The following is a 226327-nucleotide window of genomic DNA, read 5'->3' as shown; positions in this document are numbered from 1 at the left end:
CCTGTGAAATAAGTCTTGAGTGCACTCATTCAATTGAAGAGCCAATGCTCGTGCAATCAGTGAATGGCCTAGTTTTCATTAACATCATATGAGGTGGTAAATCTGTTTCTGGACAGTATAACTGCTGAAACCCTTTCCTATGGAAAACCACCAAAATTGGCAGCAAAACCGCATTCCTGCACATAGATAATATGCATGTCTGGGAAAAGGACAACCTAGACCTATTCTCTCTGACTTCTAGTTTCTCTGTGCCGTGTGTGGTTTGTTTTTTTCTGAGCATGGAAGAGTATTCAGTCATGTGAGTCCCCACCTGCAGTCTCAAGTGGTACCATGCAAATGCAAATTTACCATCTCATCTGTGAGATATAGGCCTATGAAATGCAGGCAGGTGCAGATTTCATAGACCCACGGAACTGGAGAGTTGGAAGGGATATGGATGGTCAACCCCCTGCGATGCAGTAATCCAAACCAAAGCATCCATGACAAATGTAGGGTTGCCATATTCCCAGAAGTGAAAATCCGGACATAGTTGTTGAGCTTTTTTATCAGCGAAAATCCACCCAGCCGCCATTTTCAAGCCCAATTTCCAGATGTATGGCAGCCCTAACAAATGGCCATCCAATATCTGTTTAAAAACTTCTGAGGAAGGAGAGTCCACAACCTCCTGAGGGAGTCCATTCCACTGTCAAACAGCTCCTAGTGTAGTAGTAGTAGTAGTAGTAGTAGTAGTAATAATAATAATAATAATAATAATAATAATAATAATAATAATAATAATTTATTTGTTTATTTATTATTTATACCCTGCCCATCTGGCTAGGTTTCCCCAGCCACTCTGGGCGGCTTCCAACAGAATATTAAAATACAATAACCTATTAAACATTAAAAGTTTCCCTAAACAGGGCTGCCTTCAGATGTCTTCTAAAAGTCTGGTAGTTGTTTTTCTCTTTGACATCTGGTGGGAGGGTGTTCCACAGGGCGAGTGCCAATACTGAGAAGGCCCTCTGCCTGGTTCCCCGTAACTTGGCTTCTCGCAGTGAGGGAACCGCCAGAAGGTACTCAGCACTGGACCTCAGTGTCCGGGCAGAACGATGGGGGTGGAGACGCTCCTTCATAAAATTCTTCCTGATGTATAGTCAGAATCTCCTTTCTTATAACTTGAATCCATTGGTTTGAGTCCTAGCACCATCCAGCCCACATTTTACCAGCATTTCCACAAGAATATCATGGGGAGGGGGGGAAAGCGTTGCCAAAAGCCTTACTGAAATCAAGATACACTACAGCCACATAATTCCCCTGATCCACCAAGCTTGTAACTCAATCAAAAAAAGAAATAATAATAATAATTTTTTTATATATATCCTGCCCTTCCCGGTTTAAAAACCGGGCTCAGGGTGGCTAACAGCAAATATAAAACATTGATTAAAATGCAACTTAAAAACAGCATAAAACAGCATAAAATACAACATAAAATGCAGCATCAATATCAATAAAATTCTAAAATTCAGGGGTCAGTCAGTAGACATTGAATGATCACCAGGGCTAACTAGCCAAGTTGGTCCTACTAGGGCCAGCAAGGAGACCAGGGAAGGATTTAAATGTGCGGTCCCAGAAAGGGTTTCTTCATAGAAGAGGAAAGGGAAAGGGGAATAGAGAATCAGGCTAATTCAAATTGAAGGCCAGGCGGAATAGTTCTGTCTTACAGGCCCTTCGGAAGGAAATCAAGTCCTTCATCTGGCATTACTTGTTTTTGAGAAACCCATGCTGGGTCTTAGTAATCACTGCATCTATTTCCTGGTATCATCATCAAGCTGACTGGTTGGTAGTTACCTAGGTCTTCTTTTTCCCCATTTGCCCACCTCCAGTCTGCAGGTACCTCACCTGTTCTCCAAGGATTCTCAAAGATTATAGAAGGAGGCTCTGAGACTACATCCATAAACTCCTTTAGAATCCTTGGGTACAGCTCATCAAACCCTGGAGATTTGAATTTGAATTTTGGTGAATAGATGTGCAATGCATCATTGGCAATAAAAAAACTTAAGTAATGCACATTACTAATGTTATTATGCATGATAGCATCCCAACTGAAGCTAGCGAGGTTCTAAAGAATTAATTTAAAAGCAGAACAGGGTGGAAGATTCACAGACCACATAGGACCAATGAATGTATTATGGCTGACACGTAGCTCATCATCCAGATTAGCAAACATAACAAAAAGTGCTGTGGCATCTACAAAACTTTACACATCTTATTACAAAATAAGTTTTCATGGACCAAAGCCTACTGAATAACATGTTGCATCTGATGGAATGGGTGCTAGCCCATGAAAGTTTGTTGTTATGTACTGAGTTGAATAGGATCCAAACTGCAGCAGTCTGATTGGCCCTAGAACAATAGGATCCAAAAGGCAGCAGTCTGATTGGTCCTAGAACAATAGGATTCAGAATGCAGCAGTCTGATTTGTCCTAGAACAATGCAGCAGTATGATTGGTTGGCAGGAACTACCCAATCATGCTCCAGATAGAAGTGAATCCACAACCTGATTGGCTTACAGTAGAATTCCGGAATTAGCCAATCATGTGCAGCCCATTCTGTAAATAATGTATATAAAGCAGATACTTTGAGGGGACATTCATTCATTCCTCCTCACCACTATGAGCTGAATAAAGAGCATGAAATCACTTTGCGACGAAGGTGGGATCCCGCTGAGCTGACTGCCACACACAGCACCGCAGCACCGCCACCTGCCGCACCGCTGCCTCGCACCGTGTATCCAGGCTTCAGCTCCGGGACACAAGGAACTCAGAATGGCAACCGACAACAGCTTCTCGCCGTTCAACCCAGCATCTGGAGACTGGGAAGCGTACGCCTCCCGTTTCACCTTCCTCCTAGAAGCCAAAGGGGTCACCGACGAAGAAGACGCCAAGAAGAGGGCGATATTCTTCAGCGTCTGCGGAGAGGAGACGTTTGAAATCGCCCGGGCTCTCCTTGCGCCTGAAGACGTCGCTACTGTTCCATACAAAACAATAATGGAACAACTGAAGGGGCACTTTTCGCCACAGCCCTCAGTGGTGGCTCGTCGAAATGCCTTCTACGCAAAGCGGCAAGCCCCTGGGGAAACCATAACTGGGTTTGTGACCTCTCTCCGCCAAGCTGCCCGGTTCTGCAACTTCTCAGAGCTGGAGAACATGCTTCGTGACCGCCTCGTCGGTGGCCTGAAGGATGAGAAGCTTCAACGACGCCTCTTCGCTAAGAAGGACCTAACATTCCAGGTCGCTCTGGAGGAGGCCCTGGCAACGGAAGCTGCCGAGAGGTCGACGCAAGAGGCACGGCCGAGCCAGCCGTCCCAACCGAGGGTCCACCACGAAGACCTCACCGACGACTCAGGATCCAACAGGGAGGAGGTGCACCGAGTACAGCAGCGCACTCAAGCAGCCCACACACCACAGCTGCCTCGACGAGAAGGAGGGAACTGCGCAAGCTGTGGAGAAAGTCACGAAAGGAGGACCTGCCATTTCCGCAACGCAGAGTGCAGGCAGTGCAGAAAATCGGGGCACATCGCCCGGGTGTGTCGGGCTCGGCCCACCCGACGCCAGGCATCAGATGACCAATCCAAGAGCCCCAGGTCCCGGGCCCCAACGCACCAAGGCAACTCGACAGAGCTCACGGACTTCCAGGTATACCAGTTGCCCCACCCCAACGTAGAGAAAATTTATGTAGAGGTACAGATAGAGGGGGCCCCATGCCGCATGGAGCTTGACACGGGTTCAACTCTATCCATAATCTCGGCAAGGACCTTAAGGAAACTGTGTCCTACTGGGGGTCCCAAACTCAGGCCGGCCCCATTCACCCTCCGGGACTTCCAGAAACGTAAGGTCCCCACAATGGGGGTGGGGACCTTCAGGGTGCAATACCGAGGGCGGACGCGGCAACTGGACTTGCTGGTGGTCAAGGGCCCCTACATTAGCTTACTGGGATTGGCATGGTTTGGACCACTGGGGCTAGCCGTCACCGGGGTGAACCACACTAGCTTACAAGTGGATGTGGACGCGACCTCCCGGGCAGGACTGGTACTTAGAGGGGAGGGGTGTTATGTACTGAGTTGAATAGGATCCAAACTGCAGCAGTCTGATTGGCCCTAGAACAATAGGATCCAAAAGGCAGCAGTCTGATTGGTCCTAGAACAATAGGATTCAGAATGCAGCAGTCTGATTGGTCCTAGAACAATGCAGCAGTATGATTGGTTGGCAGGAACTACCCAATCATGCTCCAGATAGAAGTGAATCCACAACCTGATTGGCTTACAGTAGAATTCCGGAATTAGCCAATCATGTGCAGCCCATTGTGTAAATAATGTATATAAAGCAGATACTTTGAGGGGACATTCATTCATTCCTCCTCACCACTATGAGCTGAATAAAGAGCATGAAATCACTTTGCGACTCTGAGTATATTTCATTTGTGCAAGACCTTTGTATCATAATTTTGGTATTTTGTGAGTTTGGGGATGGGTCAATGTGAGCTTTGGCTATTAAAAGTTACATGGGTGTTCAGGGCATTCCTTTTATTTTTTATTATTATTTTGATACTGCTATCCAACCCAATCTGGCCATATCAAATTGCAGATCAATATAGCTAAAGAGTGATAAGTTATGACCTCTCTATTATTTAAAAACAACAATAACAGAAACAAATGAATATATATATTGTCTCGCCACAAAAGTGGAAGGCCCCTTTTTGTGAAACGTGGTAACTAAGGTTATTAGTTTACTCTTGTGCCTTTCCTGGTGTGTGTGTGTTTTTGTTCTTTAATAAGAATTATGCACACGCAGATACAGAAATACCTGCTTGCTTGCTCAGAACAGAAAAGGGAAGTGGAGGGTGAGGAAGACGAGATTGAGGGGGAGAAGTAAAAAACACAACCCAGATACATTTAATCAAGCTTTGCCCAAAGGTGTGAGTTGCAAGCAGCAGAATAGCAATGAATATATATGACTGAAAAAAACAAGAGATGTACGAAAGCTACTGTGGCAATTGTGGAGACAAAATATCAGAGCCGAATCGGCCTTTCTGAAATAAAGTCCCTGTGAGGAAGTCTTTAAAGTGCTAAAAGACTTTTTGTTGCTTTTGCTGTGACAGACTAACACAGCTACCCCTCAGGAAATTGCTATATGCAAATCAGATGATTTTCTCCATGCCACTGCAAACAGACCCAGAAAGATCACCTCTAGTGGTGTAGAGAAGCTTGTTCCACCCACATGATGAGTCATCGCACATGAATAGCTCATCATATGAAGATTGAGGCCTGTAAACCGAAAATGCAGCTCAACTCTCACCCCACAAACCAAATGTTAACTTCAGCCTTCCCCAGCTTTAGATTGCAGACCCTCCAAGTGTCCCTATTTTCCAGGGGCAGTCCTGGATTTACAGAAACTGTCCCGGTTTCTGGTTTGACCCCGGAATGTCCCGCTTTTCCTTAGGATGTCCCAATTTTCATCGGAGAAATGTTGGAAGGTATGCTAGGACATCCTTATTTTAATAAGAGAAATGTTGAAGGGGTGGAGTTATGCAACCCCCAAGCCAAAGAGATAAGTAAGTATACAACCTTTAGAAGACATTAAAGGCAGCCTTGTATAGGGAAGTTTAATGTTTGATGTTTTGTTGTGTTTTTATATATGTTGGAAGCCACCCAGAGTGGTTGGGGCAACCCAGTCAGATGGGCGGGTTATAAATAGTAAAATGTTGTTGTTGAATAAAGATAAAGGGACCCCTGACCATTAGGTCCAGTTGTGGCTGACTCTGGGGTTGCAGCGCTCATCTCGCTTTATTGGCCGAGGGAGCCGGCGTACAGCTTCCGGGTTATGTGGCCAGCATGACTAAGCCACTTCTGGCAAACCAGAACAGCGCACGGAAATGGCGTTTACCTTCCCGCCAGAGTGGTACCTACAGTATTTAACTACTTGTACTTTGATGTGCTTTCGAACTGCTAGGTTGGCAGGAGCAGGGACCAAGCAACGGGAGCTCACCCTGTCGTGGGGATTCGAACCGCCAACCTTCTGATCAGCAAGTCCTAGGCTCTGTGGTTTAACCCACAGCGCCACCCGCATCCCTGTTGTTGAATAGGACATCCCTATTTTCATCAGAAATGTTGGAAGGTATGAGATTGCCTGGGTCATACACACGCCACTACAAAAACTACCTAATAGCATCCGTGTAGAATGACCTCAAATGGCCATGTGGCAGCCATAATGTTTTCACCAACAGTTAATAATCTAAGCTCATCGCCTTCAGCACCAGTGCTAGTTTAAAGGATTGGTGAGTGGCCACCTGCAGGATGTATTAACTCACAATTTTGTGTATTGGGGCACTTTGAAGAATGTTCTGGAAGAGACGGCGCCATCTTGTATCTAGAAGAATAACCAGATTCTATCTGGCCATTTCCTCTCATGGCTTCTGTGCACCCTAAAGCCAATTGTTAATCACCTATATATATATAATATTGATAGCTAATTGTTTTTTAATGATTGCTTTATTTACTGCTTTCCCCAGCTATGTTTCTATTTGTTTCCATTTTAGCTGTAAGCCACCTTGAGTCCCTATCAGGGAAAAAGGCAGGGTATAAATATAATAATAATAATAATAATAATAATAATAATAATAATAATAATAATAATTGATGTTGTTGTTGTTGTAGGATAGAACAAATTTTGGGGTAACTCAAGAAAACATGGTATATACTTCTTATTTAAAAGTGATGAGACCTTGCAAGTGAGCACACATAACTGTAGTGGCCATTGAAAGGTGCATGTAAATAGTAGATGATTTTTGGCTCCAGTGAGAGGATTTTCATCTTGGTTTGGAAGATGCTGCATTCTCCTGGAAGGATCATTTCTATACCTTGAAGATTCGCCTGAATTCTACTTTATCAGGATATAGTAGTCTTGGTGGGCTGGCGCACCAGCTGCAGCTTCTCCTGGGCAGAGACATCCACAAGGGCATGGAAAACTGGTCACAGTTATCCATGCCCTTGCCATCTCCCAAAGCAGAGCTGCCTTTTGACATTCGAGTTGGCACAGAATTCAGCTGCCATGATTTTGAGTGGCAAAGCCTATTCAAACAAGTGTTAAAAGAACTCAGCTGACTTCCTGTCCAATTCCAAGCCTCAGCATACTAGCAACTGACTACAGTGGTACCTCGGGTTAAGTACTTAATTCGTTCTGGAGGTCCGTACTTAACCTGAAACTGTTCTTAACCTGAAGCACCACTTTAGCTAATGGGGCCTCCTACTGCTGCCGCACCGCCGGAGCCCGATTTCTGTTCTTATCCTGAAGCAAAGTTCTTAACCTGAAGCACCATTTCTGGGTTAGCGGAGTCTGTAACCTGAAGCGTATGTAACCTGAAGCGTCTGTAACCAGAGGTACCACTGTATTCCTAAATGCTTTGAGACCATGGTCCCAAAGCAGTGCCTTAGCCCATACCATCCTTCCCCTTTCTCTGATCATCTGATCATTTTTAATGTGTAATATTTTATTATGTTTTTGTATGTGCTGGAAGTCGCCCAAAGTGGCTGGGGCAAACCAATCAGATGGGCACAGTAAAATAATAATAATAATAATAATAATAATAATAATAGGCTGAAGCCTCTCTGTCTTCTCCTTATTGGGGTGAAGCAGGTGCTTGACACCTACAGAGAGCTTTTTCAGCCCTAGGGAAGTTAACCTCACTGCTTTTATTTAGATGCCAGAGAAAGAAACTTTACATTCTCTCAGGTTTATACATTTCAGTTATTTAAAATCTTGCTGATGGACTTTGTTCTAGCTGCTAATTTATCTGATTATGTGGGTTTATTGCTTTTAGATGTTCATTGTGCAAACTGCTCTGGAGCCAAGTTTGATGAAGGGCAGTATTAATTTTTAAAAAATAAATAAAGCAGCAATGGCAGTAGTCAGAGTTATCATTTGGGATCAGTTCAGGGCTATTATGTACCTTGCCGTCCTAATGACGCTGCTACCAACTTTGTCAATAATGCATGTACGTGTTTACTCTGAAGTAAACCTCAATACTAGCAACTCAATACTAGCACAGGGACGCGAGTGGCTCTGTGGGTAAAACCTCAGCGCCTAGGACTTGCCGACCGCATGGTCGGTGGTTCGAATCCCCGCGGCAGGGTGCGCTCCCGTTGCTTGGTCCCAGCGCCTGCCAACCTAGCAGTTCGAAAGCACCCCCGGGTGCAAGTAGATAAATAGGGACCGCTTACTAGCGGAAAGGTAAACGGCATTTCCGTGCGCTGTGCTGGCTCACCAGAGCAGCTTCGTCACGCTGGCCACGTGACCCGGAAGTGTCTCCGGACAGCGCTGGCCCCCGGCCTCTTGAGTGAGATGGGCGCACAACCCTAGAGTCAGACACGACTGGCCCGTATGGGCAGGGGTACCTTTACCTTTACCTTTAAACCTCAATGAGTTCAATGGGACTTACTCCCAGTAATGGATTTTATTCATCATTAAAATTTATTTCCAAACGACGTAACATTTTAAAACATTTTAAGAGATATACAAAACCATACAATTCATAAAATTACGCAACAGAGCTAAAAACGGAAATGCAGTGATACAGGTTGAAGTCTTGTGGATCAGGGAAAATCTGTGCAAAAAGATGCATCCTTAAAAGCCACCTGAATAAAAGATTTGGTGGTGCTGCATATAGGGGCAATTGAAGAAAATGTGTTTTGGATTGCAACCTAACAAGTCATATATTGTGCCTTGGGGGGTCAGTTCAACTGTACCACAAACTTCATGATATTGGAGAATTTTTCAAGTTACATGTGTAACATCATTTAAGATGATGAGATAATAAGGGAGATTGTGTATTAAATTATGTATGGTCTAGGGAAAGTGGGTAGGGAGCCCGTCTCTCATGATAAGAGAAGAACTCAATGACATCCAATGAAACCAAATGTTGGAACATTCCGAGCAAAAAAAACAAAGTACTTCTTCACACAGTTTCACAGAATTATAGAGTTGGGAGGAACTCTAAGGATCATCTAGTCCAGCCCCCTGCAATATAGGAATATGCAGCTGTCCCATGCAGGGATCAAACCTGTAATCTTGGTGTTATCACTTCCACACTCTAACCAACTGAGCTATCCAGGCAGTGCAGTGTTAAACTGTGAAATTTGCTAACATAAGATGCACACCCTCCAACATTGATGAAAATAGGGACGTCCCATCCCAGAATGATCATTTTACTATTTATACCCCACACATCTTACTGGGTTGTCCCAGCCACTCTAGGAAGCTTCCAACACATATAAAAACATATAAAAACATTAAACTTTTTTTTTTTTAACTTCCCCATACAGATGAGCCTTCAGATGGCTCAGGGGTTGGATAATTCCATACCCTCCAACATTTCTCCAATGAAAATAGGGACATCCTAAGGAAAAGTGGGACATTCCTGAATCAAATCTTGGGTGTCCCTGGAAAATAGGGACACTTGGAGGACCTGCAAGATGCAGTGTTGGCCACTAACCTGAATGGCTTTAAAGGAGACTTACAGGAATTCAAGGACACGGGTGGCGCTGTGGGTAGAACCTCAGCGACTAGGACTTGCCGATCGCATGGTCGGCGGTTCGAATCCCCGCTGCGGGGTGCACTCCCGTTGCTCGGTCCCAGCGCCTGCCAACCTAGCAGTTCGAAAGCACCCCCGGGTGCAAGTAGATAAATAGGGACCGCTTACTAGCGGGAAGGTAAACGGCGTTTCCGTGTGCTGCGCTGGCTCGCCAGAGCAGCTTCGTCACGCTGGCCACGTGACCCGGAAGTGTCTATGGACAACGCTGGCTCCCGGCCTCTACAGTGAGATGAGCGCACAACCCTAGAGTCTGTCAAGACTGGCCGTAGCGGCAGGGGTACCTTTACCTTTACCTTTACAGGAATTCATACAGGATTTATCCATATCACTAGTTACTAGCCACAAAGGTGGTGTTCTGCCTCCACCGACACAGGCAGTATGCTGATTACAAATTGCTGGAAAGCACAGCTTGCACTTAGGCCTCGCTTACAGGCTTCTCACAGGGATCTGGTTGGCCACTATCAGAAGAGGATACCAGACTAGATAGGAATTGGGCCTGTATCCAGCAGGGCTCTTATTTATGTTATTAATTGGAATACATACTGTACCACCACCATCCCATATAGACCATGCTGCATGTCATTGGTCTGCAAGCTCCAAGTTCCAAAGCAAAGGAGGAAGTACTCCTGTATATGTTCTATTGCATCTATGACCTGGGCTAAACAGACAATAGTGGCAACTTTACACTGAATGATAGGATATGGAAGTATCCCAGGGTGCATTTGCATCTCAAGTTACAAAGGTCCAGGTAGTCTTAAGAATTTAGAAGGTTTCCCACTGGATAAGGTCTGCATGTACACAGAACTTGTGCAAGCGTTCAGTGCCAGGTTGCAAACTGTGGCTGCCAGATTATGGGTTGTAACAGGTGCAGTAGAGAATATCTGGAAGCTTCCCAGAGCCATATCACTTGTTATATACAGTGGTACCTCGGGTTAAGTACTTAATTCGTTTTGGAGGTCCGTTCTTAACCTGAAACTGTTCTTAACCTGAAGCACCACTTTAGCTAATGGGGCCTCCCGCTGCTGCCGGAGCACGATTTATGTTCTCATCCTGAAGCAAAGTTCTTAACCCGAGGTACTATTTCTGGGTTAGCAGAGTCTGTAACCTGAAGCGTATGTAACCCGAGGTACCACTGTACTTTGCAAGACAAAATAACACTATGAAAGAAAGTCCCCCGGAATATTGCACTATCACAGCGACTAGGGATAATTCAGCTGAAGCTGTGCAAGACACAGCACAATACAAAGATGTAGCATTGACATGACTAAACTTACTCTGATACAGAGTGTTATGAGGTGGGGTTTTGTTTTTTTTTGGGGGGGAGGGGGTAGGTTGCATGCCTGAGGCCCCCTTCCAATTCCTGGATTCAGCACAGATTCAATTGCTGGAATAGCCAAGCCAGCCTAGTAATGGCCCACTAAGTTTGGGTCAATAAAGAAACAAAGGGTTCTGTGCCAGAGGGCAAATGGATCGGCTTCCTGCCTCAACTGTCTGTTAGTTAGAAAGACAAAAGGCAGGAGTGGAGAGCTGAGTTACATGACCCTGAAGCAAAGCTGCTGCTAGAAAGAGCACCACCCCTGGAATCCAAGGCTGGGAGAAGTAAGCCCCTATTGGGGTGTTAATGCTGTGAACCCCTCCATTGTAGGCTCGGGTTGCATATATGTGTAAATCAACCCTTTATCAACTACAGTCTCTGTTGTGCCTCATTCCAAAGGAACCCTGGGTAAATGCTTGGAACCCCTGGATTCTCTCACTGCTCAGAGATTGGGGTGGCATGCAACAATACCAACAGGGCTAAGAGATCTTGCCTATACCAATGCACCATTCCAAAAATAAAACAAGAGTGCTATACTGGGTGTCTGTATGGCTCACAGAATGTTGATTTTCTCCAAGGGCAAAACTTCTGCTTGTCCAAGGGGAAAACTGGGTGGTAAGGCACAAACCAGAGAAGTAATGTCTGGATGATTGTACCATAGTAGGACATCTGGAATAGGGGATAAATGAGGAATAGCAGAAACTGTATTATCCAACAGATGTGCTGTGGGTCAGTGACTTGACCTAGGGAGACCTAGGCTCAAATTGCCACTCGGCCACAAAGTTTAGCCTTGGGCCAGTCACTGTCATTTGCCATACCTCCCTCACTGGGACTGCTGAGGTGACAAAAGGGTCCAGTGAGGACTGTTTGAAGACAGGTGGGTGTAAAGTAAATGTAAGATTCAAGCAGGCCTCCTAGCTCAGAAGCCCTTTTCCTTCTGATAATCCCAGATAGCTGGTTAGAGCATGGTGCTGAGAATGCCATGGTTGAAGGTTCGATCCCCGTACGGGACAGCTGCATATTCCTGCATTGCAGGGGGTTGGACTAGATGACCCTCAGGGTCCCTTCCAACTCTACAGTTCTATGATTCTATGAAGGGCCTGATGATGATGATGATGATGAAAGTCCTGCTTGTGGGCTTCCCATAGACATATGCCTTGCCACAAGGAGCTACAGGATGCTGGTCTAGATGGGCCTCTGATCTAATCCAGCACGACTCTTTGCTACATCTTTATGTTCCCTTACATAGGAGCCACCTCTGATGGGCTGAGGTTCCTTCATAAAATATTTGAGGGGGCCACCCCTACAAAGTCAATGCCATAGAAGAATCAGATCCTCCAAAGTCGAGATGGGAGAAGACTGCCATTCAAATGGTGTGCATACATGTGATCTGATTATGCGGGGGACAGGGCTTACCTGTCCCCCAAAAATATTTTATTCAAGTTGGCACCGCTGTTCCCTCATGCTCATACATGTACACACATACACATTGCAAGTTGCATATATTCCATTATTTATATTTTTTAAAATGCCGGTTGCCGGACCCAGGCCTAGGAGAAGAGGCACCAGCAATAAGCTGTAAACGAGGCTTGGCTCCAACTCGATCGAGGTTCAGCTTTTTCAGAGGTCAGGTTCGAGGTTTCTCCCACCCCCTCGCAACACCCCCCCCCCAATCCCCGGCGCCGCCGTATCTGTGGGGCGTTCAGAAGTTGCCGTAGTAGATCCTCCGAAGTTGAGAGGGGAGAAGACACACCCCCAACTGTTGTGCAGCGCCCCCCCCCCCCCGCTGCTCCGGTTCCCCAGGCAGAGCCGAGGAGCCGTGTGTGGGTTGCCCGCCTCCGCCGAGCGTGGCCTGGGTCTCTGGCTCCCGCTGCGGAGTCAGGCGGCGACGGCAGGGGTTGCCCAGCTGTTCCAGTGCGGCAATGGTCCCTCCTCCCAGCTGCGCCTGCCTCATCTCCCCCCACCCAGCAGCCCGTCCCTCCCCTCCGCCGCTCCCGACGCTGCAGCCGCTGCCGCCACCTCCTCCTCGTCCCAACCCCCAGCCTCCCTCTCTCCCTCCCTCTCTCTCTCTCTCCCCATCTCCTCTCCTCTCTGTCCGGTTTCTCCCTTTCCCGCCGGCGGCGGCCCTGGCAGAGTAGGCACCGCAGGGCGGAGAGGGGCGAAAACCTCCATGTAACACCATGACAGGCATCGCCGCCGCCTCCTTCTTCTCCAATACCTGCCGCTTCGGGGGCTGCGGGCTGCCCTTTCCAACCCTGGCCGAGCTCATCGAGCACATCGAGGACAACCATATCGGTGGGTGAGCGAGAGGGTCGCCCCCCCCCAACTACCCACCCCCGGCAGGCGCGTGGGCGTGGGGCGGGGGAGGGGGGCGGCGACGGCGGCCAGAGAGACCCCCAACCACGCTAGAACGGCGGGTGGGCGGGAGCGGCTCGGAGTGCCGAGGGGAGAAGGAGGGAGGGGCGTCGGGTGTGGGGGGTGAAGCGTCTGGGGGACTGGCGGGCGAGGCTGCCGCCGGGGATGAATGGGAGGGCAGGGGCGGCGGGTGAGGGGCGGCAGGCACGAGGGTGGGTGTGTTGGGCGGGGAGGGGCGGCGGCTGCTTGGCGAGTTGGGTGCCTGAGGTACTCGGCCGCCGGGTGGCTGGCGTGGCGCGTGCAGCCCCGGGGCTGTTGCAAAGGCGCCGGAGTTTGCCTTGGCAGCCGCGGCGCGCCGAGAGACCCGGAGGGAGGAGGAGGAGGAGGACGAGTCCAGCACGCCGCCTGCTGCTTCCGCCCCGGCTCTGGCTGTCAGGGCTGTGTGGGGAGGGAGGGAGGGAGAAGCCGCCGCTGCCGCCGCCGCCGCCGGCGAGGCGGCCATTCCGCTTCCTCCTCCTCCCGCTGCAGCGGCGGCGGCGGCTGCGTCCTGTCAGCGCTGTTGCTAGGTGTGGAGGCGAGGAGGAGGATGGCGCGCGCGCGCGGGCTGCTCGCTCGCTGGCTTTCTCGCCCTGCCTCTCTGGCGGGCCAACCCCGGGCCGGCCTCGCTCACTGCACCCGAGGCGCCTCGCGGTGGCGGAGGCGGCGCGTCACGCAGGCAGGCAGGCAGGCCGGAGGGACGGACAGGGCGTGCAGGGGCCCGGCAGCGGGAAGGGTTGCTGGTGAAGGAGGTCAAGTGGCTGCCGCAGGGGAAGGGACGATCTCTCCGCCGGGGGACTTGCCGGCTGGCGCGGTTGCGTCAAGGGGGCGCCGGGCGGGGAGGAGCCCCCGTCGCCCGGGCGGAGCCTCGCCTCTTTTCCCCGGCTGCTTCCACGGGGAGCCGAGCTGGGCCTCTCCGCCAAGGAGATCGCGCGTGGCGGCGCGGCCAGGTCAGCCTTGGGATCCGGGGCCGCCGTCACCTGTAGGATTTCGCTTCCCCTCCCTGCCTGGAGTGTCGAACAAGTGCTTTCAACAAGTCCCGCGGCAGCCGGGTCTCCCTGTGCCAAGGCTGGCTTCAGAAGGAATCAGGGAAGGACGGGACGCTGAGGAGGAGGATGATAGGAGAACAAAATGCTCTTACCTTGCAAAGGGCGTTTGGGGTCTGGGCTTGCTTTCTTTCCGTTTGGTTTTGGTTTCCCAGGCCACGTTTCACACACGGCTTAAACATGATCAGTAGGAAATCTCACAGAGTGTCAGAGAGCAATCAGATGAGAGCCAAGGAGTAAATGGCAGCAGCAGGTGAATGAAACAAGAAGGTGGAAGTATGATTTTCTTGCAAGAAGGCATAAGAGCCCAAACTCCTAGGGGCAGAAGTCCCTTTGGCCCCACCAATAAAATATTTGAGGGAGTTGCCTCCCCCCAGTTGATGGGCATTGCCATTCAAATGGTGTCCATGTGCCGCATCATGTGGTTGATGATGCGGGGTGGAGCTCACCTGGTCCCCAATATTTCTTTCAAGTTGGCACCCCTGCAAGAAGGTTGCATTTTTTATAACCCTTGCAGAAATGTAAGCGAAAGACTCGGGTGCTCAGGCTATCGTGACTATTGCCTATAGCTAATTTGCCTGCACTGGGTGATAGTAGTTGGCAGTTCATTTGAGGTGGGGTAAAAACAGACTGATCGGGATACTGCCTTTGTCCTGAAGATGCGTTAATCCAGACTGAGTATGCAAACCAATTTAATTTTTAAAAAATAAAAAGTGACACAAGTGCGATGATAAAGTGTTGGTAGTAAGAGAGCTGGAACTGTGAGCCTAAAAGCCCTTGCCTTTCTCTGTGTGCATATTTTGATTGTCTGGACTGTGGTGGTTGAGTAAAAATGTAACTAAGTGGCACATCATGCTGTTCTGTAATGGGAGAGGTGAACATGCTGTTCTGTTTTATGACTCCTGGAAAGTCCTAACTTGGAGTGGGGCAGGGGGAGGATGAAGTGAAAAGTCTTTAGGAAGCCATTCGTTCTTGATTTTTAAAAGTACATGCCCGCTTTTTTTAAAAAAAAAACCCTTTCTAAATGTGTCACTGGCATAAACCCGCTGGAAAGAGAAGAATGCAAGCCAGGAGAGGCATTTATCTAAGCCAGAATGCAATCATGGAGAAGCACTATTGATTTCAGAAGATTTTCCTCTATAAGCAGTTGGGAATAGCGTAAGTTTAAGGCCTACAGCAATGTGTAACATTCCCAACACAGCTATTAGTAGTTATTACATGTTACATTTTGTTTCAGAGTTGGTGGTATTCACATGATATCAGGAACCAGCACCATTTGACACTTGTTAAGGCCTATGACCTGGCAGGGGGGCTGCTAGACACTGGTACCAGCCTACATCTCCCCCTGAAATTTCTACTGCTGCTTTTTGCCACCTCCACTGGTTTTCTTTCACTCCCTCACCCTTTTACAGTCCAGTGCATAAATGTTACACCTTTAATGCAGTGATTTGGTGCGCATTCCCGGGGCAGCATAGGAGTTGCCAATAATCTAATGTGTTATATTGATGTATTGGTATTGTGAATCTGTCTGGCTGTCTATGATCCATTGTAAGGCTATATGTTTTACTATACAATAAAATTTGACTCAAAAATGGCCAGCAAGTTGAATCAGTGCCATTCATGTGATACCCAGTGAATACTCATGCTTCCTGTATTATCAACAGAATACATTTGGGTAGGCTTATAATTATTTTCAGGCCATAGGCCCTTAAGAGAACATCTGATTGCTTTGCTGTAGCAAAGTGAGAACTTCTTCAAAGAAAGGATGTGTCCCTCCCACAAGTCAATGACCCTGAGTTGGAGAATTCATAATTCATCTAGCAATGAATTGTTGACTTAGGAATGCAAGCATCCATCAGTTAGGGTTGACCTTGCCAGAATATATGTTTGCTTCCCCTACCAGATTAGCAGCAAGGAGAAGCTAACTTTATGCTGACTTCAACCTCTTGCATCTCCTGCATTGCTACCATGTTTTACTTTTGAGAAGTCATCTTCTTACACATTACAACAGGCATAGGCACACTCGGCCCTCCAGATGTTTTGGAACTACAACTCCCATCATCTCTAGCTAACAGGACCAGTGGTCAGGGATGATGGGAGTTGTAGTCCCAAAACATCTAGAGGGCCGAGTTTGCGTATGCCTGCATTACAGGGTGCTGAAAGCTTCAATTCAGTTTGATGGTTCTGTTTTAAATTCCTTCTCATTAAACACGACCACTCTATCATGGCATCCTCTCATCATGGTAGAATTCATCCACTGCTCATAATTACAACCTTAGGCTGCAGTAAAAGTAGATTTAAGCTTCTCTCAAGATTAAGTCAAAGGTTATCTTTCATGATCAATCTTCATGCTTGTGAAAACTATGGCTTTGCTCAGTGCAACTTGGCATCATACTGTTTGGGGAGCAAACATCTGATTGCAGCATCAGGTTCTCCTCAACATATTCTAAGCTTAGATCTGGTGCATCCTTGCCTATCAGACATGAGACTGAGAGGGAGATCATATTAAGGCCTAACTAATGTGATGCTAGGGGGACGCGGGTGGCGCTGTGGGTAAAACCACAGAGCCTAGGACTTGCCGATCAAAAGGTCGGTGGTTCGAATCCCCGAAACGGGGTGAGCTTCCGTTGCTCGGTCCCTGCTCCTGCCAACCTAGCAGTTCAAAAGCACATCGAAGTGCAAGTAGATAAATAGGTACCGCTCCGGCGGGAAGGTAAACGGCCTTTCTGTGCGCTGCTCTGGTTCGCCAGAAGCGGCTTAGTCATGCTGGCCACGTGACCCAGAAGCTGTACGCCGGTTCCCTTGGCCAGTAAAGCGAGATGAGTGCCGCAACCCCAGAGTAGATCACGACTGGACCTAATGGTCAGGGGTCCCTTTACCTTTACCCTTTCAATGTGATGCTGTCACATCTTTTTTTATGAATCACTTCCCATGAGGCACCTGAAAGTGATTTACATGCAGGGTATCACAACTATGACGCAGATAATTGAGCAGAACAGAAGTTGGGTGTGTATGCCAAATTTTGGTCTTACACAGGTTGCCCACTGATAATTTGAAAGACCAAAGTCTGCCCCTGCTGCCTGTCAATGGGCAGGGAGTTCCAGGGTACAGGAGTTGCCACACTAAAATATTGGCTCATTACAAATGTGGAACAAACATTATGTGGCACTTGTAAAAGTGCAGAATTCAGCGGCCAGGTTGCTCACCGGAGCAAGATGGTTTGAGTATATTACACCGACTGCACTGGCTACCAATTAGTTTCTAGGCCCAATTCAAAGTGCTGGTTTTGACCCATAAAGCCTTAAATTGCTCAGGATGGCAATATGTCAAAGACTGCCTCTTTCCATATGAACCTACCCGGACTCTGAGATCATCTTCAGAGGCTCTTCTTCATGTGCTGCCTCCTCAAGAGGTCTGGAGGGTGGCAACACGAGAAAGGGCCTTCTCTGCAGTGGCTCCCCATCTGTGGAATGCTCTTCCCAGAGATGTTTGCCTGGTGCCTTCACTGTGCACCTTTAGGCACCAAGAAAAAAAACATTCCTTTTTAACCAGGCCTTTGGTTGATTTGATTGACATCCTATTTCCTTTTAAAATGTGGTTCTTTTGGGGGGCAGGTGTTACTGGGTTGTTGCTTTTATTTTGATTATATATATTGTGGTTTTATACATTGATTTTGTTTTGGGAACCACCCTGGGACCTCCAGGTATAGGGCAGTATATTTAATTATTTATTTAATTATTAAATAAATAAATAAATGCCAATTCCATGGATCACTGTTGTTGAGTGAGCATATATGGGGCTAGTATGCTGTTACGGACTTTCTATAACAATGTTAACACCTTGAATTTGGCCTGGCTATCACATTCTTGATGGGTAAATGTCCAAGGAGATGTTTTCAACCATGGGAAGCCACTGGATTTTAACAACAACAACAAAAACAACAAATTATTACTTATACCCCACCGATCTGGCTAGGCGCTGGACCTTCCCAGCCACTCTGGGTGGCTCCCAGCAGAATATGAAAAACATGATAAAAATCAAACATTAAAAACTTCCCTAAACAGAGCTGCCTTCAGATGTTTTCTAAAAGTCAGGTAGTTGTTTATTTCCTTGACATCTGATGGGAGGGCGTTCCACAGGGTGGGCGCCACTACCAAGAAGGCGCTCTCCCTGGTTCCCTGTAACCTCACTTCTCGCAGGGAGCGAACCGCCAGAAGGCCCTCAGTGCTGGACCTCAAGTGTCCAGGCTGAATGATGGGGGTGGAGATGCTCCTTCAGGTATGCTGGGCTGAGACTGTTTAGGGCTTTAAAGGTCAGCACCAACACTTTGAATTGTGCTTGGAAATGTACTGGGAGCCAATGTAGGTCTTTCAGGACCGGTGTTATATGGTCTCGGCGGCCACTCCCAGTCACCAGTCTTGCTGCCGCATTCTGGATTAGTTGTAGTTTCCAGGTCACCTTCAACAGCAGCCCCACGTAAAGCGCGTTGCAGTAGTCCAAGCATAACTGAACAGAGGAGTGATACTTTAGCAGGTGTGCAGGTGCAGAATTCACCCAGAGGTAGAGGAGGCAGGCTAGAACTGGGCACATATTAAGTTTATTATGCATATAATTATAAAAGATCCTTGTCCTGTTTGTACAGGAGACAAAATGGCAAAAGTTATTGTATTTCTAAAGTGCTTTCTAGAACCATAAAAAGTGGGGATGTTTTCCCTGGGTGAAATGGAATGCATAAAGGAAAGTGAGAGAGAGAGAACCAGTTTCTCTGTTTTTCATCAAAATCACATGGAAAAGTTAATGTCTTCAAAAACCGATGTAATGTACTGTATTCTGTGCTCTATAAGACACACCAGACCACAAGACGCACCTAGTTTTTGGAGGAGGAAAACAAGAAAAAAAATATTCTGAATCTCAGAAGCCAGAACAGCAAGAGGGATCGCTGCGCAGTGAAAGCAGCAATCCCTCTTGTTGTTCTGGCTTCTGGGATAGCTGCGCAGCCTGCATTCGCTCCATAAGACGCACACACATTTCCCCTTACTTTTTAGGAGGAAAAAAGTGAGTCTTATAGAGCAAAAAAATACGGTATTACAGTAGAGGAAGGATCGCCACAGAAGGGAGAACTACAATACACATGGGAAGCCACATCAGGGCTTGTGTCAATTTGTCCCATATTGGCAGCGTGATGCCTAAAAGCATCTTAAGTGATTTCAACCATTTGCTTCTTCAATTATTCATTCGCCAACTAATCAGAAAAAAAATGTGTGCCTTTCTCTGGAGAGATTTGATGCCTACTAAGGAAATCTACAACAGAGCATCGACTACTGAAAGCAAATAAGGTCTCCCAATACAGCCCAAGTCCATAAAGCCCTGGTACCGTGTTGACCTGTATTCATTGTAAGATGCAGGTAGGGGGAAGGAACAGGGCTGAAAATAAATGGCGTACTTTAAATCGAGGATTTTATTAGATTAGGTATAAGCCAGTTATGACCCTATGTTCAGGGCGAGTTGGCTGAATTGCATTATGCCATTATAATGATAAATTGTGGGAGGAGGAGGGTTCTGCTTTGTATAGATAGAAAATGGTTCAACAAACTGAAGCTTGTTATCATAAGAGGGCTAGTCTTGAGGATGGTCCATGCCAAATTTGGGGTGGAAAGGAGAAGAAACGGCTTGTTTTGAATGCTTGGTGAGAAATGCTGGTATGACGGCAGGTGCTGTAAATTTTTATTCCATAGGTTTTGCTGGGGTGGTGGATTTTCGTGGGATGATTTCTCCATTTGTCCAACATTTTGGGGGAAACGGTTTGTTGTGTTAGGTCAAGGGAATCATTCTAGCACATGGGTAGGCAAAGTAAGGCCCGGGGGCCGGATCCGGCCCGATCACCTTCTAAATCCGCCCCTCGGACAGTCTGGGAATCAGCGTGTTTTTACATAAGTAGAATGTGCCCTTTTATTTAAAATGCATCTCTGGGTTATTTGTGTGGCATAGGAATTCGTTCATTTTTTTTCCTTCCAAAATATAGTCTGGCTCCCCACAAGGTCTGAGGGACAGTGGACCGGCCCCCTGCTGAAAAAGTTTGCTGACCCCTGATCTAGCAAGTGCTTTTGTTGATTTTATTTAAAATGTACTTTTGTGGCCTGTGTTAGTCATAAGGGTGCTTCTGCACATGCTCAACGCACATGAGAGGTTAAGTTGTGGGCAGGTTTGGACAGAATGTTGGGTGAAGCAAGAGCGATAAAAGAGAGGGATGAATGTGTACATACGTATTTATTTATTATAGGGTCACAGCTGCAGTCTTGTTAGAAGTGAGTGAGCTGAATCACATTCCACAAGTCTAATAAGAAATCGGATGGGCAGTAAGTTCTACACCTTATAGCAGGGGTCCTCAACCTTTCTGAGCCAGTGGGCACTTTTGGGATTTTGAGGAACTGCTGACATGGGCTGTGTGTGTGTGTGTGTGTGTGTGTGTGTGTGTGTGTGAAGCATAATAGAAAATGGTCACCACTTCTAAAAAGACGCAGGACCGCCACATTGTACAGATGTGTCAAACTCCCCAATCAGCCCCTTCATCAATGCATAGGAAAGGCACCTACTCCTGCCACTGCCATGTTTGTTAACAGAGATGAGCTCGTTGCACCTCTGTATTCAGAATGGAAGGTGGGTATCTGCTCCTTGCATCTAATGAAATGTGGCCATGCTTAAGGGGACATGCTCAGTGTTGGACAGGCTGAGACAGTGGAAACTGAGCAAGAAGAGGAAACAGTCCCTTGAGCATTTTGGATTTATGAGGGGCTATTTACTTTCACTTTTCATGAGCTAAATAGGAGATACTGGCAAGTGAACTAGTGCTTGTGGGCACCATGTTGGCAAACCCTGGCTTGAAGTTTGGAGATGACTCATTGTGTTATTTTGAGGCAATGTTCACCCTTATATATTATTTTCACTGATTTAATTTCACATTCCACTTAAGACACTTTTTAACCCATACAGTGGTACCTCTGGTTGCAAACCGGATCTGTTCTGGAGGCCTGTTCGCAACATGAAAAGAGCACAACCCACAGCGGCGTGTCTGCGCATGCGCGGGTTGCGATTTGCCGCTTCTGCGCATGCGTGTGACATCATTTTGCGCTTCTGCACATGTGGCGAAACCCGGAAGTAACCCTTTCCGGTACTTCCAGGTTGCCGCGGGACGTAACCTGAAAGAACGTAACATGAAGCGGACATAACATGAAGTATGACTGTAGTGAAGATACACACACACACACACACACACACACAATCAATCAGTAATACTACTCTTTTAATCATGTTGTATAACTTAACCTGAAAATATTTGTGAGAGTGATTTTGTTGTTTCTTTTTTGAAACTGCGTGAATAATACAAATATTGTTTGACAATCTAAGCAATTAATCAGTCTTAGCAAGAGGCTAGTTCAGGTGTGGAAAATCATATAGATGAATGATTCTTTTGGTATATAAAACCCTTAGCAGGTTGGGACCAGTTTTCTAGAAATATTGCCTTACATATATTTGCCCACTGAGATCAGCAGAACCGGAACTTCTACATGTGGCACGTGATGGTTGTTCTGCACTTGTATGAAATCAGTCTTTTTTGCATGGTAACACCTACACTGTGGAACTCCCTGCTCATTGACATTGAGCTGTATTGCTTTTTGGTTGTTTTATGTAAAACACTTGGATTTTTTATTATTATTTTTTTTACAATTAAGTGGTATGCAAATTCTGTTAAACAAATCATCACTTGTCCTATTGGCATACTTATGTTGGCTCAATTCCTATCGATACCAATAGCAGATACGTTGCAGTCATTGTGCACAGAGATAAATCCTTCTAGATGGTTTTCTTTGGAAGAGTTCCAAGCAGAATGAACGTCTTTTTTTCATAATGACAGGGGTCCCATTTGCAGTCAGGAGATAACTATGTACAGTACAAACAGAACTTAAGGAAAATAGTTTGAGATATAGTCTTTCTCTCTTAATGATTTCTGCAGGGTAAGTACACCTTTCTCTTCCCACTCCCGAGTTTTTTTGTCTTTTCATTCTTGATCCACTTTTAAAAGAAATGAATTTGATTGCCTTTGTCCTTTTATATTGCTTGCAATAGTGGTCCCTTTGCTATTTTAGCTAAAGCAGAATGTCGCTTTGCAAAATTTTAGTTCGAATAAATACAGTTGTTGGCTGTTTCTAATAAATAGAATCGTTGCTATTTTGATTACACACAGTAGAGGGCAGTGGTGTGCATGATCCACATACTCCATGTATATACTCTGATCCACATACTCTGATGCATTGATACTGTGTGCTAAATTTGCAGGAGCAGGTTTCCAGTCTTTGCTAACTTAATCCTTCTGAATCTTGATCAGACCAAAACAACCACCACCAATTCCTGGAACTTGTCTCTCATCTCCATTAACATCTCTGACCTTTTGCCAACAGCTCTTTTCTGTTCTCTATTGTCAGAATGTATTGTGCTTTCCGATGAAACACGGCAATCCTTTTTTCTTCTCACAATTGCCATACTAGAAATATTATTTCAGCTTTAGATAGACCTTGAGCCGTAAGCATTCTGTTTTGCAAAGGAGGTTACTTCAGCTTCAGCCCGATAAATATTTGCATGGGAGAAAGCCGTCTTGAAAACGATGGCACATGCTTCTTAATAGAAATGTGTAGGATTACACTGTTAAAAGTCCATACAGCTGTCATTACAACTATGTTATAATTAGTTTTAGTTTACCTTTTCAAGAGCCTGCGGGCAGAAAATGTGTTTGTTTAACTTAAGTTGTTTTGTAGCTCCACTTCTTCTGTGCCTGCCAGACTTTCAGGGCAGTTAATTCTGCAAGTAGCACAATAATATAAAGGTGTCTTTTAAAAGCATAATGTCTTCGTTCTCTTTTTCCCTTTCCCACATTCCTGCTTGGGCTCCCACACAAATAACAAGAATACTTGTTATTTCCCTCTGCACAGAACACTTCGGAAAGCTACTGCAATTTTGCACAAGACTTTTTGCACAATTTTGCACAAGGCTCACAGGTAGATGTTCCTGCTATCTTGCTTTCCGTTCCACATATTTATTTGGTCTCGTTTCTCTACACCTGGCTTTCCGAGTAGGTATGAGGCCACTGCTTGCAATTCATACTAGAGCATTGTAGGGTGGTGCTGTGGTCTAAACCACTGAGCCGCTTGGGCTTGCTGATCAGAAGGTTGGTGGTACAAATCCCCGCAACGGGGTGAGCTCCCGTTGCTCTGTCCCAGCTCGTGCCAACCTAGCAGTTTCAGTGTCCCGTTGCACCAGAAGTGGTTTAGTCTTGCTGGCCACATGACCCAGAAAGCTGTCTGTGGACAAACACCAGCTCCCTTGACCTGAAAGCAGAAGTGAGCACTGCACCCCATAGTCGAATTTGACTGGACGTAACCATCCAGGGGTCCTTTAGCTTTTACCTTTACTAGAGCATGCATGTAGCTGGGGGTGCAGGGGAGACAGATCCCCCCATTAAGTAAAGAAATAAAAATACTTAACTAACTGACCAATTGCATCACAGATAACTTGACTCTCCCCCCCCCCCATAAAACCTGCCCCCCACCCCTAAAATGAATCCTGGCTATGCCTTGATGTATCTCCATTGATTCTAGCTTCTTCTTCTTCTTTAGTCCTTGCAATGTTGGGATGAGGTTATTAGGATTTCTCAAAAGTTTATGGAATTGCACATGTGCACATGCCTGAATGTTTTAGACTTTGTGTGCTAGCCTCTCCCAACCTAGAATTCTTATTGCAGAGTTGGAGAGGGCCTGGTAGCCCATCTGGTCCTACAACGTCCCCAACAGATGGTCATCATATCTTTGCTTAAAGGCATCCAGCAGGGGAGAACTCACCTTCCCTTGCATAAATGGCTCCATTCAGTGCTTTTTTCTAGAAAAATAGGTGCTGGTCTCACCATGAAGTTGTTACAGTAAGTGCCACGCTTTTTAACAACAACAAAAAGAGGTGTCTGTTAAGTTGTGGGTGAACATATCAGTTGACACAACGATTCTTCAAACAGCTCTTGTTTATTCAGAGGCCAGAACAGAACTGAGCTGAAGGGCTCAGTCAGCCTGCTTATATAGAGCTCCAGTACAACGTAACTGTAACAATTTTCTAAAACTATCCAATCACTGAACGTCACTTTCGATCCCTTACAGTATTTGCATAACTATCTACAGTATCCCCCTGCTGGCCCAGGGTGAGAACTTCAGTACATAACAGTGCCGGTACTATGTACCCCCTGAAAAAAAAAGCACTGGTTCCATCGTTGAATCACTTTTACTGCTAATAAGCTTCTCCTTGTGCTCAACGAAAGGCAAAACTCATGTAAATTAAGCCCATTAGATCTAGTCCTGCCCTTTTGTGCATCAAAAAGCAAGTCTTTCCCTTCTGTGTGATAGCTCTTCCACTGCTTGAAGAGTAGCATTATGCCCTCCCAGCTCCTCATTCTTCTCTTCTCCAGGCTAAGCAAACCCAGGTCCTTCAAACTTTTCTGATAGGACTTGTTTTCCTTACCCCTGACCACCTTCCATTTTGCTTCCCTGAACCTATTGCCATTTGATTTGTTTTTCGTAGAATCATAGAATTGTAGAGTTGCATCACTAGATTTTTACAGTACTTACGTGTGGTACCTGGAACTGCTCCAGAAGTGGCCTGACTAGTGTTAGAGATTTGCTGATTTAATCTCATGGCTTTGTGGCTGCTCTATCCGTCTGTGCAACACTTCATCCATCCTCCGTCTGCTGCACATAATAATACTGTTTCCTCACGACTTCCGCATTTCTACCCTGATGTTATTGGGCCTGCACAAATCAGGGGTCATAACCTCACTCTTCCCTTTAAGTGAATCCAGTGTTAGCCCACACATTTTGGAAGACCCTAAGTCCCAATACCAAGATGTGTTTCATAAATATTAGTTTATCCTTCTCCTTCCACACTGCTTGGTTTGCTCCCTGCATTTGGCTCTTATCAGCCTCTATGAGACTCCCAGATACACTTGTTTTTCACACCAGGTCTAACCAAAATTCTTTTTGATTGCTATTAAGAAGCAAAATAAAAATAATAAAATGTCCAGTAGCTCCTTAGAGACCAGCTAAGTTTGTTCTGGTTATAAGCTTTCGTGCGCATGCACACTTCTTCAGATACACTGAAACAGAAGTCACCAGACCCTTATATATAGTGGGAGGCAAGGTGCTTTTTCCTGTAGGACTAATTGAAGTCGTCAACAGGTTTACCATACCCATTGAGTCAATCACCCATCTCCTACTACCTTTCTGAGAAAAACTCCACCCCATCCTCCCACTGTATATAAGGGTCTGGTGCTTCTGTTTCAGTGTACTGTATCTGAAGAAGGGTGCGTGCACACGAAAGCTTATTCCTAGAACAAATTTAGCTGGTCTCTAAGGTGCTACTGGACAATTTATTTATTTATTTATTTCGACTGCGTCAGACCAACACGGCTGCCTACCTTTATTAGGAAGCAGTTCTTCAGACTAGTCCCCCCGACCCTGCCTGCTTTGCATCTGTGTCTTGTAATGTTGTATAATGGGACGCGGGTGGCGCTGTGGTCTAAACCACTGAGCCGCTTGGGCTTGCCGATCAGAAGGTTGGCGGTTCAAATCCTTGTGGCGAAGTGAGCTCCCATTGCTCTGTCCCAGCTTCTGTCAACCTAGCAGTTCGAAAGCATGCCAGTGCAAGTAGATAAATAGGTATAGGAAGGTAAGCGGTGTTTCTGTGTGCTCTGGTTTCCGTCATGGTGTCCTGTTGTGCCAGAAGTGGTTTAATCATGCTGGCCACATGACCTGGAAAGTTGTCTGTGGACATACGTTGGCTCCCTCAGCCTGAAAGCGAGATGAGTGCCACAACCGCATAGTCGCCTTTAACCATCCAGGGGTCCTTTACCTTTTTACCATTATAATGTCTGTCCTCTTCCTATAACCCTTTGCTGTTACAAAACGTGACTTCAGAGATTCAGATATATTCTTAACTCAGAGGCCTTTTGCCACAATGATGCAGGCGTGCCAATTTTTGCACATTCTTGACTATCTAAATGACATTTCCTCTGAATATCAGCTCAGAAGTCATAATATTTCCTTTTGCTGTAGAAATGTGGGCTTCCCACACTCTCTGTTTAGCCATTGTAGATGTGGTAAGAGAGGCATAGGAGCAGGAAACCACATCTGAATTGCTACATTTGGCAGGTCTCTGTGGGGCACTCTGTTGCCAGAAACATCATTGCTTCTTCCTGCTATCACTGTAATAGGTTAGAGCGATTTAAAAACAGGATTAAACTTTCTCTAGCAAGAGTTTGAATAAGTATGTTAAGATCAATGTTGAGGGTTTCCCCCCTCTCCTCTAATCTTGGGGAACTTCCATAGATTTCCTTACTAAACTGAGAAACAACCTTGTTTCATTGTTGTTGAATAATCTCTCACTTTTAGGATTTATTGCTAATTGTTCAGATTTTAGTGGAATCACTTCTCTACTTTTTAACTGGACCAGCCTGCCAGATACTTCCTTTAATGGTTAGTTAGCTTCGCCGTCTTAGTTCCTGTTTATATTTGAATTACCGTATGTTCTAAACGTGAGTGCCATATTCTGTGAGAATGACCATTATTCTCTCCATCCATATTTTGATCTAGAGATTAATCTGAGGGCACTCAGTTCAGTGTGGTGTAGTGGTTAAGAGCAGTAGACTCGTAATCTGGTGAACCGGGTTCGCGTCTCCGCTCCTCCACATGCAGCTGCTGGGTGACCTTGGGCTAGTCACACTTCTCTGAAGTCTCTCAGCCCCACTCACCTCACAGAGTGTTTGTCGTTGGGGAGGAAGGGAAAGGAGAACGTTAGCCGCTTTGAGACTCCTTCGGGTAGTGATAAAGCGGGATATCAAATCCAAACTCCTCCTCTTCTTCTCCTTCTCCTTTCTCAGTGAGGCTAAGCAGGGCTCAGCTGGATGACAGACCTTCTAGGAGTCCCATTTAAGCCTTTCTTGTCTTTCTGAAAAAAGAGGCTAATACAACTGAAATATATATGTGAGTGCTTGAAATAATAGCTGTTTTGGAGCTCTTCTTACAGAATGCTGAAACAGCAGCTTAAAACAGACAGCCACTTGATGAGCCATAATAATTTCAGCCTTGGCTAACTGAACCTTCATTGACTGATGCACAGTTTATTTCATTGCTGAATTGTGTGCTTTAAGTATATGGTGAAAACTCTCAGTGTAAGATTGCAAACTCAGCATGTTAAGGAGCAATTCTGATTTTGTAAACATGTAATAAAAGATATAGTAAATATAATAACATGCAAATCTGTTTGAACAGCGTCATTCACTTACTGACATTGTAGTTCACCACAGGTGAAACCTAAGGGTTCCTTGAGCTTGTTGACTTCTTTCAATCTGTTTCACTTCTCCTTTGAAAACTGCCTAGTATCATATGCCTACCGCTTAAGCAGTAAGCAGAATGTTTTAAAAATAGAAACAGGACAGGTTTAAAATAGACTCATCTTTACAACCAGTAATATATATTTTTTGGGCGGTGGGAGTCTGATGCTTGAAACTGAACATTAAGCATGTTTAACGTATATATTTTTGTTACAGTATAAATATCTCAGAAAGCTTTTCCAATAACCCAAAGCAGCTTAATATAAGAAGTTACTTTATACAGTCAGACCATTGGCTCTAGCTCACTAAAGTCTACACTAACAGCAGAGCCTGTGCAGAGTTTCAGAGAGAAATCTTTCCCAGCCATACCTGAGATGTTGTGGGTTGAACCTGTGAACTTTTCCACTGACCTATGGCTTCCATTTATTTTGATTAAATGGGGAAACCATATTTAAGAATTTATATTAGCACTGAGCTGAATGTTCTCATATTGGAACGTATGACTCACATTTTCGGTGGGTGGGTGGGTGAAATGGAGGACAACCCCCAGGGAATTTTGGAAGGAGTAAGTCAACGTAAGGGGGGGTGGGAACATTTATGGTCCACCTCTGAAACTCCTCCTTGTAGCTGCACTTGGTAGTCCATTTTTTTTTTCTCCCCAGAGCCCTTGGGTACAACTGTATGTGTTAATGGAACCTTCCTCTAGTTGGGACTTCAGAGGAAAAAATGTCAGCCCCCCTGTGGAGAAATGCTATTGTGTTTAGCAGTAGTTGTTTGACCACAGGTTCTTTCTGAAAAGTGGAGAAGATGAACGATGGCTTTTCATATTTGTAGGTGGGGCCTGGCTCAGGTAAACAGATTTGGATCGGTTTGGGAAGCAACAGACTCCGAATGGCTGTTGACTGTCAGTTGGGAAAGTCAGTTGATGCAGTGAGGTGTGGGGCAAAGAGTTGAAGAAACTGAGGTAAAAGTGGGCAGCTGAGGCCTGAATATGAAGTTATCCATTTCCAGTGTGTTAAGAAGGCTTCACACGTGAAAAATTAGAAGAAGGGAGCTGGTGGATGTGTTAGACTTAGAGATTTGCCTTGGGTAAAGGTCTTAACAAAAGAACCATACCAGGGATTATTTTTCATCCGGAACTTGCCGGAACTCAGTTCCGGCACCTCTCAGGTAGGCACCATTGCCATCCCAAGAGAACGAGGGAGATGTTCATGGTGAGTTCTGGCACCTCTTTTTGTAGAAAAATAGCACTGAACCTTACACTAGCAACTTTTAAAAAAGCGGCTAAACTGCCCAATGAGCCAAAAAGTACAACCAAAGGAGCTCAGAGGCAGATTGTCCCCAGTAGCTGGACTGGGTTGTGAGTGAATTTGGCTGGTGGTGAAACTTTAGGGAATTTGGCCTCCTGTAAAAGCTGTTTAGAGGCTGGTGTTGGCAACTGTGCCTCAAATCAGCAAATAAATTATTTGCTGAAAGAATGAGTTTTTTTGGCCATAGAGGTGAAACCTATTTAATATTGCACGTAACTTGCTGAAGCACTGTTACCTGCCTTTGGAATGATGCTTCCCTTAGGTAGCTTCTTGGAAAATATTCCGTGACACAATTTCTCATCCTATAGAAATTTCATTTTCTTTCCGTATTGAACCTCAGCCGTGAAGTCTGGCAGCTGCTGCTTTTCAGCGATTGGGAAGCGAAATACTGCCAAAATATGTGGGGAGGTGAGGTGAGCCATAATATTTAGCTTTCTGGCTCGTTTGTTTGTTTGTTTATAAAACTACTTTATAAGCTAAGGAACACAATTTAATGAAGGTTAGCTACTTTTAAAAAAATGTTTAGGGGTACTCTCATTTTGACTCAAGAAAACCACTATTTTATAGTTCAAATCGGGAAAATAAATACAGGAAATACCAGGAAACTGATCAATAACTATGCTAGATTCCGACTCCTACTTCACACATTAAATGCTCGCTTCCGTCTGAGACTCAGGAAACACCGTGACAGGAAATGAGGCTGCCATTAGGGGTAGCAATGGAACTGACGATTCACCGTGCTAGAGAAGAAGCTAAAAAAATTAATCGTTTTTTAGTTTCTTCTCCCATTAGATTCACAAAATGTTTACCCCAGACAAAAAGCGCTGATTGTAGGCCATTATCACAAAATGCAATCCACCTTGAGTGTTGGGGCAGAATGTTGGGGCAGTTATTTCATCAGCCTATTTTTGTTGTTGTTGTTAAACAATTGGAAATCAGAAGCTATTTCTGATCTACTAAAAAATCGCCCAGAGATAAAACAGTAGATCCTGATCTACCGTTCTCTGGCTTCCAAACCATCAGATTTTCTACTATCGGTAGGGTGGGGGTGGGGATAATGTTTTCTGCAATCTGAAAAAAAGCAAAGCAAAGCAAAAGCAGTCCGGACAAAACACAGGAGAGAAATTATAATGCTGAGTGCTGTGTAGACCCCCGATAAAGAGTGAACAAAGTGTGACAATTCCAGAATGAACACCTAGTTTGGAAACATTTTAAACTTTGTATGCTTAACTTTGTGTGGATGGTACAATAACTAAATATACAGATATGAAGATTTTTATTTTTTTTGTATAAACAGAATATAGTACAAAATTATATTCTCTTTGATTAACTAGCCAGGCTATGGGCTGAGTCACACCTCCACAGTCGCACTGAATCACTGTCTCAAGGTTATTATACTGTTACTTTCATCACAAGCAATATACAGTGGTACCTTGGTTCTGAAACAGCTTGGTACGCAAACAACTTGGAACTCAAACACTGCAAACCCGAAAGTAAGTGTTCCAGTTTGCAAACTTTTTTTGGAAGCTGAACATGCTCCGTTTTGAGTGTCACACTTCTGTTTTGAGTGTTATGCTGAGGTCTGTCTGTTTTTGCTATTTATTTGCGTTTTTGTTTTTGCAGCTCTTTTTTGTTTTGTTTTTGTGACTCTGTGGAACCCAGTTCAACTACTGATTGATTGATTGATTGATTGATTATGTGACTGCAGTACATTATTGCTTTCATTTTATGGATCAATGGTCTCGTTAGATAGTAAAATTCATGTTAAATTGCTGTTTTAGGGGTTGTTTTTGAAAATCTGGAACGGATTAATCCATTTTGCATTACTGTCTATGGGAAAGCATGCCTTGGTTTTGGAACGTTTTGGTTTTGGAATGGACTTCCGGAACGGATTAAGTTTGAGAACCAAGGTACCACTGTAGTTGGAAATGGTCCTTGAAACCTTCATGGCAGCACTTCAGGCCTCAACATGTAAACTTATTTCGATTCAATGAGGAGTTGCTTGTCTTTTGTTTGTTACTTTCTTTAAAAGGTGATTTGGGTGGAGCAGCATTTTCCTTGGTTGAACGCTGAAAAGTTTTAGAAGGCTCATATGGCTTGATGCCTTGAATTTCATTCAGTTGCTCCTGGAGCTTTGCCCAGAGTGGGGCTGCGCACACCAGAGTTGGAATGAATTAGGGCTACACAGTCCCATTGACGTTGTACTTGCATCAGATAGCTTGGCAACACAAAGGAAGGGATTGGAGTTAAATTACGTAGACGGAACCCGTTTTGCATGCCGGTTAACCAAACAGGCATGAATATGACATGTGGAAGAGGCCTTTGAAGAGTTTTTGGAAGTTTCCTGTAGGCTAGTATAGCAGGCTGCAAAGCTTCAGGGACCTTCCTAGGACAAACTTTGGTTGCAGCTTCTGCTTAATTGCGACAGAGCTAAACCAAGAGCATGGGTTCAGATTACACACTAAGCTGCGGGGGACAGGGACTGAATCCTTCTCCCCTGCATCCCCGCAGACCAGGTTTGACAGCGTCTCCACCTCCATCGTTCTGCCCGGACACTGAGGTCCAGCACAGAGGGCCTTCTGGCAGTTCCCTCGCTACGAGAAGCCAAGTTATAGGGAACCAGGCAGAGGGCCTTCTTGGTAGTGGCGCCCGCCCTGGGGAACGCCCTCCCACCAGATGTCAAAGAGAAAAATAGCTACCAAACTTTTAGAAGACATCTGAAGGCAGCCCTGTTTAGGGAAGCTTTTAATGTTTAATAGGTTATTGTATTTTAGTGTTCTGTTGGAAGCCGCCGAGAGTGGCTGGGGAAACCCAGCCAGATGGGCGGGGTCTAAATAATATATTATTATTATTATTATTATTATTATTATTATTATTATTATTGCTTGGGGAAAGCCCTGGAGAGGAGGAAACAAACTGTGGGAAGGCAGGAGCTTTCAGTCTTGGCAACTACAGTGGTACCTCGAGTTACAAACACCTCAGGTTAAAAATGCTTCAGGTTACAAACTCCGCTAACCTGGAGGAGTTACCTCGAGTTGAGAACCTTGCCACAGGATGAGAACAGAAATTGTGTGCTGACGGTGCAGCGGCAGCAAGAGGCCCCCATTTGCAAAAGCACGCCTCTAGTTAAGAACAGTTTCAGGTTAAGAACGGACCTCCGGAACGAATTAAGTTCGTAGCTAGAGATACCACTGTAATTCATAGGGCAAGGCTTACTGGGGATAGCAGCTGTGCTTATTAGGCCTGACACTAAGCCAAGTCTGTGGGTATCATGTTTTGCTAATAAAGAGTTAACTCCAACTTGGAACAGTGTGAATTACTGTACTGCCATCTGGCTCTTTGGGGGAGCAAAGTGGCTGCAAGTACCTTTCTGGAAGTTGGCATATTGGCAAAAGGTATTGCTAAGCTATAGTTTGGCTTACCATGTTGTGCGAACCAGCTTGTTATTAAAAGTAGAGTAAATTCAGCACCTTATTGACAAAGTAAAACCATTTAGATTTCTGAAGGAATCAGTTTCTTCTCTTTTTTTGCAAATATTGGTACATTGTTTTTGTTGCAATGTTCAAGAAAGTACATATGAGAATGACTTTACAGTTTGCATTTGCTCTTGTCTGGTAGCAGTCTTTAATACTGTAGCTCAAGACATGCAAATTATGCTAATCAGCAGATTTTCATATCAACATTGTCAACATTTACATTTAATTTACCCATAAAATTTGCATCTCAAGGGGGCTACTATAATCAGTATTTGAGGGATGGCACAGTGAAATTTACATCTGATTGACTAGAATCTTAAGTTCAGCTGTTGCTAGGAAACCAGCTGATGTTCCATATTTTGGTTTTACAATTATCTACCATCTTTTTATTTAATAGGTCGCTTGCCGGTTCCCCCTGTAAACCATGATAAATAAATATATCTTTCTAGATTTATTTAGAAATGTATCTTTCGAAATAAATACATCTTTCTAGATTTGTGCTTTCTCCGCTGTCAAGGCAGATTTGAAGCAAAGAAAAAATGAAGAAAATTATGTTTGTATATTAATTCTCTGGGGCTGCATTATTAAGACATACACTGATAATGAATTTGAACATAATCGTTAGAGCAACTTACTTGCATCTGCTGTTTTATCTTTAGAATTATGATTTGTTAAAAATCTAACTTTTGGCAACATAATTGCACATTCGCTGTTTAGTGACTAATGTTTGGATTATCAGTCTCCATTCAGAGGGTATATCAGCAGCTGCTTTAGCGTTCAGCTGAATACTACTTTTTGCTGACTATTCAGGCCACTGGTTCTATCTTATTTTCCCCTCGTCTTACATTATAATTAGATTCATAATTGCATTTGATTCATACAAATGTGAAAAGGGAATATTCTGATATTTTTAATATCTTACGATGGTCATGTGTTGATTTGAACTTTTTACAGAATTACACAGCTTGCCAGTTTTCAGAGATCATCTGGCAAAAATGCTAATTAAAGAGAGTAATGGCTCCAGTTTACAAGATATGCAGTGCGTTTTGAAGTCCATTATTCCTGTGGCTGCATATAAATGTAGCAATTTCCTCAAACTAGTTAAATTATCCTTAAAGTGCATGGTAACATTGTAAGTGAAACGTCTTCTATTCATTTCACACGTGTCACTTAAAGTGCTTTCAAGCACCACTTCTGCAGAAACAAAATTTTAGATGTTTTATTTTGAGTGTGTTTTTTTTGATTGGCCATGCGCGAAGCAGAATTTGCAACCACATTTCAATATTCCTGTGTTCTTGCATCACCTGTTGTCATGATCCCTGCATTTGGGTGCAGATCAACAGCGCCCTCTAGAGCATCTCTGATCAGACCTCTCTGGAAATCTGCAGCAGGGAGATATCCTGTCTTTTATTCCCCAGCAAATACCTTCAAATTAATTCCTGTTTTTCAGTACCACATCTAGCACGTCCTGCCCAGCGCTTTTAACATGTAAGTGCAGAGTCATTAAGGAGGTGGTTCTAGCCTCTAAATAAACTTCTAACTGGCTTTCTAGATGAACGACAGATATTGTGGGCATCTCAGTATTGGACAACTGGGATAGCTCAGTCAGTAGAGCATGAGACTCTCTATCTCAGGGTTGTGGGTTCGAGTCCCACATTGAAATATTCCTGCATTGCAGGGGGTTGGACTAGATGATCCTCGTGGTCCCTTCCAACTCTACAATTCTATTATTCTGTGGAAACAACAATCTATCGTAAAGAGGCTAGCTTAAATTGGTTTCACAGATTCCTTTAAACGTGTGAGACTTTATTTCCTGTTGTTGTTGTTTAGTTGTTTAGTCGTGTCCGACTCTTCGTGACCCCATGGACCAGAGCACGCCAGGCACTCCTGTCTTCCACTGCCTCCCGCAGTTTGGTCAGACTCATGCTGGTAGCTTCGAGAACACTGTCCAACCATCTCGTCCTCTGTCGTCCCCTTCTCCTTGTGCCCTCCATCTTTCCCAACATCAGGGTCTTTTCCAGGGAGTCTTCTCTTCTCATGAGGTGGCCAAAGTATTGGAGCCTCAGCTTCAGGATCTGTCCTTCCAGTCAGCACTCAGGGCTGATTCCCTTAAGAATGGATAGGTTTGATCTTCTTGCAGTCCATGGGACTCTCAAGAGTCTCCTCCAACACCATAATTCAAAAACATCAATTCTTCGGCGATCAGCCTTCTTTATGGTCCAGCTCTCACTTCCATACATCACTACTGGGCAAACCATAGCTTTAACTATACGGACCTTTGTTGGCAAGGTGATGTCTCTGCTTTTTAAGATGCTGTCTAGGTTTGTCATTGCTTTTCTCCCAAGAAGCAGGCGTCTTTTAATTTCGTGACTGCCCGTCACCATCTACAGTGAACATGGAACCCAAGAAAGTAAAATCTCTCACTGCCTTTATTTCCTAGTAACATCTAATAACCTAAATGATATCGAGCATCAGAAGAACTTGGCCACAGTAATGAAATTTTGCCCATGGCATGACTATTTTCCACCTTCCCATTTTGACTCTCTGGCACCCTATCTGCATAACCTAGCAATTCTAAAATATAGACATGCTTTTACTCTTGCAAGATTGAATGTATTGCCCTCGGCTGTACTTGAGGGACGATTCCAACAGATTCCACAGATTCCACATGAAAAACGCTTATGTTCCTGTGGAGATGGCAGTACTGAATCAGTGGTGCATGCCCTTCTGGCTTTCACTCTTTATAAAGACTTGCGGAATAAGGTTATCACCCCTCTTTTATTGTCCATTCCGGGTCGCCCAACCACTGCCACAGTGTCCTTTCTCTTGGCAGATCAAGATGAGCAGGTGACAGCAAAGGTTGCAGGGTTTTTAGCTGGGGCAATCAGAATAAGATCCGCTATTTGACTATTGATTTAAAACCCTAAAATGTATTTTATATAATTGACTTTTAAATTTTATTCTTTGTATATCATATTGTTTTTTCATTGCTATGGCTGATGGCTGACGCAAATAAAGATTCATTCGTTCATTCATTCATACCATCTAATAAGGAACTTGAAGATGGTCTGTCTCAAAACCCCTCTCTTGCAAGGAACTTTGCACATACAGGTAACGTGTAGCTAATTTGGGTAGACTTTGATGGTTATGTGTAAGGCTGTTGCCCTCTCTTTCCCCCCTTTTCTTCTTTTACTTGGAAATTTGATTTCATTGGTTCCAAAATGAAGTTTTCACTAAAACTCTCCCCGTGTTCAAAGCCTTAGTAGCTGTCAGAAGCCGTGTGTTCTTGGCACCCTCCACAGGATTTTGTTCAGTCCTGAGAGTTTTGGAAAAGTAAATCCAAAGCTCCTCGCTTTTTAATATTTTTAAAGGTGGCTGAAGGGTCATCGTCCGCTGGGCTGAGAAGCTTTCCATGCAGCTGGACAGCCTAGAGAAGGGGGTGCACCACAACCTGTGGCCCTCCAGATGTTTCTGGACTACAACTCCCATCATCCCTGATCACTAGCTATGACAGCTGGGGCAGATGGGAGTTGTAGTCCAGAAACATCTGGATGTCTGCAGGTTATGCACCCCCCCTGGCCTAGAGTGTCAGTAGATCTGTTTTATTTAGTGGCAGTCTAGCATAAGAATTGGTGGCGCTGTGGGTTAAACCACAGAGCCTAGGACTTGCCGATCAGAAGGTTGGCAGTTCGAATCCCCGTGACGGGGTGAGCTCCCGTTGCTCGGTCCCTGCTCCTGTCAACCTAGCAGTTCGAAAGCACATCAAAGTGCAAGTAGATAAATAGGTACCGCTCCTGCGGGAAGGTAAACGGCATTTCCGTGCACTGCTCTGGTTCGCCAGAAGCAGCTTATTCATGCTGGCCACATGACCCGGAAGCTGTACGCCGGCTCCCTCGGCCAATAAAGCAAGATGAGCGCCACAACCCCAGAGTCAGTCACGACTGGACCTCATGGTCAGGGGTCCCTTTACCTTTACCTAGCATAAGAATTATGAGAATTTTGGAACCCCCTTACAAAAGGGGGTCTGCTAGTAAGGAAAGCCTCCTGCCTCCCAGTTCCCTCACACCTGTAAGCAGGTGCTTGCCACCTGAAGCGCATCCTCCACCCACTCTGTACTTAGTTTGATTTGGGAAGTTAGATTTAGCACCATGCATATGTGTTAAAGACACGCATCAAACCTTGTCAAACTAGGGGAGAGATGCTTCACTTGTGGAGGGAGCAACAGCTGAAGTTTTTTCCCTTAATTTTCTTCTTCATATCATAAGATAAATGGTAAAAACCAAGCAAAATTTCTGCTTGGAAAGCTACACATTTCCCCTGCCCCACCCCCCTGTTGATAACAGAAATAGGTAGGGAAAATTGGTGGGCTACCTAATTCCCACAGTACTCTGGAGATATCTTTTCAGACAGTTAATGAGCAGTCTAAACAGTTAGTTCATCCATTGTGTTAGCTATTCCTTCCGCAGCTAGCTTAATGCAAGTCAGGACTTGGAGAGAATCCGTATGAGGCTGTTAGGAGATGCCGGTGGTGTTTGTTTAGTCTGGGAGCAAGGAGAACTCCAGTTTCTGGCTGTGTTCAGCAGCTTCAATAAAACAAATCCTCTGTTTTAATTGCAAGAGCCTTGCCCTCTTGCTGCTCTACCATTGAGTCAATACTTAATTGTTGTCCACAATTAAGTGATTCAGAGCCTCGTTTTCTTTCTTTCTATCTTTACTTGATAACAGAGCATCTTATAGCGGTGCTGTACCAAACCAACTATAACGTTAAACAATTTCTAAATTAGATTTCATGAGTTTATTTTTTGCCAGATTATAAACCACATGCAGATTTAAAAAAAAAAAAACCTATGGGTTTGCTTCACAATGAAAGCTTGCCTTTGTCTTAAACTCCTATGTCCCACCCCCCAATTTTCTGAATGGGAAGCTTCTATTATTTTTAATCTGATGTTTTAGAAGCTATATCCAGCTATGCAGCTCAATGTTATATAGATTATGAGGTAGAGTATTTGGACACTGGCCAGAAATCTAAGCTCCCAGCACGAGTGGGTTGCCAGTTAGGAATCAGAACGCAGAACAAGGAACTGAAGAACAACGCTGTCTCCTCACTGGCCTAGAATGGCAAGATTTAAAACTTAACTGGAATTAAAAAATGAGCCTGCATTGCCACACTCTGGGTTTGTAGCCTGTGATGGGACTGTAAAGGGCCCCACTAAGTGCAAAGATATCCCAATGCCTTTTTATGGAACGAAGCCAATCGGTGTGGTGGTTGCCTATGCTCAAATAAGGGAGTGAAGCATTTTACTTGTTTTTACAATTGAACACAATACCTATTCTGGGAAATCTCAGCTGTCACATCTTGAAGCAAACACAATCCCATTTATAAAATCCTGGATCTACCTCATGCCTTGCACAGCGAGCCTGGATTATGGGAGAAAATGATTGTTTTGCCATCAAATGATTTAAATATAGGTTGGGGGGGGGGATATGCCTGCATAGGGAAGTTATTTAATAATAGCAAAGGCGCCTGAGGAGTTGCCGAAAAAGAAAGATATGTGATAGTGGGAATTTGGCTCATGTATTTTTTTTGGCAGAGTTTGAGGCAAGGAACAAGTTGGTGCCCACATATACAGAAGCCAACTGGACTGGTTTGTTGTTGTTTAGTCGTTTAGTCGTGTCCGACTCTTCGTGACCCCATGGACCAGAGCACGCCAGGCACCTCTGTCCTCCACTACCTCCCGCAGTTTGGTCAAACTCATGCTGGTAACCTCGAAAACACTATCCAACCATCTCGTCCTCTGTCGCCCCCTTCTCCTTGTGCCCTCCATCTTTCCCAGCATCAGTGTCTTCTCCAGGGAGTCTTCTCTTCTCATGAGGTGGCCAAAGTACTGGAGCCTCAGCTTCACGATCTGTCCTTCCAGTGAGCACTCAGGGCTGATTTCCTTAAGAATGGATGCGTTTGATCTTCTTGCAGTCCATGGGACTCTCAAGAGTCTTCTCCAGCACCATAATTCAAAAGCATCAATTCTTCGGCGATCAGCCTTCTTTATGGTCCAGCTCTCACTTCCATACATCTAATTTCAACACTAGTTAACAGAACAGCATCCTTAACTGCAACTAAGGGCAGCAGACTAGCTTAGGAGGAGAAGGGTCGGCTGAAGGAACAGCTCTGTCCTCCAACATCTCGTCACCACTCTGACTCTCCACCACCCTTTCCCACCAGGAAATGCCTTCCGAGGTGACTGCCAGACTCACAACAGCTCCCTGTGCATTCCTAAAAGTCTCATTTGATCAGGTGCCCTCCTGGCCGATATAGGTGAGGCATTGGAACTCCTACAGCAGAGGTGAAATCACCCAACATCAACCTTGGATCCTAAGATAAGTTACATGTAAAGTATTTCATGGAAGGAAAGTTTTTCAATGCCAGCTTCCACCATCAGAACCTCTTCTCTCCCCCCCCCCCCATTTACAGACCACCCCACATTCTAAAGAAGGGCATCCCTGAGCTCCTAGCAAGTCTTTTTTTTTTATTTGCAGGTTGCTTCAGAGAGGAGAAGGTTGGGGAATGTAACCTTCCATGAACTTCCTTAAATTACCTTATCTGAGAATTCAAGTCCATGTCTTTATTTATTTTTCGGATTGAATTTCTAACTAATAAAGGAGAGGCTATAAGCAGGCACCCCCCAAACTCAGCCCTCCAGGTGTTTTGGGACTACAACTCCCATCATCACTAGCTAACAGGACCGGTGGTCAGGGATGATGGGAATTGTAGTCCCAAAACATCTGGAGGGCCGAGTTTGGGGGTGCCTACTATAAGCATCAGTCGTCATCAGCATCCACACTGTGCTCATGTACAGATATAAGTGGCGTCTGCCTCTTTTATCTGAACCTTAGATATTCAGTGGCTTATAATACGACCATCTGAGGACCTTGGATAAGAAGTGCTGCAAATGCTTTGGCACATGCAGCCAAAGTCACATAAAACATAGCCAGGCTAACTTATGTATTCTTTTACAGTGGTACCTCAGGTTAAGTATTTAATTTGTTCCAGAGGTCCATTCTTAACCTGAAACTGTTCTTAACCTGAAGCACCACTTTAGCTAATGGGGCCTCCTGCTGCCGCTGCGCCGCCGGACACGATTTCTGTTCTCATCCTGAAGCAAAGTTCTTAACCCGAGGTAATATTTCTGGGTTAGCGGAGTCTGTAACCTGAAGCGTATGTAACCTGAAGCGTATGTAACCCGAGGTACCACTGTATCTCTTTTAGTTCTGTGTCTGCATTTCTATTTATTTATTGAAATATATTTTTTTGAAAAAGTATTCCTGGTAACCTTTCATGAGAGGTCTAGCGACATTCTCTGCATTCTAACAGACATAGCTCAGTGGTATCAATGAAACCTTCCCTCCCCCTAATGCTAATTGCTAGGTGCATGGGAATGCAGTGGGGGGCAGGATTTTCACTGGGATCATGGTTGGGAACGGAAGAGTTAAGACTTGCTGCATCTCTAATGAAAATCTGGTCCCCCTACACTTGGTGTGTGTGTGTACACAAACTACCACCACCAGACATGAATCATGGGAAGAGAGTCCTCAAGATTCGACTGATCTGGGACAGTATTACTTTTCCACGAGGATTGCTACTGCTTGCTGTTGCCTTATGGTTTAGGGGGATAACTTTCAAAGTAGCATGAGCTAGTTCATGCAGACTGTATTTATTGACCAAGTGCTGTGCTTTGAAACCCTGTAAGATACTGCCAGTTATCACATTGAAGTAGCTTAATGTAAGAATTTGTGGCTGTAAAAAAGAAAAAAAACAAACACGCCTGTGCATACAAGGACTCTTTTTAACTCTGGGAAGAAAAGTCTTTTTTATATGCTCTAAGTTCGTAGGTTTAATTTCACATGATACAAAGAACAACATTATTCCTTGTCGTTCACTTGGTGGCTTTGTTTATTTTTAAAGAAAAATTTAAACATTGCCTGCAAATCTCAGTTTGATTTGGGAAAGATTAGCGGTTAAATAACTTGGGTCCATTCTCGTGTTTTATAAACTTTGTTGCGTTACTGATCCTGGAGCAGAAGGAGGATTGTCCTGTTTATGGTTATAAGCAAGTACAGTTAAACCACCGGCTAATTTGTACTCCCCTAATGCAGAGATGGGACGTCGGTGGCGCTGTGGGTTAAACCACAGAGCTTAGGGCTTGCCGATCAGAAGGTTGGTGGTTCGAATACCTGCGACGGGGTGAATCCCTGCTCCTGCCAACCTAGCAGTTCGAAAGCACGTCAAAGTGCAAGTAGATAAATAGATACCGCTCTGGCGGGAAGGTAAATGGCATTTCCGTGTGCTGCTCTGGTTTGCCAGAAGCAGCTTAGTCATGCTGGCCACATGACCCAGAAGCTGTACGCCGGCTCCCTCGGCCAATAAAGCGAGATGGGCGCCGCAACCCCAGAGTCGGCCACGACTGGACCTAATGGTCAGGGGTCCCTTTACCTTTACCTTTAATGCAGAGATGTCCATGTGGGTGCAGAATTGGTCTTGTCCTGCCGAGCTGTCTAGAAGCTCAACACTCCTTGACATTTGACATTATTGATAGCTTGGTTTGGGAGAGTCCATCCCTCCAAGATGAGGAACTGGTTAAACACGAGGCTGTGCCAGAGTCTTCCAAGATGCTGCCTTTGCTTATTTGTTTTTAAGATCTGTAATCCAACCTTTGTGCGTAAGTTTCAAGGCAGTCAAGAAAGTCATGGCGAAGGGTCATAGCACTTGCTTTGCATGCAGCAGGTCCCCGGTTCAAATTCTGCTGTCCTCTCACCACTATCTTGTGTGGCGCCCAAAAACATGCCCCAAAAAGTGCGGGGGGGGGGGTAGAGATTGTGGTGTGGGTCATGTAACTTGCCCGGGATCACGTCTTGGAAGATGCATGTCCCAGCTTTTTTGTCTGCAGGTTCATGTGGAGAAACTCAATCCTTAAGATGCACCACTCTCAGACTGGGGCTATTAAGAATCACCTTGACTTGAGCCCAGAAAAAAACTGGTAGCTCTTTCTATACTGGCACTGTGGTTGTTCCCTAGCTTTGAAGTGTTGATCGGAGCAGCATAATGAAATGGATAGGTTTTGCCCTCTTTGATTTCCACCCTTTTTCTTTCTGGAAAGAAAATGGAATGCTGAGATTTTTATAGTTAATATGTCTGCACTTCTGTTAAAAATCCTGTGTTTGAGGGATTTGTAATTTGACAGAAGCATATATGAACAGAAACTAGTTATGTTGTTTTAGGCCATTTGCGTGGGTGGAGGGAAATAAAATATTTTAAGCCTTTTTCAACATACTACTTCGTTCAGCTGGAAGAAGAAAGAGTTTTAAAAAACGGTATTTGGGTCTTCATTTGGGATAGGTTAGCCCTGTGGGTAGGAAGAAAATTGGTTGCAGTTTGAATCCTGTGTTGCTAAAATATTGCCAGCATTTCTCAGATGACTTTTTCTTGATGTCAAGATTTACAAACTCTTGGTTTGATGTCCGTACATTAAACCATATTGGCCAGAGTGCTTAAGCAATGCTTTCCTGGTTTTAGATGAAAACATATAGAAGAAATAGATGTTTCTCTGTTTGAATGGACACAGGAACAAAGCCAGTTTATGCAGACTTAGTATTAGCAATAGGAGCAAGTCTTGTTCTACTCATTTGTTCATCTGTGAGTTTGAAGATTCTATTGCCATGAAATCTGGAAAGCAGGAGGGACTTCTGCCTCCTCCCACCCTTAATCCTGATACACATCAGGATTGTTCAAGATGCAGATCTTCACTCGCACCTTCCCTGGCTGGGGGGACGGCGCCATTTTGTGGTTTGCCTCATGTGTCAAAATGTCTTTGGCTGGCCCTGGATCTGTGGGCACATTTTGAATTTTGATAAAGTGCTGTGGGTGCAAGTCACAAAATGGCCGCCAATATCGTAATGTAAAACGAGAGCAGATTAAAAACGAGCCAAGATACAGTGGCCATTTAAAGCCAACACAAAGAAGAGATGCACACAGCCACAATATATAAGAAAAAGTCCCATATCAGCTAGACAGACCAAACAAAAAGTTATTTATCTACCCCTGCCCGGGTGGAAGGTCACTTAACAGGCTTCTCTTGGAAAGAAGTTATAGGAGAAGGACATATTATGAATCTCCACCAAGTGCACCTCACATATTAGTAGGACTCTGCAGGAGATCTCAGAAGTCTGAAAAGGTTCATAGGCAATATTACTGATAGCCTGGTCCCAAGTGGTTTAGGAATTTGTCAGCCATCACCAAAACTTTGAATTGTACCTGAAAATGGATGGCCAGTGAGGCTGTCATACCATAGGGGCTCCCATAACAGGCCTTAGTCAGCTGTATGGATATAGCATTCTGAAGCAGCTGCAGTTTCTGAACATTCTTCAGAGCCAACCTCATGAAGATTGTGTCACGATATTCTACACAAGTTAACTTTAAGATGTGAGTCACCATGGCCAATTCTGACCCTTCTAGGAATCGTCGTGGTTTCTGCACAAGCTTCAGCTATGCAAAACTGATTAAAACCTAGTGTCAATTAATGCAGGCAGCTCTGAACTAGAACTCGTATGTTCTGCCATTTCCTTATTAGGCAGAGTAGGGTAGGAATCAAAGATTTTTCTGTCTGAAAAAGTCAAACTCAAAATTGCATGTTGAGACAATGTGGTACCTGATGCAGCCCCATAATTATTCAGGATATCAGTCAAATTGGAAGATGTTGGCTGCAGGTGCCGTCATGGGACTATTGAGAAATGCTTATGTTTAAATTGGTTGGCTTCAGCTTGGGTTCATTTTTACATTCCTGTGCAGTACCAATGCAGCTGTGCTCAACCAAGTTCCCAGATAAGTGGCTTCATTTGTACATAATAAAGAAATTCTAGGATGTGGTGATTTAGGCATGGTCTGGTGGTGACTGATCTTGGGCGACATTGTACTAACTTACGTTGACCATTATATACCTCTTAAACACAACAGTGTCTAAGCAGGGTATACGTAACACACAGGGCCGGATTTAGGTTTGATGAGGCCCTAAGCTACTGAAGGTAATGGGGCCCTTTATATATCCAGCTGTCCTTTGTCAACAACAAATTGTCGCTGTTTTTTGTGTTGACCATATGCTATATGGTAATTTGTGGACCTAATAGATGTCTAAAGCCATTTGCACATGCAGAATGTAGGCACCCGAAATATAGAAATGAGCAAACCAGTGATATTTTAGGGAGCAGGTTAGGAGGCGGGGCCCATTACTTGCATCATAGGATAAGGTTACCAGACGTCCCTGTTTCCTGGGGACAGTCCCCAGATTTACAAATCAGTCCCCTGACAAAATCCATCCCCTTCAACTGAAGTTGAAAAGTGTCCCCAGATTGGGCCCACAGTACTGAAAGGATGGCTCCTGACCTATATAAGGTCACGGAGGCTACTAACAGTGAATCCCCAAAAGACCTCCAAGATCTGGTAGGAATATAAGGGACCCGTGTTGCACTGTTTCTTTTTCTTTTTTTATTAATTTTTATTTGTGGTGCACTGTTTCAAATCATGCCTTTCCCCTCTTTATTTTTATATTTTATATTTTTTATATTTTATATCCAAGCAGTCTTATTGCTTGGTTGACTGTAATAAACACTGCACCTGACACATGGAAGAGTGGTAAGTGGAATTTCACACAGAATACCAATCTTGAGAATCTTTGATTACATCAAGGAAAAGGGGGTTTTGGTGAAAGCCTCTCTGAATTTTCCCATCTATTATCATCGTGTTGCTCTATCTTTAATTGCACTAAAGTGCTTTAGGCCACTTTGTTTTATTGCACAAATAGCCTCTCTTATAAGAGCCTGCAATTGCATAACATGTTAGCTTTGCCTCTGTTCGTTTGTATGTCCTAGTTTAGGGCCCAAACTTCAGGCAAACGGCAGCAAATGCTTCTTGGGACAAACACAGAGACCTCTGGGTATGAAGTCACATCCCCATCAGGCAGAGACAGGGTTACAGTGCCTTGCTGAGGGTTTCTCTATTTGTTTAGAAGTGTACTGCTTTGGAATTTGAGCACTTGAGAACCTATCATTCCCATTGTCCCCTGACCATTGGCCATGCTGGGTTGGGCTGATGGGAATTGGAGTCCAACAGCAACTGGAGATCCACAGGTTCCCTACCCCTGTTTCTTAGTAGATTTAGGATTGATACTTATTATAGTGTGGGTGGTTGCTTGCCGATCGGAAGGTCGGCGGTTCGAATCCCCACAATGGGATGAGCTCCCGTTGCTCGGTCCCAGCTCCTGCCAACCTAGCAGTTCAAAAGCACATCAAAGTGCAAGTAGATAAATAGGTACCACTCCGGCGGGAAGGTAAACAGCGTTTCTGTGCGCTGCTCTGGTTCGCCAGAGTCATGCTGGCCTCATGACCCAGAAAAACTGTCTGCGGACAAACGTCAGCTCCCTCGGCCAGTAAAGCAAGATGAGCGCTGCAACCCCAGAGTCAGCTGTGACTGGACTTAACTTTCAGGGGTCCTTTACCTTTACAGCATAAAAAAAGTATGTATATATTTCACAGTATAGTTATCCTTTCCATAAGGTTTCTGTGTGGCACCCCCCCCCCCCCCGCTTTTGTTTGTTTTCTCCCTGGAAGGCTACTTAGAAATACAATTTAAAGGGGACTAGTTGGAAGTGTAGTTTAAAGGAAGTGTAAAAGCGAGTATAACTTAAGAGGAAAGTTGGCATCAGTACATCTATTAGTTAGCAGCAGATGTGCTGCTACAGCAATGCACCCCTTATGGGTTTTTCATTAAGTACGTGTGCATGATATGATGCAGCTGGCAATACAGTCTCTTGGCTCTATTTTATACAACTAAATTTTCCTCATTAGATTGAAATTTTCTTGGCCAAAATTGCCATTGGGCATCTTGCTTCATATGGCTTTTGTTTTCAGAAGTTCAAAAGTGTACGGAAATTCTAGAGTTTTGCCAGCAGAGGGCAGTGCAGGTCAGTAGACTGTCCTTATTAGTCTGGTGACATTCTTCTGCTCCAGCCTGGTTAGAATGCTGCATGTTACAAGTGGAGGGTTAAAAAAATAATTTAAAAAATTAGTCGAGTTTTTTTTTTATGTCCTTGGTAATGGTGGCATCTCTTGGAATGTTCACTGTTTTATTTTAAATCATCAAGCAGCGTTGGCTTTAATTATTTAATTATGCTAAGAGTTTTTCACTTCATTATTGTTCTGAATTTCCCTGTAGGCAGTACATGTCTACGTTTTTTTCTGCCTTCTATATAAAAATATCTTACTAACTGCTGAAAAAAATGGGGTAAGCAAATCTCATTGCTATTAGAAATGTGCCCCACCCGACTGAACCTTGTTATTATAGAGCATTTGCAACTGGCATGTTTTAATGCACAGTATAATGAAGAATGAGGGACAGTATAATGAAGAATGAGTATAATGAGGGATGCGGGTGGCGCTGTGGGTAAAACCTCAGCGCCTAGGACTTGCCGATCGCATGGTCGGCGGTTCGAATCCCCGCGGCGGGGTGCGCTCCCGTCGTTCGGTCCCAGCGCCTGCCAACCTAGCAGTTCGAAAGCACCTCCGGGTGCAAGTAGATAAATAGGGACTGCTTACCAGCGGGAAGGTAAACGGCGTTCCGTGTGTGCTGCGCTGGCTCGCCAGATGCAGCTTGTCACGCTGGCTACGTGACCCGGAAGTGTCTGCGGACAGCGCTGGCTCCCGGCCTATAGAGTGAGATGAGCGCACAACCCTAGAGTCTGGCAAGACTGGCCCGAACGGGCAGGGGTACCTTTACCTTTATAATGAAGAAATCCTATAAAAAGCCAAAGTAGCCATGTTCCGTAAGGAATAACCACAAAAATCCACAACTGGGCAAGATGTGTGTTAGGATCAACCAAAATGTCTCCAAATCGTGGCAAGCATTTGAATTCTCTAGAATTCTTCATCAGGTAAGATGCTACGCAAGTGGGGGAATAAGGAAAAATAATCTTTTTAAAAGTACAGAAATTGGGCTGCATATTGAAGCAAAGATATCAGCTTGTAGATTCAGTTCAAAGGTGGAAATTTGAGACTGATTAGCTCCCACGTACCAGGGTAAACCCAAGATAAAGAAGCAATGGCTGCTCCTCATTTTTGAGAAATTAATGAATGGCTTGTAACCAGTGGCGTAGCGTGGGGGGTGCAGGGGGGGCCGGCCGCACCGGGCGCAACATCTGGGGTTAGGGCAAATCCACAGGTTAGGGGGCGCAAATCCACGGGTTAGGGGGCGCAAATTACTTGCCTTGCCCCGGGTGCTGACAACCCACGCTACGCCACTGCTTGTAACCAAGATCTGTCCCCAACCTTAAACAAAACACACAAGTTCTTGTGTATTCAATGTAAGTTTCAGTTTCACTGTAGATATCCTGGGACTCAGCTATACAGCTGCAAATAAAACGTTTTAAGTGTGTTTTAGGTGCAATATACGATGTGACACTAGATGGCAATGGTCAGCCTTATGGAAAATTCAATGTATTAAAAAAAATACACTTTAAAAAAGCATTTTCAGAATGGTTTTTAATATGTGTGTAGATTCCACCTTAGAAAGATGTATTGCTTCTAATTAAATTCAATGGAATTTGAGATCTGGAGCTTGTATAGTCCTAGTAAACACTCAGTGATATATTAATTTAAAAACATTCCATCATAGGTAGGGAATCTTGAGCCCTCCAGATGTTGCCGGCCTATAGCTTCTATCATCCCACCCCACCACTGCCACCACTGCCAGAATGCCCCCCTCTTGTCGGTGAGAATATCCGAAGTTGATCTTTGATCATGGCTTATTTTGAATGCCCCACCCTCATCCCACTTGCACAGGTGGGAGAAGCAAACAACAGTTTGTTTCTGCCCCTGTTTGTTGCTCCTTAACAACCCAGACCCTGTAAGCCAGGCATCCCCAAACTTGGCCTTCCAGATGTTTTGGGACTACAATTCCCATCATCCCTGACCACTGGTCCTGTTAGCTAGGGATGATGGGAGTTGTAGTCCCAAAATATCTGGAGGGCCGAGTTTGGGGGTGCCTGCTGTAAGCTAACAGCAACAATGGTTTAAGGCTGGCCAGCAACCCTAGCTTGTCAGGGGCCAACACGTCACAGTCCCAGGTTCAGATGTCATGGGAAGCCAATCTCAATTGCATCGTCCTGGCCTTTTCCTCCTGATGCATCAGAGGAGGTGCAAAACAGGAGTGATAATAAACCATGATAAGCCAGCAACCCTGACTTATTGCGATGTGCAAACACAGCGAATGAAAACTGATGGATTGGCTCCAAAGTTTTTTAAAAAGGTGGTGGGGGAGACCACACAATGTTTCCTGTGGCTATAAAATGCGAAATAGGAAAAAAGAAGCTTGAAAATATTTATGGGTTTGGTATGTATGCTTGGTGAGATGTGGGATGAGTGTGGAACAGGTTGAGGTTAGATGGCCTATTGCAGATTATAAACTCCACACAGTAAAATATATTGAGCTTTGAAATAAATTGGTGGAATTAGGATGAGAAATATGGCTTTGCCACATGCGTCTTATTTTCTCACTTTCTCAGTGTGCAGCTGGAGCCAGTTCCTGTGCTATCATTAGCAGGTATAATGGATTTTGTTCTCAATTACAGAATGCAGCACAGGCAGCGGAGGAGAATGATTAGACTCCCAACCATACCAGAATTTTATTTTCTGTGAGAGCACTTCTAAATTCAAGAAAGTTTATTGTAAAAGGCTCTTTTTCACTCCTGCGTGTGTGCTGTTTTTAGTGTTAATTTGCATTGGGTGGCTATTTTTAATAACATATGCCAAATATTAGTATTGCTGTTGTCATTTCTAATAAGCTGCCCTTCCTTTTTCGTGAGAGCCCAGGGCAGCTAACAATATAACATTAAATGCAAAAGTAGAACCATAACGTTCTATGCAACATACCATAAAAATCAACATTGCATAGCAAAAATGGTGCTACTCATGTTATGTTCCAAACTGCTGCTGAAACAAATAGGTCTTATTGAGGAGGGAATTCCATAGGCAGGAGAGCCTGCTTTTTGCAGTGACTGCCCTTGGCCATATTTCCCGAGGGCACCACCACAAGCAGGAGCCCCTCCTGCGGATTACAAAACTCAGGCTGGCAGGGGCTTGGCAAAGCTCTTCTTAATGTACTTGACTCTGAAGCCGTTTAGAGCTTTGTACACCAGTGCTAACTTGGGTCTCATAACTCACTAGCAGCTAGGATCATATCCTGAAAGCACTGTACTGTCTCACTGCACCACAGAACCTCCAAGTGTCCCTATTTTCCAGGGACAGTCCTGGATTTACAGAAGCCGTCCCGGTTTCTGATTTGATCCCAGAATGCCCAGAATCCATCTGAGGATGTTCTTATTTTCATCAGAGAAATGTTGGAGGGTGTGGAGTTACCTGACCCCTGAGCTGTCTGAAGGCCTGTACAGTGGTACCTTGGGTTACATACACTTCAGGTTACATACGCTTCAGGTTACACACTCCGCTAACCCAGAAATAGTGCTTCAGGTTAAGAACTTTGCTTCAGGGTGAGAACAGAAATTGTGTTCTGGCGGTGTGGCGGCAGCAGGAGGCCCCATTAGCTAAAGTGGTGCTTCAGGTTAAGAACAGTTTCAGGTTAAGAACGGACCTCCAGAACAAATTAAATACTTAATCCGAGGTACCACTGTATAGGGAAGATTTTTTAATGTTTTACTATGTTACAACAATAACAATAATGTTATTATTAGTATTAGTATTATTCTGTCTCTCTTTTCATCAGAGAAATGTTGGAGGGTGTGCAGCCAGCAGCAATATGGAGTTATTTTCATTTATTCTAACACTCAATGTACACCCTGGAAATCAACAAAGAGGAGTCCAGTTAGTTTCTTGTAAGGACGAAGTAATTTATAGGCCTATGAGTTTTCATAGACAAGAGGTTGAAAGGGTTTCTTACGCATTTTATGTTTGTGCTAGGGATGGCGACTTACCCGTTTTACAAGATGAAATCAAGAGAGGGAACACATTTCAATGGGCACATGCTACGAGACCTAAAGATGAGCTGTCAGGCTGCATTTGAGTTTTCAAAGTTGCATTTATCTTCTGACGCCCAGCTTCGCATGCATTTGGTTCGCCTCTGTGCACTGTTTACTTGCCTCTGTGCAAGTCTTAACCGGAATAAATGCTTGCTACTCAGTGAAGCTTCTAAATCTTCAGATCAGATTATCCAACTGCTGAAAACGTGGAAACAATTTCCTCTTTTAATTTGTGCAGATTGGAATGCACCCCCAAAATCCAAACGGAAATAGTAAAATTTAAAAAACTTTTATTGGGATCCAGTCCCAGCTGCACCTGGCTTGGGCTAATTGCCTTCAACATGGCCATTACTCAAAGGCATAAAGTTTAGCCACCAACAGCACTTATTAATGTATAATAGGAATTTGCTTGTAAAACAGAATTATTGGAATGGTGCGATATCATAAAGATGGAGGTGCTGACATTTTAGATTGTTTTATATAGGTACGTTGAGTTATAATTTAGGAGTTGTATAGGGTTCAGGTGATTAATCTCTATTTGTTGCATTCTAAATGTCAGCTGGATGCAAATGAAATTAATGTTTGTAATAACCATTATTAAGGCATAATACTGCAAATAAAAGTTATATTTAGCTGCTTTCTTACACAAAATAAGCAAAACAAAAACAAAAAAACCTCACAACCCAGACCAGAAATGTGCAAGCAGCAGATTAATACATTGTTTCATTAAAGCAGTTCTTGTTGATTTCTTTAACGTACTCAAAGCTCAAGGCCATAAACATGCTTGGAAATTCTCTCTCTTAGTATCAATGGTGCGAGAAAGTGAACACATCAATTTTGTTGGATCTCAAACTTGGAATCCGTCAATATTACTCCAGTGATTAATGGTAACAGACTTTACCTACCTCATAAATATAATGTGCGTTGATTACAAAGGCACTATTTGCACCGCTTATGTTAAGTTATGTCAGCACTTCCATTGTAAACTCCATTTTTAGGAGTTTCTAACTCGGTCATAAAAAATCACTTTGTGATGAAACTTAGACGATAGCTCTTCAAATTGGAAGCTGTTTTTAAAAAACCAAAACCAAAAACCCCCCAGATGTACTAAACAGTAAATCGAATCTCTTGAAGTTTCAGAAAATTGACATTAAAAAAAATGAAAGACACACTTGTAATTCTTTCAGAAACTACTCTCTTGCCTCCAAACAACATGTTTGTGTTCCAGAATGCATTGAAGAACCATTTGGTTTCTGCGACATAATCAGCTCAGTTGAGCCAAGTGCACTTTGTAAGCAAGCAAGCAAACAAACATATACAGACAGATAATTTTTTTAACTGTGAATTGCACTTGTGTCTCTGACATGGGCCAAGAACGCTCTCACATGCAGTTTGGTGGTGAGTATGCAACTGCTGAAATATGATTGCTTAAATTTAAGCAGCATACTTTTAATTGTATTGGTTCGGTGTTCTACCTGGAAGCAAGTGCCATTGAACTCAGTGCGGTTTCCCTCTGTATAGACACATTTAGGATCACACTGCAGCTCTGCTGAATGCTTATTTCTTAGTAAATACGCGTAGGATTGTGCTCTTAATTTGTTGGAAGTTGTAAAGTAAATGTATGCAAATTGGTGATTGATCAGCTTTCCGGCTCAGGTCCAGCATATAAGACTTACGTATTCCATACACCTCCTGCCAACCTAGCAGTTTGAAAGCACGTCAAAGTGCAAGCAGATAAATAGATACCACTCTGGTGGGAAGGTAAACGGCGTTTCCGTGCGCTGCTCTGGTTCGCCAGAAGTGGCTTAGTCATGCTGGCCACATGACCCGGAAGCTGTACGCCGGCTTCCTTGGCCAATAAAGCGAGATGAGCGCTGCAACCCCAGAGTCGGTCACGACTGGACCTAATGGTCGGGGGTCCCTTCACATTTATTCCATACACATTCATATTGCAGCTATTATTATTATTAAAATAAAAACTACTCCCTCTTCTTTGCCAGAGGGTCTGGGCAACATGGTGACTTGAAAGCTCACATCATCCCTGACCCTGACCACTGGCCATGTTGGCTGGGGCTGATGGGAGATGGAATCCAACAACACTTGGAGGGCACCATATTGACTTCCTCTGGCATGAGCAATCACAGAATGAATGGGTCCTTTCCCCATACATACACAGTTAACTGATGATGCTGAAAAATTGCGTTGATTTGGGGGACTTGCAACTCTTGAAGGTTGCATAGATTCACTACCCACCTTCAACCCTGTCAAAAATTAAGGAAAGCATCTATCATGAATAACTAGTTCTGTAAATTGACGTAATGGATTCTTAACATGCAATTCCAGAAAATCTGAATTGTATGGTTATCCTAATGAGATCTACATTTAAAATAATAGATTAAATTAAACCCACTGATTTCAAAAGGTGAAGAGAGTATATTTGAGATTTCGGCTGTAATTTTACTGTGTTGGTGACTCTCCCAAGTCACCAGCTAGACAGAGTAGCTATGGAAGTGCTTGTTCTGTTGCTAAGTAGTATCTGTAGCCTTTGAAGTAGGATTTTTTTTTTAAGTGAGGAAATCCAAAAAGTGTGTGTCGACAATGTCGTTAAAGATCAAAGTTGGAGCTCTTTTCCCGTCTCTGCCACTGTTCAAGAACTATTGAGTACTTTCCCCTCCCCCTTCCACCACAGCTCACCTGAATTCTGTAGCTCTCACTTTTCAGTCTTGCTCATTGCTTCATAGCACTGAGGTCTTAATGGATTCTTTCATTGATCAAGATAACTGATCATGAACATGTTACATGGAACCAAATCCCTTACATTTCACTCATCCATCAATCAGCTTGCTTATGCGTGCTTATGATCTCGGCCTAAATATCTATTAATTATCATTCAGGTGCCCTTAACAGCAGGGAAAGCTAGCTGTATTATAAGTTAACATGGTACTTAGATGTTTTATATCTCGTTTTGTCTTCAAGAGTGCTAAAAACAAACCGAAGTGACTGAATATGTAGCAGAATTCCAATACATTTTCTAATTTTAACCATTCAGCTCTTTTAACTTCGCATTTCCAAATTTGCAGGGCATTTATCTATTTATGTTTGCAAGTGTTTGGGATGTTTAGAAGATCCTACAATGAACTCTGGCTTTCTTCTATTACACAGCTTCTGATAAGGGAGTTAAGAGATGTTCATGGCTACCCTGCAGTGCATCAAGGGGTGTCCGGCTAGGGTTTATTTTATTTTTGTTTAACGTTCAGGAGATACTGATTTGATAAAGGGAGCATAAATTCTCTTCCCTCTCCTCTCTGAAAAAAAGTTTATGGGGGAATTTTCATGCTCCATAACATGGTACCCTTGCTAGTGCCATTGCAAACGCAAACTTCCCACATTTCATGATAATTTCTGAAGGTCTGTGCTTTAGAATTCTAAAGATTATATGCTTGTGAGTGTCCTTTGAAAAGAAACAAAACTTGATAACCTTTTGAATAGCCAATATTTCTTGAAGCTTCAGCCAGCTAAAAAACAATAAAGTAACTGTATTGTAAAAGCAGACACTAAAGCTCTTGAAGTGGGGCATCCGGAGCTCACAGTTTACTTGGCTAGTTGGGTAGCTTGAAAGCTTTAATTTAAAAGTCATCTAAAAGTCCCTTTTAATTGGTTCCAAAGTCAGTAGTTGAACATTTGGTCTGATAAGAAGGCTTTTGGCTCTCCATGTGCCATAAAATCAGCAGAAAAAGACATCTGTTTAATACAACAATGATGTTGGGATTTCTGTAACTGGGGTTGTGTGCTAAACAGAATTCATTCACCCCTTAAGGCAGCAGTAACACACCATAAAGAGGCCATTCTTGTCTACTACAGCAGCGGAACTTAGATTTCTACTTTTCAGATATTTTAATAGGCAGTTGGCTAACAAAACTGGCATAGCATGATTTGTACAAGTACCGTACATGGTGTTTTAAGGTACAAATATCTGTCTATATATTTAGGTATAGATACACACACACAAACATATACACACAGAGAGATAAACACACACTCAGATACACACTATTGGGAAAGACTGCCCAACATCCTTGAAGGCTCAGCCCTTGAAACTGGAGTTTTCCTGTAGAAAATGCCAGAGGTTGACAAAAAATAATACTCTACGTAACAATACTTTACTGTATTTGACGTTGAAAACTTAGAATCTTCAGCCTTACACCTTCCTTCCTGGTTCAAGAAATATGTGGCAGCTGAATTATGGCTTGAGTTGCACTTACTGAACAATACATGCCTTATAGTCAACTATGCAAAGTGGAGAAAAATAGATACATGGGTTGTAGAACATTAGAACTTCCACAGTAGTAGGATGGAGAAACTGTATAGTGGAAACTATGAGTTGGGTGTGCAGCCATGGCAGGACAAAGCATAATCCTGTACACATCAATTTGGCAGGTTTCTGTTAGACAGCATTGTAGTATTGCAACCACAGAAGTTTAATACCAGCTCAAATGCATGAAAACTGGGTGCTGAAGGCCTAGAATAGGAGTGGTCAAAGTCGTGCCTCCAATGCTATTTGGTTCCTCCTGTTGAAATGGTTGCACACAAGTGACAGTGTTAAGCCACATATTGATCATAAATGGGCACCACCATTGACTGACTCTGTACATAGGGCCAAAGACCTTTTTAAAAAGCATTAAGAAAAAGATACTGAGAAGCACACTAAATAAATACTGGGTAATTATAGACCACAGGATACATGCCCAACACAGAATGCAAGTTATCTTTCATTGTGTTAAGGCAGCATTGCACTAGAACTTATGTAGATACTGATAGATTTGATAAACAAGATAATTATTTACATACACTGAATAGGAGCTCTGCAGTCATAGCTGTTCATTTCTTAAAGCTACATACAGAGCTTCCAGGCTTATTAATCTGCCATGAACATGTATTTGCATGTATGAATCCTATCTTGGTCATGCATATTTGTGATAGTGGTAGGTGGTTTTTTTTTAACTCCTAGAATTCCTTTCCAATCTTATTGTTTTATTCCAGAACATATTTGATATTGGATGTTCTTCAGGATAGAAGCATGATAACAAATTCAGTAGAATTTCATTTCAGATGAAAAGGATCAAAGTATGTTTATACAATTCCTTGCAGCACTGTACAGTCATTGCAAGCACAGAGGCATCATCAGTGGCATGATAACTTACAGTACAGTGGTACCTCGGGTTACATACACTTCAGGTTACATACGCTTCAGGTTACAGACTCCGCTAACCCAGAATATTACCTCGGGTTAAGAACTTTACTTCAGGATGAGAACAGAAATCGTGCTCCGGCGGCACGGCAAGCAGCAGGAGGCCCCATTAGCTAAAGTGGTGCTTCAGGTTAATAACAGTTTCAGGTTAAGAACAGACCTCCAGAACGAATTAAGTACTTAACCCGAGGTACCACTGTATTTAGAAATTTGCTATGGAATAGCTTTGGCATCTTCGGATAAATTTACAATTTAAATTTACAATTTACAATTTTCAGTGTGTTTAAAAACCCAGCTAATCCTATTTTCACACTCATCCTAAATGTGTTTTTTGTGGGTGTAAGTCATAATGACATTTTCATTTGAATGTACTCCCAAATGAGGTTCAGTTTATGCGGTAATCATGTGATGAGGTCACCATAGTTTGAGTGGTGCTGAAATTTGGCATAGTGATGAGGTCTTGAAATATCTGACTGTGTTTGGGCTGTGACTCACTACAACCTGGTCAACCCAATCTTTGATGGATTCCCAGGGAACAGTGAATTATGATCTCAGCTCAGGTCAGAACTGTCACAGAACTAAGGAGACAGATACTGCAACCTGATACACACTCCATTTAACTCAGTGAGACCCAGTAAACATGTACATGACAGGGCTACATGTCAAAACTTGCCACATGATTTGATTGAGAATTAAGGTATTAGAATTTAAGTAAATAAAAGTGTAAGTAGATTGGAACCTTGGTACTTTCAGTTGGAAGCTTAAATGCAGGCAGTTTATTTTCCTGCCACCACCCTCAGAAAGCATTTCTGAACTTATTTTCCCATTTGATATTGAGATGTTACTATGGTTTTGGTTTTGCTAGGACAACTGGCATCCAGAGTATGGTTAACAGGTGTGTGTGTGTGTGTGTGTGTGTGTGTGTGTGTGTGTGTTTGATTTGTTGTTACTGTTGAGCAGCTCAGGTGCAGCTGCTTCAAAACTGCATTAATGATGTGAATAAAAAGAATCCCCTCCTGATCTAAAGCTACACACAGAGAGGGGGAAATAAACTCATCTCTACCACCTCCCCTGGTTGCAGGCCTCCCCCAAAGACTTAATAAACAGCTGAAATCCAATTCCTGACAGAGCTGCTCTCAGCATTAATTTTGGAGGGCATATACTTAAATGCCTTAAATTGCACCATGTTTCATGTTTTTGTTTGTGTATGAAAAAGCTGCAGAAAGAGAACTTGGGCTACATCTGGTGCTTCTACTGATGCAGCAAGGCTATTCTCCGGGATGCCAGCAGAAGCTGTGCCATGAGATTGATTACTCTGATTACTTTGGCCTTCAAGTTCTAATTCTCGCCCCCACCCCTCCATAGGCCAATGTTATCCCTGCTAGATTAACCTGCTATACTTAACCTCCCAGAAGAAATGAAATACAGTTTTGCTGTCCGTGTTTTGAAAGACTTTTCATTCCAGCTTGATTTTCTGTCAGGATTTCACCTGTGATCACTCCCCTCAAAACTGCTGATAAGAACATCTTGTACCGCATTGGCTTTAGTGAAAACAGGATAAAGTATTGCCCTAAACTCACTGTTCCACACTGCAGGATAACTTAATGTAAGACAGCTTCCTATGTTCATCCAAGTTTCACCGAGCTAAGCAGTTACAACATATTGATAGCTTAACTATATTTATTCATTTATTACAAAATATGTCAGCAGTAAGAAATTGGGTTTCTATTCATTTCAGGGGTACTGGTTCTTGCGAAAAGTGTTCCTTAAATACACTGTTGCTCTTTGTGCAAGACACTAGTCATTTCCCCCAAGGTAATAATTTCTGAAATGCCAAAGGACTAGCGAACTTGCCCAGCGTTTCCATTTGGCACTATTTTATTCTTTGCAAAGGTATTTTTTGTAGTCTGCAGCCTTAGCTCAATTAGCACTACTTGACAGATGCTAGTTCAGCATTTTTAATCCTGCCAGCAGGACTTTCTTCAGAATTATGTTACTAATTCAATGTGCTGTATGTATGGGCAAAAACACACCTTTTGAGAGTTACCCTCCCTGCTAGGGATTTGCAGCAAAGAAGAGGTGCAGAGTAGAGGACTTTGGAGATGGCTCCTGATGGGCTTATCCGCCGTGAAAACTTTTTATAGCCATCTTGACACAGTGCTACGTCTTTAAATAAAATATAAAGAAATCTCTGAAGGTATCTGAAATGCTTCCTGTCTATACTTTTATCTTTTTTAAGGGGAGCTGTAAAATATATTTAACCCCTAATGGGGTTATTATGTCTGCCTGCCAAATGTTCCTGGTTAAATGAAGAGTAACATAATCCAACCATGTGAAACTGCATGGGAAAATGTTTTTGAATATTATGCATTGTGGCGATCTTTACAGTCAGGCTGTGACTGCGAATAACATTAGGAAACTCTTTTCCCGACCGGCAGAGGATTTGATGCTGCTGACCAAGCACAACAGCCGTTGCGATGATAATGATTGATACCAGGAGGTTCCACTTGAGAGAGCCTCTGCTGCCGTGCTCTGTATCTTATTTACCTCCCAGCCATGCATAACTGCAGAGGGGGATCCCATGAGATGCCCTGGACGCAATTTAAGATAATAAAAAATGGGAACGTTAAATATCATGTACGATAGGATTTATGCTTGTTTTAACAGCTTAAACCTATCGGCTTCGTGCATTTGAAGAGTTTTGGGGCTTATTAAGCTACAGCTTCATCCACTTGGAAGGACCAGGGAGCTAAAAAGAAGAGCCGTCTTTCCCATTGGTCTTAGTGGTGCGTTGCACCAGGATGCCAGCCTCTCGGGCGCCCAATGAGTGGGGGAGCTGCGCAGCTTTGCCAGCAGCCTCCCCTTTCCCTGCATGCCCACCAGCTGCGCCCCGCCAACTATATGGCTGGCAGGCATGCAGCTTCCTTCCCAAGCTTCCGCAGGAGGAGAGCGATCCCTGCAGAGGCTTAGGATGGAAACTGTGTGCAGCTTTCCTCCCAAGCTTCTGCATCTGCTAAAGATGGCCCTGCTCCCAGTCGTTGTCCTCCTGCTGCTTCCTGGCAAAAGGCGGCACACAGCCTTCCTGGGCTGCCTTCTCGGGTGCCCCAACACCAGAGAGCATGTCTGCCAGCACATTTTTCTGCTTGATCGCTGCCACCTTGCCAGGGATTGGGGCGGTGGGGGATGCAGAGGACATTTTCCACTGCACCCTCCCTTGTTTTGGAGTTGCCGGGGGGGGGGGCGCCGGAGGGATCTTTGCACCACGGCGCCGGATATGGTTAAGACGGCCCTGCTAAAAAGCCATATATAGAATGGCACATTGTAGAAGGCAAGGGTACATTGGCTATATGTTTTTATATGATGGTAGAAGTTGCACACTGCCATCCACACGTGGAATGACTTTTGCTCAAACCGAGGTTTCTGCTAATGCAAGAGGAGGGGATGCAGTTTCCTCCAATCACCCCTTCCCACAGTGGACACCCTGTTCTCCTTGAAAATCTGTTGAGTTGGGGGAATCTCCAGAACCATGAAGAAGGTAGCACAGGAGGGTTGATTCAGTGACTTTAGTGAACACGTCCACTGGATCAAAAACTGTTAGAACTGGGGCAGCAACAGTGGATTTTGCTCTGTATTAATTAGTATTATCTGAAAGTATGTATTTGCTAATAGTTGTTAAAATTATAAATTGCCGTTATTTGAAGGGAAATGGCTTTATGTTGAACGACATGGAATTAAAAAAAAAACATTCTACAAGAGAAATAGGGTCCTCTTAGCTTCCTTAGGATTTTCCATAAAACTACTAATCCCTTGCTACTGATGGTAGGCAAAGATAAAGGTGAGTAGTTTTTATGACAGACTCCTTCCTTGCATTTTATATGTCAGTATTCCCCTACATGCACTTTAATATTTTTTAAAATTCAGCTGGGATTAGGTAGCAATGGAGGCAAAAGTAGAGAGCAGACCATCTTTAGATTTGTTAATGTTGACTGGCTCGGAAAGTTTTATAATGACTTTGTAATAGGAGCAGAAATTATCAGTGTTCTGCTGGTTTGAAGAATGCAGTTAAAGTGTGATTCTATTAACAGGGATCTCATACAAACATAGTCTGTGTATTCTTACGAACTTAATAGACACATAATGTTCTTATTGTGCGTTATGTTTCAAATATTGAATGCATATGTCAAAAAACAGTTTAAAATTATGCATGACAATGTTTTCTACAACTACATTGTGTGATAATTGTAAGGAAGGAAAGAACAATATTCAAGGCCTCATTTTCACAGAAGATTTCAGAAAGCCATTAGCAGGGATCACAACCAGTTGCAATGGCGGCTAATTCTTGTGTGCACACATCCATTCCATCCCTGGATGCTTAGGCCCAGTCAAAGGCGACTATGGGGTGTGGCGCTCATCTTGCTTTCAGGCTGAGGGAGCTGGCGTTTGTTCACAGACAGCTTTCCGGGCCATGTGGCCAACATGACTAAAACACTTCTGGCACAACAGAACACCTTGACGGAAGCCAGAGCGCATGGAAACACTGTTTACCTTCCTGCCACAGCGGTAACTATTTATCTACTTTCACTGGTGTGCTTTCGAACTGTTAGGTTGGCAGAAGCTGGGACAGAGGAATGGGAGCTCACCACATCACGTGGATTCGAACCCCAGCCTTCTGATCAGCAAACCCAAAATGCCCAGTGGTTTAGACCACAGCGCCCCATAGCCTCTTTGCACTCTATGAATGGATGAGTGTACACAAAAATTCATACATTCCAGTAACCCAACCCCTACTGGGCACCTTTGACCACCACTATGACTGGTAGTGATCCCCGATAATGTCTGCAATCCAGGGACCACCAGGTCTGAAACAGATGTTTGGGTAATAGGGAATCTTGTTCTGTGCTTACCACTTCCTATGGTGAGGTGCATGCATAAGGAATAGCAGACCTGGAGCTGCAATGTGAGAGTGACTGTGGCCCTAGTATGGGAACTTTGGTTGAGAGATGAGAGAAGCACACAGTTCACACTCTTCCAGCCAGTCCAGGCATCCCCAAACTCAGCCCTCCAGATGTTTTGGGATTACAACTCCCATCATCCCTAGCTAACAGGACCAGGGGTCAGGGATGATGGGAATTGTAGTGCCAAAACATTTGGAGGGCCGAGTTTGGGGACGCCTGAGCCAGTCTAACCTACCCAGCGCCATAAATTTCCTAATGGTTCCAGGCATTTCTAAGTAATGGGCCTTCGAGTGTGAAGGACTGGTTTACTATCCTAATCTTTTTAGGTGGTGCTCAGTGTGATTTCTTCCATACCTGATCTGGGGGCTTAGAAATAGGATAAGAGCAGTAATAATATCTCCGAAGCATTCAGGAGGCACTCAAAATGTCAGGAGAAAAAGATTCTCACCCTTATCACAGTTACACTAACATGCAGCTGTGTAACTCAAAACAACGCTGACTTTTGAGGCTCAAATAATTAGAGTTATAATGCATAGCCTGGATACCAAGGTCTGCTAAGCTTTACGCAGTGAGTTTTTGCTAGGATGGCCCAATGGTATTTTTCTTTGAACAACTGAAATGTGCCTCTATGCCAGATCGCAGAGTGCTTCTGGAACAAAAGCAGTTTGCCATGTGGCACGGGAGGGCTGCTGCTTGAAACAAAACTGGTGTAGTAGACACCACTTGGGCTTGTGGAACGAATGCCACGATTATTTGGATCCTGGCCTATAGGTTTATGTAGCTGAGCTTTTTCCTCTTAAGTTGACTGCTCAACATTCCCTGTGTCCATTAATTTGTGTTGCAACTGTTTCTATTGAATGCAACACAGCAGAATGAAGCACTTCTGTGTTTGAGATAAGGATCCCAGCAAAATCCCCACATCTGTTTTCAAGGAGGGGTGGGGAAAATGCAAAATATTGTAATAGGACTTCTAAAGCAAGGCTTCTCGAATAGTGCAATTTGCCACCTATTTTAATGTAGGTTAGAGTTACATGAATGTTGCATGTATATGACGATACTGTTAAGAAAATAGTTAAGAAAATAAGTAAGAATTACTAAAAGACAAGTGCTGTAATACAGTACTGAAATTCCAGTATTTGTTCAGTGTGCTTTTCTGTATCATCAGTAGCTACTTTTCTATAGATAGATATGGAATAGCACTGATTTCCTCAGAATTATTGGTGGCTTGTTGTGTTAAGGAAAAGATGGAAATATTTCTTTGCATTTGCTTGCATTGAACCTTTAGCCTTGTCTCTGGAGTTCCTGGGTGGTATATGTTTTAAAATTGATATATTAATGTTGATTTTTTATTGTCACAGTTTCTATCCACACGCCTTTCAAACCTTTCGTTTGTTTGTTTCTAAACCTTCGATATCTCGTAAAACTGTCACCATTGTGGCTGAACATTAAGCACCTTCCCATTTTGCTCTGGGCTGCTGAAATAAATTTAGACCAGGTGCTCCTCTTATAATAGAGCCCCTTGATGTGCTGTGATAGCGAACTGGAGAGCAGAAGCTGTCAGCCTTCAGCTGGCTTGAAGAATGCAATTAGAACAGTTTTTAATACTGTTAGGGGACCCTATTGAATCAAAGCTGTTTGACTTGCGCCATGTTGAGAATCCTAAATATGTACATAGAGCATGTCATCTGTACCTTATAAGTCCCCAAATAGGTATGTTTAAGAGTGCCAGTTCTGTCTTGTCAAGTAAAAATGTTTGATGGTAAGCGGAAGTGTCTCAAAATTTAAGGTTCGCTGCACATAGCCCCACCCTATTTGATAATTATTAAACTTGAGTTTTAAATCTTTTTAAAAAGCCTAGTTTTTATATAGAATATATAGTAAACATCTTGAATAAGTACATAGATATTTCTTTGTTCTGCAAAGAAATATCTATGTACTTATTCAAGATGTTTACTATATACCGTATTCTGTACTGAAAAGTGTAATTACAGTTCTGAAATGTAGGCGTGTACACCAGCATTACGCATCCTCATGTGCACTGGATACACTGAAAAATAACGTCGTTTAGCCAGCTGCAGATGACACTCTGTCACTGGGTGAATCTTTGCCCTCTTGTTGGTTTCTGGGAAGCGCAGTGGGGCTTAAAAGGGACGCAGGTGGCGCTGTGGTCTAAACCATTGAGCCTCCTGGGTTTGCCGATCAGAAGGTTGGCAGTTTGAATCCCCGCAAGGGAGTGACCTCCCGTTGCTCTGTTCCAGCTCCTGCCAACCTGGCAGTTCAAAAGCATGCTAGTGCAAGTAGATAAATAGGTACTGCTGTGGTGGGAAGGTAAACAGCGTTTCCGTGCGCTCTGGTTTCCGTCACAGTGTTCTGTTGTGCCAGAAGCGGTTTAGTCATGCTGGCCACATGACCCGGAAAGCTGTCTGTGTACAAACACCGGCTCCCATGGCCTGAAAGTGAGATGAGCGCTGCAACCCCATAGTTGCCTTTGACTGGACATAACCATCCAGGGGTCTTTTACCTTTACTTCCATATAACTAGTTCTAAAGCGTTTTATCCTCTAGACTTATATTTACATTTAACTAGGCACATTTTCTTAGGGACAAGCTACATATGGCAGGCAATTATTCAACTAACTTCTGTCATTTTTTTAAAAAAAGAAAAGGAAGCCATGGAGAGAGAGGTAGATTTTGAGCAGACCAACTTCAGTAATGGAGACTTATTCCCTTTCCTCAGATGTTCTGCTCCCACTTTTACTCTCTTGGTGCTTAAACTCTGAGAAATGGGGTGTAGGACACACATGTGCATTTTGGCCTTTGTCGAACATGGTTCCTTCTGGCATATTACCATAGCATCTGAGGCAGCCACATCTATTTCTTTCAGGAAAGTATGCTTCAGGAGGCAAGGACCACCTGTGTATTTTCCTCAATGTATCCTTGAAGCAAAAATACACCTGAATCTTTTTTCATGTGTCAGGGTTTACCACAAACACATCTCAGACTCAGCTAGACTGGTAAAAAAAAGAAAGGTGTTTTATATGTGTTGTATATGTGACACCAGATGGCACTGTGGAGTCCCGTCTTTCCCTACTGGATTTCCCTGTATGAGTTTACAATGCATTTAACTGAATCATTTCTTTAATGTGTCTAGATGCAGCCTTAGTCTATTTCTTAATAGCAGAAGCTGGTCCATATTGGTAGCAGGGAGATTTAGTCTGCTTCATGTTCAGGATTCCCTCCCTTGTGAGGCTCACCTGGTGTCGGCTGTGTTATCCTGTTTATATTGTTATGGCTTACCTATAATGTTTTTAAACGGCAGCCATGGTTAATGCTTTGTAATGTTTTGTTGTTCAAAATGGAATTGCTGGATTGTGGAGATCATCAGGGGAGAACATTTCACACAGAACTAAGAAGGCGAAAGTTGACCAGGCCCTTGCAAAAGTAAAGGAAAATTATATGAAGGATTAATATTAGAATGGCTTATTGATTAACTAAGAAATGCAATGTTATATTAAATGATCAGCACTTCATGAAATTCAGAGCATGGAAAGTCACCCAAAGAGATAAAATTCGGCATTTACAGTATATTTGGCTTTTTTTTATTGTATTGTAATTTGGAATGTTTTAATGTGATTTTTATTGGATTATTAAATTGGAAAGCTTAATAAATACAGTCATACCTTGGGTTACAGATGCTTTGGGTTGCGCAATTTTGGGTTGCACACCGTGCCGAACCCAAAGGTACCGGAACTCGTTACTTCCGGGTTTTGGTGCTTGCGCATGCGCAGAATTGCGGCACACGTGGCACTGCAGGTTGCAAACGCTGCTGGTAGCGAACGTGCTTCCCACACGGATCACGTTTGCAATCCGAGCGTCCACTGATTTATAAAAAGTAATGTTTTGTTGTTGATGGTTACTGTTTCAAACTGTAGGTTTTTAATCGTTAGTCACTCTGAAGCTCTTGGGCAGCATAATCCTATGAAGGTATCCTGAAATGTAAGTCTGGTAGAATTCAGGGGGACTTACACCCAGGAAAGTGTGCCTAGGACTGTAGGTTTACAGTTGAGAGTGGGATAAGAAAATGTTTGTATCAGCCTTTAGCTCCTATTTTGCATTTGGGCATTTCAGTTTCCCGTTTTGTCTCCTGTAACATTACACATTTGTCTCCCCCTCCTACCCCTTTGCTGAGCTTCAGTGTTCACAACCTATCCTAGCTTTCCATCATCCAGAAATTGCATGTGTTTGCCTTAAGGATTAGCTGACGTTGCTGAAGTCTGTTTTAAGAACTCTAAAATGGCTGCTGGTGCGTACTGGAACACAATTGTGTGTGTGTTTTTGTGCCTGGTATAAAAATTGTATATGAAGAAATCTGAGAAACTGTTCTGTCCCAGGGAGTTTACAGTCTGGAGACAATGACATACAGTGTTGTGAGTGCCCTGAGTGTCTTCCACACTTATGCGCACAGATGTAGTGGCAGAGTTAGGTGTTAAGCACTTCAAGGCGGTGCTTTATGGCCCTGGTTCAGAGAGGTTGCTCTTTGGGGGTAGTTATGAGGCTGACAAATGGGTAGATGAGGCTGGCATCTTCTGAGTGGAAGGATGACAGGCTGTAAATTTCCTTGCTGTGATTTAAAGTGCTATGAAAAAAGGACTGCAGGTGCAAGATTAAATTGTGCTGCTCATATCTGACATTTCACTTAAGCCCTTATTGTGGTGCTCTTTCACGGTAATTGCAGGAGGGGGTGGCAAAGTAACATTACTGCCTGCAAGGTCTCTTCCCAGTCAGAAGTACTGCTCTGTGATTCCGCTTCACATGGGTGCAGCAATAGAATTTTTATCCACTCAGAAGGTGACTCTGAATTATAGAAGCCCTAGGAATGTTGGGAGCTGCCTTGTATCCAGGTAGACCATTGCTCCTTCTAGCTCAGCATTGACTGCAATGACCAAAGGTGACTCTCCAGCTTACAGCACATATAAAAACATGGTAAAACATCAAAACTTCCCAAAACAGGGCTGCCTGGAATACATGTGATTTAGCATTAAGCTTTGGATATAATAATGATGATGATGATGTATTTATACCCCGCCCGTCTAGCTGGGTTTCCCCAGCCACTCCAACAAAATATTAAAAACATGATAAAACATCAAACATTAAAAACTTCCCTAAATAGGGCTGCCTTCAGATGTTTTCTAAAAGCCAGGTAGTTGTTTATTTTCTTGACATCTAGTGGGAGGGCGTTCCACAGGTCGGGCGCCACTACCGAGAAGGCCCTCTGCCTGGTTCCCTGTAACTTCGCTTCTCGCATTGAGGGAACCGCCACAAGGCCCTTGGAGCTGGATCTCAGTGTCTGGGCTGAACGATGGGGGTGGAGATGCTCCTTCAGGTATACTGGGCCAAGGACGTTTAGGGCTTTAAAAGTCAGCGCCACAACTTTGAATTGTGCTCCGAAACGTACTGGGAGCCAATGTAGGTCTTTCAGGACCGGCGTTATATGGTCTCGGCGGCCACTCCCAGTCACCAATCTGGCTTGATACTGTAATCCTTTTTATTTCAGCTAATTTCCAGTTAACTCTCTAGATTAGCATATTAGCTCTATCTAATCCACTATCCTGCTTCTCAATTGCCTATAAGCAAAGAAAAATGGCAATTACCATGCCACATTGTTTGCTGCCACTGACTAGTATTTAAGGCATATTACACTTTCCACAGATCTAATTGTCATTGATAAATTTAACTTCTATGCATTTGTCCAATTCCCTTTTAAGGGCACCTAAACCAGAACTCTCTATGGCTATATATCAGCCCAGGTTTATGAGAGTTCATTGAAAAACCAGCAAATGTCATAATGATGAACACTCTTGTCAATAGGATTCTGATTACGACTGTCATTCCTTGGAGATGCTTGCAGTCTCGTCTGACAGCTTTGATCATTTCTTAACTCCTAGGAAGACATTATTGAATATAGATTTTTATAAACTATAATTACTTAGGATAATTTGCACTAGGTTACTTTCATTATATTTGTATATGTGTACCTCGTCCTATCTCCTTTCCTATACCTGTGCCAATCTATACACTTGGCAAATCAGATACCTGTTACGTCCTCCCCTCGCACAGCCCAGTTGTTGTTTTTTAATGAAAAGCAACTTTAGGAGGCTATGAATGGAAGCAAAACAACTATGGGAGAAAGGTGCTTAGCCATTGCTCTGCTGACTGATTCAAAATTGCTGTTTGAAATTGTTTCTTCCATCCAATTCTTCCCTCTCAGAAGCAGAGCTGCCAACAGAAAGTCCAAGGAGTACTTCTGTACTGTGTCCAGATAAGCAGGGGACCCAGATTCCCAAGTTTTTATATATTTTATTTTAAAAGTGAGCTTCTAGTCCTTGTAGAATGAGAGTTGTGAAGCAAAATAAAGGTAAAGAGACCCCTGACCATTAGGTCCACTCGTGGCCGACTCTGGGGTTGCGGCGCTCATCTCACTTTATTGGCCAAGGGAGCCGGCGTACAGCTTCCGGGTCATGTGGCCAGCATGACTAAGCCACTTCTGGCGAACCAGAGCAGCGCACGGAAACGCCGTTTACCTTCCCGCCAGAGCGGTACCTATTCATCTACTCGCACTTTGACGTGCTTTCGAACTGCTAGGTTGGCAGGAGCAGGGACCAAGCAACGGGAGCTCACCCCATCGGGGGGGATTCGAACCGCCGACCTTCTGATCAGCAAGTCCTAGGCTCTGTGGTTTAACTCACAGCGCCACCCGCGTCCCCTAGTGCAGTGTTTCCCAACCTTGTGCCTCCAGCTGTTTTTGGACTACAATTCCCATCATCCCTTGCCACTGGTCTTGCTAGTCAGGGATGATGGGAGTTGTAGTTCAAAAACAGCTGGAGGCACAAGGTTGGGAAACACTGCCCTAGTGAAGCAAAATATGCATGTGTAATTCTGAAGAATTGCTTTCTGAGATAAAAGGCTTTCGGTGTTTTTATCCAATGAGTCATAGTTGTGATTGATAACTGCCACAAAGAAATTTAGAATCATGTGAGTGCAAGGAAGACCCCAAAATGGCTTTTAAAAGATCCAGGCAGTGCCTTTTCCAGACAATCGGTCCCCTTTGATGCATTTGTCACTCTCAGTCTCTTTCTGCCTTCAGCCAGTGGAGAGGGGCAGCCTTCAGTGGACAGCCTACAACATCCTTGCTTTCGTGATGTTATATTTTTATTAATACAGTTTCTATTCTGCCCTTCATCAGCAAGCCATCTTAGGGCAGGCTACATGATAAAAACAAATATATAGAACACCCAGTAAACTTAAAGTAACCTTAAAAGCAACATAAAACAGCATATAAATGTTTCCTCCCCACCAAAAGCTTCAAGGATTTAATGGGGCTTTAGTTGGCACGGAAAGATAAGACTGTCACATCAGCCATACCTCAGGTGAGGAACAACAGGGTGCCACTACTGAGAAGGCCATATCTTGAGGCAAGGAGCTGTGGGCTTCACCCAGAGATGGAATCAGAGAAAAGGTCTTCCTCACAGATCCCAAAAAGCCCAGGTAGAACAGTACCAGGTGTATCACTCCTGCAGATAACTGTGTCCTAAGTTGTTCAGGGTTTTATGTGTTTGCACTAAAAATTTTAATTATCTTCCTGCAGAGGCTTGCCTGGAGCCAAGTCTTGTGTCTTCCGGTACCTGGTAAATACTTTTATTTACTCAGGCTTTTAAATATCAGTGTAGTTTGTTTGTTTAGGATTTGACAATACTGGTGACCTTTTTTTAGGCAGCTCTGCTGTTTTAGTTATTAGTTTGCAATCATTGTTTTAACCATAGTGTCAACTGACACACTTTCACCCACACCATGTCAATTTAATTAAAATGGTACATCTTTTTAAAAAATTAGCTTGTTGACTTTGTAGGCTCCCAGGGAACAAGGGGAAATCATTTACACATTCAAATCAGGATTGTCACTCTGAATGATAAATGGCTAAAACTGCCAATCAATTCAAAGCAAAACAAAGTTTGCACTAACCATAACTGTGAATCCAGATCATGTTTGAGCACCCAAGCGCACAGCCAAATCATGATTTAGAGCTGCTGGTCTTCTTTCATTTTTCCATATGCTCAGCAAACCATGATTTAGAGATACATGCCTGCTTTTGTTTTCTGTCTGCTCAGCACTCCTGTTTCTACTATGCAGCTGCCTCCAGGGGCAGAGCTTCTAATGAACACATGGGTTGTCAGTTCAAGCATAACTCCATACACAGTTGGTGTAGATTCATTTCAAACCATGGTTTCTGATTCTGTTTTGTTGATTTATTGAAAACCATGGAGTGGCTGATCAGACAACAGGTCAAATCATAGTAACATCCCCTCCAGCATTTCTCCGATGAAAACAGAGACATCCCATTCCATAATGATAATTTTACAATTTATACCCCACACATCTTACTGGGTTGCCCCAGCCAAGCTGGGCAGCTTCCAACATATATAAAAACATAATAAAACATTAAACATTAAAAAACTTCTCTATACAGGATTGCCTTCAGACGGCTCAGAGGTCAGATAACTCCATCATTTTCCCAATGAAAACAGGGACATCCTAAGGAAAAGTAAGGGACATTTCAGGATCAAATCAGAAACTGGGATTGCTTCTCTAAATCAGGGACATCTCTGGAAAATAAGGATACTTGGAGGGTCTGTAGTCACCATTGGTTTGGTATAATATCTAAATGGAACCTGTATGACAAAAGAAAGTCTCTTTGTGTGTTTATCAGGTGAAGTGATTGAACTCTGATAATAGGTTTTATTAATATATTCCACTGAAAGAGAAACTGAAATGTGTTGGCCCATTTAACAATTAATAACAATATTGTTGCTGGTGAATGACACGCTGTACTTTTTCACGAACAACATCTGCTGATAGAGCACAACAAACATGGAACGCACTGATTCATTTCAGATGGTTTATATGCTCATGATGTCTTCAGGGTCATAGCCCCTTTCTTCTTAAAGTGAGAAAAGAATGTGGTTTAGAAATGTGCCCAATATAGTTTTTGTTTTACCTAAAAAATAAAACAAAAGGGATGATGATCAAGTATTGTTGAGACAGCTAGTTAGTGAATGCAACACTGCAAAAGTGAGTGTAATGTATAAATTCCTTCATTTTGCCCATCCCAAAAGATGTGAAATTGAAGGCAATAACACCCACTACTTAGGGCTCATCCATACTTTTGCTTGCCCTGCCATTTTCCCCCTGGAAAACCAGCTGTTTTTCTGCAATTGGTTTTTCTGCAGATTGACAGTTTGTTCTGATTCAGTGGAAGCAACAAGCTTTCCTGGGCAAAGCTGTGGGACCAGTGAAAAACTGCTCTGACCTGTACCTCAAAAGCACAGGACAAGTGGAAAACTCCCATGTTTTCTAGGCGTGCGACAAGCATAAGTGTGGGCGAGCCCTTACATATCTCTAACAACTTGCATCACTGCCTTTTCTCATGACGGCATCCTATAGTTCTTCTGTTTTTGCAAAGCACTGTAATTAAAAATTGCCTTGACGAAGGTTTTTGAATTGTTATCTTGGCAGTTGTCCTGGCTGCAATGCGGTGGTTTTAGTTGTATAAAGCTTTTGAAACTGTTTGTCTCTGGTTGTTGGGTTTGTTTGTGTTTCTTTTAGGCCTATAAAATTGTACACATTGTTCTAGTCAAGCTTTGACCCAGGAATATAACAGTGTGTACTAGTGCAGTGGTTATTTTATAGTATTGTAAAAAAAGCACACTTTTCTAGTTCATTTTAGGGTGCTGCTACAGTGCAGACCAACAAATGCTACTGCCCAGGGGCGCAGGAAGGGGGTGGGGGGGCGTTCTGCCCCGGGTGTCACCCTGAGGGGGGTGACAAAATGGAGGCTGGCCAAGGGCTACACTCACTGTAGGGCGGCCAAGGGCGCGTGCCGTTGTTATGGGCGCCACTCAAGTGCCATCTGTATGGGCACCGCTCGAGCACCATCCGTTTGGCACTTGAATGGTACCGTCGGGCAGTTTGCCCTGACCCTGTGGACGGTTCGCCCTGCCCCTCAACACCCCAGACCGGGTGCCAGAGAGCCTTCCTTCACCACTGCTACTGCCTTACAATTTGAGGCAAAGCAGTTGCATTTCACCTAAAAGCTTCCTGAGCATATGATTTCTGTGAGAATTTCTGATACAGTCTTGCCCCAAAGCTATACGCTTAGGAATCTTCGGGGGAAATGCAAATTTCTTTGCTTCAAAAGCAGTTGCTTTAGGTGAAAGTGGAAATTCAGGAAGGAAATAAGCATGCTGCGCTTCTCCTTAACTTGATTTGCACGAATGATTCATATGTTCAAGGAGGGATGTGGGGGGGGGCAGTCTTTATCATGATATACCAAACAAGACAATAAATGGAAACAGAACTGACATTGTAGAACCTTTAAGCAAGTGGTTCTCTCATCCGTGTCCTGCAGAGGACTGCAGCACTGCCCACGGTGTGTGTGTGTGTGTGTGTGTGTGTGTGTGTGTGTGGAGAGAGAGAGCAAATCCCCATTTCTTTTCACAAAAGGCTGTCTTCTTTAAGTTTTAAGCTTTAATTAATTAATTAATTTTATAATGAATGATTTTAGAGTGTTGTTTATGCTGTACTTTTGTACTGTTTTATTGTTGTTAGCCGCCCTGAGCCCGGCTTCAGCTGGGGAGGGCGGGATATAAATAAAAATTATTATTATTATTATTATTATTATTATTATTATTATTAATGCCTAAAGCTTTATCCCTGTGTCTGTTTTTGCTCTATAATGCAAATATATTTCCGAAGTGAGCATGTCAACTATCTGTTCACAACCAAAAGTCAGGAAATCTGCATCATAATAATACTTTTTGCAGCCTAAAAGATGGCACAGGTCTTTTTAAGTTCTCCTTGCTTTATAAATCACTAATGTAAATCAGTCTTTCATAATATAGTAACAGCAAAATTTGGCATGTGTGTGGGCATCTTCCACAGAGATTCTCTTTTTTATGTTATAAAAAAGCAGACCACAAGATGTCAGTATGGTATCAGCACTAACTAGCTGAATTCAAGGATGCTTGTGGAAAAACAATGAGCTTAAGAACTGTTCTTTATTTGTATTAAACTGGCTTTGGGCAGTGCTACAGCCCTTACTCTCTTTTTGCCACCTTCTTTTGTCTCTCTATCTGCCAGAACCCTCCTCTGCCAGCTTCTTTCTTTCTTTCTTTCTTTCTTTCTTTCTTTCTTTCTTTCTTTCTTTCTTTCTTTCTCTCTCTCTCTCTCTCTCTCTCTCTCTTTCTCTCACCCCCCCAGGAGAGAGACAGAATAGGTCCTGAACCCAGAAAGATTAGGCCCTAGGGCTACAGGTTACCCATCCATTTTGTATGGTACAACTGATCCATATGCCAGAGGAATGTCTTAGCAAATAATTTTGAACAGCCTGCCATACCACTTGCTCATTCCCTCTTTCTCCCCTTCTGTTCTGTTTCAGTCCCCCAGTCACTGTCAACCTGGAGGAGTAAACTTAAAAAGTTCTGTTTAGCTCTTTCTAGCATTGGGGGGAAAGGCTACAATAGCATAATGGCTGCAGGTGCTGCTTGCCTCCCCTAGTTTTAAAGGTATTGGGGTGTTGTCTGCATGCACCTCCTTTCAAAAGATGCATGCATGCACTTACCTTACCAGTTTTCAAGCCACACCCATGACCTGGTCTATATACATAGTAAATTAAGCGGGCTGATTCCATGGTGGTATAATGGTGCTCATCATTTCAGACTGCAGGTAGAGAGGGTGGGGATCACATTTTTTTAATTCACCTAGAAAAATTAGCACAGCAGGGAACAGGCTAGGATAGAACCTCTCTGTCTCTCTGAAACAATATAATTTACTTGCAATGTTACACGTATGCGGGAGAATTCCAAAATAGATTGAGATGGTACAGTCTTCTCTTATCATCTCAGACTTCTACCTCCTGCTGAATGTGTATACCAGCCCCTTTTCTTTTCCAGTCAAGATTGAAAGCACACAGGAGCCAGTTTAGCTGTAAGCCATACTGGGAAAACTCTGGGTCTCCCTATTGGGCACCAGTGGAGGTGGCTGTATGCCTGTATCCTGAGGTTTTATTGTGAATAGCTTTCTCTGTAATACAGGTAGTACAACTGTTGGGCTGCAGCATGTGCTCTAAAAGCGTATGGCATTAATTTTGGGGTAGGTGAGTAGGCAGAATTATGCAGATGGGCCGAAAAGAAATCCTGGGCCTTACTTTGCCTACCCATGGCCTAGAGTCATAAAGGGGGCAGGCTTTCCTTTTTAGAAAAAGCTCTTTTTAGCAACTGTTTCCTGTCTTCTTACATTTAAGGCCCATAGCACTAAAACAGGAGTTTCCCAGATTCTGTCATTATTGACCTCTATATATGACAAGCGCCTCCCAATTGACAAAACCAACACCGTCCCTGGAGGATCATCCAAATTAAAATTGAGTTGAAACTTCTCCTGGGAGACCTTGTGGTTCCAAATTTGAGGGAGAGCGTTAGTGTGGGGGGCCCACTAAAGTTGCCATTAAACTGCTTATCTGTTCATTTTTGTTTTATTTTTTACTGCTGCCAACAGTTTTGCTATGGTAATGCCGCACCTCAGGCAGGGTTAGTGGCCACATATTTTTATTTCCTGCAGCTTCCCCGGAAATGCAGTCACGATGCTCGGTTCTCATGCAACACAGCACATCTCCTCTGAACAATGCCTGCCTTCATGCTTAGTAAGGGTCTGTGGGACAACAGCTCTGACTATGTATCTGAGGCTGCACTGTTTGGCTTTACGCTGGATATCAACACTCCAGGATGGACAACTGCTGGGGAAAACCTCTGTGAGCTGGAATACTGCATTATGAGGGTTCTAGCTCATGTAGAAAGGTTTTGCACTTGTGTATGTTTCCATTCCTAACATGTGGACATGGAGGCAGGCTAAGAGTCTGCACAGCCTGCAGGGCAGCACCTTTTACATGTAATGTTCACATGGCTCACACATGTGAACTGAATTACCTGAATTAATTATGTCATGTGCTTATTTGGACAACACAATCCCATGCAGTTCAAGTTCCAGTGCAATCCCATGCAATTTTCAAGGAGTGAGAGAGAGAGAGATAGGCAGGCAGACAGACAGACAGACAGACAGACAGACAGACAGACAGACAGACAGACATGGATAGATTCAAATCCCCATGATGGGGTGAGCTCCCGTTGCTTGGTCTCTGCTCCTGCCAACCTAGCAGTTCAAAAGCACGCAGTTCAAGTAGATAAATAGGTACCACTCCAGCTGGAAGGTAAATGGTGTTTCCGTGCGCTGCTCTGGTTCGCTTAGTCATGTTGGCCACATGACCCTCGGCCAGTAAAGCGAGATGAGCACTGCAACCCCAGAGTCGTCCACGACTGGACTTAACGGTCAGAGGTCCCTTTACCTTTTATGTATAATAATTCTTTACCTCATTCTCATGCATGGCCCCCTGTGCCTGTTTTGAAGGAAGCCTAACTTTTACTTCATTTCTTTAAAGACCTGGTGTGTTATAGTTTTTAAGCTTCGAGCTAGGAGACAACAGATGAAATCTCTGCTCAGTCATGGTATTAGCCTTCTTTATAGAGCTGTTGGTATGGATGGCCAAAAGCATGCATAAAATCATGCATAAAGTTCCCTGTGTTTTTCATTTTAATTAATGGAATGTAAATAGTGTGGACTCGCCTTCCTTGGAGGTTTTTAAGCAGAGGTTGGATAGACATCTGTCAAGGATGCTTTAGGTCAGATTCCTGCATTGAAGGGGGTTGGACTAGATGACTCTCAGGGTCCCTTCCAACTCCATAATTCTATGATTCTTTGGTTTAATTGGTGCTCAAGATGCTTCAGGTGTATCACAGTAAACAGGAAAGGAAAGGAATTGTTCTTTTATAAATGCATATGGGGGGATTTTGGCACTCCATTTGATATGGAATGAATTGTTTCAGAAACATGAAGAGGGTACCTGATCTTGCCAGGAACAACTGATAGGGGTGGCATGTGAGAGCAAACCTTTAGAGATTCTTAAATGAGTCATTTTAACCTGTATTTATTTTTTCTTAAATTCTCCCTGTAGATTCAGGGTTTGTGGGGGTTTTCCATCTCAAATGTGTGTGTTTTTCATAATTGTTGAGGTCTCTAGTCTGCTGACTTGATTAATTGATGTTCTACCTGCAGAAGGTAGCCATTAATTATTGCCTAGGGTTGCATCAATAATTATGTTTTCCATATAAAAATTAACACAATAAGCAGAAAATTATCATTGCACGTGATATTGGACCTGTACTTCTAGACTGAGGATCATCAATAATAAAATAAGTGGCAGTTCTATGTCTCCAGAAGATTGCACACAATTAAACAGAAGATGTGATTCTGTGTTTTCTTTGGTATACAAAGTTATTTGCAAGGCGTTGGCTGTGTATGTCTAAATCACATTTGAAGTCCACTTTCTCCCACAAAGAATTCTGGATACATTAAATTGAGAATGTACATTCAAATACGATATGGCAAAAAAGAGAGAGAAAGTTGCCCCCAAGTTTGAAAGACCAATTTAGTCTATCATATGCTGCCACATGTAAAGTGAAAGCAAACAAACAAGTATCTAACTGTGCTGATAAATGTTTGGGTCAGATCTTCTTCCTGCTCTGCCCTTGTTTGAACGCAGTGTTATTTATACATAAGAGATAGTGCTGAAAAGTTATGCATATTCTATCTCATTTTTCACTTTAATTGCCTACATGAAGTTTCTGAGAGAGCTTCAAAGGTCATTTTTTTGTTGCATTGCTCGTATCTGAGGAGCAAGATGGTCATGCAATTAGTTTTCTTATTTGAAATAAAAAAAAATCTGATATTGAAAGCCCTTAAACAGTCATAAAATCCATAATATGACTCAATAAGCTTCCTCCAGTTCAGAGCAGTATAAAAATCATTGTTAAACAGGGAATATTGCTTTTCATCTTTTGTTTTGCTTGTTTGTTTTCATTATCTAATTTGATGTGTGGTTTTACAAGGGAAATATCCAGGGTTCTTATTAGTAGCATTTTCCTGTTGGTTGGTTTCCTTGCATGTTAGTTCTCTGATTAGGAAATACGGGGTTAGTCACATAGTTAAAACATGTAAATAAACAAAGCAGTTTGTGTGGGCATAAATGTCTTCATTGTTTTGATGGTAGAAGAAATTAATATTGAACCTAGTTGGTTGATGAAATAAGCAATTAAAACAACTGTAATCAATATGTTGTTGAGTCACCACTACTACACACACATACGCATATCTACTCCACTCACAGAATGGGATATTCTCGGTTCCTGCAAACGGAAGGCCAGGCAGTTCTGGATTTATGACATACTTTTGTTGATGAGCATTTCCTCTGTACTGGATCTTGTGTGCTCTGGTGTTGCTGAATCCCCTCCTAGCAAAGTCATTGAGTGCATGCTTGCCCACATTTTTGTGGTGAAAGTAGCAGGTGAATCAGAGGTGTGCAGCAAAGCCTGAAAATCTGCTGATGTGTTTGTTTGTTTCTGCCATTTATATACCACCTGATTGTACAAATAACCTCAAAGCGATTTACAAAAAGAATGAAATAACAAGATTATTTGTAAAAGTGAGGAACACTGAATATGTAGCGGGTTATCCTCCCTGCCCCCAAGCAGATACATACATACAGTATTTTACTGCTGAATCAGGTTGTGGAATCACTTCAATATACACCTCAGTTTAAGGTGATTAGTGAATAATTTGATTTTAAATTATACTTTCTTACTTTTTTGGCCTCATAGGATAATAGGAATTATGTGTTCATGTGCACTTCCAGTTTGGGTATTTATTTTCTACACAGACAAGCCATTTAAACCCAAAGATGCGCTCATCTGGCAGCACTGTTTTCAATATTGTTGCTTTCTGCCAAATTTATCCATAAAAGACTGCAATAATCTTTGCCACCAGGTTAAACTACAGATAATCCTACTTGCGGCTCACATGTTGGAAGGCAGCAATCCAGCCACAGGTGTATGCCAACATGTGATGCTTGAGCAACTTTTTCCTTTGTGTGAATTCCAATATGAACTGACCTCATTCACACCACCGGGACTAACAAGAATGTAGCTCCTTTGGATTTCCCACTGCTCCAAATTTTGCAATACAGTTCTCAGCCCAAAAAAGTTGGGTAATGCGTTTTAAAATGCGTATATTTAGACACAAAAAAATGCTGAGAAGCACACATTTGAAATGTGGATTTTTTGCGGGTTTCAAAATCAAATGTGCATCTTAATGCAGAATGATACAGACTTGTGAGGGGACACATGCAAAAAGTGACATGGACCAGTATTAGACTTGTCCGCCCAACCCTAGTGTCAGCCACCCCCGCCGTGGTTTCTTATCCCCATCGTGGGACTACAGATGCCTGGAAACAGTCGTGTGCATCCACATTCCTAATTGCACACACCTTGGATGTTAGTATTCTGCATGCAGGGAATGTTTAATAAGGGGAAGTGTTTGGAGATGTAGCCCTCCCCTCATATTCTGAGGTACAGTAGTTCAGTGCCATGTGCTGCTTTTGAATGTGTAGATCAACTTCCCCAGAACATTCTTTTCTCGGGGCAATATTTAATTGCTCCTGTTTTTAGTAGCTGTTCCCCACCTTGTTATTATGATTATGATTAGCATTATTATTAGAGGACTTATGCATTGTTTACGTGTTTGCTGCTCTGGGCTCCTTTGTGATGGAGAATCAGATAAAAACATTATAACAACAACAACAATATGCCTCTCAGGGCATGGTCTCTGGAATTTCATTTCATTTGGCTGCACAGCAAAGCCCGAAAATCTGCTGATGTTTTTGTTTGTTTGTTTATGCCAATTATATACCACCTGATTGTACAAATAACCTCAAAGCAATTTACAAAAAGAATGAAATAACAAGATTATTTGCAAAATCATTTTTTAAAAAGTATATTAATGTGTGTTTGTCACTCATATATGATCGCATCTAAATGTTCAGTGAAGTGGAAGCTTAAAAGTCCAAATAAACAAACAGTTTCAGTTCCTCTTGTTTTTAAAAAGGGAAAGGAAACTTTTTAAAAAACCAACAACCTGGTGCTATGGGACACTGGCAGACGGATCTCTTGGTTGGTTTACTGCATAATCTTTATAGCTGCCTAGTACAAAGCGGTAGGTTCCTGTTCTGTTTGCCGTTGAGCATTGAAGCCTTGTTTGAGGGGTGGTGCGAAGGGGAGCACACGGAATGTAAAGTTCTTAATTGTGCAACAGGAGCCATAAAATAATGAGGCATTAGTACCACACACTAACTCAGGAAGCAAGTGGGTTAAGGTGATGCTTGGTACATGACCAACGACTGATCTGTTCAGAATAAATGACAGCTGTAGCTGTTTTACGTGCACTAGTCTGTGGTAGCTGCATTAAGGCTGTTCCTCCCCCTCTCTCGCCCACCCCACAAAGGACCAACAGAGTTGAAAAGCAGCTTCACAGCAAAGGATTTTCAAGAAACATTTGTCATCTGCAGATACATTTAAGTCCCTGTGGGTATCCCATGTGAAACTGTTTAGACTACTTTCAGTTAATTTTACTACCCAGCTAATGCTTAAAGAAAAGTTGAAAGCCTCGACTTGGCATTTTTATATGCCTGTTTTGGTCTATCTTGCTAAGCTAGCCCGTATCTGTTTGGAGAGCACTTCCAATCACTGGCCTGCTCCCTCCGTGGAGATAACTTATTGCATTGCACAGAAATCGAGACTGGGAACAGAGCTGGCTGAAGGAGGATGAAAAATTAGTGAAAGGAATTTCATGGATAAGGGAGGCTGGGGAGAAAGGGTGATAGGTGTGAATGAACAACCACAGGGGAAAGAACACAGGTGGGCCCGAAAAAGGGAAGCAGGCAGTAATGGGAAGAGGAGGCATGTACCTGGCATTCTGGCCAGCCATCTGCTGGGGAGGCGGTCGAGGTGGGCAGGATGTAAGCAAGGATATTGAAAAAAGAGAAGCCAAGAAAAGCTCTTAATGTGGCAACTGCTGGTAATTTTTCATGGAGGTCACTTGCCTTTAAATCCCCAAAGCCTTGTTATCTCTGATGAACAGGGCTAAGCAAGGTACCAATAATGTTGAGCTGTGTCTAGGCACACTGGTACACTGATTATGTAAGAAGCTGAGTTTGTGCATGTTAGAGGAGCTGTGTTTTCTTTTGGTCAAAATCTGGGTGCATCTGGAAATGCATCAAGCCATTTCAAGGGTTTGATAACGTTTACTAACAAAGTGGTCGTTTTACTCAAGGTTGGTTATCGGCTCCATTGCTTGAACCTTGGTTGGAAATCTCTCCTCCCACAAAGGCACCACATTAAGATAGTTGCAGATTCTATACGATCTATAAACTGGGGGGGGGGGGGGGGATTCCCAAAGTAATTCCGAATAATTTTCAGTTTGAAATTTCCACTGTTATATTTATAACCTGTCTTTGAGGCAGGTATTAACCTTCATAAAAACAAACTTCCTGTTGTTGGTGGTGGTGTTTTTTAAAAAGAACAAACGATATGCCCGTATGATATTTGAAACATTTTATTGAAATTTACCTGGCACAACAGGTTATAGAGTATATTTGTGGACAATTATGCGCAAACATGTACAAAAGACCAGTCCAGACATAGACTGATCCATCCATTGGCTGCATGCATACTTCCAAATAGTTCCATTGATGAAATGGCGCTGGCTTACTATTTAGGTCACCACATTCTAATGACAAACTGGTAGCAAACCAGAGCCTCTGTGACCCATTGTCTGTCAAAAGAAAGCAATATAGGACTAATGGTCAGACTTGGTATAGTATAGCATCATACACTCAAATATTCAATTCTGCTTTGCCTTAATGTAGCAAAAGGAGGAGATTAGCACACTGGTTTGGTTTTTATTGCAATATTTCCCTGTTCAGACTGGAAAATCAATTTTGGAGGGAATAAATTTTCCTCCTCGTTTCTCCTTTTCAAATAGAAATATGCCAGTAGCATGTATTTTAGTGTCTGTGCACGCACACACAATTTTTGCTTTGAATTTCTGAATGATAGCTTCAGAAAATAATCTGTACAGACAGGACGGAGCTTGAGAAAAATCAGGACTGGAGCATTGGCAAGAAATAGGTAATTGATCTCAATAGAGCAGTCTAAATTGGTGCTTGGGGTGTGTGCTTTGGTTTTGTTTTGTTTTAAAATGGACATATAAAATGCCTCAACAAACTGAAAAAGCATTGCTAATTAAAGGGGCTTCCCCTCCTAATGTTTTCAGGTAGGCCAGAATTATCTTTGCAGCAACCTAGCTGTTGTGTTTGAAACAGAATGTGCTCCTGCAGCTAAAGCAGAATGCTACTCTTTGCTAGCGAGGCAGATGTGCAGCCCTGCCCCTTTTGTCAAGGAAAACCCTGAACACTCCTTAACTGCGGTTAGATTACACAAGCTTTTATTTGTGTTTTGGTAGTGTTTCACTGTTCTTCAGGACTTTGTCATCCTCCACCTTTAACGTATGTTCACAACATTCCACATACATTTCCCTTACATGATTTCAAGCAAGGTAGCAGCAGTGAAAGTGTGAGTGGAGAAATCTGCCACTGACCTAATACTAGGATACTTCTGTACAGTTCAAGAAGATGTGCTACTTGTGCAGTGATTTGTAGAAGTGGGCCATAAGAAAAGTAATCCTGGCAAATCCTGGCTAGACGATGTTACTACAGTGGTACCTCGGGTTAAGAACTTAATTTGTTCTGGAGGTCTGTTCTTAACCTGAAACTGTTCTTAACCTGAGGTACCACTTTAGCTAATGGGGCCTCCCGCCACCGCCGTGTGATTTCTGTTCTCATCCTGAGGTAAAGTTATTAACCTGAGGTACTACTTCCGGGTTAGCGGAGTCTGTAACCTGAAGCGTCTGTAACCTGAATCGTCTGTAACCCGAGGTACCACTGTATTTGGTGAATTTGTAGCTGGTTCACTGACCAAAGCCAAAGAGTACTCGCCCTTGTCACCCTGGAGTATGCTGGAGTATGTTGTCAGCAATAGGTACCGGTAGATGACAGGCAGCTCTACTTCTCTTCTACATCTGCAAGTGAGGCAGTGGATGTGCTGAATTGTTGTCTTGCCTCTACAATGGACTGGATGAGAGCCAACAAACTGAAGCTCAATCTAGATAAGAATCAGGCACTGTTAGTGAGTGGTTCCCTAGACTGGATGGTTCAGAAACTTCAGGTGGTGCAGAATTTGGTGGCAAGGTTGCTCACTGGGGCAAGGTGCTCTGAGCATGTAATGTCAATCCTGGCCCAACTGTACTGGCTGCCAATTAGTTTCCAGGCTCAATTCAGGTTTTGACCTATAAAGCCTTAAACAGCTTAGGATTGCAGTACCTCAAGGAACGCTTCTCCCCATAAAAACAGACCCAGACCCTGCAATTATCTGAGTTCCTACTTCATGTGCTCCCCTTTATAAAAGGTTCAGAGGGTGGCAACAAGAAAATTGGCCTTTTCTGCAGTGGATCCCCATTTGTTGAATGCTCTCCTCAAGGAGGCTCTCTTGGTGCCTTCATTAGATATCATTTACTTGCCTGGCAAAGACTTTCTCTTTAGCCAGGCTTTTGGCTGATTAAACAATTGATTGCCTTATTAATGTGTTTGCAGAAAGGGAGTTATTGGTTTTGGGGGCGGGTGTTATGCATTTACTATACTCGTTCTGTATTTTTATGTTGTAAACCTCCCTGTGATCTTCAGATAGGGTTGCCATATGTCCGGAATTTTCCGGACACAGCCGGAATATGACAGTCGGAAACAGTGTCTGGACACAAATCGCTGCAATGTCTGGGAAAATCCGGATGTATGGCAACCTAGCTCAACAAATTTACCAAAAAACCTTTTGTGTCTGGATTTACTTTTTGAAATATGGCAACCCTACTTCAGATGAAGGGCAGTATACAAATTTAATTAATAACAATAACAATAATCCCGGACAAGTGGGGTGTGACAGTGGTCTGTCCTGGGCCTGGTATTATTCAGCATCTTTTGGCTTGTATTAAATAATAGAAGGGGTTTTCATCAAATTTGCAGATATTAACTGGGAGGGGTACCTAATACTTCAGAAGATAAAATCAGGTTTCAAGATGACTTTAACAGATTGGAGAACTAGGCCAAAATGGTTATTCCGCTTGTATCCCCACAAAACTTTTTTTAAAAAAATAAATATGTGGTTAAAGTGTAACAGTTGTTCATAATATTGTTAAACAATTTTCCCCACTTTTAAAATTTAGGTAAAAGATTCTGCCTAGTTAAAAATGTTGGGTATGAATTTATGACACACCAGGGGGATTTTGCATTCTTAGAACAGAATTTTATTATAACGTGTTTTAAGAGCCAGCTGTACACTAGGTTGCAATAAAGAGTATTTCAGGAGCAATTCCACCATTGGTGGCCTATCCATTTGTTTCACATGCCTTACACAATTAATTCACAACACTTTATGGTGCCCATAATCTTGCACAACATTTAGCTGGCCAAAAAAACATTATATACTAAATGGCATTCTTTCATGTCATCCATGGAAGGCAATTCTCAACAGATGCGATTGCACCTCAATAAAGAACCAGTTTGTTTCCTTAACTCTTGTTTTAAGTTTATTTACTTGGGTATGTGTACATTATCAGATGGCTATTTTCTCTGTTTCTATATCATGTCCTATTTGTTTTCCATTTTTGCGATTTAATCCAATTATGATGTGAACTAATAAAATCAAACCCTCTTAATCATATATATTTTGTTACAGATACAGACCCGCGTGTATTGGAGAAGCAAGAACTACAACAGCCAACTTATGTTGCTCTCAGTTACATTAATAGGTAAGCTGCTTTTATATATAAATATGAGCCTATGTGGCTTTGAATAAAGAGTGGTTTTCTACAGCATCTAATCAATTAAAGGCTATGGATCTGTTGCAGTGAATTTCTAATGCAATCACAAGGTAATGCAGACAATATTGCACACTTCTGGAAACATTCACTATTATAGAGTTAAACTAGTAGATATTAACAGTGATCTTTAGGCATTCCCTGCTCATTTCTGGAATGGCTATTTGATGGACGTAGTTCCCACTTAGAGAACTGTTGATGTTACTTCTACTTAAATAAGCGCAGTTTAGAAATATTTTCAGAAGCATTTGTACCCATTGCAGAAATTTTGGTGAGCTTGAGATGAACTGTAAAAATACTACTAATGGTTTTACGGCTGCTCAACTTCTCAAAGTGTTATACTTGAAGCTCGTCCAAACTTTGAACTAAATAGGGTGGTGGTGTTTGTTTTTATATCATTTTTAAGCAAAAGATACATTAAAAGAACCAATATGTTCCCAACCACCACCATCCAAGAGATTCCCGAAACAGTTGCATCATAGGAACAAAGAGTCCCGCTAAATCAGACCGAGCGTCAATGTAGTCGAGAATCTTGCTTTGCAACTGTGGATAGTCAGATGCCACCAGGAAACCTACAAACAAAGCATGAAGCAGGAGTGGTTAAGCAACGGCTCTGCTGATGTTGCTGAATTTCAGCTCCCATCAGCACCAGCCAGTATAGTTTGTGTCCAGTGACTAATTCCTGCCCAGCACAAGATGCTTTCTGAGCAGTGCCAACCATCTTTGGGAAAATGTAGTGTATAGATTCCGGCAATCACAGACTTGGCAACAGTTTCTTCTGCTGCGATGTCACTTTTCCAGTGACTATGCTTGCAAGAAATGTCGCCTGTTCTATACATTATTGCCCACTGCATGCAATTCCATGAACATGCATTGCTACTTGATTTCCATGAACATCAAGGAGTGTGGTGGAGTCTCCTTCTTTGGAGGTCTTTAAGCAGAGGCTTGACAACCATATGTCAGGAGTGCTCTGATGGTGTTTCCTGCTTGGCAGGGGGTTGGACTCAATGGCCCTTGTGGTCTATTCCAACTCTATGATTCTATGATTCTATGAACATGCATTGCTACTTGATTTCTTTTGAAGGGCCCTAAGGATGCAATCATATATACACTTTATCTTGGAGCAAGTCACATTCAGCTTCAGTGAGACTTCCTTCTGGCTAAACATGCATACAATTGCATTCTAAATTAGGTTTCCTGTCATATGTCTATATTGACAAGAGTACTTTGTAATTGGGAATTCCAGTTTTTAAATGTTTGGTTCATTGCATATTGTTAGTAGTTTTCATCTTGCCATCTTTCCTGCTATAAAATCCAATATGTTCCCACTTTTCTCAAAGAAAGAATGGTATCTTGTGATCTCTTTACTTAATGCACTGTTATTGCTTACAGTTCAGGGAAGGGCTTCCAGTAGCTGCTGGATTGAATATTTGTGACAAAGCACAGAAACAGCTGGTTCAAAGTAACACGTCACTTGGCAGATAATATTATTTTTTTTGTCTGATCTTATTTTTTTATATGTTGGCAGTGACCAACTGGAATCATGTGTTTTTATTCTTGTAGTCATATATTTACACCCTTCCCTCAGACTTGGTTTAGAGAAAGAACAAGACAAACTTCAGATGGTAATTCAAACAATGTGCACAGAAATGAATTTATTTATGAACAAGGGAATGAATGGCTTGTGGTTGTTTTTGTAAAAGGAATAATACTGTTGGGATATTTTTTTGAAGGGGAGGCAAGTTGCAAGAACCAGATAATTCATTCAAAATGTTAATACGTTCGACTTCATAAGATGCAAAGATTAATTTTTATCTCTATAAAATGAAAAGCTATGAATATACTTTTAAGATGGAAAGCATACCAAATGTGTTCTAAACCTAAGATTTAGTTCTTTTTCTGAGATGGCAAACTGCGTCTGAGCATTATGACCTGAGATTGCAGGTGATGGTTTGCATTATAGCATACTCACCCATTTGAAAATATTTAAAAATCCATGAACATAGAAAGCTAGCATGTCAAGGAGAAGACTAGGCTAGAACTGACAACTAAGTTTCTATGGGGATTTTTGGGTGGTGGTGGTAGGGAGTCCCTGCATGAACTCAGAAGTGGGAGAGTCAAAACACAGGCTTACCATCTCAATGAGAACTAGTCTTAACAAGTATGACCTACAACAAAATGTAGCGTGGGGTTCTCCTGTTCATGGAGCCAACCAGCCATGCCCCTTTTTAGCTCCGCCCACAACAGTCAGTCAGCATTGTGTGGCAACTGAACATGCTCAGTCCTCATTGGTCTATTTTGGGGGGTTTGTCCCCTTAGTTCCCACCCAAATGGTGGTGTTTCTTTTCTTTGGTACTTCTTGCAAACTTCAGGGTTCCCTAAGCCTACTGATACCTCCTTTTCGTGCAGGTATAGTGCTGTTTTGGCTGCATAAGGATCCATACTTGAGAAATGAGTTTGTCCTAGCAGCTCGAAAGCAAGTCAAAGTGCAAGTAGATAAATAGGTACCGCTCCGGCGGGAAGGTAAACAGCGTTTCCATGCGCTGCTCTGGTTCGCCAGAAGCGGTTTAGTCATGCCGGCCACATGACCCGAAAGCTGTACGCCGGCTCCCTCAGCCAATAAAGTGAGATGAGCTCGGCAACCCCAGAGTTGTCCATGACTGGACCTAATGGTCAGGGGTCCCTTTACCTTTACCTTTATGCCTGTATGGGATTGATCCATAATTTCTCCTTGAGAAAGTACAGTGTCATTCTGAGGACTGATCATTTTGCATGTGACATTAAAAACACACACACTTTTTAGTCTTTTGTGTGATACTCATTCAATACGTAAATGTTGTCTAATGTGTAAACATGTGTTTAATATGTGGCCCTGAGGTATAAAGCCACATAATGCAGCAACCTTGCTTAAAACTAAGCAGGTCTGGATTTAGTCAGTATCTTGAAGGGAGACAGTCTGGGAGTCTTCTGTACACAGCCTTGAGTTCCATGATGGAAGAAAGGTGAGAGACACATGTAATTGGCTGACTGTAATGATTCCAAGCCATCTGCGTTGTATTTTCACATTACAGTATAAGCCTACTGAAGCTTTATTTGGACTGCAATCCTAAATAGACGGAGGGATTGAAGGCAGTTCCGCTCCCATACACAGCACCCTCACAGGCTTGAGCCAGCAAGGTGGAAAGGAGGGCAGACGAACACTTTTGCATTCCTGCACCCATTTCCTAGTTTAACCTCCCCCCCCCCCCCCATTTTTGCATGTTTTCCCATGCAATGTGATATAATGGGAGAGATTTAGACACACTCCTGAGAGTGATTAAACTTCTCCCTGCTTTAGGGGCACTTTGAAGCATTGGAATGGTGTTTAATTCTTGGAAGCAAACTGCTCCCTGGACTTTCCCCATTCTGTCCCCTCCCCTAAATCTTTCTTTTTGGCCCACCAATATTGACGCTAACATTGATATCTAACATTGGCTGATCCAGCCCATCAGTGGCTTTAGCAGCAGCGGAAAATGGGGGTACAATATAGGGTCTCCCTCTCAGAGACTGGATATCGGATAGAGATATCCCATCTATCCCATGTCCCCTGGGGCTGCCCTCCTAGTGGCCATAGGACTGCACTCTTACATGAGTAAATGACATTAAAGCATGCTCGCTTTAACTAACATCTGTATATACCCATAGCCCTGGATTTCAGTAGATACAAAAGTGCAAAATGCCTTTTCAAGTGCTGCTTTTTTGATTTCCCCATCAATAACAGAAAACTTTGCAGTGGAAATGATTTCCAGTTTCATGTCTGGCCTTTTGCAAACTCAGCTGTTTTAGATAACCAGGGTAAGGTTTAAATAACCAAAAGCCTGTTGCCTATACCGAACATGTACATTGTTAGACGTCCGCCCAATTCTGTTTAAAATGTAAACTTATGATTAAAAGCTCTGCAGTATGAATGGAACTGATTGTCTTTGGCACACAGGTAATAAAATGTTTGGATTTGTTGGTTCCATGAACTTGCTGTGTATCAGGGGAAAGGGTATTTATAGTCCTGAGCATATGGTACATATAAATGGGACTAAAATTAGGCCGTATAAACTTCAAAAATAATAATCTGAGTAAATATCAGAGTGCATTTGTGGCCTTTCTCCATTTTTCATGTATTGCACTCCTTCATTTTTACCAGTATGGAAGGGGTGTTAGTGGACCCCTTAAATTGTTATCCATTCTCCGTGTGTGTGTGTTTACAATTTTTGTGGGATTTGTGGGTTTAAAGTCTCATTGACTGTGATACTTTAGTCCAGATGGTTTTGGCTTTATATAATTTACTTCTTGAATGTGTGGTCTTCTAGTTGGGAAAGCCCTGGTGTGGTACGTGGGGTGAAAGTTGCATTGCCAACAAATCTTTGTTACACTTTGGGTGGCAAATGTGAGTATTCATGATGCTTTGCTAATGTTTCACATGACTGGCAAAGCAGAGAGGATCTACACGCTTGGTGTAGGTTCTGAGCAGCAGTAATGATTACCAAATGATGTTAAATGTTAAGGAAATGTGATATTTACTCTTCCTTTAAATAGTCTTCTCCATATTGCAAAACCCATCACTCCAGAAACATAATGCATATTGATAAAGGTAAAGGTACCCCTGCCCATACGGGCCAGTCTTGACAGACTCTGGGGTTGTGCGCTCATCTCACTCTATAGGCCGGGGGCCAGCACTGTCCGCAGACACTTCCGGGTCACGTGGCCAGCGTGACAAGCTGCATCTGGCGAGCCAGCACAGCACACGGAACGCCGTTTACCTTCCCGCTGGTAAGCGGTCCCTATTTATCTACTTGCACCCGGTGGTGCTTTCGAACTGCTAGGTTGGCAGGCGCTGGGACCGAACGACAGGAGCGCACCCCGCCACGGGGATTCAAACCGCCAACCATGCGATCGGCAAGTCCTAGGCACTGAGGCTTTTACCCACAGCGCCACCCGCGTCCCATTCAATGCATATTGATACTTGATACCAATAGCTCCAGCCAAAATGAAGGAAATCCTCAGTTACTGGTGGTTCATTCTGTCTTGGAAGGTATTGTAGACCCATCCGCTGTTTGTGTTAGTGGCAAATGGACAGCAGGCTTCTGGAAGATTAAAGTTATGACAGGAGATGAGAGGCCATCTTGTGCTGACATCTGACATAGTTTGGAAGAGATCATGGTTGCTTACACTTATAGATTATGCTACCAGTACAAGCTGCACAGTCTCAGAATATTATTCACCAAACTGATGGGTTGATGCTCAGTTTCTATCAAACATGGGTTTGCAGGAAGGGTTACGGTGGTCTCTCTCCCCCCGCCCCCCAATGTTTGGATACTAATGGAAATGTAAAACTCATTTGGGTTCCTCCTGCTGACCCCCACTCTTTGCACATTCAAAGGTTCCATTTGAAAAGACCCTATGCACACACAGATGTGTGTTCTGATGCCCTTGACCCTATACTTGTACATCTGTTCACTTTTAGGCTCCTTGCAAATGAATTCAGGGAGAAAATCAGCAGCTTAATGGTAGAACAAAGGCTTTACATGCAAAAGATTTATTGTTCAGCCTCCCTATCTCAAGGTATAGCTGGGAAAGACCCCTGTCTGAAACTCTGGACAGCTTGGGTAGTCTTTGGGTCTGACTCAGTACAGTGGTACCTCGGGTTACAGACGCTTCAGGTTACAGACTCCGCTAACCCAGAAATAGTACCTTGGGTTAAGAACTTTGCTTCAAGATGAGAACAGAAATCGTGCGGCGGCGGCACAGCAGCGGGAGGCCCCATTAGCTAAAGTGGTACCTCAGGTTAAGAACAGTTTCAGGTTAAGAACAGACCTCCGGAATGAATTAAGTTCTTAACCAGAGGTACCACTGTATTGTGATAGAAATTCAGAGATGTTCTCTGGCTTCCCATAAGAATAGACACAGCTTTTTTTATAAAGAAAATTACTATATTTTTTTTAGGTGTGTTTTTTTAAACTACAGTTGAGGCCCACAGCTGTTAGGCTGCTGAACGGAAAATAATATAGTGCAACTGACTTTCGGGGTTGGTGTGTTGTGCGACAAGCACACAGAGTGCAATGAGATTGAGTGTTTGGGGGGGGGAGGCTCGGTTAATTTCATTGTACACAGGTTGTACATTGACAATAAAGGTATTATTATTATCTAACTACAGTCTCCAGGGACGCGGACTTATAAAAAATATTGGGGGGGCCCGGGAAAGCTCATGAATAATAAATAAGCTCATGAATATGCAAATAAAGTGGCGCCGCCTCCTCGTGAGCGAATAGGGGAGAGCGTGCTGCGCCTATTAATCAGATCCAAAGGAAATTGGGTGGAGCTTTTGCTCGGGAGGGAGGGCAGGAGGCATGCAGCCCGCCCCTCCCTGTGCATTTTGGGCTGGGGGAGGGGCGGCGATGGCGCTCTGCTGGAGGGGCGCCGGAGATTATTGGGGGGGCGGAGCCCCCCCAAACGAATTTTTGAGGGGGCTCGGGCCCCCTCAAACCCCATGGAGTCGGCGCCTATGACAGTCTCCCATAAATTGTCAAGCAAGCTTTATGCTTCTAGTGGAGAAAATACAGACCTCTAGACTGGGGTCACTGTACAACGGCTGCAGTCTGTTGCACATTTGCCTATGCTTAACCCTCAGTGGGGCTTGTGACAACAACTGTGCGCTGTATTTGCAATTAGTATATATGAGGGGAAATCCGATTGTTTGAACAATACAGTCAGAAATTATTAGTGTCACAATGAAGAAGAGAAGAAGAAGAGTTTGGATTTGATATCCCGCTTTATCACTATCCGAAGGAGTCTCAAAGCGGCTAACATTCTCCTTTCCCTTCCTCCCCCACAACAAACACTCTGTGAGGTGGGTGGGGCTGAGAGACTTCAGAGAAGTGTGACTAGCCCAAGGTCTGCACCCAGCAGCTGCATGTGGAGGAGCGGGGAAGCGAACCCGGTTCCCCAGATTACGAGTCTCCCGCTCTTAACCATTACACCACACTGGCTCTCAATGTTCCTGAAAGTCTCATTAATGACAATTTGGACAGTTACATAAGCATTGACAGTATTTGGCGATTACTCTCCAAATCTATTTGACTTTGAATATATGGCTATGGGTATTACTTGTAATTAATTGCTTAGGATAAAGGCAACTTTGCACACCATGACTAAAGAAGAGCCATGCTATGTAATTCTCAGTTCCAAAATCTTTTCCGTTTGTGTCTCAAGCGGTTGGAATTCATCGCTCTTACTGTGTTACAAGTCTGTTGGGACTTTTAAAACTGCTTATTCAGATTTTACTGTTTTGGACCTACAAGAGCTTGTTGCATTAACTTGTAGCTTGGAAAGAAATGAAAGAATTTTACAGTATTTTTAAAATAACTGCCTAGTAAATTATTGCAATAAAGGATCAAATTTTCTCAGTATCATCTTTTCAAAGCAAAGGGTGGCATCCAGCTAAGTTTTACTCAGAGAAGACCCATTTAAATGATTGGAGATGACTGAGTTAGGTGCATTAATTTCAGTGTGTCTACTTTAAGTAAAACTTGATTGAATACCACCCAAAATCATCAGGTTGATATGCAGGAGGACATGAAAATCAGGTTTCAGTTGAGCTTAAATGGAAGAATGGCTATATGTGCTTGTTTCTGTTTTTTTAAAAATCTTAGATCTGTTCCCAACAAATCTGAGGGTCAGCAAATAACCCCAAATTCCCTAAAACACTGTCGCTATTCTTTTGCTTAACTGGCTAGCAGTGGAGATGCGAGTTACAGCAAAAATATTTTTGCCCTACAACTCCCATGATCCCTAGCTAGCAGGACCAGTGGTCAGGAATGATGGGAATTGTAGTCTCAAAACATCTGGAGGGCCGAGGTTGAGGAAGCCTGAAAAATAGTATCTGGGGAAATTCAGCCAGATGGGTGGGGTAAAAATAATATATGATGATGATGATGATGATGATGATGATGATGGGGATGGATGTGTCCCCCTCCCTCTTATTTCCACTGCCCTGGTGTGCTATTATGTAGCGTGCCAGGAGGAAAGGTTTGATGTGGTTTTCTGAAGTACTACTATAGTGGCAGAATAACCCCTGGGGAGATTACACATCCACCACACTGGGGCAGCCTTCTTCCTTTGTGTTCCCACCCCTGCTAGCCAGTAAATGAATGCTATTTTAACATTGGGGACTGTTGAAGAGGGTTTGTTGGGATGCAACAACAGGTGTATGTATGTGAAGGAGTTCTTCTCCGGCTCAGATTAAGAATCTGAGAATTTGTAAAGCTTGCCTCTCTTTTGAGGGGTTTTTTCAAGCCCAGTTTGGGAGAAGTTTGCTGGCATCCGTAATGAATATATGGAGCTGCCAACTCTTCCGCCCATGCAGAACCCCTGTGCATAAACAGACAGGAAAGCAAGCAGCTTTTCCAATAGCTGCATTTTGGGTTTGTCTTTGCCGGTTTCATTGCTGTTTTTATTCCCTGAGGGAACATAAGAAGAGTCCAACTGGATCACGCCAAAGGCCTGTTCTCAGTGGTCAACCAGATGCTGTTTTTATTCCCTGAGGGAACATAAGAAGAGTCCAACTGGATCACGCCAAAGGCCTGATCTCAGTGATCAACCAGATGCCTATGAGAAGCTTGCAAGCTTCTAAGTGCAACAGTACTCTCCCCACTTGTGAAGGTCTGCTTGGTTGATTGTGGAGAGCCAAGAAAAACATGGAAATAAACATGAACCATGGTCAACATGTCTTGGGTGCTGTGAGTCCACTTCACTGATGTCAGGGAACTGACATCAGAGCGAGAAGCGGAGGCAGGGCTCCCGAGCGATGCCGGAGAGGGGACCAGCATGGGGGAAGGAATTCAGGGTAACACCAATAGAGAAGAGAGGGAGATGGAGGAATTGGAGACAGGGCTCCAAGACCCTTCACCCGAAACTAGTGGAGAGAGCGCTGGCACGCCCCAGCCTTCCCCTTACTTGCGCAGACGCGTTCCACGCAGGGAACATAGGAGGAGACTCGGGGTCAAACAGCTTTTATGCTGGAAGAGGTTCAAGAAACGCCCACTGACGGATTCTGCAAGTGACTAACAGGTCACGGAGGGCGAGCTCTGACCCTAAGCATGGTTGGGCAAGCAAGCTAACTACATCTAAGGCCATTTACGCACAAGTAACCCCTCACAACCATTACAACTAACTCCACCACTTCATGGAGACTCTAGATTTTACCATTCCACTGCTCTGCCCCATATTGTGGTGGCTCTTGCTTTTTCTTTTTTATATCATCTCTAGATGCACAACCCCACCTTTTAAAAATTATATGTATATGCCACATGCATCTTTGTTATTTCAGAATTCCTCCTTTTCTTATCCCTTTTATATATCACTGCTGCAGTGCTGGCATTTAGTTACAAATAATTTTCTCCCCATTCCACTTTTACCAATACATACAGTGACTGGGTTTAGTCATGGAACAAACAGATCAGGAGACTTATATTTAAAAGTAAAAGGAATGCATGTTAATTTATTAAAGCTTAATAATATAACAGGAGTTTTTGCAGTGAAATGCAAAATAACGCCATGTGTGGTATTTGTTTTAAGATTGGTAAAATGCAAAATAATGCCATGTGCGATATTTGTTTTAAGATGATACTGTTACTTTACAATAAAGTAATACACTTGCCTTATCTAAACCAATAGCCAGTTGTTCTTAAGCCCTCCTCCCACAGTTAACTTACTGTATGCAGAACTTGAATAATCCTGAAGTGTTCACCCCGGTTAATTTACAGGCTTCACTGAGGTCTGTACCCAAAACATTGTTGTTTTTCTAAGAAAATAATCACGAACTGACAATCTGATCTTGGCTCCCCTTGAGGACTGCTGCTGGAGTCTTTTTTTTTTTTTTCTCCCTGCAAACCTTCTCAGCTTTACCCTCTAGTCATTTCAGCTCTTAATGTCCTGGCTTCTTCTTGAACAGCTGCCTGCTGTCATAAGGATCGCTCACCCCTTCTCTGGCTTGTGACTGCTTCTTCAGCTCTTATCTACACCCTTTTCTGCATCTCGTTCTCAGTCCCTCTACGACCATCTCCCCCCAAATGCTGTCCCTGCCCTTTTATTCTCTTCAGCCAGAACTCTCTAACCAATCACAAGGTGTTTCCCTCCCCTGAAAATTAGACATCCCATTGGACCCTAACTAAGGACCAATGAGCTTAAAAAGGAATGTCCGCTAAAGGACCTATCACTGCTTGACCTTTGGGATTCTACTGATTCATATAAAAGCTGAGTTCTACAGACAACTGTTGTAATGGGAAACCTGACAAGATAATAGCCCTCTCTTTAGTAACTGTACCAGCGCAGTTATTTCTTGGAAAACTGCCAACTAAAATAATCCCTCTGCCCTGTACCTTCCTGGATTCAGCTGGGGGTAAACTGCCAATCTTTTTCTTCTTATTTGTTTAACCATTTACAAACCAAGACATATTTCATACTTGAACAGCATCTTTACATTTAAACTTCTCTCGTAATGTTACAGTTACTTCACAGACACCCATTAGGTGTTGGTGAAACTGCTACTAGTCAGATGCTCTTCCCATCTTCTCCCTCTTTCTCCTGGTTCCTCTGTGGTGATGTCCCTGTTGTCCGCATTTTGTGTAAGGTTAATAAGACAATATTCATATTTCCCATATAAGGAGTTGAATGTTTAGTGTGTGGTTATTTTTACCTTCAATATTGAGGGTTGTTTTGCTGTTTTTTACTTTGTTTACTTTGTGGTTTAGGTGGTATCTTATGAACTGCATTTTGTAAACTGCTCTAGGACCCTGGTTGGATGAAGGATGGTTTAAAAGCTGGATGTCAGGGAATGGACTGAGGGGGATTGGACTGAGGAGGAATGCTGGAGACCCCCCCCCCTCCCCCTGAACCTTCAAGAGAAGAGGAAGGTGTTACGTACTGAAGTTCTCACCCTGGGCCAGCAGGGGGATACTGTAGATAGTTCAGGTCCACATATGCAAATAAGGGATTGAAAGTGACGTTCAGTGATTGGATAGTTACAGAAAATGGTTACTGTTGCGTTCTAGTGGAGCTCTATATAAGCAGGCTGGCTGAACCCTTCAGTTCAGTTCAGTTCTGGCCTGTGGATAAACAAGAGCTGTTTGAAGAATCGCTGTGTCGTCTCATATGTTCACCCACAACTTAACAGTGGCGACAAAGGTGGGATGGATGGAGCACACGCAGATGCGGCCACCCTCTGAGCGGAGCTGAAACACCGAGCGAAATCACTGAACAGAACCAATTCAGAGTTGACCGTTCTGGCTAGAGCATCCACAACTTAAACTGTTCCATCCACAACTTAACTGAAGGCAGTATTGATTTACAGCAGTGGTTTGAGGGTCACAGCTCAGAGACAGGTGAGCAGAAGAGTTGGGAGGTGTTGGGAGAAGAGAGGCGGGAGACAGAGACAGAGCAGCCAGCTGACACGTTATCACTGGAAAGCATTCCCGACCCCCCCCCTTCTCCTAGAACCTGGTGTGCTTTGAAAGTAGAAGAGCAAAGGACTTAGAGACAATTAGCCCCTGGCAGCCACCGTAAGGGGAAGTGTTGTTGCTAGGAAGCGAGGGGGGAGGAGCTCAGTTGGAACAACGCCATTATCCGATCGGCTGCCCCTATGTCTCTCTCTGTGAATCTCTGTGAATATATACATTGGTAAGAATATCTTATTTTTCCCATTTCTGGCTTCCAGCTGTGAGGGAGGGGGATTGGATTCCTTGAAGTCTGACACTGAATGAATGAATGAATGAATGAATGAATGAATGAATGAATGAATGAATATCTGTCTCATAACACTGTACCCTGACTTTGATCGTGCAAGGCCAGGGGCCAGGGGCTGAGTCATGAATGTCTGACCAGCAGTACCAATAACTGGAGTAGAGTGCCTGGTGCTTACCCACAAAAGTGGCTTGTACTTTTCTTATCTCCAATAGTCTCCCATACCTCCTGGTATCTACACTGGTCATTACATCACTTTGAGATGTGTGTAGAGCTTGTGCCGATTAGGAATGCAGGCTAGCTAGAAGGTAAACTATGCAGTGGAAAGATGGATAACGAAAAATAAGTTGAGCTTGAATCATGGCAAGATGGAGTAATTCACATGTATGAGAACTTGGTCAATTACCTACCCTGGATGGGACTGCATACTGTCCAGCATTTTCTCACCCAAATCCAGGGACACACACACACACTAAGCACACTTTTTGAGTTTGGTCAGTCAACCAGCTCCAAATATATGATATGAAGCCCTTAACAACTTGGGACCAGGTTACCTGCCAGGTTGCCTCACCTCATATATGCCCACTTGACCGCTAGAAGTCTGTGGAACAGGCAAATAATTTACTTGAAAGAGAGAGAATGGATGTTCAAGGGGAAATGATAAGGTTTAAGTGCAACCTGAATGCAAAATTAGGCCATGTTAAACTTGTGAAACATTTGAATTCAGTATTTGCCACACTAATGTGACATACTACTGGCACAAAGATCAGGCCATTACATTAGGCTCATTTATTTTAAAAGAAGAAACAACGCCATCCTGAAATGTCAGCTTTCCAGACTTACCTAGAGTTTGAAACACTTCTCACCTTTATTTTATGGAGCTGTCGTATTTGAGCCAAATATCTCTGTCTGTTACCGGTAGTCTCATGGTGAAAAGTGTGCTATATATCTGAAAGAGAGACGGCAGTTCTAAATCAGTTCTATTGTTTTGAGATAAATCCCTCTTCTCTTGCTCTCCTCCATTTATTCAATCAGTAGGTGTAGGATCTTAGTCAATGATTACAGCCCCATCCCTTGGCTTTCACTCCATAGGTCAGAGGTGAGAACAGCCATATTAACTCCTTTATATGAGCAGGAAACCAACCTAACTAGGGCGGAGAGGGTGAAGTGGCTGCTGAGTGGTACCCACAATTTTACAACTTAATAGAGTTGTTCTCTATGATAGTTCTTCTCTGACAGCTAGGAAGATTAGGGCAAAGAAATCGGATTAATTAGCAGTTAATTGTAAAGCGGACTTGGATATCTAATTTACACAATCCATATGTGACTCCCTTCTATTTTATCTGTCCTTGTGGTTTTACTGTATATTTAGTGTCTGTCGATGTCATGGCTTCTGAATAGCACTGGCGTCCCATGCCCCCCTGACCCTGCCTTCCTTTGCTACTGCCAACACATCACCCCCTTCTCGATCTACTCCCCCCTGGCTTCAAATCCAGGACTGTAATAAGGTTCTCCAGTGAGGGCTGTGTGATGACGTTCTTATGTGGCCTTTGCTTCCTTCCAACTTGCTGGTTCAAAAAAAAGTGTCATTGATGCACACTCTCACATGCATGAGCATGGCGTCTACAAACACCCACCTCTATTTAATTGTTACCTACTCTTTGTTTGGTAGGACAAAGCTTAATAGTTGCTGGTTTTATGTACATGAAAACTACTATCATTAAGCTGAATGATGCGTTGGCAGGGGTAGTAATACTTACGCTTAAATTCTATTCAGATAGCTGCAGCAAGCCTGTAAACATTGCCACTGCAATCGTAAATGTATATATATATTTCTACCAAGAAAACAGTGCTATTCTATCTCTGTGTCCTATATTCAGAGGTTGTTTTACAGCTTATTAAATACAGGTGGGATATGGACTTTGTTACTCAAACCAAGAGGTCCAGTAGAGACTAGAGATTAAAGGAACTACCACTGACTCTGGGTTGTTGAGCTCCCAGTGATTGCAACTGCAGTCCATTATTGTCTTGTGGCTGAAGTTCTGTTGCTGGCTTGCTTCATCATTTTGTCAGTTCACTAATAAGGAGGTCACCACAGGTACAGAATCCTGGATTTATGTGTGGCAGATGATAAAGCATTATGGGAAATCTGCCTCTAAGAAGGGGCTGTTGATGCGTGTTGCAACTGGCACCCATTCTATGGCTCCATAATTGACAAGAAATGCTATTATTAAGCAGGTCTGTTCAGATAATTAGCATTCAGGGTTGCATTTTTAATCAGACTTGAGTCAGATAATTTATCACAGAAGTAGCAAGCTGTCAGGGTCATACAATAAATACTCATTAAAGATGAATAAAGATTAAGTGCAGCCTGAAACAAAATTAAGCAAAGTAGTACTTAGGAATCGTTTCACTTCAATATTTGCTGTTAATAATTTGATGTGATATTGGCAAAAAGATCAGGTCTCTGTGTTGAGCTCATTTGTGGACGAGGTGATAATATTGTGCTGAGGTGTCTGTTCAGCATCTATCTGAGGCTGAAACATTCATAATTGATTGCAAAAAAAAAAGAATATTAATTTTGAAAGGCTGATTTAGTATGACTGCTCCAGCAGTAACTGGAGTCCTTCTGTAATAAGTTGACACATTAAAGAGAGAAGTGTTCCATCTTGAAAGCAGAACTAATTTGTTAGCATTAGCAAGCTTCTGCACTTTGAATTCAGTGCAACTCTCTTATCTTCAATAGGTTCACACATGAACAGTTTGTGGCACTTTCAAATGGCTTCCAGTTAATTAAAAAGACACAGCATTCAAATAGGTCCTGACAATAACACAATACTAAGGGTTTTTGGTTTTGTTTTTTTAGAGGCATCTAGAGGCTAAGAATATTGTAGGTGTAACAACATGACCTCAAATACAAATATAGGCTGTAATCTGTTGGTAAGGTCTCCTGTGTGAACCCCCTTTACTTCAGTGGGACTTGTGAAGAAAACTTTCCATTTGGATTATGCCCACAGTCGTACCAATGGAAAGGAGTAATGTGAAAGCCCCTTAAAATATTCCATGAAGAAGGAGAGTATTCTTATTATGAGAATTAAGTTTTAAAAGGTGCTCTATGAAATGTTGGAATAACTCATAATTATTTAGGGGGGTTGATCCTAAATGCTTTTGTCATTTGTAGAGCAGGCTCCCTGATTTGGTACTGTGATAGGAATTTTATGGTCTTAGATATATGGTAATGTTCATAACTGCACATACATAGATCAACACAGGAAGACCAACCTGGAACCATTTTGATTCCTAAGCTGACCAAATCCTTTCTCTGCAAGGTTAAACTGGAAAAGCCTCCCCATTGTCTCTTTCCTCACAAATCCTGTCTCAAGGATATGTCTGTTTGAATAAGGTGTGAGCCTGTGACCTGGCCCAGGAAATAAGTATTTTACCACTACAAAAGAATGGCCAGCTCCCCGGGAAATCCAATCAAGTAACTTGCCAGACAGGAGATAAACTGTGACAGGAGAAAAACAACATTTAAATTTCTGTGAACAACATTTAAATTTCTGTGATGTAGGTGGGATGTATCTGAGGGGTGGTCTTAGGTTACACCCCTTCTGTGATGTATGCATAATGTTTCTGGGGGTGGTCTTGATCTACAGGGGGAATTTCAAAAGTCTTTATAAGGTCTTGCACACCATCTTTCTGGGCCTCCTCCTCTCCTGCGTGTGAGGGAGTACCCTGTTGCAACAGATCAATAAAGATCAAGCTTACTAGCTGCTTTGCTTCTCAATATTCTCTGGTTGGCCTCTGTTATTTTCTCCTACCAATAGGGAACCTATGTAAGGACTCTATATGGGCTCTTGGATACCCCATAAGGGAAAAGGGCATATATTTTTATTTACAACAGTACTTCCACCCAGTATGTAGATGGCAGAGCCAGTAGGGGCCATGTTGATGTGCCCGGGGCCAGAGAGTCCATCTTTGTGCAGTTGGGAATTGTATGAGCACCCAAACAAGACTATAGTGTATTCCCATGCCGAGGATATTTTATACCAAACTAAAGTAAAATTGGGACGCGGGTGGCGCTGTGGGTTAAACCACAGAGCCTAGGACTTGCCGATCAGAAGGTCGCGGTTCGAATGCCCGTGACGGGGTGAGCTCCCATTTCTCAGTCCCTGCTCCCACAAACCTAGCAGTTTGAAAGCACGTCCAAGTGCAAGTAGATAAATAGGTACCGCTCTGGCGGGAAGGTAAACGGCATTTCCGTGCGCTGCTCTGGGTCGCCAGAAGCGGTTTAGTCATGCTGGCCACATGACCCGGAAGCTGTATGCCGGCTCCCTCGGCCAATAAAGCGAGATGAGCGCCGCAACTGGACCTAACGGTCAGGGGTCCCTTTACCTAAAGTAAAATTAAAAGGGCACAATCCTGTTCTCATTACTTAGAGATAAGCCTGATTGAACTTTGGTTCCCCCCCCCAAACCTGATGTAATGTAGAGCCTGAACCAGGGGTAGGCAACCTAAGGCCCAATCGCCTTCTCTATCCGGCCCACGGGTGGTCCGGGAATCAGCGTGTTTTTACATGAGTAGAATGCGTCCTTTTATTTAAAATGCATCTCTGGGTTATTTGTGGGTCCTGCCTGGTGTTTTTACATGAGTAGAATGTGTGCTTTTATTTAAAATGCATCTCTGGGTTATTTGTGGGGCACAGGAATGCATTCATTTCCACCGCAAAATACAGTCTGGCCCACCACACGGTGGACCGGCCCGGCTGAAAAAGGTTGCTGACCCCTGGCCTAAGTAGCGAATCGGGAAGATCCCAGTTCTCTCTCCTGCCATGATCATACTATTAGCTTTAGGCAACCAACTCGCTGAACTTCTGTTTCCCCATTTGCAATAGGGGTGGCAACACTATTGACTTCCTTCCAGGGGCAGGGGAAGGGGTGTGTGGTGGGGGTGGTCCGCCCCGGATGTCACCACTAAGGGGGTTGACAAAATGCCGGGTGGCACTCATTGAGGGGCCTGCAGTGCGCCTAAGCCATGCATCCCGTGCTGCCCCAAACAGTCCGCTCACCGCCTCCCCCTCAGCTGTAGGGCGGCTGAGTGGGAGGAGGCAGGCAGACTCCTCAGAGGCCCCCGCAGAGCGTCCTGCCCCAGCTCGCCCCAGGCGCCCGATCGGTTTGCTCCACCGCTGCTTCCTTCATAGGATTGTTGTTAGGATTACAACCAAAAAAAGTATGTGATGCACTTTGAGTACTTGCTAGCACTATGCAAATGTTCAGTATCATCACCATCATCATCTTTATCACCATTCTTATTAACCCAACATGCATATGATTGAAGTTCATGTCGAATTTTGCAGTTCGCATATCTGTCAGATTCTGAGATTTTTTTAAATTCTCATTTGAAAGGATGGTTGCCTTTCAATTAACTGCCTTTTTTTGTGCTTCATTCAAATAGTGGGCCATCCAAGTTTACATGTTGTATAAGATAGAAGGCTTTATCACACTGAAGAATGATCTACAGGAGCTAATGCTTACTTCTTAAACATGGATAGTTAAGCTGTAATAACAGTTTACATTGGTATAAACTGGGTAAACTGTATTAATGTGCATCTTGAAATAATTAGAGTTGCCATGTGTCCAGAATTTCGTGGACACGTCTAGAATACTGCATTCAGCAGCAGTGTCCAGGCAGAAATTGGCTAAATATCCAGAGAAATCCATACATATGGCAGCCTATGTCAACAAATTTCCCATAAAAATAGCTCAAAAACAACTTTGAGCAAACCTTTTTTTTAAAAGCCCAACAAATTAGCAATCCCCCCCCCCCAAAAAAGCAACTCAACAACTGTGCCAAAAGAAAGCTCAGTGATTTTTCTGTCCAGATTTTCACTGTTTGAAATATGGCAACCCTAGAAAAATTGAAATTGTAAAGCAAAGGCCAACTGACAGGTGCTTCTACATCTCTAAAGATGAGTTTAAAATGACCAGAGAGATGGATATTCATAATAAAACGAGTATCTGTTTTGCAAAATTTTGGGTGGAATAATGAATGAATTCACTTTATTTATTCTCAGAAAAACTCATACATTCACCAAGGACTATCTCAAACTGTTTCCCTGCACTGACAGAAATATCTTTGATCCAGAGTGAGTTGAAATGAGGAGGAGGCGGTTTTTGCAAATTCCCCTTTCTCCTGAAGCCTCCTACTTTGTTCCAGAGCAGGTGTGTCCCTCAATCCTCTGGGTCAAATAACTTTCTATCAGATGAAGGAACACAACTGGATACACCCTTTATTGTATTGTTTTGTAAATCTCATTCTACTGAGAGGAAAATATTTATTCTTAGTCTATCTCTAGTATTAGTTCTCATTAAGTGCTAGTGACACATTTTCCCCCTAAACCAATTTTTGACAATATTTTCCTTGTATGATCTTTTACATTTCCTTCCCACGATGCCTGCTAATGCCAGAATTACTGCTGGCACACTTATGTTTGGGAATTATCCTGTAATTCTGGGAAGGATACTTGTTTTAAAAAGGAGTGCAACAACACTCAAACTTTGGTTGTGCCAGCTGGGTGAGAAACAGCAACAGGCAGCAAAAGCCTATTTTCCATTCCCAACAAGCCTTGTCACATAACTACTTCTTTTTTAGTGAGCTGTCTGAAATGCTTCCAGCAATACAGTGGTTTTAGTAACTACTCATTAAAAATAATATATCATCCATTTCTTTGCACTGGGACATACAGACCATCCACAGTTTCTTATCACGGTTGTTTAGTTCTTTAATAAAGTTCAGGTCTGGAAAGTAAAGAAAAGGTTAAACTGTTGTTAAGAAATTTGCCTAATACACACCCATTAGTAAGGTAAAGGTACCCCTGCCCATACGGGCCAGTCTTGACAGACTCTAGGGTTGTGCGCCCATCTCACTCAAGAGGCCGGGGGGGGCAGCGCTGTCCGCAGACACTTCCAGGTCACGTGGCCAGCGTGACAAGCTGCATCTGGCGAGCCAGCGCAGCACACGGAAACGCTATTTACCTTCCCACTGGTAAGCGGTCCCTATTTATCTACTTGCACCCGGGGGTGCTTTCGAACTGCTAGGTTGGCAGGCGCTGGAACCGAACGACGGGAGCGCACCCCGCCGCAGGGATTCGAACCGCCAACCTTTCGATCGGCAAGCCCTAGGCGCTGAGGCTTTTACCCACAGCGCCACCCGCGTCCCTTACACACCCATTAGACACTAATAATGGGATGTTAGAAAGAAATAGGAAGTACCCTCTGCACCTTCAGCACCAGTTCCAAACACAGATACAAAGGGATACATTTGCATCAAGCAGTCTGCTTTCTAATCTCAAACAGAAGTGTAAATCAGATGTTAAACCATCAACCACCTAAAAGAACAAGTATATTTAAGCTTCTGTGTGGTGATTTGAAATACCAGATTTCAAAAATATTGTGCTGGCAAATCGCAACGTGTCTCCTTTTTTTTGGGGGGGGGGAACCAATGTACTGGTTTTAACATCTAATTTCCTGTCCTTATCTTCTTTTTGCCAGCTCACAGTAAGAAGCATTGGAGGAAAGTCTCCTTTTCTTTCCTGACTTAAATATTCCCAGGGAGGTTCCCCCCCCCTACAACTGCCTAGCCCATTATGTCCTTAAGTCTGCCAAGCTTGCCAAAACTCAGCAGGTAGCCCACATGGTATGCATTTCTGTGTGAGAAAGCTTGTCCTGATGTGGACAAGATGTTTTTTTAATAAAAAGAAAAAAGAAAACCAACTGCAGCTTGCCCAAAAGTGCTTTAAAAATCATCTCCTCTAAAATCTGGACAGAGACAAAGAATGGTGCCGATCAAACATTTTTGTAGGCTGATTGTATCAAGTATCATGATGCATATAGCCCAGAGAAGAGAAATGTGGTTTCCTAAATTGATTTCTACATTACACATTCCTATTTAGTGGACTTTAAAAAAAAAAAAAATCCTGTAGTATGAATAGAACTGTTTTTCTCCTGCAAGTCTGCATATGTTGGAATTTCATGCCGAACCTGCTGAGTGGCACACAATTATGAGGATTCAATTATATTTTAAAGGAAATTTCTAGCCTTCAGAGTCAGACTCATGGAAAATTGGCTTGGAAACCTTCAGACAGTACCTGCACATCAGGCCCTCGAGTCAGGTTTATTTATTACGATTGTTTATTTGAAGAATTTTTTTTACCTCACTTCTCAGCCGAAAAGGCTCCCAGAGTGGCTTACCTAAGGCAACAAAAACAAGACAGACTGCCTGCAGGCTTACAGTTTAAGACACGACATAAAAGCAAAAATGGAGACGGAGGAGGAGGAAGTCAAGAAAACCGAGGTGCAGTTCTTAAAGTTGCATGGTAGTTCCTATAATGACTAGCTGGAATTCAAAATGTTTGGGGATTGGTGTAGCCCTGATGCCCGACTCTGATGGAATGGCTGCTGCCAGGTGACGTTGAGGAGGAGAGGAGCCTGATGTAGCTAGCTTGTCTGCAGAAGCGCCAGCTTCTCCAGAGGAATGAGGGGCCCTGACATTGCAAGGAGACAGGGGGCAGAGCTGAACGCCCTCTCAAAATTGAGGGGGCCCAGCTTCCTCAAAAAATATGTTCAGGGTGCCAAGACTGCCTCGGACCCTAGCAGTCGGCACCTTTGCTTCTCTGCATATTTATTTGCTGGTTGTAAGGCAGTTAGAAGGGACGTGGGTGGCGCTGTGGGTTAAACCACAGAGCCTAGGACTTGCTGATCAGAAGGTCAGCGGTTCGAATCCCCATGACGGGGTGAGCTCCCGTTCCTTGGTCCCTGCTCCTGCCAACCTAGCAGTTCGAAAGCACGTCAAAGTGCAAGTAGATAAATAGGTACTGCTCTGGCGGGAAGATAAACGGTGTTTCCGTGCGCTGCTCTGGTTCGCCAGAAGTGGCTTAGTTATGCTGGCCACATGGCCACAGCTGTACGCCAGCTCCCTCGGCCAATAAAGCAAGATGAGCGCCGCAACCCCAGAGTTGGCCATGACTATACCTAATGGTCAGGGGTCCCTTTACCTTTAAGGCAGCTAAAGCCTGAGGGACTAGGCAAGCTTGAAGGCCGGTAGTCTGACAACAGCAAGGAGGGAAGACCTAATGACCTAGTGTTTACCAGTATTGCTCAACCTTGGGCCGCAGGTGTTACTTCCACCACTTAGCCAATGCTCAGGGATGAAGGGGGTTGCAGTCCGGCAACATCTGAAGACCCAAGGTTGAAGAACAGTGGTCTAGACTGAGGGAAGGCAGCAGGTCTGGGGGATTTATGTCAGTTGGTGGTGCTATAATGGTCACCTGACTCCCCAGAACAAGAGGCTTATGTGCATATGCCAACTGGAACTGTTGGCCATTCCCTTATGTAGCCAGCAGCCTTGGGTGATTCAGGGTATAGAGAGCCTTGTATATATAATTCCTGATTCAAGCCCAGTGCTACCTACACTAGAGCTATAAAGTTCTTAGGCAGGAATCTCTAGGTCCTGCCTGCCAATCATGCTCTCCCAGTTGTGCCACTTCAGTGTTACCACTTAATTTAGCATTGTCTCTCATCAGCATCTCACCATTTTACCAAACCCCCATTATTCTGAAAAACACAAATTATTAGGGTGGTATTCAATGTTATGGGACGCAGGTGGCGCTGTGGGTAAAAGCCTCAGCGCCTAAGGCTTGCCTATAGAAAGGTCGGCGGTTCGAATCCCTGCGGCGGGGTGCGCTCCCGTCGTTCGGTCCCAGCACCTGCCAACCTAGCAGTTCGAAAGCACCCCCGGGTGCAAGTAGATAACTTCCTGCTTACTGGCGGGAAGGTAAATGGCGTTTCTGTGTGCGGCTCTGGCTCGCCAGAGCAGCGATGTCACGCTGGCCACGTGACCCGGAAGTGCCTCTTGAGTGAGATGGGCGCACAACCCTAGAGTCTGGCAAGACTGGCCCGTACGGGCAGAGGTACCTTTACCTTTACCTATTCAATGTTAGTCTTATGCAGAGTAGACCCATTGAAGTTAATAGTCAAGACTAACCTAGTAAAGGTAAAGGGACCCCTGACCATTAGGTCCAGTCGTGGCCGACTCTGGGGTTGCAGCGCTCATCTCGCTTTATTGGCCGAAGCTGGTACAGCTTCCAGGTCATGTGGCCAGCATGACTAAGCCGCTTTGGGCGAACCAGAGCAGCACACGGAAATGCCGTTTACCTTCCCGCCAGAGCGGTACCTATTTATCTACTTGCACTTTGACGTGCTTTCGAACTGCTAGGTTGGCAGGAGCAGGGACCGAGCAACGGGAGCTCACCCCATTGCGGGGATTCGAACCGCCGACCTTCTGATCGGCAAGCCCTAGGCTCTGTGGTTTAACCCACAGCGCCACCCTCGTCCCTCTCAAGACTAACCTAGGTTAAATTAATTTCAGTGTGTCTACTCTAGGTAGGACTTAGTTGAATACAACCCTTTGTCATTTTCCTGTTTGGTTCTGTAAGAACAAGCCAGAATGAGGCAAGAGTGAAGTGTTGGGTTCATACACTTCCTTGTTCTCCTCCTTCCATGCAGCTATGAGGAGGGCTTCACCAGAGCTTATTTTTGCGTTTACTGAATCCTGCTTAGCATTATGCCCACACCAGGAATCCTGGTTTAAAACAAACTGATAAGTTTTGACAGGTCAGCTTCAAGCCATTGATTATGAGACTGGCTTATTAAATTAATGGTTTAGCATTATGTGTGAACACAGCCATTGTTTGTTTTAACTATTGATATCTCACCTTTTATGGCATAGGATTAGATGCAGACTAAGCTAGGGCTTATCTACACTTACCTTTTGCCTCACTCTTTCCAGGCAAAGGTCCACACTTAAAAGCTCTGTGTTGGAACAGTTTTTTGTTTTTCTTTTGCTGTGAGTTTTCCCAGTGAAAACCCTGCTTTTTAATGCTCAATCAGAGCAAATGTCAGTTCAGGTTTTCCACAGATTGACGTTTGCTCTGATTGACCTTCAGAGAGGAGGTTTTCATGGGGAAGGCTCCAGAGCAAAAAAGGGGTGCTTGAATACAAAGCTTTAAAGCGTGCACCATGCCTGGAAAGAGCAGGGGGAAAGTAGGTGTGGATAAGCCCTTAGCTGAACTGAGGTACCACTGAAATCATTGGTGAAAAGTTAATCATCACTTAGGTCCTATTGAAATTAATAGGTCTTAAGTACAGGAAACCTAGGCTGCAATTCTCTGCTCATTTACGTGGGAGTAAGTCCTATTGAACTCACTGCAATTCACTTTGAGTAGTGATTTTCTTAAAAATTAATTCCTGTGCAAATTGCTCTGCATATAGTAGTTTGCATCAGAAAATGTTCAGATTTTTTGCCCAGAATATCTTCTCTGGGCATAACACAAATTCAATATTATATTTCGTATGTTGTCAAACTTACTTACATGATATTATTATAATTATCAGATCAAAGGTCTAACTCTGTACTGGATTCTGTGACCTAGATGGTCTCATATTTTTGGTTTATGCTTTTTCTGCCTATAAAGTTTGAGAACTTGGTTGCCTGTACCATTTGGCAAATTGTTCACACTTTAGCTGGTATCATGGTGCTAAGGACTTTCCCATTTTTCTTCATAAGTGTCAATTTTGAAGTTTCATTTTATCCTATTATAGGTGAACAAGGCTCATAATTTATGTGTCATACTGACAGGCTACAAATAATAAAGCCTCTTGGACGAAAAAGTAAGAAAATTATTGAGCGTGTTAATAGCAATCTTCAAGAGATTACTTCTCATAAATTTTGTATCAGAGCACCCTCATTTTTAAGAAAGCATAGAAGTCTCTGATTATACATCTGACCTTGATATTGTTTGTGGCATTGACTTCCAGGCTTAGTCTGGTAAAAACAGAAAGCTTGTATTGTAGGCAATACAAGTTTAAATGACAATATACGGTATGTGTGTGTTTGTGTGTAATTATTATTACTAAACAGGAGAGGCAAGGTGAGTCTGACCCTAACGAAAACATGGGAGAAAGGACTCTTGTAAATGAAACAGGAAGACTTTCAGAAACAAACCAAATTGTATATTTTGGGACTTGTGATTTATATAAGGACAGACCATATATTTTAAATGCATTCAACACACACTTTTAAAGCACATGTCTTCCCTCAAAGTATCCTGGGAATTGTGGTTTGTTAAGGATACAGTGGTACCTCGGGTTAAGTACTTAATTCGTTCCGGAGGTCCGTTCTTAACCTGAAACTGTTCTTAACCTGAAGCACCACTTTAGCTAATGGGGCCTCCTGCTGCCGCCACACTGCCAGAACACAATTTCTGTTCTCATCCTGAAGCAAAGTTCTTAACCCGAGGTAATATTTCTGGGTTAGCAGAGTGTGTAACCTGAAGCGTATGTAACGTGAAGCGTATGTAACCCAAGGTACCACTGTACTGAGAATTGTAACTCTGTGAAGGTGAAAGGATCTTTCTCGGGATTCTCTGGGCAGAGTCACGTGCTTTAATTGTATGGGGTGTATTGCCCAAGTATTGTTTAAATGGAAGTTTTCTGGGTGCAGTCCATAGCCCAGCATTAAAGCACATACTTTAATTGGAAACAGGAGAGCACTAAGGAATATTTGGACCAAAGTCATTATTCCATACCAGCCCTTGCGGATCCAGTCCAGAAATAATCTAGGTTTATTAGATTATTTTATCACTTGATTATTTTACTGGATGATATCCAACTTACCCCACCTCCCTAGGTCCAGGATTCTCATGCTAGCATTGTTCATGGGTATCACTGATCTCTGCCAAAGCACAAGGCTTTAGCCTGGGCACAGCTATATCATTGGCGCCTGGAGAATTCCACTTCTGTGTTGGGAGAGGCCCTACACTGGACCTTGCTAGACGTGGGCCAAGGCTTGGCACACCAGCATGGGTTTCTTCATGTCTTTATCCCAACTCCATGAAAATGTGAGAGAGCAAACATATTCAAGGAAATTATTAAAAAGTTGCACAGAAATCATATTGCATTGGTTCTACCAAACTGAGGTTGAGCGACACATTACGATTTCCCTATTTCTGTCTGTAGGGGACACACACCAATGCTAGCATTAAACAATTCTCAAAATTCAGAATAGATATTTAAAAAGTTCTCATGCTTGGCTGGTTGGGGGAAAGCTGGCTTATAGTATGGCTTTTTAGAAACCTTGGTATGTCCTAAATGTTAGTAAACAGAGAGCCAGTGTGGTGTAGTGGTTAAGAGCGGTAGTCTCATAATCTGGGGAACAGGGTTCGCGTCTCCGCTGCTCCACATGCAGCTGCTGGGTGACCTTGGGCTAGTCACACTTCTCTGAAGTCTCTCAGCCTCACTCACCTCACAGAGTGTTTGTTGTGGGGGAGGAAGGGAAGGGAGAGTGTTAGCCGCTTTGAGACTCCTTCGGGTAGTGATAAAGCGGGATATCAAATCCAAACTCTTCTTCTTCTTCTTCTAAACTGGAAAATAGACATTTTTGTAATATATGCAAATGACCCACAACTCCCTGCTTCCCCTTTTGAGAAAGCTAGATTTTGGGTTAAACAACAGCATGCATAGAAAAGAAGGTTAGAGCAGCCATTTCTTAGTTAACACCATGAATACAATATTCAACTGCCCCACCCAACTCCTGCGCCTGGTCTTCCTGAGCCCGGCTGTGAACTCTTTTCATTTCAAAGGGTTTTATTCGTTGTATTTTGTTCATTCATTCATGCGCCATCTGTGGTTTTCTCACTTGACTTTCATGTATATTTGGAAGGATTTGGTAGAATGATTGTGATCAGTTAACATTTGATAGCCTGTTGTCATCCAGTTGATTTAGCTTTTAGGTCTGTTTCTTCCATTAGCTTTTGTCTTCCCATCGTTGCCAAGAGCTTTGCAGAATAGTTTTCATCCTTCGTTTATCTGCCATATTAGCTACTCAACAGGACGGGTTTTAAATTTTATGCTTTTTTCGTTTTGTGGCCATGTTGTCGCTATTAAATCATGTTACACTGGTGTTAATTTTCCATTCCATAGCTGGATATATGCAAATGTAATTTTGTTCTTAATCCTTGTCACCTGTTTTCTCTCAACACTCTTGAGTAGAACAGCGAGCAGTATGCATTGTTTGAATTTTCCTGCTGCCCTGTAGTCTGAATTTCTGTATCAGATGAAGCATATGAGAAACGGTAGGCCCAGGGAGTTAAGCGTAAACTTTGCCAGGACATTCAGATTCTGTATTTACTTTTGTATTGTGACGAATACTGGGCTCTGTCCAGTGACAGGCGACTTCGGTGGATCTGAATATTTAGATTATCTTATTGCTTGGATGTGCTTGTTCTCTGTTTCTCTCTCTCTGTCATCACAGTTTTATAGCTATGCTCCAAAGGGTACCATCCATTGTTTCTAATTTCTGATAATCTTTGTAAAGATTTGATATACACCAACTATATCAAAATATTTTATATGGTTTCACTTCATTTTAATTCTGCTCATCCTGCTTGAAGCCAAGTTCTTTATTAAGCAGAATTCTTTTCATATGTAGGAATCTTTGAGCTTTGATGTAACAGTTTTTTAGAAGGGATCTGGAAAGAGTTGAGCAGTTTTAGATAATGCTTTCAGGGAAAAGGTGACGCTCTAGACCTGGTGCACAATAGATGTATCACAAAGTAGGTCTGTGTAAAATACATTGGCCTACATATATGGAGACATTTACTGGAAACTTGTAAATTGAAAGTGCTTTTGCTCTATAAGAATTTAGAGGATTTGCACATTTTCATTGCTAGATCACTACCTTCAATGAATGGTAGAGGGAAATCTTTATAGTAAAATATGTCACAATATATTTTGAAATGTGAATTTACAAATGCGTTTGATATCATATATCTGACAGAAGGATAAATATCGCAATCTAAATTGTTTATTCTTCCATTACAAGTTAAGGCCCTGTGGCATATTAGCGACACTGTGGGCAGAAAATCAAAGGGCTTGTGTGTGTTATATCAAAGCACAAGGTCGCTTTTTAAATAAATGACACTCACAGACTTATTCATGCAGTTGTAAGAAAATGTTTTATTTCTTGAATGTTTTGTAAATTCTGCAATATTTATTTTAATAGAACAAAGCATTTCCTTATTCTGATCCAACGTTCTCTGGCTTGGCTATCTGTGACCTACCTTACACTTGCTGACAACATCACAAGATCAGTTTGTACTTTTTTTCCAGAATGGTATATTTTCTCTGCATCAAAAATATAGATGCACCCAAAACATACCGTATTTGTTGCACCATAACACTCACTTTTTTCCTCCTAAAAAGTAAGGGGAAATGTCTGTGCGTGTTATGGAGGGAATGCCTACGGGTGGCATGCCTACGGATTTTCCTCCTCTAAAAACTATGTGCGTGTTATGGTCGGGTGCGTGTTATAGAGCGAAAAATACGGTAGTTGTTTTTATTGATAAAAAGAATCCTACAAGGGCTGGCGTGGTTGGAGGGGTTGTGCTATTTCACAAGGGTGTGTGCTATTTTATCCTTTGTTGCCATAATAGACTTTGAAAAGACTAATCTACATTGTTTGGAGGGCAAAATAGTTTTGAATGAGCAAAGCAATAATACTGACCTCCAGAGGGCTCTGTTATACCATCTTATGCACGGAAGGGGGAAGGGAGTTCTTGGACAAAGCTCCCAACAGTCTGGGCTTAGTCTGGTAAACAGACTAGGAATTGTGGGCAAAGTCCTTTTCCTCAGGCTTTGCACCAAGCATGAGATCAGATGACTCAGTCCGGACTCATTATTTTAATAGCCTACAGCTAGTTCACATAGCAGCGGGGGTCCGCAAAAAAAGGCCAGTTAATTGTTGAAACTCAAACTGGTACATTGTAACTGAGATTAGAGCATTCAGATATATGTATTAATAAAGTTTGTTTGCACAAGCAAGCAGAAAGTATAAAAATGCTGATATTGTAATAGCGAGTAAATAAAACATAGCTTCGCACACATTAAGACCCAATTAAAAAGCATGATTTCATTTGAGAAACGCAAACTGTAAAGGTGACTTATATTTGCCAACTTTACTGCAGCTGTGCTTTACATTAGGAAATTAATTAAAATGGCAATTTATGCATTTTTTCCCCACTTACAAGAAGGCCTTCCTAAATTGCGCTGCATATTTTCCCCTTGTATCACTATGTATTATGGTACGGTTGTACAGCACAGTGTATTTTTTACACTCCTACTTCCTGACCTTTTTTTCACTTGAAATAAATTTAAAAAACAACAGCCCCCGATTTACACGATAGTGATGATGAAGCAGATCAAGCAACGCTCAGGGAACTTCCTGCGGTCTGACTCAGACAGAGGGTATTCTTCTTCAAATGGCAGTCCTTTCCTATCACAGCAGATTGTTACAGATCTTCCAGTAATTCCAGAGGAAGTGGGAAGCAATAGGATTAATTGATTTCTTCAAAGATACATGCCCCAACTATGTTTTCACCTTTTGCTGTGGCTCCTATTTATCATTCTATCTGTATTATGTTTACATTTAAAAGAACTTTGTTGCACTAGCTTGTAAATTATCCAACTTTTACCGTTGAGCAGTTGTGCTTGGGAAAGTTGCGCTTGGGAAAGAATTGTCCAAAGTAAGACAGCGAGTCCATAGAAGGGGTTGGACATGAAACCATAGGAACTAAAGTGTGCTCTGACAAACATACCTCAATTTATTTGATCCATGGTCATGACGCTAGCAGGACATATTGCTCTTGTAATACTCATTTTTAAAAAGCCTTATACAGTGGTACCTCAGGTTACATACGCTTCAGGTTACAGACTCCGCTAACCCAGAAATAGTGCTTCAGGTTAAGAACTTTGCTTCAGGATAAGAACAGAAATCGTGCTCCGGTGGCGCGGCGGCAGCGGGAGGCCCCATTAGCTAAAGTGGTGCTTCAGGTTAAGAACAGTTTCAGGTTAAGAACGGACCTCCGGAACAAATTAAGTACTTAACCTGAGGTACCACTGTAATAACAGTTGCCACCTTCATAGCATACATCTAAAGCACCAGGTTACCACTTTCCCCTCCCAAAAAAAAAAAATATCCGGGAGCTGCAGTTTGTTAAAAGTTGTTAGGAGACTCCTATTCCCCTCACAGAGCTACAATTCCCAGACTTCTTTGATAGATACTCATCAATTTAAAAAACAAAGCAAAAACAATTTTCAGTAGAAAACTATCATGTCAGAGGGAAGGCTAGACTAAAGGTGACATCTAGGATTTTATGTGGATTTTTTGGGGTGGCGGGAAGGAGTCCTCACATGCACTCTGAAGAGGGGCAAGCTTACCATCTCAATGGGAACTTAACAAGTGAGACTGTCAACAAAACATACAGTGATACCTTGGCTCCCAAACACCTTGGGAGTCAAACGTTCCAGCTCCCGAATGATTGAAAACCAGAAGTGAGTGGTTTTCGAACATTCTTTTGGAAGCCGAACATCCATTGGGGCTTCCGCAGCTTCTGATTGGCTGCAGCTTCCTGCAGCGAATCAGAAGCCGTGCTTTGGAAGTCAAATGTTTCGGAAGTCGAACAGACTTCTAGAACGGATTCTATTCGACTTCTGAGATACAACTGTATTGTGAAAAGTGGGGGGAAATGCATTTTCCAGCCCCACAGCCAACAGTCAACGTTATGTGGCAACTGAGCATGCTACCTGTTCTTTGCCCCATTTGGTGGGTTTCCTTCTTTAGTTCCCCCACACACACACCATGGTGAGGTGTGGGGTTTTTTGTACTACTTGCAAACTTTTTGGTTCCCTAAGGCTGCTGATACCTCTGTTCAATGCATGTATAATCTATACCCTCCAATGTTCCTCATGAAAATAGGAACATTTCTCACTCCAACTCACCCTTCTCAACCCCCCCATTTTGGCCACACACACCCCAAGCGTCTCCTATCAGATGAAGGGCAAGTGCCACCAATGCTACACTCATGCAACACAGCACATACACCCGCCACTTTCCTGAGAAAACCCCTTAATCCTGATTTTATTTTATTTTATTTTATTCATTGGTAGATTTGCACACAAAAAACCACACACCAATAAATAGTTAGAATAGGGGCAAGATTAGATGCGACTGCACAAATGGTTTTTTTAAACAAATCAAGACTCAATGCATTCTGCTCCGCTCCCCCTTTCTTCCCGTCCAGGGCAGCCCTGCTCTTTGTCTGACCGTCAGAGCCAGTACAATACAAGGGGCTGGGCCTCAGCAGTGGCAGCCTCACCTGCTGTCCTGCAGCCACTATGAGCTACCCAAGGAAGGAGTTGGGTAGCAATGGCCATGGAGCAGCCATGGAGAGGCAATGGGATGCTCCCTTGCCGCCGCTTGGGACAAGTGCCGGCTGCTGCTGCTACTCAAGATTGGCAGCGGCAGCACTGGCAAGGAAAACAGGGACATTCCGGGATCAAATCAGAAGCTGGGATGGCTTTCATAACTCTGGGACTGTCCCTAGAAAACCGGGACACTTGAAGGGTTTGTATAGCATTACTTTGGCTACATAAGGACCCATGATTTGAGAAATGAGTTTCCCATTGGTGTGTGAGATTCATCAGTGTTTTTCTCCTTTGGAAGTACCATGTTATTAAGAAGACTGATCATTTTGCCTGTAACACTAAGCACAGAACTGAAGCTTTTGTGTGTGGTATTCATTTCATACGTAACTGTTGTTTAATGTGTAAACGGGGGTCTCAGAACTGTTCTCAGAACGCTTAACAAACTATAGTTACCAGAATTCTTTGGGGGAAGCCATGACTGTTTAGAGTGGTATCATGATGTGTTAAATGTATGGTATAAATGTGGCCTTAAAGTCAAATCATTGTTCTAAATCTAGAAGAAATCAAGGCCAAGCAATTCTGTATTCGAAAATGCTCTGCTGCTGCTTTTTTTAAAGAAGAATGAGAGGCATCTAAGAAGCTTATGGTTAAAAATAATTTGCTGAGTGGCAGATGAATTATGAAGCTGACATGCAGAGTGTGAAGACTGACAACGTGAAAGAAATTAGGCAATGTCTTGAAAAATAGTATGCATTTTGGTTAATTGGATTTCCTGTATATCCTCTTGATATATTTATATCTCCTGGTTCAATCTACATATATTTATGACTCCTTCTGTGCCAGGTAAATTTAATGTCTCATAAAATGCCTGCGTTTTTTTAAAAAAGTTGTACGTTAATAGTTATCTGTTTTATAGTGCTGCAAACTTACCGCCTTAGCACAGTGTATGATTTGCTTTGAAAATGAACACCAAAATGAAGTAGCTTTGATAATCTGCTTGTACCAGTCATGACTTTGGGGTACAGCTACAACATAAGGATATACAGATATGAAGGACTTGTGCATGCCATCTCAGTATGAATAACAGAGGCCATTTTGAAAAAATGCAGTTTAGACTTCATCTCATAACATGCCAAAACATGAATTCTGTGGGTTCATCTCCTGCTAAGCTGGGCCTGTTGGTCATGCTCATCTATTTCAATGGGTTTACTTCATGTGAGACTAACACTGGAATACGACCCTATGTTTGGATTAGCAACAAACTTCCTGTTATGTTCCTATAGTGGGAACAAAGGCTCATGGTGCAGTCCTAAGGACACTTACTTGAAAGTAGAGCCCACCGAATAAAGTAAAATTTACTTTTGAGTAAATAAGCATAGTGTCAGGCTGCTAGTGTGATTTTTTATTGATATGTGTTGTGGAAATCACAAGCAGCAGCAGTATATTGTAGCAGCCTTCCGTTTTCAAGGTGGCTTACTAGGTTATTTTCTGCTTTGAGGAAGTACTCTTCATGTCACCAAAGATAGAATTTCCTGGGTATTTCGTTAAGCCCTGGGATTGTGTAGTCTTTGTCCTACCTAAGCAGACTTCAGACGTCTATTCTTCTTCAGTTTCCTGCTCTGTGCTGAGTCAGGCTCTCAAGTTGACCCACCAGCCTGCTCCTTTCAGCCTCTATCTCACACATCTTGAGGGGTCAGCATAACTTTTCTTGTTCTTGCAAGGATTACGCCCAGACATTCCACTTGCTAAGACAAGGTTCTGCCCTTCCAACAGTTTCCACTCTTCGATTTTGAAATTTCCTCTCAATTAAATTTTTATGTATTTATTTTATTTTATTTTTTAAAGTTTGGCAGAGAAATCCAACTCTGCTGAGCTGGGGGTTGCTCTGCTGGGCTGGATGGAAGTGTCTGTCTTGTGAGCTCTGTCAACCTCTGCTGCCTGCAGAGTGATGCCTGCGTCACTCTCCTAGAACAAACATGTGGCGCTTTCTGGGTGTGGGTGAGGCTTTTATGATGGCATGAGGCCTAATGTGGTCCTGATCACAGCACCAGCTGCCATCGCCCTAGTTCTCTATAAAGCTTTGTAGGCCTAGTGGAGGAAAGACTGGATTGCCCCTGAAATCTTTTCCCTCATGAGCTTTGCACTCTTAAGCTTCTTTCATGTCACTGAATAGGAGCGGTGCAGTCTGGAATAAATTAAGCAATTAATGGCGTGCTTCAAAATATGTTTTAAATACAGCATAAATGCATTTAATTAAAGAGATATTGCTCTGTCCAGCCCAATAATGTGCAATACATCTTTTAAAGATTTTTACTATTATTATTACTGTACAATACACTAAGGCATCTGAACCATGTTACAAAGAGGATGTGGAATGAAATATAAGCGTCCATAAAGCTATTTCCTATTATTAAGCAGTAACACATCAAGTATGTATTGTTAGCAGCAAGTGACAACTGGTTTGTTAATTAATGATCCAAAGCAAAAGCAAGGCTGATGAATGCCCTAACAAGCTAGCTGTTAACTGCTGTGAAGGTGAATTCTGGGATGATAATTGCTACATTAAACTGTACTCAGTGGTTTATTGCACCATTTTTATTCAGCCTTTTGAAAAATTAGTCTGGGCAAGCTAATAACTGCACCACCACCCCTCCCTGCAGCAGCCAGAATAGAAGACATTTCTTCTAGTTGATGCAGCGGTCCATATGAAATGGGTTGTTGTCAGTAATTAATGACAAGTTTGGTAATTAACTGCTGAAAGGTAGACAGAAGGTAGTTAGCATTGTAAGAGGACATGCTTGAAAGGGTTATCCCCACTTGGAAAAAGCTTCATCTGGAAAGGTAACTGCAGGAGGAAAACAGAGCACAAAGGAATGGCTGGCTCCTTAATATCTGGAGTAATTTGTTTTCCTGGCAATTGATTAACTTTTGGCTTTAATGGATGGCTTGATGGTTACATTATCTAGTTTGTGTAATCTATCAGCATTATTTTTTGAAAAAATTGTGTTTTGCGTCTAGAACATTTAGTTTCGCCTAGTTACTTAATGGCTGCCCATACTTTGGGATGCTGCACTGTTACACATTAAATTGTCCTGTAACGTATCCTGTGGAGAAAAGGTCATTCAGAAAGGAATTCTTGAGGTTGTTGAAAAACTTGACAGCAAATGAGTGTAGTGATCACAATCTGCTGGTGTATTATTATAGCACGATGGAAAACGAGAAGATTCATGTTTTCCCATAGAAGTCAAATGGAAACCATGGTGTCTTGTGGGAGAAAGTGAAGCTATGAGATGCTACTTGAGATGGAGAAAAGCCGGGCCTCTGTCCTTGCCACAAAATATAGCAAGGGTGGGGAACCGAACTCAGCCCAAGACCCACATTCCCACCTGGGCAAGCTTCTGAGGGCCACATACTTGTGGTGGTAGGTGGGGCAAGAGGCAAAAGTGGGGAAAGCAATGATGCCTCTGTACAAGAGGTTAGTGTCTACACACACTCCTTTCTATCTTCTATCCAGGCAGCCAAGAGGCCTTATCAGTTCAATAACATATCCCAACAAGGCAGAAACCCTGGAGGAGGGTATGCAGTAGGGCTGGTGAGAGGTGTGGCCTGTGGAGGGAGCGTATGGTCAAGAGACTTCCAAGAGGCCCTGACTACTACTACTACTAATAATAATAATGCCCTGCCCATCTGCCTGGATTTCCCCAGCCGCTCTGGGTGGCTTACAGGACATATAAAAATATAGTAAAATGTCAAACTTTAAGAACTTCCCTATACAGGGCTTCTAAAAGGCTTCCTTATACTGTCTTCTAAAAGTCAGATAGTTGTTTATCTCTTTGATATCTGAAGGGAGGGCGTTCCACAGGGAGGGTGCCACTACCGAGAAGGCCCTCTGCCTGGTTCCCTATAACCTCACTTCTCACAGTGAGGGAACCTCCAGAAGACCCTTGGAAGAGGACTTCAGTGTTTGGGCTGAGTGATGGGACTCCTCAGACCCCTGCACTTGAGGCTCCAGAGCCCTGATATATAGGGATCCATTCCTCATCCTTCAAAGTCCCACCTTCTCCACTGTCATTCTTGGCTTCTTGCGTGATAGCCTCCCTCACAGAACATCAGAACCAAGAATTTTATATATATATATGTGTGTGTGTGTGTGTGTGTGTGTGTGTGTGTGTGTGTATACACACACACACACACACACACACAGTGGTACCTCAGGATGCGAACGTGAGCCATTCCAGAGCCCCGTTCGCATCCCAAACAGAACGCAAGACGCAACGGTGTGTCTGCGCATGCGTGGGTCGCGTTTCGCCCCTACCGCGTATGCGCATGACGTCATTTTGAGCGTCTGCGCATGCGCGAGCGGCGAAACCCGGAAGTAACGCGCTCCGTTACTTCCAGGTTGCCGCAGAGCGCAACTCGAACATGCTCAACCCGAAGCGCATTCAACTCGAGGTATGACTGTGTGTGTGTGTGTGTGTGTGTGTGTGTGTGTATTGTGATGAGGAGCTACCTCAGTACCATCAGAAACTTAAGTGGAGAAGTAATGTATTGGTAATGCCCGTTTTTTACTTTCCTCTTTAGTAAGTGCAGCTTTACTGTAAGACAAATCCCCTTAATATAACCAGGGCAATCCACAAGCAACTTAAAACAGCATGCTTGTATTTAAAATAGTATGGCTTGAATGGTTTGCATTTCACAGACAGTTATGTGGCCCCCCAGGGTATATCCAGTTCCCTTCTCTTCTCTGAGTCCTGCTGGTAGTTTTCTTTATCCATCTCCCTTCACTTCCCCGCAACTGGAACATGTTTAACTCTCACCAGGGATACAGCTGAGACAGCAATGGGAGTAGAACTGTAGAACTAACAGAACACAGGAGTTGACATCATCATTATGTCACAATGGCTCAGGGAGCAGGTGTCTAATAGTGGGTCACAAACCAGGAGAATAGCAGTGGTGAAATGTGAAGGGAATCTTTGTATGCCAATTCTCATTTTTTTAGAAATGGGTGTCCAGTTGACAGTTTATAAGCCCTTTTGTAAAATGCATTTATCTTCTAGTTCAGCACCCTGTCTGATGCAGCGCTGCTTTTTTTAGGGGGGCCGAATCACCCCCTTTAATTAACTTTGAAAATGTTGCATGTATAACATGCTAAAAACTGGCACCCGCCTGTATCTGTGTGAGACCCCATAGCCTGTGCTGCACTTATGTCACAGAATCTCAGTGGTTGTTTTAAATGATTGGAGTACATATGCCATGAATCAAAAACTGCAAGTGATACAGAATCATAGAGTTGGAAGGGACCCCAAGGGCCATCAACTCCCTGCAATGCAGGAACCTCGGCTAAGGCATCCATGACAGATGACCATCCAACCTAAGCTTTACAGCCTCCAAGGAAGGAGAGTCTACAACCTCCAAGGGGAGACCATTCCATGGTCCAACAGCAATTAATAATAATAATAATAATAATAATAATAAATTTTATTTATATCCCGCCCTCCCCAGCCGAAGCTGGGCTCAGGGCAGCTAACAACAATCAAAATAATCCGACATTCTAAAATTAATTAAATCAAATTAAAATCAAATTAATAGCAACCATCAAGCCAAATTCTGTGCAGATTGCCGATTGCCAGAGGAGGGGGTCAGGCTGCGCCCTGACCAAAGGCCTGGTGGAACAGCTCTGTCTTGCAGGCCCTGCGGAAAGATGTCAGGTCCTGCAGGGCCCTAGTCTCTTGTGACAGAGTGTTCCACCAGATTGGAGCCGCGACCGAGAAGGCCCTGGCTCTAGTTGAGGCCAGCCTAACCTCTTTGTGGCCTGGGATCTTTAGGATGTTTTTATTTGCAGACCATAGATTTCTCTGTGGGACATACCAGGAGAGGTGGTCCCGTAGGTACGAGGGTCCTTACTGTCAGAAAGCTCTTCCTGATGTTTAATCTCCTTTCTCAGTTCAACTCCTGGCAACTTGTGGAAGCCACAGCTTCAGAAACATAACCTGAGAAGTAGCACCAAGTGTTTGTACTGACTGTTCAGTGCTCCTGTTTCACAACGATTTTCCTCTTACCCATTGGCACCGCCATTGTTGCAGGTTTATGACTGATGCAGCGCGGCGAGAGCAGGAATCCCTGAAGAAGAAAATCCAGCCTAAACTCTCCCTGACTCTGTCAAGTTCGGTGTCCCGGGGAAACGTATCTACTCCTCCACGCCACAGCAGTGGGAGCCTTACTCCGCCAGTCACGCCACCCATTACCCCTTCCTCGTCATTTCGTAGCAGCACACCCACAGGTAAGAGGAGCTGGTTTCATAGCATTGAGCGGTTGCAGTGTACCATTGAAAGATTCAGTAGTTTGGCATGCAGCCATAAAGAAGGGCATGTTGTGATTTCTGTGCATTCTATTTTCTACCAGGAAATAAATCTCATGTGTGTTAGGGTCAGATTCTGTTTTGCGAACCAAAATGGGGTTCCCGACAGGTGTGACTGGGCTTCTGTTTGGTTTTTGTACCTAATTTATCTACAGTGGTACCTCAGGTTACAGACGCTTCAGGTTACAGACTCCGCTAACCCAGAAATAGTACCTCAGGTTAAGAACTTTGCTTCAGGATGAGAACAGAAATTGTGCTCCGGCAGCGCGGCAGCAGTGGGAGGCCCCATTAGCTAAAGTGGTACCTCAGTTTAAGAACAATTTCAGGTTAAGAACGAACCTCCAGAACAAAATAAGTTCTTAACCTGAGGTACCACTGTATTGTCATTTTGCTAATTGCGGTGCAACGTGAAGTAAGGGAAACGGAGCAAAATGGGTTGTGTAGAATCTGGAAGAAAAGGGGAATCTCATACTAAACTCAGGAAGAGATGAAAAAGTGATGTTCCTGTTGCCGTTATAGACAATTTGTGTCCCTGTAAAATCAGTGCAACTTATATATATATATAAATTATATGCCTTGCTGAAATACAAAAAAGTGTGTATTGTGAGGGCACCTGGCTAATGTTCCAAAGTATAGGTGCTGCCACACAAAAAGATACCGTAGATTCTCTGGAATTGCAACATGAGCTTTATATGGTGCTTGTAAAAGTGCAAGTTCGTTGGGTCCTACATTTTAAATCTTTGGATGTTAAATATTTGTGTGTGTTTAAAACAATAGCGTTTCCAAATTGATTTCCATAATATTAATATGGTTTTATATTAAACATATTTCTGGCGTTCTTAAGAATCTTTGCATATTAACTCATTTTTAAATGAAAGAAGCTACTGAGTATGGCTGAGAAATAATGACCCCATATTTTTTGTTTAATTAAACCACTTTCTGAGTTGTATGGATTTATTTGAAACCCATAATCCCTGGACCTTTCATACTTGCAATAGATTTTTTTTTTTTTAATGAATTATATTCAGTAAAACTAGGTAACTAATATCGGCCTGGTATGAGTTTGTGGTCCACTCGTAAATCGTGAACCAATAGTTTAATGCTACCTTCTATGTTCTCAGTGACTCTCCTTTTTCCACAAAATGCTTTTCAATGTTTTGTTTAAAAACCTCTCCCTCTGCTTTTTTGTTTTTTTAAAAAAATGGCTCTTGGCCGCCTTTCCCCCATTTATTCTGTTTCGCAGCGTGTGCAGATCATCTGTGCTTTCCAACTCTGCATTTTAAAAACCTCTCATTGTACTTTCTGTTCTTTAAAAAAATGCCTTTTGGCCACCCTTATTCAGTTTTACAAGGTGCATATATCTTTGCTTTCCAAGTTACCTTGCCTACTTGTGTGGCAGGTGTAAATGACGGGGGCCCACCCTGATAGCAGAAACAGAATAGCATGTTTGGCTAGACATATCTCAAACAACTCATCAATCATTAAACTTGAAAAGGAGATGGGGAGTCAAATTTCGGCAATTGCTCCCTTTTTTTTTTTTTTACTTTAAACTGTGCAGACCCCTGCAGCGCTGGTTCTGACTTACAAAGTGTTAAATGGCTTGGCTGCTGTGAGTATACCATGTCCCTTTGAGAACACCTATATGATGCCATAATATGGACACATACATTGGTACTCTCACTGGCTAGATCACATTTATTTTTAAAATTAGCACCCCATCGTTTAATTTAAACATTTCCAGGGCAGCTTACAATATTGAAAACAGCGTAAGGAATAATAACACTACAGCCTTAAAACAGCAACAAAACAACACAGGAGGTAAATAGGTTTTTTAAAAAAGCTTTAAAACAGTATTTAAAAGTTAAAAGCTTGGGGGGGGGGGAAGGTCTTTGTCCAGCCTAATGGCTATATTTTGCAGTTTGTGATCAGTCTTTAAAGGCAGCCACATGTACAGCGCATTACATCTGTCTCACTGGAATGGTGCTCCATGCAGCTGATGCCACTTGAGATTCCAGCAATAGTGTGAACCAGATCCTTCATTGGGAGTGCAGCCGAATCCTGAACAACTTAAACACTCACCTCCCTGAGCAGATGAACCACCCTTCAATGATACCTCAGTTCTATCAGGATTGGGCTTCAGTTTATTGATCCTCATCCAGTCCAGTACTGATCTCAGACCTTCCTTTAGGACTCTCCTGCTAAATTCCCAGATACTTTCACTCAGTGATTCCATAAGCATATTAAGAACTATGGAGAACATGATGGATCCCTGTGGAACACCAGCATAAATGCCATGGGGGCAAACAGTAGACCCCCACATCTCCTCTTCAATCACCACCCCATAGAAGCCAACTCCTAGGGACTGAGGTCCCTCTGCTGCCCCCCAATAAAATATTTGAGGGGGCTGCTCCCCCAGTTGATGGGCATTGCCATTCAAATGGTGTCAGTCTTCAAGGACTAGTTTCCTCCCCCCTTTTGGCAGTAGATAAGCAAAACAAAATGAAAACAGTCTCTTACCATTTAGAGATTTTAATGAGCACAGCGAGAGAACAAAGCAGCCATTCCTTGGGCAAAGGTGCTCCCAGTTAAGGATCCCACCCACTGCCTCCCTAGTCATCCACGTCACTTCCCCGTCTTGCAACCTGATCTCGCAACCACTTTGCTTTCTGTGCTTGTCTGTTTATCTGCTTGTGGTGACCTTAGGCTGGGCAGATGTATGCTTTCCAGCGAGAGAGAGTCTGTTAGCTCTCTCTGTTCCAGTCCTTCTCCTAGCTGTTCGCTACCCAGTTCTTCCCAGCTTCTGCCTTCTGGACTATGTCCCTCTGCAAACCACTGTTCCAAATCTATACTGTCCCACTGCTCCTGTGAAGATTCAGGATCCTCCACAGCACGGTCCCTGACAGAGTGTGTGCACCGCATCTTGTGATCAGTTATGTGGAGTGGGACTCACCTGTCCCCTGCCCAATATTTTATTCCAAGTTGGCACCCCTGAGCCTTCCTGATAAGAGAGAAAAAGCTAGGCCTCCTATTTCCAACCCAGCAGCCTACCATGTTTATGATGGTATCAGAAGCTGACCCAGGAGTATTAGTAGGGTCACACACCCACTGTCTTTCTCTTAATAGAGGGCATCTGTCAAGGCCAAAACTGGGTCTGAAAACAGATTGAAATGGATCCAGAAAATTAGCTGCGCCTAAAAGTGGCTGGAGTTGTATTCCTACTTGAGTAGCTCGCCCAGGAAAGGGACATTTGCATTTATGGAACAAACTCTTTGACACTTGTCACCGTCAAAGCATCTACCGTATATCTTTCCTAAATGTCCTTTAGAAGCGCTTTTGGTCCACCTCCTTTCGGTCTGGTTTTCCGTGCCACAATATTTAGGGGGGGGGGGGGCTTTGGTCTCTGGCTTACAATGTGGGCAGAACAGGCAATACATACACCTGGATCTTGTGATGGGTGTGTTGTGAAGACATTTACCTTTGGCTAAGTTGCTATATTTCAGCCTCAGTTTCTCATCTTGGAAGCATGGTGGCTTACCTACCACAGAAAAACCCTATCTGTGACTTGACCTTCAAGAACCGGGTGGGCTAGAAGAGTAAAATAAATAAGGCCAGCATTTCCATTCTCTTGCTGCAAAATTATTATTTATTTTACCCTGCAAACTATTCCCAATCATTTGTGTCATAAATAAAGTTCTTAAAATAAGCATAAACATATGTCCTTCCACTCAGCCGGAGCCATAATGCTCAGGGCTTTGTTAGTGCAGTGCCTTATTGGACACGTACTGTTTTTTATATATCTAAAAAATGAGCTCCCTATGTTAATTTTCTTGAAAAAGCGGAGTTTATTTTTAATTTGGGCTAGCTCACTAAATTAGGTGCTCTCCTACAGAACAATTTGTACCAGTAATAAGAGAGTAGTAATATGAAACTTCATTAAATAGTTCTTTTATTTAATCTTCGCATACGGCTGGGCTGGCTGCCACTTTTTTACAGGTGAGTTATGGAGTGTGCCAAATAGCAAAGTGTGAATTAACAAAGTGGTGTTTAGATTTGGGGGAGAAAATGTTTTGCATGTCCATACTCTTAATTGCACTGGTAGAAGCAGCCGCTTGCCTATTATTTGGCTACCCTAAGCAAATTAAAACTGATTGCCTATATGAGTCAAAAGGAATTCTTTTGAAAATAAGCATGTGGTTAGTCAGTGTATGTGTAACTTGCAGGCACCATAACCTCTCGTTTCAAATGTAAACCACAGAACATTCCTGATAGACTAGGGACTTTGTTGTGCTCTTCCCTGGCTCATGTAGAAAATACAGACACATCACCTAAAATGTTATAATTTCAAAAATATATATATGTACATGCAGCGGTACTTGAATCCAGCCTAATTTAGTTGAACTTGGGCCCTATTGAAATCACTATACAGTGGTACTTTAGTTCTCAAACTTAATATGTTCCAGAAGTCCATTCCAAAACCAAAACGTTCCAAAACCAAGGCACACTTTCCCATAGAAAGTAATGCAAAATGGATTAATCGGTTCCAGACTTTTAAAAACAACCCCGAAAACAGCAATTTAACATGAATTTCACTATCTAACGAGACCATTGATCCATAAAATGAAAACAATAAACACTGTACTGCAGTCACACAATCAATCAGTCAATCAATCAATCAATCAATCAGTAGCTGAACTGGGGTCTGTACAGTCACAAAAACAAAACAAAAGGAGCCACAAAAACAAAAATGCAAAATAAATAGCAAAAACAGACAGACCTCAGCGTAACACTCAAAACAGAAGTGTGGCACTCAAAATGGAGCACATTTGGCTTCCGAAAAAGTTCGCAAACCGGAACACTTGCTTCCTGGGTTCCAAGTTGTTGGAGTTCCAAGGCATTTGAGAACAAATGTACCACTGTAAAATGTAAGATTTAACTTATGTCATCTCCATTTCAGTGGGACTTAAGTACAGCTAACTTAATCTGGGTCTATTCCAGAAAGCAAGTCCACTAAAACTAAGGCAGGTACAGTGGTACCTCAGGTTACATATGCTTCAGGTTACATACGCTTCGGGTTACGGACTCCGCTAACCCAGAAATTGTGCTTCAGGTTAAGAACTTAGCTTTTGGATGAGAACAGAAATCATGCTCCAGCAGCGCGGCGGCAGCAGGAGGCCCCATTAGCTAAAGTGGTGCTTCAGGTTAAGAACAGTTTCAGGTTAAGTACAGACCTCCAGAACGAATTAAGTACTTAACCCATTGTTTTTCTGGGGGACGCAGGGGAACGCATACCCCTAAACATTTTGTGAATCTTTGTACTTTTGTCCATTTACTGTATTTGTTTTTCCAGATTTGAACTATAAAATGGTGATTTTCTTGAGTCAAAATGAAAGTACCCCTAAACATTTTTTTAAGGGGGAAAAAGTACTGCCAATATCACAAGATATCAACATATCACCCAGCCTTAACCACCACCACTAAATAGATCCATAAGCTTTTCTGATGGGGAGATTAAAAAGGGATCAACTCCTCTGGCCAGACTGCATTTGCACATACACAAATGACTGGTGAAAGCTTCTTGAAAAGTAATATGGGAAGGGGCTTCAAAACCCCTTCCTCTCCCCATACAGTGGTACCTTGGTTTAAGAACAGCTTAGTTTATGAACAACTTGGATTAAGAACGCTGCAAACCCGGAAGTAGGTGTTTTGGTTTGTGAACTTTGCCTTGGAATAAGAACATGTTTCACTTCTTGTTGATAGTGTTCCATTTGTAAATTGAGTCCCCCGCTGCTATGGAAAAGCACGCCTTGTTTAAGAACGCTTTGGTTTAAGACTTCCGGAATGGATTAAATTTGTAAACCAAGGTACCACTGTAATAGGATTTGAGCTGGACAGAAGGTGTGAAACTTGCATGATAAATGTTCTTCACATTTCCTTCCATGCTTCAAAGTGAATGAATTCTAAGCCTCTCTCTTTGTGTGGACTTCAAATAAATTAAATACTTTTAATGGTTAGAAAGCAGCGGGGGCGGGGGGCAGAATGGTGCAGAGTTAAAATAGACGTGGTTGGTCATCCTTTTGTTGTTTTCCTGATATAATCCATTTGTTAGATTTTGTTGTTATTGTAATGCCATTGATGGATCTCACCTAATTCTGTTAATATATTAAAGCACTGATGGACAACATGTGTGCTGAGCCTGGCTCTGTGTAAGCCTCCTGTGATTCTGGGATTTTAGGTTTCCTGCCACCTGGTAGGTGGGCTCCCTGCCGGCTGTGTGAAATCTAACTTTGTAGGAAGGTAGTTGGAGGAAGCACTGCATCAAACAATTACAAGAACATAACCTTCCCTTCTTATCTACTCCGCCTGAGGCCATTTTCTTATTTAATCCTGCCTTTTTATTGTTCTTTACTGTTGTTTCCCTTTCCCTCGTTCATAGTATCCTTGCTGTGCCACTGAAGTAAAATCTGGACATGATGACAAGAGTTGCTGCATTGCAGGCTTCCTTTCTCAAAGCCAAATCCTTTTTTCAGTAGCAAACCCCAGTGGCTTGGTAATTAGTTGTATGGGAATTTTCACAGTAACCTCCCCAAGGAGCAATTTCACCAAAGAGTAACCCTCTTGTCTAGACCAAGCTCATAAAGTCATCACTCGTTGTGATTTCCATTCTACAAAGCTGCAGCAGAAATATGGCCTTTCGTCTTAAGGTGCCTTTCAAGCATGTATATACCTCCATGCAGCAGAACTGCTGATGTAGCCCTTATGGAAGACGTATACATGTTGCCGGGGTGCCTAGAAAGGTGTGGTCCACTGTTGTTGTGTTTTACTCTTTCTTTCCATAAAATAGCACTGTTGCTATGTGCCATTTCCATTACAGTGGTACCTTGGGTTACATACGCTTCAGGTTACATACGCTTCAGGTTACATATGCTTCAGGTTACAGACTCTGCTAACCCAGAAATAGTACCTCGGGTTAAGAACTTTGCTTCAGGATAAGAACAGAAATTGGGCTCCGGCAGCGCAGCAGCAGGAGGAGGCCCCATTAGCTAAAGTGGTGCTTCATGTTAAGAACAGTTTCAGGTTAAGAACAGACCTCCGGAACGAGTTAAGTACTTAACCCGAGGTACCACTGTATACTGTTTGTCTAGTGCGCATTATTTACACTTGCTGCAACAGGGAAGATTAAGAACATCAGCTGTGAATAATAACATATTAGCACAGTAGCCAAAGTTTTATCTCTGTGTACTTTAAAGTCCACTTCAGTATAACTCTAGTATCAAGATAAGCCTTTTAGCTCTATATAAGCAGCACATACCTGCTCAAAAGTTTTTATCAGTATCTTTTGTCTATTTCAATCCAATGCAGATTTCACCATTCTGGTTGATCTCAGTTAGTGAATTGGGATATAAGGGCTCAGGTGGTCTTTAAAGTATCCTTTAAGGTACACAAGACCTAGAATCTGGCCCAGCAGTGTATGAACAGCCAGTGTTTTGTCCATTTTAATCCAATACAGATTTCAACATTCAGCCATCATAAATGATGTTACAATGTGTTTTAGGATCAAAAAGAAAGCCAATTAATGTATTGGTGCAATGAAGTACCTCGGTGGTTGAAAAACGCGGATCAAAGAACACTACTTCATATTCATAAAGTATTTAAAAGGTCTCATTTTGTGATCAGTGAAAACCTGGTGGTAAGATCATTTAGTTTAGTGCATTGACTTCTTCTATAACTGTGTAGATGCTATGTTTCAGATGTTTGAAAAATGAAAGGCTGGCATTCCATTTCTAACCAATTTTTGACTTCTACTACCACTACTACTACTACTGCCTGCCAACCTAGCAATTCGAAAGCACCTTTGGGTGCAAGTAGATAAATAGGGACCGCTTACCAGCTGGAAGGTAAACGGCGTTCCATTTGCTGCGCTGGCTCGCCAGATGCAGCTTGCCACGCTGGCCACGTGACCCGGAAGTGTCTGCGGACAGCGCTGGCTCCCGGCCTATAGAGTGAGATGAGCGCACAACCCTAGAGTCTGGCAAGACTGGCCCGTACGGGCAGGGGTACCTTTACCTTTACCTTTTACTACTACTACTACTACTACTGGTTGGTTGGTTGGTTGGTTGGTTGGTTGGTAGGCATCCTTTTCTTAAAAAGCTATGTGTAGCGTCTTATGCCTGCCAAGCTGCAAGAAACTCAGATGCTCCCAGTAGAAGCAATTCCCATTGATTTCATGTGCCTAGTAGTGCACATATTCTAAAAAGGATAGTTCATTGGCCCAGTTGATATCGAAGGAACCCATGCCAGTTCATCTCTCTGTATCACTAGCCTCTTGCCAAGAAAATAAGAAAGAGTCCAGGGACACCTAAAGATTGACTTAATCCCGCAAAGTCATTGCACAGGTGGAACAGCTTCCACTTGCACAGTCGATTTCCTTACACTCCATGTTTCTTTGTAAGTTTATTTATACTTTGCCCTAAAAACACAGCTGACATGGTGTACCAGCTCGTTCCTTTCTGATAACCGTAATCTGGATAATGCCTTATCAGCATATTGGTAGTTGTCCAACTTTAGCTTATTTGCTCTGCTATAGAAATCATAGGATTCACTTCTATGCCTGCTCATACAGGGAAGGGACTTTGGTGAGCAAGGTCTAAAAGTCTTAACACAAAAAGCAGCTCTTTAAAGTAACTGGGTTGTGATCCCACATGGAAATTATTATTTTTTAAAATGTAATTGTTATGCATATTAAAAACACTTCAGAGGTGTGTGGACCAGGCTCCTAGTTCAGAAGATTGCCCTTTGTCAGTGAAGCACACAAACCATTTTAGGGGAACAGTGATACAGAGAGATGAACTGGCATGGGTTTCTTCTATATCAACTGGGCCAATGAACTACTGATTGGTGCCATGTTAGGATGTCAAACACAATTAAATGAAAAACCAAACCAGACCACATTCTTAGCAACTCTCATCTGCCCAATGAACCAGGAAAGAAGCCCTTGAGATGCCTTGTTGCCAAACTGGTGCCATCTCAGGCTCCTAAATCCCTTTCATTTCTTTACATAAACATCCTATGCTGCAAGTTACACCTAGCTGGTATTTCCAAACCAATCCCCATTTTTTCTGCCTCTGATAATCACCATCAGCCGATTTCCAAACGGCGGTTTAGCCATAAGTCTAGCAACCTGCAAGGCCAGGCTTGCAATCTGAAGCAAGATGACTTCGGTTCTTAAAATCGGGCCCCAACAAAAGGGTTTGTAAAGCTCAGGTTGATCAACAAGGCCATATTTAACTCTTGCTCCATACTTAACTCTTGCTCCTACCTCCAAAATAAATGCAAACCAAATCCCAGGTCCCACAGATGAGTGCAATGTGGACGAGACATTTTATTGCCTCTACTGTAAATGGCTGGATGGCTCTTGTACAGCCATAAAGCACGGTTAAATCTATTGTTATAAAACAGGTCTCGAATGTATCTTTGTAACATATAAACTGTCGTTCATTTACGTAGGTGCTTTTTTATTGTCCTCCTTTATCTTAAGCATGAATCTGTTTCCTGATAACGTTCCTTTTAAAAAGAAAAAGGGTGAAAAAAAGACAATAAACTGCTAGTCCAGCATGTGCATCAGAAGAGTCCTTAAGACTGCAATGCTGTCCTGGATTTGTATTCTAAACTTAAGAATGCAGACCCAAAATAGCATCTCTTATGAATGCTTTATTTGCATTTAAATGCACTGTCTTTCTGCCCTGTAGTTCCAATTGTCCATTCTTCCTTGAGGGCTTGCAGAAAGATCTTTGAAATAATTTGCTAGTGTTCAATTAGCACTGCAGTGACTGAGAATGGAAAATGCTCGACTTCATTTTTCCCCCTTCAGTGGTGTAGCTGCTCTTGTTGCCTGTGCCCCAGCCAGAAAATTTTATTATGTCTGAGTTAATTTGCAGGATAAACCTTTGGCGGGAGGGACCTGCTTGGGTTTATTTATTCCTTTATTTGCTCTTTTATTTTAATTATCTTTTAAAAAAAGAAGTTGCACTGTAAAACATTGCTATTTAATTGCAGGAAGTCTATGCTGGAAGTGGCTAATAGATGGCATTTGTTTAAATGAAGCTGTAGGGACGTGGCTTGAGAATGTTTTAAAGCATTGCAAGGCTGGGCTGATAATGTTTTCCTGCATTGCGTATAAAAACCGAAGGCCCTTTACCCTTTCTGAAAGGTCTTTTTTGTAGAAAACAAGATAGGGGGAGGGAAATGTTTATATGAGAATGCAAAATAACTTCCTGAGACTATGAGCACACCATGCCCTTAAAATGTCAAGAGCGCATTATGTGTTGAAATGGTAGCAGTGTGCTTTTAGCACCTCTGCAGCGCCCAGGCTGCATGTGTCGAGATCAAACCCAGTAGACAGAACATATGTCTTCTGTATGTATTGTGACTGTTTTCTTTTCTCTAGAATCAGTACTTTATATGCATGTTTTAGTGTTGCCTGTTTTTTGTTTGCTTTTTTACGATCAGTGGAAATTGTAGCAGTATATGTAGCGCGACATGTTGAATGTTGCCTTGGCAGTAGCAAAATTACCGTCTCAGATACAATAAATGTTGCAGGTTGGATGCAATTGATGTTGGTTGGCTGATGGCAGAATAGTGGGAAGGGAAATTGGGGTGAGGACTCCACTCTGCAACCGCGGCACTTCCCCTCCAAATCTGCTCCAGAGGGTTCAGATATTTTGCATCGGCTTGTATTCCGGCATTTTTTTAAAAAAATGGAATGAATTTATTGGGCAACCTAATCAGTCCCAAACATAGTGGAAGAGTGTGTGTACGGAATGAGACAAGGAAAGCAGGAATGCTGCTATGATAGAGTGGTGGAGGAAGGGGAGACCCAACCCATAACCAAGTTTTGCAGGATTGGGTATGGGGCACTGGGATCATCTACACTGTTTCAAGATTTGTGTGTCTTTGTTTGGACTAGTGATAGTCAAGCTGGCTTACCTTACAACTGACTCCGTTTTTCTGAGCTTTCTTGAAAACAGGTCTGAGATAATCTTGAGAAACTTCTCATGTGCCTTGACAGGAAAAATACAATGCTGAGAATGCTCAGGGAACACTTAGGGCTTAAGAATGAGACCTTCAAGGCATCTCCCAACTCCTGTCTCCAGAAAGCCTTCTTCATCACAGGTTCCCCCACTACTTGAAAGGGTAAATTTGCTGTGGAAGGTTGGGGGAAATGGTGTGAATGGTTGACTGGTGGTGGCAGCAGCAGAAAACCCCTTAGGGAAGGTCTGAATTCAAAGAGGTTTAGAGTACAGCTTATGACGTGGCCATAGATTTCCAAACTGTGGAAAGTTTGTACTTCAAACACACCTTTCCTGAAAATTGCTTCTACTTTGGCTTAGAGTGTTTAGATTTAGAATCCAATCTCAGTTTTGTTGCAGCAAATAGATTTCTCCATCAAAGTGAATAAGGATAGTATTAGACTTCTGTGGGCAGGCATTATGCAATTACCAAACATTTGTGTGCTGCTGCTTCTAATAAGCTGGCTGCCTACTGATGATAGGGAAAACCCTTAATAGCCTACCGGGTTTAAAACCAAGGTACAGTGGTACCTCAGGTTACATACGCTTCAGGTTACAGACACTTCAGGTTACAGACTCCGCTAATCCAGAAATAGTACCTCGGGTTAAGAACTTTGCTTCAGGATGAGAACAGAAATTGTGCTCCAGCGGTGCGGCGGCAGCGGGAGGCCCCATTAGCTAAAGTGGTGCTTCAGGTTAAGAACAGTTTCGGGTTAAGAACGGACCTCTGGAACGAATTAAGTACCGGTACTTAACCAGAACTACCACTGTATTCTCCACAAAGCACTTCTGCTCAACAAGTGCTTTGAAAAGAATGTGTTTTCTCGACGATCATACCAGATCTGTTTTTCTTTTTTACTACTTAGTCACCATTTCGAGTCATAAAACTCACCTGTTTTAATGAATAAATATTGCATTATTCTGGTGACCTCTGGGTCAATCTTCTGCAGCTGAGGGGCAAACTTTTTGCCCAAGTATTCATGCATTTCAATGTTCATGTGACAACAGAAGCAGCTATTACCAGCTTTGATTGGTTCTTCAGTTGAAGTCTCTGCAGGACAGGGCCAAAGTCTGGAAGATTCAGGTGGCACAGAATAAAACTTCCAGAATTATAATTGACACAGCATAATTGGATCAAATCTCACCAGTATTAAAAGAGCTCCACTGACAGTCTTTCTGCTTCCAAGCCCAATCTGAAGTGCTAGTATTGACATTTAAAGCCCTAAATGGTTTGGGACCCAAGTATCTGAAGGAGTGTCTTCTCCCATATCATTCAAGGCTGCTCTGGGTTCCCTTCCTTGTTAGCAGTGAAGCAGATGACTGATACCCTTCCAGGAACAATTGTCTGCCACAAATTTTCCTTTTCTTTTAGATGTCAGCTGAGCCCTTGTTTATTCTCTCAAACTTTTAAAACATTCCTTGCTGTCGGCTGTTTTGCTCCGCTCATTTATTTTTTTAATGATGTGGTTCTATTGTTTTTTGATACTTTGATTTTATAAACCACCCTGGAACCAAATATCCTCTGTAGAATTAGTGAGCGGTACCCATGTATTGCTTGTATAGAGAGAATGATGGTAAAGAAGAGTGAAATCTGTGCATCTTCTATGTATATAATCTGCTTTGCCAAGCAGGTGAGCAGAAGCCACACTTTTTTGCTTTAGAGAAATGTTTGTCCTCTCGGCCTCCTGCAATGATCTTCTGAACAGTGTTTCATTCTGTAAAACTGAATATGCTTTACCACCTGATGTTTGCTTAGGTGAATATATTATCTATAATAAATAAATATGGTGAGTGTATATGGGGGAGATCAGTAAATTAGTATTACATAGAAATTGCCATCGTAAAACAAATTTACCCCATTTTATTTCAAGTAGCAGTTACAATAGCCATATATTAGTTGTCTTAAAATAAATACTCCCATAAAACTTTTTTTATGAAGCTACAAGTGCCACACAAAGTATGAACCGAGTTGTGCTTTTTATGAGAGATCATTTGAGTTTGCAGGAAATTAGTTTCATGAGAAGACTGCAGTCGTAGGCATGCTTATTTGGAAGTTAAGTTCCAAAAATTCCAAAGCGATACAGAGAAGCAAAGCCCAAAATGGAGTTAACACTCATCAAAGAAATAGCAAGAAGCTTGAATTCTCCAGTGGCAAAAGCCATCTTTGCAGAATGAAAGGAAGTAGTGTGGTCAGAACAACTGAGAAAGGAGGGTTTGCATAACTGAGTTACACAGCTAGAGCGGATTTTAAATGGGGGGGGGGGCAGGATGTGAAGAACATTGAAGCAAGTTTTGATAGCAGGTGAAGGTGAGAGCTTATGACTTGTTTTCCCCCGGCAGCAGCTAACTTCCTGCTGCATGGCAAACTGCTTTTGAAGTCAGTTTCAAAAACCAGGTTGTGATATGGCACAGGGCTATTCAAAGTGGAGGTGGGAGTTTGGGGAGTACACACTTCCGCTGCAGTACTGTAGGAGCCTAAGTAGCTCTTTGGATTGTGGCCAGTGAGCATATATTTATCTAACACCTTTCCAGAACATGTGTATTTATATCAACATATGCCCACTTCCCACAAAATGTGAGACATCTAATTTTGAAAATTAGAGGCGCGGTTTTTCTTGCGTTGAAACGCCTTTGAAGTCTACTTGGATTTGGTCCCCGGTGAGCATTACCAGAAATGATTGGAGGCCATTAATACGTATGTTCCAACAGCAGCGACTCCTCATAAGGGAGGTTCTAGCCAGCAGAACATCCAGATGTTGGCAGGGAAGGCAGACCATAATGTTGATGGGCAAGTCTCTCCTTTTTTCAACCGGCCTTTTACAAGTCTGAGTCAGAGAGTGCTGGGTTTGACTTGGCAAGTAGGTGTTGACTTTTTGTTGTTGTTCATTTCCCGTTTTATTATTGCAAAAAAATAAAATAAAGAGCAGAGACCAAAAAATGAGTCTCTCGGCCAAAGTGAACTTCCCCTTCAGCATGTCACAAGCAAGCTTCCCATCAGCAGTAAGTACCAGCTGGTAGATTTAGATTTGTTTGTACACCTGATGCTGCAACTGACTTCCTGTCTCTGGTGGAAAAGACTCTTCCCCCCCCCCCCAACCCAAAAAAGATGGAATTATTTCCTCCAAGGCAGGGAGGACAATGGGTTCCAACAGACAGTAGGGTGTGCAAACTGGAAATTAACATGAGGACATGGCCAATGTGAATATACTAGCTATATGTAATTAACAGTACTTTTATAAAATATTGTGAACGTCACACTGTATTTGGTGAAAAGGTTGCATGTACTTGAGGAATGCTGGTTCCCTCATTTTTCAGGTGGGCCATATAAACAATGAACTTTCTCTCTGCTGGTTGAACACACAAATCAGTGAATGGGCACCATGAGTAATGAGTAGTGGCCTGTGTCCAAAACATCCCTTGTTTCCAGGCCTGTGTAAACAACAGGGAGAATTATATATCCTTGAATGTTGTTGTGTACACAAATCCTAAAGAGAGATGAATCATTTAATGGCTTCATCTTCTCAAATGTTAATAGCCATTAATATTCTTAAAGTTTTGTTTGCATGTTGCTGCATATTTGACAGGATTCAAAGTCGCATTGCAAAATACTCGAGGCAGAAAGAAGAATCTCTTAAAAGACAAAATCGTGTTACCAGTAGTATGACCTTTGAATTTCCTCTCGTTCCTCAATCTTAAATTCATTTCTGGGAAACTACCTCCTGATAAGCTTCCCCACGTAGAGATGACTTAGAACTATGGAAACTGGAACATACAACATTGGTCCAGGGTTGGCCAACATGGCTGGTGTCTCCAGATGTTGTTGACCACTAGCCATTCTCTTGGGGCTGATGGAAATTGTTGTCCAACCAGTTGCCCCTGCAGGAGTCTCGCTGTCTCCAAGAACTTCCTTCTTAATTGCAATCCAATCCACACAAGCGAAGTCATGCATGTGAATCAGATCGTTCTATTAAAATAAAAAGGAAAGCCCATGCATACAGGAGCTACGTGGTGCATCAATGCTAATCGTCTCCCCTGTAAACCAAAATTTCAACCCAGAGTTTGAAGTGGATTTGCAGAGGGGACCAGACTGGCATTAACCAAGTTTACCATCACAGGGTTTCCCAAATTTTGGTCTCCAGCTGTTTTGGTACCACAACTCCCATCATCCTTAGCTAGCAGGATCAGTAGTCAGGGATGATGGAAATTGCAGTCCCAAAAAGGCTGGAGACCCAAGTTTGGGAAATGTTAGTGTGCATGTTTGACTCTAAATGCTGACAAGGAAAGAGAAGCGAGAATCAATCCCATAATGGAAGGGAATATGGGCTCTGAACTTGGCTTCTGGTTTGCAGACCATGGTTTGCTAGGACCTACTGTATTATGCCTGTGTTGGACCAGATCTAGTTATCCATCTGCCATGTGTCTACTGAGAAAATATAGGTCGCAGGAGAGCTATTGACTGTTGGTTCTGCTGTGAAATGACTGAAAGGCTTGAAGCTTGAGCAAAACGCATGACTCAGCCTAGGGCAGAAACATCCTGCAATGTCAACATTAGCCCTTGCCAAGCCTGCAACAAGCCTTTTGAGAGAGGGTTTTTCTTTCCCGCCCCCCCCCCCCCCGCCCCGTGTTTTATGACTGCTCCTTGTTTCATGTACTTACTGTGGCTACTGAAACTCTGCCTTCTCTGTTACTCTCCTTCTCCCTTTAATGTGTGCCACACAGAGAGTCTTATTAATATTTATTGCAACTTTAAAAAATAAAATTAAAAAGCTTGCCACGTGGTCCTCCAAAGGCTGCTGCAGTTTATCTGGAACATAATGCTGTATTAGGGCAGCACACAATGCAATTTATCCTCACACCTGGGGGAGTGAGTTTCACAGCTGTAATTGCTACAGTATAATTCTTATTAATGTCGTGCTATAATTTCTATTAATTCCAGAGGGCTAGTAAATGTATTAAGACTTGTCAACATATTATTTTACACTGTTTATGATCTAGAGAATTATGCCATTCAAGTGTTTTACTGTGTAAAGGAAAAGCCTTAAAAATCTGCTTTGGTTTTTGAGGCCAGGGATTGGGGGGGGGGGGCAGAGCATGCAATTCCATCTTGCTCCCCTCCAGTTCCCTGGTTGTCTGACAATAAAATAGCTCTGCTGATTAATATTTAGAATGAAGCTAGCTAAAGCTGTTTATGTAATATGTTAGTAGCAATGATTAAACAAATGAAGCATTCTGTGTCTTACCAAGTTCTAGCTATGATGGGAAACATTTTTTGTAATTAAAAGTACCAGTCTCCTAGTAATATAACTTAGGATGGCAATAGATGAGGCAGAGAACGGTTGGAGGATACTAATAAATATGAAACTTGAGGCTATAGTTTATTTGAACCCATTTTTTATTTTGTTTTGCTGCTCTGTCTTCTTAGGAAGCGAGTATGATGAGGAGGAAGTAGACTATGAAGATTCAGACAGCGATGAGTCCTGGACTACAGAAAGTGCCATCAGCTCTGAAGCTATCCTAAGTTCCATGTGTATGAATGGAGGAGACGAAAAACCCTTTGCATGTCCTGTCCCTGGCTGTAAAAAGCGATATAAGGTAAGTGTGCTTTTTTTGCATGGTTGAGACCCTTCCCTTTGAAAGCAGGTGTCTTATTTTTCACTGGATTTCATTCTAATCTATATACCGCTAAAGCCTTAGATCAGGGTTTCCCAAACTTGGGTCTTCTGCTGCTTTTGGACCACAACTCCCATCATACCTAGCTAGCAGGGTCAGTGGTCAGGAATGATGGGAACTGTAGTCCAAAAACAGCTGGAGACCCATGTTTGGGAAACTGCCCCAGATGCTAAAGAACAAAGCATTCACTCCAAAAATGTGAGACACCTGAAAATACAGAAAACATTGAGGAAATCAAAGGTGCCCCTTCCCCCACTTAGAGCAGTGCTTCCCAAATATTTAAGTACTGCGGCTCCCGTTTTTCAAAAGCCAAGCCATGGAACCTCTGGTTTTGGAAAATTTTGATCTCTCTATGGTAGCTTTTGTTATGTGAATGGTGCCACAGATCCCCTGGGTGGGTTGTACAGACCACCAGTTGGGAACCACTGCCTTAAGAGGGGGGAAATGTCTAAGAAGTCTTTAAATCAAGGTAACTTTATCATCTGCACTCTGTTGTTCATCAAAAATCCATGAGTACTGTCTGAGCCAAGGTAGTCAAATGTGGTCGTCTCCAGCTCCCATCAGCTTAAGCCAATGGGATCGCAAGATCAAGGGTGGTCTTAGAGTGCACAATGTTGGCTACCTATAGCCTAAGCTAGGTTGTGCACCATGAATGTAAGGACAAGCAGCCAGCAAGTTGTTGACTCACAAAGTGCTCTACCATAAGAGAAAACACATACTAATTCGTGGCTAATACTGCTTCCTGTTTTGCCAACATACATAAAAGACCTCGTGTATGTTTCCATACTTTTTTCACGCAGCTTTTCTTTGCCCCCTGTCCCCCCCCCAAAAAAATCTTCTGCATTTATTCTACTTGTTTCTTCCATAAAGAAATTAATACTTTGTGCTTGGAAATTTAAACCAGAATGCAGAAAGATAAACCACATATTTAATCTAACATGAAAACGTGGTATAAAACGGTTAACAGAGGAATGCAGAAATCACTGAGCTTATGTAGGAGTTCATTTTTCCGCACCCCCAGTTGAAAAAGCTGTTTCCATTTAATAAGGCTGCAATCCTATAGCCACTTACCTTTAACTCATTGAGGCTTATTTCTAAGTAGACATGTATAGGATTGAACTGTACTTTTATTTTGGTAGTAGAGCTTTATGGCAGCGGCCGGATGGTTAAGTGCTCTTGAAAAGTAATATAAAAATGATCTAGCAGTGCTTCAACTATTGCTTGAATGTGATTTCCGCCTCTTGATGTTGCCAGTAGTGTAGCTGAGCATTTCCTAGGTATATACCCCGACTGCATTTGCCACTCTGGCCTCATGAGAGAACAAATGGGCATAAACCTTGACACAATGAAGAAATGAACTTGTAGCAAATGTGAACATTTCATGATCCCATCTGAGACGGTGGACGAAGCTGCCCTAGTCATGCTTCCATATATTTAGATTGGTAGCTGAATTCTATTCCTTAAATGGTATATAATTATAATCTAAACTATACACTTGCACTCCGAAAACCAGAGTTATTGCTTAGACCACTTAATATAGAACAGCTTAAAAGTCTATATCCTCCTTCCTCCTCCTACAGAATGTGAACGGTATAAAATATCATGCCAAGAATGGCCACAGAACACAGATACGTGTGCGGAAGCCATTCAAATGTCGTTGTGGGAAGAGTTACAAGACAGCTCAGGGTCTGCGGCACCATACAATCAATTTCCACCCACCAGTGTCTGCTGAGATTATCAGAAAGATGCAGCAATAACATGCTGGTCACATATGTGCCAAGGAATCCTCACCAGCAGTTGCTGATTCTGAAGACAGCCACCTTCTCTGGGGAAGCACTGAGCAACCCCGTAAAGAATTTAAATTGCATGCTTTACAATTTTTTCTGTAATTTTGGAATGATGTATCTTTGTAGAGTTAATGATTTTGTACATTTGCACATGTAATCATCATGCCCATATACGTTAGTTTGATATAAAGGTGCTAAAAGCTACAGGTTTTCTGAAGTATTTCCCTCCCCCCAAAAGGAGAATTAGGGTATGCTGTATATTTAGTTGCTCTGCAGTGTTAAAATAAGAATGGGGAAGGGGAGGAGGAAAGCTTGGCACTGAGAACTTCAAGATTGTAATGTGATTGAAGAAATTCGACACACCAGTTCCCATGTGCTTGCAAAACCAAAACAATTCCCCATTATCCACCTGGTTAATATGCCTTATGTAATAGAGATATCTGTGGGATAGGAAGGTTTTAGGTATTGGAATTATAAATAAGAGAATGTTTAACATATGCTAAAAATATTTTCATACTCAGATAACATACATAAAAGGTGTGCTTGCTGTATTTTATATTACCTTGCAAATTCTTTAGCTCTCTGAAATGCTGAAAATCTTTGCATTTGAACTAGTAAACCATTCATTCTAGCATTAGAATTTCTACTCCTGTCTGTAAAGGATGCTATATAATGTTTAAAAGACCCACCATAATTCCAGAAGACCAAGTTTTCCTGGTCTCGTTCTTCTTTAATATCTACTACTAGAAGACATTTGGAAATAAAGTGCAAATTTGTGAGGGAGAAATTATCTTCATCTTAGATGAAGTTCTTAAAGCACTTTGTAGTTCTCGATTGCCAACAAATTTAAATGTTTTATGTATTGCCAACTCTTGCAACCCCGTACTAGTATGGGCCAGTGGTTGCAAATAAAAAATTCTAGGATGTTTTAATGAGGTACATTATTTGTGTTAAGGGAGTTTCAAGTTCCATTTACATTGTACCTTCAGATTTTTGTATATATAATATATATTTTCTAACTAACTTACTGTGGGTTGTTGCATTCCACAAGTTTAGCATTAAAAGTTTATTTCTGAACTATGAGACATCATGAGCCTTACTGAAATGAAGTGCTTCTTGAATCAGGTACTCGATGATAGATCTGATAGATGATAGATCTATCAGAGAGATACTTGTGTCTGGACCATACCTGAATGCTTTGTTTATTTGATGCTCTCCTGCCTTCATTATTGTCCTCTTGTGTAAGTGAAAGTTAACAGTTTAGGTAGTATGCAAAGCTACAGGTTGTATCCACTTATGTCAAACTTGGAGTAGACCCAATGACCCCAATTCACTTTAGTCATAAGCAACTTACATCCCTCATTCCATTGCGTCTACTCCAACTATGCCAGTTGGATACAACCCTACATTATTAAAACTGAGAGGTTGTCGCCCTCATGAGAAAAAGTTAAGTTTTAAAGGTAATCCTCTTCTGTGTACTTAAGTATTTATATATGTATATTACATGGGAAATGCAAGTCTTAATTCTTTTAGAACAAATAAGCCCTTGCCCCTCCATCTTTAATTTAATTTTTTTTTTTCAGAACTTCTGAATCTCTCATAATGAGGGTCAAAAAGAATTTCAAACAAGGCCTCTTTAAAAGCAAACCACCCTCAACCATATTCAGAAAAGTACATTCTATAGCCCATGTAAAGCAGCCTTCTGCAACCAGGTGCTCTGTAGATGTTTTGAACTGCGCCTGCCCTCAGCCAGAGACCAATGGGTGTTGGAATCAAAATCACCCAGAGTGCACCAGGTTGGGAAAGGCTGGGGTAATGGTTGACCCAGACATAAGAATCTATTGCTTGCACTCAAAGCTCTACTACACAGCATCTAATGTTTTACTTCAGTGTCATTTCGCTCTGCTCTCAGTAAATGAAGGCAGGCTAACCCTATTGAACAGATAAGCAAAATGTTGCATGTCATTCCCTTTTCCACTATTACAATCAACTTGCTATTTACCTAGTCAGTGTGACAGTATTAAAACAGGTAAAAATGGGACTATTTTGTTATACTGTGTATAGTGAATGTATTGTACTGTGTCTGTGATAATGTGCTTTAAATTATATTTTCCTATATTTTGTTGGGGACAAAGTTCATTAAGTTTGGAAGTCACAAGAGGTTTGTTTTAGAACTAAGCACCACAAAGTGTATACCATTTTCTTTCCATTAAAGCTGCTTATAATGTACATTGAACCACATTTAATAAATTGCCTCCGACCCAGAAAAAAAATTAGATGCTGCTTCATTATCTTTCATTGCTTTGATCTGTAAAGAGCATGCTGTACATTACCCAAATCATACAAGAGATTTGCAGTTTAACAAGACTGAGATAGTGGTAAAACAGTAACGGTATCGGATGATATGGTTGCTGTTAAAGCTGGTGGCACTAACTGAATCAGTTAGGTGGGCAGGCTTGCAAAAATCTCAATCAGGGCTGGTTTTTATTATAGTCATAAGGCTGTAAGTTTGTAGATTTCCTCTTCTCTTTCTAGACTTGGCCAGTGTTTTCTAATCCAAATTCCCATCATAACTAGGAAACAATTGGCAAACTATTATTATGTGTAGCTTGGTGCGAAACAACATTCTTGAGCTAGGAAAGGAAGGGGTAATGGGATCCGTGCTAGTCCATGGCCTGCTCTTGCTTAGCTACGCTTGAGACAGATTGGATCACTAACCAAGATAACTTACTCAGAAAGTGAAATTCTAGAAGAGACAAACACATCACAAAAATACTACACATTTTTCTCAGTAGCAATGAAGTCTTAAGTAAACAATGGCTTAATCCCAAGAAATTTTCATTCCCACAGGGGACATTGGCAATTTCTCCATCTGCAACCCCCTCTGCCCCTAAAAAAAAAAAAGCTACAATGGAGGCCATGTCAGTCACAACTGAAGGAGCTTCAGAAACACACAAGGGTGCCAAATAAAGACTCATGATCGATATTTAGTTTTTGTCTTTAATTTGACTATTGTACAACAGATGGAAAAGTGAACTTTATCCAAAAGGATCAAATTACTTACTAAAGTTTAAGCTTCAAAAATATAGTGTTTTAAATATACACACCACAAATTTAATGGGGAAAATGTGCAAAGCAGAATGCAGAAGATTCTAGAAATCTTAGTCCCTATGAACACAACTTGCTAAAAACAATCCAGGAAAAAGGAATGGGGGTGCTACATAACACATGTTAAAAATCTGCTGAATACAAATGAAGCCTAATGGTAGAGATTTTTATACAATTATTTTCTAGCAGACCTGAATGCAGAACTTTTAACAGATTACTAGTGTACTTGACATTTGCAAGAGATAATAGTTATGCAAAAGTGAATGTTGCTGCAAGGATGTTGTGCAAGCATGTGTCTCAAAGCAACTACATTTCTGACAGATGTAAAAAACTATATTTTTGTTGGATAAATTATGTTAAACTTTCAGAATCAACAATCATATGAAGGATACACACAAGATTACCGAGAAACCTCATTTTATTATCATGGAATGAGAATTTTAATATCTAATCATAAGCAAATACAAGAGCAAAATCAAGTCATTCTGTACACTTGCCACTACTACAAACTCGACTTAGGAGGTTTCTGAACAAGTCTGTGCATTTCCTGTGTTCTTATGCATTTTGTCAGCCAGGGAATAAATACTGATAGATATTATAACAGTTCTGGATGTATGCTAGATCAAAGAAGGCTAGCCCAATACTTGCTAATAGGCCAAAGCACTGTACTGAAAGTAGCCTTTAAACAACACGTTATGACGGCTGTGTACTCTTCTCTTACAGAATTCGCTCATTCAAGTTTTGCCTAAACTAATCTGCATTCAGATGCCTCAAACTAGTCAAAATTCAAAACATTCTGATCAAAGTGTGTTTGTACATGTCTTTCAAAGCTCTGCTGGTCATAGTCAGGAGGGAACTGTTCGCTGCACATGGGGCACACCTTCCAGTGACTCTCAACATGTTCTTCAAACTTGCTCTGATCATAGTTAGGAGGAAACATCACTTCACAAAGGGGACACTTCTTGATGTGCACAAAACTTGGGATAAAAGAGGAAAGAACAACCATTTGAGTTCTTCCATTACCAGCATTCCCTGTGGCACCCCTAAATCGTGGAATTCTTTCCCACAGGTGTGTGAGACACCTATTATGTAGTTTACATACTGTTTTTAAATTGCTGTAACCTGCCCTGAGATCTCATGGTAAATGGCAGGTAAGAAATCTATAATCATAATTATCACTATTAGCATAGAAAGCCTTCCCGCCCCCAATCTTGCAACTGAATTTTGATACTTGCATGCCCATCCAGCTTAACAAAGTTGTTTTCCACAGGAATAAAGCACATACCCCCAACAATTTTTAGTTTTTGTGCACTGTCTCCTTTTAAATGCCTCAGGTATATGATCTCTTTACTGCATATAAAATGGAGGAAAGCAGGGATTGATGTGTCTTTAAAATGATTATTAAAAAAACAACCAAGCTGTTAACAGTCTGCTGTAAACAGAGCCTCCAAATCTAACTAGACAATTTAGCTTTTGTCGCAAATTAAAACCAGCCTGAATAATTAGTGGGAGTGAATCATTCAAGCCTGACTCATATTTGAGAAAATACCTCCAACAAACTCTTTCCTCTTTCCACTTCTACAGCTAGAACAATGTGTACCAAACTGAAACTGCAGTCTTTTGTTTTGTTTTAAAAATGTATCACAAAATAGTGGTGGTACAGTAGTACCTTGGCTCTCTAACGGCTTAGCTGTAGAACAAATCAGCTCCCAAATGTCACAAACCCGGAAGTGTTCAGGTTTGCAAACGTTTTTTGGAAGCCAAATGTCCAATGCGGCCTCCGCAGCTTCTGATTGAGTGCAGGAAGCTCCTGCAGCCAATCGGAAGCCATACCTTGGTTTTTGAATGTTTTCGGAAGTCAAACGGACTCCCGGAACAGATTAAGTTCGAGAACCAAGGAACCACTGTATTTGTAAAGGGGGAAGGAGTTGTGTAACTGATCATGTAGCAAACAGTGCTCAAAGGGAGTCTTTGACACTCATGTAACGTGAGTGCAGGATGGTGTGCAACAATGCAGGATGGGGTCAATGCACACTTCACATTTTCAAGTTAAAAAGTTGTGATCCAGAGAACTGCTTAGGCAATAGCATGAGATATTGCCCATCCCAATGGAACCTTTCATTTCTGTCAACATGCCATGATAGTGGAATGTTGCAGGAAAGTGTAAAATTTAAATGATGGTTCCAGCATTACTATATGCCTGACACCACTTTCACCCACAAGAAACTACCTTACCTGGAATCAAAACAAAAGCCTGTTCCACGTTCTTGTAAGCCGAGGTTTGGTGGCTCCGGAGCAGAAGGTGCGCTTGCCTCATCATCCTGAAAGTAAAACGGTTGGCTTTTTATCATATTTTGGTCAAAAGATTTGTAACATTCACAAGCCTCTAAAAAATCTAAATACCACCCACCAAATATATATATATAGAGAGAGAGAGAGAGAGAGAGAGAGAGTGCGCTAATGTATTTCTCTCAATCAACTGACAAATCAAAAATTCTTCATTCTTATTCTTCACCCCAATAAGAATAGCTGAAGCCTAGGTACAAAGCAAACCCTCTTTGAAATAAAGGCGCAGGGCACTATATTACGCCAAAATTTCATTTCATATACTGCTAAATTTAAAAAAAGTTCAAATGATGAAACATTTATCTGCAAGAAATACAAGAGGTGGGAAGAAGTCATTGATTTGGTGCCACAAGAGGACTTCTTCCCAATGACTAAGTTTTTTGAGTGGGCCAGGTGTCCCACTGCAGCCTATCAAACAAGTCACATATGTCACCTTGCAGTCAGGCCCAACTACTACTGAATTATCCTATCTGGCTGGCTCCTCTCATCATCACTGTCAGCTGTGCTCGTTTCATGAGCACCAACAGCACATAAACAGCTGCGGCTGGCACTAGTAAGATCACTACACCAAGGCATGCCCTAGAGCTTCTAGCAGAGAAAGCTTTTAAGAACTCTATAAAATGTATTCCTGTGCTCAAGTAATTTCAAATTTCAGCAAATCAACATGAATATATAAATGCTCTAGCAATACCACATTTGAAAGAGGATTTGAGGTGTTTTCTTTATTTTTGCCTGTTTTGCAAAACCAATTACATGGAAACATTTGCGATGTAACTAGCAATAATTATTTTTTCAGATCAACTAATAGGATATAAAGGCTTGTCAATATTTTTCCTGTTTGCTCCAACCCAGGCTTCCTCAACATTGGCCCTCCAGATGTTTTTGGCCTACAACTTCCATGAACCCTAGCTAGCAAGACCAGTGGTCAGGGATGATGGGAATTGTAGTCTCAAAACATCTGGAGGGCCAAGATTGAAGAAGCCTGCTCCAACCTGTTACAGGTGTTTATTACCCATATAAAAATGTTATGGCAGCAGCTAACAAATTAGCAAAGTATACTATCCCAGATATACTTTTAGAGATAATCCACAGAATGCTATTCCAGATATACTTTTATCATTCACATAAACTCAATACTGGCAATTTGGTGCATGCACTTAAGCCACTATTCAGAAGACACTGACGGGGGATTTGAGCATACATTCACAGGCCGTACATCTGATTAACAGGTTCTTTACACTAATAAAAAAAAAGTGAAGGGATTGCAGGTATTTTATGTATGTGCATATCCCCAACGATGTTAGGTCTTACATGTGATAGAGGACTCCATGCATACCTGCTATCCTATTGCAGCAAATGCAGCAGGACTGGGATTAACTGCCTAGGTTCAAGCACACAGCACATACGTAAGCACATTCTGACTTAGGAATAGATGTCAACACCAGCATACAGAAGGGAATACAAGATTGCACATTTTTTGTGTGCAGGATACTTGCATGCATTCCACTGATGCTTCCACTTAAATAAAAAGGAAGCAACCAGGCAGTTTATCTGATCTCTTGATAGCTCATTATTCTAGATGCTCTACATCTAATAAGATAAATTTCCTGCCACAAACTGCTTAGTATGCTTACTTCTGAAGGGGTATTTTGATATTAATCTGCTCCTCTCTATAGGTGCCTGCCAAGCATTTGTAGGTAGTTAGCAAGTGCAAGGTAGTTAGCATCCTATTTCTTCTGTTTGAACATCCTTGCTGGGAACAATTAAGTGATCTTCACTTGACAAGCAGGAAAAGTAGGATGATAAGATGTTAAAACTTCTATTTGATGTAAGACAAGAAAAATCTTCTGTGAACAGGCACACACCTGCCCAAAGTTGGTTCCCATTTGAGCATATTAGGATCCTTCTACCTCATTACCAAATCTAAGCTGTGTCAGCAAATGAGCACAAGACTTTAGCTCTGTTCCTCTTGGGTTTGCGAGAGGGCAAAGCACATAGATTAGAAAGAACACTCTGCTAATTAAACTGCAGTGGATGACTAAAGAGGAGAAGGGCTTGTCATCTGTAATGTCTGTGCCAAGAACGATCATATTAAATATGCAAAATGTGAAGTAAAGGTAAGGAAGAGCACTAAGCTCACATCCAAGACCTTAAATAGGCCGCAAAAGTTCTGACAGTTTTCTTAATTATTCACAGTAATGGACTCAGGGGGCAAAAGGCAGGAGGAAGAGATACATTTTTCTCCATTATAGGTACTGAGCACCAGGGCTAAAATCATGCCTGTCTGAACACGGATCAGTTTCTGCAAAGGTTAATAGCAATTAAATGTGGCAAACTAGACTAAATGAGAAGTAGGTCGTGATACCACTATGCTTGCAAAGAGCATAGGACTTTGTAAAGAAATGTTTCTTATTCAAGTGTTTCTTAAAGTTAAAGGGAGCAAAAAACTGTGCCGTGCACTTAACAGCATTGTTTACCATAGTTTATTGTATCTCATGTCCTAAATATTTTACATTTATTACGTATTACATGGGCAAGGGACTATAACCACAGTTTGAAGCAGGAATTCCATAATGAAAGTAACTTTTACATTATTGACGAGACTTCCAGTATTGGGAAATACCAATTGTCTTTTGCTAATGTACCAGGAAATGCAGAAAGGAAGCACTCTGCCAGATGACCTACAGCCACAGGCGGGCTGCACTTCCTGTACTTTCCAGGAAGTACCTAATGGCAAGAGGGAGACCAATGTGGCTCCATACATCAGCCAGTGGAAGTGCAGCTACTCAAATACTTGTTTGCCTCTTCCTTCCCCATTCCCTTTTCTACTGTGTCCATCAGATTGTCAGGCTGCAGGTACAAAATGCTGTATTTTAACTATGTACAGCACTTAGAAAAATGTAGGTGATTTATAAGCATGTAGTAGTCGTAATATAACATCTATTTAAATGTTTGGTAATATTAGCTTCCAAGTATTATTGTTTCAAAAACATCCCTATTGGCATTCACCTTTATGTCTACTACTTTTCTTCCCATTTCCAACCTGAATTTCCAATGAAACCCCTTCCAATTAGGATAATTTAACACGGTTAACCCAGTGCACGTTACAGCTACAGCTAAATGGATAAGTAACTATGTGTCAATGTGTGTTTTGTCAAGTGAGCATAGCCCATAGATAATAATTAGTAACAGCAACCGTGGTGCAGAGAGGAGCAGCCGAGGTCTATGAACAGAAGTGTATGAACAGGCAGGGGTGTGTGTGCATACATTTAGATGGGGTCAGTGACTAGAAGGAACTAGCTGTGACCAAAATTTGTCATTTGGTTAATCAGAAAGAAGCATCTCCTCCAGAGAAGAAATTTTCTTAGTAAGTTTGTGAAGGGAAAGCTTGTACCTCAAAACTCAAGAAGGGCAAGAAGTTACTTTATTTCTCACTTACGTTACTATCCTCAGGATCTTCTAAACCATCAGGCCGGCTGAGGTTGCGGGCTGGTTGGCTGCACACTACATTGTCTTCAAGTTCCCAAGCGGGCGCTCTTACAGGTGGCCTTTGGATCTCATCAGGGTAAAAAGCACCATCTGCTCCATCTGCAATCACAATCAGGCAATGAACTCCAAGTGGCATATAGCACAGAATTCTTAAAACATACTCAAAAATAATTTCTCAAGCGTTTAATAAGTAAAACAGACAACTTGGACAGAGTGTAGGTGAATGAATTCTCTTTTTAAAAAAATAAACCTCTTCCTCATAACACAATATATGTTGATTGTAACCTTTAAAGACTATTGACCAAAGTTAGCTTACTGACTTCATTTGCTCGGAAGTGTACATTTCCATTTGGAATTCTTCAGTGAAAACAAAAGCCGGTGAGAATAGTTTCCAAACCTCTTGTTTCCTGGGCTGTATAAGGGTTTCCATACTGCAGTACTGGTAACCGAGTTGGCACAGCAGGAACCTGTCCATCGTCCCCTGAAGTAAGAGCAGTATTGAGAAAATATACTGCATGCTGAGAAATCTGTCCTTCGGTGATTCTGTCAGTTTGATTTTCTGGTCTCCTTCCAGGGCTCTAAAGAGAAGTGGGAAAAATTTATGTACAGGCAAAAATAACCCATCTAAAGTCTGCAATTAAAGATAGCCTAAAAAAAATCTTCAGGCTTACCTGAAGCTGCCTTTGACCACTGGGTCCAGCTAGCTAGTTATCTATACTGACTGACTGTAGCTCTGCAGTTTCATACAGGTTATTTTCCCCATCCCTACCTGTAGATTGAACCAGCACTAGGCACCTTTCCCATGACCTTTTTCATATTTCTTACACAAACTGCCATTAGTTTCATGTTATGAAGATGACTTTAAACAGATTCCATAAACGTTTGCCACTTGAGTGGCATTCATTAACATGGACAAATTAATGCACTGTTTCAATTACAAAAAAACCCTGAGCTAAATAAACACCAGTTGTGATTATTCTTGGAAATCTGTTTGTGCAAAGCACATACGTGAACTGCTAAGAATACCATTGCAAGAACACTCTCCACTGTGCTGTGCAAAACAATCAGGCTTGATACATGACCTCCAATTGACTTGAATGGCTTAGCAGCAGCTGTCACAAATGTGTACTTGGAGTGAACAAAATACACTGCAGGATTTGTGGACATTTGAATCTAAATGCCTACTCGCTCAACTCTAGGTGACGGAACAATTTCAGGACTAGACCACTGAAGGCAGTAGAGGACTGACACTAGTCATTAGCATGAACTTAGGAGGAGGGAAATGTACCACAGTATTGACACATGTAGATGCCAAATAGCCAAAAAAATTTAACTCTGCCCTAAAATAAGAGAACACGCAGGCAGCTGTGTTTCCGCATGCAAATGTCACAAAAAGTATGCTGGCAGTTCTATATAGCAATGTGTGCAGCAAACTCGGCCCTCCAGATGTTTTGGGACTACAATTCCCATCATCCCTGACCACTGATCCTGTTAGCTAGGGATCATGGGAGCTGTAGTCCCAAAACATCTGGAGGGCCGAGTTTGCCTATGCTTGGTGTGCAGCTTGAATATATATGGCCTTCATCCCTTCCATGCAACATTCCTGGGCACATCAGAAGAGAGAGGACTGTCAATGACAGATATTATGGGTTTGGTTACTGGTTCTATAGCTGTATTTATATTAGCTACTGAACTAGGCAGCTAAGGCCAGAGCTTACACTTCCTACACATATTGGGATGAGACCATAGAGAAGCTCTCCTGATCTTTTTTCAACTAAAGGAAAGCATTCCTGTGGGTGAAAAGCAAGCTGCAATGTCTGCTTTCTTTATCAACATCTACTCAAAAGTGAAACAACTATTTTATGAATGGAAACGGCAAACAGGATCCTGCACAGACAAGGTTTTCTGTCCTTTTCATTTGTTTAGAAAGCCGTCCTTATCTAAAAGATTTACTGGTTCTAAGTAGGCACCGAATAATCATAAAATGAAAGACCCAATGCCACATGAATGTTTATCTGGTTTTGTGATATCCTGGTGACGGAACATCTTCAATTCCACTAGAAGGCCTGTAAGCTCAATTTGCTTTGTTTTGCTCTGGAAAGTTGCCAACACTTAAAGCATTACAGAACTCTATTTCCTTGTTATATGTTCTAGTGACTAAAACAACTCGACCACAAATCAGATAGCTACTATTTGGGAGCCTCCCCAGAGCCAAATTATTTTGTTTTAAGTTAATACCTTGAAACCTAGCTGGATGTAACAAACAAGAAAAATAAGGAGTAACATACATAAAGCACAGCTGCTTTATTTCCCAAGTCAAAACTTAAGAAGTTCCATATAAGATTAAAGTGACTGGAAAATTTTAAGAAATCAAACAAGGACTGCCCGAACATTTCTTAGATCCACAGATTTTAAAGTTGATAGTTCCTAGCTGTGTGTTATTGTTTATCATAACAAAAGGGTATTTGAACATTACAAAGATATCATCTTTATGGAAGTATGCAGTACAACAATTCTTTTAAGTTTTAACGAACCTAAATAAAAATGGTGTTTTGATAAAGCTAAGCAGAAGAGAATCATCTTAAACACACAGTTCCAACAATGGTGATTGTACTTAAAGGCTTTTGTTCAAGTATCTATGCATTTCCAGAAAAGGCTAGATTGTTAAAAGGTTAAACAGAGTGCATTCTATTGCCTCCCAATTTATATTCCATTATACATTTGTTTACAAACTTTACCCAAGAGGAAATGCTAAACACATTTATTTCTGCTATCCTCAAACCTATAAAATTACTTAGTCCCCATTTATACATAATACTTAGCCTTTGATTTTTCTGTAATCCCTAAATCTAGTTAACATATGGGTATGATTACTCCTTAGTTCCTTTTAGAATTAATTTGAGATACATTTTATTTTTAATCGTTATTGTTTAAATTAATATGGAACTGTCACCACTCATTAAACACTAAACACAGTGCATAAAGAACTGCTCAAACTTGGGCAACAGATAAATCCATCTAGGATCAGAAGAACACCATCCAAAAAACCAAACATTTCTACCTATGTATGTATTGGGGCTGTTTCTGCTCCTTATACTGTACAGTGGTACCCCGGGTTACATACGCTTCAGGTTACAGACTCCGCTAACCCAGAAATAGTGCTTCAGGTTAAGAACTTTGCTTCCTAATAAGAACAGAAATCATGCTCCGGCGGCACGGCAGCAGCAGGAGGCCCCATTAGCTAAAGTGGTGCTTCAGGTTAAGAACAGTTTCAGGTTAAGAATGGACCTCCGGAACGAATTAAGTACTTAACCCGAGGTACCACTGTACGAGATAGTATAAGGAGGCAGGAATTGTTAGTGGATTGTGATCAGCCTCTGAAACCCTTATAAAAATGTAGAATATCTTTAGACAGCACATTTGGTTTCTCACATTACAGTATAGAAAAGAGTCCAGAGAACTATTCTCATCTCAGCTATTTCAATGCTTTATGCATTCTTAACTTTATTTCAACTGTATTTGAATTCATTTCTTCCTTGTTTCACATAATGCAGTTTGCAACCAATTACAAATTCTGATAACTATGGCCTTTTCTAAAAACTATTGGCTGGGAAAAACCTGCACTGAAGCTACTCTCTCCATCTTACACCCACACACCAAAGATTAGCTGCAATTTTCAAGGAGTACATTTGAGATGGGGAAAAGGAGCACTTAAGAGCTGGCCATGGTAATGGCAAGTCTTTCCCCTCTCCGTCTTCTTTTTTTGTGGCAGGGCAGACCTTTTCCTTAAAGAGAAACACCTTTGCAAAATGTCATTATCAGAAAAACATTATCAGCCCTCTGTGGAACGCTGCCACCGGCACACCATCATTCTGCAGAGAGCCATAGAATTCTAGGATAAGAGAGGCATTTTGCAAAGTTCCTGTTTTTTGTTTTCAAAAAGAACGGACATGGTGGTGCTACAAGCAGCATTTTTACAAAGCTTTTTAAAAAGCTCTAGTAACACCACAGTAAGTTTTATCCACCTGTGAAAATTGCTAACCTCTTCTCCCCCACCACCTCAATTTGCCATCTACGAAAGGTCTGGTGAACAGGGGTGGGACATTTCAGTCCAGCCCTATACTGGGTATGGCACGCTAACGACTGCCCTGCCTTCTCACAGTTTGCACAGCAAAGTGTCTTCAGATGGTCAACATTTAAAAGTGAAATCACCGTATTTTCACCTCAAACTTTTGCTGATGTACAAAGACCTGAACAACATGGGTCCTTAAGGAGTGCCTGAGCCCTATTGTTCAGGTTCGATCACTGTGATCATCTAAAGCAGCTCTGTTAATGTTACAGAGGCCCAACTGGCTTAAACCAGAGGTCAGGCATTTAGTGCTGCTGGCCTTATGCTGTGAAACACGCTTCCAGCAGAGATTCAGAAGGCATACTTGTTTTTGACCTGCAGACATCTCTTGAAAAATTCATGCCGACTGCCCTATGCAGTTGTTTTTCCTGAGTAACCAATCATTTTAATATTTCTTTTATACATTTTTTGTTTTCATGTTGCTATACCTTCCCTAATATTTTGTGAAAGAATGGTACATAAACACTTCTATAAACTCTAACTGAACACTTCCCATAGCATGTTTTTGCTAACAATTCCTGGTTTCTATAGGCAGCCTTCCCACTCTTGAAGCAGCTTCATTTGCACAGCAACAGCTCCAAACAATCTCCAATGGAAGCAGCTCACCAAAACATTTAATCAGTACCTTTTCTCTGCTGAGGATTCCCAAATGGGATGTCAGCTCATTTATCTGTCTGTCCTTTTCGGCCAACTGCACCTATTTAATACAGAAGTTCAAACAAACCATGTTAGGCAATGCACAGCAGTTCCTCACCTATACTTATAATGAAATTTTCTTCTGATTAAAGATTGCAGTCTGATGTTCCGTAACAGCATAAATTACACACAAATAATCATTTACATCACTGTTACAGTTGTCAATAAAGTTTTGCTCAGCAGCAGTGCAGACTCAAGTCCTTCATTTGGCCAACAGATTGTGGTATCAATTCCTCCATCTACTAAATCAGTCTGTTCAACTGGGTTTTCATGCACTTCCCTACTTTTTTGGATAATTCTGCTGTCACCTATCGGTTTCTAAAATCTTGTCAGGCCCTTAAGGTGAAAGCGTAGCAACCTTTCATGGGACTGGAGAGTGGGAAGGAGCTTTCTCTTCCAATTACTGTAAATGAGCTGGATTCTCACAATCCCTCTCCTGCTGTTTTCAACCAATCTACGTCACACACAAAATTACACAGCAGCCCTTTGGACAATATGAAGCTTGCAGTTCTTGCATGGGAGGCAGGACCTGACAAACCTCTCTCCTCATCCCTTTATTTCATTTGTGTGTAACTTATGCTGTTACGGAACATTGGACTGCAAACTTTAATCAGAAAAAAATTGTAGAGCAGAAGACAGGGAGTAACAGTGAGTAGGAGATATTGCCATGGGAATGTGATATGCACATGCTGCAGAAAGGAATCTGTCTCTGGAGAGGAGGAATATAGGTTAAGAGAGCAGAGCAGTAATGCTGTTAATACGTTTCTGTGGATGAGGAATAGGTGAGTAGATTGAACCTCCTTTCACTTGCTGGCTCAGTTCTGGCGAAGAGGGGTGTAACCCCCGTCTTAGAGTACTTTAGTTAGTGTTCAACTCTATCAGACAGATTTGGGACAGTGCCTCAATTTAGGAAGTGATTCTTCATTTCCTCCCCCTTCTTCAAAATGGAGATGCCATCTGACTCTTTAACCTTAGGTGTGGGGGCAAGATTCCGTTCTTGGCAATAAAGTCCCCTTGCATATGCTTAAGTACTATTAATCACCAAAAGCAGAAACTAACCCAACTGGTGCACCATGTAAGAACTATACATTTTCATTCTCCGGGTCAATTTTTCTACCGCTAGAAAGAACCATGTTGATTTGCGAGTAGAATTTTCAGGCTTCATGGTATAATGCTGAAAAGGGTAGCTACTAACAGTACAATCACATATGCTACTATATACAATCAACCTCTATTCCAGAGTACAATACTGCACAGTTAAGAAAAAGCTAGCATATTCAGCCAATAATATTTCCAGGAGAAATAATGCGCAACAAAAATCCGAGTCAACAAAGCTCTCCATAAAGTGAATTAATTATTTTTAATTAACAGCTTTGTACAATGCATTTATTTTAAGACCCTTATGATCAGCAGCTAATCTCTGTTTATTATTGTATGTCTTTAAATGTTTAGGTACTACTGTTAAAAGAAGAGTCAGACTTACTAGATACTGGTCTTCTACTGCTGCCAGCTGTTGCTTCACACTCTCACTAATTTTCACTTGCTCCTTCCATTTCAGCTCCAACTTAGCCAGTTCATCAGCATAGACACTGCATTTCAATTTCTCGTCCTGCAGATAAAATTATTAGTCAAGATTTCACAACCCCGCAGATTTCACTGGCCCTTTCACATGCACTGCAGCTTCTTTAAATAAAAGCTGCCAGCTGGTTTCCTCATTTGTTATCCAATCATATTGGCTCCTATTTTGCTGGCCTAGATAAAGAATCAAAGCAATGAAAATGCTTCTGTGTGATTTAGTATTTTTCTCCACAGTTCTTTTGAGACATAGCTGTTTATGTCTCTATAAAAGTTGTTTCATTTTGGGAGGGGGGGCATTACAAATACACTCCACAAAGCTTTGCTACTATCAAGAATACCTTACATTCAGAAGGCCAAAGAGAATGCACATTACACTCCAATACACAGCAGAGCCGTTTATGAACCAACTTCTAAGGAACTAGTAAAGCAAGCCGGGGTGGGGGAGAAATGTGAACATGTTACCTTTGCGGGTAGAAGAACTGATATATACAATTCATCAATTGGTACCAGCTATTTAGACGTAAAGGGACGCGGGTGGCGCTGTGGGTAAAAGCCTCAGCGCCTAGGGCTTGCCGATCGAAAGGTCGGCGGTTCGAATCCCCGCGGCGGGGTGCGCTCCTGTTGTTCGGTCCCAGCGCCTGCCAACCTAGCAGTTCGAAAGCACCCCCGGGTGCAAGTAGATAAATAGGGACCGCTTACTAGCGGGAAGGTAAACGGCGTTTCCGTGTGCGGCTCTGGTTCGCCAGAGCAGCGATGTCACGCTGGCCACGTGACCCGGAAGTGTCTCCGGACAGCGCTGGCCCCCGGCCTCTTGAGTGAGATGGGCGCACAACCCTAGAGTCTGTCAAGACTGGCCCGTACGGGCAGGGGTACCTTTACCTTTAATTTAGACGTAATCTATTTCAAGAGAATCCATCATCCCACTTCATGATTTCAGACTCTTCTTATTCATCATTTTTCCATTTCTCCTAATTCAACAGGTATTTTAATCTACATATTAAAGCTGCTATCTGGCTAAAGACACCTTTTTGAGATAATCCATGCATGAGTCATAGCAAGCATCTTTAAAAGGAGCATTCCCTCCTAGGCAGAGAATAGCCATTGTGGATAATAAAAAAAAGTTACATATTTTCCTGTAAAAATATTCTATTTCTCCCACAGTAGTCAACTGATTTTAAAAAGACTGAGTGTGTAAATATTACATATTCACAAATGCTACTCACTGTTTGGTCAATAAGCTTATTGACTTGTTTTTGCAGTTTCTGGCATTCTTTGAATTTTTCCTTGTAATGATCAGCAGCCATCTGCAGGCGGAGCTTTAAGTCTTCAACTTCTCTGCGTAGTTCCTTCTCTACAGTGCTGGAAGTTTCCTTTAACAACAGAATGATCATTAATAAAAGTGTGTTTATTCTTCAAAATAATTGTGCTTTTTCTTAGTGCTATAGGTTTTTTTAAGTGATAAATAAGAAATTACTTCTGCTGACGTCAAATTGTCAATTTTTCTTTTTAAAAAACTATGCTGAAATGGGATAAGAGTAACTACGTTCCTTATATGCCTTGCTATTTCTCTGGAAAGTTTAGTGCAAGTTGTATGAAGCCATTAACTGTTTCCCAGCCAGGCATTAACTGGGCACACACCCACTCAGTTTCAACAGTGCTACAACAGGAGTCATTCTGGGAACCTTTACTGGACAAAGAAGCCAATCCTTTAACAAAAAAATGTCCCAGCAGTCAATGGGCTCTCTTCCATAGCACATAATAGATGAAAACTGCAACTGAGATGCATCCTGTATTAACACTGACCAACTCAGTTGGTTCAAAAGGCTGCCTATAAACATTAACCATTAGGATAGTATTCAAATGCCATGTTCTGGCTACTTTCTGGAGAACTACTGGCGTACAGGTCAAATTAACCCTGCCAAATCAATGAATTTGGCTCATGACCTGACACTGTATCACACCACGTGCACAGACCTGTTATCTCTTATCTTAGCACTGTGTTGCTTAACACCAAGATTGGAGATAAGACCTACCGGAATGGCCAGTGGAGGGTGAGCCAAGTATAAGCAGCAATTTTTCAAACTCTCCAAATTAAAAAAATAAATGTCAAATGCAATGCATACACCTATACCAAGGTGGGGGCATGTTCTGCTCCCATGCCTATGTGGGAGACTTACATTAAAATTGTTTATTTGACCATGAAAGCTGCAGGCTACCCAAAAGATATTGGGGGCCTCATTCAACATTTGGCCTGTATGTTGGCCATTCCTAGATTGGAGAATCTGAATAGAAATTGCAAGAAACACTCTAAGCTAGGGTTACCAGACGTCACTGGTTTCCAGGGACAGTCCCCAGATCTGCAAATGGGTCCCTGGACAAATTCTGTCCCCAGACTGTCCCTGGATTTCATTAAATGTCCCCAGGAAGGGGGGACACCAACAGAAGCAGCCAGAATCAACTCAATTGTTCAGCAGGGGGGAGAAGGCGCTGTGATTGCAAAGCACAGGCACACACGCGAGAGGGGGGAAATCGGAAAGAAAAGCCCCCTGTCTCTCCGTCAGCCTCGTCGGCCTCATTTAAATCTCCCTGGATGGCAGCCTGGTCTCTGGCAGGATCAAGTTCCAACCCTTCTTCAAGCTTCGCTCCCCCCCCCCCCCCATTTCTGCCTGCACTAGTCTGTTTGCACAACAGGCAAATCCAATAGGTATGATGCAAAAGATAAATTTCAACTGCCTAGACAACTTGCTATCATATTTTGTAACAGTTAAGCTTGCTTGCTGATGTTCACACAAGATCAACTCCTTGTGCTAACATTTCACTGGATCTCTTCACTGCAATGCAATTACTGTGTTCTAGACTAGTACGGTGGAGGGACGCGGGTGGCGCTGTGGGTAAATCCTCAGCGCCTAGGGCTTGCCAATCGCATGGTCGGCGGCTCGAATCCCCGCGGCGGGGTGAACCTAGCAGTTCGAAAGCACCCCTAAAGTGCAAGTAGATAAATAGGTACCGCTTTCTAGCAGGAAGGTAAATGGTGTTTCCGTGTGCTGCGCTGGTGCCGGCTCGCTAGAGCAGCTTTGTCACGCTGGCCACGTGACCCGGAAGTGTCTCCAGACAGCGCTGGCCCCTGGCCTCTTAAGTGAGATGGGCGCACAACCCTAGAGTCGGACACGACTGGCCCGTACGGGCAGGGGTACCTTTACCTTTACACTAGTACGGTACAGTGGTACCTCAGGCTACAAACACTTCAGGTTACAAACTCCGCTAACCTGGAAGAAGTACTTCAGGTTGCAAACTTTGCCCCAGGATGAGAACGGAAATTGTGCGCCGGCAGCAGTGGAAGGCCCCATTAGCAAAAGGACACCTCAGGTTAAGAACGGTTTCGGGTTAAGAACGGACCTCCAGAACGCATTAAGTTCATAACCCGAGGTACCACTTTACTATACCTCACTGAAAGTGAATGATAATTGGTAATTATCCAAATAATTTTGTTTTGTATTATCTGTAGCAGAAAATGTATTAGTAAACTTAACAGTGCAACCAATCTCTTACCTGTTCATTTTTCACCAGTGCCATTTTCTTAAGTTCACCTACAGCATCAGCAAGTTGCTTCTTCACCTTTTCATTTTCTAGTCGAGCACTATGAAGATCCGCCATAGTTTTATCGCGCACATTTACAGCATCACTGAGCTCTTTTGACATCAGCAGAGCTTCCTGCCTACTAGCTTGAATCTGATCCTCAGCTTTCCGAAGCTGTTCCTTCAAAATACTTGCCTCTTCCTAAAATAAAAAGCAGAAAACTTAGTTTAAATGTGACTCAAGATTTATTTGTGTCTAAGTTATCTTCAAATGGAAGACAAACAAAACATAGCTCTGCCCTACTTTTAGAGGAAACGCCATCAGTACAACTTCACACTAAGCAGTATGGACAGGGTTACTGACGCATATTTCTAATCAGTTCTTTACATAACATTGATTACACCTTCCTAATAATTTCACTTGGCTTCCTTTTTTCTCCATTCCTGAACAATACAAACCTTGATACTCATATCTAGCCTGCTGGTCATATTAATATCATGATTCTGTTTCCTGCAGAAGAGTGATATTTTGGAAATATTATAATGAAGATATTGGTAAACAAAAGTATATGAAAGGAATACTTCTAATTATCAGCATAACATAAGCTATTTGACAAGACAGTGTGAAATATCTAAAGGGAAAACATGCCACAAATGGAAAATTGCCTTTAATTATGAAACATGAACATAGACAACAAGTCTTATGGGAAGCCACAATAACAATTCAAACAGAAAATCAACCCCTCTTTTAGAGAATGAATCCATTTACCCAATGACTACGCAGCAGATAATTTGAGTTAACTGGGATATGCACTGCACAGAATGAAAAGCGGAATTCAATCATAAACATTAATATGTTACCAAAGTACCCCCATTACCTTGTTTGATGAAGTAAGCAAGAAAGCTCTCTTCAGCTTTTCTTTTTCAGCCATGCACAGTTGTAATCTGCCAACTTCCTCTTTATAATAGGCTATAAGGTTTTCTTTGTTTCCATCCAAATTCTTTAGAGTGTGAACTTCTGATGCAAGTTTGGTGTTTTCAATTTCTGTGTTCTTCAGATGTATCTAATTATAGTTACAAACCATATATAATGCTAGAACCACCTTACATCCTTACCAATCATGTTTAATCCAAACAGCCCCACCAAAAAGAGACAGATGGGGAAATATTTTAATATAGTTGCTATCATGATGATGAATTCCTATTTTTTCATTGACTTGGTCAACTGTTTTAAGGTCTTTTTAAAAGTTATGTCTGAAATGGTATATAAAATAGTTCTGAACAGACACTTTTCAAATATATTTATAAAGCTGATAGTGATGTATTTTGTGAAATACATAAGTGATGTTCCTTCCATGAGTGAACAGCTCTGTAAAGTCTATAGGTCTATTTGGAGTAGGTAGCTAGAAACTGATGCATTTTTCAGATTGTGAATAGCATGTTCAACACAAATTTGACCAGGCATCCATACAAAAGAGAAGCTGAACTTCTCTTTTGTAGCTGAACTTCTCTTTTGTAGCTATAAACCCGTTTCTCTTTTATTAACCTTTAAGCGAATGTTCTATTTTGTTTTTATGGAAGACTTATTATGAAGTAAGTATGAACCTGGGAAACAGCAACACAGACATCCCAGTAATGCTATGCTGTAACTGCCCTGTGATCTTTGGATGAAGGCAGTATACAAATTTAATAATAATAAAATCTTTGTCAGATTGTCAGAATGGCTGTGTTGCTGGTCTATGAAAACTAACTTCATCAAACAGAAATTTATATATACATATATCTACATGACCTTTATTTTACTGTAGCTTTCTACTGAAAAATGCATGAATTCTTGTTCTCAGCTATCTATCAGACAAGCAGAAAAGTTACCTTGTAGAGTTCCTTTTCATCCTTCTCAGTCTTCAACTGGCATTCAAGTTGTTCCTTTTCAATGGCTACTTTCTTGAGTTTATCTTTCAGGCTATGAAGAAAGTAAAACATCCTTATGTATTTGTTTCTCTTTAAATATCAGGATTAAATATCAGGATTAAATTAGATGGATACCTGTCTAACTCAGTTTCTTTTGCAATAGCTTTCTGAGTAACAGTCATGATGTCTTCTTCAAGCTGTAGAACTTTGGAAGTAGCCTCATTCTGCTTTTTCTTGAGTTCTTCATTTTCAGTTTTAAGGGTTTCTGCAGTTTTGGAATTATCCTTGCAAAAGCAAAAGGGCATTTGTCAAAGAACATTTTGGGTATACAATTCTAAAGGAAAATAAATCCTAATATTGCTATCAGCGAGGAAATCAGAAAGAGTGTTACATCTAAGGAGGGTTCAAGAGATCTGAGCAATTTGTACTAAGAAACCACATAGTACCTCCACCATGATTATATTCCCGCAGTTCAAAGAGCAGGATCCAATGCAACATTAGCACAAGTTGAATGTTGTTGCCTAACAATTCTGCAATGCAATGCAGAAGCTTAACTCTTCAAAATCTAACAAAAACAGCTGCTGCCCTAGAGGTTGAAAAACACATTTTGAAAGTGTAGGGAAACAAGTGGATGTAGTTGTTGCACCACACTAAGAATGAGCTTCCTTGTCAGGAGAATGACTACCATGACTGGATACCACCCATGCAGCCTCTGAGCCTCCCACTCCCAAATCTGTCCTAGAGGATCCCCTCAACCCTTTGTGGGGAAATTAAGAAAAGTGTGTGTGTGTGTGTGTGTGTGTGTGTGTGTGTGTGTGTGTTGGTGGAGTGGGGGTGAGACTAACATTGCTTCCCACTCCATGCCGCTGATGGATGCATTACTGTCAGCTGAGTGATTTCGTTGGGTACAACACTATATAGTGTTTAACTTAAGTCTAAACTGAGCTTCTGCAACTACCAAAGGAACAAAATTATCCCTATCATTTTGTAACCAAAGGAACTGCAAATCAACGGGCACTGAAATGTAACTTCCATATTTGAGTAACTTTAAAAGAGTTGTACAAAATAAATATACATTTATTTTCATGCCCTTTTAAGATTATTAATAGAAGACTAGAACAGCAAAGAAAAAGAAAAGAAAGCCATAAAACCATGATTTTTATTAACCTGCAGAAAGAGAAAGATTATGAAACCAATGAATCTGTCAGTACTCTTTATTTAGTCTATATATATGGAAACATTTTTCAAATGTTTACAGGATCAACAAAGAGACATGTTAACTGATTTACTATATACCAAAATTATACATAAGGGAGCTAAGAGTAGACACTAACATAATATTTAAGTCTAACCCAGGATCCTAGTATTAGTTTGTCATGAGAGGGAGACAAATGACTGTACAAGGCTGCACTGCAGTGTGGGCATTACCTGGCTCAATACAACATGTCATTTGTTTGTTATATTAAACAAACTTGTGCTATGCAAGACAATGGAAACATTTGGAAAACTGCTCCCTCATACAACTTAAGCTAGATATTAAATTTTAAAAAAATGTGTTTCGGTCTTTTATTGAGTTAGTTCTGGGTGAAAATAGCCTGAATCAAAACTTTTTGAAAAGTTCTACCAAGTTATCAAGACACAGCAATTTAAAAAGCTATCAGAAGTGTAGATATTTATGTTACACCTACATACATTCTGGAAAGTATAAGGTAAAGGTAAAGGTACCCCTGCCCGTACGGGCCAGTCTTGACAGACTCTAGGGTTGTGCGCCCATCTCACTCAAGAGGCCGAGGGCCAGCGCTGTCCGGAGACACTTCCGGGTCACGTGGCCAGCGTGACATTGCTGCTCTGGCGAGCCAGCACAGCACACAGAAACGCCGTTTACCTTCCCGCTAGTAAGCGGTCCCTATTTATCTACTTGCACCCGGGGGTGCTTTCGAACTGCTAGGTTGGCAGGCGCTGGGACTGAACGACGGGAGCGCACCCCGCCGCGGGGATTCGAACCGCTGACCTTTCAATCGGCAAGCCCTAGGCGCTGAGGCTTTTACCCACAGCGCCACCCACGTCCCTAAAAACTTTCAAATTATGTTGTGCATCCTCTATCCTGGACTCTGATGTCTTGTAAAAGTTTTTTAAAGTTTTAATCGGCCTTTGAAAATGTACAATTCTTTTAAGCTTTTTTGAACTATAGGAGTTACCTTTTGCTGTGCTTCCAGCTGATCACATCTTTCCTTTTCACGGTTCAGTTCTTTTTCCAGTCTTTCAACTTGATCTCTAAGCTGCAGGGTTTCCTTTTCAAGTGAAGCAGTCACCTTTAATAGTTCTTCTTTTTCTTTCATAGTTTTTTCAATCTGGAACTAAAACGACATAATCCCATCTTACATGGTAGTTCTTACCTCACTATCACCATAACATTACAAATTTGTAAGTACTGTTTAATTTCTTTCAAGCTGCATAAATGAAGTACACAAAACCAAAAGACCAGTTCCCATATTTACTTTAATATCTGACCACCCACCTTATCACACATTAATAGTAAATTAAGGCTGAATTTTTATGTCAGGTTAATAGTCAGCACAGATAACTACTTTTTTTTTTTTAAGGCAAAAGGTAAAGAACCCCTGGACGGTTAAGTCCAGTCAAAGGCAACCATGGGGTGCGGCGCTCATTTCGCTTCAGGCCAAGGGAGCCAGCTATTGTCCGCAGACAGCTTTCCAGGTCATGTGGCCAGCATGACTAAACCACTTCTGGCACAATGGGACACTGTGACAGAAACCAGAACGCACGGAAACGCTGTTTACCTTCCCACCACAGCAGTACCTATTTATCTACTTGCACTAGCATGCTTTTGAACTGCCAGGTTGGCAGGAGCTGGAACAGAGCAACGCCATTTACTATTTATAGTTACAAGAAGTATCTAACTTCCGTGATTTGTAATAGTTTATTTGTATCTCTCAGCTATAAGTAACCGCCAGAACTCTAGAAACGAGAATCATGGGGTCCTTTAGGAACTTAAGCCCTCTTGAGGACTTCACCACAGAATCGTAAAGTTGGAAGGTATCCCCAAGGGTCATCTAGTCCAACCCCCTGCAATGCAGGAATGCAGGAATCTCAACCACATTCCCATGGAAGCAATCATGCTGGAGGATACTGGCACACTCTGCCAAGCTCCACCTATCCTAATATGCCATCTCTATTCTGTTGAGAATCATCCACAAGTTTGAGCACAAAGATTTGCAACAGAAAGCATCCCCACGTGATCCTTATCTTTGCACCATGCCACAAACTGGCATGAATAATAGTGAAGTCTCTCAACCCTTTCTCCCCTCTGATAATTATTCTTAATGACCCTGTCACATCACAATACCTTCCTTCCTCACAGAAGCTTTGCAACCTACTTTTGAGCTCTGAAGTGCTTTTTAGACTACAGATTTAAAGTGGAGAAGTTCATAGGTAAGTGTGTGTGCACATACAAGTGAGCATACACACAGCTGCAGACAATGTAGAAAATATCCGTTAATCTAAGATTTTCTAGTGTCTCCACAAGAATTTGCTCCCAGCTGAGAAACCCCTGTGCATGTTAAGGTAGCTACTGTCAAAGTATTCATTTTTACAAAATGCCATACTGCTCTCCTAAATTATCCTTGGAGTATACCCACTGAAATGAATGGACCTACATGATTCATGTCCATTCATCTTAATGGGTCTATTCCGAGTATGGATACAACCCTTTGATTCTAACTTGACGGAAGTTCAGTTCTACGCTGTATAGCTAAATAAACAGGTATCACAATTTGCCAATTCAAACCTCAAGAAGTCCAGCCTTTGTGGTCACCACCAACATGTCTGAATTCCCTTCATCTTCCATCGTCAACAATTCTTCAACAGGAGATGATGTTCGAAACTGAAACGGAGTGCTTGCTCCACGGATCTCACCCTTATGTGTTACATAGCAGAACTGGTAAAATTCACCATCATCATTTGGAAGGTAGTATCCTAATGAAAAAAACAGAATTTAAAGACCAAGTTCAGGGAGGCACTTAGCACAGGGACAGACTCCTGTCCTTCACAGCCAGACAAACAAACTGTATACAGGATGAGGAAGTTCCCACCCTGAATTTCAAGTTGCTTTTGTTCCTTTGAAGGGGAAAGTCTTGCTTTTTTTAAGACACTATAAGAGAGACTAAAATACACCAACAGGAGAGCAGCGATAGGGCTTAGGACAGCAGCTAGCTGCCACTTGCCTCACTTTCCTTGGTCATGGAGGTCTAATGTCCTCTTGGGTCAGCATCTTTCACATGCATGATCACCTGAGGAGATAGAACTGCAAAGCTGCCTACATATAGACTCATTTAGCCAGACCAGATGGGAATTAGTAACACCAAGTGATTGTTTGGGTGGTGCTGGTCAGCTGTAAGTCAAGACAGGATGTGCCCCTCCATCTTTTATGGCTTCACACTCCTCTTGTGGGTGGAACACTCAGCTGATTTAGAGGGAAGGGGGCAGTGCCTCCCACTTGACTCCAAACTCAGGAGTATGGCTCACATGATGTTAAGACTCTTCCATCTACAGTTCAGGAGATGGAAAAAGAGAACTGGTCACTCACCCACCCCACCTATATCCAAAAGGGAAAGTGCTCATGCATCCTTTGGGAACTGAATAAAGATGACACTACATTACAGGCTATACTGGGTCCAGAACCTTTGCCTGCAGCTCCCTACCTCTTCACCAGCTAGCACCCCAATAAAAGAAAGGCAGCCCCCCTTTTGATAGTAATGCCTTCTGGGAAAGAAGTATAGAAGACCCAGTAGATGGAATGACCAAAGTGACTCATGCAAGGTCCTGGAAAATGAAACAGTTGAGTAGAGTCTCTGTAGGTGATACTCCGTATTTGCCTATAGGACCTGGGGATGCAGCAGGTTATACATTCTGTATCATACATTGTGTGCCCATTATACATTAAGAGCAAGCACAAAAGGAACTCCAACAGATTTCTCAGAAAAGCCAGGAAGTATAGATCCTATCACTTATTGAGCTCTATCCCAGATTGATAAAGAGGTTAACCACATGGTTAAATGGTGACGAACACTGAAGGGTACTCCAATTAAACACAAGGAATAGCACAGATCCACTTACCCAGAACATCTAACTATAATGTTTATGTGCCCAAAGGTTTGAATCAAAGCTGTACTAAATAAATGATGGCGATGGCTTAGCAAGCAGGCTTCGGAGCTCCGCTGATAGCAGGTCTGTAATTAGCATTGACTGCCACCCAGGGAAGTAATTTTTCCTTTTTTACTCCTCTACTTTTTAACTTACGGAGAGTCTATGCTATGAGAAACATCCTGGGCAAGTTCTGTGAAGCATCCTGGGCAGGCCGCCAGCTGCTAGCTATTAACCGCCAACTCCCTTCTATACTTTGTCCCTGAAACCCCTGGCAGTCTCCACACAGAGAACAAACGGAGCACTTTCTATTCTTTTCTCTCTTTTTTGGTTGGGGAAACCTCTCCTTGTTTACTCCCCGCGGTGACGCTATGCCTGCTAGTAAACGCCGCAGGGACCCAGAGGATGTAGCTCTCTCACCGGTTTCCAAACAATCTAAAATAGAGGACTTTTTTAATAAATCTGCTTTTTTAATAAATCTGCTTTTAAAAAAGTCAATAGAAATGGTATAATTTATCACAAAATATATGGATGTTTTTGAAGTTCTAAATAAGCAACAGGAAAAAACCTAAGCAGACATAGCAACCAATTTAAAATTTACCTTGAAAAGACAGCACAGAGTTAACTGTTGATCCTTCCACATAGTTGTCAGGCATAGGTGACCAAAGAAATGTGTAATAATCTCGTGCAGTACTCCAACCAACCTAAAGTAAAAAGCAGCCTTATCACAATATAATTATGCACAATTCTTTGTAAAAATTAACTTTCAGATCATCCAAGAAAAGTATTCATTTAAAAATCCAATTAACCACTGTTGTGCATATTTATATGCTTAATGTAGTTTTGTCTCAACACTGTAGTTTCTCAATAATTTAGCTACTGATAATGTTCCAATATGGTCTTAGGGACAAAAGGGGGGGGGGGCATGAGACATTGCTGGTAAATGAGTGCTTCATTTGAAAGACACTCCCTTGTGAATAGTTTGGATTCCTAAAAGTCTGCTATTTGAAGACCAACACAGATCTACCTACAAGTGGATCTACCAGCAAGGAGGAGACATGAGATGTTCCAGTCTGATATTACTACTTTTCTATCTTTCACTTCCTCCAAGTAGCTCAAGTAAAAAGGTTCCCTCCCCATTTTATATTCACCACACCCCAGTAAGCTGGGGTGGTGGCAACTGGCCCAAACTCACCTAGGAAACTTTATGGCTTAATGGAGATATGAACCTGAGGCTCTCCAATCAGAGCCTGAAACAAGCCACTACAGTATGCTAGCTCTCAAATAAAGAATGGCAGACCACAATCATTCCTAGCATGTAGGTCTTCTCATGAGGATAGTCTTCAGCATGTCTTGGCTTTGCCAAGCAGCAAGTTTGGGTCTTTAACTGGAACTTACCTGCAAGTAACTCTTATACTTACAATGCCACAGTTTGAATGCTTAAACATGAAAGGGAGGGAAGAACTATGTGTGCACTTACTGTACAACTAATCAATAATCCTCCAGCGTTAATTTACATGGTTTTTTGGTACGTATATGGAAACCTCTTATACAGCACCCCACTTCAAGACTTGCTGAAACCCCACCTGGAAGTCAGCAGAAAGTTGCACGTCTGCCATGGGAACCTATATTACAGTACTGACAACAGCAGGAACTAGCACAACCAAGATGCTAATTCAGATTGCATTAATTGTTCTGAGCCAGTGCATAAGCAAGCTTAGCAAACCCAGTCTAAGATTTAAATTCTGCTGTGTGCCAAGGTTAATATGAAGCCTTCATAGGGGGTTTGGAGTTGTAAATATACATTCCTTGACCTAGCTTTCTTCCATGTTGACCCCTTGACCCTAATGGAACAAACAGGCGTTGTGCAACCTTTTTCCGTATCTGTGAATCTCAGATAAGAGCATGCAAACCACCAACTTCTTGTGCAACACCGACATTTGCTCCAACACTGGTATGAGACTAGAGATCAGGCTGAAAGATTTTCACAAACTGCGTACGCTACAAAGGCTATGCACAAGGTAATAATTTCCAAGTTCCATTTTTTTCTTATATCTTGTAGAACACTGTTTGCATTTTCTTGCCTCATCAATTCTCAGGTACAGTAAGGCATTCTATAACTCAAAGAGGTTAACATGGAATCTTCTTTACAATACCGGCTTCTCTTAATATGTGTATGATCATTAGATTTCTTTCCAAGTATGATCACTGAACACAGCACAACTCACTTCCAAGTAAACATGCACAGGAAAATTATTTTAGTAAAGGTATAGAAAAGAGTAAAATCACAACAAAAAAGGGAAGAATGTTTAAATTGAGGAGTACAGGTAGTAGGAGACATTTGCTTTCATAAATACGTATAGCAAAAATGACTAACCGTTATTGAGTCATTGTAAAGCACCTGATATTTTAAAACATCTTCTATTAAAAATATAATCAAAACATTAAAATAATATACCGTATTTTTCGCACCATAGGGCGCACCGGACCATAGGGCGCACCCAGTTTTTTGGGGGGGAAATAAAGGGAAAAAAATTATTTCCCCCCCAGGCGCGGGGCTTGGGGAAGCTCGAGCTTCCGCCGACCCCAGCCCCCAAACAGGCAGCTCTCTGCAAGTGGTGGGAGCGCTCCCGCTGCTTGCTGAGAGGTGCGCGAAGCCTGGACGTGCTGAGCTGAGCGTGCGCAGGCTTCAGCATGCAGGCAAGTCTCCGCAAGCAGCGGGAGCGCTCCCGCTGCTTGCGGAGAGGTCCGCGAAGCCTGGACGTGCTGAGCTCAGCGCGCGCAGGCTTCAGCATGCAGGCAAGTCTCTGCAAGCAGCGGGAACGCTCCCGCTGCTTGCGGAGAGGTCCGCGAAGCCTGGACGTGCTGAGCTCAGCGCGCGCAGGCTTCAGCATGCAGGCAAGTCTCTGCAAGCAGCGGGAACGCTCCCGCTGCTTGCGGAGAGGTCCGCGAAGCCTGGACGTGCTGAGCTCAGCGTGCGCAGGCTTCAGCATGCAGGCAAGTCTCTGCAAGCAGCGGGAACGCTCCCGCTGCTTGCGGAGAGGTCCGCGAAGCCTGGACGTGCTGAGCTCAGCGCGCGCAGGCTTCAGCATGCAGGCAAGTCTCTGCAAGCAGCAGGAACGCTCCCGCTGCTTGCGGAGAGGTCCGCGAAGCCTGGACGTGCTGAGCTCAGCGCGCACAGGCTTCAGCATGCAGGCAAGTCTCTGCAAGCAGCGGGAACGCGAAGCCTGGAGAGCGTGAGGGGTCGGTGCGCACCGACCCCTCTCACTCTCCAGGCTTCAGCGAAAGCCTGCATTCGCACCATAGGACGCACACACATTTCCCCTTCATTTTTGGAGGGGAAAAAGTGCGTCCTATGGTGCGAAAAATACGGTAAAGAACAAAAGAAGCCGTAGGTAAAATATAACCACCAACATACTAAGTAGATTAAAATATATTAACCCAACGAACCAAATACCTACTGGAAAGAAAGAAAAATTCACAAAAGCTGAAGACAATCAGAGAGATGAGCCTCTAGGTATGGCCAAAGGGAATGCCTTTCTCTGCATCCCAATCAAACACAACTCAGATGGTGAGATGAAGAGAAGAGAAAATCTCTACAAAGTGGACAGGTTCATATTCTGTGATTAAATTATGTAGATTAAATTGTCAGGGAGAGGGTACATGGTTCTGCCTTAGCGGGAGGTGTAAGTGTAAGTAATTTATTGGTACCTTCCCACCGCACAAATGGTGATATGGCCTCAAAAGCAGCAGGAATTCAGCTATGATGATGTTGCCATAAACTCATTTATATTTCTAAAGCAAAACACATTCCCAACCATTTTATCCCATTTTCATGTGTATCTTCTACTTGAAAGAAGTGAAACCTTATCATATTTTAAAACATGCTATAAACTTGCTTACCTTGAAAATACCAACCCAATCTTTTTGGTGAGGGCGTATATAGGGAGTCAGAGTGTAATGGCACTCAAGGTGCACATTTGGAAGGTAACTTTTTGCTACATTCTGAAAGATGACATGTGCAAAATTTGAAGTCTGCAGGGCACTGTTTGAAGATGGAACTTCTTGAAAGGATGACATTGTTGCTCTGTAAAATAATGTTAAAATTCTTATTAAAACAGTAATTTGTATGATTCCAAGTTTTAAAGGTACAGACAACCTAAATTTCTTAACCACCCTTCATAAAAGATTGCAGGATAGCATGCAAAAGTATGAATAAAACTGAGTCAAACATACAAATATAAATTAAAGGCAATAGGCAAAAAATGTAAGGAAAATGTGAAACAAAAAACCACAGCACCCTAAAAATAGAACACAATCCCAAAAGTTATTTAAAATATAAAACTTAGAAAAGGAACTTAAACAAGAAAAAGATGGCTAATTTGTTTGTGGTATTCTCCTTCCCGTTTTAAAGACTCATTTAACACACAGTACCTAACCACTGGGTTGGCAGGATGAGAGTGCCTCCACACATAATACCATCCACTAAATTAGCTTTATCCGCACAACATGCTAAGAGGATCTAAACATATATTACACATTTAAAGCAGGGTCACACTCCCCTGCTTCACTCCCATGAAGGTCATCCATCAGGGCTGCCAATGCTTTCTCCCCCAACCTGGTGCCCTCCAGATTTTTGGACTCCAACTTCCATCATCCTGACTACTGGCATGCCAAGTGGGACTGATGTGAATTGAAATTCAACAAGATCTAGATAATCCATTTCATCCAGAAGTGGCTGGAGCTGAACTGCCACCACCTTTCTGAAAAGAGGATATTGACAGCTGGGCAATATAAGCAACCGGTTTAGGCATATCTGAAATTTCACAACCACGCATGCATGCATTGTGTCAAACATATAAATGACTAAAAAAGGTCACAAAAAGGGGTGGAATTCGGCAGGATTATGGAATGTAATTGACCACTGCCTGTAGTCATTACAAATCGTCAGGTTTTCAAGTGAGCTTCTTAAGGCATAGACAAACACCGTCTCACAAGGAGACACCACCTTCTTGATGCACTATTCCTGAGTCAACAGACTCATACTTGAGAGACTTACACCATCTATGGACCAACTTCTCTCCCCGTTTGTTTCAAGGTAAACCAAGGAACCACACGCCACTGCAGTGCCTGAGAGGCAACGATTTCAAAATGACAGCAGAGACTAAAAAAAAGAGTGTTAGTCACATCAGCTTGAAATTCCTCAAAAGCATTCAGGAATTTTATTGGATTCCATGTGTCTCCAAAAGCAGACCAACTTAATGGATCCACCATCCCTGCAGAGGAAAACTGCCAGTATCAATCTAAATCTCACCCAGAAGTGAAGTGACCGTAACAGGACTGCAGTAAACCCTATTATTTCCAGGCAAACCTCCTGTCTGGTCCAAAATATCATATTCATTGCATGCCTTCCAGAATCTGTCAGGCCAATAATAATTTAAACAGCACCATTAAGGTACTGAAGTCCCAAAGTTGGCCTCTTTAAGATGGATATAACATGAATACTGAAATTTCCAGTACAGCATCCTTTTTCTAACCCCATGTTTCCTTCTGTTTATCCATCAGGGATGGGGAATGTGCAGCACTCAAGATGTCGTACTGTAATTTCCATCATTGCTGCAGGTTCCCCTGCCCTGTCAAAAATGATTTGAAGTTAAAACTAAACAGATAAAGTGCCAATTAGCAAATGGCATCCAATTATTCAGGAAGGTAAAAGCAGCCTGTAAAGAGTTCCAAAAAGCTATCCATAAATTAGGTGAATGGACCCACAAAATGGCAAAAATGTTAAAGCAAAATAAGCATAATGCATACTGGAGCAAAAAAATGCCAAGTTCACAAAGTCTGAACTGGCAGTGACTAATTAGGAGAGAGATATTTGGGTCACAATTAATAGCTTACTGAAAACATCAGCTCTCTCTGCAGCATGGAAGAAAGAAATTCCCATGCTAGCTATTACAAGAAAAGGGGCTAAAATTAAACTGTCTATACATAAATGCCTCATATAAATTGAATGTGCAACTTCACATTTGGTCATGCCACCTCGAGGAGATAAAAAAGGCACATGATAGCCAAAATTATCAAGTGATTGGAACAATTTTCTTAAGAGAAAAAGATGAACTATTTTATACTGAACTAGAAAAATACAAGATTTTAAAAATGTATGCATGGGTAAGAATAGACAAGATTTTCTGCCTCTAATATTAGTGCTCTTGTCTCTCAATAAAATTAACTGGCAGTAGATTCAGGACAGACAGAATAATAGAATTGCAGAGTTGGAAGGGATCCGGGGGTCAGCTAATCTAAGCCCCTGTAATGTAGGAATCCTGCCCACAGCTGTCCTTGGGTGGGCTCAAACCACCAACCTTTTGGATAACAGCCAGATGCATTGCCTAACACCAGGTCACTGATGTGGATTTTGTGGGAAAGGTTCAAATGGGGGGAGGGAGAATCCTACGCAAATTTTGCACAGGGTAGTTTGCATTGCAAAATGCTCCACTGACTTTGAGAACATTTATATTACTTGTATTTAGTAAACAAAGATAAACACTTTGAAACTACCAAACTTATCTAATATAATATTTGCAATTGGCATCCATTCATTATTACTAACAAACTGATGAAATTGATAAAGTTTCCACAAAAGATACTGCTAGAAAATTTTCAGTTTTAGAAAATTTTCTGTGCCACATCACTCCATGATGGAATTTGCTGTCAAAGAATGTGGTCTTGACCACTACTCTAGGTAAAGGACCGCTGACAGTTAAGTCCAGTCGCATACGACTCTGGGGTTGCAGCGCTCATCTCGCTTTATTGGCCGAGGGAGCCAGCGTACAGCTTCCGGGTCATGCGGCCAGCATGACTAAGCCACTTCTGGCGAAGCAGAGCAGCGCACGGAAACACTGTTTACCTTCCCGCAGGAGCGGTACCTGTTTATCTACTTGCACTTTGACATGCTTTTGAACTGCTAGGTTGGCAAGAGCTGGGACTGAGCAACGGGAGCTCGACCCGTCGCGGGCATTTAAACCGCCAACCTTCCAATTGGCAAGCCCTAGGCTCAGTGTTTTTTTGGGTGGGAAACTTGTGGTCATTCCAATGTTGTTTAACTGCTCCAAACTTTCATCAGCCTAGACCCAAAGATAGTTTGCCAATGAACGCCTGTTGCTGGGAAGACACCTGTTTTACCTTCTAACTCTGACTGTAAGCTTCTTGGTGGCAGGTGAGTAGCCAATGTGGGAATCAGGATGAGGACTACATTTGTTCTGATCCAGGCATAGCCAAGGTGATGTCTTCCAGATACTATGGCCTGCGATTCTCATGAGCCCCAGCCAGCAAGGCCTATTTTCAGGCATTATAGGCACTGTAGTCTGCACCGCCAAGAGTACCACATTGGCTATCCAGTCTGATCCAACAGATTCTTATGCTCACTCCCTCCATCTTGTTCCTCATTAAAGGCAAATGCACATAATGACTTAATCCAAAGTTATAGTGAAACCTCATTACAAAAGCATGACTTAGGAGTGAATGGATGCTAATCTATGCTAGCAACTGTGAGATAAAAGAACATTAGACTGCATAATTTAGCCAACTGTTGTGTACGGGAATATCAAGTTCACAAGGTAACTAAGGTAATGAGCACTCCTGAGTTGAGTCAATATGTAATGGGAAGCTTATTTTAAAAACAATTTTTAATAAAACTCCTTTCTGATAGTCACAAAAACAGATTGTGTTTGTCACCATGTCTAGGAAAACATCATTAGCGGGTAGTATTGTTGCCACAATCTCAGCTATGCCAAACATGACACCACAAAAAGCATCCAAAACATATCTGAATCATCATAATCACACTGACAAAAGAAAGGTGGTTATCATGAACTAACTGGTCTACATATACAAGAGGCTGAAAAGCAACTCTTCACCATGTTTACTGGTCACTATCCTCAGACTCCACTGAGGAATGATACGAAAATTCCCATAGCTTCATGAAGTTATGTATCTGCAGGAGCAAATCTATATTTGGACAGACATGCCTGCAGAGCTTTGACCAGAGGCCTTCTATTTACTATGCAAAAGGCTCAAATCCACTTTAGGGGGGATTTCCCCCCTTCTACTACATTAACAACAAAATCCTGTACCAGTATACTCAGAAGTCAGTCACATCAAGCACAATAGAGTATGGTCACAAGATTCAGGCACCAGGATTGAAATTTCATTGGCATCACAAAACTAGGGACCTTCTGTTAACTCACTGTAGTTATAACTGATCAGTGATTATCCTGTTTCATTGGAATATTTAAATAAGAATGAAACACCATTTGTATTTTATGACTTATTATTCTCTTCAGACACATGTATAATTCAAATGGTGATTATGTTTCATGTGCTTGATGAAAAGCACAGTGGTAGTTTAGTGCTCAGTGGTAGTTTATACTACAACAAATCTGTTCTTTGATGCCATAAAACTTGTTTTATGGGATCGTAGTGCAAAAAAGGCAGGTAAATAGTTTTTTATGAATGTTGTTCTTAATATCAGAATTTCCTATAAAGGACATAAAGCTGAACATGTTTTAATTCTGTGCTAAAGGAAGATATGGTTTATAATTAGTTTTTGTATTTCCAGAAATACCTCCATTGTGTTTTTATCCCAGCATATCTGTAAAACTTGAGTCCCTAGCCCAAGGCAATAATCTAACCTGATTACCTCCACAATAATTTCTCTCATTCTCTTAAGAACAATCTGCAAACAAGGGTTTAATACCATGCCTTCAATAAGAAACTTTTTTTGTACCTTTTGAAGAATTCTTGCAGCATCCAGCTTTAGGAAGGTTTTTGGCATACTTCAGAAGCTTGCATATTAAATTGGAAATGGTAGTTTCATCATTGTCACTTTGGTCTGGAGAGAATAGTATGCCTCAGCATTAATACTTTTTTGTCATAGTATTCCACACACGGTGGATTGTGACTATCTTCCTAAGAGTTTCTGTTTAAAGCACTCAATGTCCTCTTTAATAGAGCAGCATCAACAGTGCAACCTACTACAGTGGTGCCTCGCAAGACGAAATTCGTTCCGCGAGTTTTGTCGTCTTGCGATTTTTTTCGTCTTGCGAAGCACGGTGTCAGGAAAGTTTTGGAAAAGCTTCAAAAATCACCATAGTCTTTAAAAACCTCAAAAAAGGCTACCACACCGCGTTCTATGAGTTGCTCCTCGAAGTCAAGTCGCAACTGTATTAACGGTGTTAAGAAAAAGGAAACAAACTTGCAAGACGTTTCCGTCTAGCGAAGCAAGCCCATAGGGAAAATCGTCTTGTGAAGCAGCTCAAAAAACAAAAAACCCTTTCGTCTAGCGAGTTTTTTGTCTTGCGAGGCATTCGTCTTGCGAGGTACCACTGTATCTATATATTTTCTATTCAAGAACCACCTTTTTTTTTGTTTCCATTACAAACAGGAACACTGAAAATGAATGTTTTTCAAGCTCATTCAAGACCAGCTTTCTAAAGGCATTAAATTACCCCAAACATTTAAGTCAATATTTATCTAAGAATTAGTATTTTTAATTTTTTTTTAAATACCCTTCAATAGATGCTTACTCCAAGGGTAAACAACCACTGTGATACACAGTAGCAATCCTACCTTAAAGATACAACGCCCGCACCACCTCATGCAACTCGCAGTTTAAAATCTATTCTAACAAGCGAAGGTGGCTACTCTGTCTGGAAAAGTCATCTAGAGCAGCAGTATTTCTACCTGTCATTAAACAGTAGTCAAAACTGATGTGTTAAGTACAAAAATCCCGCAGGAGTTTGCAAGCAGCTGCACGTCAAAGCTGGCAAAAGCGAAAGCTGTTCGGGACCTTAAGAGGCCGCTTGTTTACAAAGCTCACAATGAGCGGATCTGATGGGAGGAGCTGAACTGGAGCCAAGAGAATAGTGCTTACAAACAGAAGCAGAATGTACTAGGGTTTTATTTCCTGATAGAGATAATTGCATATTATTGCCTCCATCGCCTGGCGAATTTAACCTGACCTTTGCCCCTCTCAAAGCTATTCCACCTGCAGGCGGGATGGAACGGAATGCAAAAGCGCTTGACACGCCCTTCCCCCAACCCTCCCCCCAGTTGCGCAGCAACACCATTACTTCGAAACGGGGCTGCCCCCTACCTAACTCCCAAGTAGGTCCACCTGCTCAACTTCTTGCGCTGCTGCCATTTTCCCTTCTCTGCAAGCCTAACCTGGCCAAGCCGGCGCTCCTTCCCTTAAGCCTCTCGGCGCTTACGTAACCCGCGCCACAGACATCAGATTAAGCAAAAGTGGAATTTCGACGCGGTTCTTGCACAAGCCCCGCATCCCGAACGAATCGCGCGGCGCTGCATTCGCCACCTTCCCTCGTCCCCTTACCCTCTCCTATCTCAGCGTCACCTTGGAACCCGGCGCAGACACGTTCACACGACCATATCCCCGCCGTCGCGCTGCAGCCGGCGATACAACCGCCCCCGCGGCCTAAGGCCCACCGCCCGCACCGTAAGCAGCGAACCCCGCCCCCAAATCACCTCCACAAGGGCGACCGCGCGCTCCCCCCACACAAACACGCAACCTCGCTCCGCTGTAACGCGGACCAACGGACGGCACCGCCCCCGCCCCCGCGAGTGTCACTGTGACGGAGGATACCGAGAGCAAGTAACTTTACCCCCTTACGCGCAACACGGCCGGGAAGGGAGTTCGCCGCGGACGCGGGGAAGATTTAGGCCCCTCACCTATCAGGGACGCTGGAGGCTTCAACAACACAGACGCGCGGCCGCCATTACCGCCTCAAGAGCCCGGCCCCCTTCGCGCGCGTCACTTCCGGCCTCAGCGCGTCCGAGCGCCTCTCGCGCTCTCCTCACACGTGACAGCCTCGAATCCAAGTGCGCACCTGCCGCGTCATCCTTTTAGTCTGTCTGGCTGATAGCTAGTTCTCACAGCCCAGTCTTGTCTCCTGAGCGGATTCAGGAAGACCAGTTAGCTCATACTGTAGATGAGTTGTAGAATTGGAAGGGATCCCCAAGGATCATCTATTCTAGACCAGTGATGGCGAACCTTTTAGAGACCCAGTGCCCAAACTGCAACCCAAAATCCACTTATTTATCGCAAAGTGCCAACACGGCAATTTAACCTGAATACTGAGGTTTTAGTTTAGAAAAAACGACTCCTACATTAACAGCTTTTGTCCTAAAAGAAAAACACAATAGCAGAGCTTTCAATGATACAAACAACTTTTAATTGAAAGGCAAAAGTTTGCATTATCCTTGTTTGGGAAATCATGAAAAAGGGAATTACAGTGGTACCTCGGGTTAAGTACTTAATTCGTTCCAGGTGTCTGTTCTTAACCTGAAACTGTTCTTAACCTGAAGCAGCACTTTAGCTAATGGGGCCTCCCGCTGCCGCCGCGCCACCAGAGCACAATTTCTGTTCTCATCCTGAAGCAAAGTTCTTAACCCGAGGTACTATTTCTGGGTTAGCGGAGTCTGTAACCTGAAGCGTATGTAACCCGAGGTACCACTGTACTGTCAGACAACATGACCGTTTTGATAATTTCCCTTCAAGAAACTCTTCTTTAGGAGATTTCAAAGTAGAAGCTGAATGGCCATCTGCCATGGATGCTGTAGTTGAGATCCCTGCATCTTAGACTTAGATGGACTTAGATGACCCTCGGGTTCCCTTCCAACCTCCCACAAGCCTCTGATTCGATGGCTGGCCCACCGGGATTCACTTCTAAAGATCACTCGTGCGGGAGGGAGCAAAATGGCGCCAGGCTTACTGGCAGTTCTGCACCGAGCTGCTTTAAGACAGCGGAATGGAGCGTTCATAATTCTGCTGCAGCCCACGGGCAGCAAACTGGCTACTCATGCACGGCTTTACTCGGTGCTCACACTGCCCCTATAAACTCATGCCCCTACAAACTCTGTGCTGGGGCGACGGGACGCGTGCCCACAGAGAGGGTTCTGAGTGCTGTTCACCACCCCAATCTAGTCCAGCCCCTGCTGCTATGCAAGAATTTCAACACTGGACCAGACTCTGCAAGTGCACGCCCTCCAACATTTCTCTGTTGAAAATAAGGATGCCCTATTCTATAACAACAACAACAACAACAACAACAACAACAATAATAATATTTATACCCCACTGGGTTGCCTAACCACTCTGGGCAGCTTCCAACATATAGCAAACACATAATAAAACATTTCAACATCTGCCTTCAGGTATCTTCGAAAGGTTGTATAGTGACTTATCTCCTTGGCTTGGGGGCTGCATTACCCTCCAACATTTCTCTGATGAAAATTGGGGCGTCCTAAGGAAAAGCGGGACATTTCCAAGATCAAATCAGAAATGGGGATGGCGTCTGTAAATCCAGGGCTGTTTCTGGAAAATAAGGACACTTGGAGGGTGTGTAAGCATGCTAGCCATTACTGCGGAGGCTGCAATCCTGGGCTTACAGAACCATCCTGAGGGGGATGGTTCTGGGGGCCATATCATGCTCACAGGGTTGGAAGCGAGCTCTTCAGTATACGTGAAGAAGTGTCTCCACTCCCATCATTCAGCCAGGACACTGAGGTCCAGCTCTGAGGGCCTTCTGGCGGTTCCCTCATTGCGAGAAGTGAGATTACAGGGAACCAGGCAGAGGGCCTTCTCGGTAGTGGCACCCGCCCTGTGGAACGCCCTCCCACCAGATGTCAAGGAAATAAACAACTATCTGACTTTTAGAATATAATTGAAAGCAGACCTTTTTAGGGAAGTTTTTAATGTTTGATGTATTTATTGTGGTTTGAATATTTTATTGGGAGCCGCCCAGAGTTGCTGGGGAAACCCAGCCAGATGGGTGAGGTATGTTTATTTATTTATTTATTTAGAGTCTGTCAGGCCAGTGGCAGACCTTGGGGGTCTCAAATTTCAACAGCACCCTGTACTTTGAGACAACCCTATGGGCTGCGCTACCTAACTCCAAGTAGGTCCACGTGCTCAACTTCTTCGCTTCCTGCACTGTAATTTCCCCTCTCTACAGGCTAGCCTCACCAAGTCACGCCTCTTTCATTCAACAAGGGGGCAAAGTAGGACTTGTGAGGGATGTGGCTGCAGAGAAGGTGTAACCTGGGGAGAGTGCCAAGAGCTAAACAGAGATGCCTGAAGAGCCAGATTTGGCCCTTGGACGTAAGGTGCCCCACCCCTCTACTATAGATACTAAGGATATTGGCAGTCTTTGAGTTGCTGATATGGTGCTTGAGCCTTTTCCATAACCTTTCTTATTCTTTATTTTCACTAGCTTTTAAGGGCCAGTGTGTGAAAACGTATGCGAAACAAATTTATTTTGCCACAGAGAGTGTTGTTTAGTTTGGGATGTGTATTTTTCTGAAGGATTTTGTTAATGACTTCTTTATGGTTCCCAGCTCTTCATCAACAGACAGCACCTGTTGGTTTAACATCCTCAAAGCAGTGAAATGGAATTCAGAAAATGGTGAGGCAGAACAAGAGATCTGCTTGTTAACATTGGAGGAGACAGGCAGGAAAATTGACTGTGACAGCAGACCAGGTAGAAACGTAGGAGGATGGGAGTCATTACTCTGAATAATCATTCATTATCCTGGAATTGGTAAAACAACAGATCAGAGCCAACTCCCAGGGCAAGTATAACAGGACTTTTTAAAATCCAGATAACTTAAAACCAAATACTATTGTCGTGGTTTAGTTTCAGTAATGTTTTTTTCTAACTCCATTGGATCAAACAAGCCCAAAGATACAGACATGTCGCGGGGAACCTTCTGATGCAAAACAATGTGTGACACTCTTCTGTTTTTCTGTAGCTAGCTGTAATCATGCAATTCCATTCCGTATGGCTGGTATTCATTACTAGTCCTACCCACTGAAGTTAATGGTTAAGAGTAACAGGTTTATTAATTTCAATGGGTCTGCTCTGGTTAGGACTTGGAGCTCATCCAGACTCCCGATTGTCCTGTGCTTAGAAAGGATGTGTTATGTATTGAAGTTCTCGCCATGGCCACCAGGAGTATTGTGTATGCAGTTTTCACTCAGGTCCGTGTCAGTTACTTTAGGCGGGAAACCCTGGGTTGTTGTTGCTACAATGTTGACAGCCGGCTGCCTATAAAAGCAGGCCGGCTGAGCTGTTTGCTGTTCAGTTCTGTTCCAGCTTACAAATAAAGAGCTGCTTTGGAGAAATCGCTGTGTCGTCTGATATGTTCGCCCACAACTTAACAGGATGGGTCCAAGTGGTTTTCCACTTGTCCTTCACTTTCTAAGCATGGATCCAAGAGGTTTTGGCCCTTGTACCCACCACTTTTCCTGGAAAACCCACTCTTTAGCAATCCGGAGAATGTTCAGTAGTAAAGATCAGGTGTCCATGGGGGAAACTGGCAGGACTATGAGCCCTTACCTGAATACCACCCTATGTCTGCATATTGTGAAGCAACCGGAAAAACTCTATGAGAATACAATTTCCGATGCTAAAAACATACAGTGAAATGATGATACTATGCAATGGTACCAATGCAGAGTGGCACAGATCAAGTTGATTTAAATGTTTCATTAACGACGCAGCTGGACTTTTCGTCTGAAAGAGCCTGAGGCTACTATGAAATGCAAAAGGTATGTACCAGTCATTGCTTAAATGGGAGCTCATTCTAGTGCTGGCGTATGATGTACACAGTACTTTATAAAATAATCTACCGGAAAATTATTACATCACTCTTCGCCTACCTTTTTCTGTTATAAATGATATTCCTGTTATACTTAATTTGGCAGTGTTTGACTCCTAGGCACTCAAACTAATCATGTCACGCATACTTTGAGAGACACGGACGGCATCCCTTTGGACTATATTAGAAATAACTTGTTGGTCGTGTTGCCCATTCAGGAGAAAATCCTGTGTGTATTTTGGATTTCTTTGCCAGCCCTTAATTGGAATTGATGAACTAAAACTATTCAAGGGTTGCCAGGTTATTTAAATCGGTGCTAGTGAGACTGATGAAAGTTGTGACTTTTCCCATAAGGGGATAGGTGAGAGCAGACACGTTAATTGTGTATATGAGTGTGTGCGGCAGGGTGGAAAGAGAGAAAAGAAAGGACTGGATTCTAAGGTGTGAAATTTGGCAGCTTTGCACTGTACAATGGGCATAAGAAACCACATTTTTCTGTCCATGAGCACATCTGACTTGCTGTTATTTCACAGTTGGATGACTGTATTGTTAAAGTAATGGAATGTTTTTTAATAAATGCAAATCATGAATTAAGTGCTTGAACTGGCTACAGTTGCGCTCTCTGGTGTGTAATTAATGTGTGTGTGTTGGAGACCCATGTCTGCGGGAGTGTTTCATTTATTATTTATAGCACACATTTTCCCTTTTTCTTTTTCCTTCTAGCACACCTTCTTGCATACACAGAAACAGCATCCTATACCTGCAGTGTTGACGGTGAAACCCTGCTAACAGATAAGGCTTTAGCCATTGCTACCTCAAATTGCTACCTCCTGCCAACCTAGCAGTTCGAAAGCATGTCAAAGTGCAAGTAGATAAATAGGTACCGCTCCGGCGGGAAGGTAAACTGTGTTTCCGTGCGCTGCTCTGGTTCGCTAGAAGCGGCTTAGTCATCCTGGCCACATGACCCGGAAGCTGTACGCCGGTTCCCTCGGCCAGTAAAGCGAGATGAGCGCCGCAACCCCAGAGTCAGTCATGACTGGACCTAATAGTCAGGGGTCACTTTACCTTTACCTCAAATTGCTATCTGTTAATTCAGTGTTTAATGAGGAAATTTCCCAGTCCAGATAACTGTTGGGCTCCAGATACAGCCATGTTCATGGACTCATGACTTCAGCATTTTGTAGTTGCTGTTGGCATCTGTCTGCCTCGAGAGACAATGGAATGTGCCTCTCAGAGTGAAGTCAAATTGCTGTGTTAGCCGCACTGAAGTGACCTTGGCGCACAATCCTGGGCAGTGTGTATGAAGGTCCTAGGCTGCCCAGATGACACGACCCCCCCTTCCAGCCTCGCTGATGGGGTCCAAAGGAAATCAGAGCAATACATTTGGCACCATCATGGCTGCAAGAGTTGCCAGGAGGTGGCATACAAGGTGCTACCCAACTCTCTTAAAGACTCTGCTCCAGATTTGTGTAAGGTTTACTCCTTAGCGGCCTGGCCCTTTATTATCCCAAAGATATCCCGCAAGGCAGCAGAGGTTTAAGAACAGTGTTTTCCTTCTCCTAGATGAGCTACCTTCCCAGGTGGATGAGCCTCATCTGCCCCTCCCTTCCCTCTACAGCACATGTAGAAACCGCCCTCTTAACCAATGGACCCACTATTGGTCTTGTCCGCTCAATCCTCCTGAGCCTGTCTTCACATGCAGAGAAAGTCCCTAACTCACTGAGGGTTTGAGACCCATCAGCTACCCTCACCTGGTTTAATTGGCCAGTCGAAGCTGTTTCCAGGGTGTGGCCTCTGTCACATGCTGACAGCTTCTAGGAACCACAGGTGAGAGTGCAGGGTGTGGAACAACGGTGGACAAACTACTCCAGAAGGAGCACAATGTATCCCCCACCAGAGGTACTACCCATCCCCTAACACCCCATAAACCCCATAGATAACCAGTGTACTTCTTCATGATGAGAGGCACCACTTCTTTAAAGTTTCTCCAGAAACCCACTCATTACTTTCTCCAGGAAGGTGTTGTGTAAGATACTTGGTCCTGTTTGAACACTGTCCTCTCACGATTTTAGACCACTGTATGTTTAATATACTAAAATCATTTTTACTATGAGATTAACTATTTGCATTTATAAGGGAGAACAAAGTTCTACTGAAGAAGTTCTCAAACTATGGCCTATAAGCTCCAGTCAAGTAGTCTGTAGAAAAGATCAGTCTTGGCCCTGCAATTGATTTATAATTTTTCATGACAATAGGAACATCTACTTCCTAAAAAGGTAAAGGGACGTGGGTGGCGCTGTGGTCTAAACCACTGGGCTTCTTCAGTTTGCCTTTCAGAAGGTTGGTAGTTTGAATCTGCTTGATGGTGATGAGCTCCCATTGCTTTGTCCCAGCTCCTGCCAACCTAGCAGTTCGAAAGCACACCAGTGCAAATAGATAAATAGGTACTGCTGCAGCAGGAAGGTACATGGCTGTCTTCCTTCACAGTGTTCCATTGTGCCAGAAGCGGTTTAGTCATGCTGGCCACATGACCCAGAAAGCTGTCTGTGGACAAACATTGGCTGCCTTGGCCTGAAGCGAGATGACTGGAGTTAACGGTCCAGGGGTCCTTTACCTTTACCTACTTCTTAAAACCACAAACATAAGCACTTTAGAAAGTCAAGACTACATTTATTTAAAAATTGTGCATTTTATTTATTTAAAAAAAATTATGCACCACTTGATTGTAAAAAAACACACACCCTCAAAATTGTTTACAAAAGATAAAACAGTAAAATTTAGAAAAATTCACAACCATACTTTAAAACATATGCAAGTTAAAATACAAAATATTAAAATGCGCTACACATGTTTGGATTTGTTTGTTGTTTCTTAACAAGTTTAAGTGGTCTGAAATGCACGTTAATTTTCTAGTAGTCTGCTGGGGGCAGGCAGAGTTTGAAGATCACTGTTCTGTAGGTTGCAATCTTATGCTCACCCAAAGCCCACCCTATATTTAGGCTCCAGGCAGCTGCAGCAAAGTTTTGGTTATTTAATTCATTATTATATTTTTAATGCCAGGGAGCAGAAAAAAGTGCTTGTGGGATTTTCTGCCTTAGATGCCAAACTAGCCGGGCAGCTTTGGGTGTTATGCATCTTGACATGGTGGGAGGGGTGTGTTTTGTCCTCTCGGGAGAAAAACAAGCAAGCCTTAGTGGAACTACAGTTAATCACAGCCTTATCAAGGGAGTCACTGTCATGTGTAGAGTTGTTGTTTTGTTCTGCTATTTCATGTAGTATCTTGCAACTGGGGTGAATGCAAATGTTATGCTTACTTTCATCTCTGTCAGAGAAATGCAGTTGACAAGGCCATAGAAGGAATGTTTCAAACATAGAAGATGCCAGTGACTGGGCAAATGACAGCTCTAATCTTGTCAATTGTTCTTCCTGAGATAAGTGCCCACTGCCTTTACCCGTACTTCCTAGCGCCTGAGGTTAATAGCCAGGGGTTACCCACCCATGTCAATTCTGAGCTTAGAAATACTGCAAGTCAAAACAATACGCTTTCTTTGTAATTCCTCATTCCTTACAGAAACATGAAAAAGGAGATTACAGTGGTACCTCAGGTTAAGTACTTAATTCGCTCCGGAGGTCCGTTCTTAACCTGAAGCTCCACTTTAGCTAATGGGACCTCCTGCTGCTGCTGCGCCGCTGGAGCACGATTTCTGTTCTCATCCTGAAGCAAAGTTCTTAACCTGAAGCACTATTTCTGGGTTAGCGGAGTCTGTAACCTGAAGCGTATGTAACCTGAAGCGTATGTAACCCGAGGTACCACTGTACTTTTAAAGCCTCAGGCCTAGGTAATTAAAAAGCCCCTTCTTCTCATACCATGTATATGTGATATATACAGTAGTACATCGGGTTACATATGCTTCAGGTTACATATGCTTCAGGTTACAGACTCCGCTAACCCAGAAATAGTACCTTGGGTTAAGAACTTTGCTTCAGGATGAGAACAGAAATTGTGCTCCGGCAGCGCAGCAGCAGCAGGAGGCCCCATTAGCTAAAATGGTGCTTCAGGTTAAGAACAGTTTCAGGTTAAGAACAGACCTCCAGAACGAATTAAGTACTTAACCCGAGGTACCACTATACACATATGCAAAGACTCAAACTCCAATCAATCACAGTCCTTTTCATCATGGCCCCTTTGTTGTGAAATATTCTCACTAAGGCAGAGGTAGGGAACCTGTGGTCCTCCAAATGCTGCTAGATGTCAGCTCCTATCAGCCTCGGCTCCTAGGACCAATGCTCAGTTGGAGGAGTCCAAGTCAAAGAATTATAAAGTTGGAAGGGACTCTGAGGGTCATTTAGTCCAACACAGAAATCTCAGCTAAAGCATCTATGATAGATGGCCAACCAACCTCTGCTTAAAACCTATAAGGAAGGAGAGTCCACCACCCCTTGTGGGAGTCTGTTCCACTGTCAGAAAGTTCTTACTGGTGTTTAGTCAGTAACTCCTTTCTTGTAACTTGAATCCATTGGTTTGGGTCCTAGCCTATGGAGCAGAATAAACAAGCTAGCTCCATCCTCCATGTAGCAACCCTTTAGATATTTGAAGATGGCTTTCATGGCTCCTCATAGTCGCCTCTTTACCAGCTTTAACATACCCAACTCCCTCAATTGTTCCTCATAAGGCTTGGTTTACAGACCCTTTGTCATCTTGTCACCCTTCTCTGCACACATTCCAGGTTGTCAATATCCTTCTTAAATTGTGCTGTTCAGAACTGGACACAGTACTCCAGGTATGGTCTGACCAAGGCAGAATAGAGTAGTACTATTACGTCCCTTGATAATAATAATAATTTATTACTTATTCTCCACCCGTCCAACTGGATTGCTATACTTCTGTTGATGCAGCCTAGAATATCAGTAGCTTTTTCGCTGTTGCATCACTGTTTATTCATGTTAAGCTTATAGTCTACTAAGACTCCTAGATCCTTTTAACATGTACTACTGGTAAGCCAGGTGTCCTTCATCTTATATTTGTGCAGCTGGTTGTTCCTGCATAAGTGCAGAACCGTACCTTTGTCCCTATTGAAATTCATTTTCTTAGTTTTGGCCCACTTCTCCAATCTGTTGAGGTCATCTTGAAGCCCACAAGTTCCTCATTGCTCCCCTAAAGAGTCTCACTTGGCTTTCTGGCACCTTTTGGGACATGTTAAGAACAAGCTCTTTTGGAACAAGACATGAGTATTGGCACCTCATTTGTTACACACACACACACACACACACACACGCACACACAAAAGCAGCAATACAGTAGTGATACTTACTGAAGTATCCAATCTAGCAAAAGATTCGGTTAGTTACCTGTACTTCACTCTCATCTCTGCAGTCTTAATATATATTTAAAGATAGCAAATACACTGGTGGTGAGGTAGAGAAAATATGTTCCATATTGTATTTACCAAGGGTTCCCCCCACAAAAAACCGTTTAACGCTAAAACCATAAAGCTAGTATTATTGCCTTTAAGACACAATGCTCCATTGATTGAAGAATAGCTTTTAACCCAATTAAAGTTTGGCAGCCATCCTACTACAGGCAAAGTAATGCTTGTTAACAGTTCGTTTTTGTTACACAGTTTTCAGTATAATCGTGCATTTCTAAAAAGCCTATTTAATGCTTATGAGTATTTTGAAATCTCATTTTTACAGACATTTTTAGCCTTTGCTTTCATATTGAAAGGTATTTTAAATGTTATGGGCACCCATATATTTAATACAGGGGAGACAAAAATGTTATAGTGTGTAGAAATAAGCTATGCAGTTAACAAGCAGTTAATGCCTGTTTACATTTTAAATATCCTTCAGTTTCTGAAAATATACACAAATCTGTTTGAGTGTCTGTATTATTAATGGCAACTCTATCAATACTGTGGCTCTATGGACCCCTTTGGAGCATTAAAAAAAAGGCAGTTTAACACAGTAGTAAGCTTTCACAACTGTTGAAACAAAAAAAAAAACAAAAAAAAAACCAGAAAGCCTGCAAAATCTTTATAATTCATTAATACCCAATATGCAATATACTAGGCTTTGTGCTAATTTCTCACACATCATCTTATTACCTGTCAATGCTGAAACAGATTATCATGGGAATTCAAAATAAAATTTAACGAATACCTGATTTGTAGTTGTAATTTGCAAACAACTACAATCAGAAACTTAATTTTCCAGGTCACAAGCACAATATCCTCAAGGAAGCCTGGGTCTGGGAGGAGATAGTTCTTCCTTTCATTGATACAGATGATACATTTCTTTCCATTGTTTGTTATGCAACTTTCTGATAATGTTTTAAATCGTATCCATCTTGTGTGAATATTCTCTGCAAGCCAATGTCCATAGTTTAAAATACTCAATAGACCAGTGAAGCAATTTTAAAGTTGGAAATACAGGGGTACCTCAGATTAAGTACTTAATTCGTTCCGGAGGTCTGTTCTTAACCTGAAACTGTTCTTAACCTGAAGCACCACTTTAGCTAATGGGGCCTCCTCCTGCTGCTGCGCTGCCGGAGCCCAATTTCTGTTCTTATCCTGAAGCAAAGATCATAACCCGAGGTACTATTTCTGGGTTAGCAGAGTCTGTAACCTGAAGCGTATGTAACCTGAAGCGTATGTAACCCGAGGTACCACTGCACCTACAGCCAGATCCCCTTATTTGGTGTAGCAGTTCTCTAAACTGAACACAGCCACATTGAGCTAGCGTTACACAAGAAAGCAGGGAAGCATCACTGACGGAATAGGTTTATTCATCAAACCGGAGGCTGGGAGTCAACGTGACTTAATTCGGAGCAGATATTATGAGGACAGCACTGCAAATTCCACACCAGGCGTTACTCCCAAATTAGCAAGTCACCCGCACTTACCTGGGAGTAAGGCCGCCATCCTTGACCTACTAACTATTGAATTCAGGGAGACTCAGCGCCTAGTTTAGGCACACAGAGAAACTGAAACCGGAGAGACCTGCAAATAAACCATAGCTGTCAACGTTTCCCATTTTTTAAGGGAAATTCCCTTATTCCGAATAGGATTCCTCGCAAGAAAAGGGAAAAGTTGACAGCTATGCAATAAAATGCATAGGGGGTTGCAGAAGAAGACAAAACGTGCAGCCCCATCCAGTGGCGTAGCGTGGGTTGTCAGCACCCGGGCAAGGCAAGTAATTTGCGCCCCCTAACCCGTGGATTTGCGCCCCCTAACCTGTGGATTTGCCCTAACCCCAGATGTTGCGCCCGGTGCGGCCGGCCCCCCCTGCACCCCCCACGCTACGCCACTGGCCCCATCTCGCGCACGTCCCGCCGATTCCCCCCCCCCCCCCAGTAAGTGTTCCTCTTGAAATTTGCAGCTGCAAGGGGGGTGGGATATCCCCTTTTGACTGACAGCTGTCCCAGAGCAAAGCCTCATCTGAATGTGAGGTCAGATCTTGCATCAAAGCAAGGGATCGCTGCCTGCAAAGAGGAGGTTCATCCGGCTAAGGGAGGGATCCAGGCCAGATCCTCCCAGCAGGGCGATCCCTGCCTCCAAGGGAGGAAAAAACTGCTCTGCTGTTCTCTGCTTGGGTCTGGGTGGGTGTAGCCACGGCGGGTCACAGCCAGGCGCAGCTTGGCTCCGATTGGCGCTCGGCCTCCCGTGGGGCGCGGCGGTTGGCTGGCGAGGCCGCCACTCCCGCCGCCCGCCTCCTCCCGTGCTCGGCGGCCGCGAGTGAGAGCGAAGGGGAGCGGCGGGCGGAGTGGGCGGCGCCTGAGCTGGAGGTCGCGGCGGCGCGGAGGCGGGCAGGCAGCATGGCAGCGGCTCTGGTGCTGAGAGGCTCCGCCAGTTGGTTGCGCAGGCAGAGGAGGGTCTGCGTGGGCAGCGTGGCGATGGGTAAGGAGCGCCGGGCTGCGGGGATGAGCTCGGCTGAGCTGCTCGCGGATCCTTGCAGAGGAGCAGCAGCAGCAGAAGGGCCTGGCCTCTTCCTAAGGAAGCCCCGAGGGGAGATGGGGCTACTGTTTCCCCCTCCACCCCACAGCCCCTCGCCTTGTCACCAGCTCCAGGGGTCTGACAGCCCTTTGCCCAAACTTATTGGCAACTGCATAAGCAGTAAATCAGGTGCAAAGAAATGGTGCGTTAGAAATGCAGCCTTCCTTTACGATGACATCTGGGTCTTGCTTCTCCAGAGCTAGCCTGCTTTTATTTTTGCTTCTTTTTTCCAACCTCCTGGTCTAAAGTTTGCATAGGCTTGCAAGGTGCTGATCAGAAGGAAAGGCAAGGTTGTATGACTTGCATTTTGCGCCCTTTACAAGTATTGTACCCGCGCTGTTAAAACCCACACAAGCTGTAAAATTATATTGGGCTAATATCAGAACGTATGGTCGGCTGAAGAGAAGGCCGGTGTAATAAATACTTTAACGTGTTTACTTAAAATAATGTGCACCGTGTTTAAAACAGGCCACAAAAGTTTATGTGACGCTAGTGACCTAACGTATCGAGTTAATGGTATTTATAATCTGCTCACATTTGCTTTTCACATAATACTGATTATTTTTCTCGCAGAGAACTAGGCATTTTATTAATTGCTGTGATCCTGGACAGTTTTATACATACATGTAAAACTTGGTACAGGTGTGGTTAGTGTTGTTGTACCATGTACATTATCCTTTTTGTAAAGTTAGCCATAGCCTTGTGGGTTTGCACAAGCGATATTCATGCTGCAGCACAAACCGACATCTGAATTCCATAGAGTTTGCTCTGAGATAAGTGTATAGTATCTAGGATTGCAGGGTAGTTTCTCATCTTTAAAGGAGCAAGTTTACTTGAATGCTTTTACTTGTCTGCCCTAGTTAGGTTATTAGTAACACTAAATAATATAAAAGAAAATGTTTTAAAGCTCTCTTGTTTGTCCTTAATCTCTGTGTGTATTTTTCCATTCTTTTTGATAAGGAGCTCTGTGCTCTCAAAAGGCTTGCATGCTGTCTTACTAGCAAAAGCCTGGCTTTGTACAAACCAGCTTGTTTTATTGGGTGAAACTATTGACATCCAACATACAGTGGTGCTTGTTTAACTTCCCAAATGACTTCAATTCCTAGTGTCTTTGAATAGAACAACATGTGACTGCATAATAGTGAATTTCAATAAATTAAATGGGTTGTCAGTAGAACGTGTATAGAAGTTCTGTATCATTAAAAGTGTGCCCTATGAATGCAAAAGTCCTTAATTCAAAATGCCTCTCTGTCATGAACTCATGCACTGACTTTAGGGAAGACATTTCTCATCCCATCTCCAAATCTGTAATATGATAATACTAAAGCTGGCTTGCTTTACAGGGTTGTTTTACGGGTTACCAGGAAAATATACACTGAGCGCTTTGAGCACCTCAAAATTACTGTATAAGCAATGAGATATAATATATATGTACATATATATGTATGCTTGCATGTATATTATATGTTGTTGCCATCATGTGTCAATAAGTCTTTGGTCATGTTAGAATCGTAGAGTTGGAAGGGACCCCAAGGGTAATCTAGTCCAATGCAGGAATCTTTTGCCCCATGTGGGGCTCAATGTCATAACCCTGAGCTTAAGAGTCCCATACTCTACCAGCTGAGCTATATACTGTATTTATGCACACATAAATCCATACACTTTACACAGTTGTTAGATTGTGCAGCTTATTATGCTTATGGCATTAAAGTGGAAATCCTAAACATGGTTGCTCATGAGCAAGCCCCAAAGAGCACAGTGGTGGTGTTTACTTTTAAGTAAACATGAATAGGATTGGGGCCGCACATCATTCATTTCCTAGTGGCTTAATGACATGAAGGTAATTCGACTTATTGTCTGTGGAAATCAACTCGTTCCTTATGTTTACTGTCCTTTGTAAGTCATCCTTGGCTGTTCTGTGACCAAGTCACATGATTACCACATAAAGAATACTACATTTTAAAAAAAATGCGGGAGCCTTCAATTGCTGTAGCTCAGGGATAGACAGCATGTAAGGGGTCTTAGGCTGAATCTATAGCACCCCTATATAGTGCTATATAGTGCTAGAAGAGCTGTCTGAAATCGTGAAAAGCTGCTGCTAGTCACTAGAGTGTAGGTTAATGAGACAGGATTTGCACCTGCAGGAGCCATAACAGCTGTTATTCAGCAGGGCTTCTTCTTCTCTTTCCCTCTGTAAGACCTTGATAATCGACCTCTCCACAAATCACTCCATGTTTGGCACTATTTGATATATTGCAGGGGTAGGGAATCCATATGGGACATGGGTGGCGCTGTGGGTTAAACCACAGAGCCTAGGACTTGCCGATCAGAAGGTCGGCGGTTCGAATCCCCGCGATGGGGTGAGCTCCCATTGCTCGGTCCCTGCTCCTGCCAACCTAGCAGTTCGAAAGCACGTCAAAGTGCAAGTAGATAAATAGGTACCGCTCCGGCAGGAAGGTAAATGGCGTTTCCGTGCGCTGCTCTGGTTCTCCAGAAGCGGCTTAGTCCTGCTGGCCACATGACCCGGAAGTTGTACGCCGGCTCCCTCGGCCAATAAAGCGAGACGAGCGCCGCAACCCCAGAGTCGGTCACAACTGGACCTAATGGTCAGGGGTCCCTTTACCTTTACCTAGGGAATCCATAACCCTCTAGATGTTTGATTGCAATTCTCATTAGTTTTAGTTAGCAAGGGATGATGGAAGATGTAGTCCCTCAACATCTGGAACAGAGCCTGCATCTCTGTTGCGTATGCCCCTTTGTATGGCTACTGATTTAACATGTGACATAGAAGGTTTGGTTTCTTGCTTTTCACTATCCCGTCCCCATATCTGGGGGGGACGGGACACTTCAGCATCTTTGTGTGAGAGGACTGGAAGCCAGATTTCTTGTTTCCCATTTTATCATCACAAACCCCCTATCAAGCAGGTAGAGAGCATGTGGTCCTCCAGATATAGTTAGACCACAGCTCCCATTAACCCTATCTATTAGCCATACTAGCTGGGACTGATGGAAGTTGGAGTCCAGTAACATGTGAAGAGCTACAGGTCCCCTATCTGTGTGAAACGAGGTGTGAAATAGAAGCCTTGTGTATTGTTGTTAAACTGTTGTACCCCTATTTATTTAAAATATTTATAATAATACTGCTTCCGGGTAACTTTTTATGGTTAGAGAACAGTTTGTCTCAGCTTGCACATCTTCTGCTGGCTTGATAGTTGTCGGAGGTAACTGGTTAGGACTGTGATCAGGAAGTCTGATACAATATGTTGGCGTATTAATCATGGCACCAACAATATCGTGTGGAGAGCAGCTGCATCTGTCTTCTGTTGGGGCTAAGAAAGAGCTTAACATCCGAAGACTAATAACTCAGATGCTACTGATCTAAGAAGGAACACTTCCAATGTACTCTTGTCACTTCCTGATTTTTCAATATGAATGCTATTTTTCTTTAGATACGCTGTTGAGGTTGAGCAGTTTGGTAAATTTCATGTAAGCTTGATATTCATTCATAATGATGCCTGGTATGATTCTACTCCATTTTATTTTGCTTTAAGTCAACGTTTCTTACAATTGGCAGTCAAACTGAGAACAGATGGCATTCAAGCTCTAAGCTAGGATTGTATTCATTTAGAAAAGGAAATTATTGTTTATCCTGTTGCCTAACATTCCCTGTTCATGTATGCCTAATAGCTAGCGCTTATGTTACGACTGCATGGTGCAATACTGAGAGTTGAGGGCCTCTAAGATTTTTTTCAGTGGGTCTTGAATACACTTTTTCTGAATTACATCTATAGCCCTGTAGTGCTACAGGTTCTAATTCTGTTGATGGCTACTCTTGGCATTTGAGTGTCTGTCATTTACCTAACTTTCATGAATGTTCTACTAACACCAGAGGATAGCTTTCAGACTCTGGGGAAAGGCATTAAATAATGTGGTGTGAAAGTTCTCCATTATGCTTTTTAAAAAAAGCATCTTTAGTCCATGCAGACAAACTGCCATATGATAGTAGTTTGCACATCTCAACATCTGGTGGACAGCTGTTTGTGTCTTGAATTACAGCTGATACTAACTGGCTGGATTGGCAGTCAGGAAAAGAAAAGGGATCAGCTATGCGTGGAATCTGTACAATCTTTCCTGCCAGTCCATATTAAGGTTGAACTCATTCTGTTTGTCCTGTAACCCAAGAACAATGGGTAACCAAGTGGAATTGTTTTAGAATTACTACATTCACATGACAAAATTTAAGCAAAAACGCCCCTGCAACTGAAAGTTAAAGGCAACATGCAAAGCACACCTTAAAATAATTTTGCATCGCTTTTTTACATGAGATTACTCAAAATGGTAACTATTACAAATTAATATTATTTATTGGGTGTTCCGAGTTTATAAAGATAAACTAGGATAAACATTTGTTAAAGAATAAGAAAAAATACTGTGTTTATTAAAGTTTTCTTAAAGATGACAAAAATGGCAAGAACAAGTTCAAGCAAGTTTAAATTCTAACTGAAATACAACATAAATAGATTTTATCTGTGCATGGTACAGTGGCTATTATAAAACACAGGAATAGTACAGATGTCTTCAATTGCATATTAGTAGCAGATAAAAACTCTTGCCAGGGCAGGCACCAGAGAAGCTGGGACAAAACATAGCACTAATAATATATGACATAATAATTAACAATACAAACTCAGAGATGATCAACAGCATCAAATTGCTACTGTAGATGGTCACAAATAACTGTATAATCTGTTTTTGTTATAGAAATGTATTTCAAGATCATTTACTAATGCTGAAACTCTTGGAACTGTCTTTAGTGTCTTCTAGGGCAATGGCTTCCAAAACTGCTGTTGGATTCATTGGTTTGGGCAACATGGGAAATCCAATGGCGAAAAACCTTGTAAAACATGGGTACCCTGTCATAGCATATGATGTATTTCCAGAAGCGTGTAAAGAATTTCAAGACTTGGGCTCACAGGTATAGTAGTTGGTATCTTATTTTAAGAATCTTACTTCATAATGGGAAAATTCCATTAATTCCATCTCAAGATAGGAATTGTTTTAAAAATATACCACTCTGGGCGGCTTCCAACAAGTTAAAACACAGTAAGACATCAAACATTAAAAACTTCCTTATACAGGGCTGCGTCCAGATGTCTTCTGAAAACGGTATAGTTATTTATCTCCTTGACATCTGCTAGGAGCATGTTTCACAGGGCAGGCACGACTACCAAGAAGGCCCTCTACTCGGTTCCCTGTCACCTCACTTCTCCTAGTGAGGGAACTGCCAGAAAACCTTCAGTGCTGGATCCCAGTGTCTGGGCTGAGTGATATGCGCTTCTTATGTGTTGGGTGTGATTGTGCCCTAGTTCAGACATCATGGGCACCCATGGCTAGTTAAAACAAATTCAGTGGTACCTTGGTTTACAAACTTAATCCGTTCTGGAAGTCCGTTCTTAAACCGAGGCGTGCTTTCCCTAATGAGGCCTTCCGCTGCCGGTGCCCTTCCACCGTTCAGATTCCGTTCTTACACCGAGGTAGAGTTTGCAAACCGGGACACTACTTCTGGTTTTGCAGAGTTCGTAAACCAAATCATTCATAAACAAGGCTGTTCTTAAACAGAGGTACCACTGTAGACTCAAGCTGTGGTTTGTGAAGTTCAGGTGTAATTTCTCAGTTCAAAATAGTAATAGTTCACTCTCCATCCGATGTGCACAAGCAAGAGAGGGATAAAGGTTTGTGTAGGGTCAAATGGGCCCTGATCCTGACTTGCTTACCCTACGCCTCTAATTGTTGGACTACAGCCCCCATAACCTTTGGTCATTGAAGGTCACAAGCTCCCCACCTGGATGGTTAAACCCATTCTTTTTCCTTTTTGTAACTATATGGATAAGCTATAGTTGATTAGAATGTCTTAAGACGAAATGTATGTGCCTATTTTGGGAAATGCTGGCACCATATATGGTAATGATGATTTGGTGAACAGTGAAGTAATTAACATCATGGAACAAATAAAGCAGGCATAGGCAAACTCGGCCCTCCAGATGTTTTGGTACTACAACTCCCATCATCCCTAGCTAACAGGACCAGTGGTCAGGGATGATGAGAGTTGTAGTCCCAAAACATCTGGAGGGCTGAGTTTGCCTTTGCCTGAAATAAAGGATTCCTACTGTCACTTGTATCTCCCATGATCCCCTCCTTCTAACCAATCAGCTGTTACATCTTTGTGCTGCCTCTTGTTAAAATTCATAGGAGCAGGAGGATACGGCAAGTTTTCACCCTTCCATTGTCGCATCTGATTCTGTGGCTTAGCTACACGGCGCTGTTTCTGTTCTACTGAAGTACTTGTAATACTTGCTTAAAAGGTTGAAGCGATAAAACATGAAAGGATAACTTCTGTTTCAATAGGCAACAGAACACTGATCTTTTTCTTACGCCCTCTTTCTTGAAAGGTGACAGATTCCCCAGCAGATGTGGCGGACAAAGCTGACAGGATTATTACGATGCTTCCATCTAATGCTAATGCAATAGAAGTCTACGTAGGCTCCAATGGAATTCTGAAGTGAGAATTTCCTCTTATCTTCCCTCCCCCATTTATAAGCCTAATAATAAAATAAAGCATTTTATGCTACATTCTGCCTAGAGTGTCATTTGCATTCATTTTCTACTTGCCTGCCGAATTAAAACGTTGCTAAGCACATAGTGTCTATCAGCTGTCCGTGTGTGCAAACAATTCCCTGCTGCACCTATGGCAACAAGCTGCATTTGGCAGTAGGCTTTTACTCCTAGAGATGCATGTGTGATGGTCTCTCCCCAAACTTAAGCGCTAATCCCCGTTAGTATATGAATGCAACATCTTGCTGCTCTTGCAGTACTCTGGAAAGAAATAATAGCTAGAAGTCCATTATCTTAATCCTTCATGTGTGTGTTTTTCCCTGGGAGATTGTAAGAAATTTCTAATCACACAAGTTGATATTTTGATGACTTTGAAGAAAATTGCTCAGAGCCAGGGGTAGCCATCTTAGGCTGCTGCAGCAAAAGCATAGAATTGTTGGATTGGAAGGGACCCAAAGGTCATCCACTCCAACCGTCTGCAATGCAGGAATCACTGACAGATAGCCATCTGGCCTCTGTTTAAAAACCTCTGATGAAGGAGAGTCCACCATGTTCTGAGGTTGTCCATTCCACTGTCAGACAGCTCTTACCATCAGAAAGTTTTTCCTAATGGTTAGGCACAGCCTCCTTTCATGTAATTTGAATCCATTGGTTTGGGTCCTGCCCTCCGGAGCAGCAAAAAAGCCAGCTTGCTCCATCTTCCATGTAATAGTATTTTAGATATTTTTACTTTTATTTGTTAAATTTGTATACAGTGGTACCTCTGGTTGCAAACAGGATCCGGTCCCGAGGCCCGTTCGCAACATGAATAGAACACAACCCGCAGCGGCGTGTCTGCGCACCCACAGATCGCGATTCACTGCTTCTGCACATGCATGTGATGTCATTTTGTGCACCTGCGCATGCGCGAGCGGTGAAACCCGGAAGTAACCCTTTCCTGTACTTCCGGGTCGCCACGGGACGCAACCCCAAAAAACGTATCATGAAGCAAACGTAACATGAGGTATGACTGTACCGCCCTATTCCTGTAGATCTCAGGGCTGTTCACAAAATATTTTAAGATATCTATCATATCACCTCTTGATTCAGGTAGGTAGCCATGTTGGTCTGATGCAGCCTAAATGAATAAAAAAATTGTCCAGTAGCACCTTAGAGACACGAAAGCTTATACCTAGAACAAACTTACTTGGTCTCTAAGTTGCTACTGGGCATTTTTTTTTATTCTTTTATTTATATCACCTCTCGGTCACATCTTGTACATCAGATGCAAATGTTATCATGGTGTAAGCTTTCATGTACAGTCATACCTTGGATCCTGAACACCTTGGTACTCGGACATTTTGGCTCCCGAATGCTGCAAACTCGGAAGTGAGTGTTCCGGTTTGTGAACGTTCTTTGGAACCCGAATGTTTGACGGGGCTTCCGCAGCTTCCGATTGGCTGCAGCCAATCAGAAGCCATGCTTTCGTTTCTGAACGTTTTGGAAGTTGAATGGACTTCCGGAACGGATTCCGTTCGACTTCCGAGGTACCACTATACTAGAGTTCATTTCATAAGATGCATGAAGCATAATCCTCAGTTGCAGGTGTATATATAAACGCCCATGGTTATAAAAGAGGGGGGCAGAGTTGTAAACCGTGGGCTCAGAAATGAATGAAATGCAAAGGAAATTAAATGCAGGAAGTGTAGATGGTAACAATTCAGTTTACACTTAACTTTAAACCATGGTTAAAACTGCCTGATTTAACACGAATGAGCAGTGTGCTGTGCGTGCTGCTCAACAGTCTCTGCTTCACTTCTGGTGAATTTGCCATGTCAGGCAGGAAACGAACCATAGGCTGGCTTCCTGTTGTGTGTGAAGCAGCTCTGGTTCCCATGTAGCGTGACACCAGCTTCTGGTTTGTTTTGTGTTCATGGCAGGAGGGAGGGAGAGAAGTGGGGATGTTTGAGCAGCGTCAGTGTGCTGATCATTCACATTAAACCATAGTTTATAATAAAGTATAAATAATTAACAAATTAATAATAAATAATAGTTTATAATAAAGTTATAAAGAAGATAAAGAAGATATGCAAGAGAAGCACTGGCCCTTCACAACAGCAGTGATAACAGCATTGCCAAGCTTATTGTTTTGATTAACATCTGCAGTGGGAAAGAAAACCATAGTCTCTATTCAAATAGAGTTGACCATCTTGATCAATTGTAATTTAGAAGATTCACACAGGAGCATCTCTTAAAAATTCCTTTGTTCCAAGTATGGCCACCACCTAAGGTCAGTGGCAGAATGCCCTGGTAAATTGTGTTAAGCCAATTACCAATGTGAATTTATGAAATAGCATGCCCGTATTGAAGATCTCATTGATACTTTTTTAATATATCTGCAATGATCTTCATTTGATTGTGCCAGCTTCTGTACTCAAGCTGTGTTGCCTTTAGGCCATATGGTAGCAGTAAAAAAAAAAAAAAGCTAATTGTGTTGACTATTTTACATATCTACAAAGCTCTCTGTCTTATTCGTCTTTTGCTTCTTTTTCTTCAGGAAAGTGAAGAAAGGTTCTTTGCTAATAGACTCCAGTACTATTGATCCTGCAGTTTCAAAAGATCTAGCTAAAGAAGCTGAAAAAATGGGAGCTGTTTTTATGGATGCCCCTGTTTCTGGTGGTAAGCTCCCCCCCCCCCCCAAACTTGTGTTTTCCCTGATGTTGGAGGTTAGGGAAGGCTGGGCTATATACGTACTACTCATTAGGAAAAAATAAAAAAGAACCCTGAGTTTTCATATCCAAGATTTATAAAGATATGTAGGCTCATGCTAGCTGAGTAAAATGATTGCTGTCTCTGCTGACCTGCTCATCGCATTACAAACTACTTTTAATAGTCCCCTCTGTTTGAAAAGAAATTTGCCATGCGGCACGAGGAGCTGGAATTCACTGAAAACAAGTGTAAATCATCAGATGCATAGGACAAGTTCTGTGGGTCCTCATACCACATATTTTGTATTTTCTCTCTCTTCAAATTATCAAGCTGGTAATTTTCCACTTAGTATATTGGAAGCTTGTAAAGTAGAGGGTCAGCAATATGAAACAGGGAATTTGAATGTACTATTATAAAGGATTGTTTCTCTAGACTTAGAATCCAGCAAATTCAGCAAAAGATTGATGGATTCAACAAAAATTGTTATTTTGGGTATACTGGATTCCTCAACCTCTTTACAAGAGGACATAGTTTAATTCATATAAAAGCTGGAGGTTTAACAATAGAAGTACCTCACTGAGGTTTGTCCAGTGATACCTCCTTTTTGGTTGAAAGTTGTTGTCTATTCATTTTACCTTGGTGAAACCTTTGATATTTGCAGATGTCAATGTACTTTTGAAATTCTACAGTAAACAAGGTACCACTTTAACTGCTTGTCTTACACAGAAGAGCATAATAGGTAACGCCACTGACCAGGTTGGAAGTCAAACAAACCTATAAAAAGGATAGTATGTGTTAGTAAACAGTGCTTTTGAACATTTTACTGGCTTTATGGCTTCACTGTCAAGCCAGCTCTTCTCCTCCACACTTTTTCTTACCCTTCAACTTGAAGAAAAGTTTTGGGACTCTTCTGTTTGTTACATTTTGGTTAGTCCTAGGAATATAGGAAGCTTCTGTATATGTAGAGGCTCAGTATTGGTCCATATAGTATTGCCTGCTCTGACTTGCAACAGCTCTCCATTATTTCAGATGGGAAATTCCCATCCTAGTACCAGGAATTGAAATTCCCATCCTAGTACCAGGGACCCATAGCTCTACCACTGAGCTACAGTCGCCCCCAAATAATTGTCTGACTAAATTTTGAATTTATTCTAATGGAGCAACACAACTTCCCCTGCTTTTTGTGTATCTTAGAGGATAGGATACCAAGTTTAGCCATAGATCAGGGGTCAGCAAACTTTTTCAGCAGGGGGTCGGTCCACTGTCCCTCAGACCTTGTGGGGGGCCGGACTATTTTTTTTGGGGGGGGGGATGAACGAATTCCTATGCCCCACAAATAACCCGGAGATGCATTTAAAATAAAAGCACACATTCCACTCATGTAAAAACACCAGGAAGGCCCTACAAATAACCCAGAGATGCATTTTAAATAAAAGGACACATTCCACTCATGGAAAAACATGCTGATTCCTGGACCATCTGTGGGCCAGATATAGAAGGCGATTGGGCCAGATATGGCCTCCGGGCCTTATTTTGCCTACCCATACCACAGATGATATCAAAACTGGAAGATTACTTTCGACTGCTTGAAAATGGGACTTTTATTTTGTGGCAGGTGGGGTGGGGTTACATGACCTCCTGCTTCTAGATAAAGCTCTGCAAGCTGGAAAACTAAAAAGCTTGTTTATGGCTTGGTGACATTTTGGTTGGTTCTAATAAAGGTATTTAGCCTAACTGCATTTTAAAAGGATAGTGGAGAAGGTATGGCTGAACCTGGATTAAGGTCAGAGTATGAACAGGAGTAGAATCAATATAAGAAAATATAGGCTAGCAGCAGTGTGGCAAGCTGCCAACCCAAGTAGCTGATTACAGTAATGGTGAAGAGACAAGAAAGGTACAGGAAAAAGGCATTTATTCAGCACAAACCTAGAAAAAAGAGAGAGAGTTGTTGTGGCTCAATCTGTAGGAGAAAATCCAGTTTCTTATATTTGCATTTCCCACAATATAACACTATGCAAATACACATCATTGACTTGCCCTATTCAAGAGAGAGCTATGCTTGTACGCTGGTCTCCATTATTTCTGTCTTTATTTACCATTGGTACGTTCTACCACCTTCCCTTGTACAAGCAGCTGACCTCTGTAGGCGAATGTAATTTGAAGTTCTCCATATTGCCTGGATAGGTTCCCCTCCAATTGCATCTCGCCTGCCTGAAGGGAAACTGGAATATGTTAAGTCATTTATTGACGCTGTAGTGACAAGTGTAAACTGAGAACGAAGAAAGTGACTCCTCTATGGCCTTGTATGCATAAGAGCTCCTTTGTACACATCATGTTACTAATGTGGCATTTGCAGCAGTTGCTTGTGTCAAACGAATGTGTCCTTTAAGGAATCTTGAGAGAGAGAGAGAGAGAGAGAGAGAGAGAGAGAGAGAGAGATAATGTGTGTGTGTGTGTGTGTGTGTGTGCATGAGTGCATCTGTGTGCATTTTTTTCTTATTGGAGAAAATAACATACGTTGAATAGAGTCGTTTTTACTAACTTGTATAAATGCTTTCTAGAAGATTGAAACAGTAGGCAGCGGAGCTTGTTAAAGACTTCTTATTTTACAAGCTTTAAAGAATTCAGAATATGGCTTGACTCCTTTTTTTTTTTTTTAATCGAAACCCTCATATAGACTTCGTTTCAGAGCCAGCATCAAGTCTGTACAGTGCTTGTCTTTTTTAAAAATACAAACATACACTCTTGCTCTTTCTATTTACTGAATCAGAACCCTACTGTTTCCACTGGTGCTGTGTCTAATTTATGACGTGACCACAAAAACTAAAATTATTTATATGTTGGCACAAAACGGCACCACTGTAGTTAAGAGTCTGTTGGCATTTCCATTATAAATCCTCCCTAGGACAAGTTTATAACTTGGCATTTTTACTTTGCTTCAGGCTCTAAACATGCTGTTTTCTGTCCAAGCACAATTGGGGTGTTTTTTTAATATAAAAAAATCATTTAAATAAGCTTGGGCCACTTATTTATGTTTCACAACTAGTACTGCAAGCTAGAGTTTTGAGAATGGTATATGGCCCAAACTGTAGTGAAATAAAATAATAGTGGTTTTTAAAGGGACTTTACAAACTCTTTATTATTATTTACTAAATGGCACAAGTATACATGCAACAGTTTTTACGTGCAATTTTTTTTTTTTTGGCATAGTGCTCTACATTCCAGTCTTTTCATTGAGAGGTCTTAACAGTCAGCAGTGCACATTTAATAGGATAAATATTTAAAAACCCACAAAAATAGTCTGTAGATGTATGAACCCATGTTTATCAGACTCATGATTCCTCCTTTTTAAAATCCCAAATTCTCCCTCAGTCCCCGTTTGAAATCAGTTTGTATTTTTCCTCTTCTGTGTCTAAATGAAGGCAGCTTCATTTAGCATTAGTAAACTGGTAGAAAAGGATAGCTCAAGAAAAGGGGACCAGCTAGTAGATTGTGTGAATTTTTCATTACAGTTACCAGTTCGGACTGCATGTGAGAGTCCAATTGGATGAGAAGCAGTTTTCTGTTCCTGCGCAGTTACCGCGTGAGCTGAATTTTTAGTACTCGCGCAGCTCTTTCACTAGAAGGGCTCACACTGCTCACATTACCCCCCTTCTTTAGTCTAGTGGCCTGTCATCTTCCCTTGTCCTTAGTTTACAAATCCTTGTTTCCACTGGTGTGCCTGAGATAAGGATTCTGTATGTTTAAGACAAGGTCAGCTCCAGGTGTGAGGGAACCCTGCATAAAGACCACCTCTCGACAGGCCACCTCCTCCATCAGTGGGCCCTTGTAAGCTGTGCCAAACAGTGCTTGTTGGTTGGGTCTAGCTGCCATTTTGGTTGTTGGTGGTGCCCTTGATATTGTGTCATACTGTACTGCCGGGAAAAATTAAGCTGTGACTTGACCCAGCTACTTGATGCTGTTCAGCATGCTGGGCCAGAATAAAAATCTAAAGCAGTGGACACTTCCAGAGGGCAGAAAATTGTCTTCTACCGTGTCAGGCCATTGGTCCATCAGGCTTGCTGTTGTCAGTACTGATTGGCAGTGACTCCTGGCAAGCCCTACCTGGAGAAACCAGACATTGAACCCGCAACCTTTTCAATCCGAAGCATGTGCTGTGGCCAAGTTCTGAAGCCAGTCCTGACTTGAGAGTGAGAGATGCCAGGAAATGATTCAAATGAATTCATTGCGGCCTGGGGAAGCAGAAATACTATGATGTTACTGGATGGATTTGTTGAATTTTGAAAAAAGAAAACCGGAGTGATCTCTGTGTGCATTTTTTTTGGGGGGGGGGCGAGGGAAATATGGTGATGCTGTTTGCAGCTCATTGTATCAGACAATTGCTCTACAGCCATTGGCTCAGTTTCAGTTGATTCCCTAGCTGCCCAGCTCACTGATAGAGGCACATTCTTCCCTCCCCGCTCTTCCACAGCTGTTTGGGCTGGAGTTGACAACTACTGTTTCCAATGAAAACTCACTTCTGGAAACAAATGGCATTCTTGACGTTTTATGGTGTTAACAACTTTAAATATCTTTCCCATCCGCTGATAAAAGTGGAAAGGAATACCCCCCCCCCCATTCCATTCTCATGTTGAATATATGCAGTAATAAACAACCCCCTGAAAATATAAGCGTTGTTGCGAGGAGAGGAACATTTATTAGCTGCAAGGTACTTTTTTTGGTGGAAACAGGCTAAAATATATCTCAAAATGAGAATGCAGCATTTTATTGCTTTATGGCTTTGGCCACGGAGCAGAGCTAGAATTCCAGGTGAAAGCCTACAAAGGTTAGTCAAAATATTGTGTGTTTTGTTCTTAAACCTCATGCTACTGTTTACACAGCTGGTCTTGCATTAGGTTATGGTTATGGATTTTGCATCTCATCCCCAGCCTGTGCCACTTATGAGTCACCGGGAACCGTTGTTGAATATAACAGAGCCTTAAAGCTCTTGGCCCCCACTAAGGGTAGGATCCAGCATTCAGCCTCAGATAAGGGCATTCCCTTGCTTCCAGAGAACAAAGTGGGGGGTGGGAACAGCATTTGCAAAAGGAAGAGAGGGAGGGTGCAAAGTAGGGCGGAAAGTTGCTATATTCTGAAGAGCAAAAAAGAGGATACATTTTCTGACTTCTACTTTTAACTGCAGATCGCTATGATGACTCTCATTTTAAATACCCCTACTATATGTAGGCCAGGGGTAGGCAACCTAAGGCCCAGGGGCCGGATGCGGCCCAATCGCCTTCTCAATCTGGCCCACGGATGGTCAAGGAATCAGCGTGTTTTTACATGAGTAGAATGTGTCCTTTCATTTAAAATGCCTCTCTGGGTTATTTGTGGGGCATAGAAATTCATTCATTTCCCCCCCAAAATATAGTCTGGCCCACCACATGGTCTGAGGGACGGTGGACTGGCCCACAACTGAAAATGTTTGCTGACCCCTGATGTAGGCTATAGAAGCTGTGATATATTGCTAGTAGCAAGGTTCTTAACATTTCAGAAACAAAATAATAACACTCTTCCCTCCATTTTGTACATTACAAGAAGCCTTCTCATTAGGAATTAACTCTTGCATAGCTAGCTGGAACGAGGAACGGTTGCAGGGTGTGTTTAAATACTATTTGTTCTGGAGAACTTATATCCCACAGCTGATTTGATTCATTAATATGCCGCTAAACTACGATCATCCTTAAGTGGTGTACAATCAATATAACACAGAAAAGATTATTTTGATTGCTGAAATGCATGATTCAGGTGAGAGTGCTATTACAAGATGGAATAGAGGTACCTGCACCTTTAAAATCAAAGGTAGGTAACTTTTTGGTGTTTGCAATACCAGTCATTTGAGCTGAAGCACCTCAGGAAAATTGTGGACAGAATGTAGAGAACGGTAGGCAGAGTTCCATCTGTACAATAGGACTTTCCCGCTGCAGCTTCTTGCACAAAAGCCACTGTAGAGAGTGATGTCATGTCAGGTGCTACAATCTGTGAATGGAGGGGAGGGAATTGGCAAAAACTGGAGACTGCCCTCACCCTCACTTCTGTGACCAGAAGTGCCATTTGTTCACACAAGGAGGCCCCTGGATCCTGGCCATTGTGTCACTAGGAACAAAAACAGCCACATGATTAAAATGTTGTTCAGAGGTAGAAAGTGGTTAGCATCCTCCCTGAAGATTGTGGCAAACTTAGTAACAAATTTGTAGTGTTTTCAAGCCATCATAAAGAATGGGAGTCACTTGTATCATTGGGAGTAAATGAATGACCAGAAACTATGTAATTAGCTCTTCAAATGTTTGCGACCTTGTCTCTTCTTGCAGTTACAACGGCGATCCATAATCTTCAACCATGCAGAGTCTTACCCCTAGATTTCGCCAGATAGAATATCAACATTTGCTATAAAGAGCAATGTCAGAAGGCATTTTCAGAGAAGTAGTTTTTAAAGACCGGTTGAAACACAGCTTGCCCTAAGAGAATTTTGGGGATTTCAGCTGTGTAGTTGCTTATAGATTCCTATGAAGAGACTTGTGGCACCTTAAAGACTAACAATAATGATAATTTATTATTATTTCCCCACCCACTCTAGGCGGCTCCCAACAGAATATTAAAAACCACGATAAAACATCAAACGTTAAAAACTTCCCAAGACAGGGCTGCCTTCAGATGTCTTCTAAAGTAAGGTAGTTGTTTATTTCCTTGACATCTGATGGGAGGACAAATTTCTTACAGCATAAGCCTTTGTGGATGACAGATCAGATGCAGCAGGACCTAGAAATTATATAGATTCTGGGCCCTCTTGCAGAATAAGTTTACATAAGTTACATACACACTGTAAGATGACATGATTTCCGAGCATAATCCTGACTGCTGAGATCACATTTAACCCTTTGGAGAGCCTAGTTCCCTACCAGTGATTATTTTTAAAAGTAATAATTATGTAGTGGAAAAATTATTTCTCTGAATCTACTCTAAGTCTGCAGTTTATTCCACCCACCTCTTACATTTGAGTGAACTCATTTCCACTATCTCATTTGGTATAATAATGCATGCATTATTACCATCCTAAGCTCTCAGCAGAGAACTTGAACTAATGTAGCTCTTTATAAAAAAAAATGGGGGAAGGACTTGCTTCACATTAAGGTTAAGGTCATTTGATTGTCTGCCAAATAGCTGGTTTAGCAAATGGCAGGAAAATTGCAATTAAGTCAACATTCATATTTCCACAGGAAGACCTGCTATATAAATCAAAATTCTTTTAAAAGCAATAAAATCACACTATAAAAACTAACGTCAGCTCTCATCTTGCAAGGTTTCCCAGATTATTAGAATAATTATTTTGCTTCAGGTATTTTAAAAGGTGACAGTTGGCTAGCACTGTAAATTGCACCACAGATCAGAAGAAAAATGGCCAAAAAATCAGCATAAATGCATACTGCACTAACTGTTAACAAGCAACAATGGGGTTTTAAAGCATCAAAATCTGAAGCAGAATTTATCCACACATATGGTAGGAACTTCCTGAATGTTGAGGGTTCCTGACTAAGTACACCTGTGACCTCTTTTTTGGGGGGTGGGTGGGTGATTAAAAGTCTATAGTGAGCCAGTCTCAGAAGGGGCTGCCAAACAGCAGTGCCTATTATTGATCCTTTGTAATGGTGTGTGACTTCCATAATCCAATATTCTACATTTCTGATCAGAAGGAAGTCCCACTGAGTTTACTTGGAATTAGATGTGGGATTGCAGCGTTAGTAATGTTTAAACATGTGGAACTTGTGGCTTCTGTCACATACTGGGGGGGGGGGCGGGAAGAATGCTTTCCCACCTGACTCACTGCATAGTTATTTGCTCTGGAATCCACAGAAATATGTGCAGCAGTAGTATACTTACTGGATGGGTGAGGTTACGTGGTGCTTCTCCAAACTTGACCACAGCCTTGTCTCTTGCTGTAATGAGGCACTTGGGTTTTGGACTAGGTAATCTGAAAGACCTTGTCCTGCACGATCCTGCTAAGGTCACTAGGAAAGGTTCTCTGAGTCCCACCCTCACCAGAATTTCAATTATTGGGTAAACAGTTGAGGGCTTTCTCTACTGCAATACCCAGATTTTGGAACTGTCTGCCCCAGGAGATCCACCTGTCTCCTTTTCTGATGACATTTCATTTCAACAATCATGTGAAGGAGTGTCTCCACCCCCATCTTTCAGTCGGGACACAGGTGCAGCTCCGAAGGCCTTCTGGCAGTTCACAGAGTGTTTGTTGTGGGGGAGGAAGGGAAAGGAGAATGTTAGCCGCTTTGAGACTCCTTAGGGTAGTGATAAAGCGGGATATCAAATCCAAACTCTTCCCTCACTGCGAGAAGTGAGGTTACAGGGAACCAGGCAGAGGGCCTTCTCGGTGGTGGCACCCACCCTGCGGAAAGCCCATTAGATGGATGTCAAGGAAATAAGCAACTATCTGACTTTTAGAAGACATCTGAAGGCAGCCCTGTTTAGGGAAGTTTTTAATGTTTGATGTTTTATCATGTTTCTAATATTCTGTTGGGAGTCACCCAGAGTTGCTAGGGAAACCCAGCCAGATGGGTGGGGTATAAATAATAATATATGATGATGATGATGATGAACTCATTTGAACATTTTGGACCATGATCTGCCAGTCTCCTCTGCCCTTTCTGGTTTTATCTTATTTTGCATCGTGTTGCAATTTTAACTATGTTGATTGTAGGCCGCGTTGTTGGCCAGTGGAAAGGTAGGATACAAACATTTTAATAAATACTAAGGCAGCTAAGAAGTGGTTGACTGATGGCGTCTCACCAAATATCCTGTTCTATGCCAAGGAGCTCTAAGCATCATAATTGGGTTCCCATCTCTTTGTTTTATCCCCCCGGTGAGGTAGGCTGGTTTGAGAGAGAGGAGGAAAGAGACTCACCCATGGCCACCCAATCAGCTTTATGGCCAAGTGTCTCTTTGAACCCAGATCTCTCCAAAGTCCAATACTGTCTACTCCACTTCACCACACTGGTTGAGTGTTTTTATGGGTATATGCTACTAGTACTTCAGACTGGAAATGGTAAAGCTATACTCTTCAGCATTGACACTGGCCCAAGAGAGATTATAAACCATTCTGAACAAAATTTATTTAACCTATTAAAAAGTCAACCTTAAACTGCAGTTAATTAGTTTACACTATTACCTCACTTCTGCTGAGGACTAAAATTCCCTCAGAGTAAAAAGAGCTATATCAGGTGAGTTGACTGCTGCCCATATGGAGCTTTAAGATAATGATGAGTTTAAATTTCCTCTTAGAGCTAAGTGAGAATAAAACTGAAGGCAATAAATACTGTTGGCCAAACCCATTAAACCAAAAAGCTGGGAATTCTCCAGTTCTTGACTTAAATTGTTTGTTTATCAGCTGGCGCCTAGTCTGGAGTCAAGAGCTGGAGATTTCTATCTGTGACAGAACTTTGAAACTCTTACAGGACACTTTCATTTTAACTTAAGGTAACTTGAGTTTATAGCTTTGGCTTTAAAGATTACTAATGATTTACTCATTTCCTTACCATTTAACCAGAGTGGACTTCTTTCCCAGGAAGGGATCTGTGTTTATTTAGGGTCTTTGTCTGCGGAGGGATTAAAAGGCAGCCCACCAGCATTGTGAACTTGATGGTAATAAAGGGTCACCAAAACACGCCATAAAAACATTCTTACTATGGAATTAATTATACAGTGTAATTTTACAAAGCAGTTCAGTAACCCTTCTTTTAAGGCTTCAGCAACATTTTATTCTTCTTCTTCAGAAAGTTGGAACTGGGGGGGGGGGGAGAAAACAGTTTTTATTTAATGTCAAGAAGCCTGATGTGTACATAAACTGATCCAGGCGTTCAACTTACAAAGACTTGAAACAACTGGGGAAATCCTAGTTTCAGTTTCTGCTCTATGTGTAAATTCTAAACACTTTACTAGGTTGTGCACAGAGGATAAAAGTCTTTTTGAAGCTCTGTTAACAGATGCAGCTATAGATACCTAGCGCAGGGAAAATTCTTAAGAATGCTGCGTTGTTTCCCCCACCTTCCCAAAAACCTTTCGATCTCTTCAAAGGAATCCATTCATTTTCCGCACCACCAGGTGGCATTGCAACCAAGCATGATTTCAAAATAGTTGGCGGGTGCATTTGGAAGTATTTGGGCAGAAGAGTATCATACTTTGTTTTGTTTTTTTAAAGAAAATCTTCCATTTTCAAAACTTCTTTTTTTTTTTTTTATAAAGAAAAGTAGTAGCTGCTTAGGATGACTTAGGAAGTCAGATCTTTGAGCTTCAAAAGAGGATGGTACAATATGAAGAGAATAGAAGTGAATGGTTGTTAGAGTGGAAAGCTAAATGATCTGTCAAAGTGCTTTGCTATGAAATGATGATTCATCCTTTGTTGATATGAATCAGCTGTGTACTGATTTATCTTTTAGTTCAGCTGTGAGAAAGGAATTTTGAAATTTGCTGTTTTATTTATTTGAAACTTTTCCAAAAGGAAGTCTTCAAGGCAGCTTATTCACCCATCTCTTTCAAACTCTTTCACCTAATCTAGCAAGCATTTTAGGCATGGGTAGGCAAACTAAGGCCCGGGGGCCGGATCCGGCCCAATCGCCTTCTAAATCCAACCCGCGGACGGTCCGGGAATCAGCGTGTTTTTACATGAGTAGAATGTGCGCTTTTATTTAAAATGCACCTCTGGGTTATTTGTGGGGCATTGGAATTCTATCATCGCCCCCCCCAAAAATAGTCTGCCCCCCCACAGGGTCTGAGGGACAGTGGACCGGCCCCTGCTGAAAAAGTTTGCTGACCCCTGATTTTAGGCATGCAGTGAGGGAGGCAGGGTCTGTGCACCCAGAGCAGTTGTTTCAGGTGCCCCCGGATCCTATTGCAAGCAATGAAACAAAAAGCAGATCCAGAGGAGTCTTCAACTCTGGATGTGGTTAGACTGATGTGTGCAGAAAGAGGTGCCAGTTGGACGGGACTGGATGTGGATTGTGTTGAAAACAGGGTGCATGCTAGACAGCCACTTTGGTCCCCATTGAAATACATAGTACATGCTTGGAAATAATTTCAGCCTGATGCAGGTGTTCCACCGCCATGTTCACAAAATATGTGAGGAGGAGCCTTCATGAGTACTGGAGGCTCATTATTTCACATAGTTGCCCTTGAACCCGTAGCGAGCAATGAAAACAACAATGAGGGGAGTAGAGCGTGTGTATTTATCACATTTTTAGTGAACATGGTATCCAGACATGGCTGTTCTGTGAATAATGGTTGTATGACTGTTACTAGTTGTATGTAACAAGTTGTTGCATGCAGCTATCTTTGCATCATAGCTGGAATAGATGTTTTGAGTGTTGGAAATCCATTACACCGACTGGTTCAGTTGAGAGGGAATCTTTACAATCTCTGTGATGGGTTTTCCCCTACTCCAGCCCATCCCATAGAAACCTGGATAAGTAGGTTGGATACAGAGAAACGTCCTCTCCCACAGAATAAGCCTTTTTTCAGAAAATCCATCTCATTGTTTACTCTTCTTATATTTTCTAAAATTAAGATTATTATCCTTTCAAAGTATGGTTATTTCCGCCCCACATGCATTAGGCAGAACATTAGTTCTTAAAATATACTTGGGGAATTTTTATAGAAAAAACTTAAATTATTATTTTTTTAAAAATGCCATCTTCTGAGAAATCAAATCTTACTAAATCAAACTGGAAAATGGCAACTTAAAGAATTTGTTTCTCCTCGTAATAGTATTTTACCCTTTCCATGTATTATCCTTGCCTAATTCATGGAGGTGATAATTTATCAACAGCTTTATGAAGTGCCATTCATCTTACACCATTACTCTTTCTCTTCAAGTATTTAATGTGTATAATCTGTTGAGAAATGTATATGCTTTCAAAGTGAATGTCTGTGACCTCCCACCTTGTCCTCGGACCGAGTATATATCTTACGGCCTACTTGTTCAAAGAGCAGCTTGAATATTTTATATCTGAAATCCCCAAAGTGTTGAGAAAAAGAGATGTCATGTTATAATTTACACATATGGGTTTTTGAACAGACACATTTATTGGTAAACAGCAGCAGTATACGGTAATTGTGACTTTTGACCCTCCGTGTTACACTTTTAAACTTGATACAACGGTCTGTTTCTAAGCTTTGTTGTTGTGTGCGATGTTGCTACTTATTTAACATCAAAAAGCTGTGGCAGTTTGCCTTTATAGATGGTGCCTGTGCTCTGGAATTGCCTCCTGCTGTCCCTGAAACCTTGCTTGGTTTAATGTGTCAGATTTTCTCACCAGAGCCCTTAATAAGCAAGACTTTAGCTAACACACCAGTCTTTATCAAATCTGATACAGCAGAGACTGTGCTTGAGTAACTGCCCAATTCATTAACACACATAACAGCTTGGGCCTTTTTCTCGGAGCACTTAATGATGTTGTGGAGTAATCACATGCACATGCAGATTTTTACATTGCATGTAATCTTTGTGTTTTCCCACTTTTTTTTTTTAAACAGACATTGCTTTAGGTCTGGAGTAAATGAGTGTTTTTCTGCTAAAGATTCTCAAAGTAAACTGGTCTCATTAAAAATAATGGTCGCTTGGGGGGAGGGGGAATCCCGCAAGTTACAACAAATAAAGCCACTTAAATCATAACTATACAGTAGATTCTCCTCTAGTTCGGTTTGGAATGGCACCTATTACTAGCGCATGTTGCCATGGGAACCTCTGCATAGAGGTGAAAGATAAGTAGGCCTCGGTTAAAGGAAAAATTGAATAATAGCTGTCGGCTTAAATGATCTATTGACATAATGTGTATGTGTTGCAATGGAAGTCTAATAATCTATGTCTTCCGATTTTTTCTGCTCCCTGAGTCTTCCAATATGTTTAAGAATGCTTTTGTCTATATTTAGTAAATAAATGCTTTTGTCTAAATTTAGTAAATAAATTAAAATTGGGGAGGGTTTCTTAGAACAACGGTCAGATTGTATTTATTTGAAATTAGCAAGTATTCTTGGTAGTGTGTGTGTGTGGAAATTACTTTTCAGGTTAACAGTTGTTGTGAGAGGGCTTTAGTAGTTAGATGGGTAGCTGGTATTCGATAGCTGATGGGATTTTTAATCTTGTCGCCCCATTTGTGGCATCGGCGGCTTTTTCCTTTTTCAATACCAGGTGAAGATAATTTTATTTGTCTAGGGCATTCATGCGTGGAATGTGCATTAGTTACTAAAATAGGATTTATCCCCACCATTGAATTTTTACACTGATTTTTTTATGCTGCTGTTTTGCTTTGTGTCCATTTTATCCGTGAGTTTATATTGACCTTCTTACTGTTCTGTTGTATGCCACATTGAAAGGCAGTTCTCTGAAACTGTGGGATTTATATGGGATTGTGCAGGTAGGATTCTGCCCTTATTCTGGAAAGTGTCATTTCAAGATTAATGATTTGATGCTTTAGATACACTGTTGTATGGACATTATTTTCCATTTTATCTTTCAACCTGTATCTGTGACAATGGGGAAACTTAAATGCAACTATTAATTGGCTGAATGCTGGCTGACTGGGCTTCCTAATGAGTTTAACTCTAAAGGAGTAATAAGTTGTGTTTCATAGAATCATAGAATTGTAGAGTTGGAAAGTATAATGAGGGGCATCTAGTCTAATATTGGGAATATTTTGCCCAGTGTGGGGCTCAAACCCACAACCTTGAGATTAAAGAGTCTCATGCTCTACCAAATGAACTATTAATATACATATATATATTTAAATAAGATTGTTTAGTAGCATAACATATATTTGACATTTAAATTTAGTGCTTGAAATTTTTCCTCTTTTTAGTAAGTGATGCAGTGCTCCACCTATTGAAAGCATCCCTATAAATTGCAATAGTTGGAGGGAAACCAACAACATCTAGCATCTCTGGGTGCCAACGCATCAGCACCCTGGGAGGTCCTGCTGTTGCTGATTGTCCTGGGTACCACCCCCCTTAAACAAAATTTTCTGGTCCAGCACTCTGAACACCACTGTGTGGCTGGTGCAGCTGCCAGTTTAATTTCCCACAGTATCCCTGATGTGATCAAGAGTGTTCTGGGAAGTTTAAATCTTGGACTACAGCCACACAGCACAGGTTGGATTGCTACTGCTGCTGCCTACCACTGCTACCAGGTAATTCCACCAGAACCAACCAACAGAGGAAGAAGGAGAACTTACCAGAGCAGGGGTCAACAAACTTTTCCAGCAGGGGGCCGGTCCACTGTCCCTCAGACCTTGTGGGGGGCCGGACTATATTTTCGGGGGGGGGGGGGAATGAACAAATTCCTATGCCCCACAAATAACCCAGAGATGCATTTTAAATAAAAGGACACATTCTGCTCATGTAAAAACACGCTGATTCCCAGGCAGTCCGTGGGCCAGATATAGAAGGCAATTGGGCCGGATCTGGCCCCCGGGCCTTAGTTTGCCTACCCATGTACCAGAGAGTGTGTTCTCTTCCACCCCCTCCATCCTGGAGCCCGTTCTGGCAGTGTGAATGCAAACAATCCTTTTAAAGGCTAAAGTCCTATATCCACTAACTTGAACCAATTTGGTTTCTCAGTAGACCTATGTATAGGACTACATTTACTTATATTTATTTATTTTAGTTCATAGGTAGGTCTCCCCCCAAAAAAGTCCAAGATAATCAGATGAGCCCTTTTATAGTAGAGTGGTGAAACTTTTAACCCCTCCTGAAGGACTATATTCCCTTTGTCAGACGGGACTTCTAAGCCTGCGGCCTCTGCATTACCTGCTTTTCAGCCCTGTTGTTGCTCTTTTAAGAAATGCCCAAGGTGTTGTCCTTCTAGTCTTCTGTATCAGCTAAAATAGGCAAGACGAAAGGATGGCAGGTGGGTGAGAAAATTCCCCCTGCTGGACCAGAGAGAGGGTGGGGGAAACCATCAGAACCAAGAAACTCTCATGTCTTGCCTGGGGTGCAGGAATTGCAGCCACCTGAGAGCTTCACGCCCTTATGCAAAGCAAGAAAAATACAAAAAATAAGGAAAAACCCTCAGCACCTTGTAAGCAAGCAGCAGGGCAAGGTAAACAGAAATTTATTCCTATCCCTAAAGCAGAAAAAAATATAAAAAGCTCCCTGGCCAAGGTGGACACTTGTTTCCGTGGTTCTCAATCCCTGATCTGGAGTATTGTTCTGGACTTTGAATCCACTCTTAATGAAAATAAGAACAAATAGTGCGCTACATTAAAGAGTTGTCATGAAGTTAACAGCCTGTGAGTTATATAGTAGCTGTTGATGGAGTTTATGGGAAAGGTCTGACTTTGCAAACCATGCATGTGACTTCCTTTCTGAAACTGATTTTCTGGTTGGTACACATGTAAAGAGGAATGAAACATACGTTTTTTTAAAAAAAAGCCAGTTAACAGAAATACTGCCTGAGGGAAATGAGTTTATCTCTTTTAAAAACACTGTTTTCCTTTTAACACTGCAGCTGTGGCATGGGTCAAAGACGGAGGGCTTAAATCAGAATTTCCCAATTTTGGGTCTCTAGCTGTTGTTGGACTACAACTCCCATCATCCCTAGCTAGCAGGACCAGCGGTCAGGGGAGATGGGAATTGTAATCCAAAAACAGCTGGAGACCCAAGTTTGGGAAACCCTGGCTTAAATAGATGACCTTCAGTTATGTTCAGTTTGTGATTCTGCTGCTTCAAGAATGTTTTAACAAATCCATACTGGATTTCTTTCTTCACCTCCCCCATGCCCCACAGAAACCATTAACTTTTAGCAATTTACCAACAGAATCATATAACCAGACTTGCTCACTTCTGTTCGAAACAGCTTTTGGCTAAATTTGGCTAAGGACTGGGATAGTTGAAGGAATGCCTCTGCCACGCACATCTGCCTGCCTGCTGTTTTTATCATTGGATTCCCTACTTGCCTCTTGTTGCCTTCAGAGGAACATTTGAATATTCCCCATCTGATGTCCCAGCTAGTGGTGGCACCCAGTTTGTGGGAACACCATCCTCTTTTTTTCTTTTGTTTTTGGGTTACATACTCACTTAATAACTGCAGCTAAGGCCATGTTCACAGCAGGTTAATTTTACATTAATTTACCCTCAATGCCACCCAGAAAATTATGGCCTCATCATTATGGGTCATCAGGTGAGAAGGTAAACCTGTTTCTAGGGTGTATCGCCTCAAACATGGGGGCTGACATATCTGAATATTCTTCCATACCAAAAAGTCATAGAATCATAGAATTGGAAGGGACCGTGAGGGTCATCTAGTCCAGCCCCCTGCAATGCAGGAATAATTTGCCCAACATGGGGCTCGAACCCATGATCTTGAGATTAAGTGTTTCATGCTCTACCAACTCAGCTATTTTCACTTAATTTAGACATACTAGTTTCCGTATGTTGTGTTTGCCACTATATTTTTCTTCATATTATTTCCTGGGTTTGTCTTTAAAAGTTTGAGAAACGCTTTCAGTAGGCAAAGGTAAAGGTTTACAAGACTACTGGGAAGTAGTCATCTCAGATTTCCATGTTCACAAGTTACTAGTGTGGTAAATATTGCATGCTTTTATAAAGAGGTTGACTATTGCCTCATAGCTTTGGGTGGAACAGCTCATTTTGTTTTCCTAGATTAGGAACGGCGTTTTGTTAATGTTTTATCCTTTAGTGGGGACTTTGGTTCTGTGACTGATTTCCTTCTTTCTATGGAATGCTTAAAAAGCAAATGAATAAAAGTGAGTATCCTTGTCTATATATTTCCAAACATAAAAGGGCTGCTGTCGTTTCACGGGAGATGACTCGAGATTAGGTAGGTATTTGAAATATTCACATAACGTTTTGTTTCAATCTTTTAAAAAAGAAAAAAAGCTCGTTAGGCCGGTTGGTTTTGATTTCAAGTCCACATTTTTAACAATAAAATGATATTGGAGATTGTTGTTGATATAAAGTCTCTGTTAAGATAAGATGTGCTGTTTTTTAAAAAAAGGTGCTGTTGATATTTTTCCCCCCTCAAAGCTTTTTCTCTTAAGTGAACCATTGTCCACTTGCAGAGAGGTTACAGTGCTGTGGACTTTGTTCTGCATTAATAATACAAGTGAACAGTTGAGCAGGAATAAATGAGCTACTTTGGGTAAGTAAAAATGTGAGCCGACTGTCAGTGTGAGATTGGTTCAAGGAGCAGTTAGCCAGCAGTAATGGGGTACACTTGAGTAATTGAATTTGCATAACAAGGCTTGCTGAAAAGATCTGACAGGCGTAGAGATTTGTCTGGCTGGAGATCTCCAGATGGATGTGACCACGCAGCAGCTGGGTGGCACGTTGCTCAGCATGGTCAGCAATGCCCAGGCTGTCAGCTGCCCCATGCAATTGCAAAGCCCTGGCAGGCCAGCTGGTGGCTTCCAACAGACTAGGTCCCTGTTAGCTGAGTTTTCACATTGCTTGTCAGCCCACTGGACCTGCAGGGACTTGCTGGCGGCAAACATCACAAGTCGCCTCTGAGAATTGTTAAAAAGCTTTAGAAATCTGCTTTGGCGATGTGGATGCTGCTTTGCTTTGGAGGCACTCAGCCTCCCAGAAATGCTTGCAGCTCTAGAACAAAGGTGATGAAAACCTTTCTGTGTTGGTGTGCTAAGTATAGGTCATGGTTTATCGTGAACCCTATGTTACGAAATCTATTCCCGCCCCCCACATCTGAACCAAGGGAATTAAATTTGTTCCGAACACTGCATCATTTTGTCTTTCTCCCTTTGATGATGATACTAAAGATTGTAGGCTGACTGGATAGGTATGAAATCAGGCTTTTTTTTTTTTTTTTTAAATGAGGACTACACTTATTATGTTTGCCAACAGAAAGTTGATCTATATATTTATACAGAATGAACTGGTAGAATTCTGGGCTGTACCACTTCAGACTGCGTGCTAAGGATCAAGCTTTTCTTAAAATGGAAGCCCTTACGTATTAAGTGAAAATTTATATGGGTCTTCTCTTCCCACTGAGTTAAGGCTTATTCTCTCATATATAAGCATAGTTAAAGAGTAGGGCTTTTTTCCTCAGCCAGAACTCACCTGAACATGTCAGAAGTATTACCCAGGAGAACACTTTTGTAGAATCTTTTATCTCTCTTATTTCAACAAAGATTGATTGACCAACTAGCTTATAAAGAAACAAATCATCAACAGGATGCAACTGGTTTTATAATCTGTGTTTGCAATTTGTGCATTAAAAAAACAAATAATTTCTGTGCGCCATTCCAGTTGCAAGAAAAGGACATCCAAGAGGTTGAAACAATTCCCTTATGTGGACTTGAGGCTTTTTACATTCGAAAAAAGGTGTGTGGGTAGGAGGGTGCATGATAGAAATGGATGGAATTAAGCATGGTTTGGAGAATGTGGACAGACACAGGCTTTCCCCCCTCTCTTGCCATGAAGTTGAATGTTGGAAGATTCAGGACAGGCAAAAGAAAGAACTCCACACACCACAGAGCTATACTATGGAATTTGCCCCCCACGAAGTAGCAATGGTCACACATTTGGATGACTGTAAAAGTGGTGCTGTGGTCTAAACCACAGAGCCTAGGGCTTGCTGATCAGAAGGTTGGCGGTTTGAATCCCCATGATGGGGTGAGCTCCTGTTGCTTGGTCCTTGCTCCTGCTAACCTAGCAGTTCGAAAGCATGTCAAAGTGCAAGTAGATAAATAGGTACCACTCCAGCGGAAAGGTAAACGGCGTTTCTGTGCGCTGCTCTGGTCCGCCAGAAGCAGCTTAGTCATGCTGGCCACATGATCTGGAAAAACTGTCTGGGGACAAAGGCCGGCTCCCTCGGCCAGTAAAGCGAGATGAGCGCTGCAACCCCAGATGCGCCCGCGACTGGACTTAATGGTCAGGGATGCCTTTACCTTTACCTTAAAAGAGGATTAGACAGATTCATGGAGGAGAAGGATATCAACTGCTACCGGCCACGATGGCTATGTGCTACCTCCACTGTAGGAGACAGCATGCCCCTGAATACCTGTTGCTGAGAATCGCAGGTGTGGAGGGCACTTTTGTGCTCAGGTCCTGCTTTGTCCCAAGGGCATCTGGTTGACCACTGCAAGAACAGGAGGCCAGACTAGATAGGTCTTTGGTCTGATCCACGAGGGCTTTTCTTATACAGTGGTACCTCGGGTTACATACGCTTCAGGTTACAGACTCCGCTAACCCAGAAAAAGTACCTTGGGTTAAGAACTTTGCTTCAGGCTGAGAACAGAAATCATGTGGTGGTGGCGCGGCGGCAGCAGGAAGCCCCATTAGCTAAAGTGGTGCTTCAGGTTAAGAACAGTTTCAGGTTAAGAACGGACCTCCGGAACGAATTAAGTAGTTAACCCGAGGTACCACGGTATTCTTGGTTTGCATATAAATGCATATGAATTAGAGAGCATAGTGGGGAGCCTTTTTCCCCCTATTGGGGGCCACACGTTGACAGTGGATGAGCCTTAAGCCCTTTCCCCCTGCCACCTCATTTCCCCCCATTTTTGCTTTCCTTGACTTCCACATAAATTTAAGTCCGTGGCCCTATGTGGGCAGCCTGTGGCTCATCCCTGTATTGGATTATCTAACAATATTGATAAAATAAATAAAGAATGAACATGTTTATTATGACCATGTAGCACTTTGGAGATTAGTTAGCACTTTGGAGATTAGTTTCATCCAGTGCTTCCCCCGCCCCCCCATGAGTGTTTAGGGGTACTCTCATTTTCCTACTCATACTGAAATACTGCCCCTCAATGAAGCCAAACTTCGATTCACAAAATGTTTAGGGGTCTGCGTACCCCCAGAAAAAAAGCACTGGTTACATCAGTGTTTTGCTGCGTTTATGGAGAGAGTCAGCAACTGGATAAGAAACATTTTCAAAATGTATACTTTTAAAAAACTGTTTACAAAACTGATTGCACCTTACTTCATGAGAATTTAATATTTAAAATACTTTAAGGCACGCAAAAATAGGGACATGGGTGGCGCTGTGGGTTAAACCACAGAGCCTAGGACTTGCTGATCAGAAGGTTGGCGGTTCGAATCCCCGCGACGGGGTGAGCTCCCCTTGCTCGGTCCCTACTCCTGCCAACCTAGCAGTTCGAAAGCACGTCAAAGTGCAAGTAGATAAATAGGTACCACTTCGGCGGGAAGGTAAACGGTGTTTCCGTGTGCTGCTCTGGTTTGCAAGAAGCGGCTTAGTCATGCTGGCCACATGACCCGGAAGCTGTACGCTGGCTCCCTCGGCCAAGAAAGCGAGATGAGTGCCGCAACCCCAGAGTCGGTCACGACTGGGCCTAATGGTCAGGGGCCCCTTTACCTTTAAGGCACAAAATATGCCCTTTGATGTCACACATTTGCCCATTTTGAAATGAGTAAGTTCTATCTGCTTAACTGTTTTGACAAGCAGCAGTCCTAACAAATCTCTACCGGTTTTTATACCTTTATTGGGGCAGTATGTATTCCTAGGAGGAACAATGTATTGCAGTCTTGTGTGTTAGCATTTGAAATATTTACATTAGCTAGTCCTAAAACCTATTCCCGGAAGGAGTGTTCAATATTCTTGATACACATAATGTTTTCACTTTTAGTTAATACTCTGGCAGTGTATTTATATTGTGAGACAAGCTAAATTATATCATCTTGGTTTTCTCATGCATTGCATTTTTCTCCAAAACTGCTTATTAGATGGTAATGTGGAAGTAGTATAATAGGTTCCATCAAAGCAAAAATTTATACCACTTTCTATAAAATTACAGGTAATAGGACTGCTGCTTGCATAAATTATTATCCCATTCCATTCATCAACTTCCAAATGGAAGTTAAGCACTTTCAACCCATTTATCTTTATGATTAACTTTTAAAATGTTTCCCAAACTACATAAACTTCCATAAATTTTACCTGTAATCCTCTTCCTCTTGGAATTATATATGCACCAGTAGTTTTTAGTTTCTTTTCTATTGCAAAATTGCTTTAAAAAATCCTTAAGATATACTGCATAAGAAAGTCAAGGAGATTCCTTCTGTTTTTATTACAACCTTATGATACCAATGCGCTTTTGGAATATATTATATAGTTTAAGATTCACAACTTGAATAATATGTTAATATATGTGCTTGCTCCCCCCCCCCCCCCCGCAACACACTTTTAAACCATTTCTGTTAATTCTACAGTAACTAGTGTTGGTTTACAGTTCCGGATTATGAAAATCCAAAATTTAGTGTAGCCTTGTTGAAGACCATACTTCCACAATTCTCAGACCACCAGAATCTGTACATAGGTCAGACTCTGTTACTTTTAATCTTCATTCCAGCCTACATTTTTGTTTTAAGTCTGCTCTTCAATAATATCATTTTAAATATTTGATTGAACTTTTTTTTTCTTCTAAAGGCAACTGTAAACCTTTTTTCCCCTTTTGACTCAGGTTTTTAAAGGCCCATAAAAATTGAAATTGGTGTTCTTTTCTAGCTTTCTGAAAAGATCTTAAGATTTTTTATAGGGAGCATATAAAACAATTAGAGAACTCTCAAAGTAAGTTCATGCCTACGGCATATGGTCTCCCTAAGCAGATTCTTCAAAATGGTTCTCCAGTTTCTGTGATGACTTTTGGAAACTGTTGTACGTAGGAAAGAAAACTTTGTATGCTATTCATCTTCAGTGGCATAATGGAATTATTATTATTATTATTATTATTATTATTATTATTATTATTATCATCATCATCATCATCATCATCATCATCATCATTTCATTTGATAGTACAACTCAAGCAGTTTCTGCCATACCAGATGTAGGTATGAGTGTGCTCAGGCAATTGCGCTGTTTCCTGCAAAGCTGACACAGACCAAAACCATATCCATATTCAGATCCATTGCAATCTGGGTTCATGCCTCGCAAAGGGAATGAGTTGGTGTCAGTCACCATGACTTCTGATTCTTCCCCAAAGACTAAGCAGAGAGTAGTATTGGGAGAGTACTTTTTGGCCCTCTGGTGGTTACATTATGGGGTCTTTCAGGGTACTCTCTTATCCCTGATGCTATTTAATATGTATATGAAGCTATTGGGAGTGGTCATTAGGAGTTTGGGGGCAAGAGCTCTATTTCTCTGTAACATCCAAATCAGGAAAAGCCACGTAGGCCCTCAACCAATGCCTGGACCAAATGGTGTGATTGACAAGGGGAAATAAGTTGAGCCTGAAACTGGCAAGATGGAGGCATTGTGGGTTAGTGGTTCCCATTTCTAAGAAACTGGTCAATTCCCTGTCTTAGGTGGCATTACATTTCCTTCTAAGGAGCAGGTACATAGTCTGGGACTGCTTCTGGATCCAGCTTTGTTCCTGGAAACCCGGGTAACGTCAGTGGCTAGAAGCTTATTTTTCCAGCTGTGCTTGGTATGGCAGCTTTGATGGTTCCTGGGCTGGGAGACCTTGACCACAGTAATTCAGGGATTGGTGTCTTTGAGATTCGATTGCTGCAATGTTGGCCTTCCCTTGTAGTTGACCCAGAATCTGTAGTTATGGCAGAAGATCCCAGAGTGGTTAAAATGTACATCGCCTCCCTTACATAACAAAATGCTTCATTTTGTGCCATTTGGGGTGGGGGTGTGGAAACCAATTTCCATTTGCTGCCAAATGTTTAATTCACTTATTTATGTACAGCCATCTGGCTCTAAACCACTTTGTGGCATTTAAATGGCTTGGAGGCGGCCAGTCAGATGTTCTCTAAAGCATTTAGCATCTGTTTTTATACCTTTTGTATACTACAATTTTACTAAGCTAACCAGTGCTAGCTTACTCTGTGTCTCAGTTATATATACAGTGGTACCTCGGGTTAGAGACGCTTCAGGTTACAGACACTTCAGATTACAAACTCCGCTAACCCAGAAATAGTACCTTGGGTAAAGAACTTTGCTTCAGGATGAGAACAGAAATTGTGCTCTGGCGGTGTGGCGGCAGCAGGAGGCCCCATTAGCTAAAGTGGTGCTTCAGGTTAAGAACAGTTTCAGGTTAAGAACGGACCTCCAGAACAAATTAAGTTCATAACCCGAGGTACCACTGTATAAAAAAGGCCAAGTCACCTCAGCCTCTCTCTCATAAAAGCCTGTGCATGTGAAACAATGTGTGTTCAGCTCCTTCCCTTCCCTGCCTCCATGCTCCAGTTAGCCACTACTCTTCCCCAGTGGCGTAGCGTGGGTTGTCAGCACCCGGGGCAAGGCAAGTAATTTGCGCCCCCTAACCCGTGGATTTGTGCCCCCTAACCCGTGGATTTGCGCCCCCTAACCTGTGGATTTGCCCTAACCCCAGATGTTGCGCCCAGTGCGGCCGGCCCCCCCTGCACCCCCCACGCTACGCCACTGCTCTTCCCTGCATTGAAAGCCAAGCTAGATGTATAAGAGATGCTTCCTTGTTGAGCAGTGCCATTGCATAGAGTGGGAGCAAATTTTGGACCTTATTTATTCAAAACCCGTTCCTAAATTATGCCTGCAAGAGGCAAGGTATTTTTCCCACCTCCTTTTGCTTCAAAGATTGTGTGATGGAAGAACATATTTTGCCCTATAAATTCTGTATATATGACTTGAGAATACATAATATCGTATTGGACAATGCGTTCCTAGCACTGATAAGAGGTACTGTCCATGATTCCTAACAAGTTTTCCTTTGGGCTATCAATGCCTGAGTCCATGTTCTTACGTACAAGGGGAGCATTTTGGTCTTGTCATATATTTGCAGCTGTTTTAGTTATTCAGTGAAACCACTCTTGTGTTTGTGGCAAGTCCGTCTGAATTGCCAATATTTTATTAGTTGGTTGTGTTAATAAAAGAAAATCTAGGAAATACCTGTCCTGCTGCAGCTAATTGAGTATTGCGATTAAAATCTTATGATGGTATTAAAATAAAGGGAAGACTATTTCTTTCTCCATCTTTCCCCCTGTCCTGGTTTTATTGTACCACTTTGTATTCTGTACCCAAATGAGCTATATAGCCTGGAATGTCTTTCTTTTAGGAGTCATAGAGAATAATTTTCATAGCTCTCCTTAAATATCATCTTGGTTCTTATATCCTATGAGGGAATAATTACACTTTGCTGAACAGAAGGTCTGAATTTTAGGATAGACCATAAATTTCTGCAGTGTCTGGAGACTGAAGTGTATATCAACGCAACTTCATTTACCTGACATCTAAAGATCTTTCTAGTTATCATATACAACCACAGTCTTGTTTGTTTTAAAATTTAATTTTTAGTGTTCTAATTCCTGAACTCATTGTTAATGATGCAATACCCTGTTTGTCCCCTAGCAAGAACAGAAATGCTTATTGCCCAAGAGACATGCAACTCTGTTTTTTGTTTTTTGCTTGTGATAGCTATGCAGCACTGCAGAAAAGTATGCACAGTCCAAGGAAACACACTTTGTGTTTAACATGTGCTCGAATGTGCCAAAGTAACAGTGTGTTTATTTTATGATGACATCTTCTGGAACACCTCAAATGGAAAGGAGCTTTTGAGATCTTTGGTGAGACATTAATGTACCACCACACATTTGATTCACTCAACTGTGAAAAAAATATATTAATATTTACAACATACAGTGGTACCTCTGGTTACGGGCGCTTCAGGTTACGAACGCTTAAGTAGCTGCTCCTGGTTGCGAACTTTGCCCCAGGATGCGAACGGAAATTGCGTGTCGGTTGTGCGCACGCAATGGGAGGCCCCATTAGCGAAAGCGCGCCTCAGGATAAGAACAGTTTCAGCTTAAGGACGGACCTCCGGAATGAATTAAGTTTGTAACCAGAGGTACCACTGTATAGTCATTTTACAAAAGTGACATATATGTTTTTCTCCTTTCTGAAATCTCTTTCTGAAGGCAGCATTTAGTGTTCATCATTTTTTAAATGAACAACATTTCTAAAACGACTGATCAGATACTATATATTACACCCAATATACACCTAGCATATGCTATCAGATGGCTTTACAGGATTTTAAGAAAACTGAAACTAAAGCAATAGATTTCCAAAAATTCCCTTTTGTATGTTTGTTTTGTTTTTGGATAGCTACTTCATTGGTTTTTAGATGTGTAAGAGACGCAGGCAAAAATTAAAGCCAAGCAACCATTAGCAGCAATATTCGGACAGCCGGGTTGCTTTCCTTCTCTGAGGTCAGCTTCACTGAGATGAGATTAATCAGGTTGACATTTCGTGCTGGTGGGTCATGAACTGATGATAATAGCATTAAATGGTGATTCACTTGCTGTGGAAAGCACAGCTCATTATTCAGTTGGCATATTAAATCATCACCACAAACAACTGGAACTTTTACATGTCGCTTTGCTCGCATGCAAAGTGGATAAGTCTCTCTTCACATCCTATATTTAGCTCTACCCTTAAGTGTTCCCTGGTTCTAGTAGAATATAAATATATTTGCTGATAAAGGAATGGTAGGAATGCCCTTAGTTCAAGAACCTGCTTTTATCTCTGTTTTTATGATAACGTTTTACTTTTTTATTTGGATTTGGATTTTCTACATATCACTTAGATTTTTCTGCAAAGAAAAATGAAGTGCGAACTTCTCAGTTGGCTTCATGCTTGTGTTGAAAACAATGGGGAATATAATCTGCAAATGCAAAGTGGGGTCTTGATATTTTTATAAGCTAGATTTTGAAATGTAGCTTGCTGCTTTAAAATATACACAGGAATCCCTTGGCCCTTTAAAAGTGCAATATCATATATGTATGTTTTGCAGAAGTGAATCAGTAAGGCCATTGAATTCAAAGGGGCTTACTTGCAGGGACGTGGGTACTGGATTGCAGTTTAAATTCTGCAAGTAAAAGAAGCTTTGTAGCTAAACTACCAAAGCAGCTTAAACCACAAATCAGATACAGAACTTTTTGTGTAAAACATTACGGTGTATTTTTAGTCTCAGGTGGAATTATGCAATTCTAACTTAGTCAATGAACTTATGTTCACTTGTATTTCTGAATTGCACTTGACACTTTGTGTAGTTGTGATGTAGAAATCAGGAACTGATCTCAGTGGTTGGCAGAAAAATACAAATTTAACTCTTAATGTTCACTGACTCTGAAGTTAAAACCTAGAGCTCCATGCTGTCTGTCTGTAAAGAAAAGCAAGCCAGTAGGAGCGACTCCTATGCCACTAGAGGTCAGTCTTTGGTAATCAACCTTTAATGAACCAGAACTGTCAGGAAAGCTAATAAATTACACTGTGGACTTTTCTAATTATGAATTCCTATTTAATCATTCACTGACAAGTTAACTGAGGCAGTAGTTCTATGTACTTTGCATACACAGTTATGCTCATGTATTATTATATTTCTTGAGATGCAGGTCTTCCATCATAAGAACAGGTCATTACCAAAGACTCTCTTATCTAATCATAATTACTTATTATGGGAAATAATTAACTTTGTTACCCTCTTGATGCTACTCACAGCAAAAGAAAATTCATACTACCACCAAAAGGCATTTTACATAAAAGGCACATTCTGATTTCTGTGTAATGGAGAATGTTCAAATAAAAAAATACAGAGGGTCAGATGTGTTTGATTTCAAATACTGAGTTATACTATGCGTTAATACTATGACCACAGTAGGAGAGAGACTATGACCAAAGTAACTAGAGAAAAGATGCTGCATGAGAATAGGTGTTCAAGGAGTATGTATAAGTAATTTAAGCTATTTAAATCAATGTTAAGGGTGAAATCCAACAGACCTTTGCCTTTGCAAATGGGATTTGCCATTCCTTCCCTCCAACCTACAGACTTCACCCACCCCCAAAAAAATTGCTGTAGAGGATTGAGGGAGTGTGGGGGCAGGACAGGAATGGGAATCTGATTGTGTCTGCTGTTGCAATTTTGGATCTTGCTATAAGTAAATATTTAAGTAATGTGCAACTATGTGAATTAATTGTTTCACTTTGGATTTCTTTGCAATCAGCCTTTTTAGGCAAAACCTCACAAGGCGTTCTCACATGTCAGAGAACATTTTTAAAATAAGTGCAGAGTAAGGTAACTGTGTGTCCTGCTTTACAGAATATAATTCTCAATTTGAAGGAGATGTCTGTTTGGTTTCAGTGTGGTTTAAACATAGCACCATATAGCACCTGTCCTGAAAGACCTGCATTGGCTCCCAGTACATTTTCAAGCACAATTCAAAGTGCTAAACGGCCTTGGCCCAGTATACCTGAAGGAACATCTTGACTTCCATCGTTCACCTGAGGTCCAGCTCCGAGGGCCTTCTGGCAGTTCCCTCACTGTGATAAGTGAAGTTACAGGGTACCAGGCAGAGGGCCTTCTTGGTAGTGGCACCCTTCCTGTGTAGGGATGCCATATTTCAAAAAGTAAAATTCTGGACACCTGTAGAGTTACTGAGCTTTTTTAAGGAAGACTCCATAATTGTTGAGCTGTATGATGTTGCCATACATCCAGGTTTTCCCTGATATTTGGCCAATTCGGCAAAATCCCCCCCCCCCGACATGTGGCAAGCCAATTCCTGTGGAACGCCTTCCCATCAGATGTCAGGGAGATGTTATAACCTTTAGAAGACATCTGAAGGCAGCCCTGTATAGGGAAGTTTTAATGTTTTATTATGTTTTTGTATATGCCGGTAGCCGCCCAGAGTGGTTTGGGCAACCCAGTCAGATGGCTGAGGTGCAAATAATAAAATTATTATTACTATTATTATTATTATTACTATTACTACTACTACTACTACTACTATTATTATTATTATTATTATTATTATTATTATCAAGAGCCATAAGAAGTGTGAGTTGGGGCCTTGAAGTTGCCTGTCAACAGCTAGTACCTGGACAGCAGACTGAGCAGGTGCACAGGTTACCTTGTCACAAACCTTCCTACTGTAGCATTTCATCTTAAATTATAATAATAGTTTCTAAGTGTACATCTATACCATATATATTAGCATATAAGTGCCTCTTTTGACCTCTTTGGCGAAGCATGACCTCCTTTTGTCAATTCTGGTGCAGAGCAAGTGCAAGCCCTTCGCCAGCTACAAAAATAAACCCTTAACTAAATAATTGCAGCAAAACATTAGAAAAAAGAGACTTTCTAATATTCCCATTTAGGTTCCTTTTTATCACCTTGGCTGGAGGAAAACCTGCGTGTCACAAACATTAAACTGACAGCATGTTGGAGTACAATATAAAACACAGCATACAGATTTGCTTTTAGGTACATATTGGAAAATCCTTTATTACATGTCCTTACAGCTGTAGAAAAGGAACAGAAACAAAATATTTCATACAAGTTTCAAAAGGCTTTACTGTAGCTTTATTAGGTAGAATGCTGTTATGTTTGGATTTTTCAAAAAAAAAAAAATCAAAATAAAAAATCCATACCTTTATTTTATCAAAACAGTTCTCTAATTAGGATTTAGATAGCAAAATAAGTTACCATTTCAATATCTTTGAATAAATGCATTGATTTCTAAAGCAACTTCTGAGTTATATTATGACCAGGCATTCTGTTCTGCATGTTAAAATGTAGGAATTAAGCATTGCATTAAAATGGTTATCATGATGGTAACTGATCAGTTTATGTGTAATCAAAGGAAAGGAACTGTTTACTGTCATTAAATGGACATCACTTGAGATGATAGCCTAGTTTAATTTTTAAAATCTAATATTCCTCATGGATAAAATATATAATTTAAAAAAACACACATGAGTTTTTAAAAATCTGCTTGCAGATTTTATTGACTTCCCTTCAGTTTGGGATTGGACGCTGTTCGACTAAACAGAGAGGAACCTTCCATAATTATACTGATAGTAAAAGTTGCACAGTTTAGACAAAAGTCTCTTACCCAATTTCCCTAAACATGGGACTGTTCTGGCCAGTTTAGGTTTTGTGAGATCTCTTAAGTAGCTGGAGTCTTAGTGTTAGGCTCAGAGTAGAAGATTCTGGGGTTTTGGCACATCTTGCAAAGGACCAGTTCTCACAACTCTGTTCGCCCTGTGGTGGCTTGGTTGAGTGAAACGGGTATACCAGATCAATTGTTATGGATACAACATTGTATCTGTCAATAAACCTATCAAGGTAATGACATTGATTCATAACTGCCAGGTCACCTGGCCAACTGTGAATTGATTGTTCTGTTCTGCAAATTGAAGGGTGCCATTTTGCTCTTTTCCCAAATGTGATTTGTAAAAGTACCCAAATAATATCTAAAAAGCAAAACTGTGAAGTGTTTGTGTACACAAGCTTCCTTTGCTCTGAAATCCACCTTTTTTTTTTTTTTTACAACCTCACACAACCTTTTAAAAATACTGTATGGGTGGAAAACTGACAAATGACCAGCAATCTAGAGTATATGTGTACAAGTCGTCATATTAAGAGTCTTGATTTAGTAGGCAGCCATCATTTCTGGTTGTTCTCCCAATCTTTCCCTCAAGCCCTCTGCTCTGATACTACACATAGAGAGTATTGGGGGGTAGGAACCGAAGTGGTTTTCTCATTTGGTGACAAGCCTTGTAGATGGTTGGAATGTTTCCAATGCCTGGTGCAAACTGGGAGTGATTGATCCCATCAGATCTTTGTGTTGATATGTTTTAAGTTGCTCTTGGATTGTCTTTTGCGTTTATGTGATTTCTATTGTGGTGGATGTTGGCTACAAAAAGTAACAACCTGACTGATGGCTTGAGATGCCAGAGGAATCACAGGGTACAAGTGAGTGTTGTCTTCCCTACCTGCCATGTGAAGAGTCCATGCTCCCTTCTGAGTTTACTGCACTGTGTAGAGAATTTACAGGTCAGGGTGGATATCTCACTTTCTGGTAACAGAAGGGTTACTAAAAAATAAAGTTTATTGTTCCCGGTTCCATTGACCACGTAGCAGCCACATTTCTGATGCCCCATCCTGTGGCCTGAGATTGCAACTGAACAAATGTGATACATGTGCACCATTCTGGAATTTGTTGAAGGGCAGGATGTAAAATAAACACTTGCTTCCTAAAGTTTTCCTAGGTAACCCTTTAAAAGCAGTCAATTTCCCTTAAAAAGCAGTTGGGGAGAGGGGCTGCACCACTGAAAGAACTGCACATTGTGAAGGCATCAGCGTGTTGATTTATTGCTTGGGGGTGTCTGTATCACTGTACATGTTTATAAAAAATACATTAGCCTCAATACTTGCCACCATTTTATTTGTGGGAAAAAGTTTAACAGAACCTTGGGAGATGTGTTCAGTTTTCCATGTGCCTCTGGAATCATGCCCCAATCCCAGTTTTGGTGTATATTTTAAGAGGGACTTTTGACATTGGGGAGTGGACAGGATCTAAGCACTAAGAGAGGCATCTCATGCTAGGCAGGCAGATTTTTCCTTTGCTATGTCATTGTAATTTACACACTTGCCTGCCACTGTAGGACTGGCCTTTCTTGCCCTACCTGGTAACTTTTCAAGTGCTGTCATATTTCTTTGCTGTAAGTGACCAGCATAGAGCATCATGCTTTATAAATTGCATCATGCTATCCTTAATCTTCAGGGGACGCGGGTGGCGCTGTGGGTAAAACCTCAGCACCTAGGACTTGCCGATCGTCAGGTCGGCGGTTCGAATCCCCGCGGCAGGGTGCGCTCCCGTCGTTCGGTCCCAGCGCTTGACCAACCTAGCAGTTCGAAAGCACCCCCGGGTGCAAGTAGATAAATAGGGACCGCTTACTAGCGGGAAGGTAAACGGCGTTTCCGTGTGCGGCTCTGGCTCGCCAGAGCAGCGATGTCACGCTGGCCACGTGACCCGGAAGTGTCTCTGGACAGCGCTGGCCCCCGGCCTCTTGAGTGAGATGGGCGCACAACCCTAGAGTCTGTCAAGACTGGCCCGTACGGGCAGGGGTACCTTTACCTTTACTCCTTAATCTTGCTGGATTGGTTTTTCCTGGTGCTAGAATACCTTGTCGCTTTATATTCTTTTTTCGTAATCTTTTGGTGCCTACAGACATGCATGGGGTGTATTAACGACTTTTAAACATCTTTGTCCCTATTGGCCAAACTTTTTTTTATTACATTTACTAGACTTGTTTTCTGTCTCCAGGATATATCTAACTTCCTCTGCAGTTTTACTGTTTGTTTTCTCCCACTCATGTCCATGGTCAAGTTCAAGCACTTTAATCCTTATAGCCACTCAGCACCTTCTTTTGAAGCATAAATCCTTTCATTATTGTGCTTTTCGGGTCAAGCAGTTTCCTTGAGTCTCCTGTATGAGCTGCCTTGAATGGCAAGTTTTACTTCTTAGTTTGTTTTTTTCTGGGCACACTGAAACAATGTAGGATGACTGCAAGGCAAATTCCCTGATTCTTTGAAGTGTGTCATAATTATCCCGTATTTTTTCCATAGAGTGAAAAAAGTAAATGAAACCTATGCTGATTCACATCACTATAAAAAATAATAATAATTAGTAGGCTTCTAACTGCAGCAGGAGTGTTCCTCAACCCTAAGCAGTATACTTCATTGTTTCTGAAGCCTGC

General features: G+C 42.3%; 3 protein-coding genes across 10 annotated transcripts in view; 2 read left to right on the top strand and 1 right to left on the bottom strand.

The window, feature by feature from the left end:
• The first annotated feature begins 12782 nt into the window (after positions 1 to 12782).
• JAZF1 (JAZF zinc finger 1) lies at positions 12783 to 139080 on the top strand. The gene is made up of 5 exons (XM_028751476.2): positions 12783 to 13237; positions 81696 to 81768; positions 118007 to 118203; positions 134770 to 134939; positions 136598 to 139080. The coding sequence occupies exons 1-5, from the start codon at positions 13123 to 13125 to the stop codon at positions 136772 to 136774; spliced, it is 732 nt and encodes a 243-aa protein (XP_028607309.1). The 5' UTR covers positions 12783 to 13122; the 3' UTR covers positions 136775 to 139080.
• Positions 139081 to 139790: 710 nt separating this feature from the next.
• TAX1BP1 (Tax1 binding protein 1) lies at positions 139791 to 173699 on the bottom strand. Of its 7 annotated transcripts, none has more exons than XM_028751465.2 (17): positions 173546 to 173657; positions 171585 to 171689; positions 166703 to 166886; positions 163401 to 163503; positions 161445 to 161632; positions 159835 to 159993; positions 157772 to 157920; positions 157598 to 157688; positions 156604 to 156789; positions 155700 to 155927; positions 153374 to 153520; positions 152056 to 152181; positions 150502 to 150573; positions 146145 to 146325; positions 145698 to 145846; positions 142148 to 142233; positions 139791 to 140889 (listed from the first exon to the last, which is right to left on the bottom strand). In XM_028751465.2, the coding sequence occupies exons 2-17, from the start codon at positions 171605 to 171607 to the stop codon at positions 140688 to 140690; spliced, it is 2274 nt and encodes a 757-aa protein (XP_028607298.1). In that variant the 5' UTR covers positions 171608 to 171689; positions 173546 to 173657; the 3' UTR covers positions 139791 to 140687. The 7 variants fall into 7 exon arrangements, with proteins under 7 accessions (XP_028607298.1, XP_028607299.1, XP_028607300.1 ...); XM_028751466.2 differs by lacking the exon at positions 173546 to 173657 and adding an exon at positions 173487 to 173505; XM_028751467.2 differs by lacking the exon at positions 173546 to 173657 and adding an exon at positions 173479 to 173495.
• An 11518-nt stretch (positions 173700 to 185217) lies between these two features.
• Positions 185218 to 226327, top strand: part of HIBADH (3-hydroxyisobutyrate dehydrogenase) — a 70858-nt gene continuing 29748 nt past the window's right edge. For both annotated transcript variants that reach the window (XM_028750201.2, XM_077937044.1), the window contains exons 1-4: positions 185218 to 185370; positions 190281 to 190441; positions 191916 to 192025; positions 194615 to 194736. In XM_028750201.2, coding sequence (XP_028606034.1) covers positions 185289 to 185370; positions 190281 to 190441; positions 191916 to 192025; positions 194615 to 194736 — 475 coding nt within the window. In that variant the 5' untranslated portion in view covers positions 185218 to 185288. The remainder of the gene's footprint in view (positions 185371 to 190280; positions 190442 to 191915; positions 192026 to 194614; positions 194737 to 226327) is intronic.

The sequence above is a fragment of the Podarcis muralis genome, chromosome 12, assembly GCF_964188315.1.
Source record: "Podarcis muralis chromosome 12, rPodMur119.hap1.1, whole genome shotgun sequence".
NCBI lineage: Eukaryota > Metazoa > Chordata > Lepidosauria > Squamata > Lacertidae > Podarcis > Podarcis muralis.
Note: the sequence above shows the minus strand (reverse complement) of the source record. Positions and strands in the feature narration are given on the sequence as shown.

Bases quoted from the DNA above. Each gene is read 5' to 3' on its own strand.
- JAZF1 (XM_028751476.2), top strand. From the start codon at position 13,123: ATGACAGGCATCGCCGCCGCCTCCTTCTTCTCCAATACCTGCCGCTTC. The intron at 81,769-118,006 runs GTAAGCTGCTTT...CCATTGTTGCAG, and splicing joins GCTCTCAGTTACATTAATAG to GTTTATGACTGATGCAGCGC. The intron at 134,940-136,597 runs GTAAGTGTGCTT...CTCCTCCTACAG, and splicing joins GCTGTAAAAAGCGATATAAG to AATGTGAACGGTATAAAATA.
- TAX1BP1 (XM_028751465.2), bottom strand. From the start codon at position 171,607: ATGCTGCAAGAATTCTTCAAAAG. The intron at 163,504-166,702 runs GTAAGCAAGTTT...TTTTTACTTTAG, and splicing joins ATTGGGTTGGTATTTTCAAG to GTTGGTTGGAGTACTGCACG. The intron at 157,689-157,771 runs GTATCCATCTAA...CTTTCTTCATAG, and splicing joins AAAGAAACTGAGTTAGACAG to CCTGAAAGATAAACTCAAGA.